At 44.2% G+C, this 287110-nt stretch overlaps 16 protein-coding genes and 1 pseudogene across 20 annotated transcripts in view; 6 read left to right on the plus strand and 11 right to left on the minus strand.

Annotated features, from left to right (window-relative positions):
• The window catches only part of cldn19 (claudin 19), a 15405-nt gene extending 13925 nt beyond the window's left edge, over positions 1–1480 (minus strand). Inside the window, exon 1 of one of the 2 annotated variants that reach the window (XM_020490429.2) lies at positions 501–1480. In XM_020490429.2, the coding sequence (XP_020346018.1) occupies positions 501–723 (223 nt within the window). In that variant the 5' untranslated portion in view covers positions 724–1480. The remainder of the gene's footprint in view (positions 1–500) is intronic. The other variant, XM_020490437.2, reaches the window with a different exon arrangement.
• Positions 1481–40206: 38726 nt separating this feature from the next.
• p3h1 (prolyl 3-hydroxylase 1) lies at positions 40207–48169 on the minus strand. The gene is made up of 15 exons (XM_020490416.2): positions 47577–48169; positions 45345–45497; positions 44829–45018; positions 44601–44732; positions 44317–44456; positions 44026–44115; positions 43843–43895; positions 43185–43306; positions 42924–43051; positions 42669–42764; positions 42260–42410; positions 41992–42109; positions 41803–41878; positions 41545–41685; positions 40207–41359 (listed from the first exon to the last, which is right to left on the minus strand). The coding sequence occupies exons 1-15, from the start codon at positions 48039–48041 to the stop codon at positions 40676–40678; spliced, it is 2739 nt and encodes a 912-aa protein (XP_020346005.1). The 5' UTR covers positions 48042–48169; the 3' UTR covers positions 40207–40675.
• A 17307-nt stretch (positions 48170–65476) lies between these two features.
• Positions 65477–69649, plus strand: lg1h1orf50 (linkage group 1 C1orf50 homolog). Its single transcript, XM_020490403.2, has 5 exons — positions 65477–65651; positions 66229–66344; positions 67792–67878; positions 67997–68128; positions 68773–69649. The coding sequence occupies exons 1-5, from the start codon at positions 65603–65605 to the stop codon at positions 68956–68958; spliced, it is 570 nt and encodes a 189-aa protein (XP_020345992.1). The 5' UTR covers positions 65477–65602; the 3' UTR covers positions 68959–69649.
• Positions 69597–73635, minus strand: ap5b1 (adaptor related protein complex 5 subunit beta 1). Its single transcript, XM_031818720.1, has 4 exons — positions 73327–73635; positions 72918–73201; positions 71937–72740; positions 69597–71780 (listed from the first exon to the last, which is right to left on the minus strand). The coding sequence occupies exons 2-4, from the start codon at positions 73053–73055 to the stop codon at positions 69828–69830; spliced, it is 2895 nt and encodes a 964-aa protein (XP_031674580.1). The 5' UTR covers positions 73056–73201; positions 73327–73635; the 3' UTR covers positions 69597–69827.
• A 5251-nt stretch (positions 73636–78886) lies between these two features.
• On the plus strand, positions 78887–89387 carry necap2 (NECAP endocytosis associated 2). The gene is made up of 8 exons (XM_020490380.2): positions 78887–79104; positions 84521–84621; positions 86373–86477; positions 86650–86731; positions 86836–86944; positions 87038–87179; positions 87294–87378; positions 88300–89387. Exons 1-8 carry the CDS (start codon positions 79004–79006, stop codon positions 88337–88339), a joined length of 765 nt encoding a protein of 254 aa, XP_020345969.1. The 5' UTR covers positions 78887–79003; the 3' UTR covers positions 88340–89387.
• A 572-nt stretch (positions 89388–89959) lies between these two features.
• crocc (ciliary rootlet coiled-coil, rootletin) lies at positions 89960–132896 on the plus strand. Of its 3 annotated transcripts, none has more exons than XM_031818830.1 (38): positions 89960–90122; positions 97158–97284; positions 98192–98337; positions 99503–99694; positions 100054–100137; positions 100262–100362; positions 100458–100623; positions 100730–100836; positions 100940–101167; positions 105791–105881; positions 105978–106064; positions 106252–106464; positions 106711–106910; positions 107108–107290; positions 107448–107592; positions 107759–107905; positions 108133–108363; positions 108551–108744; positions 108837–108964; positions 110463–110632; positions 110872–111051; positions 114559–114693; positions 114786–114929; positions 115017–115255; positions 115394–115553; positions 115747–115914; positions 116177–116618; positions 116714–116880; positions 117113–117233; positions 117408–117571; positions 118477–118692; positions 118846–119070; positions 119228–119377; positions 119602–119802; positions 122663–122794; positions 128168–128209; positions 131006–131179; positions 131267–132896. In XM_031818830.1, the coding sequence occupies exons 3-38, from the start codon at positions 98203–98205 to the stop codon at positions 131351–131353; spliced, it is 5949 nt and encodes a 1982-aa protein (XP_031674690.1). In that variant the 5' UTR covers positions 89960–90122; positions 97158–97284; positions 98192–98202; the 3' UTR covers positions 131354–132896. The 3 variants fall into 3 exon arrangements, with proteins under 3 accessions (XP_031674690.1, XP_031674645.1, XP_031674687.1); XM_031818785.1 differs by lacking the exon at positions 89960–90122 and adding an exon at positions 96194–96554; XM_031818827.1 differs by lacking the exons at positions 89960–90122; positions 128168–128209 and adding an exon at positions 96194–96554.
• mfap2 (microfibril associated protein 2) lies at positions 132537–137566 on the minus strand. 2 transcript variants are annotated; one of them, XM_020490347.2, is made up of 9 exons: positions 137401–137566; positions 135140–135200; positions 134939–134989; positions 134419–134445; positions 134121–134204; positions 133949–133984; positions 133745–133832; positions 133572–133645; positions 132537–133449 (listed from the first exon to the last, which is right to left on the minus strand). In XM_020490347.2, the coding sequence occupies exons 2-9, from the start codon at positions 135168–135170 to the stop codon at positions 133346–133348; spliced, it is 495 nt and encodes a 164-aa protein (XP_020345936.1). In that variant the 5' UTR covers positions 135171–135200; positions 137401–137566; the 3' UTR covers positions 132537–133345. The 2 variants fall into 2 exon arrangements, with proteins under 2 accessions (XP_020345936.1, XP_020345946.1); XM_020490357.2 differs by having other exon boundaries at positions 135140–135219; positions 137401–137511.
• Positions 137567–138160: 594 nt separating this feature from the next.
• On the minus strand, positions 138161–145338 carry LOC109896096 (succinate dehydrogenase [ubiquinone] iron-sulfur subunit, mitochondrial). Its single transcript, XM_020490335.2, has 8 exons — positions 145217–145338; positions 142453–142586; positions 140271–140356; positions 139499–139635; positions 139259–139375; positions 139026–139127; positions 138776–138898; positions 138161–138651 (listed from the first exon to the last, which is right to left on the minus strand). The coding sequence occupies exons 1-8, from the start codon at positions 145319–145321 to the stop codon at positions 138571–138573; spliced, it is 885 nt and encodes a 294-aa protein (XP_020345924.1). The 5' UTR covers positions 145322–145338; the 3' UTR covers positions 138161–138570.
• Positions 145339–167354: 22016 nt separating this feature from the next.
• mrpl20 (mitochondrial ribosomal protein L20) lies at positions 167355–169616 on the plus strand. Its single transcript, XM_020490325.2, has 4 exons — positions 167355–167583; positions 168304–168414; positions 168600–168677; positions 169081–169616. Exons 1-4 carry the CDS (start codon positions 167497–167499, stop codon positions 169252–169254), a joined length of 450 nt encoding a protein of 149 aa, XP_020345914.1. The 5' UTR covers positions 167355–167496; the 3' UTR covers positions 169255–169616.
• A 549-nt stretch (positions 169617–170165) lies between these two features.
• On the plus strand, positions 170166–183539 carry atad3 (ATPase family AAA domain containing 3). Its single transcript, XM_031818989.1, has 16 exons — positions 170166–170502; positions 171804–171880; positions 171990–172091; positions 172434–172493; positions 172611–172680; positions 172810–172975; positions 174063–174132; positions 175733–175888; positions 176750–176806; positions 178822–178947; positions 179040–179164; positions 179389–179440; positions 179544–179614; positions 179738–179905; positions 180765–180873; positions 181374–183539. The coding sequence occupies exons 1-16, from the start codon at positions 170313–170315 to the stop codon at positions 181878–181880; spliced, it is 2106 nt and encodes a 701-aa protein (XP_031674849.1). The 5' UTR covers positions 170166–170312; the 3' UTR covers positions 181881–183539.
• Positions 183540–183559: 20 nt separating this feature from the next.
• LOC109906008 (transmembrane protein 240) lies at positions 183560–190261 on the minus strand. Its single transcript, XM_020503682.2, has 4 exons — positions 189316–190261; positions 188924–189030; positions 187181–187389; positions 183560–185821 (listed from the first exon to the last, which is right to left on the minus strand). Exons 1-4 carry the CDS (start codon positions 189370–189372, stop codon positions 185667–185669), a joined length of 528 nt encoding a protein of 175 aa, XP_020359271.1. The 5' UTR covers positions 189373–190261; the 3' UTR covers positions 183560–185666.
• A 2681-nt stretch (positions 190262–192942) lies between these two features.
• On the minus strand, positions 192943–197511 carry ssu72 (SSU72 homolog, RNA polymerase II CTD phosphatase). The gene is made up of 5 exons (XM_020490298.2): positions 197179–197511; positions 196222–196365; positions 194546–194685; positions 194232–194350; positions 192943–193854 (listed from the first exon to the last, which is right to left on the minus strand). Exons 1-5 carry the CDS (start codon positions 197256–197258, stop codon positions 193753–193755), a joined length of 585 nt encoding a protein of 194 aa, XP_020345887.1. The 5' UTR covers positions 197259–197511; the 3' UTR covers positions 192943–193752.
• A 155-nt stretch (positions 197512–197666) lies between these two features.
• fndc10 (fibronectin type III domain containing 10) lies at positions 197667–200510 on the minus strand. Its single transcript, XM_031819109.1, has 2 exons — positions 200184–200510; positions 197667–199938 (listed from the first exon to the last, which is right to left on the minus strand). The coding sequence occupies exon 2, from the start codon at positions 199755–199757 to the stop codon at positions 198609–198611; it is 1149 nt and encodes a 382-aa protein (XP_031674969.1). The 5' UTR covers positions 199758–199938; positions 200184–200510; the 3' UTR covers positions 197667–198608.
• Positions 200511–201957: 1447 nt separating this feature from the next.
• Positions 201958–203520, plus strand: ora4 (olfactory receptor class A related 4). Its single transcript, XM_020466548.2, has 2 exons — positions 201958–202132; positions 202261–203520. The coding sequence occupies exons 1-2, from the start codon at positions 202046–202048 to the stop codon at positions 203257–203259; spliced, it is 1086 nt and encodes a 361-aa protein (XP_020322137.1). The 5' UTR covers positions 201958–202045; the 3' UTR covers positions 203260–203520.
• A 192-nt stretch (positions 203521–203712) lies between these two features.
• On the minus strand, positions 203713–205676 carry LOC109874487 (olfactory receptor class A-like protein 4; annotated as a pseudogene).
• A 589-nt stretch (positions 205677–206265) lies between these two features.
• On the minus strand, positions 206266–209419 carry LOC109896069 (cyclin-L1). The gene is made up of 10 exons (XM_020490287.2): positions 209065–209419; positions 208782–208856; positions 208492–208601; positions 208289–208409; positions 207991–208055; positions 207764–207863; positions 207258–207516; positions 206917–207007; positions 206722–206787; positions 206266–206632 (listed from the first exon to the last, which is right to left on the minus strand). The coding sequence occupies exons 1-10, from the start codon at positions 209308–209310 to the stop codon at positions 206470–206472; spliced, it is 1296 nt and encodes a 431-aa protein (XP_020345876.1). The 5' UTR covers positions 209311–209419; the 3' UTR covers positions 206266–206469.
• A 428-nt stretch (positions 209420–209847) lies between these two features.
• Positions 209848–218556, minus strand: LOC109896064 (von Willebrand factor A domain-containing protein 1). The gene is made up of 5 exons (XM_020490273.2): positions 218007–218556; positions 214891–215442; positions 214291–214608; positions 213746–214021; positions 209848–213350 (listed from the first exon to the last, which is right to left on the minus strand). The coding sequence occupies exons 1-5, from the start codon at positions 218089–218091 to the stop codon at positions 213007–213009; spliced, it is 1575 nt and encodes a 524-aa protein (XP_020345862.1). The 5' UTR covers positions 218092–218556; the 3' UTR covers positions 209848–213006.
• Positions 218557–287110: the final 68554 nt, after the last annotated feature.

Here is a 287110-nt window from a genome sequence, read left to right on the forward strand (position 1 = left end):
AGCAGCACTTTTTATCTAATAGATTTATGCCTGACTTTAATGTGTTCCAGACAGTTGGATTAGTTAGATTGTTTTATGAATTGTTTATGCATTCAGTTGCTGAATCATACAAATAGGCAAATTGATAATTTGATCATGATGTTTCTTCAAACACTTCCCTCTATAAATCAACCCAGTTAATTGCCCGTGTTGGGAATCGGGTAAACAGATCTGTTATGATTGAATAAGGCATCTCATAATGACCAACTCCAGATACACAACTGTCCATAAACAGGATCTCTCTCTCTCTCTCTCTATATATATATATATATATATATATATAGAGAGAGAGAGAGAGAGAGAGAGAGAGAGAGAGAGAGAGAGAGAGAGAGAGAGAGAGAGAGAGAGAGAGGATTTGTTCAAGATGCAATGCTGGGGCAGGGAAAGAGAGAGAGAAATATAGAAAGACAGATAATGACAGGTCACAAGTGTAGGAGTGATCGTTATGATGTCCTACTCACCGTCCAGTGACAGCATGGAGTCAAACACCTTGCACTGCACCTGTCCTGTACTCTGGGAGGCACAGCTCATCCACAGGCCCTCATAGAGCCCCACCGCCGTGATGATGGCGTCGCCCGCGTACGAAGACTGCTTCCACTGGGGCAGAGCCGTGGTGGAGATGATGCCTATCCAACCACCCAATGCCAGGAAGTAACCCAGTAACTGGAATCCAGAGTTTGCCATCCTGTCTTTATGTCTATCTGTTATAGACTGTCTCTAGCTTTGTTTTTCTCTCTTACTCTCTGGTTACTTCTTGTTCTTTCCTTCTAAATGTATAGCTTTCTTTCCTTTTTATTTATCTGTCCTCTTTCTGTCCTCCTTTTCTTTGGCTACTATTTTGTCCTCTTCAGAACACCTGAAGCAGTCTCGCTTCCACACACAGGTAATACTGTTGGCAGAGTGAAACACAGAACTCCCCCAAACTGTTTCTCAGAGCTCCTGTTGTCTCTCAGAGCCACAGAACCAAAAGTCAAACACCCCTTTACAGACAATCCAGATTTCAGCACTACCCCAGGCACTCTCTCAGTGGTCTCTTTCGTTTCTCTTTCTTCCTCTGGTCTCCTTTCTGGTCACTGTCCGCTCTCTCTGAGCATCTCCTTCTCTCTGCTCTCTCTCACACATCTGGCGTTCTCCTCTCTCTCTCTTTAGCGCTCTCTATCTCTGTCTCGCTCTCTCTCTCTCTCACTCTCTCTCTCTGTTTATTTCTCTTTCTCCTGTTGGAAGTGTGTATGTCCGGGTCTTGAGGTTGACCAGACTGCTCTTTCCTGGTTGTCTGGGGTGATCAGGTCGTCAGGCTCGGTCACTACGCTCACTAGGCTTCCTCAGATACGGCATGGTTTCACCCTGACTCTCTATCTCTCTCTTTCTTTCATCAACACTCTTTCCATCTGCTCCGCACTTCGAGGGCTGAACAAGGGTTTAGAGAAAAAAAATAGAAAAAGTTTATGTACACAAAAATCCCCTAACAGGCTGGCTGGGCACAGAGGGGTCAAGAGCTGAGGTCTGATTGGCCCTTCAGTGTTCTAGGAACGCCCAATGGGAAGGGGAGAGGAGAGGGGGCAGAATGGGGGTAAGGGGGGTCTAGGGAAAGTGAGCGAGCATGAGAGAGAGAGAGAGAGAGAGAGTGTGAGAGAGAGAGAGAGAGAGAGAGAGAGAGAGAGAGAGAGAGAGAGAGAGAGAGAGAGAGAGAGAGATTATACTGAGTGGAGTTCAGAGGTAAAGCAAAACCACACAACACAAAACTCTCTTTCCAAGCAAGAAGACCTCCCATAGCAGTCAAACCCAAAGCATCACAACTTTTACCAATGCCTGTAGACTTTCTATGTTCTCAACTTCCATTACACAATATCATTTATATTAAGGAAAGTCTATAATGATATATTTCTTTTTTACATTGTTTTATCTTTATTTAACTAAGCATGTCAGTTAAGAACAAATTCTTATTTTCAATGACGGCCTAGGGACAGTGGGTTAACTGCCTTGTTCAGGGGCAGAACGACAGATTTTTACCTTGTCAGCTCAGGGATTCAATCTTGCAACCTTTTGGTTAATAGTCCAACGCTCTAACTGCCACTCCTATGACTAGGAGCAATTGAAAGTACACATTTCTGAAAGTTGCATTCTGTAGTGTATTGTTTCGTCTGTTGTTAGTTGTTGTCTGGTCTACCAGATATTAGATGTTGTCTGATCTACCAGATGTTAGATGTTGTCTGGTCTATCAGATATTAGATGTTGTCTGGTCTACCAGATGTTAGATGTTGTCTGGGCTACCAGATGTTAGATGTTGTGTTGTCTGGTCTACCAGATGTTAGATGTTGTCTGGTCTACCAGATGTTAGATGTTGTGTTGTCTGGTCTACCAGATGTTAGATGTTGTCTGGTCTACCAGATGTTAGATGTTAGATGTTGTGTTGTCTGGTCTACCAGATGTTAGAAGTTGTCTGGTTTACCAGATGTTAGAAGTTGTCTGGTTTACCAGATGTTAGAAGTTGTCTGGTTTACCAGATGTTAGAAGTTGTCTGGTTTACCAGATGTTAGATGTTGTCTGGTCTACCAGATGTTAGAAGTTGTCTGGTTTACCAGATGTTAGAAGTTGTCTGGTCTACCAGATGTTAGAAGTTGTCTGGTTTACCAGATGTTAGAAGTTGTCTGGTTTACCAGATGTTAGATCTTGTCTGGTCTACCAGATGTTAGATGTTGTCTGGTCTATCAGATATTAGATGTTGCCTGGTCTACCAGATGTTAGATGTTGTCTGGTCTACCAGATGTTAGATGTTGTCTGGTCTATCAGATATTAGATGTTGTCTGGTCTACCAGATGTTAGATGTTGTCTGGTCTATCAGATATTAGATGTTGTCTGGTCTACCAGATGTTAGATGATGTCTGTGTCAAACCCCGTAAATGTTTGAACCCTGTTGTCTGAGCATCGGCACCATAAGCTGACAAATACACATAAAAGTCAGCATTAAACGGACGAGAGTGTGAAAAGGACATGTCATACCCAGACAACCACTTTGGAAATTATGGTCTGGCCCAGAAAAGCTCTTCCCGTCCCCATGGAAACCTGTACAATTGAGTCCCTGGAGTGAGAGAGGGTGGGGCAGATGGGGGAGGGGGGCAGAAGAGTGCTACAAGCATTTCGCGACACCCGCAATAACATCTGCTAAATGTGTATGCAACCAATACAATTTGATTTGATTTGTGTGGGAGAGGGGGTCTTATACTATAAGAGACTGAAACAGTAAGAGAAATTAGATAGATAGATAGATAGATAGATAGATAGATAGATAGATAGATAGATAGATAGATAGATAGATAGATAGATAGATAGATAGATAGATAGATAGATAGATAGATAGATAGATAGATAGATAGATAGATAGATAGATAGATAGATAGATAGATAGATAGATAGATAGATAGATAGATAGATAGATAGATAGATAGATAGATAGATAGATAGATAGATAGATAGATAGATAGATAGATAGATAGATAGATAGATAGATAGATAGATAGATAGATAGATAGATAGATAGATAGATAAATAGATAAATAGATAGATAGATAGAAACCAAGTCCATCCCTGTGTGTCTAACTCTCTATGTCAGTACTGAGGTTACCCTTGATAATTGTGTTATTCAATTTAACATAGTTTAATTGAATCCAACGTACCCTGTGCAGGGGTACAGGTTACTCAAGGTAATTTGTACATGTAGGTAGGGGTAAAGTGACTATACATAGATGATAAACAGCGAGTGCACCAGTGTCAAATCAAGAGTGGGGTCAATGCAAATAGTCCGGGTGGCCAGTTGATTAATTGTTCAGCAGTCTTATGGCTTGGGGGTAGAAGCTGTTAAGGAGCCTTTTGGTCCTAGACTTGGCGTGGTACTGCTAGCCGTGCGGTAACAGAGAGAACAGTCTATAACTTGGTTGACTGGAGTTTTTAACATTTTTTTTGCCTTCCTCTGAAACCACCTAGTAGGTCCTGGATGTTAGGAAGCTTGGCCCCAGTGATGTACTGGGCCGTACGCATTACCATCTGTAGAGCCTTACGGTCGGATGCCGAGCATACCTGGCAGTGATGCAACTGGTCAGGATGCACATGCCAAATCTTTTCAGTCCCCAGAGGGGGAAAAGGTGTTGTCATGCCCTCTTCACTACTTTCTTGGTGTGTTTGGACCATGATAGGTTGTCGTTGATGTGGACACCAAGGAACTTGAATCTCTCGACCCGCTCCACTGCAGTCCCGTCGATGTGAATGGGGGCGTGTTCAGTCATTTCGGTAACGTTAACTTTTTATCTGTTGATTATTGAATAATGTACATGCTAGCTAGGTACTGAACATTTTACTGTGCGTGTCGTCATTGGCAATAGCTGTCCCCATGTTGTTGATTTGTACTTTGCAGAAGAGTTGGCGTATAAGTGCAGCACAGCATGTGTTTATGGAAGTTTTTTCTGTCATTATCAGGTATGTCATGTGTTTTTGTTTGTTGAACTAGGTTGACGACATTTTATTGTTAGTTGTCCATAAGTGCTCGTCACTGTACTATACATAATGCCTGGCTGTCACGAGGAATGTTGGCAAGCCTAGGTCTATAGGATATACTGTACATTTCTATTTCATACTGTACATTGTGTTTGCATTACATTGTACTGTTAGTCATGAGATTATTGTTATTTTGCGCCCTGTCTACTGTACCCATATGGAAGAGAGGAGTTGGCATATAAGGGCAGCTGTTACATCTGCTCCTGCCACGCCCTCTACTTGTTAGGTATGCGTAACTGGCTGTAAGGGAGTCAGGCGCAGGAGAGCAGAATTTGGGTAGCAAACGGAGCCTTTTATTTAGGCGAACAAAACACACGGCACAAAAAACACTAAACACAATACAGGTTGACATAACCCAGTGCAACCAGTCTAACGTGCGCAAAACAATGAACAATTCCACACACAGACATGGGGGGAACAGAGGGTTAAATACATGACACGTAATGAGGGAAATGTAAACCAGGTGTGTGGGAAAACAAGACAAAACAAATGGAAAATGAAAGGTGGATCGGCGATGGCTAGAAGACCGGTGACGTCGACCGCCGAACGCCGCCCGAACAAGGAGAGTAACCGACTTTGGAGGAAGTCGTGACACTACTGCTCATCCTGTGTCTCCTTGACCTGCAGCCACTCCCCCAGTGCTCTCTCCCCCTCCCTCTCGCTTTCCCTCTCTGTGTGTGTGTGATTGTGTGGGTGGAGACATGTGTGCTGGAGACAGAGCAGATATATATATACAGTGGGGAGAACAAGTATTTGATACACTGCCGATTTTGCAGGTTTTCCTACTTACAAAGCATGTAGAGGTCTGTATTTTTTATCATAGGTACACTTCAACTGTGAGTGACGGAATCTAAAACAAATATCCAGAAAATCACATTGTATAATTTTTAAGTAATTAATGTGCATTTTATTGCAACGTACTTTTGTATATGTATATGTAGTCTACTGTATACTATACTATACATTTTTCTGCAGGGGGGGGGTCATATGGAGGCCGGTCCAAACACAACCTAGAGGCAATCTACACCGGTCATACCCTTTCACCAACTTTTTAAACACGCCGGGGTCTTGACACAGGCTGGGGCCATGAGGATTGGTTGGTCTCACAGTGGGGAGGAGTTAATCACCCAGATATTCATGATCTTGATCACAAGACCAGCTGCACCCCAAACACACACTGACACTCCCCTCCTTGCTCTACTTACCCCATGTTTACCTTTGAGTTGAGTCCACTGTAGTGTGCAGCTTTGGATGGACACACCCCCTCTCCCCACTCTCTCTTTCCTTCCTTTTCCTTGGCCCCCTGATCATCCCTCTCTTCCACCTCTCCTCTCTCTCTTCTCCCTTCTTTTTTCCTGGTCATTCCTTTCTCCAGACTCCTTTACCCTCTCTCATTTTCTCTCTGTCTTTCATCTCTCTAGACCCTCTACCTCTCTCCCTCTCCCCTCTCCCTTACCCTATTACCTTATGACCACATAACACAGAACCTGAACATGTGAACAAACACCTGACCTCACTGATCCAATGACACACCCCACGTCTATTTCACGTTGGTTCAACGTAATTTAATTGAAATGACTTGGAAACACCGTTGATTCAACCAGTGTGTGGCCAGTGGGACATGTCTTCACACTTGTCTTTTGAACCCACTTTATGAGTGATGCAGCTGTTGGGTACTTTGCAGGAAGCTGACTTTTTATAACCCAAAAGAAATGAGTAGTGTTTTTCTTTGAAGAAGAAAAGGTGATCATTCATTTTACAATACGTTTCACTGTATTCTCGTCACCTCCTTCACCTGGGAGCTGATTTAGAATTAAGAAATGTACGCCTTTCCTACACGTGCTTTTCCTAAACACTTCTCAGTAGTTGGTATTCGACTCATCTTGGAGGTGAGTACCGATGTGTTCGGGTGTGGCTCCCTTGCATGCACGGAATACGTTTAATTAAACCCCAGAAAACACACCCATTGGGTGGCCTACAAATTTGATCAGAGAGTTTTTGCTCAATTAGTTTGTTTTCTGTTCATTTATCTAAAGTGATCCTTTAAACAATGTGTAAGCCTAAATTCAATTTTGAATTTTATCGGCACAAGACTAGAATGTAGACGTGGAGAATGTGTTCAGAATATGGAAAGATGGCCATGAAAACATATGCATGTTTGCCTCAGTTTCAGAACCCATGGGTAGATTTAAAAACACATTATGTACACACCTTTCAAAAGTTTGGGGTCACTTAGAAATGTCCTTGTTTTTTAAAGAAAAGCACATTCTTTTTGTCCATTACAATAACATCAAATTGATCAGAAATACAGTGTAGACATTGTTAACGTTGTAAGTGACTATTGTAGCTGGAAACGGCAGATTTTTTATGGAATATTTACACAGGCGTACAGAGGCCCATTACCAGCAACCATCACTCCTGTGTTCCAATGGCACGTTGTGTTAGCTAATCTAAGTTTATCATTTTAAAATGCTAATTGATCATTAGAAAACCCTTTTGCAATTATGTTAGCTTAGCTGAAAACTTATGTTCTGATTAAAGAAGCAATAAAACTGGACAGAAACAAGGAACATTCTTCGGAAATTCGTCAGCCTGTTCTTGTTCTGAGAAATGAAGGCTATTCCATGCGAGAAATTGCCAAGAAACTGAAGATCTTGTACAACGCTGGGAACTACTCCCTTCATAGAACAGCACAAACTGGCCCCAACCAGAATAGAAAGAGGAGTAGGAGGCCCCGGTGCACAACTGAGCAAGAGGACAAGTACATTAGTTCAAGAAACAGTTTGAGAAACAGACACCTCACAAGTCTTCAACTGGCAGCTTCATTAAATAGTACCCGCAAAACACCAGTCTCAAAGTCAACAGTGAAGAGGCGACTCCTGAAAGTATCTCATCCGAGTGACAAAACAGTGCCCCCTCTGTCTCAGTATGTGTAGCCCATCTATCTGATTCTGTCTGGTCAAAAAGAGTATGAAACTGTTGTCGCCCGCAGCATAGAATGAAAAAAGGGAAGCCAGTGAGTGTGGTCTCCCTTGATTAAAAAAATATAACATAATAGCCAATCAGCATTGAGCTAAACTGAGTGAGCTCAGCTGTGAATGGTCCTGGCGTTTCAAAAAAAAAGTGCCAAGGGAAGCCTGTTTGGATTTGGCTTCACACCAACCACATCACAACAGAAGCCAAACGTCATGGACAGAAAAAAAAACTTTAGTGCTGCATCTCATTGTGTTGTTGGCCTCCAGTGACTAGCTCGCTAGCTAAAATCACAACTTTCCTAAATTCACCATGGATGGAGATAGGGATTTTTAACCTTTTATTGAACTAGGCAAGTCAGTTAAGAACAAATTCTTAGTTACAATGACGGCCTACCCCGGCCAAACCTGGACAAATTTTGCACCACCCTATGGGACTCACAATTATGGCCGGTTGTAATTCAGCCTGGAATTGAACCAGGGTCTGTAGTGACACCTCTAGTGCTGAGATGCAGTGCCTTAGACCACTGCACCACTCAGATTCCCAAAATTTGGACTTGAGGTTTTACTGAGCTGTCCGTACTGGCCAAGGATTATAACAGCAATTCTGATCCAACCATAAATTCATACATGGTGCCCCTTGCCTGAGAGGACGGAAATTCAACATCACAAGTCCTCAACTGGCAGCTTCATTAAATAGTACCCGCAAAACACCAGTCTCAACGTCAACAGTGAAGAGGCGACTCCAGGATGCTGGCCTTCTAGGCAGAGTTCCTCTGTCCAGTCTCAACGTCAACAGTGAAGAGGTGACTCCAGGATGCTGGCCTTCTAGGCGGAGTTCCTCTGTCCAGTCTCAACGTCAACAGTGAAGAGGTGACTCCAGGATGCTGGCCTTCTAGGCGGAGTTCCTCTGTCCAGTCTCAACGTCAACAGTGAAGAGGTGACTCCAGGATGCTGGCCTTCTAGGCGGAGTTCCTCTGTCCAGTCTCAACGTCAACAGTGAAGAGGCGACTCCAGGATGCTGGCCTTCTAGGCAGAGTTCCTCTGTCCAGTGTCTGTGTTCTTTGGCCCATCTTAATATTTTATTTTTATTGGCCAGTCTGAGATATGGCATTTTCTTTGCAACTCAGCATCCTGGAGTCGCCTCTTCATTAATTAACAAATTAATTAATTAACAAATGTATGTGGTTTATATACTGAACAAAAATATAAACGCAACATGTAAAGAGTTGGTTCCATGTTTCATGAGCTGAAATAAAATGTCTCAGACATTTTCCATGCGCACAAAATCTTATTTCTCTCACATTTTGTACACAAATTGGTTTACATCCCTGTTAGCGAGCATTTCTCCTTTGCCAAGGTAATCCATCCACCTGACAGGTGTGGCATATCAACAAGCTGATTAAACAGTATGATCATTACAGACGTGCACCTTGTGCTGGGGGACAATAAAAGGCCACTCTAAAATGTGCAGTTTTGTCACACAACACAATGCTACGGATGGCTCAAGTTATGAAGGAGCATGCAATTGGAATGCTGCCTGAAGGAATGTCCATCAGAGTTGCCAGAGAATTTTATGTTAATTTCTCTACCATAAGCCGCCTCTAACGTCGCTTTAGAGAATTTGGCAGTACGTCCAACCGGCATCACAACCGCAGAGGTTTGCTGATGTCCACGTTGTGAACAGAGTGCCCCATGCTGGCGGTGGGGATATGGTATGGGCAGGCATAAGCTATGGACAACGAACACCATTGCATTTTATCTATTGCAATTTGAATGCACAGAGATAACGTGACAAGATCCTGAGGCACATTGTCATGCCATTCATCTGCCTCCATCACCTCATGATTCAGCATGATAATGCACGGCCCCATGTCTCAAGGATCGGTACACAATTCCTGGAAGCTTAATATGTCCCAGTTCTTTCATAACCTGCATACTCAACAGACATGTCATCCTTTGAGCATGTTTGGGATACTCTGGATCGACATGTAAGACAGCGTGTTCCAGTTCCCGCCAATATCCAGCAACTTTGCGCAGGCATTGAAGAGGAGTGGGACAACATTCCACAGGCCACAACAGCCTGATCAACTCTTTCTGAAGGAGATATGTAGTGCTGCATGAGGCTGCACACCAGATACTGTCCGGTTTTCTGATCAATGCCCTACCTTTAATTTAAGGTATTTCACCATTATTTAACCAGGTAGGCTAGTTGAGAACAAGTTCTCATTTACAACTGCGATCTGGCCAAGATAAAGCAAAGCAGTGCGACACAAACAACACCATAGAGTTACACATGGAATAAACAAACATACAGTCAATAACACAATAGAAAAAGTCTATATACAGTGTGTGAAAATGAGGTAAGATAAGGGAGGTAAGGCAATAAGTAGGCCATAGGGTGAAGTAATTACAATTTAGCAATTAAACACTGGAGTGATAGATGTGCAGAAGATGAATGTGCAAGTAGAGATACTGGGGTGCAAAGGAGCAAAAAAATAAAATAAGAGTCTAGAAGGAGAGTTAACAGTCTAACCAGACACCTAGGTATTTGTAGTTGTCCACATATTCTAAGTCAGAACCGTCCAGAGTAGTGATGCTGGACGGGCGGGCAGGTGCGGGCAGCGATCGGTTGAAGAGCATGCATTTAGTTTTACTTGCATTTAAGAGCAGTTGGAGGCCACGGAAGGAGAGATGTATGGCATTGAAGCTCGTCTGGAGGTTAGTTAACACAGTGTCCAAAGAAGGGCCAGAAGTATACCGAATGGTGTTGGCTGCGTAGAGGTGGATCAGAGAATCAACAGCAGCAAGAACAACATCATTGATGTATACAGAGAAAATAGTCAGCCGGAGAATTGAACCATGTGGCACCCCCATAGAGACTGCCAGAGGTCCGGACAACAGGCCCTCCGATTTGACACACTGAACTCTGTCTGAGAAGTAGTTAGTGAACCAGGCGAGGCAGTAATTTGGGAAACCAAGGCTATTGAATCTGCCGATAAGAATATGGTGATTGACAGAGTCGAAAGCCTTGGCCAGGTCGATGAATACAGCTGCACAGTGTTGTCTCCTATCGATGGCGGTTATGATATCGTTTAGGACCTTGAGCATGGCTGAGGTGCACCCATGATCAGCTTGGAAACCAGATTTTATAGCGGAGAAGGTCCAGTGGAATTCGAAATGGTCAGTTATCTGTTTGTTAACTTGGCTTTCGAAGACCTTAGAAAGGCAGGGTAGAATAGATATAGGTCTGTAGCAGTTTGGGTCTAGAGTGTCTCCCCCTTTGAAGAGGGGGATGACCGCGGCAGCTTTCCAATCTTTGGGGATCTCAGACAATGCAAAAGAGAGGTTCAACAGGCTAGTAATAGGGGTTGCAACAATTTTGGCGGATAATTTTAAAAAGAGAGGGTCCAGATTGTCTATCCCGGCTGATTTGTAAAGGGTCCAGATTTTGCAGCTCTTTCAGAACATCAGCTATTTGGATTTGGGTGAAGCAGAAATGGGGGAGGCTTGGGCGAGTTGCTGTGGGGTGTGCAGGGCTGATGACCAGGGTAGGGGTAGCCAGGTGGAAAGCATGGCCAGCCGTAGAAAAATGCTTATTGAAATTCTCAATTATAGTGGATTTATCGGTGGTGACAGTGTTTCCTAGCCTCAGTGAAGTGGGCAGCTGGAAGGAGGTGCTCTTATTCTCCATAGACTTTACAGTGTCCCAGAACTTTTGGGAGTTTGTGCTACAGGATGCAAATTTCTGCTTGAAAAGCTAGCCTTTGCTTTCCTAACTGCCTGTGTATATTGGTTCCTAACTTCCCTGAAAAGTTGCATATCACGGGGGCTATTCGATGCTAATGCAGAACTCCACAGGATGTTTTTGTGCTGGTCAATGTGCTGGAGGCTTGGAGTGAGCCAAGGGCTATATCTGTTCCTGGTCCTACATTTTATTTGATTTATTATTTGATATATTTTATTTACCAATTTCATGCTATCCAATTGTTTTTAGTAGCTACTATCTTATCTCATCCCTACAACTCCCGTACGGGCTCGGGAGAGACGAAGGTTGAAAGTCATGCGTTCTCCGATTGCACAACCCAACCAAGCCGCACTGCTTCTTAACACAGCGCGCATCCAACCCGGAAGCCAGCCGCACCAATGTGCCGGAGGAAACACCGTGCACCTGGCAACCTTGGTTAGCACGCACTGCGTCCGGCCCGCCACAGGAGTCGCTGGTGCGCGATGAGACAAGGACATCCCTACCGGCCAATCCCTCCCTAACCCGGACGACGCTAGGCCAATTGTGCGTCGCCCCACGGACCTCCTGGTCGCGGCCGGTTATGACAGAGCCTGGGCGCAAACCCAGAGTCTCTGATGGCACAGCTGGCACTGCAGTACAGCACCCTTAACCACTGCGCCACCCGGGAGGCCGGTCCTACATTGCTTGAATGGGGCATGCTTATTTAAGATGGTGAGGAAAGCACTTTTAAAGAATAACCAGGCATCCTCTACTGACGGAATGAGGTCAATATCCTTCCAGGATACCAGGATGGCCGGGGTGTTAGGCATGTCCCAGTTTAGGTCACCTATCAGCACGAGCTCTGAAGATAGATGGAGGGCAATCAATTCACATATGGTGTCTAGGGCACAGCTGGTGGCAGAAGGTGGTCTATAGCAAGCTGCAACGGTGAGAGACTTGTTTCTGGAAAAGGGGGATTTTTAAAAGTAGAAGCTCAAATTGTTTGGGCACAGACCTGGATAGTAAGACAGAACTCTGCAGGCTATTTCTGCAGTAGATTGCAACTCCGCCCCCATTGGCAGTTCCATCTTGTCGGAGAATGTTATAGTTAGGGATGGAAATTTCAGGGTTTTTGGTGGCCTTCCTAAGCCAGGATTCAGACATGGCTAGGACATCCGGGTTGGCAGAGTGTGCTGAAGAAAGCATTGAATAAAACAAACTTAGGGTTACAGAAGTCAACAAATGAGAGCGCCTGGGGAATGGGAGTGGATTTAGGCACTGCAGGGCCTGGATTAACCTTTACATCATCAGAGGAACAGAGGAGGAGTAGGATAAGGGTACGGCTAAAGACTACAAGAACTTGTCGTCTAGTACATTCAGAACAGAGAGTGAAAGGAGCAGGTTTCTGGGCGATGTATAGTAGATTCAACGCATAATGTACAGACAAAGGTATGGTAGGATGTGAATACAGTGGAGGTAAGCGGTATCTGTGACCAACCGATGCATATCTGTATTACCAGTCATGTGAAATCCATAAATTAGGGCCTAATGAATGTATTTCAATTGATTGATTTCCTTATATGAACTGTAACTCTGTAAAATCTTTGAAATTGTTGCATGTTGCATTTATATATTTGTGCAGTATAATTAGGCAGCCCTCTCCATTATTCTTTATGAAATTGTGCAATCTCAAAAAATATTGGGATAGCACTTCGCTCTTAAGCAAAAATATTGGGACCTTAAACTTGCAGACTTGTTGGCTCGTTAGAGGTGGCTGTCTTACGGTCTAATTAGCCCCTACCCCCTTGACCATTTTCACTCCCTCAGCTTTGGGACACTTGTGCAAATGGCGAAGGCACGCATGAACGCGTAAATGTAGAGGCAAGGGGAAGGGGGTCATTTGGGAGTCATCCAAGCTGTTTTCCCAGGCTTCCTTCCTGCAGGTTATTCTCCTAAACAGGAAACCAGCTAATGAGACAGACAAGGTTAGAGATTTACAGCCCTATCAAATTAGCCCGTGCTATGGTTGTCAGGGTTACCGCGAGGTGTGTGTGTGTACATGTAAACCTTATTGGGGTGGGATTGCGTAACATCAGTGACCGGGCCATTCTCATTGGCTGTTGAGCTGGTTTGGTTTTGGATTAGCTGAACTCAAAGGACACACTTTTCACACCACTTCGATAAGAGGTGATTTTCGTAGCAGGTTAGGAGAGCATTTTTTTGCTAACTCTAACCCAGGTAGCCTATTGGTTAGAGTTTTGGGCCAGGAACCAAAAGGTTGCTAGATCAAATCTCTGAGCTGACAAGGTAAAAATCTGTTGTTCTGCCCCTGAGCAAAGTAGTTATCCCACTGTTCCCTGGGTGCCGAAGACATGGATGTTGATTATGGCAGCACTCCACACCTCTCTGATTAGGAGGGGCTGAGTTAAATGCGGAAGACACATTTCAGTTGAATGCATTCAGTTGTGCAACTGACTAGACATCCCCTTTTCCTAACATTAACCTCAGTCTCCTAACCAGCTATGTTAATTCTCATAACCTGCTGTGTCAGTTCTCCTAACCTGCTACGAAAAGTCACTCCGGTATCGAAGTGATGTGAAAAGAGTGTTTCCCCTGAACTCACAGTCAGAGCTCAGAGATGGTAGAAAAACAGAGGCGTCTTTACAAGTTGACTTTAAGTTTTGTTCTAGTAATTGAGCCATTGCCTGTACTGAGGTTGGCCCATAACTCTGAAGTTCTAGTAGGTATCAGCTTTCATCCAGTTAATTAATGCTGTTTACATTTTGTTTTCTACAAGCAAGATGTAACATGTATTATTCACTTTGTGAAATTCTTATAACAAGGACAATGGCCATGTGGTCAGCTGGGAAATCTGGCCCTACTAGGGATGAAACTTGTAGAATTGAACATTATGTTCAGAACACAGAATCTACAGTACTGCGCAGTAGAGTTGAATGTATTACATCCAGAACACAACCTACAGAGGAGGAGCAGCCATTTGAATGAACAGTTTCCTAATTGAGGCCAGTGATGAATAATGTATGATTGTGTCCCGAGGAGGACTCCTCTCCTCTGCTAGCGGAGGAGCATAGGGGTCAAGGGCAATTCCATGGTAATAGAGTGATGCTAAGACTAAGATTTTTTTAAACAGACATTTTTACAAAAACACATTTACTTGAAGAACATTGCAGATGCAGTGTTACCAAACTTTGTCTAAGTGGATATTAAAAACTTCAGAAGCCTCTTAAAACTTCAAAAACACTTCAAGTTTGAAATGTCCTGCATTGTAGGAAAGTTCTCCTGCAACAGGGTGATCAAATTAAGATCCTACATCTGTAAAGGGAAAGATCTGAGTCTCAGCGTCACTCTTTTACTGTGGAATTGCCCTCAAGTAGCTCTGAAGAGACTAGGGCTTAGTTTGGACCTCTCACTTAACTAATCATCAACAATGTGAGGCTTCCCACTGGGCACAGACATCAGTTCAACGTCTAGTTTTCATTTACATTAGGTTGAGTTGCCAACTAACATGAATTCAATGTGAAATCAACAACAACATTTCACCATGTCATTGGATTTAAGTTAAAAATGGGTGAAAAAAATACGAAATAACCTTTTGTTGATTAATTTTTGCACTACAATTAGTTTTCCACATTGATTTAAGGTCATTACATAGATATTTTGAGTTGAAATGACGTGGAAACAATGTTGATTAAACCAGTTTTTGCCCAGTGGATTGAATGGTTTTTGGAGGTTCTGTTGTTAATTAATGCCGTGATTGATTGTCTTGATAATGTTGTCGTTCTGCCCTGTCTGAGAAGTCTGACTGGGTGCGCTTCAGGTCATAACTGTACAGTCAGTTTTCTAAACTGCTATCGCTATCTGACATGCTGGAAAGGACTGTGTTATTGGGGCTTTCTGACTACAGCTGCAAATACTATGTCTACTCTAACCCACACCTTACCCTTACTCTTATTTATAATTTATTTACCCTTACTCTTACTTCTTAGAGTTATTGTCTCATCCTAATGTTCACCAAACTTTCTGTAGATGACCTTCCATATCCCTTTACCACTGGACTGGTGGGGTGGGGGGGAGCATGTGAGTGCACTATACACCAGTAGTGGAAAAAGTACTAAATAGTCATAATTGAGTAAAAGTTAAGATACCTTAATAGAAAACGACTCATGTAAAAGTGAAAGTCACTCACTAATATACAACTTGAGTAAAAGTCTAAAAGTATTTGGTTTTAAATATACTTAAGTATCGAAAGTAAATGGAAATGCTCAAATGTACTTAGGTATCTGTCACGTTCTGACCTTAGTTCTTTTGTTATGTCTTTGTTTTAGTATGGTCAGGGTGTGAGTTGGGTGGGTTGTCTATGTTAGTTTTTCTATGATTAGCTATTTCTGTGTTTGGCCTGGTATGGTTCTCAATCAGAGGCAGCTGTCAATCGTTGTCCCTGATTGAGAACCATATTTAAGTAGCCTGTTTTCTATTGTGTTTCGTGGGTGATTGTTTTCAGTTTTCTGTTGTGTGTCTGCACCAGCCAAAACTGTTTTCGGTCGTTTCTCTTTGTTATTTTGTTATTTCCGTGTTCATTTAATAAATATGGACACACACCACGCTGCACCTTGGTCCTCACCTTCTTCCACCGACGGCGACCGTTACAGTATCAAAAGAAAAAGTATAAACCATTTCAAATTCCTTATATTAAGCAAACCAGACGGAACAATATTTTTTTTTTTTGACGGATAGCCAATACATACAGACATAATTTACAAATTAAGCATTTGTGTTTAGTGAGTCTGCCAGATCAGAGACAGTAGGGATGACCAGTGATGTTCTCTTGCTGTGTGTGAATTGGACCATTTTCCTGTCAAAATGTACTTTTGCGTTTCAGGGAATATGTATGGAGTAAAAAGTACATTATTTTCTTTAGGAATTTAGTGAAGTCAAAGTTCGCAAAATATAAAATAGTAAGGTAAAGTATAGATACCCCAAAAAACCATATAAGTAGTATTTTTACTTCAGTACTTTACACCACTGCTATACACAATGGGGAGGCATGGGTAAATTCATTACTTGCTTTAACCACCCCTCTCTTCTCCCTCTACCTTACCCCTTTACCCCTCACTATTCCCACTATAACTCACCCCTCACCTTTCTCCATCTCCCCTAACATCCGCCACTCATGGTGTTGAACGCTGAGCTGTAGTCAGTTGACCTGTTTATTAAAGGTCTTACTGCGGAGATCGTGATCACACAGTCTTCCGGAACAGTTGGTGCTCTCATGCATGTTTCAGTGTTATTTGCCTCGAAGCGAGCATAGAAGTATTTTAGCTCGTCTGGTAGGTTTGTGTCACTGTGCTTCCCTTTGTCGTCTGTAATGGTTTGCAAGCCCTGCCACATCCGACGAGCCTCAGAGCTGGTGTAGTACGATTCGATCTTAGTCCTGTATTGATGCTTTGCCTGTTTGATGGTTCGTCGGAGGGCATAGCGGGGTTTCTTATAAGCTTCTGGGTTAGTGTCCCGCTCCTTGAAAGCGGCAGCTCTAGCCTTTAGCTCAGTGCGGATGCTGCCTATAATCCATGGCTTCTGGTTGGGGTATGTACATACGGTCCACTGTGGGGACAATGTCATCAATGCACTTATTGATGAAGCCAATGACTGATGTGATGTACTCCTCAAAGCCATTGGAGGAATCCTGGAACATATTCCAGTCTGTGCTAGCAAAACAGTCCTGTGGCATCGGCTTCATCTGACCACTTTTTTATTGATCTAGTCACTGGGGCTTCCTGCTTTAATTGTTTGCTTGTAAGCAGGAATCGGTTAGGTAGTCCAGAGTTTTTTCCCCATTGGTTGACCATTTATCATGCTGATAGAAATTTGGTAAAACGTATTTAAGTTACTAGGAGGATTTAAGCTACTAGGAGCACCGCCTCTGGGTGAGCATTTTCTTGTTTGCTTATGCCGGAAATACAGCTCATTCAATCAGACTGTGGTGGTATGTAAACAGCTACAAAAAATACACATGAAAACTCTCTAGGTAGATAGTGTGGTCTACAGCTTATCATGAGATACTCTACCTCAGGCAAGCAATAGCTAGAGACTTCCTTAGATATCGTGCACCAGCTACTATTTACAAAAATACATTGTCCACTGGGTGATGTGGCCTAAAAGTAATATCTAAAAAAAAATTGAGGTTTGGACGATTCACGAAATATATCTCAATTTTTCTGTTTTTTTCTCTAAACAAATAAAAAAAAAGCCCAAGACATAATCATTCATTTAATTTTCTTTATTAAAAAAATATATATATATATCGTGCAAAACAAATTAACAACCATGCTTGACAGGCTGTCATAATGTTATGCAAATAAAATAAAAAATGATGAATGAAAAAATGTAAGAAGAATTTGCACAATAATAAAGCAAATTATAAAATTCTGTCAAACAAAATATCTTCCTTTACTTTGTTCTTCACAAGTTTCTGGTGAGGAACACAAGCCTGTCTACTGACTCTGGCTTGAGGCATGCCCTGTGACATGTCACAATGTTCCCACCTGTGCTAAAGACCCTATCTGAAGGAGCACCTTTGCAGGAATGCACAAGTACTTTTTAGCAAGCTTACTCAGTCTTGGGAAGTTGGCGTCATGGAGCCTCCACCACTCAAGTGGGTCTTTGTCTGAGTCTGTGTCAGGGGACGTCATCAAGTAACTTGACAACTCAGTTTTGATGTTGTCCTCCTCTGACTGTGGGCCAGACAGTTTTGATGTTGTCCTCTTCTGACTGTGGGCCAGACAGCACTTCTTGAAGAAGCTTGAAAGTGTTTTCTTGCCCTTCTTAGACACAGGTTCGCTTTCTTCTTCTTGGCGAACAGTTGTGCCAGGGTGACGTGTGCTTTCTTCAGCTAGCAGAGACTTCAGCTCCAAAACAGCTCTTTGTTTGAATGCTCTAAATCTTGTCATCTGCTATATATGTTGTCCTGAACTGGGGATCCACCAGCAAGGCCATATCAAGGAGTTCACCTGTGGCAGGATCTTCGTACATGTCGTTGAGATACTGTAGTGTGGCACTTTTGATATTCTTTGTGAGTGTGCCCTCACCTTCCTCTGGCTGCAGGAGGCTGCGGTTGAACAGGTTTAGCACAGGCTTGAGGTAGGAGACGCTAACATAGTTCTCCCCTGACAGCGCGTCAGTGAATTCCTGTTGTGGGCCTATGGCTTTGTGCATTGACTCCAACACATCAAAAACCTGATAGTTGGGCACCAGGTGCCTGCTTTTCTTCTCTGAGTCCAGGGCCCGGGCTATGGCATTTTCTTGTTCCAGGATTTGTTCTATCACCTTCTGTCTTGACAACTACCTGGTTGTGAACTCTGTGATGAGCTGGTGAGGGGGTAGACTGAGCTCAGCCTGTGCTACAGACAAGTCTCTCCTCTTCTTCCAGCTGAAGGAAAAGGTGCTGACCACCTTCTTGCATAACCCAATGGAACGGTCAACTCGTGAGTCTTTCACACCATTCTCTGAAAAGAATGAAGAATGGCAGCATTTACAATAATGTGACAAGTACAGCATGCAGCTTGGCAGCTGATATTTGTGGTCAACTGCAGCTTTTAAAAGCCTAGCTTTTCTATTGTAAAGATTGAGACCATATCTTTCGCTATCTCCTTCCACCTCAAACTTTTCTTTTCACAAGGGATTATGTTTGAAAAGGATACAGCTATGATAGTTTGTCTTTCAGCAGACGTTTTGGGATTGTTTAGTCTCACGCATTCCTCCCATTCCACAGCTTGTTTCAGTTGCAGGTGATGGAAGAGGTTTGTTGTGCTGCTGCTTTTCGTAGCAATTGTCTTTTGACACATTGGTGACATTGTGATTGGTGGATAACCTCTGTGCACGTGTTGTCACGCAATTGGGACATGATTCGACATTGGGCTGACAGAGAAGAGACAGTGAGAGGCTGCATTTGTAAAATATTACAACATTATAACAGAACCTCGATTCTTGCGAAATAGGCATTTTCCATATTGCTCTAAAAAAACTCAACATATCGCCCAGCCCTAGTCCGCCACCTCTTGTCTTACCAGACGCCGCTGTTCTATCCTGCCAGTGCAGCGTATAACCAGCCAGCTGTATGTTGATATCGTCGTCGTTCAGCCACGACTCCGTGAAGCATAAGATATTACTGTTTTGAATGTCCCGTTGGTAGTTTAATCTTCCACGTAGGTCATCTATTTTATTCTCCAAAGATTGCACGTTTGCTAGCAGAATGGAAGGAAGTAGAGGTTTATTTGGTCGCCTACGAATTCTCAGAAGGCAGCCCGCCCTCTGGCCCCTTTTTCTCTGCCTTCTCTTCACGCAAATCACGGGGATCTGGGCCTGTTCCCATGAAAGCAGTATATCATTTGCGTCGGGCTCGTCAGACTCGTTAAAGGAAAAAAGGATTCTGCCAGTCTGTGGTGAGTAATCGCAGTCCTGACGTCCAGAAGTTATTTTTAGTCATAAGAGACGGAAGTGGCAACATTATGGGGGGGTTCGGTTATTAATCAACTATTAATCAAGTAATAAAATTACTTGAATTCCATTTAGTTTTTTAGTTTTGTGAGCTCTAGGGAGAAATCAAATAATTAATGAGAAAAATCAACTCTAGAACTATATGGGATGCTGCGCTGAAGGGAGTTGTAGTTTTCATTGAACAAATATTCAACCTAGTTCATCACGTAAACATTCTTATTAGCTATAATGACCATAATCGATTGCGCAATTTCTTTCTGGCCAGGGCAGAGATGGATCAGAAGAAAGAGGCGAAGCGAGAGGTTTCACTCTTGCCAAAAATTTGTCCAAAAGAATCCCAATGCATTTCTATTGGTTTATTTTGGAAATAAACTTTTACATGCCTTCCTGCCTTTGGGACAACAACTTCTATTGTTATGGCGGAGACATGAGCATCTCGTCATTATATACAGATCTCTGGACCGAAACACTTTTATGCCTGCTACATTAGGTTAGATAGACACAGACCGCATAGACCGTATGAGAGAGGAATGTACACAACACAATGATGAGGGCAGAGACTTTGAAGAACTAGTCAAATGATTTTGTCAGACAGCTCTGCACTGCAGCATATTTAGGCAGGCTAACTAAATAGGATGACTAAAGACAGTACAGTACAGGGAGCACATAGATAACTGTCTGGCTGACTGCTACTACCTGAGCAGAGATGAGATGATGACTTTAAGGAATTCAAAATAATAAAGTCATCAAATATAAATAGTGTATAAAGTAATATACACTATCTGAAATATTTTATTATTTCATAGTAATTTCATATTTTTCTATTGATGTCTACCTAATGTGGGCCAGACAGAGAATGGAAAATGTGTTTTGACAATTGAATATTCACTATTCGTGGCTTTGGAATTTCTTTTAAAAAGCTCTAAAATCATTAAAACATCATTATTTCATAATGCATTTAATGTTTAAAGAATAAACAAAACTGTGATTATTTTTTAAGAATTGAATCAAAACTGAACAAACTTCAAAAAGCACTAATCGTACATGCTATGTACTGTATGTGACTGAGGCATGTAATGTAAACCAGACAAAGATATCAATTTAAAATGGTCAACAAAACTTTTAATCTTGACCTTGAGCAGAAAGGGACTAAGGTCCAGGTGGACTAATTAATTCTCAATGTCCACCAATAGTGGCATTACAGTAGAACTTGCCTTTATTGCAGGCGCAGAATGCTAAGAAAAAAGGCTGATGTCTGAGAGATGAAGGGTACACTGACTGGTGCAGAAGGTCCACCCACCATGGAACAATGCTTTCAAAGGGAACGTTAGTTCTACTAACTGTAGTTCTAAGGACTGAGTCGCACCTCACTGACCCGCTGGCTCCTTTACGTGGGCAAGAACACAAAAATCTCTTTCCTCTCCTACCCTTTCCCTCTCGTCTTCCTCTTCCTCTCCACATCCCCCATCTCCTCCTTCTCTTCCCTCTCCTACTCTTCTCATCACCATGCCTGTTTTCACCACCCCTTCCTCTCCTCCTCTTCTCTCTCTCCTCCCCATCTCCAGACCAGGGGACTTTCTCTGCTCTCTCCATCGAGTGCAGGCTGAGTGTCTTAAAAGGTGATATCTGGAACCTAAAATGGTTCTTCGGCTGTCCCCTTTTAAGATAACCCTTTGAAAAAACCTTTTTGGTTCCAGGTAGAACCCTTTCCACAGAGGGTTCTACAGGGAACCCAAAAGGGTTCTACTACAGGGAGTGTACACTGGGGACCTCTCAAAGGGACCTGGAGGAGAATCAAATCCAAATAAAATAAAATAAAATGTACAGGTGTAGACTAACAATGATATGCTTATGGGTCCTTTTCCAACAATGCAGAGTTAAAGATAAGATTTTTTTAAATACAATAAAAAAATATAATTAGTGACACAAGGAATAAATACATAGTGAATAACAAACAAAAATAGCATGGCTATGTACAGGTGTTACGCCCTGACCTGAGTATTCTTTGTTTTCTTTATTGTTTTGGTTTGGTCAGGGTGTGACATGGGTGATGTATGTGTTTTTGTACTGTCTAGGGGTTTTGTAGATTTATGGGGTTGTTTATCATCTAGGTGTTTATATATGTCTATGGTTGCCTAGATTGGTTCTCAATTAGAGGCAGGTGTTTATCGTTGTCTCTGATTGGGAACCATATTTAGGCAGCCATCTGCTTTGGGTATTTTGTGGGTTATTGTCTATGTCTAGTTGCCTGTGTATGCACATTTGTAGTATAGTGTCATGTTCATTTTGTATAGTTTGTTTAGTGTCCGTCTTTATTTAAAGTAATATGTATTCATATCACGCTGCGCCTTGGTCTCCTCAATACAACGAACATGACAACAGGGAGTACCAGTACTGAGTTGGTGTGCAGGGTTTCAAGGTAATTGAGGTAGCTACAGTATGTACTGTACATATAGGCAAGGGTAAAGTGACTTGGCAACAGGATAGATAATAGACAGTAGCAGCAGCGTATGTGGTGAGTGTGAAAGTGTGTGAGGGGGGAGGAGTGGAGAAGAGGAGAGAAGAAGGGTCAATAGAGGAGGAGAGGAAAGGGGAGAATAAGAGGGGTAGAAAGAGGATAAGGGGCCCTTTCATAGGGGGCTGAGGTACATTTGTTTGGGGCCGGATGGAGCCATTGTAGCCAACAGTTCATCCGAGGCCCCTGGGTCCCCACTCTTACCCTACTCCCTGGAAAAGTCTATTTTAGTCTGGAGGATGCCTCTTCAGACATTCCCTCTGCCCCCTTCAGCCCCTCTCTGCCCCTTCCACCACTTCTCTGCCCCCTCCACCCCTTCTCTACCCCTCTCCAACCCTCTCTGCCCCCTCCACCCCTTCTGCCCCTCTCCAACCCTCTCTGCTCTCCTCCACCCACTCTGCCCCTCTCCAACCTGTCTCTACCACCCTTCACCTCTGGAAGCCCTCTCTCTAGTGGGTCCACCTGGCTCTGGCTCTCCGGCTGCTAAGGGAGAGCGTCAGAGAGGGGGTTAGCTAGTCCCAACATCAACACGCAGGTCTTGGTGGTATAGTGGCATGGGCCTGGGGGTGAACAGCTGAGGCTGAGAATGGGGAGATTAGGGGGGAATGTGGATGCTAATCCAGTATTATAGAGCAGCCCTCAAACTCTCCACTCAGCTAAAGACCAAAGAAAAGACATGCATTCCTCTCTCTGCTCTCGGAGCAGAGTACATAGACTAGGGGCTACAGACACCATTCTCCAGCCATCTGGCCTTAACCAAATACTGGAGGAATACCCTCATCCTTATCCTACTGCCTACCCTCCTCTCTCATCCTCACATACCTTCTTAAACTTCACCTTTAAAGAGAGAGAGAGAGAGAGAGAGGAGAGAGAGAGAGAGAGAGAGAGAGAGGAAATGAGGAGGAAAACAATATATGGAGACCAGGAACGGGGAGGTCTGTGTCGTCTGCCTTACCTCCATCCACCTAACAAAGATCCACAAATCCCTGAAAAGGGTTTTATTTGTTATTTTGGTGTAAACAGAAGAACGGATGGTCACGTCCCTAGATTGATTGATTTTTTTTTTTTTTGTGTGTGTGTGTGTGTGTGTGTGTGTGTGTGTGTGTGTGTGTGTGTGTGTGTGTGTGTGTGTGTGTGTGTGTGTGTGTGTGTGTGTGTGTGTGTGTGTGTGTGTGTGTACATGACCCATGGCAGTCTGCATGAACTTTCTCACACTCCACACTACGTTTTTATTCATTGCCATCCCAAATATGTGTAATGTAGCTGATGTCAGAAAGAGAGTGAAGAGAGTTGCGGTTGATGGCATGAGTAGCATTTGCTTGGTAAAAATGCATCTACAGCGCCTTCAGAAAATATTAATACCCCTAATACTTATTCAAAATTGTCTTGTGTTACAGCTTGAATTCAAAATGGATTAAATAATGACAATACCCCATAATGATAGTGAAAACATGTTTTTGGAAATGTTTGCACATTTATATTGAAAATAAAATACAGAAATATCTCATTTGCATAAGTAGTCTCGCCCCTGAGTCAGTACTATGTAGAAGCACCTTTGACAGCGATTACAGCTGTGACTCTTTCTGGGAAGTCTCTAAGAGCTTTCCACATCTGGATTGTGCAACATTTGCCCATTATTCTTGTCAAATTGGTTGTTGATCATTGCTAGACAACTATTTCCAGGTCTTGCCATAGATTTTCAAGTAGATTTAAGTCAAAATTGTAACTCGGCCACTCAGGAACATTCACTGTCTTCTTGGTAAGAAACTCCAGTGTAGATTTGTCCTTGTGTTTTAGGTTATTGTCCTGCTGAAAGGTGAATTCATCTCCCAGTGTCTGGTGGAAAGCAGGCTGAACCAGGTTTTCCTCTAGGATTTTGCCTGTGCTTAGCTCCATTTGTTTATTTTTTATCCTGAAAACTCCCCAGTCCTTGACGATTACAAGCATACCCACAACATGATGCAGCCACCACTATGCTTAAAAATATGGAGAGTGGTACTCAGTAATGTGTTGTATTGGATTTGCCGCAAACATAACACTTCGTATTCAGGACATTATTTCCCACATTATTTCCAGTATTACTTTAGTGCCTTGTTGCAAACAGGATGCATGTTTTGGAATATTACTTTAGTGCCTTGTTGCAAACAGGATGCATGTTTTGGAATATTACTTTAGTGCCTTGTTGCAAACAGGATGCATGTTTTGGAATATTTGTATTCTGTACAGGCTTCCTTATTTTATGTCAATTAGGTTAGTATTGTGTAGTAACTACAATGTCGTTGATCCATCATCAGTTTTCTCCAATCACAGACATTAAACTTTGTAAATCATGTTATACACAATATTGCACGCAGTGAGTCCATGCAACTTATGTGACTTGTTAAGCAATTTGTTTCTACTGATCTTATTTAGGCTGGCCATAACAAAGGGGTTAAATACTTATTGACTCAAGATTTTTCAGCTTTTCATTTTTTATTAATTAAAATTTAATTTTTAACTTTAACATTTTCAAAAAACATAATTCCACTTTGACATTATTGGGTATTGAGTGTAGACCAGCGACACAAAAAGTCAAGGGGTGTGAATACTTTCTGAAGGTACTGTATGAATATTTCCAGAGTGTACGTTTAGAGGCAGTAACCCTTGCTATACTTAACATGTTCTCTTCTATCTCTCACACATTCCTCTCTCCCTCCCCCTCTCCCTCTCTCTCCTCTGCCATTTTCCTGCCATCTGTCTCTTTAGCTTTTTGACGGAGGGCCAGGGATCGTTATGCTGTTGTCATAACAACCAGTGGTGACATCTTCTGTTAAACAAAGAAGCTCCCTGAATCCCGGTTGCTCTCCAGGGGCCTGTGTATATTTTCCTCTGTTCTACACTGTTCTACACCATACCATGGGTTTGGTGATGGAGGGTGACACCAGGAAATATGAGTAATATATCACAAAGACCTTCAAAAACTATGCAGCCCTGTTTCTCAAGTGCACTAGACACTGTCTCAGAGTACACAGAGTACCCACACAGGGAACCAACTAAATATTGGTACCCTCAATCACCAAGTCCATGGTATGGTGTAGAACAGTGTAGAACAGGGGGAAATATTTGCCCCTCCACACAGACATACTGCCGTGGTACCTTCCCCAGACCCATCCCTAGCCCCCACCATTTACAGTTGAAGTCGGAAGTTTAAATACACTTAGATTGGAGTCATTAAAACTCATTTTTCGACCACTTCACAAGGTTGTTATTAACAAACTATAGTTTTGACAAGTCGGTTAGGACATCTACTTTGTGCATGGCACAAGTCATTTTCCAACAATTGCTTACAGACAGATTATTTCACTTATAATTCACTGTATCACAATTCTAGTGGGTCAGAAGTGTACATACACTGTGCCTTCAAACAGCTTGGAAAATACCAGAATATTATGTCATGGCTTTAGAAGCTTCTGGTAGGCTAATTGACATCATTTGAGTCAATCGGAGGTGTACATGTGGATGTATTTCAAAGCCTACCTTCAAACTCAGTGCCTCTTTGCTTGACATCATGGGAAAATCAAAAGAAATCAGCCAAGACCTGAGAAAAAAAATGGTTGACCTCCATAAGTCTGGTTCATCCTTGGGAGCAATTTCCAAATGCTTGAAGGTACCACGTTCATCTGTACAAACAATAGAACACAAGTATAAACACCATGGGACCACGCAGCCATCATACTGCTCAGGAAGGAGACACGTTCTGTCGCCTAGAGATGAACGTACTTTGGTGCGAAAAGTGCAAATCAATCCCAGAACAACAGCAAAGGACCTTGTATAGATGCTGGAGGAAACAGGTACAAAAGTATCTATAGCCACAGTAAAATGAGTCCTATATCAACATAACCTGAAAGGTCGCTCAGTAAGGAAGAAGACACTACCCCAAGATTGTACTTTTTAGAGAGATGTCCTCTGGTCTGATGAAACAAAAATAGAACTGTTTGGCCATAATGACCATCGTTATGTTTGGAGGAAAAAGGGGGAGCCTTGTAAGCCGAAGAATACCATCCCAGCCGTGAAGCACGGGGGTGACAGCATCATGTTCTGGGGGTGATTTGCTGCAGGAGGGACTGGTGCACTTCACAAAATAGATGGCATCATGAGGTAGGAAAATGATGTGGCTATATTGAAGCAACATCTCAAGACATCAGTCAGGAAGTTAAAGCTTGGTCGCAAATGGGTCTTCCAAATTAACAATGACCCCAAGCATAATTCCAAAGTTGTAGCAAAATGGCTTAAGGACAACAAAGTCAAGGTATTGGAGTGGCCATCACAAAGCCCTGACCTCAATCCTATAGAAAATGTGTGGGCAGAACTGAAAAAGCGTGTGTGAGCAAGGAGGCCTACAAACCTGACTCAGTTACACCAGCTCTGTCAGAAGGAATGTGCCAAAATTCACCCAACGTATTGTGGGAAGCTTGTGGAAGGCTACCCAAAAGTTTTACCCTGTTTAAACAATTTAAAGACAATGCTACCAAATACTAATTGAGTGTATGTAAACTTCTGACCCACTGGGAATGTGATGAAATAAATAAAAGCTGAAAAAATAATTCCCTCTACTATTATTCTGACATTTCACATTCTTAAAATAAAGTGGTGATGCTAACTGACCTAAGACAGGGAGTTTTTACTTGGATTAAATGTCAGGAATTGTGAAAAATTAAGTTCAAATGTATTTGGCTAAGGTGTATGTAAACTTCCGACTTCAACTGTATGTCCTCAACCCCTTTGACCCTCCATGGACCTCTATAGGCAGGTCCCAACCATACCAGTGTGATCCCAGCCCAAGCCTGTTATGACCCAGTTTCTCCATCCCCAGGCCCACTCCTGGACCCTTCTAACCCAGCTCCATAGAGCTGTAAGACAGCCCCAGGCAGCCAGGCCTATACCACTGGTCCCATCCCGAAGCCGGCACGGCCGTGATCCCAGTCTTAGGGGGAATAAGGAGACAGTTCATGGCAAAGCCTGAAGTCATCGAGCTGGCATCTGTCCGAATAAGCAGCCAACAATAAGCTCCTCTGTCCCACTAACAGAAGGTTGGTTTTAGATATGAGACCAGCCAGCTAGGCAGCTTTAGTGATGATTTACAGCAGATCTGCACTGACCGGGATGTCCTCAACCATACTGCAACTGCTCATGTCTGAGTGTGAATAGTCCTCAAAATGCTGTCTGAAGCTTAAGGGAGTGTACCTGTTCTGGATTGGGGTGGTGTGTAGAGGGGCAGTGTTCTGGATTGGTGTGGTCTGTAGAAGGGCAGTGCTTCTCTCTTGGTGGACTGGTGGATATGGGCAGAAATTTGTGCCACACAGCTAGAGGGGACACAGGAAACCTTTCAGTGAAACAGAATACAGATAAAATAGAGCTCAGTACTGCACTTTAAACACTTATACCCTGGGGCAATGTATTGATTGCAATGCTTCTTCAATACAAACCAAGAACCAGTACTAGTCCACCCAGCCTCCCTCATCAACAACAGAAAGTCTTCTTTCAGTCTTCTTGTCTTCCCCAAAAGGAGGTGTCATGGGAGGCCATGTCACTCCACTTTAGCCTGCTACTTTAGCCTCCAATTTAGCCTGCTGCTTTAGCCTCCACTTTAGCCTAGTGCTTTAGCCTCCACTTTAGCCTTCTACTTTAGCCTCCACTTTAGCCTGTTACTTTAGCCTGCTACTTTAGCTTCCACTTTAGCCTGCTGCTTTAGCCTCCACTTTAGCCTGCTGCTTTAGACTCCACTTTAGCCTCCACTTTAGCCTCCTACTTTAGCCTCCACTTTAGCCTACTGCTTTAGCCTCCACTTTAGCCTGTTACTTTAGACTCCACTTTAGACTACTGCTTTAGACTCCACTTTAGCCTACTGCTTTAGCCTCCACTTTAGCCTGTTACTTTAGCCTCCACTTTAGCCTGTTACTTTAGCCTCCACTTTAGCCTGTTACTTTAGCCTACTGCTTTAGCCTCCACTTTAGCCTCCACTTTAGCCTGTTACTTTAGCCTCCACTTTAGCCTGTTATTTTAGCCTCCACTTTAGCTTCCACTTTAGCCTGTTACTTTAGCCTCCACTTTAGCCTACTGCTTTAGACTCCACTTTAGCCTCCACTTTAGCCTCCACTTTAGCCTCCACTTTAGCCTACTGCTTTAGCCTTCACTTTAGCCTTTTACTTTAGCCTCCACTTTAGCCTTCTACTGTAGCCTCCACTTTAGCCTACTGCTTTAGCCTCCACTTTAGCCTGTTACTTTAGCCTCCACTTTAGCCTGTTACTTTAGCCTCCACTTTAGCCTACTGCTTTAGACTCCACTTTAGCCTCCACTTTAGCCTCCACTTTAGCCTCCACTTTAGCCTACTGCTTTTGCCTTCACTTTAGCCCGCTGCTTTAGCCTCCACTTTAGCCTAAACTTTAGCCTCCACTTTAGCCTGTTACTTTAGCCTTCTACTTTAGCCTCCACTTTAGCCTGCTGCTTTAGCCTCCACTTTAGCCTGCTGCTATAGACTTCACTTTAGCCTCCACTTTAGCCTTCTACTTTAGCCTCCACTTTAGCCTTCTACTTTAGCCTCCACTTTAGCCTGTTACTTTAGCCTCCACTTTAGCCTGGTACTTTAGACTCCACTTTAGCCTACTGCTTTAGACTCCACTTTAGCCTCCACTCTAGCCTACTGCTTTAGCCTCCACTTTAGCCTGTTACTTTAGCCTCCACTTTAGCCTGTTGCTTTAGCCTCCACTTTATCCTACTGCTTTAGACTCCACTTTAGCCTCCACTTTGGCCTCCACTTTAGCCTACTGCTTTAGCCTTCACTTTAGCCTGTTACTTTAGCCTCCACTTTAGCCTGTTACTTTAGCCTCCACTTTAGCCTGTTACTTTAGCCTCCACTTTAGCCTGTTACTTTAGCCTCCACTTTAGCCTACTGCTTTAGACTCCACTTTAGCCTCCACTTTAGCCTCCACTTTAGCCTACTGCTTTAGCCTTCACTTTAGCCTGTTACTTTAACCTCCCTCATCAACAACAGAAAGTCTTCTTTCAGTCCTCTTGTCTTCCCCAAAAGGAGGTGTCATGGGAGGCCATGTCACTCCACTTTAGCCTGCTACTTTAGCCTCCAATTTAGCCTGCTGCTTTAGCCTCCACTTTAGCCTCCACTTTAGCCTACTGCTTTAGCCTCCACTTTAGCCTTCTACTTTAGACTCCACTTTAGCCTCCACTGTAGCCTACTGCTTTAGCCTTCACTTTAGCCTGTTACTTTAGCCTCCACTTTAGCCTGTTACTTTAGCCTCCACTTTAGCCTGCTGCTTTAGACTCCACTTTAGCCTCCACTTTAGCCTCCACTTTAACCTACTACTTTAGCCTCCACTTTAGCCTACTGCTTTAGCCTCCACTTTAGCCTGTTACTTTAGCCTTCTACTTTAGCCTCCACTTTAGCCTGTTACTTTAGCCTCCACTTTAGCCTGTTACTTTAGCCTCCACTTTAGCCTCCACTTTAGCCTGTTACTTTAGCCTCCACTTTAGCCTACTGCTTTAGACTCCACTTAGCCTCCACTTTAGCCTCCACTTTAGCCTACTGCTTTAGCCTTCACTTTAGCCTGTTACTTTAGCCTCCACTTTAGCCTGTTACTTTAGCCTCCACTTTAGCCTTCTACTGTCGTCTCCACTTTAGCCTACTGCTTTAGCCTCCACTTTAGCCTGTTACTTTAGCCTCCACTTTAGCCTGTTACTTTAGCCTCCACTTTAGCCTGCTGCTTTAGACTCCACTTTAGCCATCACTTTAGCCTTCTACTTTAGCCTCCACTTTAGCCTGTTACTTTAGCCTCCACTTTAGCCTGTTACTTTAGAATCCACTTTAGCCTACTGCTTTAGACTCCACTTTAGCCTCCACTTTAGCCTTCTACTTTAGCCTCCACTTTAGCCTACTGCTTTAGCCTCCACTTTAGCCTGTTACTTTAGCCTCCACTTTAGCCTGTTACTTTAGCATCCACTTTAGCCTTCTACTTTAGCCTCCACTTTAGCCTACTGCTTTAGCCTCCACTTTAGTCTCCACTTTAGCCTACTGCTTTAGACTCCACTTTAGCCTCCACTTTAGCCTCCACTTAAGCCTACTGCTTTAGCCTTCACTTTAGCCGGTTACTTTAGCCTCCACTTTAGCCTGTTACTTTAGCCTCCACTTTAGCCTGTTACTTTAGCCTCCACTTTAGCCTGCTGCTTTAGACTCCACTTTAGCCATCACTTTAGCCTTCTACTTTAGCCTCCACTTTAGCCTGTTACTTTAGCCTCCACTTTAGCCTGTTACTTTAGACTCCACTTTAGCCTACTGCTTTAGACTCCACTTTAGCCTCCACTTTAGCCTTCTACTTTAGCCTCCACTTTAGCCTACTGCTTTAGCCTCCACTTTAGCCTGTTACTTTAGCCTCCACTTTAGCCTGTTACTTTAGCCTCCACTTTAGCCTTCTACTTTAGCCTCCACTTTAGCCTACTGCTTTAGCCTCCACTTTAGTCTCCACTTTAGCCTACTGCTTTAGACTCCACTTTAGCCTCCACTTTAGCCTCCACTTAAGCCTACTGCTTTAGCCTTCACTTTAGCCGGTTACTTTAGCCTCCACTTTAGCCTGTTACTTTAGCCTCCACTTTAGCCTGTTACTTTAGCCTCCACTTTAGCCTACTACTTTAGCCTCCACTTTAGCCTGTGACTTTAGCCTCCACTTTAGCCTGTTACTTTAGACTCCACTTTAGCCTACTGCTTTAGACTCCACTTTAGCCTCCACTTTAGCCTTCTACTTTAGCCTCCACTTTAGCCTACTGCTTTAGCCTCCACTTTAGCGTGTTACTTTAGCCTCCACTTTAGCCTGTTACTTTAGCCTCCACTTTAGCCTTCTACTTTAGCCTCCACTTTAGCCTACTGCTTTAGCCTCCACTTTAGCCTCCACTTTAGCCTACTGCTTTAGACTCCACTTTAGCCTCCACTTTAGCCTCCACTTAAGCCTACTGCTTTAGCCTTCACTTTAGCCTGTTACTTTAGCCTCCACTTTAGCCTGTTACTTTAGCCTCCACTTTAGCCTGTTACTTTAGCCTCCACTTTAGCCTACTACTTTAGCCTCCACTTTAGCCTGAGACTTTAGCCTCCACTTTAGCCTGTTACTTTAGACTCCACTTTAGCCTACTGCTTTAGACTCCACTTTAGCCTCCACTTTAGCCCTCTACTTTAGCCTCCACTTTAGCCTACTGCTTTAGCCTCCACTTTAGCCTGTTACTTTAGCCTCCACTTTAGCCTGTTACTTTAGCCTGCTGCTTTAGACTCCACTTTAGCCTCCACTTTAGCCTCCACTTTAGCCTACTACTTTAGCCTCCACTTTAGCCTACTGCTTTAGCCTCCACTTTAGCCTCCACTTTAGCCTGTTACTTTAGCCTTCTACTTTAGCCTCCACTTTAGCCTACTGCTTTAGCCTCCACTTTAGCCTCCACTTTAGCCTGTTACTTTAGCCTTCTACTTTAGCCTCCACTTTAGCCTGTTACTTTAGCCTCCACTTTAGCCTGTTACTTTAGCCTCCACTTTAGCCTCCACTTTAGCCTGTTACTTTAGCCTTCACTTTAGCCTGTTACTTAGCCTCCACTTTAGCCTGTTACTTTAGCCTCCACTTTAGCCTTCTACTGTAGCCTCCACTTTAGCCTGTTACTTTAGCCTCCACTTTAGCCTACTGCTTTAGACTCCACTTTAGCCTCCACTTTAGCCTCCACTTTAGCCTACTGCTTTAGCCTCCACTTTAGCCTGTTACTTTAGCCTCCACTTTAGCCTGTTACTTTAGCCTCCACTTTAGCCTACTGCTTTAGACTCCACTTTAGCCTCCACTTTAGCCTCCACTTTAGCCTTCTACTTTAGCCTCCACTTTAGCCTGTTACTTTAGCCTTCTACTTTAGCCTCCACTTTAGCCTGCTGCTTTAGCCTCCACTTTAGCCTGCTGCTTTAGACTCCACTTTAGCCTCCACTTTAGCCTTCTACTTTAGCCTCCACTTTAGCCTGTTACTTTAGACTCCACTTTAGCCTACTGCTTTAGACTCCACTTTAGCCTCCACTTTAGCCTTCTACTTTAGCCTCCACTTTAGCCTACTGCTTTAGCCTCCACTTTAGCCTGTTACTTTAGCCTCCACTTTGGCCTGTTACTTTAGCCTCCACTTTAGCCTGTTACTTTAGACTCCACTTTAGTCTACTGCTTTAGACTCCACTTTAGCCTCCACTTTAGCCTTCTACTTTAGCCTCCACTTTAGCCTACTACTTTAGCCTCCACTTTAGCCTACTGCTTTAGCCTTCACTTTAGCCTGTTACTTTAGCCTCCACTTTAGCCTGTTACTTTAGCCTCCACTTTAGCCTGTTACTTTAGCCTCCACTTTAGCCTGTTACTTTAGCCTCCACTTTAGCCTACTGCTTTAGACTCCACTTTAGCCTCCACTTTAGCCTCCACTTTAGCCTACTGCTTTAGCCTTCACTTTAGCCTGTTACTTTAGCCTCCCTCATCAACAACAGAAAGTCTTCTTTCAGTCCTCTTGTCTTCCCCAAAAGGAGGTGTCATGGGAGGCCATGTCACTCCACTTTAGCCTGCTACTTTAGCCTCCAATTTAGCCTGCTGCTTTAGCCTCCACTTTAGCCTCCACTTTAGCCTACTGCTTTAGCCTCCACTTTAGCCTTCTACTTTAGACTCCACTTTAGCCTCCACTTTAGCCTCCACTTTAGCCTACTGCTTTAGCCTTCACTTTAGCCTGTTACTTTAGCCTCCACTTTAGCCTGTTACTTTAGCCTCCACTTTAGCCTGCTGCTTTAGACTCCACTTTAGCCTCCACTTTAGCCTCCACTTTAACCTACTACTTTAGCCTCCACTTTAGCCTACTGCTTTAGCCTCCACTTTAGCCTGTTACTTTAGCCTTCTACTTTAGCCTCCACTTTAGCCTGTGACTTTAGCCTCCACTTTAGCCTGTTACTTTAGCCTCCACTTTAGCCTGTTACTTTAGCCTCCACTTTAGCCTACTGCTTTAGACTCCACTTAGCCTCCACTTTAGCCTCCACTTTAGCCTACTGCTTTAGCCTTCACTTTAGCCTGTTACTTTAGCCTCCACTTTAGCCTGTTACTTTAGCCTCCACTTTAGCCTTCTACTGCAGCCTCCACTTTAGCCTACTGCTTTAGCCTCCACTTTAGCCTGTTACTTTAGCCTCCACTTTAGCCTGTTACTTTAGCCTCCACTTTAGCCTACTGCTTTAGACTCCACTTTAGCCTCCACTTTAGCCTTCTACTTTAGCCTCCACTCTAGCCTGCTGCTTTAGCCTCCACTTTAGCCTGCTGCTTTAGACTCCACTTTAGCCTTCACTTTAGCCTTCTACTTTAGCCTCCACTTTAGCCTGTTACTTTAGCCTCCACTTTAGCCTGTTACTTTAGCCTCCACTTTAGCCTGTTACTTTAGCCTCCACTTTAGCCTGTTACTTTAGCCTCCACTTTAGCCTACTGCTTTAGACTCCACTTTAGCCTCCACTTTAGCCTCCACTTTAGCCTACTGCTTTAGCCTTCACTTTAGCCTGTTACTTTAGCCTCCCTCATCAACAACAGAAAGTCTTCTTTCAGTCCTCTTGTCTTCCCCAAAAGGAGGTGTCATGGGAGGCCATGTCACTCCACTTTAGCCTGCTACTTTAGCCTCCAATTTAGCCTGCTGCTTTAGCCTCCACTTTAGCCTCCACTTTAGCCTACTGCTTTAGCCTCCACTTTAGCCTTCTACTTTAGACTCCACTTTAGCCTCCACTTTAGCCTACTGCTTTAGCCTTCACTTTAGCCTGTTACTTTAGCCTCCACTTTAGCCTGTTACTTTAGCCTCCACTTTAGCCTGTTACTTTAGCCTCCACTTTAGCCTGCTGCTTTAGACTCCACTTTAGCCTCCACTTTAGCCTCCACTTTAACCTACTACTTTAGCCTCCACTTTAGCCTACTGCTTTAGCCTCCACTTTAGCCTGTTACTTTAGCCTTCTACTTTAGCCTCCACTTTAGCCTGTGACTTTAGCCTCCACTTTAGCCTGTTACTTTAGCCTCCACTTTAGCCTGTTACTTTAGCCTCCACTTTAGCCTACTGCTTTAGACTCCACTTAGCCTCCACTTTAGCCTCCACTTTAGCCTACTGCTTTAGCCTTCACTTTAGCCTGTTACTTTAGCCTCCACTTTAGCCTGTTACTTTAGCCTCCACTTTAGCCTTCTACTGCAGCCTCCACTTTAGCCTACTGCTTTAGCCTCCACTTTAGCCTGTTACTTTAGCCTCCACTTTAGCCTGTTACTTTAGCCTCCACTTTAGCCTACTGCTTTAGACTCCACTTTAGCCTCCACTTTAGCCTTCTACTTTAGCCTCCACTCTAGCCTGCTGCTTTAGCCTCCACTTTAGCCTGCTGCTTTAGACTCCACTTTAGCCTTCACTTTAGCTTCTACTTTAGCCTCCACTTTAGCCTGTTACTTTAGCCTCCACTTTAGCCTGTTACTTTAGACTCCACTTTAGCCTACTGCTTTAGACTCCACTTTAGCCTCCACTTTAGCCTTCTTCTTTAGCCTCCACTTTAGCCTACTGCTTTAGCCTCCACTTTAGCCTGTTACTTTAGCCTCCACTTTAGCCTGTTACTTTAGCCTCCACTTTAGCCTTCTACTTTAGCCTCCACTTTAGCCTACTGCTTTAGCCTCCACTTTAGCCTCCACTTTAGCCTACTGCTTTAGACTCCACTTTAGCCTCCACTTTAGCCTCCACTTAAGCCTACTGCTTTAGCCTTCACTTTAGCCGGTTACTTTAGCCTCCACTTTAGCCTGTTACTTAAGCCTCCACTTTAGCCTGTTACTTTAGCCTCCACTTTAGCCTACTACTTTAGCCTCCACTTTAGCCTGTGACTTTAGCCTCCACTTTAGCCTGTTACTTTAGACTCCACTTTAGCCTACTGCTTTAGACTCCACTTTAGCCTCCACTTTAGCCTTCTACTTTAGCCTCCACTTTAGCCTACTGCTTTAGCCTCCACTTTAGCCTGTTACTTTAGCCTCCACTTTAGCCTGTTACTTTAGCCTCCACTTTAGCCTTCTACTTTAGCCTCCACTTTAGCCTACTGCTTTAGCCTCCACTTTAGCCTCCACTTTAGCCTACTGCTTTAGACTCCACTTTAGCCTCCACTTTAGCCTCCACTTAAGCCTACTGCTTTAGCCTTCACTTTAGCCTGTTACTTTAGCCTCCACTTTAGCCTGTTACTTTAGCCTCCACTTTAGCCTGTTACTTTAGCCTCCACTTTAGCATACTACTTTAGCCTCCACTTTAGCCTGTGACTTTAGCCTCCACTTTAGCCTGTTACTTTAGACTCCACTTTAGCCTACTGCTTTAGACTCCACTTTAGCCTCCACTTTAGCCTTCTACTTTAGCCTCCACTTTAGCCTACTGCTTTAGCCTCCACTTTAGCCTGTTACTTTAGCCTCCACTTTAGCCTGTTACTTTAGCCTGCTGCTTTAGACTCCACTTTAGCCTCCACTTTAGCCTCCACTTTAGCCTACTACTTTAGCCTCCACTTTAGCCTACTGCTTTAGCCTCCACTTTAGCCTCCACTTTAGCCTGTTACTTTAGCCTTCTACTTAAGCCTCCACTTTAGCCTGTTACTTTACCCTCCACTTTAGCCTGTTACTTTAGCCTCCACTTTAGCCTCCACTTTAGCCTGTTACTTTAGCCTACTGCTTTAGACTCCACTTTAGCCTCCACTTTAGCCTCCACTTTAGCCTACTGCTTTAGCCTCCACTTTAGCCTCCACTTTAGCCTGTTACTTTAGCCTTCTACTTTAGCCTCCACTTTAGCCTGTTACTTTAGCCTCCACTTTAGCCTGTTACTTTAGCCTCCACTTTAGCCTCCACTTTAGCCTGTTACTTTAGCCTCCACTTTAGCCTACTGCTTTAGACTCCACTTTAGCCTCCACTTTAGCCTCCACTTTAGCCTACTGCTTTAGCCTTCACTTTAGCCTGTTACTTTAGCCTCCACTTTAGCCTGTTACTTTAGCCTCCACTTTAGCCTTCTACTGTAGCCTCCACTTTAGCCTACTGCTTTAGCCTCCACTTTAGCCTGTTACTTTAGCCTCCACTTTAGCCTGTTACTTAAGCCTCCACTTTAGCCTACTGCTTTAGACTCCACTTTAGCCTCCACTTTAGCCTCCACTTTAGCCTTCTACTTTAGCCTCCACTTTAGCCTGTTACTTTAGCCTTCTACTTTAGCCTCCACTTTAGCCTGCTGCTTTAGCCTCCACTTTAGCCTGCTGCTTTAGACTCCACTTTAGCCTCCACTTTAGCCTTCTACTTTAGCCTCCACTCTAGCCTGTTACTTTAGACTCCACTTTAGCCTATTGCTTTAGACTCCACTTTAGCCTCCACTTTAGCCTTCTACTTTAGCCTCCACTTTAGCCTACTGCTTTAGCCTCCACTTTAGCCTGTTACTTTAGCCTCCACTTTAGCCTGTTACTTTAGCCTCCACTTTAGCCTGTTACTTTAGACTCCACTTTAGTCTACTGCTTTAGACTCCACTTTAGCCTCCACTTTAGCCTTCTACTTTAGCCTCCACTTTAGCCTCCACTTTAGCCTACTACTTTAGCCTCCACTTTAGCCTACTGCTTTAGACTCCACTTTAGCCTCCACTTTAGCCTCCACTTTAGCCTACTGCTTTAGCCTTCACTTTAGCCTGTTACTTTAGCCTCCACTTTAGCCTGTTACTTTAGCCTGTTACTTTAGCCTCCACTTTAGCCTGTTACTTTAGCCTCCACTTTAGCCTACTGCTTTAGCCTCCACTTTAGCCTCCACTTTAGCCTCCACTTTAGCCTACTGCTTTAGCCTTCACTTTAGCCTGTTACTTTAGCCTCCACTTTAGCCTGTTACTTTAGCCTCCACTTTAGCCTCCACTTTAGCCTACTACTTTAGCCTCCACTTTAGCCTACTACTTTAGCCTCCACTTTAGTCTCCACTTTTCACACTCACAGAGTAGGAGAGTGGGAGTTAATCTCAGCGCCTCTTCCTGCTGTGTCCAGCCCAATTTGAACACTGTTACAGTATGTCTCGGAGTTGGGTCTCGTTCTCACACACACAAAAAGTCGTAGTTAATCTCAGCACCACATCCCGCTGTTTTGCGGCCCAATCCTGCCACTGCCGTCTCCATGCCCACTCTATCTCCATGGAAACCAGAAAGGGGAATTTTCTACTTTTTTTGTCTTTCATATGTGGCCTTGTCCATGAGCAACGGGAATTCACTTCACAACACACACACACATGCAGATACACCACAATCCACACTCACACAAATACACATGTAAAAGTAATGTACGCGCAACAACACAAACTTTGATATCCACAGTTGCGGATACAGTCACACACAGATACACACACATGGAGACACTTGAGAAAGCTGGCTCCAACATCGGCCTGCACTCTGAAAGACTTGTACTAATCTCAGATTTTCCTTCTATGTCTACTGTGCTCTTGTTTGTCGCTTTCTCTCACACTCCTCTCTCTCTCTGCAGGTCTTTGGAACAATGGTCAAACCCATACACCACAAACACACAGAGAGACAAAGTGGCCTGTGTCTCTTTCTGATCAGAACCCAGAACACAGAGAAACACAAAGAAAGCACAGAGAGATACAGAGACAAAGACACACACAGTCAAACTCTCTCTCTCACTCTGTCACTCTGTCACTCTGTCACTCACTCACTCACTCACTCACTCACTCACTCACTCACTCACTCACTCACTCACTCACTCACTCACACTCACTCACTCACTCACTCACTCACTCACAGGAGGCCACCACCCAGGCAGTAGGGGAAGAGGGCCAGTTCATACCCAGCACAGCTGCTTGAAGACCTTCATTGAAGCCACCCAAATCACCCTCAACCACCCCAAGGCTTTCCTTGAGATGATGAAGATTTCAAAATAACTAGCCACAAGTCTACACGCATACACACACTAACATGCACACACACGCATACACATAGACATTAACACACACATACACATAGACATTAACACACACATACACACACACTAATCTCCACATGGGCAATAGGTCTGACAAATGCCTCCTTTTCTGCGCTGCTGAATAACTGGGATGTTTGACCTGTTACAGTACATGTGTGTTCGTGAGTGCGTCCATGTGTGTGTAGATAGCTGCTCTACTCTGTTCAGGCATGACCACATGCTAAACCCACACAGACGCTCCGGCACAGGACCCAGCATTATTACTGTTCCACCCACAGGCTCAGGGCTGAGGAAACCATAGAAACACAATGCCCAGAATGGACAAACTCAAATCTATATGATCTTTCTAGACACAACCAATATGGCCAACAGACAAGTATGTCAATATTACTTGCTGATTGTCTTGACAAGGAACCATGGATATGGTTGTTCTGCTGTTATGTCCACGGAACATCCATGACTGTTCTGGTATCTCCATTAATTTCTATGAAGATAACCATTAATTGATCAATTTCAAACTGTTCACAACCAGTATGGCTTCCAGACTGCCAACACCATGGAAATTTGCTTTGAATTGGAATGTTCATTCTGTTCATTCTAATTCTGTAGGGAAACTCAGCAGCTCATCTCACTTCCCCAAAGACCTTATCATGACCTGATACAGCTCAACTATTTAAAACTAAGAAAGTGGTCGTAGGGTGGAGCAGCATTTTGATATAAACAGGATCCTAAGAGAGGAGATACTGTAGCTAACTAACCAGAGATCAACAACAGACATGTTGGCCAGGGGCCATCTCAATAGTCTGAACAGGCTTTCATACAACTTATGTTGGTCTCCTGGGAGTTCAAATTACCTCCACAAAGCCATAACAAAATCATAGCTATGATTTAAGGAGTTACCGGACCCTAAGGATGAAGTTAAACCCTGAGGGTCCATACATACAACATATTCAGTAGAAAGAAAAATGTGTGTTGTCTGATGTACATGAGATGGCATGGTAGTTCCTCTCTGCCACCTAGTGTTCTCTTGAGTTATTACATGAAAACGCAACACCAATGTATACTGGACAAAAATATAAACGCAACATGCAACAATTTCAAGTTCATAGAAGGAAATCAGTCAATGTAAACAAATTCATTAAGCGCTAATCTATGGATTTCACGATTGGGCAGGGGCATAGCCATGGGCACCCATTTGGGAGCAAGATCCACTCACTGGGAAGCCAGACCCAGCCAATCAGAATGAGTTTTTCAGCACAAAAGGACTTTATTACAGACAGAAATACTCCTCAGCACCCCTCCCCCTCCTCAGACGATCCCGCAGGTGAAGAAGCAGGATGTGGAGTTCCTGGGCTGGCGTGGTTACACGTGGTCTGCAGTTGTGAGGCCAGTTGGATGTACTGTCAAATTCTCTAAAATTACGTTGGAGGTGGCTTATAGTAGAAAAATGAACAAATAGACATTCCTTCAGTCAGCATGCCAATTGCATGCTCCCTCAAAACTGTGGCATTGTTGTGTTGTGTGACAAAACTGCACATTTTAGAGTGGCCTTTTATTTCCCCCAGCACAAGCTGCACCTGTGTAATTAATGATCATGCTTTGTGATATGCCACTCCTGTTATCTTGGCAAAGTAAAAATGCTCACTAACAGGGATGTAAACAAATTTGTGCACAAAATGTGAGCGAAATAAGCTTTTTGTGCATATGGAAAATTTCTGGGAACTTTTACTTCAGCTCATGAAACATGGGACCAACACTTTACATGTAGAGTTCATATTTTTGTTCAGTATGAAAACATGACATTTTTAATGTATCCACATGAATCCAAGTTTCAGTCTTTCCTGTTTGTTTTTATCTCTTTTTGTTGGGAGATTATATCTTTCCATTCCTGAGGCAAAGAACAGTTTATTTAAAATCAGTACAAAATAGCACAGAGAATTCCAAATCTTACACAAAAGTAACACTATAAAAACAACACAGTATGTTCACATGAGTCTGGGATATGAATTTAAAGGTGGTTACTATTTAGCACTTTGTGACAAATGCATTTGTGAAATGCACTATACAAATCCAATTTGATTGGTTGATTCATTGATTTGATTGATTGGTTAGTTGATATCAGCCATCAGAGTGAGTTTGTGCAGTCCCTTGGTATTATGGTATGGCTTACATTACAACACCTTATCCTGGTTCATTTTTCACCGCCACTGGGCAGACAAACAACATCCAAAACAATATCCATCAACAACTACATATCTTTATCCAGCACACCCACAGAGAAAACCTTAGCAAATATATTCAAACGGTAGAAAAATAGAGACACCACAGAGTAAGAGTCACAGGTGCTGTTGGTCTCATAGCTCAACCTTGTCTGTCTGTGAGTCCGAGGCTGATTTGGGGTCAGTTTTAGAGTCCTTGGAAACCTTTTTGACAGGGGCTTTCTCTGCTTTCTTTGTAGCTGGCTTCTGCTCTTTTTTGTCTGTCGCTTTAGGTTTAATTTTGCTTGCTGCATGTTTGACGTTTGTTTTTGCTGCTGGTTTAGCCTTGGCTTTGTCCCCTGCTTTAGCCGCTGTTTTAGTCGTCGCTTTGGCCTTTGATGCGTCGGCTGCTTTGGCTTTAGTTTTGACCGCCTCTTTCAACATAGGTTTTTCACCCTCTTTAGCAATTTGTTTTTCTGCCCGATTCTCTGTCGGCTTCTCATCCTTTTTTTTATCTTCTGGGTTATCAGCTGGGTTTTCAATGACTGTTTCGGCTGGTTCCTCAGGCTTCTTCTCTGCTGGTTCCTCAGGCTTCTTCTCTGCTGGTTCCTCAGGCTTCTTCTCTGCTGGTTCCTCAGGCTTCTTCTCTGCTGGTTTGTCATCTGGTTTGTCATCTGGTTTGTCTGCCTGCACCTGTACTGGGGGTGCAGCTTGACCAAGAAGCACAGTCTGGTCAGGAAGTGTGAGCTGTGGCTCTGAGCTCTCTGTCTTTGTCTCTGTGAACTCTGCGTCCGTAGGAGTGGAGAACATCTTCAGCATCTCTTGAGCTTGGATCCGCTCCTGGAGACACACACACACACACACAAATTAGCTAAGACTGTAGCAAGAGAAACTGATGAAATGTAGATGAATCAATAAGTGGAAAGCATTGCTCTCTCCCTCTCTCAGATTACAAAACAATATATAGCATGATAGAAACAAAGACTATACTTAACTCCAGATGGATTGACTAATAGATATGTTACCTTCTCCTCGTGTTTGGGGTCAAGGGTGAACCACAGGGCCACAGCACACCTCTGTCCCTTAGTGACCGCTCTCACGCCGTGAGGATTCTCCTCCCCAGCCCCAAAACCAACCACACGACCACACTGAGGACGCACCTCCGCCTGGGAAACACAGGGCAGTGACATCAGTCATCATACGGTCAATTAACTTACACCTTAGAGTAAATCAACTGTTTTTACTCTGCTTCCCTCAATCCTTCATCATTGATTGAAACTTACTGTGACAGTTTTGGCATCCAGTTCAGTGAAAATGAAATCTCCTCCTTCAAAGTCATCATTTAGATAGAGGATGGCGCTAAAACACAACCAGAACAAGAGAAGGGTCTTAAAGACAGTGGTGCATGATGAGACTTGCTGCTGACACCTATGTTATAAGCATGTGCCGTGTGTGTGTGTGTGTGTGTGTACCTGTAGTCTCTGTGTGTGTATGCGGGTGGTTCTTTGATGCACTTGTTGAGCTCAGAGACCAGAAGGCAGTTGTCTGCATGAACTGGGTGACTCAGGTCGTCACGGTCATCCTGCTTCTCTGTACAGACAGAGGAATGGAAACATATCTTACTGTATGTCTATATACTCATACAGACAGGTGGTTAATGTGGGGTTAAATGCCCCATCTTGGATTCGATATACACAACAATACTGTCCCCTGGGGGCCGTCGTAGTGAAATTTTCTCACCGTCAATGGCGGAGCGGCAGACCAGGTGGGAGTAGGAGAAGTAGAGAGGAGAGTCCAGACGGAAGTACGACTCCAGGACCCTACGTACCTTCTCACTCATGTCGAAAAACAGACGGGCACTCTTCAGGGGCACAGTTCCCTCCTGTCCAAACTGTAGAACAGGACAATATCATCAGAAATAGGTGCTTTCTTATAGACAACTCACTGGTAACTGTACATGGATGCCATTAGGCTGAGGCTTTAGAAAGGTTGGAGATAAAGCTGAGGCTAAGAGATGAAACTAGTTGGGGGTTGGGTTTGGGTGAAGTTGACCATGCTGGTTTAGAGTCAGTGTTGGCAGTGCTGGGCTGGTGGTGTTTTGGTTATGGTTGGGTTATCAGGGCTTTAGTGTGTAGGGTCAGTGATGTACCTTAATAGCCTTGAGGACTGTGATTCCTTGGAAGCTCTCGCTGGGGGAGTGTGGGGAGGGAAGGCCTCGGTACCCATCACCTTTCAGCGCAGCCGCCTGACAGACAAACACACACACAGCATCAGCACATACAATGACAGAAGCATGCACAGTTTTAACACACAGACCATCAGAAGCTCACGCTCCAACACACAGTCAACATACACACACACAATAACACACAGACAAATAGTCCTGACCCAGCCTCCCACTCACATTAGAGAGGCGGGTGAGCTCTCTGCACTCGCCCTCCGAGATAAATCCATCCAGTAGAACCCTCTGAGACCCATTCAGCTGCTTAGACGACATGGTAATCTTGATGTCATCAAACAACAGAGGACCACCTGGAAGGGAGACAGGGGGAATGAATATAGAGTGTACAGTCAGAGTGTGCTAGACAGTCCACTGACATTCCCAAACTTCATGCTGTGACCCTCCAAAAAACTATGGACAAAGAATGCTATCAGGAAATCTTACCTTCTCGTACGATCTTGGCAATATCAGTCGACTCCTTATTCTTCTCCTCCACCATAGTTTCAATCTCCTTCATCAGATTCCCAATCTCCTCAGTGATCCTTGCTGCAGTCTCCCTGTCTGCCCTGCAGAGGGCGCCAAAGAAGAGGTTACAAGATAAAACATTTTTTTATTTAACTAGGCAAGTCAGTTAAGAACAAATTCTTATTTTACAACGACGTCCTAACCCAGCCAAACCCTCCCCTAACCCGGATGATGCTGGGTCAGTTGTGCGCCGCCCTATGGGATTCCCGATCACGGCCGGTTGTGATACGGCAGGGTAGCCTAGTGGTTAGAGCGTTGCAAGTTCAAATCCCCGAGCTGACAAGGTACAAATCTGTCGTTCTGCTCCTGAACAGGCAGATAACCCACTGTTCCTAGGCCGTCATTGAAAATAAGAATTTGTTCTTAACTGACTTGCCTAGTTAAATAAAGGTAAAATAAATACAGCTGTCTGTAGTGACGGCTCCAGCACTGACATGCAGTGCCTTAGACCACTGTGCCACTCGGGAGCCCAAACATAATGGGGAGCAGATCCTAGTCTGATATTGAGAGCATGCATGTACTAGTGGAGGCTGGTGCACAGGATAATTGTAATGACTTGAATGTGTGTTTCTCTTACTTCTGCTTCTCTCTCAGTTTGAGGGGCATAATGTCTGCAGGGGTCCAGGAATCCTGCAAAGGAAGGGGAAGGATGTGAGATCACACATGCTAAAACCCACCTGACAGCAGTCCCCTATCAGGGTGATGTCTTGCTGGTAGAAACAGTGAGACACAAGAGAAGATAAGAGACATGGTAACCTACTGGATCAACAAAGGTGATTCCAAACACTTCAAAAGCAAAGTAAAGCAGCTCCTTCTCCAACAGGGACTGCTGAATGTGCTGTTTTACCACCTGGGAGGGAGAAGAGATGGAGAGAAGTGGGTTGGAGGCATGAGGGATAGGTAGGAAGGTGCAGGTTTTGTTTGCGTGTGTGTGTGTGTGTGTGTGTGTGTGTGTGTGTGTGTGTGTGTGTGTGTGTGTGTGTGTGTGTGTGTGTGTGTGTGTGTGTGTGTGTGTGTGTGTGTGTGTGTGTGTGTGTGTGTGTGTGTGTACCTGTCTAGCAGGTATGGCTGCAGCCTTGTCCTCTCCCAGCACAGTGGAGTAGTAGGCCAGGTTCTGATTCATTACCTCCTCTTCTGGGTGGAACAGCAGGTAGGTCTTAGTACACTCTATGGCCTGCTCATACTTTTCACCTGATGGGGGGGTTGAGAGAAAGAGAGACATCAAACAGACAGACGAGCAGACAGCCAGGCAGAGGACACATTGATTTGTGAAAGCAAATCACCCTGATTCTAAAAAGGCATGTATGTGCAGAGTGAATAGGGACTGAGACTCACTGTTGTAGTAGGAGAACTGTAGGTAGTTGAAGTGGGAAGGGAGGAAATCCTCAAATGGCTTGTCCTTTCCTGCGGTGGAGGCTAGCTCCACAGAACAGCTCTGCTTACAGTTCAGAATCTGCATGTAGTGGTCTGACAGTGACATGGGCAGACACAAGAGTACAATGTTGAAGCTTTTATCCAACATGTTAGCATGGGGTTCTTTTGGGATTTAGTCTGTCTTAACACCTGTCATGGACTGGAAGAGGTCAGCACTGTACTCCATGTAGTTGTATCCATCGTAGTCGTAAGCTCCTTCGCAGAGCGCCCGGCACTCCTGATCTGCGCTGAAGTACTCTTCCACCGCTGCCTCAAAGTGGTCGATGGCCAGACCGAACGAGTCTGAGCTGTAGTACCGCTTCCCTGCAAGGAACTCTGCCTGGGAGATAGAGTAAAGAGCAAAGCAGGGAGTCAGCAGCCCAGCCACATTCTAATTCAACCCGTTGACCCTACCCAACCTGGTGCCAATAAGGTCCCTTGCCCCTGTCACATATGCTTGGCAGTTCCAAGTAGGCAAATTGTTAAGTGGTTACAGTCTGACTATGTGCAGTTCCAAATATTGTAAATGGTATATAGCTGATCCATTGTTCCTGGGATAACTGATACATTGTCACTAGAATAACTGGTGCATAGTTACTGTTATAACAGGTGCATTGTCACTGGGATAATGGGTGCATTACTGGGGATTAGTGGTGTCAGTCTCACCATGTGAGGCCAGGCCTCCAGGTCTTTAAAGTCTTCCTCCTGTACTCCGGACATCATCCTGTAGTAGTCCAGGTTCTGCCTCATCTCCATGTGGTCTGGGTTGGCCAGGAAAAATGTGTTGGCCGCTGCCACAGCCTTATCCAGCTTATTGATCTACATAGGGAAGAGAGATATTTAGTGAACAAATAATTAATACAGCATACTGTATCTGTCGAATAAACCTTATACACATTGTGACTCCAAAGGCTTCCCTAAATGCTCCACGTCTCAGAAATATTTTACAAGACCCCCTGGAATGGTGTAAGAAATGTGTGAGCTGCAATCACCAACATGCTGTTTTCGGGAAACTAGTCAATCTCCTATTTAATATAGTAAGTAGTCTTCAATCAGGGGCCATATGTCTCTTTTATAGTTGTTGGTTTAACTTAAAGGCCCAGTTCAGTCAAAAAATAATAATAATTCTGGGAGTTTCCATAGAATGCCAGCAAAAATAGCTTCCATTTACATGTTGCTTATGAGTGCATTTCACACTACTTTTGGATTATAATTGTAATTTAAGGCTTGTATGAATGTCCTGCTTAACATAATGTTTTTGTCATCATCACAAATCAACTGCATTATACATAAAAACATAATCAACTTTGTCTTCAACCAGTAAAATGGCTCTTCGATTGCTTTTGCTACAGCCAATGACGTTAGCAGTCTAGCTAACAATTGCTGCGTCCAAAATAGGTCATCTTAGCGACTGCAAATATAATCAAATATAATCTTAGCGACTGCAATAATACCAACATGTAAGCGTATAAGAACGCAAAAGGTGTTTTTGTTTACAAGTAATAATTATGTTAACGTACGCTCTATTAAATGGGTGCAGATGGGATGGCAGTCTTTCTGCATCCTTGATTTGCACACACCCATACCTGACAAAGTCAGTAAGTGGTGTACAGAAACAAACTACTATAACAGCGAGACCCCACTCAGAACACTCACAGTCATAATTATTCCTTGAGAAATTGCTCTTTGCTAAGAAGCTATTTCTTTTTATTTTATTTTTATTTTTTACCATTTTAATGGATAACATTCACAGTAAGGTATTTAATTGTTATCCAGAAATAATTTAATATGGAGTTAAAAACGACTGCATTGGAGCCAATATGTAAGCCATAAGGCCTACATATTTTTTCCCATATCTATTGAAATTCGTAAACAGGCTATGAATATGACCTTTGACATTCAGGAACATCTTATAGGCTACATGTATTTACTTAATTTATAGGGCCAACTACTCTTATTACAACGTAATAACAATTTTATAAACAGACAACACAAATAAATATATACATGTGTCACGTTCGTCATAATGATCGGACCAAGGTGCAGCGTGGTCAGCGTACATTCTTCTTTATTATAAGAACGAACACTGAACAAACGAACAAAATAACAAAACGAACTGTGAAGCTAATATGAGTAGTGCAGACAGGCAACTAAACATAGAACAAGAACCCACAAACACAAAAGGGAAAATGGCCACCTAAATATAATCCCCAATCAGAGACAACGATTAACAGCTGCCTCTGATTGGGAACCATATCAGTCCACCATAGACATGAATACCTAGACCTACAAAACCCCTAGACAATTCCAAAACTAGCATACCCACCCTCGTCACACCCTGACCTAACCAAAATATAAAGAAAAAAGAGATATTAAAGATCAGAGCGTGACAACATGACTATTCTGTCAAAAGTTGAATAAATTATTGAATGGCACAGTAGCATGCATGAGATCTACGGCGCATGTTGATGACAAGCCCCAAAATCGAGAAGAATCCAGTGTAGGACGTAAATTGTCTACACAGCTAGACTCCACCTAGAGACGTGGCACGGCCGGCTTGGCTTGGGGGGGTGGGGAAAACAGAGCACTTATTGTGAACGACTTGCTTCTTAGTGTTAGTTTAAATGAAATTGGACAAAATAAAAAGTGACATTGCTCTTATATTGACATGCAAGTGTGGTTGATAAATGTGCATGGTAGACCACTTCAAAAAGTGCAATAAGATGACAGGCGAATCTTATCCACAACATTGAATAGGCTACTACTGGCTGTATTTGTTTCAAGCCTATGCAATGTCTGAACATTTATTATGCAAAGAACCTATATTGTCGACTCTTTTCACGATGAAAGATATGAACATTTATTATGCATAGGACCCATTTGATCGACAATTTTTACCTTGAAGTATGCGACTTGCAGATAATTGTAAGGGGTTCTCTTCTTAAACTCGAGGTCCACATCTTCAGTGATTTTATGGATAGTTGGTGGTCCAATTTTATCACTTTCACAGGTATTTACACAATCAGCCCTTTTCATAATTTTTTGAAAAAAACCAAGATCTTCCACAGAGCCAGCGCCTGGTATTGTCACAACTATGCTGGATAAAGGCTCTCCGAAAGCGCTCTGGTTTGCACAAATTATCCGGCAATGCGCCTTCACCCTGCGTATCGCAGCCTTGTTCCGAAGCGCCCGCTCCATGTTCAGGATGACCGTCATCCAGTCACCCTTATAGTATGCTTCTACCGCTGTGTCGAACAGCAGATCATACGGCTCCAGAATAACATTACTACTGAGCTGCACATCTGAAAGGCCATAAGAGATGAGGCAAACGACTAAAATCGCTAAACCCAACCGGCACTCCATTCTGGAAAATGGGGCCTCTACGTGGGATGGTAAGCTGGAAAAGAGGACTCGTCGGTAGAGAGGGGAACTGGAAGTTTATCCGGGGCTGCAAACTTCTGTCGGGGGTGGAGTTAACGCAGAGCCGCTGAGCTGAACAGCCCAGGGCGCACAGCGCCCCTGTTCATTCTGCCGCAGCAGCTGCAAGACAACATCCAGGTCCAGTAGAAAAATAATGAATTGCTCATATCCAATTGCTTGACTTCACTATTACAGTGTGATAACATCGCAGAAGAAAAATAGGCACAAAGTCTCACAACAATTTTGGTGTAGGTCACGGTTTCCCAAATTGCAGCCAATTATTATATCTATTTTTTATTTAACCTTTATTTAACTAGGCAAGCCAGTTAAGAACACATTCTTATTTACAATGACGGCCCACACCGTCCAAACCTGGACGACGCTGGGCCAATTGTGCGCCGCCCTGTGGGACTCCCAATCACTGCCGGTTGTGATACAGCCTGTATTTGGCCCAAAACATTTTCATTGTTGGATATACAAGACTGTAAAAACACCAGGAATTCAGCTCCAAGTGATTTTAATTTTGGAAATCTGTTCCCACACATAGTTCTAATAGAGAGACATGTGATCATATACAAAGCAGGGTTTGAAATTATTATGTTTTATTCAAATATTATATCTGTTGGCTTTAAATGGCAGAATATCTAATGTCAAAATGAATATTCTGCCATGGCTGAATTTCTGTAATTTAATGCTTCCCATGTCTCCTCCTTCTGGCTTTTGGGATAAAATTCCTAGTGCAGTTACAAAATTCATATGGCAAGGTAAGCAATCCCAGATAAACATTTTAAAAAAGGTAGGGAAGGGGAAGATAAAGAAGCTGAGGAAGTTCTTCACCCTACTCTGCTGATGATCATTTTTCTCTGCTCATACAAGAGTAATACAGGCCTAGTACATAGTGGTGGAAAAAGTACCCAATTGTCATACTTGAGTAAAAGTAGAAGATATATATATATATATATACACTTGTATATACCTTAATAGAAAATGACTAAAGAAAAGGTGAAAGTTGCCTGGTAAAACACTACTTGAGTAAAAGTCTAAAAGTATTTGGTTTTAAATATACTTAAGTATCAAAAGAAAATGTAAAACATTTTTTAACTGGGCAAGTCAGTTAAGAACCAATTCTTATTTTCAATGACAGCTTAGGAACAGTGGGTTAACTGCCTGTTCAGGGGCAGAACGACAGATTTGTACCTTGTCAGCTCAGGGATTTAAACCTTCCGGGTGCTAGTCCACCGCTCTAACCACTAGGCTACCCTGCTGCCCCAAATTTAAAAAATACTTAAGTATCAAAAGTAAAAGTATACATCATTTCAAATTGCTTATATTTAGCAAACCAAATGGCACAATTTATTTTTTAGTACACTAATTTAGAGAGAAAAAATATTTAAATTCTGATTTATCAGGGGGTGCTGCAGCACCCTCAGCACCCCTACTTCCCACAGCTATTACTATCCGTCCCAAACCTTAAATACGTAGTATTTCGAGGCACTAGCATTTCGCCTCATTCTAAATTGGTTTAAACACAATTCTTCCGCCCCCTGGTTGAGTAAAGAGACAAATATGGTGTCTCCTATTGCCATGGAAGAGGTTGTCTTCACGGATATATTTTAGAAAGGCTGTAACGTAACAAAATGTGGAAAAAGTCAAGGCCTCTGAATACTTTCGGTATGCACTGTACGCATGTATAAGCCATATACCCACTTTTTGTCAGTGGGCATTGCATATACTCACTTCTTAATCCCTATTGATGCATATCAAAGTAGTGTAGTGTCGGTACAGTGCCTTACGAAAGTATTCGGCCCCCTTGAACTTTGCGACCTTTTGCCACATTTCAGGTTTCAAACATAAAGATATAAAACTGTATTTTTTTGTGAAGAATCAACAACAAGTGGGACACAATCATGAAGTGGAACGACATTTATTGGATATTTCAAACTTTTTTAACAAATCAAAAACTGAAAAATTGGGCGTGCAAAATTGCTAAATATTCAGCCCCTTTACTTTCAGTGCAGCAAACTCTCTCCAGAAGTTCAGTGAGGATCTCTGAATGATCCAATGTTGACCTAAATGACGTTGTTGACCTAATGATGATAAATACAATCCACCTGTGTGTAATCAAGTCTCCGTATAAATGCACCTGCACTGTGATAGTCTCAGAGGTCCGTTAAAAGCGCAGAGAGCATCATGAAGAACAAGGAACACACCAGGCAGGTCCGAGATACTGCTGTGAAGAAGTTTAAAGCCGGATTTGGATACAAAAATATTTCCCAAGCTTTAAACATCAAGAAGCACTGTGCAAGCGATAATATTGAAATGGAAGGAGTATCAGACCACTGCAAATCTACCAAGACCTGGCCGTCCCTCTAAACTTTCAGCTCATACAAGGAGAAGACTGATCAGAGATGCAGCCAAGAGGCCCATGATCACTCTGGATGAACTGCAGAGATCTACAGCTGAGGTGGGAGACTCTGTCCATAGGACAACAATCAGTCGTATATTGCACAAATCTGGCCTTTATGGAAGAGTGGCAAGAAGAAAGCCATTTCTTAAAGATATCCATAAAAAGTGTTGTTTAAAGTTTGCCACAAGCCACCTGGGAGACACACCAAACATGTGAAAGAAGGTGCTCTGGTCAGATGAAACCAAAATTGAACTTTTTGGCAACAATGCAAAACGTTATGTTTGGCGTAAAAGCAACACAGCTCATCACCCTGAACACACCATCCCCACTGTCAAACATGGTGGTGGCAGCATCATGGTTTGGGCCTGCTTTTCTTCAGCAGGGACAGGGAAGATGGTTAAAATTGATGGGAAGATGGATGGAGCCAAATACAGGACCATTCTGGAAGAAAACCTGATGGAGTCTGCAAAAGACCTGAGACTGGGACGGAGATTTGTCTTCCAACAAGACAATGATCCAAAACATAAAGCAAAATCTACATTGGAATGATTCAAAAATAAACATATCCAGGTGTTAGAATGGCCAAGTCAAAGTCCAGACCTGAATCCAATCGAGAATCTGTGGAAAGAACTGAAAACTGCTGTTCACAAATGCTCTCCATCCAACCTCACTGAGCTTGAGCTGTTTTGCAAGGAGGAATGGGAAAAAATGTCAGTCTCTCGATGTGCAAAACTGATAGAGACATACCCCAAGCGACTTACAGTTGTAATCACAGCAAAAGGTGGCGCTACAAAGTATTAACTTAAGGGGGCTGAATAATTTTGCACGCCCAATTTTGCAGTTTTTGATTTGTTAAAAAAGTTTGAAATATCCAATAAATGTCGTTCCACTTCATGATTGTGTCCCACTTGTTGTTGATTCTTCACAAAAAAATACAGTTTTATATCTTTATGTTTGAAGCCTGAAATGTGGCAAAAGGTCGCAAAGTTCAAGGGGGCCGAATACTTTCGCAAGGCACTGTATAAGACTTATCAATTCTGTAGTACAATAGAGAAATCATACACAAAGTAGCCTACACAATCGCAAAGCACGTGAAATATATTGTGTTGTTATCTACCCTTACCAACTGGGGCGGCCCATCAGGAAGTCCAGGATCCAGTTGCAGAGGGAGGTGTTTAGTCCCAGGTTCCTTAGCTTATTGATGAGCTTTGAGGGCACTATGGTGTTGAATGTTGAGCTGTAGTCAGTGAATAGCATTCTCACATAGGTGTTCCTTTTGTCCAGGTGGGAAGGGCATTGTGGAGTGCAATAGACATTGCATCATCTCTGGATCAGCTGGGGTGGTATGCAAATTGGAGTGGGTCTAAGGTTTCTGGGATAATGATGTTGATGTGAGCCATGACCAGCCTTTCAAAGCACTTCATGGCTACAGACGTGAGTGCTACGGGTCGATAGTCATTTAGGCAGGTTACCTTAGTGTTCTTGGGCACAGGCACTTTAGTGGTCTGCTTAAAACATGTTGGTATTACAGACTTGGACAGGAAGAGGTTGAAAATGTCAGTGAAGACACTTGCCAGTTTGTCAACTCATGCTCGCAGTACACATCCTGGTGATCCGTTTGGCCCTGCGGCCTTGTGAATGTTGACCTGTTTAACTTCTTATGGCTGGGGGGCAGTATTGAGTAGCTTGGATGAATAAGGTGCCCAGAGCAAACTGACTGCTACTCAGGCCCAGATATGCATGTTATTAGTAGATTTGGATAGAACACACTCTGAAGTTTCTAAAACTGTTTGAATGATGTCTGCTAGTATAACAGAACTAGGTTTTCAAGTCTTTGCCTATCCAAGATACAGTGTAAATTTGGTCCGATTGCACTTCCTAAGGCTTCCACTAGATGTCAACAGTCTTTAGAACCTTGTTTCAGGCTTCTACTGTGAAGGGGAAGCGAATAAGAGCAGTTTGACTAAGGGGTCTGGCAGAATGCCATGAGATAAATCGCGCGCGCGGCCGTGAGAGTGAGCTGCGTTCCCTTTCATTACTAAAGACAAAGGAATTGTCCAGTTGGAACATTATTGAATATTTAAGATAAAAACATCCTAAAGATTGATTCTATACATTGGTTTGACATGTTTCTATGAACTGTAATATAACTTTTTGACTTTTTGTCTGGACCTAGTGCTCGCACCTTGTGAATTTGGATTTGTGAACTAAACGCGTAAACAAAAAGGAGGTATTTGGACATAAATTATGGACTTTATCGAACAAAATAAACATTTATTTTGGAACTGGGATTCCTGGGATTGCATTCCGCTGAAGATCATCAAAGGTAAGTGAATATTTACAATGCTATTTCTGACTTCTGTTGACTCCACAACATGGCGGGTATCTGTATAGCTTGTTTTGGTCTCTGAGCACTGTACTCAGATTATTCCATGGTGTGCTTTCGCTCTAAAGCTTTTTTGAAATCTGACACAGCGGTTGCATTAAGGAGAAGTATATCTTTAATTTCATGCATAACACTTGTATTTTTATGAACATTTATGATGAGAATTTCTGTAAATTGATGTGACTCTCTGCAAAACCACCGGATGTTTTGGAAGTGAAACATTACTGAACATAATGCGCCAATGTAAACTGAGATTTTTGGATATAAATATGAACTTTATCGAACAAAACATACATGTATTGTGTAACATTGTTGTGTAACATGAAGTCCTATCTGATGAAGATCATCAAAGGTTAGTGATTCATTTTGTCTCTATTTCTGCTTTTTGTGACTCTTCTCTTTGGCTGGAAAAATGGCTGTGTTTTTATGTGACAAGGCACTGACCTAACATATTCACATGGTATGCTTTCGTCGTAAATCCTTTTTGAATTCGAACACTGTGGTGGGATTAACAACAGGTTTATCTTTAAAATGGTGTATAATACTTGTATGTTTCAGGAATTAAAATTCTGTTGTTTGAATTTGGCGCCCTGCACTTTCACTGGCTATTGTCAAATCGATCCCATTAACAGGATTTCAGCCGTAAGAAGTTTTAAAGGACTTACTCACATCGGCTGCGGAGAGTGTGATCACACAGTCTTCCGGGGACAGCATGTTTCTCATGCATGTTTCAGTGTTATTTGTCTCGAAGTGAGCATAGAAGTAGTTTAGCTCGTCTGGTAGGCTCGTGCGCCTGGGCAGCTCTCAGCTGTGCTTCCCTTTGTAGTCTAATGGTTTGCAAGCTGTGCATCAGAGCCGGTGTTGTACGATTCGATCCTGTATTGATGCTTTGCCTGTTTGATGGTTCGTTGGAGGGCATAGCGGGATTTCTTATAAGCTTCTTGGTTAGAGTCCTGCTTCTTGAAACTGGCAACTCTAGCCTTTAGCTTAGTGGGGATGTTGCCTGTAATCCATGGATTCTGGTTGAGCTACGGTCACTGTGGGGACAACATCATCGATGCACTTATTGATGAAGCCAATGATTGATGTGATGTACTCCTCAAAGCCATCGGAGGAATCCCGGAACATATTCCAGTCTGTGCTAGCAAAACAGTCCTGTAGCTTAGCATCTGCTTTATCTGACCACTTTTTTATGGATCTAGTCACTGGTGCTTCCTGCTTTAATTTTTGCTTTAATCAGGAATCAGGAGGATAGAATTATGGTCAGATTTGCCAAATGGAGGGCGAGGGAGAGCTTTGTATGAGTCTCTGTGTGTGGAGTAAACGTGGTCCAGATTTTTTTTTGCCTCTGGTTGCACATTTAACATGCTGATAGCTCACAGTAGAATGACATCGGTAGAACTATTACTTCCCATTGCAAAAAAACATTTCACATTTAGCACACAAACCCGTGACAGGCAACTGCCTGTAAACACTCAGTCCAGTTCAAAGTGAATGATGGCAGGCCCGTGTGGTAAATTGCTTGTTTGTATAAAGAACTACTGTTGCTCTGATTGGCTATAGCACATCGGTCTGTGTAGATTCCAGTCTTGAACAAGACAGAGGTTTTTATTTGGTTTTATGTACTGCAGTGTCTATTAAATTATCAAAATGGACGGCCGCTTTCCCATTCTATAATGCTATAGAATTTTCACAAATGTCTTAGTATACGTAATTCCCTAACGTTCTAAGAATTTATGAAAAAGTTAAATTGGCCATATCTAAGTGGTCGCTTGTCAAATCTTTTTTTTTCTTCTAAGTGTCCTCCATTAAGGGCCCAACCATTAAGTCAAAATGTGATTGGTTGATTCCATTGTCACTCCAAAATGTTTGCCCTAATAAAATTAAATGGCAGATGCCTTTATCTAGCTTTTGATGGTTGACTTAGTTAGATAGACCAGGAAAGATAAATCCTAATTGGAACTTTTTTTCTCTTCCGTGTTAACCCGTTCCTTTCCAACAAAAACTGAATAGATTAAGTCGGAACATCTTGGGGGGGAAAAAATACTTTTCGGAATGTCTAAAGAATCCATATGTTGTTCTGAAATATGAACACAGATATACTGGACAATTTGAACATTATTTTGGTGGTGATTTGACAAAATTACAATCATGGTCTTGAAATGGACTTGCATTTTTCTGGTCTTGGTCTTGACTCAGACTCAGACCCCTTGTCCGCCTCCCAGGTCTTGGTCTCATCCATCCCTCCGGTCTTGGTCTTGGTCTTGACTCAGACTCAGACCCCTTGTCCGCCTCACAGGTCTCGCTCTGTACTCGGTCTCATCCATCCCTCCGGTCTTGGTCTTGACTCAGACTCAATTTGCTCCGGTCTTGGATCGGCCTAGTTTTAGTTGGTCTCGAACACAACACACAACAGGGAGATTTACAGTTGAAGTCGGAGGTTTACATACACCTTAGCCAAGTACATTTAAAGTCCGTTTTTCACCATTCCTGACATTTAATCCTAGTAAGAATTACCTGTCTTTGGTCAGTTAGGATCACCACTTTATTTTAAGAATGTGAAATGTCAGAATAATAGTAGAGAGAATTATTTATTTCAGCTTTTATTTCTTTCATCACATTCCCAGTTGGTCAAAAGTTTACATACACTCAATCAGTATTTGGTAGCATTGCCTTTAAATTGTTTAACTTGGGTCAAGTTAAACCCCCCCCCCCCCCCCACGCCTGTCTGGACCAGGAGGTTTTTTTTGAAGTCCGGGGTGACAAGTACCAGGTGCGAACATGGTGCATCCTTCAGGGCCTGGAACGCCGCCTCTGTGTCCTTCGTCCATCGCACCATCTGGGGTAGTTGTGCCTTCGTTAAGTCTGTGAGGGGAGAAGTTATTGTGGCAAAGTTAGGTACAAATCAACTGTAGTAGCCTGCTAACCCCAGGAATGACTTCACCTGCTTCTTGGTTCGGGGGACCGGCCATTCCCTAAGGGCAGCGTTTTTTTTTTCTTGGGGCTTCACATTTCCCATCCCTATCTGATAGCCCAGGTACTCAACCTTGGCGTAGCCCAGCTTGCACTTGTGGGGGTTCGCGGTCAGACCTGCATCCCTTAGCGCATCCATCACTGCCTGTAACCTACAAAGATGGGACTCCCAACTGTCACTGTGCACAATATTGTCATCCAAATAAGCAGCTGTGTACTCACTGTGCAGCCGTAAGACGCGGTCCATGAGTCGCTGAAAGGTCACTGGTGCCCCGTGGAGCCAGAAAGGAAGAACCCGGTAGCGGTATAGCCCCACCCTCGGGGTGGAAAAGGCCGTCTTCTCCCGGGAGGCCGCTGCCAACGGCACCTGCCAGTACCCCTTCATCAGGTCCAACGTGCTGATGTATCTCGCCCTACCCAAGCGGTCGATCAGTTCGTCCACCCGGGTATGGGATAGGCGTCGAACTTAATGACCTCGTTCAGGCCCCGGAAGTCATTGCAGAAGCGGACGGTTCCGTCCGGTTTCGGACCAGCACTATAGGGCTAGACCACTCACCGTGGGATTCCTCCAGTATCCCCATCTCTAGCGTTGTCGTCACTTCCCGCTGGACTGCCACCCTCCGGGCTTCTGGTATCCGGTATGACCATTTACACACTTTTTCTCCTGGACGTGTGTGGATAGGATGTTCCACAAGATCCGTGCGCCTCGACACCTCTGAGAACACGGCCGTATTCTGCTGGACCAACTCTCTGAGCTCTTGACGTTGGGTCGGGCTGAGGTCTTCCCCCATTGCAACTTTGACCGAGGGCAGGCTCTGCTGTGGCCGGGTCCACTTTATGCACAGCGCCTCTCGTGCATGCCATTTCTTCAACAAGTTCACATGGTAAAGCTGGAGGAGTTTTCTCCACCCCGTTTGGCGGACCTTGTAATTGACGTCGCCTACCCGCGCAACAATGTCGTATGGCCCATGCCACGTAGCCAGGAATTCACTCTCCATTGTAAGGATCAGCACCAAGACCTTCTCACCTGGGTGGAACTCTCACGGTTGGGCCCTCCAGTTGTAGACACACTCCTGGGCGCGTTGCGCCTGGGCCATGTGCTCCCTCACCATTGGCCAAATTGCCGTCATCCTCTCCCTCATCTCCTCCACATGTTCTACAACACTGCGAAAGGGGGGGGGGGTCGGCTGCTCTTCCCAGACCTCTTTGGCTAGGTCCAGCAGTATGCGGGGCCGACGGCCATACAGGAGCTCAAAGGGGGAGAACCTAGTGGAGGCTTGGGGTACCTCGTGCACTGAGAACATCAGGTTGGGCAGCAGCTGGTCCCAGTTCCTCCCGTCTCTCTCGATGACCTTCTTCAGCATCTGCTTTAGGTTCTTATTGAAGCGTTAAACTAGCCCGTCCGTTTGTGGATGGTACACACTTGTCCTCACCTGTTTTATTCGTAATAGATTGCAGACATCTTTCATCCTACGAGACATGAATGCGGTGCCCTTGTCCATCAGAATTTCCCACGGAATACACATCCAGCAAAATAAATGGAAGAGCTCCCGTGCGATACCTTTTGCTGCCACCATGCATAACGGGATTACTTTAGGATACCGGGTGGCGTAATCCACGATTACCAGGATGTATTGGTGTCCCCTCGCGGTCTTCACCAATGGACCCACCAGATCCATTGCCACCCGCTCAAATGGCACTCCTATAATGGGCAAGGGAACCAAAGGGTTTCTATAATGTACCCTCAGAGCTGTGATCTGGCACTCCGGGCAACTACAGCAGTAGTCCTCCACTGCGCTCTTGACTCCGGGCCAGTGGAACCGGTTCCCGATCCGCTCCCTGGTTTTCTCCATCCCCAGGTGTGCCCCAAGCAGGTGGGTGTGGGCAAGCTGCAACACAGTCCTAACATACTGGCTGGGTATGAGTAACAAGTCTTTTGTCTCCCCATTGTGCTTTACTACCTGATAAAATAAATTATGTTTGATGGTGAAGTGGGGGTAGCGCCACTCACTTACCCCAGGTAACAGCATTCCATCCACCACAATCACCTGGCCCCTAGCGTTCTGGAGATTTGGGTCTTCTAACTGGGTCATCCCGAACTGACCCGTGAGGATTACCGTTTCGGGAGGTCCGTCAGGGTCCTCCACCTCCATAAAGGGGAGCCTGAGGTCTTCCTCGCACAGTGGCTCGTTTGCCGGAGCGGGGTCATCTCCCTCCTCCAGGTCAAACTCGGGGCCCAGTGGACACCTCTCGAGGCGGGGTGTGGGTTGCGCAGGACACCATCCTTTTTCCTTTTCTTCCTAGCTCACGTGCGTACCTCCCCAGGTCCCTCCTCCACAGTGCCTGGAAGAGAGGGCAATCTCGACCGAGGAGAATGGACATGTGCAGGTTAGGAACAGCCACCACGTGCATCTGGCACTCCCCGTTGGGGTGGTTATCCTCACCGGCACAGTTGGGTACCTCTTCGTGTCCCCATATACACAGGACACTCACCTCCTCGTCCCTCGGTTCATCCTTCCCCTCTTGTGTGAGCCACTGCTGGTGGGCAAGGGTCACCATATTGCCGGAGTCCAGCAGAGCGCTGGTGTCAATGCCATTGATTCGTACAGGAACCATCGAAGGGGCTGTCTCGGTGTGCGCCCAACAGGAGGTGACAACTTACCATCCGGGTTACCCCGGAGCTGGGGGATGCGGAGGGCATGACCCCCTTCCAGCCGGGACAATTCCGTGCAAGGTGTCCCGGCTCACTGCACTCATAGCAGCGTTTCTGATATAGGGCCAGCAGCGGTCGACATAGTCAGTTTGGGTCACCCTCCTGCTTCACGGCCTCAGCTGGTTCCATCCGGGCCCCCTTCAGCCCCTCGCCTCTCTTTGTGTTGTTCGTTCCCCTCTCTCCGCCCGGGCCCCTCTCAGCAGGTCCAAGGTGTTCTGGTGAGTTTCCACAGCAGTCAGCCATTCCTCAGGGCTCTGGGGCTTCTGCATGCTCAACGTCTTCTTCATCTCGTATGGCAGGGCCCGAAGGTATCGATGCAGGACGAGCTTGTCGATCATCGGGAGGGACGGTACTTCCGTCAGTAACCAGCCCTTGGTCAGGCGCACCAGGTCGCTCATCTGAGCACGGGGGAAAAGGCCCCGTCGTGGACCAGTTGTGCATGGCATGCGAGGCTGAATCCATAACGGCTCAGGATCTCACATTTGAGTCCTTCATAATTCATGGCCTGGTCAGCATTTAAGTCAAAGTAGGCCTTCTGGGACTTCCCGGAGAGGTAGGGTGCCAACAGGCTGGCCCACTTGGGCTTGGGCCATCCTTCCCTCTGAGGCGTCCTCTCGAAGGTGCACAAATACGTCTCCACGTCATCTTCCTCCCTTAGCCAGGAACTGATTCGGGTCAGACTCCTAAGCCATCCCAACCTTCAACTGGGCAATCTCTGCTACCAGTCTGGTTTTGTTGGTGCTGCTCCTCCAGTGCTTGCTCCTGGAGAGCCTGTTGCTTCTGCTGGCTGAGGATAAACTGAGCCACCAGCTCCTCCTTGGTAATCTCCGTATTCTCGACGCCATGACACCCAAAGCTGCTGAGTTGCCAGCATTCTCCACCATATGTGGTAAACCGTGGGATGTTGGGTTGAGCGTGCAGAGATTAACACAGAGCCAGGGAGGTTTTAGTCTGCAAACACAACTTTAGTAGGCCATAAAATAGACAAAACAAAGAAAATCAAGTAGGTTTGGCTTGGTCCTTCTTCTCAGCTTTGGCTCTGTGTCAGTCTCTCCCGGGTTCTCTCTCACTGTGTGCCACAGTGCTCCTTTTATGTGGCCTCCCCGGCTGGTTGGCACTTTCCCCTAATTACCTCCACTTGGAGCTATCCGTGTCAGGGTGCCCAGCTCGTGTACTCCCAGCAGAGGGAGCCAACGTCGCATCACATACCTCCCCTCTATTACCACCCCCTGGGGTAGACCTCCTGGGATACCACAATATATAAACATACATATATTCGTCTAATTTTGTGAACTAGGCCTTTATTATACTGGTCTAAGTAAAACTACTTTAAACTGCTACTTAAGTAGTTTTTGGGGGGTATCTGTTCTTTACTATTTATATTTCTGTCAAATTTTACTCCACTACATTCCTAAAGAAAATATGTACTTTTTACTCCCATACATTTTCCTTGACACCAAAAAGTACATGTTATATGTCATGCTCAAGCAGGACAGAATTATCGTCCAATTCATGCACCTATCAATATAACGCATTGTCATTCCTACTGCCTATGATCTGGCGGATTCACTAAACACAAATACTACATTTCTAAATTATTTGAGTGTTGGAGTGTGCCCCAGTCTGTCCGTGAAAAAATAATGAACATTGTGCCGTCTGGTTTTGCTTAATATAAGGAATTTGATGTAAAGCATTTACTTTTACTCAAGTATGATGGTTGAATACTTTTTTGTTTTAAAAAAAACATTTGTTTTGTACTTAAGTACATTAAGTACAACAAAATACTTTTAGACTTTTACTCAAGTAGTATTTTACTCGGGCATTTTTACCTTTGAGTCATTTTCTATTAATTTAAAAGTACAGTATATTTACTTTTACTCAAGTATAAAAATTGAGTACATTTCACACCACTGCTCCAGTCTGTGTTAGTGAACTAGGCCTTTATTACTCCAGAAGACAGCACAGTCTGAGCGAAGAACCTTTCCTCAGAAGTTCCTTGAGTTTTCAAAAAGGCACTTGAAAGACAGAGCATAAGGCAAAGTATTCTGTGGTCTGATGAGACAAAAATGGAACTCTTTGGCCTGAATGCAAAGCGCTGTGTCTGGAGAAACCAGGCACAGCTCATCACCGGTCTACCACCATCCCTACCGTGAAGCATGATGGTGGCATCATCATGCTATGTGGATGCTTTTTAGCAGCAGGGACTGGGAGACTGGTAAGGATAAAGGGAACAATGAATGGAGCCAAATAAAGGCAAATCCTTGATGAGAATCTGCTTCAGAGTGCAAACGACCTTATAGTGGGTTGAAGATTTGACTTCCAACAGGACAATGACTGCAAGCATACAGCCAAAGCAACACTGGAATGGCTTGGGAACAAGAATGTGAAAGTCCTTGAGTGGCCCAGCCAAAGTCCAGTCTTGAATCCCATTGAAAATCTGTGGAAAGATTTCACTGCCACTCCCCATCTAATTTAACAGAGCTTGAGAAAATCTGCAGGGAAGAAAATCCCCAAATCAGTGCAAAGCTGATAGATATACCCAAGACGACTCAAAGCTGTAATTGCGGCCAAAGATGTTTCTAAATAGTATTGACTCAGGGTGTGAAAATTAATTAGCAAACATTTCTAAAAACATGTTTTTCACTTTATCATTATGGGTAATGTACATTTTGAATTCAGGCTGTAACACAAAATGTGGAATAAGTCAAGGGGTATGAATGTTTTCTGAAGTCACAAGAGAGGAGGTAGGCCCACCTCTTTTTGTTTCACTTTTCTTGACATAACAATTGTATTATTACAAAGTCCTGTGTGATCAATATGATAAATTCTCTGGATTTTTATTTGTGTCAGTCTACAGATACATGTGGTATAAACTGTAAATTGACATGAATATTGTACCTGTAACCTTCCCTGTGAGGTTGACCATGCAGTTGGGTTGGAACAGTGAGGAGGCATAAGAAGATGTATTTTTTTCTTGACAAAGTTGGGCTTCTTATTTGCAGGTGAATAATTAATTTAGCCGGTGACTGTACAGTCCTTTACATAAACAAACAAACACGACTGTCACGAACGTCGTCAGGGGATGACCGGACCAAGGTGCAGCGCGGTGAGCGTACATTTCTCTTTATTTTAAATGTCGCCAACAAAACAAGAAACAACAAAAACGAACGTGAAGCTTACTAGGGCTATACAGGCCACTAACAAAGACAACTACAACTACCCGCTGACAAGGTACAAATCTGTCGTTCTGCCCCTGAACAGGCAGTTAACCCACTGTTCCTAGGCCGTCATTGAAAATAAGAATTTGTTCTTAACTGACTTGCCTGGTTAAATAAAGGTAAAAGAAATTTAAAAAAATAAAAAAATGTGGAAAAACAGCCTGCCTAAGTATGATTCCCAATCAGAGACAACGATGGACAGCTGTCTCTGATTGGGAACCACACTCGGCCAAACACACAGAAATACAAGACATAGAATGCCCCCCCCACATCACACCCTGACCGAACCAAATAGAGAAATAAAACGTCTCTCTTAGGTCAGGGCGTGACAGTACCCCCCCCCCCCCCCCCCCAAAGGTGAACCTATACCTGAACCTATAGGGTATATCTACTTCGGTGGCGGCTCCGGTGTGGGACGCAGACCCTGCTCCACCCCTGGCCTCCCCCACTTTGGTGGCACCTCTGGTGAGGGGACCCTCGTCGCCGACCCCAGACTGGGGACCCTCACCGGAGGCTTCTACCATCGCTGGAGGCTCCGGACTGGGGACCCTCACCGGAGGCTTCGACCATCGCTGGAGGCTCCGGACTGGGGACCGTCGCCTGAGGCTCCGGACTGGGGACCGTCGACGCAAGCCCCGGACTGGGGACCGTCGCCGGAGGCCCCGGACTGGGGACCGTCGCCAGAGGCCCCGGACTGGGGACCGTCGCCAGAGGCCCCGGACTGGGGACCGTCGCCGGAGGCTCCGGACTGGAGACCGATACCCTCCAGCCTTTTCCCAGGGTCCCTTGCCTTCCAAGATCTCCTCCCATGTACATTCCTCCAGAAAACGCTGTTCCTCCCGGCCACGCCGCTTGGTCCGTTTGTGGTGGGTAGTTCTGTCACGAACATCGTCAGGGAAATGACCGGACCAAGGTGCAGCGCAGTGAGCGTACATTTCTCTTTATTTTAAATGTCACCAACAAAACTAGAAACAATAAAAATGACCATGAAGCTTACTAGGGCTATACAGGCCACTAACAAAGACAACTACCCACAACTAAGGTGGAAAAACAGGCTGATTCCCAATCAGAGACAACGATAGACAGCTGCCTCTGATTGGGAACCACACTCAGCCAAACACACAGAAATACAAAACATAGAATGCCCACCCCACATCACACGGCATACACATCACAGACAAACTGAATTGGTCCACTCACACAGACAGCATCGTGAGGAAGGCGCAGCAGCGCCTCTTCAACCTCAGGAGGCTGAAGAAATTCGGCTTGTCACCAAAAGCACTCACAAACTTCTACAGATGCACAATCGAGAGCATCCTGGCGGGCTGTATCACCGCCTGGTATGGCAACTGCACCGCCCTCAACCGTAAGGCTCTCCAGAGGGTAGTGAGGTCTGCACAACGCATCACCGGGGGCAAACTACCTGCCCTCCAGGACACCTACACCACCCGATGCTACATGAAGGCCATAAAGATCATCAAGGACATCAACCACCCGAGCCACTGCCTGTTCACCCCGCTGTCATCCAGAAGGCGAGGTCAGTACAGGTGCATCAAAGCTGGGACCGAGAGACTGAAAAACAGCTTCTATCTCAAGGCCATCAGACTGTTAAACAGCCACCACTAACATTGAGTGGCTACTGCCAACACACTGTCAATGCCACTGACTCTACTCCAGCCACTTTAATCATGGGAATTGATGGGAAATTATGTAAATATATCACTAGCCACTTTAAACAATGCTACCTTATATAATGTTACTTACCCTACATTATTCATCTCATATGCATACGTAGATACTGTACTCTATATCATCGACTGCATCCTTATGTAATACATGTATCACTAGCCACTTTAACTATGCCACTTTGTTTACATACTCATCTCATTTGTATATACTGTACTCGATACCATCTACTGTATCTTGCCTATGCTCCTCTGTACCATCACTCATTCATATATCCTTATGTACATATTCTTTATCCCCTTACACTGTGTATAAGACAGTAGTTTTGGAATTGTTAGTTAGATTACTTGTTGGTTATTACTGCATTGTCGGAACTAGAAGCACAAGCATTTCGCTACACTCGCATTAACATCTGCTAACCATGTGTATGTGACAAATAAAATTTGATTTGATTTGATTTGACCCTGACCTAACCAAATAGAGAAATAAAACGGCTCTCTAAGGTCAGGGCGTGACATCGACAATTAACAAAAGTAGGCCTAATAAACTCAAATGAAAACCCAGACTCAATAATTGCCTGTTCATCTGTCTCATCTCGTCTAACAAACAAAGCAATGACAAGATTCTTGTAGCAATACCCATAATGCATCACAAACCCTACCAATTACCAAATTGACAATACAACTTCAATAAAGGTATGAAAAGGTATACAAACACATTGAGGTAATATATTCCACATGAAAATAAATGTGAAACTCAACCTGTAAATCATGTCTGGACATTTAGAATTGCAAGTCCTTACAACAAGTGATGGAGGACATAAGGTCAATCCTCAACCCCCCAGAAATCTGTCATTCTGCCCCTGTAAATAAGAATTTGTTCTTAACTGACTTGCCTAGTTAAATAAAATATTGTCTTTTCACAAAGCTGAAGCAACCAGAGGAGCATATACAACTGTAAATGTGTATATGGCAGGCCCCTCATATAATTATGTTCCGGCCAGACCATCTGCTCAAGAAAAAGTCGTCCCACAGCTGGTTCGACAACAGCTCCCATCTATTTTTGTGCAGTGTGACTGACCTCACCTAGACTTTTGACACTTGTTATTACCCACAACCAAAATAAATGTTGGTGTCCATGACCTGGACCAGAATCTGTCACAATACACCTATGGGTTTAAATCATTTGGAATGTTTTGAATTTGTTGATAAGGTGACACCCATATTGTGCCATACTCGTCTGTATAGCCATATAAAACTTTTTTTGAAGGAAAAATAACAAAAACTAGCACAACCTCGTCAAGAGCCAAAGCTCCCTTATAGCCTATAGACCTATTGTCCCAAATGACTAATAGGCCTATATGTTCAGTTAGGCTAGATGTAGCCTTCTTGCAATAGGCTGAGTAATTAGGCCTGTCAGAATGTACCATCCCTAATATTTGACATTTCCATTTTAAAGTAGATTTCTACTACATGTGCATTGAAACCTAGGAGAGAACAGGATGCACTCTGCAGTTATAAACAGCAAATATTTTTTTCCTGTCTGGGAACAGTCCACGTTCCCCAAACCAGTCTCAGTCATGAGTCTTGACCACACTCATGTCAGGTCCTCATTCTGTATTTTTATTGGTCGTTTACTTTGCAGGATTTCGGTCTCACACATTATATATTTCACAGCAATTGAATTGCATAAGATCTTTCTCCACGTTCCTTCCAAAATAGCGTATGTATGTAACAATTGTGTTACACAAGTTACACCTTCCCCTGTGTTCTAAGCCCTACAGTAAAAGTCTCACTTTCACTCAATAATGACAATAAACATCCGCCAGCATGGCAATTAATTATATCTAGCGTTTAATGTGATATTTAAATTATTGTTATTATTATAATTGTTCAACAATTATACTGAAATAACGTTTTGCAATCATATTCAGACTGGCAACTAAATGGCCTACTATTGTAGGTAGGTGGAGACGCAAGACCTTAAAACAACCCCCTGCTGGCCAGTCAAACTTTCACACAGCACAGCGGTTACAAAACCTATTACTGAGCTCCAGTTGCAACTGGTTATTTCTGAGAGCATTTTGCTACATTGTACACCAAATTAACTACAGTAAAGAAAATGGACAGGACAGTTAGCCTCCCGAATCAACCAGACAAAACAACCACAGGTAAGACTTCCTGCTGTTTAGCATTGATAACTGTTTTTAATTGTTCTCAATCAATGTCCTGTATAGGGTGTGAATGGAATGTTAACTTAAGTATAATTTGATTCATTGTTGTAGTTTAGAACTCTTGTAGGCTTTTAGCTCGACTATTCGTTCTAACGTTACTCTAGCTGGTCACATTCAAAGGGAATTTTTATTTAACAACTTTTTTTACATTACAGTTTCACATTTTACAATAGGATATTCCACCGTCATACACCTCATTCGGTGTCAGCAATTTTGCCTACGTTTTAGCAGCTGGCTTTTGCTAAACGTGAACAAAGTGTTTGCTTGCAGGTCAGGAAGCAAGGCGCAAGTCACTCAAATCATGAGATGTGGAGCCGGTTATGTATTATAGTCAGTCTGGCTGAGATTGTTTGGGGAGGGGAGGCCAGACATTTAAGACTACAGGCCTACGTAAATGGGTGTTGCAATCAGTAAATCCATGTAGACTAGCACAAAGCTTCACAAAAATGTCTAGCTTTGTCACCTTTCCTCAGTTTGTGTTATGCAAGTTTCAAGTGTCCCTGTGTGTTTGCAGTGCAGTTGGTGGAGAGCAGCAGCAACCCCAATGGGCTGGAACTAGTCAGCTCCTACCAGACCAATAGGGTGGGAGACCCCATGGACCTGGTTGCTCTGGCAACACAAGTACAGAGGGTAATTAAATGAATGGCATTGCAATGATCCTAATGGAATAATGATAAGGATGATCATAGTAAGCAGACTCATGTACAGTAGCTTGCGAACGGTATTCACCCCCCTTGGCATTTTTCCTATTTTGTTGCCTTAAAATATATATTTTTTTGGGGGGGGGGGGGGTGTGTTGTATCATTTGATTTACACAACACACCTACCACTTTGAAGATGCAAAATATTTTTTGTGCAACGATAAATAAGACTAACAGAACTTGAGCGTGCATACATACTGAAACAGGTGTTCCTCAAGAATTTCCCTGTATTTAGCACCAGCCATCATTCCTTCAATTCTGACCAGTTTCCCAGTCCGTGCTGATGGAAAAACATCCCCACAGAATGATGCTGCCACCACCATGCTTCACTGTTGGTATGATCTTCTCGTGTGATGAGGTGTTGGGTTTGCGCCAGACTGAGTTTTCCTTGATGGCCAAAAAGCTCAAATGTAGTCTCATCTGACCAGAGTACCTTCTTCCATATGTTTGGGGAGTATCCCACATGCCCTTTGGCAAACACCAAACGTTTTGCTTATTGGGCTCCATACGTTTAATTTTTCTTCTTTAAGCAATGGCTTTTTTCTGGCCACTTAAGTAAAGCCCAGCTCTGTGGAGTGTACGACTTAATGGTCCTATGGAGAGATAGTCAAATCTCTGAGGTGGAGCTTTGCAGCTCCTTCAGGGTTGTCTTTGGTCTCTTTGTTTCCTCTGATTAATGCCCTCCTTGCCTGGGCTGTGAGTTTTGGTGGACGGCCCTATCTTGGCAGGTTTGTTGTGGTGCCATGTTCTTTAAAGGTGCTCTGTGGTATGTTTTGAAGTTTCAGATAAAAAAAATTAGAACTCATCCCTGATCTGTACTTCTCCACAACTTTGTCCCTGACCTGTTTGGAGAGCTCCTTGGTCTTCATGGTACTGCTAGCTTGGTGGTGTTGCAGACTCTGAGGCCTTTCAGAACAGGTGTGTATGTGTATATATAGATCACTGAGAACATGTGACAGATCATATGACACTTAATTGCACACAGGTGGACTTTAACTAATTATGTGACTTCTGAAGGTAATTGGTTGCACCAGATCTTATTTAGGGGCTTCATAGCAAAGGGGGTGAATACCTATGACTTTAAAAAAACAAGTTCATTTTTTCACATCAACAATTTGGACTATTTTGTGTGTCCATTACATGAAATCCACATAAAAATCCATTTAAATTACAGGTTGTAATGCAACAAAATAGGAAAACCGCCAAGGTGGATGAATACTTTTGCAAGGCACTGTACAAACCCCTGGTGATGCCAGTACCATTCCCCTGCCAACTGAGCTATTCTGAACCTTAACTTTGGTTTGACATGGCCCCATAAAGAATGTATCATAATGATAAAGACATTCTGTTTGCGATTAACCTTGTTTGGTTCCTAGGGAGATGACTTTGTCAGAGCCAACGCCTGCAACAGACTGACAGTCATTGCTGATCAAATTAGATACCTGCAGGAACAAGCCAGAAAGGTGATGGCTTATATTTGACTTTATGTAACCAATCTAATGTCATTCATATAGGGAAAGAATTAAGTAGCATTAGTGATGCCAGTTGGTTTGATCTGAATATTTTTGTTCTCTGGTGTAGGTTTTAGAGGATGCCAAGAAGGACGCTGAGCTGCACCACGCTGCATGTAATGTAGTCAAGAAGCCAGGGAACATGTATTACCTGTACGAGCGGCCCTCCGGACAGAAATACTTCTCTATCCTCTCGCCTCAGGTAAGTACATCACACCTGGGCACAATACTTTGGAGCGTTCAGATATTACTCTACTCCTAAAGATCACGTCACATTTCCATCTGCAACACTAAAATTTCAATCACCCGGGAAAGCCCCCAGCACATGCAGCAGCTGAAAGACTGAGTAACTGTTACAGAACGTCTACCACCATGTGGTGCATAATGATATGAGTTGGGACATTTAGATGCTCAGTCTGCATGTGACCCTGAAGGGAGTTGATAATGTTCTCTTTAGCTGGTTAGAGGTGGTGCTGACTGACCACTTGGGTCTTTGTGTGCACACGCATTGGCCACAGCATGGTTGTGTAAGCACAGTAGCACACACAGAACATTGAATGGATATAGGAAGATTAACATAGTCCCACTTTAATTTGAATATAGGAACGAAACGGCCCATTGGGTGTCTGCCAAACCTATAACCCTTTTAGCAAAAGATGGCGCTAATATTTACTCTACTGGTTACTCAATAACTGGTGTAGGTCCACTAAAATGTCTACTATCTCTTCAGAAAAGCCTAGTGGAGCAAGGCTGGAAGTACTTTTTTATGCTGACCCACCACTACACTTATTTTTGGCTTCTTTTATGAAATTGTGTAATGGCCTCTCACCCATCTCTCATTTGAAGGACTGGGGTGCCGGCTGCCCTCACAAGCCTTGTGGTGCGTTCAAGCTTCAATACGACATGTCCTGGACCCCTATAGATGACGTGGCGAAGAAGGACGCTGAAATCGCCATCATGGACAAAATCCTGAGCCAGCAGACAGCCCTGCCTCCTTGCTTAGAGCCCAACTTTGAGAACATCTCAAAGTAGAGCTGCAACCTGGAACAGGACCATCTTAAAGGGGCCACATTGAGTGGCATTAAATGGTCTTAATGGACATACAGGGACAGATTTAATAGCTTGAGAAACATAAGCTAACTTGGGGGAGGCATGTGTATTGTAAAACACAATTCATTTAGTTCTTATTCATCTGGCACAAACCTTTTAGGCAAGCTCAGTAAATCTGGTCCCATTAGGGTTTTAATGTGAAACTTTAGTCATACAGAACTGTTGTGTCAAAGACAGTTGAGTATGGTCTTCAAACTGCCCAAATGGGAAATACCCCATGTACATTAGCATTAGGAACCAATTCAAGGTTCAAAATACTTTCCAGTTTTGCACCAAAGGTCTTTCAAGGAATGCATTTGATTTACTTCCTTAAATTAAAGCATATTCCTTTTCACACAATGGAAAATTCTTGTTCTGCTATATCACTCAAATGACCATCTCTAATAATAGATTTGTGTCCATGTCTTAATTCTATTTTCATGGGGGAACAGGCAACCTGTCCTGTAATTGGGAGAGAATGCATCTTCTGTTTTTGGGACCTGCAAAATGATTGTACAGCTGTAATAAAATATTTAAGTATGGAATGTGTCTGTGTTAAGCATGAGGTTAACAAGCAGAAGTCAGTCACACATTGACTTTATTTACAAGTTAAATTAAAATGTTTTCAAAAATCCATGATTCAAATGATCAGTTTACTGAGTGCAGCTTCGAAACATATTGTCATAAGTAAATGTATCACGCAACATTTCAAAAGCAGAGACAAAAGGAAGCACTGAAATCAGACAAGTGTTAAAAGGGCATTATTTCATAAAAACAAGCCATCTCTTTTATGGAGCCCACCACTTTCAGAATCAGACATCACCATTGACTTGCTGGTGGCTGTGAATCTCTTTGGTAATGTCCTCTAGATAAGAGTTAATATAAGGCAGAAGCTTCCAGTTGTCTGTAGCAATATGAACCTGGACGGCATCCTCCTCTGTGATAACCTTCAGCAGCACGTGAGACTGGGGTGGGAGGAAGAAGAGCACTTTACACCTGCCTTTATCCAAGTCTGAGACCAGATATCTCTGAAAGTACTTCTCCACCAGCTCACCCACAGCTGAATCCTCCAACTGATCACAGAACAGGCTAGTTGCAGTGTTGGTCAAATCCCCCTCAGACTGCCCTGAGCATATTTCAACCCAGATCCCCTCAAACACCCTCTGTTTCTTTTCCCTGGCCCACCCTAGGGGTGTGAGGAGGGGCAGAAACACCTCAGGGAAGGCCACATGTAGGTCTGCCAGCGGGGAGTGCCAGGAGAGGCCGTCCTCCGTGGTGAAGATGGCGCTAGCTCTCAGGGTGGTGTGGTACGGCTGCTTGGGCTTCAGCCTCAGCCTCACTGTAGGGGGCTTCCTGGTCCTGAACAGGCAAGGCACGCTGATGTCACTCACTTCCTCATAGTGGCCGTCTGTGAGGTCAAAGTGCAAGCGGATGCTGAAGAGCTTGTCGAAATGGGGGTCGTGAACTCCAGTGTGTGTGAGGTGGTATTGGAGGGTGATTTCAGAGGCGAAGCTGGAACTCTGGAACTGGGCTCTGTAGTCCTCTATCCCACCCTGTCCTGGGGAACTCTCAGTCTCACAGGCTGGTTCACTGTCTGGTTTATGCTCTGGTCTGCATTCATCTGGTTCATGTTTGTCCAGTTTGACCAGCCTCAGCAGCGGTCGCTCTGTCTGGTGCACGGTCAGACCGCTGGTCAGTTCCTCATTCTCGCCCATGATGGCAGACAGCGAGCGCACTTTGGCCTGCCGCCCCCTTTCTGTTCCCCTCTGTGCTAACACCCCAGCCAGCTTCTCCTGGGAAAGAGTGGTGAGGAGGGTGTAGTACAAGCGGGCGTGGTCCTGGATGTCTGTTTCCCCATAATGGCAGGTGAGGTGCTGTAGGAGATCAGCCAGCGGTGTGAGAAGGGAGTCTAAGCTGGGGTGCAGGAGCAGGCGTCGACACACCCCCAGCACGCTGTTCCCCAGACGCCAGTCCCCGCTCACACACAGCGCAGATGAAGAGGAAGTGATGACGCACAGCAGAAAGTTGAGAGTGGCCCTCTGGAGGACTTCCCCTTCCTCTGCCACACGGGCCAGGATCCTGAGGTGCCAGCGGAGGTCTTGCAAGGTGAGCTGGGACAGCGGGGCCTCTGTGATGGTTCTTTGCAGGGCTCTAAGCAGTGCCACAGCCCAGCCTGACTCCTCCAGCCGGTCCTGGGTCCGGTCAGCCAGGTTGATGAGGTGAGGGGCCAGCCGAGTGCGTCTGAGGTACAGGTCACACAGCCTCTGAGACAGGTCCTCAGAGTAGCGCTCCACGTGGCAGAAGTGAAGGAGGAAGAGGAAGGAAGCCCTGAAGAAGGTCACCACCATCTCCCTACTGGCCTGGTTCTCCACGATACGGAGAAGGGAGGTTAGGTGATCGTATAGGTAGGCCAGGCCTCTCCCCCCCTGTCCCTCCCTGTCTTCTTCTCCTTCCTCCAGGTAGACCAGAGAGAGTAGGTTCAGTCTAGCCAGCATGCTGACACTATCATTGAACACAGTGGGCACTAGGGCTGCGGCCAGCCGAGGGGTCAAGAGCACGGGCAGGCTCTCGTCGCCACTACTGATAGGTCGGTTCTCTGGGAAGTGCAGGATGCAGTCCATGTAGAAGAGCTTCTCAGGCGTGCTCAGTAGGGGGTGTTGGGACAGGCCGACGAGACGCTTTAGAAGGAAGGCTTCATCCTCTGCGCTGAACAGGCTGTCTGTGAAAGCAGCCTTCATCAGCAGAGTGGTATGAAGAAGACACACCTGCAACAACAAGAGAGATTAAACAATGCGGTCACAAATCTTAAGATTTTACAGCTAGGTTTGATAATGTTCTACCACAGCACAAGCATGGTTAGATCTGTGGATAATCTGCTATTTCTTCCATAACTCATCCTAGACAAGTAGACTACTACTAACCTTGCATGTGCCCAATAGACGCAGCAGCTGTGCCCTGAATATCGTTGGGGAGACTGCGGGCACCATGGCAAGCACCTCCACCAGCCGTCGCAGCAGGGCAGCCTGGGATAGGGATGTGAGCAGGTAGGACTCCTCTAAGAGGGAGGAGAGTAGCGATCTCAGCTCTTTACAGTCTAGGCCCGTCTGCAGGGAAGGAACTTTTCCCATGGTGCCCAGAGTGAGGGGCGAGAAGAGGGCCAAGTCTGAGTGTGACTCAGAGTTCGGGTGTGCGGAGTCTGCACCCTCCCCCCACACAAACCCCTCGTTGCTCCCCAGTGCAGTCTTCAGGTCTCCAGCCCCAGCCCCTTTCTGCTGGGTGAGCAGATACACAGCATTCCTCAGTGCCAGGGCATGGAGCCCTGTGTAGGCCTGGTGAAGCCTAGAGTTTTCCTGCTGCCTCAGGCTGCTCAGGAGCTCCAAGCGTTGGGATAGTAGGCCCGGGAGGCAAGCCTCTAGCTCCCTAAGGCAGTCGCAGGCTGTTGTCCTCAATGGGTGTAATGCAGCCCCAGCCTGTGCGTCGTTGGTGTCCTGGGCCATCTGTAAGAGAAGGTCCAGGAAGTCTTGGGAGGCGCTGGTGTGTGAACTAACACAGCAGGAGCAGAGGAGCACAGAGGTGAGGGCCAGGAGAAGGTGGCAGCGGAGCGGGAGGGATTTGGGGGAGCACTGGGCAAACACAGACATGAGCTCCAGGGCGGTCTCCTCGCCCACAAAGACAGAGGGGCACAGCAGAGTAGGGTGCTCAAGTAGTGGGGACAACAGCAGGACCTGAGGCAGGCGGAACAGAGGACATAATGCAGTTTAATATGGGTTAACTTTTAAACACTTTAATAATGAAAGTGCCATCCTCCATAGCAAATGCTCTGGAACTTCCTGTGGATACATTCATAGGAAGGGACTCGGGAGGCTTCAATACAATAATTGTGCCCTGAAAACGTAATGTACCTTGATGTGGTCACTGGCCCTGTCATCTCGCAGCTCGTGCAGGACCTCAGCGAGGAAGATGTCCGATGTCGTGCTGCACAAGAACTGGGACGGGCTGCGCAAGAATGCGGAGATCCTCTCGGGCCAGTTCGCTGACATGGTTGAACCGAATATAGCCTACAGGTAAAAAATGACTTACCTTTATTGCACAATGTCTCTGTTTAGTTAAGGTTGGTAGCCTACGACCAGAGGTACGACTACAACTGTGATTACGGTCTGCGAAATCAGGCAAAGTTTTTCTCGACCTGCAAAACAATGTGTTGTGATGTCTTCAAAGCGATTGTCATCCGTATTTCACAGCATACCTGTGTTATGTGCAATCACACCACACCGACGGTTGTTATTATCACATAGCTAGTTTCTTACGTACTCATCTGCTTATGTTCACCTCACCCGCACTAACGATCATCACACTTTTAGAGATGTTTCACTTCCTTGTCTTAGTAGTCATGTGATCACATATCACATGGCGCTAAGTGTGCTTCAAAATAAAGGTACCCATTTGCATGGCAGCGGCCCTTGAGCGAGGTAATTCGTTTTAGCATGAATATTGAGGTCTTCATTTTAAAGTTAACTGGGTGGGGATTCCTATGGGTTGTGATCGTTCCGCCAATGATAAGAGCATTGTCTTCTTCAAATTTGGTTTCCTACGGTTTGTAAATGGCATCAACCAGTGGGTCTTGTGACGGGTATACAGAGATGACTAGTTTACAGAGATGACTAGTTTACAGAGTGCAGTGATGTGTCCTATAAGGAGCATTGTTGGCCGAATGGTAAAGAACATTTAACCGCTCGAGAGCACCCTTACCTGCTGAACTATAAATTACGTCTGTGTAATCTAGCATGGGTAGGATGGTCATCTGAATCAGCGTTAATTTAGCAGCTGGGGTGAAAGAGGAGCAATTACGATATATTTATTTATCCAACCTTTATTTAATTAGGCAAGTCCGTTAAGAACAAATTCTTATTTACAATGACGGCCTGGCTAAAGGCCTCCAGTGGGGACAGGGCCTGGGATTGAATAAAAATTAATAAATACATTATAAATATAGGATGACACAACACTACATAAGACAACAACGCATGACAACACAGCATGGTAGCAACATTGCAGCAGCACAAAACATGATACAAACATTATTGGGCACAGCCAACAGCACAAAGGTCAAGAAGGTAGAGACAACAATACATCACACAAAGCAGCCACAACTGTCAGCAAGAGTGTTCATGATTGAGTCCTTGAATGGAGTGAGATAAAACTGTCCAGCTTGAGAATTTGTTGCAGCTCTCTCCAGTTGCAGTTGCAGCGAACTGAAAAGAGGAGCGACCCAGGGATTTGTGTGCTTTGGGGACCCCCAACAGAATGTGACTGGCAGAACGGGTGGAGGATGAGGGCTGCAGTAGACATCCCAGCCAGGGGGGAGTGAGGCCTAAGATAGAGGAAACCAAGTCTAGATTAAACCTTAGCCTGCAGCTTTGGTATGTGCTGAGAGAAGGACAGTGTACTGTCTAGCCATACTCCCAAGTACCTGTATGAGGTGACTACCTCTAGCTCTAAACCCTCAGGTAGTAATCACACCTGTGGGGAGAGGGGCATTCTTCTTACCAAACCACATTACCTTTGTTTTGGAGGTGTTCAGAACGAGGTTAAGGGCAGAGAAAGCTTGTTGGACACTAAGAAAGCTTTGTTGTAGAGCGTTTTAACACAAAATCCAGGGAGGGGCCAGCTGAGTATAAGACTATAATCTGCATATAAATGGATGAGAGAGCTTCCTACTGCCTGAGCTATGTTGTTGATGTAAATTGTGAAGAGTGTGGGCCTAGGATCAAGTCTTGGCATACGCCCTTGGTGACAGGCAGTGGCTGAGACAACAGATGTTCTGATTTGATACACTGCAATCTTTGAGAGAGGTAGAGGCCAAAGACCCCTCAGAGACACCAAAACTCCTTAGCCGGCCCACAAGAATGGAATGGTCTACCGTATCAAAAGCTTTGCCACGTCAATAAAAATAGCAGCACAACATTGCTTAGAATCAATGGCAATGGTGATATCATTGAGGCCCTTTAAGGTTGCCGTGACACATCCATAACCTGAGCGGAAACCAGATTGCATACCAGAGAGAATACTATAGACATCAAGAAAGCCAGTCAGTTGATTATTGACAAGTTTTTCCAACACTTTTGATAAACAGGGCAAAATAGAAATAGGCCTATAACAGTTAGGATCAGCTTGATCTCCCACTTAAATAAAGGCTGCACCATGGCTGCCTTTCAAGCAATGGGAACCTCCCCAGACAGGAGAGACAGGTTAAAAAGGTCAGAGGCTTGGCGATGATAGGGGCAGCAACCTTAAAGAAGAAAGGTTCTAAACCAGCTGACCCAGATGTTTTTGGGGGTTTAAGGTGTTCCTTTAGCACCTCGGACTCAGTGACTGCCTGCAGGGAAAACATTGAAAAAGGAGGAAGAGCATCGGGACTAGTCGTATTAGAAGGGGTGGGAGATGAGGAAATGATGGATGGGCAAGGAGGCATGGCTGAGTCAAATTGGAATCCTGACTTAATGAAGTGGTGATTAAATAGCTCAACCATGTGCTCCTTAGCAACCACGTCATCCACATTAAGGGACATGGGCAGCTGTGAGGAGGAGGGTTTATTCTCCACCTTTAACTGTGTTCCATAACCTTTGGGTTAGACCCACGTAGAGAGAACTGCTCCTTAAAGTAATTCACTTTGGCCTTCCAGATAGCCTGAGTGCACTTATATCTCATTTGCCTGAACGAGAGCCAGTCAGCAAGAGTGTGCGTGTGCAGAGCCTGTTGCCAAATGGAATTCGACGTGGAGTAACTACCAGATCCTTTTCTTTATTTTCATATTTGTTAACAATACCACTGAAATTATTTAAAAAATGAAGTTCCAAGCGTCTTCAACAGAGAGGATCAAGCTGATTCTATATCAATTTACAGAGTCCAGGTCATGAAGGAAGGCTTGCTCATTAAAATGTTTTAGCAAGAGTCTATGATAAATCAGGACAGGTCGTTTAACTGAGCAGCCATTACGAACACCGGCTGTAAAACAGTGATCACTAAGGTCATTACAGAAAACACCAGAATGATACCTATCAGGATTATTTGTGAGGATAACATCAAGAAGAGTAGCCTTTTCTGGGTGTTTGGAGTCATACCTTGTGGGATTGGTAATAATTTATTACCATTATTTTATTTGACTAGGCATGTCAGTTAAGAACAAATTCTTATTTTCAATGACAGCCTAGGAACAGTGGGTTAACTGCCTTGTTCAGGGGCAGAACAACAGATGTTTACCTTGTCAGCTCAGGGACTCGATCGAGCAACCTTTCGGTTACTGGCCCAACACTAACCACTAGTCTACCCGCCGCCACAATAGTTAAAAGACACACATTTGGTTCAGGACATTACTATTTTTATTTTACTACTTTTTATTATTTCTAGTTTTACTATATAAATATCTATTGCACTGTTGAGGAGAGATTGCAAGTAAGCATTGCACTGTACTGTTTACACCCTTTTGTAGGCCTCCCGAGTGGCACAGTGGTCTAAGTCGTCACTACAGACCCGGGTTCGATTCCAGACTGTATCACAACTGGCTGTGACGGGGAGTCACAGTGCGGCGCACAATTGGCTCAGCGTCGTCTGAGTTAGGGGAGGGTTTGGCCTGGTAGGCAGTCATTGTAAATAAGAATTTGTTCTTAACTGACTTGTTTGGTTAAATAAATTGTCCTGTGCATGTGACCAATAAACTTTGATTTGAGGACTCCAGCACTGCAGGTGGCAGTAAAACCACCAATATTAGCTTTTAGGTATATAAAAAAAAACGTATTTACCCGAAGGAGGAATAAAGCTAACTACTATAAAATGGCGATAGAGGGAAAGTGCAGGGTAACATCAGCTCTACTTACTTTCTGCATACATTTTTTGTTGTTGCTTATATCCCCATGTTTCTATTCCAGGTAATTTGCTCTAAAAGTAATACATACCTGAAGAGCATAGATCTGTGCTGGGAATGATCTTATTATGCCCAACAGGTAAAATAGTAAACCTTGAAAGAGAATAAACAAAATTAAACTTGATTGCAAACAAAATATATATACTGCTTGTTTGTTTTTTGCTTAAGAAACTTTGAGATTTCTATTATGAAAAGTGCTATAGAAGTTAATTATTAGAATATTGTTTATTGTTATATATTTTTTACTGTGATACCTCAGCCACACCTGTTGAGTGTGGCTGGTGGCCCCACTGCCCTGAGAAAAGCCCTGACTACTGGAGATTAGGTTTTCGGGACTGTCATGACAGCTGTCACTCTAAGTGTGTCAGCTTGTCACATGTAACTGCGTGACTGGACCCTCCTGCGTAAACTTCTGCTTTATCCAGAACTCTGAGTCATACCTTGACAGTAAGTTCCCTCTTCTTCATGGAGAACTTCTTGTGATCTGTTCTGCAGAAAAAGCCCCGATGGAGTTCATGGCTTTGCAGACCCAGAACAAGCTTGCTCCTCATGTCACCATAGAGGACATGAAGCATTGCCTTACCTCACAGGTGAGAGGAGCCTTCATTGAGAGCTGAGTCTCTATAGCATTTCATAATCCCAATGTAAATTGTGTGAGTATCAGTTATCAGGTGTAGTTTATTGGAAGGTGGAGGCAGTAAGACAGCTGACTCGATGTAGAATCGTGTAGATTTTTAGCATTTCTGCCATCCAGAAAGAGTGGGCGCTCCACACCACGCAACTGGGGTCAAGAACTGTGATTTGCTTTGCTCTCCGGAGCAGGGCGCTGTTGAAAGGAGTGAGGCATTAAGTGTTGAGAAGGACCAACTGAAGTTGAAGATTCCTGGTGTCTGTGACTCCCGCCATTTGGTGCAACGCAGACCCGGTGAAGAGTGTGGTGAAACAGGTGCTGTGAAACACAGAAAACACTGTGTCTGTACTTCTGAATTTTGATGCAGCCTTTACCAGATAAAGTAAAGTTAGGATGTGTCAATTATCCCGTGAGAGCTTTTGTTCCGAATCCATGATGGTATTTTAGGTGTCAAGCTTATGTGGCAGCAGTGTGTAGGAGGGAGATTCATAGATGTGAGAAGTGTGCAGGAGGACATGAGACAAAGGAATGTGTAGTATCGGTGGAAAAAGTTGTGTGTGCAAACTGTAGAGGTAACCATGGTGCTGGAGATCAGAGGTGGGTGAGATAAAGGCAGGTTGAGGTTGCTAGGACCAGAGTAGAACAGAAGGTGTCGTATGCTTAGGCAGTGAAGAGAGTAGTAGAGGAAGATGAGTCCAGGGAGTGGGATCCTAAGAGGATCCCTGTGAGTAGGCTGAGGCCAATAGAGAGTGATGGGAATAACATCTGCTTCAGTAAGGTTGTTTTTTGGCATTCATGGCCATGGTTGTCAATTGAGCTTCAGGAATGGAACATAAATCACAGATGATATATGTGGTGGCAAATGCAGAGAAGCACTTGGGTGTATGAGATTTTGCTGCAGAAGTTACAAGATGTTTTGAACGAAAGTGTCCCGTCCTCCCAGGCTGCTGGCCTGGAGTAGGATCAGATAGGAACAAAGTAGTGGAATAGTGGTGAGGTTAATGGGTGCAGGGTTAGTAGGTAGAGCATTTTTATTTCATACAGTGTAATGACTGCATCCTGCGGAAGAGTAGGCTGATATACAGCCAATGCAGTAGGGGGCGGCATGTACCTATAACATTTGTTTGCGGACCGCCATAATATCAAAGAAGATATGCGTGTGTTTTTATATATACATGCAATGACATTTGGAATGTCTATTCTTTTGTAAGTGTAATGTTTACAGTGCATTGTTTTATTGTTTGTCTATTTCACTTGCTTTTGCAATGTAAACATGTGTTTCTCATGCCAATAAACCTCTTAAATTGAATTGAGAAGGTGACTGTAGTAGTCATCCTCTCCAAGAGAGGCGCTCTTGAGCTGTAAACGTTACAGTGCAGTGGGTTCATTCTCCCCCTATAGCAGTTAGAAGTTTGGAAGGTTTTTTACTTGCCAAAATGGCACTGGCAGACGACGGTAGTTACGAGTCAGTGATCTGTGTAAAGCCAGAGGTTCATGTGTACAAGATCCCACCCCGTGCCACTAACCGTGGATATCGGTGAGTTATTTTATGGACCCCACTTTGTTGATGAACTTTCTTCTAACTACTCGTTATTAGCTAGCTTGCTAATGCGTTAGCAAATCAACATGAACAAGTGGAAACTGGATGATCCAGGAAGACAAGGTTGTTGCTAGCTAATGTTAATTTGAAAGTATTCAATTATTGAATGCATAAAATGGAGAGTAGATTAATATTGTTTCAGGGATAAAGTTTTGTATTCATTTAGTTTGCTACCTATGCAGCAAGTTAACTTTCAATATGCTGTGAGGTGGCACCTTTGTTTGGCTAGCTAACTTGCTAGCTTCTAAATAATGCTAGCCAGGTGAGTTAAGTTACCAATTAACTTTAACGAGTTAGTTAGCTATAAACCTGTAACGAGTAGTTAGACTGATATGGTTCGCTCATAGTTAACAAGTTCAAGTAGGCAAGTCTGCTTTATTTTGGAGTGTGTGCAATGCTAAATAAATCGGGACTCCCTAAAACATGCCACTTAGGTACAAGTGACTTTTCGTAAAAGGTTAGGAAAGCATTTTCGCTAACCCATATCCCTAATAGAGTACCACAGTATGAGTCATAATACCCATAAAACCTAGCGGTCAAACAGGGAAATGGTTCCAATATTTTTTCAACCATTAGTTTTTCCCATATGGGGATTTTAGGAACTTAAAATAAGGGCTGTGTTTTGTGTAGGCTTACCCTGGCGTGTAGTTTTGATAACTATGTAAATATCTTTAGCGTAGCACCCCTTATTATCAGCATATTCAACCGTGTTTAAGAAATATTACCTTCTGTCTTGTGATCAAGCCATCAATGTTTTGTCATTATTGGTGTTGTAGAAATATTAACGGGTTAGCAATTTGCATGTTTGACATTTCAGTGGAAATACTGAGCAAAAAAATGACCTCCTGTATTATCAGCATACGGTCCCCAGTTATTGGCCACCTTACTATTTTGCTCAATTACAAATAAATACCCACATAATTTAGTTTAAAAAACACCATCCTCGTATCCGAAGTGTTTACTAGATATTTGACTAGTTGGCTAGCCTTCCAGTAAAAAAAACAGACTTGCCTGTTAACTTTTCATTGCGTAGCCCGGTGTGCCCTCCTGTAGACACTTAAATGGTTCTTCACCAACATCTTCAGTGTCGTAACCAAATAATGTCACTTTGTTTTACAGATTAATCTTATGTTTTGAGAAGGTAGATAACAGTTTATTACTAACATGAGTGAATCATTTAGGTAAAAAGTTGGATATAAAATGGTGTCTGTCGCGCAGTCACATTTTACAATATACAGCATGTCCCACAAAATGTAATTTAATTGAGAGTTTTCAAAAAAGTAACTTAAACTGCAACAAATTGGTGGTCAGCTAGCTAGAAGGGTGTCTTTAGTTGCAAAACATACTGGTATTTTCCAAGCCGTTTTAAATGTTGAGCTACAAGTGATTTAATCCTCCAACCGCTAGTGTGTCTGAAGTTAGGGGGCGTCCAATGTTGGGGGGAAATTAGCTAGGACAAGGTGACTAAACAATATATTTGCCTGTATTTACCCCCCCAAAATAAATGATCATTAACTACGAATGTCAAATCAAGGCGAATATAATAATCTCTGGATGAACTATCCAATGTTAGCTAAATGTAGTAATTAATACATTGTTTAAATGTCTTTTGAATGGACAATTCTATGAACTGTCTTGTGCAAGTTTTAAATTGACAATACCTGTTAGCAAAGGTGTCAGGTAGAGATGATGTGTAGAAGCTTGCAGGGATTTGTAGTGTTGCATGATCTACTTTGATGTTAGTTACAAGGATGCCAACTAGTCACCTTTTGATGAAATTTGCCATTTTTAATCCAAAATAGGTGACCTACGTGATTCGTGTAGATCCGATGAGAAGTTTGGGGGGGGGGGGGCTTTGGATGACTACTGGCTGTATGCGAACGAGTGATGCGCGTTTGGACCAATACTGGCTGTATCCAAGGTTCACACAACAGAATGCAGCACGAGACTGAAGAGAAGAGACAACCAATTTGATAGTTACATCATCAGTGCACGCTCTGGAAAGACAGCGGGCACGTCCCCTGAACGATAACAAAGAGGTAGGTGGACAGATGACTCTGTCTATTTTGCTAGCACAGACTGGAATGTGTTCTGGGATTCATCCAATGAAATTGAGTATACCACCTCAGTCACTGGCTTCATCAATAAGTGCATCGATGACTTCGTCCCCAAAGTGAACGTACGTGCATTTCCCAACCAGAAGCCATGTATTACAGGCAACATCCGCACCAAGCTAAAGGCTAGAGCTGCCACTTTCAAGGAGTGGGACACTAATCCAGTCGCTTATAAGAAATTCCGCTATGTCCTCAGACAAACAGGCAAATCGTCAATACAGGACTAAGCTTGAATCCTACTACACCGGCTCTGATGCTCATCTGATGTGGCAGGGCTTGAAAATTATTACGGACTACAAATGGAAAGCCAGCCGCGAGCTGCCCAGTGATGCGAGCCTACAGATTGAGGTAAATGCCTTTTATGCTCGCCTCGAGGCAAGCAACACTGAAGCATGTATGAGATCACCAGCTCTTCTGGGCGACTGTGTGATCACGGTCTCCGTAGCTGATGTGAGCCAGACCTTTAAACAGGTCAACATTCACAAAGCTGCGGAGCCAGATGTATTACCAAGACATGTACTTTAAGCATGCTCGGACCAACTGGCAAGTGTCTTCACTGACATTTTCAACCTCTCCCTGACCGAGTCTAATACCTAATTCGCGTACCGCCCCAACACATCCACAGATGACGCAGTCTCAATCGCACTCCACACTGCCCTTTCCCACCTGGACAAAAGGAGCACTTATGTGAGAATGCTGTTAATTGACTACAGCTCAGCGTTCAACACCATAGTGCCCACAAAGCTCATTACTAAGCTAAGGACCCAGGGACTTAACACCACCCCCTACAACTGGATCCTGGAGTTACTGACCGGCCGTCCCCGGGTGGTAAAGGTAGGTAACAACACAGGAGGTCGGAGACCTGGTAGTGTGGTGCCAGGACATCTCCCCAATGTGAGCAAGATGAAAAGGAGCTGATCATGGACTATAGGAAAAGGAGGGCCGAACAGGCCCCCCATTAACATTGAAAGGGCTGAAGTGGTGCTATCATGGTCTAAACAACAAGACAGTTGTGAAGAGGACACGACAACAGCTTTTCCCCCTCAGGAGACTGAAAAGATTTGGCACTGGTCCCTAGATCCTCAAGTTATACAGCTGCACCATCGAGAACATCCTAACCGGTTGCATCACCGCCTGGTATGGCAACTGCTCGGCTTCCAACCATAAGGCACTACAGAGGGTAGTGTGTACAGCCCAGTACATCAGTGGGGCCAAGCTTCCTGACATCCAGGACCTATATACAAGGCGGTGTCAAAGGAAGGCCCCAAAAGTTGTCAGACTCAAGTTAACCGTCATACTGTTCTCTCTGCTACCACACGGCAAGCGTTACTGGAGCGCCTTGTCTAGGACCAAAAGGCTCCTTAACATCTATGGGATCAGTGTCGTCATCCCTGCGCGGGGCGGTTGAGCTAACGTAGGCTAATGTGATTAGCGTGAGGTAACTAAACAAAACATCCCAGGACATAGACATATCTAAAGGCTAAGGCAGAAAGTTTAACAACAATTTAAGCTGGCTGCATTGTTCAGTAGCTATTACAGTGAAAGAATACAATGCAATTGTTTGAGGAGAGTGCATAATTGTGAAATTAAATGTATTTAAAAACCAATTAGGCACATTTGGGCAGTCTTGATACATTTTGAACAGATATGCAATGGTTCATTGGATCATTCTAAAACTTTGCACATAGACTGCCGCAATCTAGTGGCCTAAATGTGTATCAATGTAAATTATCCGGTTGGCCATTTGAGTAATTGTTCAGCAGTTTTATGGATTGGGGGTAGAAGCTGTTAAGGGCTTGTAAGTATTTCACAGTGAGGTCTACACCGGTTGTATTCGGCGCATGTGACAGATAAGATTTGAAACATTTTGGGGGTTTACAGTTGGGACAATTAATGGACAGTTGGGTGAAACTCTCAACATTGAAATTAATAAAAGGTGACTGTACTCTAGAGAATATAGAGCTAGCTATAATGGTATTACATACCTTACATAAGAACCAAAATTGCTTTTCACAAGAAACACTTTCCCACCTTCCTATAATGTTGCATGACTGTACCAACAGTAACAACCACTTACCAACCATGACTGACTGTCTGCATGTTTGAGCCTCTGTAGAATGTCCCGTGCTCCCAGCTAACATTTCCTGTCACATTATTTGAGAGCAGATTTGTTTGAGGTTCCTTAAGCATGCCACTTCGATACAGCTACGACTTTTTCATATCAGTTAGTATACTTAATGTAGCAGGTAAAGTTAATTAGGTTAAGGAGTTGCCCTATTTCCCAGGGCAAATGACCTCAAGTTCAGCCTGCGTTGGTGGACTCCATTGGGCAGGTGATTTTAGATTTATTTTCTCCTGATAACAACCAATATACAAAGAATTCCAGAAGTTTAGTCATTTTGTCAGTTTTGGAAAAAGTACCTAATTGTCATACTTGAGTAAAAGTAAAGATGCCTTAATAGAAAATGACTCAAGTAAAAGTAAGTCACACAGTAAAATACTACTTGAGTAAAGGGCTAAAAGTATTTGGTTGTAAATATACTAAGTATCTAAAAGTACAAGTATAAATCCTTTCAATTTCCTTATGTTAAGCAAACCAGGCGGCCACATTTTAGTTTTGTTATTAATTTACGTATTGCCAGGGGCATGATCCAACTCTGACATTCATTTACAAATGCAGCATGCGTTTCGTGAGTCCGCCAGATCAGAGGCAGTAGGGATGACCAGGGATGTTGTCTTTAAGTGTGTGAATTATAGAATTTCTGTCCTGCTAAGCATTCAAAATGTAATGAGTACTTTTTGGTTTTGGTGTCAGGGATAATGTATGACGTAAAAAGTACATTTTCTTTGGGAATGTAGTGAAGTAAAAGTTGTCAAAAATAGTAGTAGTAAAGTACAGATACCCCCAAAAACGACTTAAGTAGTACTTTACACCGCTGCTTTTTGGTTCCTCCCCTGGGTGTAGGTGAAAAAGGTACTTAACATTTTCACCCAAGTGATCATAATCGAGAAACCAAAAAATACTCCTGACTTCACCTTCATGTCAATCCCTGCATCCCATGCTCTTTAGAAAGAGCAAGCTACTGATGTTCTTTATGTAGCCTAAGACTCCCATTCTGTTGCATGGTTTGAGATTGCAATTATTGCATTACACAGTTTGATGGGTTTTAGTAAGCCCAAAAGCTCTGTAGCAAAGCAGTCATGACATGCAGGAAGGGTGCTTCACTTTGTTTTTGCAGAGCTGCTGACTGGAAGCTGGATGAGCCAGCATGGACTGGCAGGATGAAAATTATCTCCATAGGAAAGCTTGCCTATATCAAGCTAGAGGACAAAAACTCAGGTAACTACATCTGTCACTGTCATGGCTACATCTGTCAATACAGCTGTTGCGCTCATGTCTGTCACGTTGTCTGCTTCATATATGCATACATACAGTTGAAGTCGGGAGTTTACATGCACCTTGGCCAAATACATTTAAACTCAGTTTCACAATTTGACATATATTCCTAGTAAAAATGTCCTGCCTTAGGTCAGTTAGGATCACAACTTCATTTATAGAATGTGAAATGTCAGAAAAATTTTGTAATTTATTTCAGCTTTTATTTATTTAATCACATTCCCAGTGGGTCAGAAGTTTACATACTCAATTAGTATTTGGTAGCATTGCCTTTTAAATTGTTATACTTGGGGTCAAACGTTTCGGGTAGCCTTCCACAAGCTTCTCACAATAAATTGGGTGAATTTTGGCCCATTCCTCCTGACAGAGCTGGTGTAACTTAGTCTGGTTTGTAGGCTCTTTGCTCGCACACGCTTTTTCAGTTCTACCCACAAATGTTCTATTGGATTGAGGTCAGGGCTTTGTGATGGCCACTCCAATACCTTGATTTTGTTATCCTTAAGCCATTTTGCCACAACTTTTAAAGTATACTGGAGTCATTGTCCATTTGGAAGACCCATTTGCGACCAAGCTTTAACTTCCTGACGGATGTTTTGAGATGTTGCTTCAATATATCCACGTAATTTTCCCTCCTTATGATGCCATCTATTTTGTGAAGTGCAGCACAGCACCCCCACAACATAATGTTGCCACCCCCGTGCTTCACGGTTGAAATGGTGTTCTTCGGCTTGCAAGCATCCCCCTTTTTCCTCCAAACATAGCGATGGTCATTAAGGCCAAACAGTTAGATTTCTGTTTCATCAGACCAGAGGACATTTCTCCAAAAAGTACGATATTTGTCCCCATGTGCAGTTGCCAACCATAGTCTTTTTTTTAATGGTGGTTTTGGAGCAGTGGTTTCTTACTTGTTGAGCGTCCATTCAGGTTATGTCGATATAGGATTAATTTTACTGTGGATATAGATACTTTTGTACCTGTTTCCTCCAGTATCTTCACAAGGTCCTTTGCTGCTGCTCTGGAATTGATTTGCACTTTTCGCACCAAAGTACGTTCATCTCTAGGAGACAGAACGCATCTCTTTCCTGAGCAGTATGACTGCTACGTGGTCCCATGGTGTTTATACTTGCGTACTATTGTTTGTACAGATGAGCATGGTACCTTCAGGCATTTGGAAATTGCTCCCAAGGATGAACCAGACTTGTGGAGGTCTAAAAAAAAAAAAAGAATCTGAGTTCTTTGCTGATTTCTTTTGGTTTTCCCATGATGTCAAGCAAAGAGGCACAGAGTTTGAAGGTAGGCCTTGAAATGCATCCATAGGTACACCTCCAAATGACTCAAAATATGTAAATTAGCGTAACAGAAGCTTCTAAAGACATTACACCATTTTCTGGAATTTTCCAAGCTGTTTAAAGGCAGTCAATTTAGTGTATATAAACTTCTGACCCACTGGAATTGTGATACAGTGAAATAATCTGTCTATAAACAATTGTTAGCAAAATGACTTGTCATGCACAAAGATGTCCTAACCGACTTGCCAAAACTATAGTTTGTTAACAAGAAGTTTGTGGAGTGGTTGAAAAACGAGTTTTAATGACTCCAACCTAAGTATGTAAACTTCCGACTTAAACTGTATATAGATATATGTATCTCATGATTTCCAGCTTTTAGTCTTAACTGAATTCTGTATTTCTTAGGAGAGTTGTTTGCCCAAGCGCCAGTGGAGCAGTATCCTGGATGTGTGGTGGAGGCAGTCACAGATTCCAGCAGATACTTTGTGGTTCGGATAGAGGACGGCAATGGTAAGATGCCATCACAATCAGAAAGACACCAGCAGAAATGCATCACCATGCAACCTGATATGCTGAAAAAATATATATATTTTGGGCAAAAAAATCCATTGTAGTTTGAAAGGTTAATTGCAATACAGTATTCTAGCTAGTACATCGGTCTTCTCATGCACTTTTTTTAAAGGACGACATGCATTTATCGGCCTGGGGTTTGCTGATCGTGGGGACTCCTTTGACTTCAATGTAGCTCTTCAAGATCACTTCAAGTGAGTCAACCTCTCATGTCGATCCTCTCTTTGGTTTTGGCATCAACATCCATTTTTACATTGGAACATTACGTACAATCTAACATCTGCCCCTTTTTCTACAGGTGGGTAAAACAGGAAGGTGAGCTGGCGAAAGAGGAAGCATCTCAGAGCACAGCACCCAAACTGGACCTTGGCTTTAAAGACGGACAGACTATCAAGATCAGCATTGGGGTGAGCATAAATGGTGGAATGAGGAGAAACAAAAATAGGATGAAAAGGTGATACGGACATGCTATGAAGGGATAGGGATTTTCTTTGTCTTAGAACATAAAGAAGAAGGATCCAGGTGCCAAGTCTAGGCCCATGGGCAGTGGCCTTCTCCTTCCTCCACCAATGGCTAAGGGTGCAGTCCTTGTATCCCCTCCTGGAGGCCAGCAATCACCTCCACCTACGCAGTCTAACACAGGTAACCTCATTAGGCTATAGAGCTCAATGACCCAATGTTCCATTACCACTGCTCAAGCACATGTTAACATGGATAATTCTAAATCTACTTTTGTTTTTATCCCACCCCCTCCAGCCTCTCTTTTAGATTTTGGAGGCCCGGTCCCTGCCGCCCTACCCACTGCAGACCTGTGGGGAGACTTCACAGCAGCTGGTGCCAGGTCAGTCTTAGAGCTAATGGTTTAGACCAGAGATGGGCAACTTTGATGGGCGTGGAGGCCACACAAATCAGAACTCATGATGGGCCGCAGTTGTTCGCAATTCTGCGTACACAAACAGCTAATTTCCTGTAATTATACACATTTTGCCATAGGGTGGTGGGAAATGTTTGCAGTTTTTAGTATTATATCTGAGTGAGACAAACAAAATCAATGGGGTTTCCCCCCGATGGTAATTCGACTATGATAACAAGTTTAGATAGCTGGCTGCAAAATTCACTCAGCAATCGGACTTTGTTTTTAGCTGACATGGGCTAATTGACTCATAACAAAAGAAACTGCTGATGCACAACCAAATTTTGAAATCGCACTTTGTGTATTCTACTATTCTGTTACCCTTTTTTGTATTTATTTAACTAGGCAAGTACGTTAAGAACAAATTCTTATTTACAAATGACGGCCTACCCTGACCTCCCCTAACCCGGATGATGCTGGGCCAATTGTGCGCCGGCCTATGGGACTCCCGATCATGGCCGGTTGTAATACAGCCCGGCATCGAACCAGGGTCTACAGTTACGCCTCTAGCGCTTAGATGCAGTACCTTAGACCGCTGCGTCACTCGGGAGCCATAAATTACTTGGGAGCCACTATTACTGTACTATTGTGTATTCTACTCTTCTAACTGGCAACAGTAAGTTAAGACCCCGACTGAGGAAGTTGGCAGGCCTTATGCATGGTGTTGTGGCAAGGGAAACTGACTAGAGATCACAGGGTTACTAGCTCAAATCCCTGATGAGTTTAACTCTCATCCCATTGGGTGAAGCTTTTAAACAGTTTGATGGGGGGGCCATATCAACATTTTGTCATCCATTCATGTTGTTAACCTTCTCACATTCACACATCATCCTCTCCCCCTCACCACAGCTCCAGTCAAGACACTGCTAAAGGATGGGTGCAGTTTTAGCTGTGAGATGGACTACACACACAGGCTCCTAACATTCCCTGGACAGAATGATTGTGAGAAATTAAATGTGGGGAGCTCAGTCAACTGACAGGTTGCTTGGCACAAATGATGCTCTACATTACATACTCATTGTTTGCCTACACAAATGTATAGATTCAAACTGTCACAAGTCAGTGATTGACCAGCACGTCCTTTTTTAGATACAAAGACAATATTACTATTTTTAGATACTTTAACTATGCAGTCAGAAGTGACCCTTCATGTTGTTTTGCTGATCAAGTATGTATTATTTTTCTGTCACTCTGACCACCTGAAAATTATGCATTCCATGTTAATGACACCTTCAGGTGATCTACTCATCTCTATGTCCCTCCCTCAATTTCTCTCCATTTTACACAAATCTGGATGTCAACCTTTCTCCTCAACTGTCATCTGACCCTTCACCTTACACTACTCCTCGCTACAGCCCAGTACCATCATCTCGTTGAGTCATCCAACATGATTAGGTGTAAAGTTTAGTATTTGTATGCCTTATTTGTTGTTGAATAGGGTGAATATTTTGTTTTTATGTTCAAGTATAACTTTTGTCACCCTTATGAAGGACAGGTGTATGTCTGTCATTTTACAAGGTTGGGAGTTGTCTACTTCAATGTTGCTTTCCAACCTCTTTCAAACTGTACTCTTGGCTTAAGAGAACGTATAGTATCTGTTCATATCAGTCCATCTTGGGCAGCCAGATCAAACCAATGTCTAGTTTGGATTTTGGTTAATATGTGGTGGTAGGTTGGAGAAAGGCAACATTGACAATGATTTTATTTGTTTACATAGCATATCATGTATCTTTAGCTACCTTTCCTGGTCCTTTTTGTTGAGTGGCCTTTGTCAACCCATACTTTACCCTAATAGTGCCTTTCAGCGATCGGACAGTTGGATGTTTGAGCAAATATTTGTCACAAATTAAAGCCAAAAGTGCCTTTTACGCAAATCAAAATCACCTGTATAAAATGTAAAGCAACACTATTGTAAATAAACCATTTGTTGTTCATTTTTTCCTTTTCTGTTTTCATTGTCAGGTTGACTTCCCACTACACAGGTAAGGAAACAGTGGTAAGCGTGTTTAACAGGTAGTTATTTTGACTTTAGACTAGGAGGTCTGTCTCCTTGGTTTCGTCTCCATGACTGGTGTTTGTTTGGTGAAGTATGACTGACACAAGCCTCTCCGCAAACGTTTTGCTTCAGTGTACAAGAGAAGGAAATATGCCAGTGTATGTCATCTGACACCAGATTTCAGGATTATATTGTTTTAAGGTGTTAAGACTGCTTGGACTGAAACTGTCACTGGTAACTGGAGAAGGTGCCAGGGTGAGTAGTGGGTATTAAAATATATTAGATTAAATGTACCATATTCTAAGCATTTACTTTTAGATAAAGTTGTTAGCCTAATAATGACAGCTACATGTGGCACATACAACTGAGTACTTTTCTACAAATATTGGGCTATCGCTCTTAATATTTGCTTGGCCCTAGAAGACATTGCTCATGATTTACTGGACTTAATAGATAGACTTTCATGCTTATGGTACAGTGCCGATCTCGGGTATCAAGTCCCTCCCCGGAAAGGGTTTGGGGGAGAGCTGGAAGCAAATCGACGTCAGCAGCATATTGCTGCAAGTTGGCTAACTAGTCTAGTAAAACATTTAAAATCCGAAACGGTAGTCCAAGTATCCTGCTCTCGTATACGAATGGAGTTGACAACTATGCACTCAACCCTTATTCATTCTAGGTAAGGTAATGGCACTCGTTTGAATGGGCTGTGATTTTGGAAAGGAAGTGGTGAATGTCCTTCGCAGAGTATCGGCTACTCTGTTTATTACGGGAAACGAAAGGAAATACTATCTATTTTTACTGGATGTCCGCGTTTAATTGGGACCATCGTCTAAATTCAGAGAAGCGTTAAGGCGGCATATGGCCTCCATGAAGGCAGGCAGATGCAACCGTATCGGTGATGCGATTTTAATGCACGACATGTTTACGTACCCGTCGTGCATGCAGGATCATCACATTTGTCACTGAAATGTTTTGGAAATCCATGTATTTTGCAACAATGTTGCCGGTTAACAAGCAATAGGCGTGTTTTGCGAATGCGATGATTGTAACATCAGTAGGCTGGCGTTACTCTGGGTGACCTAACTTCTCGCTTTGCAACATTGTTTCCAAGTTTTTTTAAACGTTGACTGGGCGCGTCAGTGTGTGTGGGGGGGGGGGGGGGGGCATTGTGTTTGGTCACGGAAGTCTGGGTTTCATCAAATCAAAAGTTTATTGGTCGTGTACACAGATTTGCAGGTGCTGCGAAATGCTTGTGTTTTCTAGCTCCAACAGTGCAGTAATATCTACCAATACACACAATCCCATTAATATTTCTTAACGTCATAGTCAACATAGCTACAAGAACTAACGCAAAAATCATGCAGTACACTCAGCGTGGCAATTGCACCAGCAGGCCCCAGTAACAATAACTTAATAAAACCAGAAGTTTACCTTGACTTGGAAGAGTTCCCGTGTTGGATGGCCATAGCCAGCTTGCTAACATAGCATCCCTCTGTGACAAAACTGCATATTTTAGTGGCCTTTTATCGTCCCCAGCACAAGGTGCACCTGTTTAATGATCATGCTGTTTAATCAGCTTCTTTATATGCCACACCCGTCAGGTGGATGGATCATCTTGGCAAAATAGAAATTCTCACTAACAGGGATGTAAACAAATTTGTGCACGAAATTGGCTTATAGTGCGCATAGAACATTTCTTCAATCTGTGACCAACACTTTACATGTTGCTTTTATATTTTTGTTCAGGGATATAATGCTGTGTATAGACAGTATATTAATATATAGGGGTGTACAGCAGTAGTTATAGGATGAGCCATCACTACAATATAAACATATAAAGTGGGTAAAACAGTTTATATATTTTTTTTAATTGGGGTGGATCAGCTTAGTATAGCGGAAAGATTGTTGCTTCCATCAGTGTAATTGTCTGCATCATTTCCAGTCCCCATATCTTTTTTTTGGTAAATATATACGTACAAACATATGCATACGTAAACATTTATACATAGTGGGAAGAACAAGTAGTTGAGACACTGCTGATTTTGCAGGTTTTCCTACTTAAAAAGCATGTAGAGGTCTTTTATCATAGGTACACTTCAACTGTGAGAGACAGAATCTAAAACAAAAATCCAGAAAATCACATTCTATGATTTAAGTAATTAATTAGCATTTTATTGCATGACATAAGTATTTGATACATCAGAAAAGCAGAACTTAATATTTGGTACAGAAACCTTTGTTTGCAATTACAGAGATCATACGTTTCCTGTAGTTCTTGACCAGGTTTGAACACACTGCAGCAGGGATTTTGGCCCACTCCTCCATACAGACCTTCTCCAGATCCTTCAGGTTTCGGGGCTGTCGCTGGGCAATACGGACTTTCAGCTCCCTCCAAAGATTTTCTATTGGGTTCAGGTCTGGAGACTGGCTAGGCCACTCCAGGACCTCCTTAGTTGCCCTGGCTGTGTGTTTCGGGTTGTTGTCATGCTGGAAGACCCAGCCACGACCCATCTTCAATGCTCTTACTGAGGGAAGGAGGTTGTTGGCCAAGATCTCGCGATACATTGCCCCATCCATCCTCCCCTAAATACGGTGGAGTCGTCCTGTCCCCTTTGCAGAAAAGTTATTTGAGACTGTGGTCCCAGCTCTCTTCAGGTCATTGACCAGGTCCTGCCGTGTAGTCCTGGGCTGATCCCTCATCTTCCTCATGATCATTGATGCCCCACGAGGTGAGATCTTGCATGGAGCCCCAGACTGAGGGTGATTGACCGTCATCTTGAACTTCTTCCATTTTCTAATAATTGTGCCAACAGTTGTTACCTTCTCACCAAGCTGCTTGCCTATTGTCCTGTAGCCCATCCCAGCCTTGTGCAGGTCTACAATTTTATCCCTGATGTCCTTAAACAGCTCTTTGGTCTTGGCCATTGTGGAGAGGTTGGAGTCTGTTTGATTGAGTGTGTGGACAGGTGTCTTTTATACAGGTAACGAGTTCAAACAGGTGCAGTTAATACAGCTAATGAGTGGAGAACAGGAGGGCTTCTTAAAGAAAAACTAACAGGTCTGTGAGAGCCGGAATTCTTACTGGTTGGTAGGTGATCAAATACTTATGTCATGCAATAAAATGCTAATTAATTACTTAAAAATCATACAATGTGATTTTCTGGATTTTTGTTTTAGATCCCGTCTCTCACAGTTGAAGTGTACCTATGATAAAAATGACAGACCTCTACATGCTTTGTAAGTTGGAAAACCTGCAAAATCGGCAGTGTATCAAATACTTGTTTTCCCCAAAAAAGTATTTAGTCAACCACCAATTGTGCCACCAATCCACCATAATTTGCAAATAAATTCATTAAAAATCCTACAATGTGATTTTCTGGATTTCTTTTCTCATTTTGTCTGTCATAGTTGAAGTGTACCTATGATGAAAACTACAGGCCTCTCTCATCTTTTTAAGTGGGAGAACTTGCACAATTGGTGGCTGACTAAATACTAATTACTTAAAAATCATACAATGTGATTTTCTGGATTTTTGTTTTAGATCCCGTCTCTCACAGTTGAAGTGTACCTATGATAAAAATGACAGACCTCTACATGCTTTGTAAGTTGGAAAACCTGCAAAATCGGCAGTGTATCAAATACTTGTTTTCCCCAAAAAAGTATTTAGTCAACCACCAATTGTGCCACCAATCCACCATAATTTGCAAATAAATTCATTAAAAATCCTACAATGTGATTTTCTGGATTTCTTTTCTCATTTTGTCTGTCATAGTTGAAGTGTACCTATGATGAAAACTACAGGCCTCTCTCATCTTTTTAAGTGGGAGAACTTGCACAATTGGTGGCTGACTAAATACTTTTTTGCCCCACTGTACATACTTTTTTTTAGAATATACCTTTATTATTCCCTGCAAACCCTACTACCCTTCCCCCAATTGGAGTAAACTAATACATATCATGCACATTTTACAGACACAATCTATTTTACAATTGTTATTTTGTTTTTAGTCCTTCCTCTATTTCTTACGTCCATCCAGTTTGATTTGTATTTGTAACCGTGCTATTTCACAACGTTTCTGAACCTATATATAAAACAACATGTTAACATTATTAAAGTGACCAGTGTTGGATGACTATGTACATAGGGCAGCAGATACTAAGGTGCAGGGTAGTGACAGTGTCAGGGCAGGGTACTGGGCATGGGTGGCAAGTGATAACTGTTTAGCAGTCTGATGGTCTGTAAATAGAAGCTGTTTAACAGTCTCTCAGTCCCATCTTTGATGCACCTGAACTGTCTCCGACTTCTAGATGGTAGTGGGGTAAACAGGCCATGGCTTGGAAGGGGTCAAGCAGAATTTCTTCAGCTTCCTGAGGTTGAAGAGGCGCTATTGCGCCTTGTTCACCGGTGTGGCGGGACCATAAAGGGGGAAGCTTAGTCAGTTGTACAACTGAATGCCTTCAACTGAAATGTGTCTTCTGCATTCATCCCAATGCCTCGGAATCAGAGAGGTGTGGGGGGCTGCCTTAATCGACATCCACGTCTTCAGCGCTAGGGGAACAGTGGGTTAACTGCCTTGCTCGGGCAGAATGACAGATTTTTACCTTGTCAGCTTGGGGATTCGATTGGTTACTGGCCCAACGCTCAGTGATGTGAAAGCCAAGTAACTTGAAACTTTTGACAATACACCCTAACTGTAGCCTATAACAATGTAATATTCCCCAAAAGACTATCTTAATTTATATATTCACAATAATAATAGTTAGTATTAGTCGTTTGTAATTCTGCCTGACCACAATTTATTTATCCTTTATAGCAGAACAGCTTACATTTGTAGAATGCAAAGACTACTCTTGCTCGCTCTAGTTTAGATACCACTGTACAGTATTACATAGACATTCCAGGGGTTACAGCAGAGAGTTTGGCTATAACTGACAAATTAATGAATCCTTATAGCCTACGGGTAGCCTAGACATGCTTTACCAGAGGACAGAAAACAGACCCACACCCAGATTCATTACACAGGTTAAACCTGTCTGAGCTATAATAGGCTAAGCCTAGTTTGCTAACTTGCTTATTATTACAGTACTGGTAATTGCATGGTAATAGGATCACTTAGGGCCTGGAGTTTTTACTCTCATGACCTGACCAGGAAAAATTGTGGGGCCTTTGTTGTAGACCTTAAGATATGCTTTATGATTAACCTAAGGTTATGTTTCCAAGTTAACTTATTCACGAAGATTCAAATGCTGATCTGGCATGCTCAAAAAAGTATCTATTACCCTTGCTTCTATACAATGCAGCTCTGCCAGGACACCACAAGAGGGCCCTTAACCCAAAACAAACCCTAAAAACTGAATGTTGGGCTGTAATATTTAACATTGTCCGAATATACAGTAGTTATGTGGCAGAATAAAATGTCTCAATATTTTATGCACACCTTTCAAAATGACAACATGCTGAAGGTTGTGGAGGTGTGGTTAAGGCTGAGCTTTGTGAATAGAGGGGTCTGTTATTGACATTCTGAGTCCCTCTCTTTTGTAGGCATGTCTGTTACCATGGTAATTCAAGCATTGAAGTGGTGTGGCAGGCACAGTGATCAAGCTGGGCCCCCAGATACTGAAAAGGGGAACACATTTGTTCTGCTTTTCCTTCCTTGTTGTTCATGTGTTGTAACATTATAAACAGTGACCGACATGTAGTCACTGTCACCAAATATCCCATTTACAGAGGGGTGTAGGGATCATGGATGCCCCTTAACGTGGCCGCCCTCATCATTATTCATACTCTGTAGCCTAACAACACTTCCTTGTCTAATTCTATATGACAGAAGAAAGTACTGTATGTCACTAATAGGCCTGATGAAAGGACACACAGACTTCTTAAAGGTCCAATACAGCTGTTTTTATCTCAATATCAAATTATTTCTGTTTAACAAGTATGTAACCTACTGTGATTGTGTATTTTTGACCAATTTAATTTAAAACAAAAATAGCTTCTTTAAAAATCCCAGTAAGGTTCTGAGGAGTATTTATGTCTGGGAATAAAGCCCTTTTGTGGGGAAAGACTAATTCTGATTGGCCCAGTGGGGAGCCAGGCCCAGCCAATCAGAATTCATTGTTTTTTTGTGAAGCTATTGTGTCTTTTTTTCCATTTTAATTGGCTTCACCCCTGCACAGTCATGTGAAATCCATAGATTAGGGTCTAATGAATTTATTTCAGTTGACTGATTTCCTTATATGAACTGTAACTCAGTAAAATCTTTAATTGTTGCATTTATATTTTTGTACGGTATAGTTATTGGCAGAGAAGTCTCTTTCTTATTGATCTATTAACTAATTCACCCCCTGCTGATGTCACCAGGCAGGCCAGAACTCCATCCCACCAAAACTTCTCAAACTGCTTTTACACCAAGGGCATTATAATCAATTTCACAGTATTATTCCAACCTCATAGTTTAGAAATATATCACGTTTTTGTCTGCACTGGGCCTTGAAAAACACGTACAAAGCACATCCTGCAGGCACTGTGAAATTTGTGCGGCCTACAAATTTCCTCAACATTTTGTTGATAATCACTAACATTTGCAGCAGATTTATTTCATCCAATAACAATGTATTTAGTTAGCCTTACACTCAACTGCAAAAAAATATCTAATTAAACTGCATGGGTGGCCAGGCAAAGAATGCAAACGGAAGCGCTCCTCGGGAGGGAGGGAGGGTTTAAAGTCTGCTAATCCCCCTGTCCTCAATCTTTCCGACAGTTCTGGAGAGAAGGACCGAGCAGGGCAGTCACCTGTGGGACGTGTAAGAAATCCTGAGATTACAGCAAACTATCACAACGTTCTGGACTGTCTGTACAGCATACATATGCTTTTATTTTTATAGTTGCTAATGTGTTGTTAATTTAGATAAGCATTTACTCGCGTGCATCCGTTAATTGCGATCTACATCGAACGGTTAATCCTATTTGATAACGCTCCCAGCGCACGGGACTGGAGCGACAAACGTTTATTTTTCAGGCCTGAAGATATTGCTGTTGTTGAGATATTCCTCAATGAGCGACACAGAGAATTCCAACACGGATTCCAAATTGGAAACTGTCATACAGGTGATGTCATGGCCAGTGCATGATTGCACTTTGATTTATCGTTCTTTTTTATAGTGAATTGGTATTCTCCTGTAAATAATTGATTTACAGAAATATCAATATGCCACCAATATGTTATAATTATGTAGGCTAGTTGTAATTCCAATAGACTTCTTCACTGGGGATGCTGATGGTTTAACACTTCGACAGAGATGCCATACATTCTGCTCTATGTTGTGTGCTGAAACTGTGCATGTGCAATCTGCAGAGTGTGAGGTCAGTGTTCTATTCTGAACACAGCTCTGTGGTAGACAGGAGTGACTGCTGAGACACCACCTGTCCTCATGGCACTGTGCACTGCAGGGCCCTGAGCTTTAGTCTGTCTCTGAGGACATGAACTCACAAATAACATAAGGATTGCAGAAAGGGTAATCAAATGGAAATTGGAGATTTCATTTGTCAAAAGTGTCCACATCCAACAGGATAATCAAAGTAGCCTCACACAATACTAGTAGGTGGCTGCAACAGCTGTTATCCTATCTTCAATGTACATGCTCTCTCGCTTTCTCTCCCCCTAACTCTCCTTTCTCCAATATAAATGCTTCTGTGTCTGTCTTCTACCAGAGGCTGGAGGAGAGTGTGTTGTCTGAAGAGAAGAGGCTGACAGTCCGAGGCTCCTCCCCTGAAGACCCACCTACGTGTTTACCTGCACGAGTCCGAGAGATCGTTACCAAGAACCTCAACGAGAGCCGTGAGTGGGATAGAGATAAAACTGCTGAACAGTTCATCAAATATCTACCCTGAATATTTGCATTGACCCGCTTTTTATTTGCACCTACTCTCTTGCACCGGCTCTATGCACACTTACTGTACTCTACCCACACACTCACTGTACTCTACCCACACACTCACTGTACTCTACCCACACACTCACTGGACTCTACCCACACACTCACTGGACTCTACCCACACACTCACTGGACTCTACCCACACACTCACTGGACTCTACCCACACACTCACTGGACTCTACCCACACACTCACTGGACTCTACCCACACACTCACTGTACTCTACCCACACACTCACTGGACTCTACCCACACACTCACTGGACTCTACCCACACACTCACTGGACTCTACCCACACACTCACTGGACTCTACCCACACACTCACACATACTATACAGTCACAATTCAACACACTCACATGTAGACACACTTTCACATATGCTGCTGCTACTCTGTTTATTATCTATACTGATCAACCTAGTCACTTTACCCCCTACCTACATGTACATATTACCTCCACTACTTTGTCCCCCTGCACATTGACTCGGTACCGGTGCTCCTTGTATATGGTCTCGTTATTGTTATTTTGTGTTACTATTTCCAAAACATTTTTTTACATATTTCTCATCATTTTTAACTCTGCATTGTTGGGAAAGGGCTCGTAAGTCAGCATTTCATGCTAAAGTCTACACTTGATGTATTCGGCGCATGTGACAAATACGATTTGAATTGAGTGTCCAATCACCTGATTATTCAAAAAAATCACAGATGTTTTCAAATAAGTGTCCTGAATATTGAATGAAGTGCTGTGCTCTTCAATAACACAAGTGGTTGTCTGCGCCTCTCTCTTTCCCCTCCCCACCCCAGCACCAGGAGCCATGTCCTCCGTGATGTCTGTCCAAGAGGAGAACCGGGTGCTGCAGGTAGAGCTGGGAAGGCTGGAGGATCTGCTGGCCCATAGCAGGGCAGACCGAGATGAGCTGGCTATCAAATACAGCGCCATCAGCGAGAGGGTAAGAGACAGAGAAGAGAAGGCAGGAGAGGGAGGGAGGGAGGGAACAGTAAGTAAAAGATAAAATTAGATTATCCAGGAAAAGGTAACAGGATTAGATGTGAAGTATATAAGTAAATGGAGGTTGAGAGAGGGAGAATGAATGCATTTGTTGTAGTACTACACTAACCTGGTTGCTAGAGAAAAATATGTGGTGGGTTTAAATTCTTGACCCACCAATGTAGTCTGAAATCTTTCCCATAGAGGACTAGTCAGAGGAGTTGCCATACACCAAACACTAAAGACAACGTAGGCCACAGAGGGGAATTCCGTAGGGGCATTTGACAGACACATATAAGGAATACCAATGTACCCCTATCTCAATTCTCCTTTTACTATTTTCTTTGTCTGCTTGGAAGAGTTTTGTCCGTCTCCTTGGTTACGGGACTGGAATGAAGTGAAGTGGCATGTTGCTATGGCGTTCGTCACCCCTGGTGATTGTAAACAGAGGCTTCAGAGGGGAGGAGAGGGGGGGGTATCAGGCCAGAGTGGGCGGGCTCAGTAGTATGGGGTTAGAATTTAGCCTAACTAAATGTGGTTGTACATTCAAGATTGTCAGCTCTAAAACAAACTGGAAATATCTCCTATGTTACCTTTGATCTTCAGATGTTCTTCAAATGGTGATTCAGATAACCAGCAGTTAAAATGACTCTTCTGACAAATGAAACTGATGTAAATGTAATGTTAAAATCCAACATCCAGGCTACTATAACATGAATCCACGTCAGTGCTTTATGGCTAAATTGTAGAATACAGAGAGGCTTATCTCTATAGACCCAGTTGTTGAGACCTACAGAGGTTCCTATGGAGACAGGTTTGTGTTTACTGCTTATACTGAACTGTGGTGTTCTCCATGGAGAGACCCTGAACATTCATTACAGTGCTGTTTACAACTCTCCTCAATCACAGAGCCCTCGGAGAAACCATTTTGGTCAGATACGGGTAGGTAGATGTAACTACCTTGCACCATGCAATAATTCTGAATTTATAACAGAATTATGGTAAAACATTTCAGCATATTTAATTTATTTTCTATAGCATACCTGGCAAACCTGAAGAAAGACAGGGTTTACATATCAGTCTGACTCCCCCTGTGCATCATCCCCCATGTGTTCTCATCCACATAGCTAGAGCAGGCTCTCCGCCTGGAGACAGGTGACGGGGAGCGGGATTCACCAGAGTCTCGCAGCCAGGCTCAGCAGAACATGGACCTGCGCCGGCGTCTGGACGAGGAACAGGCAGCCTACAAGCGTAAACTCACAGCCTACCAGGAGGGCCAGCAAAGACAGGCTCAGCTGGTGCAGAAACTGCAGGCCAAGGTATCACACTATGATGCATCTGTTTCCATTCACCTCCCATATATTTGGGGGTTAAAGGGTGTTTTACTAGTTCATTTATAGGCCCGTAATTGTCTGTCAACCCTCTCAGTTGTCAACAGAAGAACACACACATGAACATAAAGCAGGTGATGGCAGTGTTTTCTTTTCGTGGTTGTAATACGGGATGTAAGATCATGAACCTCATAGATGTCTTCCTGTATGACATCACTGTCCTACAGACTCTCCTACTAAGAATGAAAACATTTGATGCTGACAAATGGGAACCTGATGCTGATTACCTAGTCTATATTATGTCACCAGTCAGAGAGCAGATCACCTCACTGTGTCCTCCCCTCCAGGTCCTGCAGTACAAGAAGAGGTGTGGAGACCTGGAGCAGACTCTAGTGGAGAAGTCCTCGGAGCTGGAGCAGCACAGACTGAGTGTTCGTACTGCTCTACACCACTATGGAGACATTCTGAAACAACTAACCATGCCATTTAGTAACAACATTGAGTTAATCTACAATTCACATCTGATGCATAACTGTCATTCTTATTTCCCTTTAGGGTCGTTGTGATATGTCCAGCAACAGCCACCATCGAGACGAGGAGGATCCATGCGGCGACCTGGAAAATGCTCTCATCCGGTTGGAGGAGGAGCAGCAAAGGTTAGTGATTGGAATCTGCCTGGGCCAATCAGCAATGAAACTAATGACGTACAGAATTCAATGCAATTGATGCAATGCCGTGTTATGTTCCACAGGAGCAGCAGTCTGTCTGCAGTGAACGCCATGCTGAGAGAGCAGTTGGAGCAGGCAGGACTGGCCAATGAGGCACTCAGCCAGGACATACGCAGACTCACTGCTGATTGGTCCAAATCCAGGGAGGAGCTGGAGCAGAGGGAGTCTGATTGGAGGAGGGAGGAGGAAGTGTGTATTACAGTTTTTGTGGATGGCTGTTTTCAATTTTCATATTAGAAGCACTTCTCTTATTTCTGTCACGTGACATTGACATTTCACAATTTCTCTCACTTAGTCTTTCCACAGTTATTTCAGCAGTGAGCACAGTCGTCTGCTATCCGTGTGGCGACAGGTGGTGGGCTTCCGTAGACAGGTCTGTGAGCTGAAGAGCGCCACAGAGAGGTCCGAACAATTAACTCACAACACACTGCATAAATGCACTACATTATATAGTTGCATGCTTGTGTCTTTGAATTCTTTCATATTTCCCCCTTTTCCCTGCCAGGGACCTGTCAGACATGCGTAACGAGCTGGCCCGGGCCTCCCACTCTGTCCAGTCGTCCTGCTCCGGCCTGTCCTCCACGCTGCGCAGCCGGGAGGGAGGGGCGGCTCTGGCCCTGGAGCGGGAGGTGGCGCTGCGAGGGCAGCTGGAGCTGCAGCTCAGAGAACGGGTGGCTGAAATGATGAGCCTGCAGACCAGGACTGATGCTGAAAGGGCTGAGCTCAACGCCAGGTCAGAGAGAGAGAACTGAACGCCAGGTCAGAGAGAGAGAACTGAACGCCAGGTCAGAGAGAGAGAACTGAACGCCAGGTCAGAGAGAGAGAACTGAACGCCAGGTCAGAGAGAGAGAACTGAACGCCAGCTCAGGGAGAGAACTGAACGCCAGCTCAGAGAGAGAGAACTAAACGCCAGCTCAGGGAGAGAACTGCACGCCAGCTCAGGGAGAGAACTGAATGCCAGGTTAGAGAGAGAGAGAGAACTGAACGCCAGGTCAGGGAGAGAGAACTGAACACCAGGTCAGAGAGAGAGAACTGAACACCAGGTCAGAGAGAGAACTGAACACCAGGTCAGAGAGAGAGAACTGAACACCAGGTCAGAGAGAGAGAACTGAACACCAGGTCAGAGAGGGAGAACTGAACACCAGGTCAGAGAGGGAGAACTGAACACCAGGTCAGAGAGAGAGAACTGAACGCCAGGTCAGAGAGAGAACTGAACGCCAGCTCAGGGAGAGAACTGAACGCCAGCTCAGGGAGAGAACTGAACGCCAGCTCAGGGAGAGAACTGAACGCCAGCTCAGGGAGAGAACTGAACGCCAGCTCAGGGAGAGAACTGAACGCCAGCTCAGGGAGAGAACTGAACGCCAGCTCAGGGAGAGAACTGAACGCCAGCTCAGGGAGAGAACTGAACGCCAGCTCAGGGAGAGAACTGAACGCCAGCTCAGGGAGAGAACTGAACGCCAGCTCGGGGAGAGAACTGAACGCCAGCTCGGGGAGAGAACTGAACGCCAGCTCGGGGAGAGAACTGAACGCCAGCTCAGAGGGAGAGAACTGAACGCCAGCTCAGAGAGAGAGAACTGAACGCCAGCTCAGAGAGAGAGAACTAAACGCCAGCTCAGGGAGAGAACTGCACGCCAGCTCAGGGAGAGAACTGAATGCCAGGTTAGAGAGAGAGAGAGAACTGAACGCCAGGTCAGGGAGAGAGAACTGAACACCAGGTCAGAGAGAGAGAACTGAACACCAGGTCAGAGAGAGAACTGAACACCAGGTCAGAGAGAGAGAACTGAACACCAGGTCAGAGAGAGAGAACTGAACACCAGGTCAGAGAGGGAGAACTGAACACCAGGTCAGAGAGGGAGAACTGAACACCAGGTCAGAGAGAGAGAACTGAACGCCAGGTCAGAGAGAGAACTGAACGCCAGCTCAGGGAGAGAACTGAACGCCAGCTCAGGGAGAGAACTGAACGCCAGCTCAGGGAGAGAACTGAACGCCAGCTCAGGGAGAGAACTGAACGCCAGCTCAGGGAGAGAACTGAACGCCAGCTCAGGGAGAGAACTGAACGCCAGCTCAGGGAGAGAACTGAACGCCAGCTCAGGGAGAGAACTGAACGCCAGCTCAGGGAGAGAACTGAACGCCAGCTCAGGGAGAGAACTGAACGCCAGCTCGGGGAGAGAACTGAACGCCAGCTCGGGGAGAGAACTGAACGCCAGCTCGGGGAGAGAACTGAACGCCAGCTCAGAGGGAGAGAACTGAACGCCAGCTCAGAGAGAGAGAACTGAACGCCAGCTCAGAGAGAGAGAACTGAACGCCAGCTCAGAGAGAGAGAACTGAACACCAGGTCAGAGAGAGAGAACTGAACACCAGGTCAGAGAGAGAACTGAACACCAGGTCAGAGAGAGAGAACTGAACACCAGGTCAGAGAGAGAGAACTGAACACCAGGTCAGAGAGGGAGAACTGAACACCAGGTCAGAGAGGGAGAACTGAACACCAGGTCAGAGAGAGAGAACTGAACGCCAGCTCAGGGAGAGAACTGAACGCCAGCTCGGGGAGAGAACTGAACGCCAGCTCGGGGAGAGAACTGAACGCCAGCTCAGAGGGAGAGAACTGAACGCCAGCTCAGAGAGAGAGAACTGAACGCCAGCTCAGAGAGAGAGAACTGAACGCCAGCTCAGAGAGAGAGAACTGAACACCAGGTCAGAGAGAGAGAACTGAACACCAGGTCAGAGAGAGAACTGAACACCAGGTCAGAGAGAGAGAACTGAACACCAGGTCAGAGAGAGAGAACTGAACACCAGGTCAGAGAGGGAGAACTGAACACCAGGTCAGAGAGGGAGAACTGAACACCAGGTCAGAGAGAGAGAACTGAACGCCAGCTCAGGGAGAGAACTGAACGCCAGCTCAGGGAGAGAACTGAACGCCAGCTCAGGGAGAGAACTGAACGCCAGCTCAGGGAGAGAACTGAACGCCAGCTCAGGGAGAGAACTGAACGCCAGCTCAGGGAGAGAACTGAACGCCAGCTCAGGGAGAGAACTGAACGCCAGCTCAGGGAGAGAGAACTGAACGCCAGGTCAGAGAGAGAGAACTGAACGCCAGGTCAGAGAGAGAGAACTGAACGCCAGGTCAGGTCAGAGAGAGAGAACTGAACGCCAGGTCAGAGAGAGAGAACTGAACGCCAGGTCAGAGAGAGAGAACTGAACGCCAGGTCAGAGAGAGAGAACTGAACGCCAGGTCAGAGAGAGAGAACTGAACGCCAGGTCAGAGAGAGAGAACTGAACGCCAGGTCAGAGAGAGAGAACTGAACGCCAGGTCAGAGAGAGAGAACTGAACGCCAGGTCAGAGAGAGAGAACTGAACGCCAGCTCAGGGAGAGAACTGAACGCCAGGTCAGAGAGAGAGAGAACTGAACGCCAGCTCAGGGAGAGAACTGAACGCCAGGTCAGAGAGAGAGAGAGAGAACTGAACGCCAGGTCAGAGAGAGAGAGAGAACTGAACGCCAGCTCAGGGAGAGAACTGAACGCCAGCTCAGGGAGAGAACTGAACGCCAGCTCAGAGAGAGAGAACTGAACGCCAGGTCAGAGAGAGAACTGAACGCCAGGTCAGAGAGAGAGAACTGAACACCAGGTCAGAGAGAGAGAACTGAACACCAGGGGCCTCATTTATAAACGTTGCGTAGGCACAAAAGAAGGTCTATGCCACTTTTGAAGCAAATTTGGGGATTTATAAAAACAAACTTGACCGGAGAATGTGCGGTCCTCCACGGACACTTACGTACGTATGACCCATACGTACGTACATAAACTGGAGGAATTAGAAACTACGACTCTGATGGCAGAAGGATGAAACTCGAGAAACGCTTTGAAATTGATACCATTGTGTAAAATAAATCAAAATATTACCTCTCACGTATTATATATGAAGAGTTCCCTGGAGTGCACACAAAACAAACAAACAGACAAAAAACATGATTTAGGATAATAAATACAAACGGAGATATCTGTTTTTGCAAAATAACCCCTCAAATATGTTGTACAGTTTAATCGGGAATCATATTTAATTGGATCTGTAATTATTAAGCAATACTTGCATGTTATGAAATGTATTCTCATGAATATTAAGGTGAACAGTTGGACAAATTACATTTAAACTGATGCTGTTTACGATGCCTCAGTCGGGCAGATACCAGTAAACAGTTTCATATATTATTATCACATGTTCGTTGCGCAGAACTGTCAGTGTGGTAATGGCCTTGTCATTGTCAGTTACAATCAGGGTAATTACCACACCTGACGTTGTTACACAACTGGGTGGCTTTGACAATCAAGTGGTTGGATATAAAAAGGCATGCGATTACAACGCGTAATGACGCACAACGGCTGCTTTGGCACTGATGGAAGATTTAGCCGTGCCTGTCCCACTTCAACTCCTTGGCAACCTCGTTAATAGCATCGATGGTGTCTCTTTGCGTTTGCAGGACTGCATCTGTGAGGACACAGCCGCTGGAGGGTTGTGACACACGAGGTGCAGTGGAGTCGCCGGGGCTGGGCGCACTCAGCTCCTGCTCAGCTGCAGCACCACTGGCCCGGTAGAACACGCAGCGACTAAAAACAATAGAAAATGTCACAATTGTTTGTGTAAATACATTTTTAAACACAACTTGAATGCATTTGGTTTACTCTTTTCAAAGTAGGGAATACTAATACTTGGATCGTCTGTCCCCCTCCACTCCCCTATAATACCGGCAAGTCGTTCATCAAGGGGGTTGAGCTCCGGTGTCCCCTTTCCCCCGCCCTTGGCAAAAAGACTTTGTCTGTGTACGGCTGCGCATTTCGGCCTTTCTGTCGAGATTTGCCGTCATCGTCGGCAAATCCCGATGAATATTAATTAGGGGCGTTTCGCTGACTATTTATAGGCAACTATAGGCGTTAAAAGGGTGGAACAAGACGCTCGCTCACGTGCGCCCAATGTCGAGTTGATTGTGATTCATAAAAGGAAACCGGCATGGGACATGTGTGCGCACTGTGTTATCAATCAGAATATTTTTGTGCTTAAGACATTTTTGCGTTTCGTCTGTATGCCACCTTTTGACGTGAATCCTCTGCACAGTTTTATAAATGAGGCCCCTGGTTAGAGAGAGAGAACTGAACACTGCTCAGTCACTGTCTGCGTCCCAAATGGCACCCTACATAGTACAATAGATTTGAGCAGAGCCCTATGGGATTCAGACACTGTCGGTCTGTCTGTGTCTTTGTGTTTAGTAAGTGGCAGCCTGATCTGCCTGGTGGTGGTAAACAAATCAGGAGTGTAACGTGCATCGTAGAGATTCCATGGTATGCTAAGTGATCTGTGTGTTTATGGTCAGGCTGTCAGATGCAGTGCGAGAGGTGGAGAGGCTGAAGAGCCAGAGTGAGGAGAAAGACAAGGACGTGGCCTCACTGACCAGGAGACTGGAGGTGAGAGACTGGCCTGTGTGAACCCAGCAGAGATACTTCCTGTAGCCATTTGCCATCATACCCCTCCCTTCTCACTATGGTTCTAACCTCCTGCAGGAGCAGAGTGGTAACGATGAGACAGACATGCAGGTGATGAGGGCTCATACTGAAACACTACTGGACACACTGAGAGACATTGCCCAGGTACAGCCATCACACACACACCACACCCACACAACACACCACACCACACAACACACCACACCCACACACCACACCACACCCACCACACCACACACCACACACCACACACCACACCCACACCACACCCACACCACAAACAAACAAAGGGAAACTTTGACCAAAACCCTTTATTGAATCCTCTTCCCAGACTGTCCTGTCCGATGGGGACTCGTCATCAGAAGCAGACCAGGAGAACACTGGGGCTCCTCTATTGGCTCTTCTCCGTGGCTCCTCCCCTCACCGCTCCTCATCACCATGGGGATCCACCTCTCCCAGGCGTTACTCCTCGTTGGCCACCGTCCCAGAGGCCAGCCTGTCAGCTCTGCGGTCTGCTGTCAACAGCAGACATCTCCAGCTGCAGGTACCCCCTCCACACTGTCCCTCTGTTGCAGCACATTAACACATTAACACATCTACTACTATCTATATGGGTTTACTATATTTATTTATTCTCTGGGATTGGAAATGCTTTATTCCAATGTTACATTGTCAAACGTTCCTATTCAAACTTTTACTATAAAAGTTATCTTGAGTTTCTTCGTTCCTCTGTATCACTTTCAGTGTTCAGTGTCCCTCTCTCATCTGCCTCTGTCTCTCTGGTCCACAGGAGTTCCGAGGGCGTCTCTCCTCTGCCCAGTCATCAGTACAATTGCTGCGCAGGCAGCTAGCAGAGGCGGAATCAGCCAAGCGGGAGGCGGAACAGCGCAGTCAGACCCTGCATGGAGAGAGGGATGGAGTTCAGAGAGAGAAGGACACCACACAGAGAGAGAGAGACCGTCTGAAACAAGACAGGGACACACTGGCTAGGTACAACCAGGAGGGCTCAGGCAGACTTCTAACACAACTTGGGTGATGGAAAACCCTTTAGGACCAGGAAGTGTCTGCCCTCAGTGCCCTAGTTAAAGAACACTCACTCTATGTATATTAATGGTTACATTTCAGTCGATATTTCTAATGTATCCATTGTCCTGTTGTGTTCTGTGTCTTGGTCTCTATCCTGTCAGTGAGAAGGTGGCTGTGGAGAAGGCAGCCCAGGCAGCTCTGATCAAGGCCCAGATTCTGCAGATGGACTGTGAGAAGCTGCAGCAGGCCGTGACGTCGGCCCAGAGAGAGAGGGATCACGAGAGAGAGGAGAAGGTGGATGCGCTGCAGGAGAGAGACCGGGCCAAGGCAGAGACCGACAGAGTGTGAGTGAGAATGTGTGAAAATAAAGGTGGAAGGGAGAGAGTGATGGGGGGGGGGGAACGAAGTAAATGATGAGAATTAGAAGGAGGATATTGCAAGTATACTGTATATAACTGTATTCCTATCCTTGTCCTCTGTCCCTGGTACCTGTCCCCACAGTCAGAAGCAGTGGGAGCAGAGTGAGAGCCGGGCGTCTGTCCAGAGAGGGGAGCTGTCTACAGTGAGAGAGACTCACCACCAGGCAGAGGTGGAGAGGCAGCTGCTGGAAGGAGAGAAGACCCAGCTCACTGAGGCGTTGGCCCGGGTATGACACACACAGATACGGATACGGATGTCACTATAACTATCTGGCTCCTCTTGTGTTTGCTTGTCATATTTTTGGTCCCTTTAACTTCCTCTCTGTTCTATGTTGAAAGGATACCTATCCTCTGTGTTACATATCCTTGTATGTTTTGTTCCCGGTCCCCCAGGCTGAGAGCAGTAATGCAGAGCTCTCTCTGCTGGTCAACAAGCTTCACTCTGAGGAGGCTGCCCTTCGAGACTCTCTGGCCAAGATGGGCAGCATGAATGAGGGCCTGGCCCAGGACAAGTCTGACCTCAACTCCATCATCAGCCAGGTGGGACCAACACCGTGATCAACATTTGACTGACACGTGGTAGATGTCATATAGAACTGATGCAAGAGTGACCATGTCATCAAATCAAAGCATTGCCCTTGCTAATATGTTTTCTGTAAGCCATGGTATCATGGTATGCGTATTGCCTATCAGGATTGCTTGTAGTTTTAAATGTAAGCCTTACACACCCGTCCTGTCTCTCATATGTGTCCATGTTTCTCTCTCAGCTTGAAGAGGAGAAGGCCTACCTGCAGGCCCAGAAACATGAAGCGGAGCAGGAGAAGATGACCATCAGAGATGAGCTTGTCCGATTGGAACAGGACAGGCTAGAGTTGGACTCCGCCCGCCTCGCCCTCCACCAGTCCTTGCAGGAGTCTGAGCTGAGCAGGGTGGGGATGGAGGCGGAGCTGCAGAGCCTCAGGGCCGATAGAGTGAAGCTGCAGGACAAAGTCACTCAGGTAAATGATGTGTCCTCTCCACTCTGAATGGGAATGTGGCAAGAAAGAGCTTCTGTCACTCTGGACTAATAAGTAATTAACAGTGCATGAAAATCACTGGCTTCTGAAACCTCATTGTTCCAGTGAACATTTGTCTGTAAATGTGTACAGTTTTACTGCATGTACCTGTGTATCTCTCTGCTGACAGCTGTGTGGCGAGGTGAGCTCTCTGGGGGCAGAATTGGGCATGGCCCGCGGTGAGGAACAGAGACAGGGCGTTGCTCTGGAGGAAGTAGGGCGGGGCCGGGCGGAGCTGGTCAGGGAGAGGGCGGGGCTGGTGGTCCAGCTGACTGCATCGGAGAGAGAGAACGCCACACTAACAGAGGAGTTGGCCGCATTCAGGTGAGAGATGTGTGTCTGACCGACGGTGTGTGTATTTCTGTGTGTGTGTGTTGACAAATTGGTCCCTAATATTAGTGTCCATGCCCCTGCAGGTCAGAGCGGGAGGCCTTGGAGACCAGCCTGTTTGAGGTGCAGCAGCAGCTGGTTCAGATAGAGTTTCGCAGAGAGCAGCTAGAAGCAGAGAACCAGAGCCTGCGGCTACTCAGGGAGACCACCACCGGTGAGAGATGGAGAGAGACAGAGAGGAGGATGAGAAATAAATGACCATGTGGAGGGAAATCAAATAAATGAGTGAGAAGAGGAGAATAGGTAGGAGAGAGAGAAAGTCTGTGCGAGTAAGAAAGGAAGAGGGGAGGATGGATATGTTGGAATGGAAGAAAATGATTAAGGAACATTGAGGGAGAGAGCCATAGATCAGGAATTAGAAACCTGTGTTTAACCCCTTACACTCGTGGAAATTGGGCTATATGGATATGGCCAAATGTAAATGGTTCTAACAGAACTATAAAAAGCATATTTATGACCAGGGTAGCAATTGAAAGAAAAGACTTAGGAGATTATGGGGAAAGGACACAACAGTTCACCTGACACAAGACTGAATCCAGACATTACACTGTTGATTTTATGTCCATTCTACATTTACTGGACATATTACAGCATTTTTAATAACGAAATCTGAAAATACATTCAGTAACGTAATAGGAATATGCATTGACATTTTGGAATAGGTGCAAAATAAGAAAAAACACAATCCCAAAATGTTCCATTATACTGTAAATCCCAATCTGGGTCAGTTGGGCATGATTTGAAAGCTTATTCTATTGCCAACATGGCTAACTAAGTTATAAAATACAATCTTACAGTTTTAGGCTTTCAGAAGGCACTTCAGACCAACAGATTATAATTTTGGTGCACATAGAATGGAGTCATGAGTGCTTTCAAGTGCTTGTTCTGTGGCAAATTTTCGACACAATACGACAGACAGGCTTATTCTGTTCAGGACAACCCAGGGTATAGCACATGTTCAGGACAACCCGGGGTATAGCACATGTTCAGGACAACCCGGGGTATAGCACATGTTCAGGACAACCCGGGGTATAGCACATGTTCAGGACAACCCGGGGTATAGCACATGTTCAGGACAACCCGGGGTATAGCACATGTTCAGGACAACCCGGGGTATAGCACATGTTCAGGACAACCCGGGGTATAGCACATGTTCAGGACAACCCGGGGTATAGCACATGCCATAGCAAATGTGAAGTAAACGTTTGGACTCACGGCTGTGTGGTTTGCTTGTATGACATCAAAGCGGTATTTATTATAATTCTCAACGTCTCATCTTTCAAAACACATCGACTCCTCTCGATTTACAGCATTTCCCTCGCTCGGACAACAACAAATGTGCAAAAGTAGCTGATTATTCGGAGGGATGGGTCTCTTCAAGTCAGTCACTGTGCTCAAGTTTATAAAGGCTGTCAGCCAAAACCCATACAGCTCTGTGAAGTGGAGAACCGGGGCTCTGGTGTCATATATAGCATGTTACAATGACAAAATCTGCCATTTTCAACCCATATATGAACGGGGCTGTGAGTGGAGACGGTTACAGCACTTATTTAAAAACTGTTGCTGCGTTTGATGGTGTATCTGTTGTATGACTGAGTCTGTATGAACACAGGTGTGAAACTGGTCATCATGTCTGATATTGTCCTGTGTAGCGGAGCTGAGGCGTGTGCGCGCGGATGGGGAGAATGTGCTGGCGCAGAGTGAGAGGGAGAGAGAGGCTTTGAGCCAGGCCCTGACTACCACCCAGCAGGAGTCCCAGCAGGCCCTCCACACCGCCATCACTGACCACCAGGAGGAGGCAGAGAGACTGACCGCTGAAAAGGTGAGGAGGGCTCAGGCTGGATTGTGTCTGTCTGTCTAGGCCTGTTTGGAGAAGTGTTTGTGCTAGCAGTAAGAGTACTATTTGGATGGTTTTACTGTAAAGAAGTGTTCTTGCTTTTTCTTGCTTTGTCCAAGGTGTCTCACTGTAGGTCTTGATTCTACTCAGTTGTTCATGTTCTTTATTTGGGCTGGTTTAACCCATGCAATGAACATGAACAACTGAGTGTGTTTGTTCTCCAGGAGGCCCTGCGTCGCAGTTTGGAGTTTGAACAGGAGGGGGCACTGCGACAGGTCAGACAGGAGGCAGAAGAGCAGCTCCTCAGAGCCGAGAGAGACCGGGAGGACCTGAAAGATGAAGTGAGGAGTCTGCAGCACGACCGAGACCAGAGTCTGCTACAGGCAGAGACAGAGAAACAACAGGTCAGGCACATCTGAGAGTCCATACAAACACAATGCGGGCTCTATTTTCAGCTGGCGCTAAGGTCTGAGGGGCAAGTGTCATCTAAAACCTGTGCACTGGCATTTTCCAGCCCTAACGCCAGGTTTGGCAATTAACCTGTCTTAAATCAGCTCGCTTGCACTGAGGTGGGAGGGATGGCAATATTTGAGGTGTGTCCTTAAAAACAAGCGCAGAAGTAACCATTTTCTGCAGCGCTAATGGGAAGTTGTAAGACCCACAGAGCTGTTACCAGATAACATCATTTTCATTTTTTGTACCATAAGCCGCCTCCAACATCGTTTTAGAGAATTTGGCAGTGCGTCCATCTGGACATCTGTAACCACGCCAGCCCAGGACCTCCACATCCAGCTTCTTAACCTGTGGGATCATCTGAGACCAGCCACCCGGAAAGCTGATGAAACTGTTGGTTTGCACAATCATTTCTGCACAAACTGTCAGAAACCATCTCAAAAAGCTCAAGTTAAGTTAAGCGTCGTAACCGAGTTCAGTGGGCAAATGTTCACCTTCAATGGCCACTGGCATGCTGGGGAAGTGTGCTCTGCATAGATGAATCCCGGTTTAAACTGTACCGGGCAGATGGCATACAGCGTGTATGGCATCGTGTGGGTGAGCTGCTGATGTCAACGTTGAGAACCGAGTGTCCCATGCTGGTGATGGGGTTATGGTATCGGCCGGCATAAGCTATGGACAACAAACACAATTGCATTTTATAGATGGCAATTTGAATGCACAGAGATACTGTGAGAAGATCCTGAGGCCCATTGACGTGCCATTCATCCGCCGCCATCACATCATGTTTCAGCATGGTAATGCACGGCACCATGTAAACAAGGATCTGTACACAATTCCTGGAAGCTGAAAATGTCCCAGTTCTTCCATGGCCTGCACCAGACATGTCACCCATTGAGCACGTTTGGGATGCTCTGGATCGACCTGTACGACAGCGTGTTCCAGTTCCCGCCAATATCCAGCACCTTTGCACAGCCATTGAAGAGGGGAGGGACAACATTCCACAGGCCACAATCAACAGCCTGATCAACTGTATGCGAAGGAGAGGTGTCGCGCTGCATGAGGCAAATGGTGGTCACACCAGATACTGACTGGATTTCTGATTCACGTCCCTACCTTATTTTAACGGTATCTGTGACCAACAGATACATTATGTATCTATAAGTCGTGAAATTCATAGATTAGGGCTGAATGAATTCATTTCAATTGATTGATTGATTTCCTAATATGAACTGTAAAATCGTATAAATTGTTGCATGTTGCGTTTTTAATAGTTTTGTTCAGTGTAGAAACAAAAAAACGATTGGTTTCCATCCCGTTTAAATTGATTAAAAACCAAGCATTGCCTACCTTCCCCTTAATCAAGGCTGGTTTAGAGGCATCACATAGGTGCATATTGTTGTCCTAGCCATTAACCAAGTATATAAATAAATACATTAGGTTTTAAATGGTCTACTGAAATGTTCTGAAATATTGTAGTAAAATATGCAAATTAGGCAATAACTCAATAAATATGCACATATTTGCAAATCCATTTTTCTGGACACTGGATTAAGTGTACCCTAAATATTTTGGTTTCATTTTGTTAAGACCCTCCAGGACAGGACTGACTCAGAGCAGATGGTGGACACATTTTTTTTTTCTTCATATTTCTAGCTGTAAAATACTAACGCCATGTTTATAAAATGCATTTTTGGCAAATGTATTATCGAGAGATTTTTTTTTTTTTACAACATATCAACAATTCCCTCTGGGCAAGTCTCGAGAATATGTCTAAGTATTACCACACCCAATTTGGTGAAAGCAGATGCTACTGAAGCTGAGCAAATGTAGTTGGCATGTGGGAAGAGTCTGACTTTCAGGAAATGGCAGTTAAAGGCAAGTACACTGAATTTAGACTGCCAAACACCTTTTTAGATCCAATCACCATCTCTTTAAACTAAGTTACTATAAATATGTATTCCAATTTGTTACATTCTCTATGAAAAGGGCTTTTAACTTAAGTGTAATTAAAAATAGTGAGTTTTCAAATGATGGATGTATGACCATTATAAAGTGGATCAAATTCATGAAACTTTAATGGTAAGATAAATAAAAGAAAATATACATTTTCATCAAGATTTTGATCGTTTTATGTGTTTTAAATACTAATATTAGTGAGCCAAAATAGCAACAAATCTCAAAATGTATAGGTATTTGCAAAAATGTCATTTCAGCCTGTAGTGCCAGCCTTAAATCATCTATTCGTCAGAGTGTCTTGATTTGAAAATATACAATACTGCACATCCTTAAACATACACACATATGCCTACCTGCATACTTAATTTTGCTTGTTCAAGTATCCATCCCCATCTTCAAAGAGCGCCTCTCATCCGGTTACCAAAGCAGGGAAGGGGTGATGCGTAAAGACATGTAGGCTAGTCTAAGCTCGTTGATGCCAGACATAGGGCATTAAGCAAACACTGAATGTTTTTTTACTGTTGCGATTAGCCTACACGTTACTGTAGCGTATGCTTTTTAATGAACTCTAGTATATCAATACACAATGGACCAGGACGAAAATAATCAGAGCCCCCAGCCTAATTCAAGTTGGGGGCAACGCAAATACCATCAGTAACCTACAGAACTTGAGACAAGCACATGCAGTATTAAGCCATGGAATGTGTTGATTTAAACCTCTAAGTCTAAGCCGTTGGGCAATGCTAAAATATGGAATTGTTTTAAGATGGTCATACCATGGATAATTTAGCTATTTGATTTGGAATTTTAGGACCCTTTAGGTATCAACAATTATATAAAAAATGATTTAATAAAATATATTCAATATAATATTGAATTTGGCCTTTACTACTATAGCCCATAGAAACACATTGAATAACACATTCATAAATGGCCCAAAGAGACAGTAAAAACCTATCATAATGAATAAGGCTTTGAAGTGTCTGTCCTATATCTAGGAGATTTAAGAAAGCTCAGGAATATATATATTTTTTGGGACACATATTTAACCCCTTATTTTTGTTGGAACAAACTACCTCCATACATCCATTCATTTGCATGGGGTACCTTTGTGGGGGTTGTAGAGCAAAACGGAGAACACTATTGTGAGAGTCTCATTAGTTTGTATGCCAAATCGTTCTGACGCTTTCATGAGAAGACCGATTTTCGGATGGGTCTGACAAAGCCCTTCTCACACCTACAACTTGTGTATTAATCAAAACCTAGCCATTTCGAGCCACCTGCAGCTATTGCACTCTTAATTCCGTCTGTGAAAATAGCAAAAATATTTCTTACACCCCTGGACCTATCGCACTACTGCCAGTGCTTAGATTTAACATTGCGTTACATTCGTCTGTAATGAAGTGCAGAGCAAATGTGGATAGGAGATGACTACTCTCATGAGGTTGTGATCCATATGCCCACTTCTAGAGGCCCTTTCTGTTTTCTCCCTATCTCAGATGTTGTCCCAGAAGGAGGCAGAGAAGGCGGTGCTGTCTGAGAGAGTGTCCATCCTGCAGGCAGAGCTGGGTACTGCAACCCTGGAGCTGGACAGACTGGCCAGAGAGGCAGCACATTACAAAGAACAGGAGAGGGTAATTATAGACCGTTTTAGAACTCTGTTCCCATTCTGTACTACCGTGAACTTTTTTTAAAGACATTAAAGTTTCTCTGACTTTGTCGGCAGGCCACAGTGGGAGCTCTGACCAGTGAGTTACTGGAGCTTCGCTCTCAGTTGGAGGAGGCTGGCAGTGTTCATGAGCGGGAGCTGCACCGGTTGCAGGAGAACAGCTCTGACCTGCAGACACACACTGATGCTGCCCTCAAAGAGGTAAGAGGCGGTTAGAGTCAGGGATGGAGCCGGTGACCATTTCTGGTTCAACATTTCTTCACCACTCTCCCTAACTTCCTCTTCCAGCTGGAGGAGTGCAGAGCTTCTCTCTCAGCCAGTGAGGAGAGCCGAGACCAGGTGAGACGGGACATGCTGGAGATGGACAGGCGCCTCAACCAAACCCGTGACACCGGGGAAGGGTACAGAAGGGATGGGGTAGAGCTACGGCGCACCCTCACTGATGTCACCAAGGAGAGAGACACTCTCAGCCTATCAAATACCCAGCTGAGGGAGACTCTGAGAAGTGCAGAGACTGAGAGAATCAGGTAGTACTTAGCTGCATACCTCTGACCCTGATTGTCACCTTTCAAATGTTAATTTACTAGTATCCCTCTCTGTTAGGTAGTAAAAATTAAACACAGAAGGCATCAACTGTATACTAAAGGACGAAATATGTGTGTCAGTGTGAAGCGTCAGTGTGAGGAGAAGGAGCAGCGGCTGGCTGTTCTGGAGGAGAGCCTGTCATCTGCACAGAGAGAGGTGACGGAGCTCCGCAGCTGTCTGAGAGAGGTGGAGAGGTCACGGCTGGAGGCCCGGAGAGAGCTGCAGGAGCTACGCAGACAGGTCAGTCACACATACCCTCACATCTCTGAAACACTTTGTTTGTTCTTTTACACTTATTGGTTTACCTTACCTGCTGTAGAGAACTCAACATTTCACTAGGGCATTGAGTTCTTGCTATCCACTGGATCTTACCAGGCCTTGGCTTGGCTTAGACATATTCTAGAAATTGTCGTCCGTTCGATCACTGCATCAGGTGAAGGTACTGGATGGAGAGAAGGAACAGAAAGGGAGGGAGGTGGCTGAGTTGCAGACGCGTCTCTCCCTGGAGGAGCAGAGAGAGGAGGAGAGAGGGCGGGAGATCTTCTCTCTCAAACAGAAGCTGGCCGAGGCTGACACAGCCAGGACTTCCATCAAGAAAGAGGTGAGGAGGGAGGGAGAGGTATGGTTGGAGTAGAGTGAGAGGTGTGGTTGGAGTAGAGGGAGAGGTGTGGTTGGAGTAGAGGGAGAGGTGTGGTTGGAGTAGAGGGAGAGGTGTGGTTGGAGTAGAGGGAGGTGTGGTTGTATTTATGCTTGTTTAAACATAAAACTTAATCAACTGCCGTCTACACATCTCTCTCTACTGTACTTCTTTCCCATCTCTATCTTTCCCCCTCCTCCTCTTCCCTCCCTCCTCCTCCCTCCAGCTGTCCATCCTCCAGAGGCGTCTGACAGAGTCAGAGTCAGGCTGGCGGGGATGTGAGAGGGAGCTGACGGCCCAGCTTCAGGATGCCCGGGGCTGTGAGAAGAAGCTCCAGGATGAGGCCAGGAACCTGTCCCTGCGGGCCCAGACATCCCAGGACTCCCTCACTCAATCCAGCCTGCAGCTCAGCGAGGCCCAGGGCCGCCTGGCTGCCACCGAGGTAGAGTTGGCCCGGGCCGAGGCCGGACGCAGGGAGCTAGAGTTCCGCCTGGGCAGCTTGCAGTCGGCACTGACCCGTACGCTGGGTATTGGGGCAGGGGGCCGGAGAAGTGCCAGTGGGGGCAGGGGCAGGAGCCCCAGAGGGAGCCCCCCAGCAGCATCCTACAGCAGCATTACACGTCCCCGCAGCCTCTCGCCTCTACGCTGCTCACTTTCACCCCCAAAAGGTGAGGATAAAATGCTCACATATCACAAAACATGTCAGTGTGAAAGTGGGACATAAATTGTGAGGAGTTATACTGTATATAATCTTTTCTTCCAGATTTTGGAGGCTCGACCCCTGACAACACGTTGGGCTGCTCAAGGCCTATCTCCCCAGAGCAGGGTGACACCCCCCTCCCCATGCCCCTGCCTGAGCTGGACCCTGAGACGCTGCGCTGCGGCCTCAGAGACTTCCTCCAGGAGCTCCGAGAAGCTCAGAGAGACCGGGTACTACAGCCACACTACATGGGCAGAGCAGTAAACATATTTAGATTTTATACACATTCTCCTATTCTAACAGATTGAAGTCCCTTTTCACTCTTTACTTTTAGATGAATTATCTCAACATTGTGCTGTAAACATTTCTGCAGCACTGATATGTGACTGTAGGAAATGCTAAAAGTCTGTCAGATTGTCTGAAGGCATGTTGTTGAAATGTGTTCCTGGTATTGGTTTTCAGGACGAGGCTCGCTGCCAGTTGGGGGCGCTACAGAGAGAGTTGGAGGAGGTGACAGGGGAGAGAGACTCCGCCCAGAACCGCCTCTCTCAGCTACACAACACACTGCAGGAGTGCCAGGAGGGTGAGACACACACACACACATTGCACACAAACCATAAGAAGGCCAAGATAATCATTTACACAGTGAAGTCATTGACAGACATACAATGACCCGGGGAGAGCACACGTTAGGAACACGTTAGCGTAAAGACCTTGTCTGTGAATGCTCCAGTGTTGTGACTGTGTTTCCGTCCAGGTAAGCGTGGTGTTGACGGGCGTCTGAGCTCCACCCAGGCCATGCTCCAGCAGCAGGAGGAGACGGCAAGGAGGGGAGAGAGGGAGAGGAGAACCCTCACTGACAGAGTCAAGGAGCTGGAGAGAGCCCTGCAGACTGTTGAGACAGAGAAAAAACACACACAGGTAGACATACACTCACACAAACACATACTTACTGTAGAATATCTTCCCTGACAAGGATTCTAGTGTCTGCTAACACACAGTGCTGACCACTGACCTGCCATATGGTGACCCTGCAGGAAGCACTAGGTGGAAGCAGAAAACTGTCATAACAACAGATGCCACAGAATACTGAGTCATTAAACAAAACTCCATGTCATATTTCTGGGCAAAGCAACTGTCCATATGTCCAGTTCTCTAAGTCCAACCCTCACACCACCCTAGAAAACACTCCCCATAGCCGACAACAGAGGGAGCATGGGGAAAGAGGGAGCGAGAAAGGGACTGGCTGAGTGAGAAGGAAATAGAGAGATTGAGAGGGTTAGTGGGATAAAGTGCAATGGAAAAGACGAACCAAGGGAAAGGAGGGTAGGTATTTATGATTATAGAGATTATAGTTAGGAGCCACAGAATCAAATAGTAGATAATTTAATAGACTGGGAAAAGACTCAAATGATTTATGTTGCTGGAAAGAGAGGGGAGGAAGTTCGGGAGGGGGGGGGGGGGGTTCAGCATTATGGGGAGTTGAGAGAAGAAAGAAGGGATGTGGCCATCTGTGGATCAACTGTCTATCTGGCCTGGCCTCTCTGAGAGTGTGTTTGTGGAGTGTCTCTGTTTTCCCCTCGTGTCTAGTTCTATATCTCTATACAGAGCAGCCATTCTGCTGCCAGACTGGGTCACCATGACATACTGTAACTGCATGGACTGGCTGGCTGGCTTTGACATGTGACCTTGATGTGACTGCCAATCTGCTAGTTTCATCTCTTTTAGCTCTCTCCTTCTCTTTCAGTCACTCTCTCACTCTATACCTCTGTCTCCCTTTCTCTCACCTCACTGTCCCCTCCCCTCCTCCCCCTCCCTCCCTGTAGGACCAGTTGAGTAAGCAGCGTGCGGGCGAGGTGCGTCTGGAGGCTGAGCGGAGGCGTCTGCGGGAGGCCCTGGAGGTTGCCGAGGCCCGGGGGACCAGGGTGGAGCTGGGGAGACGCAGCCTGGAAGGGGAGCTGCAGAGACTCAAACTGAGCCTGGGGGACAGGGAGGCCGAGAACCAGGCCACCCAGGAGCGCCATGATGCACTAGTCAAACAGGTAGCACACTGAATGAAAACTCAATCAATCTACTATAGAGGAACAAGTACACCCCCATTTACGTCATGCTGAGATTTAACCAGATTTAAACGGAAACACACTAAGACACACTGACTTAAACCACTCACACACTCCGTTGTGCATCTGTCCCAGGTGGCGGAGGGGGAGAGCTGTGTGGCGTCGCTCCAGAGAGAGGTGGACAGGCTGAGCCAGGCTTTGTCTAAAGCCCAGGAGGGTGAGGTCTGTCTCAGAGAGAAGAACCAGAGCCTTTCCCAGAGCCTCCAGGAGGCCACCGTTGCCCACAGCGCCACCCAGGGGCGCCTTGTCGCACTGCAGAAGACCCTGGGGCTGGCCGAGCAGGACCGCAGGCATCTACAGGTAGGTGGAGGAGGAATCATTGATATGACAGTGGGCTGAAATTCAAGTGTTTGTTTTTGTCAAGGTTCATCCCTGTAATTTAAATAGGATTAGAGCAAATTGTAATGAGTAGTCTAGATTGAACCCATGAAACTGAATGTAGTGTTGCTGTTTTCAGGAGCGAGTGGATGGAGCGCGGGCGTCCCTGACGGACGGGAAGAGAGGCATGACGGCCCTCACTGAGCGCGTCCAGAGCCTACAGACTGAGCTGACTCAGAGCGACCTGAGACGAGGAGAGCTGGAGGCAGAGCTGGCTCACACACAGGAGGTGAGAGGGAGGGAGAGAAGGAACGAGAATGAAAGAGATACTTTTACTCATACATAATCATTTCCTCAACACTAACCTTATACACACACACAGGAGGAGAGTGGTAAGGACATAGCGGGGGCATGTGAAGAATTTACATTAAAAAACATGTAACGAAAAAGAGCAGGCGACATAGGCCTGTATCTCATCTGAATAGCTATTCCCTCACCCTGTCTCTCCTTTAGGCCCTGCGTCAGCGGTCTGCCAGTCTGACAGAAGCCCAGCGCAGTGCCCAGTCTGCCCAGACAGAGAGGGTGTCTGCAGAGGAAAGGCTGCGGGGGCTGCAGAGGGCCGTGGCCGTGCTGGAGACAGAGAAGAAGGATGCAGAGAGACAGGCCGTCCGCCTGGAGAAGGACAAAAACGCACTGAGAAATACACTGGACAAGGTGAGACAGGAGTGAGAGAAATATGAACCACACACAGAACATTAGGAATATCAAATCAATATCAAATCAAATTGTATTAGTCACATGCTCCAAATACAACAGGTGTAGTAGACCTTACAGTGAAATGCTTACTTTACAAGACCCTAAGATGAATATGATGACTGTCGAAAAAAGTTGGGAGTATTGATTTTCAATCCGTTCATTTCAGGAAGTGAATTTAAATGCAATTCATGAATGAAAAAATCCTCTGAAAATAATGGCCGGTTTTCAATTAACTTCCTCAATTAATTGGATTAAACATGGAAATCAAATCAAATTGTATTTTTCACAAGCGCAGAATAGAACAGGTGTAGACCTTACCGTGAAATGCTTACTTACAAGGCCGTAACAACAATGCGGTTCAAGAAATAGAGTTAAGAAAATATTTACTAGATAAACTAAAGTAAAAAATACAATTTGGGCGACTGGAGTCTTTGACCATTTTTTGGGCCTTCCTCTGACACCGCCTAGTATATAGGGCCTGGATGGCAGGAAGCTTGGCCCAAGTGATGTACTGGGCCATTCACACTACTCTCTGTAACGCCTTATGGTCTGATGCCGAGCAGTTGCCATACCAGGCAGTGATGCAACCGGTCAGGATGCTGAGGGGGAAAAGGTGGTGTTGTGCCCTCTTCACGACTGTCTTGGTGTCTTTGGACCGGGATAGTTTTTTGATGATGTAGACACCAAGGAACTTTAAACTCTTGGCCCGTTCCACTACAGCCCAATTGATGTTGTTGTCCACAATCAGCTCCTTTGCCTTGCTCACATTGAGGGAGAGGTTGTTGTCCTGGCACCACACTGCCAGGTTTCTGACCTCCTCCCTATAGGCCATCTCATCGTTGATCAACCCTACCACTGTTGTTTCGTCAACAAACTTAGTGATGATGTTGGAGTCGTGCTTGGCCACGCAGTTGTGGGTGAACAGGAAGTACAGGAGGGATGCATCCCTTAGGAGGTCCCATTGTTGAGGATCAGCGTAGCAGATGTGTTTGTGCCTACCCTTACCACCATCAGGAAGTCCAGGATCCAGTTGCAGATGGAGGTGTTTAGTCCCAGAGTCCTTAGCTCAGTGATGAGCTTTGTGGGCACTATGGTGTTGAACGCTGCACTGTAGTCAATGAACAGCATTCTCACATAGGTGTTCCTTTTGTCCAGGTGGGAAAGGGCAGTGTGGAGTGCAGTTGAGATTGCGTCATCTGTGGATCTGTTGAGGCGGTAGGCGAATTGGAGTGGGTCAAGGGTTTCCAGGATGATGGTGTTGATGTTTTTATTTCATTTTTTTAATCGAACCTTTATTTAACTAGGCAAGTCAGTTAAGAACAAATTCTTATTTACAATGACAGCCTAGGAACAGTGGGTTAACTGCCTTGTTCAGGGGCAGAATGACAGATTTTTTTACCTTGTCAGCTCGGGGATTTTATCTTTCGGTTACTGGCCCAACGCTCTAACCACTAGGCTACCTGCTGTCGTGAGCCATGACCAGCCTTTCAAAGCACTTCATGGCTACCAACCTGAGTGCTACGGGGCGGTAGTCATTTTACCTTCACTTTCTTTGGCACATGGACTATGGTGGTCTGCTTGACATGTAGGTATTACAGACTCGTGCAGGGAGAGGTTGAAAATGTCAGTGAAGACACATGCCAGTTGGTCCGTGCATGCTCTGAGTACAGCTGGTGCTCTCATGCATGCTTCAGTGTTGCTTGCCTCGAAGCAAGCATAAAAGGAATTTAGCTCGTCTGGTAGACTCACGTCACTGGACAGCTCACGGCTGGGTTTCCCTTTGTAGTCCTTCCTTAATGCCATTGGATGAATCCTGGAACATATTCCAGTCTGTGCTAGCAAAACAGTCCTGTAGCATCCGCATCATCTCACCACTTCCGTATTGAGCGAGTCACTGGTACTTCCTGCTTTAATTTTTGCTTGCAAGCAGGAATCAGGAGAATATAATTATGGACAGATTTGCCAAATGGAGGGAGAGGTTTGTATGCGCCTCTGTGTGTGGCGTAAAGCGCCGCTTCTGGATGAGAATTTTCTTGTTGAGTGCGGTCCTAGTGCCAGCATCGGTTTGACATGGTAACTATACCGCTACGAATAATATGGATGAGAACTCTCTCGGTAGTTAGTGTGGTCTACAGTTTATCATGGGGTACTCTACCTCAGGCGAGCAATAGCTTGAGACTTCGTGCACCAGCTGTTATTGACAAATAGATACACACCCACACCCCTTGTCTTACTAGACGTATATATGCTCTGTCCTGCCGATGCATGGAAAACCCAGCCAGCTCTATATTATCCGTGTCGTCGTTCAGCCACGACTCGGTGAAACAACATAAAATATTTGTTTTTAATGTCCGGTTGCTAGGATAGTCTTGAATGTAGGTCATCCAGTTTTTTTCCAGTGATTTCACGTTGGCCAATAGGACGGATGGTAATGGGTAAACACCCACTCGCCGACGAATTCTCACAAGGTACCCCGATCTCCGCCCCCAGTATCTCCGTCTTTTCTTCATGTAAATTACATGGATTGGGGCCTGGTCTCGGGGAAGCAGTATATCCTTTGCGTCGAACTGCGTCTAGTTTGAGGTGAGTAATCTCTTCTGATGTCCAGAGGCTATTTTCGTTCATAAGAGATGGTAGCAGCAACATTATGTGCAAAATAAGTTGCGAAAAAAACTACCTAAATAGCACAGGTGATTAGGAGCCCGTAAAACGACAGCCATCCCCGCCGGCGCCATTGGGGATGGATGCTGTTTTGACCCCAATATCTACTGTTGAATGATATTGAGGTGATTCTGACTATGTATGACTGTTTCTCCAGGTGGAGCGTCAGAAGCTAAAGACGGAGGAGGGCAGCATGCGTCTGTCTGCAGAGAAAGGCCGTCTGGATCGCTCCCTCACCACCGCAGAGCAGGAACTGCAGGACGCACAGAGACAGATAGCACTGCTACAGGTAGGTAGGAGACACAGAGACAGATAGCACTGCTACAGGTAGGTAGGAGACACAGAGACAGATAGCACTGTTACAGGTAGGTAGGAGACACAGAGACAGATAGCACTGCTACAGGTAGGTAGGAGACACATAGCACTGTTATAGGTAGACAGAGATGCAGAGAGGCATAGCACTGCTACAGGGTAGACAGAGAAACATAGCACAGTTACAGGGTAGACAGAGAGATACAGAGAGACATAGCACTGCTACAGGTCGACAGAGAGACATAGCACTGCTACAGGTCGACAGAGAGACATAGCACTGCTACAGGTCGACAGAGAGACATAGCACTGCTACAGGTCGACAGAGAGACATAGCACTGCTACAGGTCGACAGAGAGACATAGCACTGCTACAGGTCGACAGAGAGACATAGCACTGCTACAGGTCGACAGAGAGACATAGCACTGCTACAGGTAGACAGAGAGACATAGCACTGCTACAGGTAGACAGAGAGACATAGCACTGCTACAGGTAGACAGAGAGACATAGCACTGCTACAGGTAGACAGAGAGACATAGCACTGCTACAGGTAGACAGAGAGACATAGCACTGCTACAGGTAGACAGAGAGACATAGCACTGCTACAGGTAGACAGAGAGACATAGCACTGCTACAGGTAGACAGAGAGACATAGCACTGCTACAGGTAGACAGAGAGACATAGCACTGCTACAGGTAGACAGAGAGACATAGCACTGCTACAGGTAGACAGAGAGACATAGCACTGCTACAGGTAGACAGAGAGACATAGCACTGCTACAGGTAGACAGAGAGACATAGCACTGCTACAGGTAGACAGAGAGACATAGCACTGCTACAGGTAGACAGAGAGACATAGCACTGCTACAGGTAGACAGAGAGACATAGCACTGCTACAGGTAGACAGAGAGACATAGCACTGCTACAGGTAGACAGAGAGACATAGCACTGCTACAGGTAGACAGAGAGACATAGCACTGCTACAGGTAGACAGAGAGACATAGCACTGCTACAGGTAGACAGAGAGACATAGCACTGCTACAGGTAGACAGAGAGACATAGCACTGCTACAGGTAGACAGAGAGACATAGCACTGCTACAGGTAGACAGAGAGACATAGCACTGCTACAGGTAGACAGAGAGACATAGCACTGCTACAGGTAGACAGAGAGACATAGCACTGCTACAGGTAGACAGAGAGACATAGCACTGCTACAGGTAGACAGAGAGACATAGCACTGCTACAGGTAGACAGAGAGACATAGCACTGCTACAGGTAGACAGAGAGACATAGCACTGCTACAGGTAGACAGAGAGACATAGCACTGCTACAGGTAGACAGAGAGACATAGCACTGCTACAGGTAGACAGAGAGACATAGCACTGCTACAGGTAGACAGAGAGACATAGCACTGCTACAGGTAGACAGAGAGACATAGCACTGCTACAGGTAGACAGAGAGACATAGCACTGCTACAGGTAGACAGAGAGACATAGCACTGCTACAGGTAGACAGAGAGACATAGCACTGCTACAGGTAGACAGAGAGACATAGCACTGCTACAGGTAGACAGAGAGACATAGCACTGCTACAGGTAGACAGAGAGACATAGCACTGCTACAGGTAGACAGAGAGACATAGCACTGCTACAGGTAGACAGAGAGACATAGCACTGCTACAGGTAGACAGAGAGACATAGCACTGCTACAGGTAGACAGAGAGACATAGCACTGCTACAGGTAGACAGAGAGACATAGCACTGCTACAGGTAGACAGAGAGACATAGCACTGCTACAGGTAGACAGAGAGACATAGCACTGCTACAGGTAGACAGAGAGACATAGCACTGCTACAGGTAGACAGAGAGACATAGCACTGCTACAGGTAGACAGAGAGACATAGCACTGCTACAGGTAGACAGAGAGACATAGCACTGCTACAGGTAGACAGAGAGACATAGCACTGCTACAGGTAGACAGAGAGACATAGCACTGCTACAGGTAGACAGAGAGACATAGCACTGCTACAGGTAGACAGAGAGACATAGCACTGCTACAGGTAGACAGAGAGACATAGCACTGCTACAGGTAGACAGAGAGACATAGCACTGCTACAGGTAGACAGAGACGTAGCACTGCTACAGGTAGACGTAGCACTGCTACAGGTAGACGTAGCACTGCTACAGGTAGACGTAGCACTGCTACAGGTAGACGTAGCACTGCTACAGGTAGACAGAGATACAGAGAGACATGGCACTGCTACAGGTCGACAGAGAGACATAGCACTGCTACAGGTAGACAGAGAGATACGGAGAGACATAGCACTGCTACAGGTAGACAGAGAGATACGGAGAGACATAGCACTGCTACAGGTAGACAGAGAGATACGGAGAGACATAGCACTGCTACAGGTAGACAGAGAGATACGGAGAGACATAGCACTGCTACAGGTAGACAGAGAGATACGGAGAGACATAGCACTGCTACAGGTAGACAGAGAGATACGGAGAGACATAGCACTGCTACAGGTAGACAGAGAGATACAGAGAGATGCTACAGGTAGACAGAGAGATGCTTAGAGACATAGCACTGATACAGGTAGGCAGAGAGATACAGAGAGACATAGCACTGATACATGTAGGCAGAGAGATACAGAGAGACATAGCACTGATACATGTAGGCAGAGAGATACAGAGAGACATAGCACTGATACATGTAGGCAGAGAGAAAGAGAGACAGCACTGATACAGCTGGACAGAGAGATAAAGAGAGACATGGCACTGATACATGTAGGCAGAGAGATAAAGAGAGACAGCACTGATACAGCTGGACAGAGAGATAAAGAGAGACAGCACTGATACAGCTGGACAGAGATAAAGAGAGACAGCACTGATACAGCTGGACAGAGAGATACAGAGAGACATAGCACTGATACATGTAGGCAGAGAGATAAAGAGAGACATAGCACTGATACATGTAGGCAGAGAGATAAAGAGAGACAGCACTGATACATGTAGGCAGAGAGATACAGGCATTGGAGAAACACTGAGACTCCCTAACCTACAGAAGGTGGGACAACCCCAACTGTTAAAGACTTGGAAATGTTTATGTGAAGACCATTGGGTCAGGCAAAGGAAGGCTAACTTTAAGATAACAGTGAGGTGACATTGACCATGTTGAGCACCACCACTGAGTGCGTTTCCTCAGCTGCTGTTGATTTCACGCTTTGTCTGAAAGGTGACCGAGAAAATGTGGATTCAGTTTAGAGCTAGGTGGTATATCGTGAATACCGTTATTGATCCACATACCGGTATGGATTCTATAACAATATTTGTATACATTGCTAAATTAAATGACAAGTTGCATTACTCATAAAACATATTTAGAACTTGTAAACTCAGCAAAAAAAGAAACATCCTCTCACTGTCAACTGTTTATTTTCAGTAAACATGTAACATGTGTAAATATGTGTATGAACATAACAAGATTCAACAACTGAGACATAGACTGAACAAGTTCCACAGACATGTGACTTACATAAATTTAATAATGTGTCCCTGAACAAAGGGGGGTCAAAATCAAAAGTAACAGTCAGTATCTGGTGTGGCCACCAGCTGCATTAAGTCCTGCAGTGCATCTCCTCCTCATGGACTGCACCAGATTTGCCAATTCTTGCTATGAGATGTTACCCTACTGTTCTACCAATGCACCTGCAAGTTCACTGACATTTCTGGGGGGAATGGCCCTAGCCCTCACCCTCCGATCCAAAAGGTCCCAGACGTGCTCAATGGGATTGAGAGCCAGGCTCTTTGCTGGCAATGGCAGAACACTGACATTCCTGTCTTGCAGGAAATCACGCACAGAACAAGCAGTATGGCTGGTGGCATTGTCATGCTGTAAGGCCATGTCAGGATGAGCCTGTAGGAAGGGTACCACATGAGGGAGGAGGATGTCTTCCCTGTAACGCACAGCATTGAGATTGCCTGCAAAGACAACGAACTGAGTCCGATGATGCTGTGACACACCGCCCCAGACCATGACGGACCCTCCACCTCCAAATCGATCCCGCTCCAGAGTACAGGCCTCGGTGTAACGCTCGTTCCTTCGACGATAAACGTGAATCTGAACATCACCCCTGGTGAGACAAAACCGTGACTCATCAGTGAAGAGCACTTTTTGCCAGTTCTGTCTGGTCCAGTGGGTTTGTGCCCATAGACGACATTGTTGTCGGTGATGTCTGGTGAGGACCTGCCTTACAACAGGCCTACAATACCTCAGTCCAGCTTCTCTCAGCCTTTTGCGGAAAGTCTGAGCACTGATGGAGTGATTGTGCGTTCCTGGTGTAATTCAGGCAGTTGTTGTTGCCACCCTGTACCTGTCCCGCAGGTGTGATGTTCGGAGGTACCGATCCTGTGCAGGTGTTGTTACACATAATCTGCCAATGCGAGGATGATCCGCTGTCCGTCCTGTCTCACTGTAGAGCCGTCTTAGGCGTCTCACAGTACTGACATTGCAATTTATTGCCCTGGCCACATCTGCAGTCCTCATGCCTCCTTGCAGCATGCCTAAGGCACCTTCACGCAAATGAGCAGGAACCCTGGGAAACCCATCTTTCTTTTGGTGTTTTTCAGAGTCCGTAGAAATGCCTCTTTAGTGTCGTAAGTTTTCATAACTGTGACCTTAATTGCCTACCGTCTGTAAGCTGTTTGTGTCTTAACAACCGTTCCACAGGTGCATGTTCATTAATTGTTTATGGTTCATTTAACAAGCAGGGGTTTAAACACTGTTTCCCCTTTACAATGAAGATCTGTGAAGTTATTTGGCTTTTTACGAATTATCTTTGAAAGACAGGGTCCTGAAAAAGGGCTGTTTCTTTTTTTGCTGATTTTATTATTCAGAAACATCAAACACCCCCATACCATCACCCAGCCCTAGTTCAGTTTCAGCATTTGAGTTTGTCATTCTGCTTATTTCCCCTTTGGCAGAATTATCAAAGGAGTCAAGATTTAGTTATTCATTCAGCCTTTAGTTAATTGTGTCAGTCAGTTGGTTTTCTGTGTAGGTCAGTATCACAACAAATTCAGTTTGAGTCCAAAAAGGCCATAAACTGTATCTGGAATATGGTAATGAGATAGGAGATCGTTATTTATATTACCATTTTCCCTAGTCACCCGCTAGTCTCTTTCTGGGGTCAAACTCATTTGATAATGCCCAGCATTCATCAAAGTAAGGTCCAATAGACTTAACCTCTCCCCCACTTATCTTCTAGTCAAACCACAATAACAAACCTCATTTACGGACGTGATTGGCTGATGTTGGAGGTGTTTATTCTTTATTTGGCTGCTTTGTGGAAGGAGGAGTTGGTGGATGTAAGAAAGAAGATCACTTTTTCTATGGTGAGTGTCTTTTTCTCAAGTGATTGTTATACAGTCAGTGCAGTGCACTCCTCTTTGAGTGATCACATCCATGCAGAACCATTTTAACACTATAAGCAGTTGATCACCATAACCTCTATCACTATAAGCAGTTGATCACCATAAGCAGTTGATCACCATAAGCAGTTGATCACCATAAGCAGTTGATCACCAAAAGCAGTTGATCACCATAAGCAGTTGATCACCATAACCTCTATCACTATAAGCAGTAGATCACCATAAGCAGTTGATCACCATAACCTCTATCACCATAAGCAGTTGATCACCATAAGCAGTTGATCACCATAACCTCTATCACCATAAGCAGTAGATCACATAACCTCTATCACTATAAGCAGTTGATCACCATAACCTCTATCACCATAAGCAGTTGATCACCATAAGCAGTTGATCCCCATAAGCAGTTGATCACCATAACCTCTATCACTATAAGCAGAATGTCCTGTAAGAGAAAATGAGGCTAGTGTGTTCTTCTTGGTAGTTTTTACTCTGAAATTCTCAGTTCAGGTGAGGGGTTAATCAGGCAAGACAGTGCTTTTGTTTCAGATTATTGTACATTCTTTTTCATTAGTTTAACCCTCCCACAGCGCCTTTCTGTTGTTCCCTGAGCTCCCTTTAAAGGCAGCCAAATGAAACCTCATGCAGGCTTAAATGAGTTGGGATCCGTACAAAATGGCTGTAGCCCCGAGCTCTCTGGCTCTGAATGCATCTGCTGCTAGTTAGACCCCTAATGTTGAGCAGAATTGTTTGGCTTGTTTGTTCTTGATCAGGACCCCTATGGTTTCTGTTACGGATGAAGTTAAGAAAGTTTTACGAGAACGTGCACAACTTGTTGAAAATAAATTTAGTATGAAAACTACATGATATAGCCTAGCTAGGAGGGCACTGTTGAATAGTGTTCTGCCGGTTTTCATTTCCTTTTGATTTCATTTTTAAGAGGCTACTATTCAGCATACGGTGCCTTTGGAAAGTATTCCGACCCATTGACTTTTTCCACATTTTGGTAGGTTACAGCCTTATTCTAAAATGGATTCAATTGTTTTTTCCCTCATCGGTTTACACACAATACCCCATAATGACAAACCAAAAACAGGATGAGAAGGTTTGCTAATTTATTCCAAATAAAAAACTGATACATACATTTACATAAGTATTCAGACCCTTTACTCAGTACTTTGTTGAAGCACCTTTGGCAGTGATTAGAGCCTTGAGTCTTCTTGGGTATGATGCTACAAGTTTGGCACACCTGTATTTGGAGAGTTTCTCCCATTCTTCTCTGCAGATCCTCTCAATGTATGTCAGGTTGGATGGGGAGCGTTGCTGCACAGCTATTTTCAGGTCTCTCCAGAGATGTTTTATCGGTTTCAAGTCCGGGCTCTGGTTGGGCCACTCAAGGACATTCAGAGACTTGTCCCAAAGCCACTCCTGTGTTATCAGGGTCGTTGTCCTGTTAGGTGAACCTTCACCCCAGTCTTAGGTCCTGAGTGCTCTGGAGCAGGCTTTATCCGTACTTTATCCGTTCATCTTTGCCTCGATCCTGACTAGTCTCCCAGTCCCTTCCGCTGAAAAACATCCCCATAGCAGGATGCTGTCACCACCATGCTTCACCGTAGGGATGGTGCCAGGTTTCCTCCAGAAGTGATGCTTGGCATTCAGGCCAAAGAGTTCCATCCTGGTTTCATCAGACCAGAGAATCTTGTTTCTCATGGTCCGAAAGTCTTCAGGTGCCTTTCGGGAAACTCCAAGCAGGCTGTCATGTGCCTTTTACTGAGGAGTGGCTTCTGTCTGGCCACTCTACCATAAAGGCCTGATTGGTGGACTGCTGCAGAGATGGTTGTCCTTCTGGAAGGTTCTCCCATCTCCACAGAGGAACTCTAGAGCTCTGTCAGAGTGACCATCGGGTTCTTGGTCACCTCCCTGACCAAGGCCCTTCTCCACCGATTGCTCAGTTTGGCTGGGCGGCCAGCTCTAGGAAGAGTCTTGGTGGTTCCAAACATCTTGCATTTAAGAATGATGGAGGCCACTGTGTTCTTGGGGACCTTCAATGCTGTAGACATTTTTTAGTACCCTTCCCCAGATCTGTACCTGGATGATCAATGGAAACAGGATGCACCTGAGCTCAATTTTGAGTCTCATAGCAAAGGGTCTGAATACTTATGTAAATAATGTATTTTAGTTTTTTATTTTAAAATACTTTTGCAAAAATGTCAACCTGTTTTTGCTTTGTCATCATGGGGTATTGTGTGTCGATTGCTGTGGATTTTTAAAAGTCCATTTTAGAATAAGGCTGTAATGTAACAAAATGTGGAAAAGGTCGAGGGGTTTGAATACTTTCCGAAGGCACCTTATATTACTGATTAGTCCATTTTAGATTATTTTTCAATCCTTCATCAACAGATTAATTTATCAAGGTCATGCATGTGAACAATGAGAATAGCTTTTCCTTTCATTGTGTCAGCCAATCAAGAAGCAGACGTGACCAGTGACCACCACAGACGGGCTATTAACCATTTGTCGTCAGACCTCTCCCAGCCCCACCAGCTGTGTGTTTATGGTATCCCATGTAGTGTTGACATACCTCTTGTTAGCATCTAGAAAACGACCCCAACCCTGTGTTGTTAACACTGAGACATATCTCTGTCTGGGATTTGAGTTTGTCAGTATGACACCATGTCACTAACACTGTGATTTGGTGTTGCTGTGGCCCAGTGACTAACACTCTTTTATCTGTGTATATATATTCCTCTGTGTATCCAGGCCCAGCTGGCTGAGATGGAGCAGTCCCACAATGTGAGTGAGAGCTCTGTGAGGCAGCGTGATGAGGTGATGCGTGAGGCGGAGAGGCTGAGGGTCACCCAGAGGGAGGCAGAGAGGACCCTGGCCGCCAGGGAGAGAGCCCACCGCCACCGGGTCAAAGGGCTGGAGGAGCAGGTAGATACAGCCGTGAGGTCAAAGGGCAAGAAGACATACCCTTAATGTCTCTCCCTGACCTCATCTGTCTGTTTGTCTGTCCCACAGGTGTCCACTCTGAAGGAGCAGCTGCAGCAGGAAATGAGGCGGAGGCAGCCATCTCTACCCACCTCCCTGATGTCTGGGGGGAACTGAGCACTGAGCAGTTCACCTGTGTCCCTCCATGGGTACTAAAGCCCACTAACAGCTCCAAGAACCAATATCCAATCATCATCTCCTATGATTTGACACACGCCTCTCCTACTCAGGTAGAAAGTCAGCGACACCACGGGAGGAGACTGTGGATGATAGAAGTGTCATCCGGTACAACAGAGGAGGAATGAGATCCTCAGCTGCCAGTATACAGTTGGCCTGGATTCCCTCCCACACAAACCAGCAGAACAGAATACAAAGGGAGAACCGAGTCTGAGTCACTGTTTGAGCACTAGGCAACAAATTGATCGGCCATATGAAGGAACTACTCTACTGTCCATCTTGTTAGTATCTGGTTGAGATTGAACCAACTATTTTGTCTGGACCAATAGACACTATTATATGTAGAGCACATGAAGCGACCACATGAGATGAAGTATGTATGTGCTGTATGTATATCCGTTTGTGATATACAAACACACAGGATCTATCATGGTCCACACACACCAAGTCGTGGAGAGGGCACGACAACACGTCTTCCCCTCAGGAGGCTGAAAAAATGTGGCTTGGGCCCTCGGATCCTCAGAAAGTTGTACAGCTGAGCCATTGAGAGCATCTTGACTGGCTGCATCACAGCTTGGTATGGACACTGCTTGGCATCTGACCGCAAGGCGCTACAGAGAGCAGTGTGGATCGCCCAGTAAATCACTGGGGCCGAGCTCCCTGCTATCCAGGACCTCTATACCAGGCAGTTTCAGAGGAAGGCCCCAAAAAATTGTCAAACAATTCAGCCACCCAAGTCATAGACTGTTCTCTCTGCTACCGCACAGCAAGCAGTACCGATGCAAGTCTGGAACCAACAGGACCCTGAACAGATTCTACCCCCAAGCCATAACACTGTTAAATATTTATGTGCTGTATGTATATCAGTTTGTGAATTTAGATTGATAGACTTGTAACTAACTAGGAATAGCACATATCGAGGGACATTTATGATAACTATCAGGATGATGTTTAGGGGATGGATACACATGCATCAATCATGTTTGTAAGGGAATTGAAATGAGAGAACAGTGGTGTTCTGTAAGAAATGAATGTTGATAAAGAATCTTTGACAACACTGCTTGTTTGTTTGATCCACATAAAGCACAAACAATCCAACTCATCAGAATTAGTCACACCAAGGTAAAGTTGTAGTAAAAAACATGTATTTTTTTCTCCAGTATAGTGAAAGGGTTTTACAAAGCAGTAGTACAGTAACAATTTGTGAGCCGCATTTCAAAGCACTTCTTGCCACTGATATGTGAACCTATGCACTCACTGCAAGGTCACCAGCCACTGTAGCTCTAGTCACGTTGACCATGTTACACAATAACACTCGAGAGGTCAGGGGTCAGCACCCGTCTCTTCAAGTCTGATTTTCGCTGCTTGCCACCCAGTCAGTGCCAAGGCAGTGGGATGGTTATGGATGATTGAGTTTTGCTAATGCCTCTGTTGTTGAGGTCAGTAAGCAGTAGCTGTCACTCTGGCTGTCCCCTCATTACTATGACTGCTTTTCAACACAGGTATAGTAAACAACAACAATCACACAATGATTTAGAATATAGGATAAGGATAAGTAGGATAAGGATAGGCATAAAAAACAAGATAAAAATGTTGCTTTTTTTATGTGCCTCTGATTGCTGATTTCCATTCCTTAGCACCAGTGTGGTAGTGATTTTATAGCACCAGTGACATTATACAGTCATCAATGTTCTGTTGAGTATAAAAGAATATATATTTATCCATACACACGTTCTACTGATCCCACTTCTCATTATGTATGGAATTCTGAAAGGGAGGAGAGCTGAAAAGAGAAGAAACATGGGAGTTCTTTGGTACCAAAGTGGAATACAGTCAAAGATTAAACAGAAAATGGGATGGGAAGGAGGTGGGATGTGGACCCTAGAGATGTGGCAGTATTTGGGCTGGTGTTCTCTGATGTGTCCCATGTTCTCAACAGCCTCCACAGCTCTTCCCACAGCTGCTCCCCAGTGACCCACACTGGCCACTCACCGCCGCTACACCACAACGAGAGAACTGGTCACGGCACATGTCAGCTACAGAGAGAGAGAAGTGTTACAGCCTTTGTCCTTCACAGAGGTGAATACAAAACTGAACGTGTGTGTGTGTTTCTTTAGTGGGGACAGCTGGTTGTGCATTGTATACAAGAACACCTCACCTCTTAGCAGCTCTTCATGCGCACACACGGTCCTGACACACACCTCCTTGTTGACCACATACACCCTTCGCAAGCTGAGGAGAGAGGAACGGTGTTAGTGGGATGTTGAACACTTTATAATCCATTTTCAATGCTATCATGATAAGTTAAGGGTTAGGTGTGCAATATCAGACCTGTAGAAGCAGAGGCTATTCAGACACTGTTTGCATGGTTTGTGAACAGAGTAGAGTCTGGTGCAGGGGTACTGCTCCTCTCGACAATCTACACAACAGAAAACAAATGAGCCATCCAACACAATCATCTACACACAGCATAATAGTCCAGGTCAGTCATCCATCAAAAACTATTCACACGGACCCTCCCTCTCTCTTTTTTACCTAGGGGGCCAGGTTCTGTGGGCTCTGTCTCTTGCTCTGAAACAAAACAGAAACTCACATTTTAATGGAATAACCCTACTAATACGACAGAAGAACAGGACAGTGGATATAGATGTTGAACATACCAGTTGATAATAAATGTTGAATAGTAGATAATGAAAGGTGTGAGTACCAGAAAGACCAGGACGTTCGGGACCAGGGAACGTTTGGGGAACCTGTGACAGAATCTGCTGCTGGACATCCGTGTCAGGATTATCTGATAGGAGGGGGAGGGGGGGGGGGTGAAGAGAGAGAGGGAGAGAGAGATGGTGAGCAACAAGGGAATTGCTGAATTCTCTCAAGGAAAATGGAGGTACTGAGCAGAACTTTCAGTACATCATCAAAGGGCAGAGAAGCTCTCTACATCAGTCTATCAAAACTAATGATACTACAGGAGTAGAAGAGGTAACAAGATCACACAAGTATCTTACCTGGGAAATAATCAGGGCCATAGTCCTCTGTGAAGCAAAATTAACAAAGGTACAGTATGAGATATTCCTTTGTTACATTGATAACATATTGTGATAAATGTACAGCAGGCAGACTGACAGACAGGCAAGCAACTCTTTATGTGACAGATGAATAGCAGAGATCTTCTCAAGCACAGTGGGGATTTCACATAAAACGTTGCAAGTCTTGCAAGAATCTAACATCGACCACCTGCTTTTAAAATTGGGAGGAAATGTACGGTAGATTGTCTTTGTGCATGACTTCATAATCAAGATGTTAACAAGTGCTGAGATAGTAAGTGGTCATTGAAGTATTTACAATAAACCAATTACAATACACAGGACATTCAATGTTTCCATCTACCTGGTAAAATGGTATACTCTCGGGGTGGGTAGACAAAAGACATTGAAATAATGACCACATGTGAAGAGACCCAGTATTGAGTCACGGTGTGTTTGTACACGTGGACAAACAGTGTAATAATGACATGGATGAACTCACCCAGGAAAGGAAATGGTTCTTGGTAGAGGGGGGGCTGAGCTAGCAGGAGGACTGTTGAGGCAAAGATGCCTAAATGTTTAGGCAAAGGTGCTGGACAAGTGTTTTGTTGTATAGAATGTTTATTGGGTTAGTCTACTGTTGTGTGTACATTAGAGTGTTGTGTATATTATGCAGTGTTCAGTGTGACTGTGCTGGACTCACCTGGCATGGAGAGCAGTAGGAGGACTCTCATGATCGCTGTCTCTGTGGAGGTAGACTGACACTGAGGAGGAGAGAGAAGACTGTATACATTTTCAAAGGGTTACTGATTCCAAGTGATACAGAAACACACATCTGTTACATAGTGTTCGCTGTGTCATAGATGTATTTCTGTGTCGTTTTTCAGACTCCCAACTGTGACAGTCTTTTACCCATGGGCCTCATCACAGTCGTTTACCCATGGGCCTCATCACAGTCTTTTACCCATGGGCCTCATCACAGTCTTTTACCCATGGGCCTCATCACAGTCGTTTACCCATGGGCCTCATCACAGTCTTTTATCCATGGGCCTCATCACAGTCTTTTACCCATGGGCCTCATCACAGTCTTTTACCCATGGGCCTCATCACAGTCTTACCCATGGGCCTTATCACAGTCTTTTATCCATGGGCCTCTAGTCTTTTCCCTTCCATCTCTCTCCTATCCTACATTCTGACCTCACCTCTTCCCTCTCTCTTTTACCCTCCACTCTGCCCTCCCCTGGCCCCAAACAGTCAGGGGGGAAAAGGAAAACTTTGACAGCAAGAATGTGGCACGTCTGTCTTTCTTAACAATCCCTCTGTTTTTCTCCTTTTCTCCATTCCACTACGAAACACTCTAAAGCAGACAGACCAGGGGCTAAATTCCAGGAAAAGAACCACTGAGCCCCTCCACCCCACCCCTCCTTCTCTCCCCATCTTCCATATTCCTCCCTCCACGTCTCTCATTTCCTCTATGTCGCCCTCTCTTGTCATTTCCCTGAACCCCTCCCCCTCTCTACTCCTCTCTCTCTAACAAGCAGAGAGCTGGCCAGGTTGAGTTCGTACAGTATGACCACTGTATGCCACGCCAAAAAGACAGAGTGAGAGAGAGAGAGAGTGAGGAAGGGGGAGTTAGTGAAGAGAGAGAGAAGACTGTATTCTCAGAGGATAGCAGTACACTGCTGCAATAAGACCCCCCTCCAATGCTTATTACAGTTTTCAAGTACATGACAATGGCACGGTAAAGTTCATAAACCACTTATAAACTGCAAAACTCACATTCAGTTGGGAACAATTGGCACAGAGAACAGTTTTTCTAACTAGACTGCTTATAAGTAACTGTGCAGACCACAATATTAGGCTACTTTCCTTGTGGAATGAACAAATACTTCTCCCCTTCTGTACTGCACACAATCAGACAGTCTAGCTTGTGTTTTTTTTTGTGCACTGAGTGTGCTATCATGTGATCATCAGTGTGTATATGTGAGTATCATCACATGTAATGTTTCATACTATGAGGTCTGGCGGTAGTGTTTCAGAGTGTACATGTTTGTATGAAGGTACATGTCACCAAAGTGTGTGTGTTCAGATATTCCTCTTGTGCATCACAGTGGCTATCGAAAACCATATGTTTTCACAGCACACATCTGGGAGCTATTACACCCTCCTCCTCAACCCCATTTTGCCCCCCTCCCTCCCCAGCCCTAACTGACCCCCTCCCCCAAAGCATGGGGACTTCGGGAACAATGCAAACATGAAGAGGGTGAGCTCCCACTCTTCATGCCTCCTCCTACTAAACACAGTGTGTTTTCAAGCACTATGTAAAAACATATATATATGATTTCTCTCTCCCCCTGCCTCCAATCTCCTCCCCTCTTAACAACCCCCCATTAGTCCGCATTCTTTTCTCCCTTGTCCTCTCATTTTATTTATGTTGGCCAGCCCCTCTCCATTGTATTGTCATTGCCCCCAGCTATAACCCCACCCCCTGGATTGCCCCATTCTCCACAACAGTGTAAACAGACAACAAATAGACAACCTCATGTCAACCTATAACAATCTGAATAAATGAAAGGTTTAAGTACCTGTTGAATAATTACATGGGGCCCAATCATGTCGTGAATTGTAAAGAAAAGACACAGAATCAGCTTAGTTGACAGGTCACCACTGCTTGCATGCTATTATTGAACTTGTAGACTTTGTATTTTATAGTTTTTTTTTCTTCAGGTAGGCCTATAACTCGGTACTGATGATGGATACAAATATGTATATTTCAAATAACTGATAAATGATCAAAAACCCACACCACCCTGACACATGGTAAAAGTTAAGAAATGTAGCCCAACTCCTTGGTCATTGATTAATGGTCAATATTCAAAGTAATCCAAATAAGCGGACATGCTTACAAATACTGCAATTATTTCATATCGAAATATATGAATTTAAACAACTTGCAGTTCTTACCTCTATTTCAATTTAGCTCTGATCCGCAAGTCTAATGCGTCCGTCTTCAGGAACTTCTGACCGAACGGCACATTGTAGCGCCCCGCCTTCAAGCCCCCTCTCCCGCCTCTGTCGGATACATCGCCGACCCCCACCAACCACAGACTGGAAACCACGGCACTGACTGCACATAAACCCCTAGCCCTCAAGGATGGATAAATAGGGATGTTTGAAAGCAGTACACACACATAATTGATCTCAAGGCATATCATTTTTCGTGTATGATTTTGGATTGTCCACGTCATTGTTCATGATAGGGGACAGTCAATTAGCAGGGCAGTACCGTGTGACAGAACTTGAACCATTTAAAAATGGTAGATACATTCATGGTTCTATTTTATTGTTTAATTTTCCATGGTGCATTAATGACATGCCCTCAATAGGCTTCGGGAGACTCCCCAAATTGCGTACACTGAAGGTGCTTTTTTTGGACAGGGTCCTTATTTGTTCTCCCTTTTCACTCAACTCCAGTTAAGTATGTGAGACTGACACCTAGAGGATATAGATTGAAATTACGGCACTACCCACTGTAGCACACATAGTCATTTGTATTTTTTGTATTTAGCTGATCCTAAAAACCCATCACCATTCAAATGCTGTACAAAGAATCACGCCACTCAATGAAGGTGCTGATAAAGCCAAGGGGTGATAACTATTACTAAAGGAATAAAGTGAGAGACATCTGGTCTGAAGCAAGTGTAATAACAAGGGAAACAACAGCAGGCATTAAAGCATTGGATTTATTACAAGCAGACTCCTGATAGATATAGGTATGACAGAAGAGCTGCAGATCATATACATATTTAATATCTGTGAATACATCACACTCTGAACTCAAACCCACCCACACACACCTACGAGACCAAACAATGGGTATATGAACTAAGGAATGCACCATTTAAGTCAGTGGGTCAAGTCTCACATACAGTATGCACCCATGCATTCTCTTACACACAAACACACGCTCTCGCGCTACAGTACACACCAATCCGGCGTGGACCATGCACCCATTGCCCTTGGAGTCCAGTGTCAGTAGTGCTAGAGTGTGGAGGTGTTGAACAGGTGTGTAGGCCCATCAGAACCCACTGGTAGGGAATCTTAATTATAGTATAATTTATGGGGGGGGGGGGTTCAAGCAGAAGCTGATTTCTTCTCCTTGTAAGTGGCCATCATCTTCTTAATCTCTGCAATCGCCTTCCCTGGGTTAAGGCCCTGTAAGAGTAGGAGAGAGGTGATGCATTTGAGTACAATGAGGAAGAAGAAGTGTGCTAGTAAGCAGTGAGGTTTACTGTTAGCCCTTGGAAGGGAGTAGTGCTGGTTACTAGACTGAGGTTACCTTGGGGCAGGTCTTAGTGCAGTTCATGATGGTGTGACAGCGGTAGAGAGAGAAAGGATCCTGCAGTTTGGAAAGACGCTCCTCTGTGAACTCGTCTCGTGAGTCGATCATCCAACGATAGGCCTGGAGGGAGGACGGACAAACAGTCCAAGGTGCATACACACATTCACCCATCAGTGTCCCGTTGATCAAAATACAACAACTCTAAACAAAAAAGTTCTCAGACTAGTCTAAACTCAAATACACAGACCTGCATGAGGACAGCAGGTCCCAAGTACTTGTCTCCATTCCACCAGTAGCTGGGACAGCTGGTGCTGCAGCACGCACACAGGATACATTCATACAGCCCATCCTGGGAGGGAGAGAATTATCAAGTCATGAGGAGGAAAGGGAGAAGAGTGCAGAAGGGACACAATAGCAGCCATAAGTTCATACGTCGAAATTATGCTCATTGCAAATTGAACAAAGGTAATTTGGGTGTACCAGTTTTTGTCTGTCCTCCACAGTCTGATGGTATTGTTCCTTTCCCTCATTTGTCTCATCTTTCTTCTTCAGGTAGGGCTCGATCGACTTGTACTGAGCATAGAAATTACTCATATCCTGCAACCAAAACAGAACCCAATCACAAAACTCATTCCAATTTCTAACATTGAAAGCCATAATGGTGGATAAAGGAATCCAGCCAGTTTGTGAAGAGCTTGTATGGAATGTCATGACACTCACAGGCACCAGGTCCTTGACCACGTACATGTGTGGCAGAGGGTAGATCTTGGTAGCCTTGCTGGTGTTGGTGTCAATCTTGTTGAGGCAGGCCAGTGTGTTGCCTCCATTGATGTTCATTGCACAGGATCCACAGATACCTGATCCATAGCAAACCCACATACACTGTATTAGACACCTTGGACATTATATGAAATTGCAGAAGGAACTGACACGTGTTAGGTTTCCTTGGCTAGAGCATATCCATCTGAGGATAGTCAGTCACTAGAACTAAGCTGCCCTGGTATCATCCCTGGACATCCTGTTCTTAGATAATTCCATCCTGGACACACTTTCCAACCTTAGTAGCCTTGGCGTGTGTGAGCCGTAACGGCTCATAGGAGCAGGAGCCCATCTCCTGTTTCTGTAGCATGAGGCAACTTGATGTACAAGTTACACCCTCTGGACAGGACGCTAGTCTACCGCAGGGCCTTACCCCCAATCTATCTCCTTAATGCCGAGTGCCAAGCAGAGACGCAACGGGTCCCATTTTTAGTCTTTGATCACTGGGCGAGTCATACCAAACTCCCAACCTCTTCTCCAATCTTTTTCCAACCTTGATGCTACCTAAATCCCCTCACGTAACAAAAATACGGTCAGTCAACCTTTAAGAACACTAATCCCAGCTCTTCTCACTCCCCACAGAACATTTAGTGATTCATTACAAGAATCATTCCAAAAATGTTATCTATTCATCAGTGTCCCAAACTAACCCCACTTCCCTTCCCACACTGACCCTCTCTGCAGGAGCGACGGAAAGTCAGAGTGCCGTCCATCTCGTTCTTGATCTTGATGAGGGCGTCTAATACCATGGGGCCACAGCTGTGGAAAGGAGGGAAGCACAGTCAACTTATTGTTTCCTAAGACACACAGGATCTATCATGGTCCACACACACACAGGATCTATCATGGTCCACACACACACAGGATCTATCATGATCCACACACACCAGTCGTGAAGATGGCACGACAACGCGTCTTCCAGTCAGGAGGCTGAAAGAATCCTCAGAAAGTTGTACAGCTGAGCCATTGAGAGCATCTTGACTGGCTGCACCACCGCTTGGTATGGACACTGCTTGGCATCTGACCACAAGGCGCTACAGAGAGCAGTGTGGATCGCCCAGTAAATCACTGGGTCTGAGCTCCCTGCTATCCAGGACCTCAATACCAGGCAGTTTCAGAGGAAGGCCCCCCAAAAATAGTCAAACAATCCAGCCACCCAAGTCATAGACTGTTCTCTCTGCTACCGCACAGCAAGCAGTACCGATGCAAGTCTGGAACCAACAGGACCCTGAACAGCTTCTACCCCCAAGCCATAAGACTGCTAAATAGTCAGTCTGGGTAACTATTGGTTATCTGCATTGACCCTTTTTTACTCATCCCATACACTGCGGCTACGGCGTTTTCTATCCTGTTGCCTAGTGATAGGACACACACCGTACATCGACTCAGTACCCCATGTATATAGCCAAGTTATCGTTACTCATTGTATATTATTACTTTTCCATTTTCTTTCTCTCTGCATGTTGGCATGGGTCTGTAAGTAAGCATTTCACTGTTAGTCTACATCAGTTTACAAAGCATGTGACAAATGAAATTAGATTTGACAGCTGTACACTGAAGAAATATGACAACAGGATTGACACATACTATACATATCCATGCTGTGAACTTGTGATAAAAATACTGTGGTGTACTGTCACGATGCCTCATTGCCAGAGGTGAGCCAATAGGGCTGAACAGAAAGAGAAAGAACATAAGTAGGACTGGGAACCTGTCCAGAGTATCAGGGTTATCCTCCTTAATTCCATATGAAGGGTGCTCATGATTGGCTCTCAAACAGTGTCATCATTTGAGCTAATACTTAATGCCCTGAACACCACTGCAACATGATCTTCTGTTTCTGAGAACTGTATCGAGAGATATAGTTGGCCACCTTGAGACATGTGAAGTCATTCTGTAACTCCCAAGTCGCAAACTCCTAAATGAAAGAAGATGAACATCAACAGAACATGCCAATGCCCAGGACCAGTCAAGAACAGCCAGTCTGATCTAGAGGGGTAGTTTTCCATCACCACCATATACAAGGGGAGCTCGGTACTAAAAAGATATAGCACAGTAGCTAGGTTTCCATTAAATTTGCGACAGATTCTCATGCAAAAAAAATTACTGCATACTTTATCATACTTGCAATTCCACACCAGAGGTGTGTCAGACTGACTTTGTTAGGGATAAAAGGCTGTGATTAAGTCATGCACATAAAATACAAAACAAAAAAACACTTTTGCACTTAAGTTGTCATGTACCGAATAAATAAAATAGGAATTAAATGAGTTTCCATTGTATTTTTTGCTATACCGATAGAGTTGCCAGACAAACTGTTGCGACAAACTTAACCAATCTGGTTTTCGTGCATACTCTCGAGATAACAGTTTACTGATAAAGTGGGCACTGGACTGGTTAGGTTAAATGATGACATGGATAAGAGCAAGATCATTTTTGTTTGTTAATTGGCAGCTTAAGCACCAATCATCATGTCACTAGCATACAAATTAAGACCCACAATTTTATTGGAAAGGAGCATCGAGTTCATAACCGTGCACTTTCACCACCCAGTAGCCTAAACTGTGCAATTTCTTGGAAAAGTATGCACAAGAAATCATTTCCACCTCAATTCGTTGCATAATTCATTTTACCAACAGAAATATCCCACCATGTCGAATTAACAAATTGTCTGTCGACATTTATAAAAAGTCTACCAACACTTCCTGTTTCCATCATACATTTATACGGCTTGACTTTACTCACATAAAAACTGTAGATGGAAACGTGGTTTGTGATAACGTTCAATAAATGACAAAGTCCTTGGTCCAACAACCTAATGGAAGTGTGCAGCTGATAAGGTGGGCTGTACTTACGTGTTGAGGTCAATGTCAAAGGTCTGCATGCGGGGCTTGTCACCAACTGTGTCTGGGTCCCAGCGGTACACCTGGAACTTCTTGATTCTAGGCTGTGGGGCTGTGGCCGCTGCTGTCTGGGCATACCGAACCGCCTAACAGGAAGAGAGGCGAGTGAGGACGACTGCTTCTTCCATGCGTGTCATAACAAAACACATGAATGACGACAATGTTCCTGGCATGAGGATTGTATAAACAGTGTTGAGTGAATTGTTTAACATTAGTCCATCACATAGAGTAGGTTTATAGAAGGGATTTGAGGGAATTGGGTGAAGTTGCCCCACCTAGACAATGATCTAAGGTCAGGATATGGGGAAGGGTAAGCTGATGCTACATCAGAGGAAACGTAATACCCGGTGGAGCAAGGTCAGACATATTTTGTGCCATTCCCATACCGTCCCCCTACAGATCACATAACTACATTACATCAAGTGTTACAGGATCATCTAACCTTACACCACTAACCCAACTCATTCCGCACATAATGCATTTACTTAATTTTAAACATGTGAACAATAGCACTATCTCCAATGGACACAATATGAAGTATTGACAAGAAACAGATGAAGCAAGATCAAACAATAGAGCAAAAGTGCCTTTAAAAAGGACTAAGCAAAGTCGGGCCATCCTCAAATCAAATCTATTTGTCACATACACATGGTTAGCAGATGTTAATGCGAGTGTAGCGAAATGCTTGTGCTTCTAGTTCCTGTTAACATTACCGTGCTATTTTGGCAGCCGTTGCTAAAACATCCACAAGTCTTTGCCTACTGTCAGCTCTGACTCTAGTTGATTAAACTCAACGATTTATGATGGAGTTGACCGGTGTGTACCGGTGACTGGTGTGGGAGGACGTTTTTTGCATCTAAAGAATCGCCAGCAATTACACAGCTTTGCACACTTGGCATTCTCTCAACTAACTTCACCTGGAATGCTTTCCAACAGTCTTGAAGTAGTTCCCACATATGCAGAGCACTTGTTGGCTGCTTTTCCTTCACTCTGCGGTCCAACTCATCCCAAACCATCTCAATTGGGTTGAGGTCAGTGGACTGTGGAGGCCATTGTCCTGTTGAAAAACAAATGATAGTGGGACTAAACGCAAACCAGATGGGATGGTGTGTCGCTGCTTCCTGGTTAAGGGTGCCACGAATTCAAAATAAATCACTGAGTGTCACCAGCAAAGCACCCCCACACCACCTCCTCCACGCTTCACATTGGGAACCACACGTGGACATCATCCGTTCACCTTGGAATTAAACATTTGGAATCAGACCAAAGGACAGATTTCCATTGGTCTAATGTCCATTGCTCATGTTTACTTACTGTTGTCCTTTATTAATGGTTTGTTTGCAGCAATTTGACCATGAAGGCCTGATTCATGTAGTCTCCTCTGAACAGTTGATGTTGAGATGTGTCTATTACTTGAACTCTGTGAAGCATTTATTTGGGATGCAATTTCTGAGGCTGGTAATGCGAATGAACTTATCCTCTGCAGCATAGGTAACTCTGGGTCTTCCTTTCCTGTGGCGGTCCTCATGAAAACCAGTTTAATCATAGCGCTTGATGTTTTTGCGACTGTACTTGAAGAAACTTAAAAAGTTCTTGAAATGTTCCATATTGACTGACCTTCATGTCTTAAAGTAATGATGGAATGTTGTTTCTCTTTGCTTATTTGAGCTGTTCTTGCCATAATATGGACTTGGCCCTATTTGGTAATAGACCATTTTCTGTATACCACCCCTACCTTGTCACAACTGATTGGCTCAAACGCATTAAGGAAAGAAATTCCACAAATTTACTTTGAAGAAGGCACACCTGTTAATTGAAATGCATTCCAGGTGACTACCTCATGAAACTGGTTGAGAGAATGCCAAGAGTGTGCAAAGCTGTCATTACAGCAAAGGGTGGTTACTTTGAATAATCTCAAATATAGAATACATTTAGATCTGTTTAACACTTTTTTGGTTACTACATGATTCCATGTGAGTTATTTCAGAGTTGACCGTCTTCACTATTATTCTACAATGTAGAAAATAGTAAAATAATAAAGAAAAACCCTGGAATGAGTAGGTGTGTCAACGTTTGACTGGTACCGTATCTATGCTGCATACCATTTTGTGCTATGATGCTGTAGGTGTGAGCAATCCTTGATTAACTAAATCTAAACTATTCGGTTTCACTAAAATATAGTTTCCAGTCAGAGGCATACTCAGCAGGAACAACACTTACGATTCAATGTGTCCTTCGCTATCAAATAACCGTTTAAAAACACGTTATCGCGGGTCTCCCATTTTCCGGCTGTTGGAGTGGAAGATGTTGTAGTTTACTCTCGCGTGACTACGTGGTCTAAAATGGACTACAATGACAGCCCACCCACCACGGGCGTCAAATGGGAGACCGGATAAAAGCGTGTTTAAAAAGCTGATTTGATAGCGAAGGCCACATTCCACACAATCTTAAGTTTTGTTCCTGGAGATACGGAATATGCCTCTGTTGACTGGAAACGTTATTCTGGTGAAACCGAATAGTTTAGATTTGGTTGATCAAGTATGTCAGGCTACGGAAACTTCCGCAACGAGCGGTCTGTAAACAATAGTTCTTTGAGGGACGAAGCAAGCAGCTAGATAACTAGCCGACAAACGCATATCGTTTGAAACGGTCAACAAAGCACATTCCGTTTAGGTAATCGTTAAAATGGACACAGACGTATTTAACACAGCCTTACCACCATTCCGGCGGAAGATCGGAATGCCACGGCGCTACAGCGACCCAAGGACGAGAGACAAACGACCGACATCTTGAGCAACGTTACTCTGACCTCTCGCTGCATATGCTATACCAGAATGCACTGCGGTATTTCCTTTACGCCTAGATCACACTGGCAGTGTAATTGCATTTTGGTTCCACAGAAGGCCAAATGGCGCTATTAGTGGGGAATTAGGTTGGTAAATTGACACCGAGGTAAAGACAGTTTCAGGTTGGACTTTCGAAGGATATTCGTTCATTCAAACCACTTGAACTACAGACTCCAAATAAGTGCCACGATGTTGGAAAAATTAAGCACAACATTACACAGTTCTTATTTTCACGATTTGGACAATAATTCGCTTTGCAAAGCTAATAAACGTGGAAATGTATGGCTGACGTTTTACATTCTCCCAACCAATTGTGCTATTTAGTTAGTTTTTTTGCTTTTTGTGTAACTTGTTTTTAAACTTATTGTGTACATAATGTTGCTGCTACTGTCTCTTATGACCGAAAATAACTTCTGGACATCAGAGCTGCGATTACTCACCAATGGACTGGAAGAAACCTTTTCCTTTAACGAGTCCGACGAGAAGGACATCCTGCTTTCACTGGAACAGGCCCATATCCACGTATTTTGCAGATCGGGCAGCTTTATGAGAATCTTGGATAATCTAGGATTAAGATTATCCTACCAACAGGAAATCAAAAACTGTAACATCTTATGTTTCATCGAGACGTGGCTGAATGACGATACGGACCATATATAGTGAGGGAAAAAAGTATTTGATCCCCTGCTGATTTTGTACTTTTGCCCACTGACAAAGAAATTATCAGTCTATAATTTTAATGGTAGGTTTATTTGAACAGCGAGAGACAGAATAACAACAAAAGAATCCAGAAAAACGCATGTCAAAAATATTATAAATTGATTTGCATTTTAAGGAGGGAAATAAGTATTTAACCCCCTCTCAATCAGAAAAAATTCTGGCTCCCAGGTGTCGTTTATACAGGTAACGAGCTGAGATTAGGAGCACACTCTTAAAGGGAGTGCTCCTAATCTCAGTTTGTTACCTGTATAAAACAAACCTGTCCACAGAAGCAATCAATCAACCAGATTCCAAACTCTCCACCATGGCCAAGGCCAAAGAGCTCTCCAAGGATGTCAGGGACAAGATTGTAGACCTACACAAGGCTGGAATGGGCTACAAGACCATCGCCAAGCAGCTTGGTGAGAAGGTGACAACAGTTGGTGTGATTATTCACAAATGGAAGAAACACAAAATAACTGTCAGTCTCCCTCGGCCTGGGGCTCCATGCAAGAACTCACCTCGTGGAGTTGCAATGATCATGAGGAGGATCTTGTCAATGATCTCAAGGCAGCTAGGACCATAGTTACCAAGAAAACAATTGGTAACACACTACGCCATGAAGGACTGAAATCCTGCAGCACCCGCAAGGTCCCCCTGATCAAGAAAGCACATATACATGCCCGTCTGAAGTTTGCCAATGAACATCTGAATGATTCAGAGGACAACTGGGTAAAAGTGTTGTGGTCAGATGAGACCGAAATGGAGCTCTTTGGCATCAACTCAACTCGCTGTGTTTGGAGGAGGAATGCTGCCTATGACCCCAAGAACACCATCCCCACTGTCAAACATGGAGGTGGAAACATTGTGCTTTGGGGGTGTTTTTCTGCTAAGGGGACAGGACAACTTCACCGCATCAAAGGGACGATGGATGGGGCCATGTACCGTCAATTCTTGGGTGACAATCTCCTTCCCTCAGCCAGGGCATTGAAAATGGGTCGTGGATGGTTATTCCAGCATGACAATTACCCAAGACAACAAAGGAGTGGCTCAAGAAGAAGCACATTAAGGTCCTGGAGTGGCCTAGCCAGTCTCCAGACCTTAATCCCATAGAAAATATGTGGATGGAGCTGAAGGTTCGAGTTGCCAAACGTCAGCCTCGAAACCTTAATGACTTGGAGAAGATCTGCAAAGAGGAGTGGGACAAAATCCCTCCTGAGATGTGTGCAAACCTGGTGGCCAACTACAAGAAATGTCTGACCTATGTGATTGCCAACAAGGGTTTTGCCACCAAGTAAGTACTAAGTCATGTTTTGCAGAGGGGTCAAATACTTATTTCCCTCATTAAAATGTAAATCAATTTATAACATTTTTGACATGTGTTTTTCTGGATTCTTTTGTTGTTATTCTGTCTCTCACTGTTCAAATAAACCTACCATTAAAATTATAGACTGATCATTTCTTTGTCAGTGGGCAAACGCACAAAATCAGCAGGGGATCAAATACTTTTTTCCCTCACTGCAGAACAGAGATGCTGCCTCTGGTAAAACGAGGGGTGGGTGTGTGTGTCTATTTGTCAATAACAGCTAGTGTGCGAAGTCTAAAATTAAAGATGTCTCTAGGTATTTCTCGCCTTTGGTAGAGTACCTTATGATAAGCTGTAGATCACACTATCTACCAAGATATCATCCCAACCAGAAGCTATGGATTACAGGCAACATCCACATCGAGCTAAAGGCTAAAGCTGTCGTTTTCAAGGAGCGGGAGACTTATCCGGGCTCATATAAGAAATCCTGCTATGCCCCCCAAACCATCAAACAATCAAAGCGTGAATACAGGATTAAGATTCAACCCTACTACATGGCTCTGACGCTATTCAGATGTGGCAGTGCTTGAAAACTATTACGGACTACAAAGGGAAACCCGGACGCGAGCTGCCCAGTGACGCAAGCCTACCAGATGAGCTAAATGCTTTTTACGCTCGCTTCAAGGCAAGCAACACTGAAGCATGCACGAGAGCACCAGTTGTTCTGGATGACTGTGTGATAACGCTCTCGGTAGCCGACGTGAACAAAACCTTTAAACAGGTCAACATTCACAAAGCCGCTGGGCCAGACAGATTACCAGGACGTGTACTCAAAGCATGTGCAGACCAACTGTCAAGTGTCTTCACTGACATTTTCAACCTCTCCCTGACCGAGTCTGTAATACTTACATGTTTAAAGCAGACCACCATAGTTTCTGTGCCCAAGGAAGCGAAGGTAAGCTGCCTAAATGATTACCGTCCCGTGGCACTCACGTTGGTAGCCATGAAGTGCTTTGAAAGGCTAGTCATGGCATCAACAGCATCCTCCCGGACATCCTAGACCCACTCCCATTTGCATACCGCCCCAACAGATCCACAGAGGACGCAATCTCAATCGCACTCCACACGGCCCTTTCTCACCTGGACAAAAGGAACACCTATGTGAGAATGCTGTTCATTGACTACAGCTCAGCGTTCAACACCATAGTTCCAACGAAGCTCATCACTAAGCTAAGGACTCTGGGACTAAACACCTCCCTCTGCAACTGGATCCTGGACTTCCTTACAGGCCGCCCCCACGTGGTAAGAGTAGGCAACAACACGTCTGCCACGCTGATCCTTAAAACTGTGGCCCCTCAGGGGTGTGTACTTAGTCCCCTCCTGTATTCCCTGTTCACCCACTACTGCATGGCCAAACACGACTCCAACACCATCATTAAGTTTGCAAACGACACAACAGCGGTAGGCCTGATCACCAACAACGATGAGACGGCCTATAGGGAGGAGGTCAGAGAACTGGCAGGACAACAACCTCTCCCTCAATGTGAGCAAGACAAAGGAGCTGATCGTGGACTACAGGAACAGCCCCCCATTAACATCCATGTGGCTCTGTGGAGCTGGTCGAGAGTTTCTAGTTCCTTGTGTCCACATCAACAAACTATCATGGTCCAAACATACCAAGACAGTCGTGAAGAGAGCACGACAAAACCTTTTCCCCTCAGGAGACTGAAAAGACTTGGCATGGATCCCCAGATCCTCAAAAGATTCTACAGCTGCACCATCGAGAGCATCCTGACCGGTTGCATCACCGCCTGGTGTGGCAACTGCTCGGCATCTGCCCGTAAGGCGCTACAGAGGGTAGGGCGAACGGTTGGGTCCGGTGGTTGGCGGCGGAAACTCTGGACGAGCACCGGGCCCTTCTCAGGTGGGGAGGTCTCCTCTACGCTCACTAGATTTGAGGCAGCGACTTAACCTATTGGCCCCGCAGTGATAGGGCATTGCATGGATCTGGCTCATGCCCTATGAAGTGGGGAGAGGTACCTCCAGCTTGTCTGGGGAGGGAGGCCTACATCTGATGTGGGTAGTACCATCCACGCCCATTGATTTGCTGTGGAACCACAAAACGGACGGAAGAAGACTAGGTTCCTACTGGGCACGGATCACTGAATGTCAACTTGATGAAATTCAAAGGAGCGTACCCACTTGTCGCCATCGCACTCAAATCACCCGTGGGGTGACTGTGACCCCCTCATTTCAAAGTGAGGAATATCAATGAAGCACTGGTAAAAGTGGTTCCTATGGCTCTGTCCCAGAGGGCTGTCTGGGCAAGCAAATGATTGAAAGAAAATGATTATTTTCTGTTGCTGTTGCTTCTTCCAACACCCGGTTGAAGGTGCCGCTAGATACTGGGAATGGGTATTTGGTTCTCAAGCCTATAAGTACTGCGCTGGCACTTGATGTCGATTGGGTGTAAAAACCCAGTTAAAGTCCGCTGAAGGTTAGTCGCGGCACCTGATGTTCAGTTTGTAAGACAGAAAAGCCTCTGACAATGCTGTTACGGATACAGGTATCCTGTGTGTGTGTATTTCTTTTCTCTTCTTCTCCCCTCCTCACAGGTGGCAATCATCATTCCCCAATCAGTCACCATGCAGTCATCAATCAGAAGGCACACCTCCTGTTTCCATTACCTAATCACATCCCCTTTCCCTTGGTTTAAAAACACATTCAGTTGTTTCAATCTCTCTATATCTCTCTTTGGATTGAGCTGTCTTTTGTTTTTTTGCAACTACATGTCACTTTGTCCCCACCTGTGAGTATTGTTTTGGTTATGGTGTTTGACTATTTGTTTGATGGTGGGAAAAGGGGGTACCAAGACAAGTTGCCCATGGGCATACATTTCCCGTAGGAATACTTTGTATAAATACCCTAGTTAGAATTGGGTGGACCACCTGCTGTATTTTTAGTTAGTTAGTTAGCTGTATTGAAGTAGGCTAGCTTAGTTTAGGGGTGTTTTTGAATATTTGTTTCTGTCCTTGGGTCCAGCTCAGCCCCTTTTCCTGCCCCCCTTTACCGTGTGTTTACAAAATAAACCATGAGTGTTTGACGGTAATTTAGTTGTCTATGTTTTTTTTCGTTCTCACTTACTTTTTCCACTGTTATAATTTGCATGAGTTACGTTAAGGGTCTCGTTGCCATCCCCCCCTAGACTGTAGAGCCAGTGGGATTCGTAACAGATGCCATCGGGCGTGACTCGAATGGATGTCAATTTGATGATATCTGACCGTAGCATGCTACCCTTAGCGGTCGCACTCAAACCAACTTCGGGGTGGCTGTTACCCCCTCATGTCAAAGTAAGGAAATTCGATACAGCGGGACTTAATTAAGAATCTCTTGAGGTAGCCAAATGCCTCGTCATCTAAGTAATGACGAGCATGAATGAATGAAAGTGATTCCCAGTGTCCCTACCTACTATCTAGCGAAACCACAGCCCAGGGAACAGGCTTGACGGAATCAGCGGGGAAAGAAGACCCTGTTGAGCTTGACTCTAGTCTGGCACTGTGAAGAGACATGAGAGGAGTAGAAGTAGTGGGAGGCCTCGGCCGCCGATGAAATACCACTATGCTTATTGTTTTTTCACTTACCCGGTGAGGCAGGGAGGTGAGCCCCAAGTGCTCGCTCCAGTTGTGACCTGCTCCGGGGACAGTGGCAGGTGGGGAATTTGACTGGGGCGGTCCACCTGTCAAATCGTCAGAAACTTCCCGTGGAGCAGAAGGGCAAAAGCTCGCTTGATCTTGATTTTCGGTGTGAATACAGACCGTGAAGCGGGGCCTCACAATCCTTCTGAGTTTTGGGCTTTTAAGCAGGGGGTGTCAAAAGTTACTACAACGATAACTGGCTTGTGGCGGCCAATCGTTCATAGTGACGTCGCTTTTTGATCTTTCGCTGTCCCCTCTTCCTATCACTGTGAAGCAGAATGCACCAAGCGTTGGTTTGTTCACCCACTAATAGGGAACATGAGCTGGGTTTAGACCGTCGTGAGACCGGCTAGTTTTACCCTACTGATGATGTGTTGTTGCAATAGTAATTCCGCTCAGTACGAGAGGAACCGCAGGTTCAGACATTTGGTGTATTTGCTTGGCTGGTGCGAAGCTACCATCTGTGAGATTATGACTGAACACCTCTAAGTCAGAATCCCCCCTAAACATAACGATACCGTAGTGCTGCGAATCTTCAGTTGGCCCAAGATAGCCTGCCTCTTTTGGCGGTTGAGTAGAGCTGTTCGTGACAGGGTTGGGGTGCGGCCGGATGGGTTGCCGCCCCTCTCCTGATGCGCACCGCATGTTTGTGGGGAACCTTGTGCTAAATCACTCGTAGACGACGACCTGATTCTGGGTCATGGTTTCGTACGAATCTGAGCTTCTCACTCGCTGCGATCTATTGAAAGTCAGCCCTCGATCCAAGCTTTTGTTGGGGAAGGAAGGCGTCTTCCTCCACCATCCTTCTCCTTTAATTACGGGTTACCAGGTGCACGGAGAAGGACCAGAGGCCAGGGGCCACACACAGAATGTGAGGGGAGGCGAGTAGAAGGCGAGTAGAAGGCGTAAGACATTGACACTGGGCTCTGGATAGGTATGAGGCTATGTGGTGGTTGTCCATCTGCCTGGGCTCGTCCAGGTGCACGTGGTTCATGACAGTGGGACTATAGACATTTGAGCAATTCCAGGGAGTAAGCTAAACTCTTAGGCCAAGGAAGAGGGGTGTTGAGGGGGTAGAGAGAATAGGTGTGGAGGTCTGTAGTTCCAGGGAGTAAGCTATACACTCTCAGGCCCAGGGAGAGGGCGGGCAGGGAGTGTAGGCCTTGAGGCAATTTTCAATGTGTAGGCCCACTGAGTGTACATTCTGAACATTGTTTGAAGTCAGTAGGTCTCATGACCAAGGAGCTATTGAAATTCTAAAGTTTACACAATTCATGTAAAATTGTATGAGATGAAAATGGACAAACTAAATGGTGTGCAATATACAAGGGTAGTCAGTGGACATTCTGAACCTTGTTTGAAGTCAGTAGGTCACATGACCAAGGAGCTAGGCAAATATCCGTGGAAAATCCAACCTGAAACTGTCTTTACCTCTGTTAAATTGACCTACTGTTGGTAAGCTAGCACACACTTTTCTGTCATGATACATTTGATTTCTGCACCATTTGTATTAGTTAGTCAGTCAAATGTGTCTCTGCACAATCTCTTTGACAAATGCAGTTAAAAAATGTTAGCTATGAATTCTCATGACCAGAGTTTTGTTAGGCTGTAATGCACTTCACTTTATTGCTGAGTGACAACTGTAATAGCTAGCTAGTTATATTATTGTCATACCAGTGGCTTAACTGTAAACTGTTATAATTTTTACAATATATGTTGCCATGCCAAGGCTCATTTTTGCTTCTTTTTTCCCCACAGACCAGCATGGTGTTGTTGGGCTTTTACAGAAGGTATGTCATGTAACAGTTGGGTCTTTGCATAGCTGATGTTAAAACATAAAATACATTTGAAGAATTTTCATTCCAAAATACACTGGGGGGGTCTTTAACTTTCAGGATGATCCGATACATATATAGATAGATACATGTTTATACATGGGGGGAAAACAATTGAATTTGGTTCTTTCACTGACAAGCTCTAAACTTTGCCATTATTCTTGTTTGATTATGGGAGGACTAAGCATTTAATTGGCTTTTATAAACAGCCTTAGACTGCTCTGGAGAGAATCTGTCAGGCTCAGAGGTTTGTTTGTCCATGCAGAAGATAGTAATTATTTCATGCTGTATAGTGCATCCTGATTAAGGGCCCATTTACGTCTGTTTGAACTTTTAACTGTCTACATCGATGTATGTTATTGTGGGTCACTCACTGTCAATACACTGTGTTGTTACCAGATGGAAAAAGACTGCTCCCTGACTTTTGAGGCCCATGCACTGGGGAAGGCTTGTGTTCAGGGACACAGTGGTAAGCAAGGCTGCATTCAACATGTGTTCCTCCTGCATTGATGATTGTCAACTGCAACACTTTTCCATTCATCAGAAGAGTTACATAATTGTGTGTCGCTTTCTGCAGGGTTAGTGTTTGAGGTGCTGGCCACACGCTTCCTCCTGCATTCACATCAATGTAGTCAAGCTGAAATTTGGAGAGCTGGAGAGGTAAGAGATAGCATTATCATAATCAAATGCATACCACTCTGTAATACCTCTTGTTATACACTATTAACATGTATGTGAGACTGAAGTTTTAGATTTATTTCAAGTCACTAAAACTGAATTAATATTCCCACGGACAGTTAAGAAGGCATGGTATAGAGCCCTTAATGAATTATGATGCCTTTATGTTATTTGTATGATTACATAAACGCTTCAAAATGTACAAAAAAGTGACATTGGCTGATGATGATGATGATGATCATCACATAGATCAAAACATACAAGATCTCCTAAGCCTGTGTTAACCTCAGACCATATTTTATGCATTTACAGTTGAAGTCGGAAGTTTACACATTATACACCTTAGCCAAATACATTTAAACTCAGTTTTTCACAATTCCTGACATTTAATCCTAGTAAAAATTCCCTGTCTTAGGTCAGTTAGGATCACCACTTTATTTTAAGAATGTGAAATGTCAGAATAGTAGTAGAGAGAATGATTTATTTCAGCTTTTATTTCTTTCATCACATTCCCAGTGGGTCAGAGGTTTACATACAGTCAATTAGCATTTGGTAGCATTGCCTTTGCATTGTTTAACTTGGGTCAAACGTTTCGGGTATCCTTCCACAAGCTTCCCACAGTAAGTTGGGTGAATTTTGGCCCATTCCTCCTGAGAGAGCTGGTGGAACTGAGTCAGGTTTGTAGGTCTCCTTGCTCGCACACGCTTTTTAAGTTCTGCCCACACATTTTCTATAGGATTGAGGTCAGTTATAAGTGAAATAAATAGTCTGTGCACAATTGTTGTAAAATGACTTGTGTCATGCATAGAGTAGATGTCCTAACCGACTTGCCAAAACTATAGTTTGTTAACAAGAAATGTGTGGAGTGGTTGAAAAATGAGTTTTAATGACTCCAACCTAAGTGTATGTAAACTTCCGACTTCAACTGTATCTAAAAACCCTACCTGCATGCTTTGTCCAACGAACCATGGAGTCAGTGTCTACAAAAAGACGGCATTTCTATTTCTCTCTATAGTAGTGTTGTATTAACTAAGGTTTATGTCACTGTCCTGTGTGTGTATGAACCAGTGATGATTTGCTCACCCCCTACTGACCAGGAGATGAGTCAAGACGTCCTGCCTTGCTACCTCCAAGACTGGAGGGTAAGCTACAGTATATAGGTCTCTCTATGGGTGGGAGATGGACTTTTAAGCTTATCAATCAATGCTTAAATCCCTTGACGTATTGTTGATTCTCCACATTGGTCGGTTCACTGGTTTTCCAATATGTTGATGCCATTGATTAAAAGAGAAAGAATAGGATGCAATGTCCAATCCAAAATATAAGCTTGTTTTACTCCATTGTTTATAAATATAATTGGGCAAATAAATTCTGTTGGTTGCATAAATAATGATGATTACTAAATGTTACATGAACTGTAAATATGAACCAAATGGAAACCCCTTTTGTTAATATGTATTGGCAATAATAATGGTGAGGCATGGAATAGTTAAACATGTATCTTTTGGATGTCAGGCAGAGTCGTCTTTTCAACCACATTTTGCTAGGTGGGACTCCTTGCTCCAGCCAAACGCTAAGCCAAGCCAACAGTCATTAGTTTATTCTGAAGTATGTAGCGAACATAGCACAACGGAAGAATTACGTTTGAGTAGTCAAGATACTGTAGTTACAGTAATATCATATATTTCACAAATTATTGTCTGTCGGTTTAAATCTATTCTTCTGTATAGACACATGCACGTACTGTGCACATGATATTCCTCATGTAGTGGTGAAGGTAAGCAACAACACCTCCACCATGCTGACCCACAAAACAGGGGCCCCCATAGTGATCCGTGCTCAGCCCCCTCCTGTACTCACTTTTCACCCATGAATGAGTGGCCAAGCATGTCTCCAACTCAATCAAGTTTGCTGAGGACAACAGTGGTAGGCCTGACTTTAGAGACAGCACACCCCCATCCACATCGAAGATGAGGCTGCAGTGGAGAGGGTCAAAAGCTTCAAGTTCCTTGGCGTGGACATCACTGACAACCTGAAATGGTCTCTTCATACAGACAGCGTGGTGAAGAAGGTGCAACCTCAGGAGGCTGAAGAAATTTGGCTTGGCCCCTAAGATCCTCACAAACTTCTACAGATGCACCATTGAGAGCATCCTGTCGGGCTGTATCCCCGCCTGGTAAGGCAATTACACCTCCCTCAACCACAGGGCTCTTCAGAGCGTGGTGCGGACAGTCCAACTCACACTGTATGCCCTCCAGGACATTGATTGAAATACATTTGATTGATATAATAGTTTGTTACATGAAATATTTGCTTTGTGGACTTCACCAGACAGATGTTGCTCTCTGGTTTTGTGATGAAACTAATGTATGTGTAGTTGAATTTATTCCGCCACTTTATGACTTGTCTTTTTGTTGTCACAGCCTTATATCACGGTGGCCTATGAATAAATTGGTTTTTAGAGCAAACGAGGCAATTATCACAACTATCACAACATAGATTGAAATATGTCTTTTTTGCTGGCTTGTCTTGACTTCCTTAGTGATTTTACCCAAGCACCGCGACTGGACTGTTAAACAGTCTGATGAAACCAGAGAGCAACATCTGTGTATATACAGTGGGGCAAAAAAGTATTTAGTCAGCCACCAATTGTGCAAGTTCTCCCACTTAAAAAGATGAGAGAGGCCTGTAATTTTCATCATAGGTACACTTCAACTATGACAGACAAAATGAGAGAGAAAAAATCCAGAAAATCGCATGGTAGGATTTTTAATGAATTTATTTGCAAATTATGGTGGAAAATAAGTATTTGGTCACCTACAAACAAGCAAGATTTCTGTCTCTCACAGGCCTGTAAAAAAAGCCCTGACACCTGCCCAAAAGCTCTGACACCGGCCTCGGGGATGACCTGGAGGGCGAGGCGCAGGACGATCCGGCCGGCGAAGGTAAAACTCCCGCAACAGTTCAGGGTCCAGAACATCCGCGACCGGAACCCAGCACCTCTCCTCCGGACCTTACCACTCCCACTCCACGAAGTACTGAAGGCCCCTTGCCTGACGCCTCGAATCCAGGATGGAACGAACGGAGTACGCCGGTGCCCCCTCGATGTCCAGGGGGGGGCGGAGGGACCTCCCGCACCTCAAATTCCTGGAGTGGACCAGCCACCACCGGCCTGAGGAGAGACACATGGAACGAGGGGTTAGTAAGGTCATCAGAGGGAAGCTGTAATCTGTAACATACCTTGTTCACCCTCCTCAGGACTTTGAATGGCTCCACAAACCACAGACCCAGCTTCCGGCAAGGCAGGCGGAGGGGCAGTTTTCGGGTCGAGAGTCTCACTGCGGTGACGGTCCGCGCTGGTCTTTTGGCGAAGCGCTGCTCGCTGGAGGTGAACATGGGCGGCCTCCCATGTCTACTCCAAGCGCCTGAACCAGTCGTCCACCACAGGAGCCTCGGTCTGACCCTGATGCCACCAGCTGGTACCCCAATATGCACTGAAAGGGGGAGAGGTTAGTGGAGGAGTGGCGAAGCGAGTTTTGTGCCATCTCGGCCCAGGGCACGAACGCCACCCACTCCCCTGGCCGGTCCTGGCAATAGGACCGCAGAAACCTGCCCACATCCTGGTTGACTCTCTCTACCTGCCCGTTACTCTCGGGGTGAAAACCCGAGGTAAGGCTAATCGTGACCCCAGACGTTCCATGAACGCCTTCCAGACTCTCGACGTGAACTGGGGACCCGGATCAGACACTATATCCTCAAGCACCCCGTAGTGCCGGAATACATGAGTAAACAGGGCTTCGGCAGTCTGTAGGGCCGTAGGAAGACCGGGCAGAGGGAGGAGACGACAGGACTTAGAGAAACGATCCACAACAACCAGGATCGTAGTGTTTCCCTGTGAAAGAGGTAGATTGGTTAAAAAAGTGTGACCAAGGTCGTCGTGGAACGGGTAAGGGGTGTAGCTTACCTCTGGACAGGTGTCTCAGAGCCTTACACTGGGCACACACCGAGCAGGAGGAAACACGTCCTTAGCTAAGGTGGGACACCAGTAATTCCCAGTCAGACAGTGCACCGTCCGACCGATCCCCGGATGACCAGAGGAGGGTGACGTGTGTGCCCAATAGATCAACTGGTCATGGACAGCAGACGGAACGTAAATACGCCCGACAGGACACTGGAGGGGAGCGGGCTCTGTACGCAACGCCTGCTCAATGTCCGGGTCCAACTCCCACACGACCGGCGCTACCAGGCAAGAGGCCGGGAGTCTGATCCATAGTCTGCTCCTCTGTGTCATACAGCCGGGACAGTGCGCCTGCCTTCGTATTCTGGGAACCTGGTAAACAAAGTAAACACAAAACGGGTAAAGAACATAGCCCACCTTGCCTGACGAGGATTCAGTCTCCTCGCCGCAGTGGTCAGTTCAGATGAGAAAAGGGTGTTTAGCCCCCTCAAGCCAATGTCCCCACGCCTTCAACGCTTTAACCACAGCCAACAGCTCCCGCTCCCCCACATCATAGTTACGCTCCGCTGGGCTGAGCTTCTTAGAGAAGAAAGCACAGGGGCAGAGATTGGTGGCGTACCCGAGCGCCGTGAGAGGACGGCTCCTATCCCAGCCTCGGACGTGTCCACCTCCACTATGAACGCCAAAGAGGGATCCGGATGGGCCAGCACAGGAGCCGAAGTAAACAGAGCTCTTAGCTGCCCAAAAGCCCTGTCTGCCTCAGCCGACCACTGCAACCTTACCGGACCCACCTTCAGCAGTGAGGTAATGCGAGCAGCCACCTTTTCCAAAACCCTGGATAAATCTCCGGTAGTAATTGGCATACCCTAAAAATCGCTGCACCTCCTTCACTGTGGTGGGAATCGGCCAATTACACACGGCTGCAATGCGGTCACTCTCCATTTCCACCCCTGATGTGGAAATACGATACCCTAGGAAGGAGACGACCTGCTGAAAGAACAGGCATTTCTCTGCCTTGACATACAGGTCATGCTCCAACAGTCGTCCAAGTACCTTGCGTACCAAGGACACATGCTCGGCGCGTGTAGCAGAGTATATCAGATTGTCATCAACATACACCACTACACCCTGACCGTGCAGGTCCCTGAAAATCTCGTCTACAAAGGATTGGAAAACTGATGGAGCATTCATCAACCCGTATGGCATGACTACGGGCATGACATACGGAAGTACTCATAATGCCCTGAGGTGGTACTAAACGCGGTCTTCCACTCGTCTCCCTCCCGGATACGCACCAGGTTATACGCACTCCTGAGATCCAGTTTCGTGAAGAAGCTCGCCCCATGCATTGACTCAATTGCCGTGGCGATAAGAGGTAGCGGGTAACTATACCTCACTGTGATTTGATTGAGACCTTTATAGTCAATGCACGGGCGCAGACCTCCATCCTCCTTCTTCTTCACAAAAAATATTACCTCAAGGAGGCGGGTAAAGTGGAGGACCAAATGTACCCCTGACGCAGGGATTAAGAGACATATGTCTCCATAGCCACCATCTCCGCTTGCGACAGGGGATACACGTGACTCCTGGGAAGCGTAGCGTCTGCCAGGAGATTTATCGCACAACCCCCCTGTCGATGAGGTGGTAATTGAGTCGCCTTCTTTTTACAGAAGGCGAGAGCCAAATCGGCAAATTCTGGGGGGATGCGCACCAACGGAAACCCCTACACACCTCCCTGAGCACTCTTGCGACCACCCCGTGAGGGCCCTCTGTTGCCAGGAAATAGTGGGGTTATGATACGCTAACCAGGGAAGGCCTAGTATCACGGGAAACGCAGGACAGTCAATGAGGAAGAGACTGATTTTCTCCTTGTGACCCCCCTGCGTCTCCATGGCCAGGGAGATGGTGGCTTCCCTGATTAGCCCGGACCCTAATGGTCGACTATCCAGAGCGTGAACCGGGAAAGGTCTAACTACAGAAATAATGGGGATCCCTAAACTAAGGACTAACGCTCTGTTGATAAAATTCCCAGCTGCACCTGAATCGAGGAGTGCCTTATGCTTGGAATGCGGGGAAAAATCTGGGAAACAAACAGGTATAAACAGGTGGTCAACAGAGGACTCTGGATGAGTGTGGTGCAAACTCACCTGGGGTGACGCCAGATTGCCCTGCCAGTTACCTCGACTTCCAGAGGAACCAACACGGCACCGACCGGCAGTGTGCCCTCTGTGGCCACAGAGGCTCCTCCTCCAATCTCCCTACGCGCAGCCCCTCTCAAATCCATGGGCACCGGAGCGTGGGTGCTGGAAGATGGCACAGACAGAGCCCCCCTCTGGACGTCCGCGGGTGACCAGCAGGTTATCCAACCGGATGGACAAATCCACCAGTTGGTCGAAGGAGATGGTGGCATCCCTGCACTCCAGCTCACATTGGACGTCCTTGCGCAGGCTGCACCGATAGTGGTCGATGAGGGCCCTGTTGTTCCAGCCTGCTCCGGCGGCCAAGGAATTCCTTTTTAAAATGCATTTTATTTTATTTTTACCCCCTTTTCTCCCCAATTTCGTGGTATCCAATTGTTAGTAGTTACTATCTTGTCTCGTCGCTACAACTCCCGTACTGGCTCGGGAGAGACGAAGGTCGAAAGAGCAGGGAGAGCAGAGTAGAGTAAACGGGCACACTTTTATTCCGGTCAAAAAATAGGCACAACATGACGTCTAAGTACAACGCATGAACATACACCAAAAACAATTACACACAAAGACATGGAAGGGAACAGAGGACTAAATACATGCAGTGTGATTATGGAATGAAAACCAGGTGTGTATGAAACAAGACAAAACAAATGGATATATGAGAAATGGAGTGGCGATGGCTAGAAAGCCGGTGATGTCGATCGCCGAACGCCGCCCGACTTCCGACTTTGGCGGAAGTCGTGACAATAACATGGGACACAACATTACAGTAACATCGAGATAAATAAATTTGCTATATTGTCGCAAGTAGGATATTTCATTTATTTATGTTAGAAATTTGGATCACATGTAAGGATAAAGATGTATTAAAGCTCTAAATAGTTATCCACCCAAAACAGTAAACATGCATTGTTAATAACCAATGACAGGTGGCGACATCAACCATTTATGAGCATGTAGTGCCTTTTGCTTCCAAGAAAAAAGAAGGTTGTCTCCCACATTGCTTTGGTTCGGTCTTCAAGTTACAGTTGGTGAGGAGAAACTGCAGAAATTTCCAGGCAACTGTAGTGGAAAGTTCATAACCTTTGATCACATGGTTGTTGTAAAGGTCATGCAATCAACGAGTCATCGCAAGTCTGACAATTTTCTTAACCAAAATGCAACACACTTTGAATGGTGGTGATCAACGTCTTGACAAAGGTTATCTGCGTGAACGCTCCCATTGCTACAGATAAAACGATGTTTCACCTGATGTATGAATCTGATACATCTGTTTGGTGTTTCCACTCACCACCAATATGGTGATGAGAGGAAGCCCAGTGGCCGGCAGTGGGAGAAGATGGTGCGAGATGGATTTTGGCTGATATTCTTTTAATTTTGTAATAGATGAAACATTTGAACTCAATACTGTGTTCTATTCCCAACACTTAAATCTGTTATGAACAGACTGGACTAAGATCTGTAGACTTTACTCTTTGCCAAAGTTTTAAATATGTAGAAGGAGTGCAAGGGCGAAAGGAGTTATTGCACCCGCGCACTTCAAAATGTAGTATTTCCCTAACGGAAATATGCAAATACATGCCAATAGGATCTGGCTAACTCGTGCATGGCTCTGACCACCTCCTTGCTTATTCTGCCCGCTATGAGTAGTTTGGTCCCGTTGGAAAAGACAGGCTGTGGTCTATCTTGGGTTAGTTATAAAAATCTTTGACACTACCGCTCTCCTAGCAGCAGGATATTATGCTGGCAGCACGATCTCGGATTTCTTTCTTCAAAACAAGAGTCCATCTGCAAAGACATGCTAATTAAACATCAGGAACATCTAAGTGTTTTGCACTCTAGTGCATTACAACTGTTTTTCACAGCACTGCTACCCCTTTTTGGGGGGGGGCGGGTCTAATATATATATATATATATATATATATATATATATATATATATATACAAAAATGATCTTTCAATGGCACCGCTGTGTGGAGATAAGAAGAGAACAGAGGCTAGCTTGAGCAGCAGCGACAATTCTGTCAGCAGAAAGGAGTAACAAAACTGGTGTTATCACTTGTTTGTACGCAATGCTCCCACCATGATCTCACACACCTGCTAAACTGTCACATAGACAAAAGAGGTTGTATTTTCCTATAAAGGCTGAGACCCAACTCTTGTTTTTTGGCCTCTTGACTGTTGCACCTGTTGTGCAATTGTTAACCAGCTCCACTTTTGCAAATCTTATAAGAAAATAAGTTGTTTTGAGGAATCTACAGTCTATCTCTTCTTTTCTGGTTAGCATTTCCATGACAATAGCCACCCTTCAGCTTGATAAAAGCTTTGCACACTCTTGGCATGTTCATAGCCAGCTTCATGTGGTAGTCACCTGGAATGCATTTCTATTAACAGGTGTGCCTTATTAAAAGTTAATTTGTGGAATTTCTTTCCTTCTTAATGCGTTTGAGTCAATCAGTTGCATTGTGACAAGGTAGGGGTGGTATACAGAAGATAGCCCTATTTGGTAAAAGACCAAGTCCATATTATGGCAAGAACAGCTCAAATAAGCAAAGAAAAATGACAGTCCATCATTACTTTAAGTCATGAAGGTCAGTCAATCCGGAAAATGTCAAGAACTTTGAAAGTTTCAAAGTGCAGTTACAAAAACCATCTAGCGCTATGATGAAACTGGCTCTCATGAGGACCACCACAGGAAAGGAAGACCCAGAGTTACCTCTGCTGCAGAGGATAAGTTCATTAGAGTTACCAGCCCAAATAAATGCTTCACAGAGTTCAAGTATCAGACACATCTCAACATTAACTTTTCAGAGGAGACTGCGTGAATCAGGCCTTCATGGTCGAATTGCTGCAAACAAACTACTACTAAAGGACACCAATAAGAAGAAGAGACTTGGTTGGGCCAAGAAACACGAGCAATGGACATTAGACCGGTGGAAAATAATCCTTTGTTCTGATGAGTCCAAATTTGAGATATTTCGTTCCAACCGCTGTGCCTGAGAAGCAGAGTAGGTGAACGGATGATCTCCACATGTGTGGTTCCCACCGTGAAGCATTGAGGAGGAGTTGTAGAAAGGCCCATGGAGTTGGTGGAATTGTCCTTTAATTCATCGCTACTTGCTCAGCTGGGCCAGCTTCCCTGAGGAGCTAAAAGCTCTGAAAGCCGGTAGGGAAGTTGCTAAGGACAGATGTCTTCTCTCTCTTGCCCCAGAGTACGACCAAATACTCGGATTGATCAGAGTCGGGGGGAGGCTGCGCCAAGCAGAAGTCTTGGATCCCGATGCTATCCACCCAATTATCCTTGACTCCAGACACCTTCTCACCAGCCTCCTCATCTCAAGAGTTATGATGAGAGGCTTCTCCACCCAGGGCCAGAGAGAGCCTATGGGAAGATGAGGTGGAGGTACAGGATACTTGGAGGACGAGGAGCCATTCGTAAGCACCAATACGACTGCATGGAATGTCAGAGATGGCGGGCCGGAGCAACTGTGCCCAAAATGGCGGATTTGCCCCCTGCTCGGGGGAGGAAAAGGCCTCCTGCGGGAACAGGGCTGGGATTAAAAATAAAAATAAATGTAATAAAAATATAGGACAAAACACACATCACGACAAGAGAGACAACAGAACACTACATGAAGAGAGACCTAAGACAACAACATAGCATGGCAGCAACACATGACAACACAGCATGGTAGCAACACAACATGACAACAACATGGTAGCAACACAACATAGCAGCAGCACTACATGGTAGCAGCACAAAACATGGCACAAACATTCTAGGGCACAGACAAGAGCACAAAGGGCAAGAAGGTAGAGACAGCAAAACATCACTCAAAGCAGCCATAACTGTCAGTAAGTGTCCATGATTGAGTCTGTGAATGAAGAGATTGAGATAAAACAGTCCAGTTTGAGTGTTTGTTGCAGCTCGTTCCAGTCGTTAGCTGCAGTGAACTGAAAAGAGGAGCGACCCAGGGATGTGTGTGCCTTTAATAGAATGTGACTGGCAGAACAGGTGTTGTATGTGGAGGATGAGGGCTGCAGTAGATATCTTAGATAGGGGGGAGTGAGGCCTAAGAGGGTTTTATAAATAAGGATCAACCAGTGGGTTTTGAGACGGGTATACAGAGATGACCAGTTTACAGAAGAGTATAGAGTGCAGTGATGTGTCCTTTTAGGAGCATTGGTGGCAAATCTGATGGCCGAATGGTAAAGAACATTTAGTTGCTTGAGAGCACCCTTACCTGCCGATCTATAAATTATGTCTCTGTAATCTAGCATGGGTAGGATGGTCATCGGAATCAAGGTTAGTTTAGCAGCTGGGGTGAAAGAGGAATGATTACAGCCTGCAGCCTGCAGCTTTGATATGTGCTGAAAGAAGGACAGTGTACCGTCGAGCCATACTCCCAAGTACTTGTATGAGGTGACTACCTCAAGCTCTAAACCCTCAAGAGGTAGTAATCACACCTGTGGGGAGAGGGGCATTATTCTTACCAAACCACATGACCTTTGTTTTGGAGGTGTTCAGAACGAGGTTAAGGGCAGAGAAAGCTTGTTGGACACTAAGAAAGCTTTGTTGTAAAGTGTTTAACACTAAATCCGGGGAGGGGCCAGCTGAGTATAAGACGGTATCATCTGCATATAAATGGATGAGAGAGCTTCCTACTGCCTGAGCTATGTTGCTGATATAAATTGAGAAGAATGTGGGGCCTAGGATCGAGCCTTGGGGTACACCCTTGGTGACAGGCAGTGGCTGAGACAGCAGATGTTCGTTCTGGTTTGATACACTGCACTCTTTGAGAGAGGTAGTTAGCAAACCAGGCCAAACCAGGCCTCAGAGACACCAATACTCCTTAGACAGCCCACAAGAATGGAATGGTATACCGTATCAAAAGCTTTGGCCAAGTCAATAAAAATAGCAGCACAATATTGCTTAGAATCAAGGGCAATGGCGACATCATTGAGGACCATTAAGGTTGCAGTGACACATCCATAATCTGAACGGAAAACAGATTGAATACCAGAGAGAATACTATAGACATCAAGAAAGCCAGTCAGTTGATTATTTACAAGTTTTTCCAACAATTGATAAACAGGGCAAAATAGAAATAGGCCTATAACAGTTAGGATCAGCTTGGTTTCTCCCTTTAAATATAGGATGAACCGTGGCTACCTTCCAAGCAATGGGAACCTCCCCAGAGAGGAGAGAGGTCAGAGATAGGCTTGGCGATTATAGGGGATGCAACCTTAAAGAAGAAAGGGTCCAAACCATCTGACCCAGATGTTTTTTTGGGGTCAAGTTTAGGGAGCTCCTTTAGCACCTCGGACTCATTGACCACCTGCAGGGAGATACTTTGTAGCGGGGCAGGGGAGAAAGAGGGAGGAGCATCGGGGCTAGTTGCATTAGAAGGGGTGGGAGATGAGAAAATGTTTGACGGGCAAAGAAGCATGGCTGAGTCAAATAGGAATCCTGACTTAATGAAGTGGTGATTAAATAGCTCAGCCATGTGCTTATTGTCAGTACCAACCACATCATCAACTTTAAGGGACATGGGCAGCTGTGAGGGGGAGGGTTTATTCTCCAGGTCTTTAACCGTTTCCCAGAACTTCTTGTGGTTTGACCCACAGAGAGTGAACTGCTTCTTAAAGTAACTAACGTTGGCCTTCCAGGTAGCCTGAGTGCACTTATTTCTCATTTGCCTGAACAAGAGTATGCATGTGCTGAGCCTTTCACCAAATGCAATTCTTGAGATGTAGTAACAAGATCACGGTAGAACCAGAAATTAACCTTTTTTTAATTCTCATTTTCTTTCATTCTCACTGAAAATACCAAAAAATAAGGTCCAAGCGTATTTTACAGAGGGGATCAAGATGATTCTATACCAATTAAAGCGCCCCTGGCCCAGCTGAGCAAGTGGCCATGAATTAAAGGACGATTCCACCTACTCCATGGGCCTTTCTACAGGTGTGATGGTGTGGGGATGTTTTGCTGGTGACACTGTGAGTGATTTATTTAGAATTCAAGCCACACTTAATCAGCATGTCTAGCACAGCATTCTGCAGCAATATGCCATCCCACCTGGTTTGCGCTTAGTGGGACTATCATTTGTTTTTCAACAGGACAATGACCCAACAAATCAAATCAAATCAAATTGTATTTGTCACATACACATGGTTAGCAGATGTTAATGCGAGTGTAGCGAAATGCTTGTGCTTCTAGTTCCGACAATGCAGTAATAACCAACAAGTAATCTAACTAACAATTCCAAAACTACTGTCTTATACACAGTGTAAGGGGATAAAGAATATGTACATAAGGATATATGAATGAGTGATGGTACAGAGCAGCATAGGCAAGATACAGTAGATGATATCGAGTACAGTATATACATATGAGATGAGTATGTAAACAAAGTGGCATAGTTAAAGTGGCTAGTGATACATGTATTACATAAGGATGCAGTCGATGATATAGAGTACAGTATATACGTATGCATATGAGATGAATAATGTAGGGTAAGTAACATTATATAAGGTAGCATTGTTTAAAGTGCCTAGTGATATTTTTACATCATTTCCCATCAATTCCCATTATTAAAGTGGCTGGAGTTGAGTCAGTGTCATTGTCAGTGTGTTGGCAGCAGCCACTCAATGTTAGTGGTGGCTGTTTAACAGTCTGATGGCCTTGAGATAGAAGCTGTTTTTCAGTCTCTCGGTCCCAGCTTTGATGCACCTGTACTGACCTCGCCTTCTGGATGATAGCGGGGTGAACAGGCAGTGGCTCAGGTGGTTGATGTCCTTGATGATCTTTATTGCCTTCCTGTAACATCGGGTGGTGTAGGTGTCCTGGAGGGCAGGTAGTTTGCCCCCCGGTGATGCGTTGTGCAGACCTCACTACCCTCTGGAGAGCCTTACGGTTGAGGGCGGAGCAGTTGCCGTACCAGGCGGTGATACAGCCCGCCAGGATGCTCTCGATTGTGCATCTGTAGAAGTTTGTGAGTGCTTTTGGTGACAAGCCGAATTTCTTCAGCCTCCTGAGGTTGAAGAGGCGCTGCTGCGCCTTCTTCACGATGCTGTCTGTGTGAGTGGACCAATTCAGTTTGTCTGTGATGTGTATGCCGAAGAACTTAAAACTTGCTACCCTCTCCACTACTGTTCCATCGATGTGGATAGGGGGGTGTTCCCTCTGCTGTTTCCTGAAGTCCACAATCATCTCCTTAGTTTTGAGGTTATTTTCCTGACACCACACTCCGAGGGCCCTCACCTCCTCCCTGTAGGCCGCTCCAGGCTGTGTAAGTATAAAATATATAAAATATATTTTAATTTGTTTAACACTTTTTTGGTTACTACATGATTCCATGTGTTACTTCATAGTTTTGATGTCTTCGCTATTATTCTACAATGTAGAAAATAGTATAAATATAGAAAAACTCTGGCATGAGTAGGTGTGTCCAAACTTTTGACTGGTACTGTGTATATATACATATTTCAAAATGTATTTTGTTATTGGCATAATAAAAGTGCCAATTGATTCAAATGCAATATCTTTTGAATTAGTTATCCACACTGTAATGTTTTGAAATGCGGGATTTTATTTAGAAGGTTTCCTTTTGACCATTCCAATTTGACATTATCATTTGTGCTGCCGGCATAATCCTAGCTAGTCAAGAATACTGCAAAAGGCAGCGAACACATGTGATTTCCCGTGCTGCATAAAGGTCATCTAATCCATTGAAGTTGACGAAGGGAAAACTACAGGATCGTATCAAAATCTTTACGAAAGAAAGATGGTGTTTTTGACTTTATCTTGCTGGATCCGCAATCGTGGACCTGATCGATATTGGAAGGTTCAAGAAGTTCTCAGTAATGCACGGGTAAATTAGCACTGTAGCTACTAGCTAGCCAGGCATTGACTGACAGTTAGCTAGCTATTCTATTTAATTGACATTACAGAATTTAGCTGCTTTGTATGCAACCTTTACTCACCGTAGTGACAGTTTTACACTGCAAGTGACTCATCTATTAACGTTATATAGTTAACTAGCTAGTTATGAAGCTAGTTAAGATAGCTAGAAATTAGCATTTCAGCTAGTTTCCCAAATAGCTGTCTGGTACTCATTTCAAGGCAAGTCTCATTCCAAAGAGAGGAGGACTGTGCCAATTTTAGGCTCGTTATAGCTAAATGTAGCTAGTCCTACTCACCTCTTGCACATGTCATGCAGATACAGTGTACAAGTGTGGTAACGTTATAGCTAGTCGTCTTATTCAGTTTGCAACCTAGCTAGATGGTTAAGATGTTTCTAAATGTTACCTGAGTAACGTTACTAGAGGTCATCTGCCAATTTAACGTCAATGACGTAAAAACCAATCTACCTTTCCATTTGGGTTCAATTAAATTTAACCCGTGGGATGACTTAAATTGTGCAATGTTATAAACATGGACTTTTCAATTCATTCTTTTCAATTCACTTCCTGTATTGTCAGAGTTAAAATGAACTTGGCCCCCCAAAAAACTCATACCCTTGTAGTGTGTCACCCTTTTTGCCCATTCCCATCATCTGTATTTCTCTTCCCCCTATCTGTGTGTCCATCAGCACTTCAGAGGTAGAAAGAACAGATGCTACAGCCTGGCAGTGAGGGCAGTACGAAGGGCCTTTGTATATGCTACTAAGGCTCGCAAAATAAAACGACGTAACATGCGTACGGTAAGAGCATGTTCAGAATTATAGCCATGTCATTGATCCATCTAATCTGATGTGCTAGCTATGCTATACCGTAGATCTATATGTGCACCCTAACATGTCATCAAGATCTCTCCTCTCATCGTTATGATAATCAGCTACATGTAGATGACTGCTATTGTGTGATCCTAAAACATGTCTTTCATCAGTTGTGGATCTCACGCATCGCGGCAGCATCACGGGAGCACGGCATGAAGTATCCCGCCCTTATGCACAACCTGGTGAAGGTCAGTACATTAGGCCTACAGTATATGTCTTAACCTAGTTACCACTCTGTTCCATCTAGTTAGAATTCAGTACACCGCTGTATGGCATTATTGTTCCCAAGGTCTGATTTACAATGATGCAGCGGCTCTATAAGGAGGGCAACCACATGTAATCAGAGCACAGAAGATACTTAGAAAAGAAAAACATTAGCTGGAGGGGATTCACTGAAAATGTTATGTATTAATAACAAATAGGGATGAATGTTACATGATTGATTGTATGTACTTTACTGTAAACCCTCTTATCCCACTCCTTAAAGTTGTAACTCAAATCCTCTCATTCTTTCCTAAGATTTCCTTAGATTTTTGTTAGTTCAAGGTGTATACATATTTACACTTCCATCCCTTTTCTCTCCCGTTACAGAGTAGTGTTGAGGTGAATCGACGTGTTCTGAGCGACCTTGCCATCACAGAACCTAAGTCATTCCTGTCTCTTGCAAAGCTGGCCAGGGCGAGGCAACAGGAGGGATTCGGTGCAGCGCTGGGCGACGGCAAAGAACCTCCTGGTGTCTTCTCACGCATTGTCACGCTACAGTGATCTAGCCACCTCCTCCATAGGCAATTGTAATGGACACCATACCACCTCTTTGCAAGTGACCCACCCATCCAATAACCCATTTTCCTTACCTGCAATACGACCAACACAGTTCTGCCCTGCAACCATTAATCCCTCTTTGAATCATGGCTACTGAATGGATACAGACAGAATCCAGCTCCAAACCACACTTAATGGGATGGTATTCATAGACAGTTGAGTGGTGGTCGGGGGCCAGAGTTACAGAGAAAATACTTTACCTTCATTTGTAATGCCTTGTGTCTATGTATATATGTGTGATTGTGTATTTGTCAATACATGTGGAAAATGATTGTCTAGTAAATAAAACATTTTATCTATTCAGTGTTCTGATATTGTTGTTGCTAATGTTACACAAATGTATGACAATGAAACATTATGTACTTTCTCCTAATGAGTGGTGGTCTCAATTTAGGGTTTCCAAGACTTACTACTAAATGAGGTTATGTAAAGCACTTTACATAACTAATTTTTTTAATTAGTGCTGTGCAACTTTGTCCAACGTAATTGTTACGTAGCATGTTCATAATTATTCAGTAACTGTCAATTAATTTGTTCAAAAATTAAATTCAGGGTTTCCTTAAAATGCTACTGCATTGTATTACGTAGATATCCAAACAGAATATAAAATGTTAGCTAATAAATTCCAATTAAAAACTGCTTTCTGTTGAACGAAGTCCAACAAACTCCGTGTGATGCAACTATCAATTCGTTTTGTGACATGGCCTTCCAGTGAAGTTATTCAGGTTAATTATAAGACCTTCCTGTTTTGGGCCATTGCGGCTACCATACCCTCTTATGGGTGTGACTATGTGTTTAACCTCTGCAAAGGACAACCAATGAGGAATATATATTTTCTCGTAACCAATCAGCATGGTTGTCTTTCAGGGAAAATCTGTCCTCTGCTGCACTTGCGCAAAGACGGCAGCGTGACACGCGTGTGGAGGAAGTGTAGTGACTGACAGCCAAACCTGATCACCTTTACCGGCCTGGGCTGCAGTTTATTCTCCGTTTACCTAAACATGTCCTGGCTGTTCGGACTGAATAAGGGGCAGCCCGAGGCTCCCCCGGAATTCCCGGTTCCACCGCCACCACCTCCACCAGCTGGCGGCTCCGGAGGTGGCGGAGATAAACCCAAGGACAAATGGAGCAACTTCGACCCAACCGGGCTGGAGCGAGCGGCCCAAGCGGCGAAGGAGCTCGACAAGTCTCGTAAGTGTCTTGCATGATAACTATATTATATATAGTACTGTAGAGCTAGTAGCTAGCTTGAAACATTTGGTTTATATCCCCAGAAAGACCGATACACCCGCAGCATGCTTTACAGCCTAAGCAGTGATGCTGATGCAACACGGGCCAGTGTCTGATATATATTCTCCTAGTTCCTACGGGTATGTAATCTAGTAAACTATCAAATCCTGATGACAGCTGTCAGTAGAACATAACACTGTAGTAAACGAGAATCACAGGTTTCACTGCTTGGTTTGAACGTTGTGCTGCACATTTTCATTCATGTTGGAAGTTAGTGTATTCAAGGTGAAGGGTGCAAAGGTCATTCTTTCACACCGTTTGCCAAATAGCTCTAGTCAGTATATAGTTGCTCTAGTCAAACATGCAAGCATTACACTTAGAATTTCAAAGTATACTGAACAAAAATATAAATACAACAATTAATGATTTTACTGAGTTACAGTTCATAAGGAAATCAGTCAATTGAAATGAATTAGCCCATAATCTATGGATTTCACATGACTGGGCAGGGGTGCAGTCATGGGTGGGCCTGGGAGGGCATAGCCACACCCACTTGGGACCCAGGCTCACTCACAGGGGAGCCAGGCCCAGCCAATCAGAACAAGTTTTTCCCCACAAAAGGGCTTTATTACAGACCAAAATACTCCTCAGTTTCATCAGCTGTCCGGATGGCTGGGTCTCCGACGATCCCGCAGGTGAAGAAGTCTGATGTGGAGGTCCTCGGCTGACGTGGTTACACATGGTCTGTGGTTGTGAGGCTAGTTGGATGTACTGCCAAATTCTCTTAAACAGCATTGGAGGCAGCTTCTGGTAGAGAAATTAACATAAAATTCTCTGGCAACAGCTCTGGTGGACATTTGTGCAATAATCATGCCGATTGAGACATCTGTTGCATTGTGTTCTGTGATAAAACTGCACATTTTAGAGTGGCCTTGTGCTGGGGACAATAAAATGTAATGACCATACTGTTTAATCAGCTTCTTGATAGGCCATACCTGTAAACTGGATGGATTATCTTGGCAAAGGATAAAATGCTCACTAACAGGGATGTAAACAAATTTGTAAAACAAACATTTTTGAGAAATAAGCGTTTTGTGCTTATGGAACATTTCTGGGATCTTTTATTTCAACTCATGAAACATGGGACCAACACTTTACATGTTGCGTTTTATATGTTTGTTTAGTATAGTTGGAATATAGCTACCGTCATTAAATGAAACATATCTGGACGACTAATGTCCAATACCTTGTCTTAATTTCAGGTCATGCCAAAGAGGCCCTGGATCTGGCTCGCATGCAGGAGCAATCTGTTCAGATGGAACACCAGACCAAAATCAAGGTACAGTTGCACTAAACGAGGCACATGCAGAGTAATGTGTAGGACACCAAAAAACAGTACTATCAATCTTAAATCTGATCATGCTAATTGTTCCCTTTGTGTGTGTAAGGAGTACGAGGCAGCAGTGGAGCAGCTGAAGGGGGATCAGCTGCGTATTCAAGGGGAGGAGAGGAGGAAAACTGTCGGCGAGGAGACCAAGCAGCATCAATCGGTGAGAGGAGAGCAGAGGAAGGGTTTAGTGGTACTGCAGAGGGGGTGATTGTGCAGTAGTATTCATTGTACTACATAGTATGTGGTCAATGATGGGCTAATAGCATGGATCATCATGTATGGGTAAACTGTAGAAGGAAGCATTTTCCCTGTAGTAGTTAAAAGATCTTGAGGAGTTTGTAGAGAGTAGAATTTTCTGTAAGCTTGAAATTGTTTGCATAATTAGCTTTAATTCTGTTGAAACAGAGGCTACAATGAGGGAGTGGAACAAGTGATTAAATATCTGTCCAGCAGAGGGCGCCATACATATGTTACTATGGTTACCTTCTCTATCCCTTCACAGAGAGCACAGTTCCAAGACAGACTTGCCAGACAGAGGTATGAGGATCAACTCAAGCAACAGGTAATATCAACTGGCATTAGCTGCAATATCAATTCAGTCCTGTTTAGGATATAAAGAAGTACAGTGAAAATGCCATGTCCAACTGACTTGAGTGTGGCCTCTCCTCTGTGTCCTCAGCAAGCCCTGAATGAGGACAACCTTCGGAAACAGGAGGACTCTGTGCTTAAACAGGAAGCCATGAGGAAAGGTACTGACCCCATATAGTATTCTCACGCAGCCTCCAGGAATAGGGTTCTGCTTCAATATTCACTGGTCAATATAGCCATATGGGGTCTGGCAATCACAAAATGTCCACTAATGTATCCTCTCCACGCAGCAACAATTGAGCACGAGATGCAGCTGAGGCACAAGAATGAGCTGCTACGCGTAGAGGCGGAGTCTAAAGCGCGGGCACGTGTTGAGCGGGAAAACGCAGACATCATCCGTGAGCAGATCCGCCTGAAGGCAGCAGAGCACAGACAGACTGTACTAGAGACTATACGGTGAGACAAGGACATACTGGACTAGAGACTATACGCTGATGCAAAGACATTCTGTACTAGAGACTATATGCTGAGACAAGGACATGCTGTACTAGAGACTACGCTGTGACAAGGACATGCTCTACTAGAGACTATACGCTGTGACAAAGACATGCTGTACTAGAGACTATACGATGAGACAAGAACATACTGGACTAGAGACTATACGCTGAGACAAGGACATACTGGACTAGAGACTACGCTGAGACAAAGACATGCTGTACTAGAGACTACGCTGAGACAAGGACATACTGGACTAGAGACTATACGCTGAGACAAGGACATACTGGACTAGAGACTACGCTGAGACAAAGACATGCTGTACTAGAGACTACACTGAGACAAGGACATACTGGACTAGAGACTATACGCTGAGACAAAGACATGCTGTACTAGAGACTATACGCTGAGACAAGGACATGCTGTACTAGAGACTACGATGAGACAAGAACATACTGGACTAGAGACTATACACTGAGACAAGGACATACTGGACTAGAGACTACGCTGAGACAAAGACATGCTGTACTAGAGACTACACTGAGACAAGGACATGCTCTACTAGAGACTATACGCTGAGACAAGGACATGCTGTACTAGAGACTATATGCTGAGACAAGGACATGCTGTACTAGAGACTATATGCTGAGACAAGGACATGCTGTACTAGAGACTATATGCTGAGGCAAGGACATGCTGTACTAGAGACTATACGCTGTGACAAGGACATGCTCTACTAGAGACTATACGCTGAGACAAGGACATGCTGTACTAGAGACTATATGCTGAGACAAGGACATGCTGTACTAGAGACTATATGCTGAGACAAGGACATGCTGTACTAGAGACTATATGCTGAGGCAAGGACATGCTGTACTAGAGACTATACGCTGAGGCAAGAACATACTCTATGAAGACTATAAGCTGAGGCAAAGACATGCTGTACTAGAGCCTGTATGCTGAGACACACCTTGTGTATTACACTACAGACCATAATGATAGATACTATTGGATACCTGACTGTCTCTGTATATTTGTGTGTTTTCAGGACTGCAGGTGCTGTGTTTGGGGAAGGATTCCGGGCTTTTGTGTCGGACTGGGATAAAGTTACAGCTACGGTGAAACCTTGTAGTGGAAATTTCCTGTATTTACCAAATCATGAGAGCAAACCACACACAAGTCAGAGTTATTTAATTATATGAGCTCCATCACAACCCTGTGACTCTCAGATCAATTCAGTGTCTATACATGAATTCTCTGAGAGTCCTTACACATTTCAACTGAGATCCTTTATAGCAAAGACACACATAGCCAGACAGCATTGGCTATAAATTATCATTCAGCTTTGTCTCCTAAACTATGTTCTTATCTCGCTCTCAGGACCATAAAACAAAACCTATATCAAATACACCCCTCCTGGACAAGAGACACAGTGACTGGCACACAGACATTGTGGAGCCAAGAAATAATTGGTTTAAAAGATATGTTTACATATGAAGACAATCTTGACCTCTCCCCTCTCTGCGGCCCAAGTAACTGAAAACTTCACAGAGAACAGATACCTGCAACCGGCCAACAGTATTATTCAAAAATAGACATTCTGATGAGAAGTAACTCACAAGCATATAATGAATATAAAACATCTTATCTATGTTACCCAACTAATTCTGATTATTCCCCCACAATCTACCTTCCACTCTACATACTTGTTTATGCTCATCCTTATGCAAACTGCCAATGACTCATAAATATACTGAACAAAAATATAGATGCAACATGCATTCATTTCATAGATTTTAGAGAGTTACAGTTTATATGAGGAAATCAGTCAATTTAAATAAATGATTTAGGCCCAAATCTATGTTTTTCACATGACTGGGAATACAGATATGCATCTTTTGGTCACAAATACCCTAAAAATCATTGGGCCTCACAATTTTATTTATTTTATTTACCTTTATTTAACTAGGCAAGTCAGTTAAGAACAAATTCTTATTTTCAATGACGGCCTAGGAACAGTGGATTAACTGCCTGCTCAGGGGCAGAACGACCTTGTCAGCTTGGGGGTTTGAACTTGCAACCTTCCGGTTACTAGTCCAACGCTCTAACCACTAGGCTACTCTGCCGCCCCAGGATCTCGTCACAGTATTTTTGTGCATTCAAATTGCCAAATTGATAAAATGAAATTGTTTGTTGTCTGTAGCTTATAACTGCCCATACCATAACCCACCTCCACCATTTGGCACTCTGTTCACAACGTTGACATCAGTAAACCGCTCGCCCATACGATGCCATACATGTGGTCTGCGGTGGTGAGGCCGGTTGTACGTACTATTCTCCAAAACAACATTTGAGGCGGCTTATGGTAGAGAAATGAACATAAAATTATCTGGCAACTGCTCTGATGGACATTCCTGCAGTTAGCATACAAATTGCATGCTTCCTCAACTTGAGACATCTGTAGCATTGTGTTGTTTGACAACTGCACATTTTAGTGGCCTTTTATGGTCCCCCTGCACAAGGTGCACCTGTGTAATGATCGTGCTGTTTAATCAGCTTCTTGATATGCCACACCTGTCAGGTGGATGGATTATTTTGGCAAAGGAGAAATGCTCACTAACTAATTGTTGAGTGTATATGTTACATGTTTATATCTGATTTGAGTTGTCCTTGGAGTGTCTCTAAATGTAGTGTAATTCCCCCCCCCCACACCACCAGGTGGCAGGACTGACTCTGCTGGCTGTAGGTGTGTATTCTGCCCGGAACGCCACAGCTGTGGCGGGACGCTACATTGAGGCCCGACTTGGGAAGCCCTCATTGGTCAGAGAGACTTCTCGCATCACTGTTGCGGAGGCGATCAAGCACCCGATCAAGGTAGAGGCCCTGCTGTGCATTATACAGTGCATTCGGAAAGTATTCAGACCCCTTCCCCTTTTCCACATTTTGTTAAGTTACAGCCTTATTCTAAAATATATATATTTTTTAAATGTTCCCCTCATCAATCAACACACAATACCCTATAATGGCAAAGTGAAAACAGGTTTGTAATGTTTTTTTCTTCACCTTTATGGAAATAAAAAACATAAATACCTTATTTACGTAAGTATTCAGACCCTTTGCTATGAGACTCGAAATTGAGCTCAGGTGCATCCTGTTTCCATTGATCATCCTTGAGATGTTTCTACAACTTGATTGGAGTCCACCTGTGGTAAATGAAATTGATTTGAATAGCCCAGCCAGAGGCCGGACTTGAACTTGATCGAACTGAAAATAGCCGTCCAGCGACGCTCCCTATCTAACCTGACAGAGCTTGAGAGGATCTGCAGAGAAGAAATACAGGTGTGCCAAGCTTGTAGTGTCATACCCAAGAAGACTCGAGGCTGTAATCGTGCTTCAACAAAGAACTGAGTCAATTCTTATGTAAATGTGATATTTATATATTTTATTTATAAATGTGCAAACATTTATAAAAACATGTTTTTGCTTTGTCGTTATGGAGTATTGTGTGTAGATTGATGAGGGGGGAAAAACTGATTTAATCAATTTTAGAATAAGGCTGTAATGTAACAAAATGTTGAAAAAGTCAAGGGGTCTGAATACTATCCGAATGCACTGTATACGTCCTTGATCTGATGCTTGTGGTGTTTTTTTTTATTGTGATTAACTTAAGTTTCCTAAACACACATTTTTTTTAGTATGATGAAGGTGCATCTTCTTATTTTTCCCCTCTCTTAGATGTCAAAGCGCCTGACAAGTAAACCTCAGGATGCACTGGAGGGAGTAGTGCTCAGTGTGAGTACCGACACTCGGCACACCTTAGCGTCTTGTATCGATATTATACCCAGCACATGTATGAAAGAAACATTTTATTGGTCACATATATGTGATTAGCAGATGTTATTGCAGGTGTGGGTGTAATGCTTGTTCTTCTAGCTCCGACAGTAATATCTAACAAATTACACAACAATACACACATCTGAGTAGGATTTTTTATTTATTTTTTTACCTTTATTTAACTAGGCAAGTCAGTGAAGAACCAATTCTTATTTGCAATGACGGCCTAGGAATAGTGGGTTAACTGCCTTGTTCAGGGGCAGAACGACAGATTTCTTTTTACCGTGTCAGCTCAGGGATTCAATCTAGCAACCTTTCGGTTACTGGCCCAATACTCTAACCACTAGGCTACCAGGAATGAATTAAGACTATATACAAATTGACGACGTATGTCAGAGTGGAACGGAGTAAGATACAGTAGAATAGTATAGAATACAGTATATACATATGAGATGAGTAATGCCAGATATGTAAACATGATTAAAGTGACAAGTGTTCCATTCCTTAAAGTGGCCAGTGTTTTCTAGTCTATGCCTATAGGCAGCAGCCTCTAATGTGCTAGTGATGACTGTTTAACAGTCTGATGGCCTTGAGATACAAGATGTTTTTCAGTCTCTCGGTCCCAGCTTTGAAGCACCTGTACTGGCCTCTCCTTCTGGATGTTAGCGGGGTGAACAGGTAGTAGCTTGGGTGGTTGTTGTCCTTGATCTTTTTGGCCTTACTGTGACATCGGGTGCTGTAGGTGTCCTGGAGGGCAGGTAGTTTGCCCCTGGTCATGCGTTGTGCAGACCGCACTAACCTCTGGAGAGCCTTGTGGTTGTGGGCGGAGCAGTTGCCGTACTAGGCGATGATACAGCCCGACAGGATGCTTTCAATTGTGCAATTGTAAAGAATTTAGAGTTTTAGGTGACAAGCCAAATTTCTTCAGCCTCCTGAGGTTGAAGAGGCTCTGTTGCGCCTTCTTCACCTTCTTCTGTGTGGGTGGTACATTTCAGTTATTCATCATGATGTGTACGCCAAGGAACTTAAAGCTTTCCAACTTCTCCATTGTGGTCCCGTCACTGTGGATAGGGGCGTGCTCCCTCTGCTGTTTCCTGAAGTCCACGATCAGCTCCTTAAGTTTGTTGACGTAGAGGGAGAGGTCGTTTTCCAGGCACCACACTCCCAGAGCCCTCACCTCCTCTCTGTAGGCTGTCTCGTCGTCATTGGTAATCAAGCCCACTAATGTTGTGTCGTCTATAAACTTGATGATTGAGTTGGAGGCGTGCTTGGCCACGCAGTCATGGGTGAACAGGGAGTACAGAAGGGGGCTGGGCACACACCCTTGTGGGGCCCCAGTGTTGATGTTCAGTGGAGTCGAGGTGATGTTTTCTACCTTCACCACCTGGGGGGCGGCCCGTCAGGAAGTCCATGACCCAGTTGCACAGGGCGGGGTTCAGACCCAGGGCCTCGAGCTCAATGATGAGCTTGGAGGGTACTATGGTGTTGAATGCTGAGCTGTAGTCAATGAACAGCATTCTTACATAGTTATTCCTCTTGTCCAGATGGGATAGGGCAGTGTGCAGAGTGATGGCGATTGCATCGTCTGTGGATCTATTGGGGCAGTAAGCAAATTGAAGTGGGTTTAGCGTGGCAGGTAAGGTAGAGGTGATATGACTCTTGACTAGTCTCTCAAAGTACTTCATGATGACAGAGGTGAGTGCTACGGGGCGATAGTCATTAAGTTCAGTTACCTTTGCCTTCTTGGTAACAGGAACAACGGTGGCCATCTTGAAGCATGTGGGGACAGCAGATTGGGATAGGGAGAGACTGAATATGTTGGTAAACACACCATCCAGCTGGTCTGTGCATGCTCTGAGGATGTGGCTAGGGACATTCATAGAGAATGCTGTGCACACGTATGTTTTTGCAGCCCTGCTTTGAGCCGAAATGTTCATCTCCCTGAAATGAATTATTCCCTCTCCTCCGCACAGCCTAACCTAGAAGAACGTGTACGTGATATTGCCATAGCAACTAGGAACACGCGTCAGAACAAGGGGCTCTACAGGAACATCCTCATGTATGGCCCACCAGGTACTGGCAAGACCCTCTTCGCCAAGGTAGGTCCCGCACCGACTCATTTTGTCTATGACAAGAGGTGTTATCTTGGTATCTGTATATGTTGCTAACTATTTCTCTGTGTTCTGAGTAGAAGCTGGCAGTGCACTCTGGGATGGACTATGCAATCATGACTGGTGGAGATGTGGCGCCCATGGGCCGTGAGGGCGTCACCGCCATGCACAAAGTCTTTGACTGGGCCAACACCAGTCGCCGTGGGTATGCTACCCTCACTCGCAGTAGCATCACACTATTTATAGAACTTCATGTAAATGTAACCATGATGTAACCGTGTGAAACCATGTAACGTAAGTGTCTAGACAACTTGACATTAAATACATTTGCACTTGCATTACACAGACATTCACATTAAACAATGTACAGAGAATGATGTAAGACCAGCGCAGCTCTGCTAATGCAACCCTCTCTCTCCTCTGACACAGCCTGCTGCTGTTTGTTGATGAAGCTGATGCATTCCTTCGCAAGAGGTCTACTGTAAGTCTGTTCTCTACCTTCCTGTATTTCATAGCACAACCAAAACTCTGATCTTGTAGAAATATTGGAAAACAGAGTTCAAGTTGTCTCTCTCTGTTTGCAGGAAAAGATCAGTGAAGAGCTCAGAGCCACTTTGAACGCATTCCTGTATCGCACTGGAGAGCAAAGCAACAAGTCAGTTCTCTACAACTACTTCTCCTATTTAGACATTTCATATCTTTGCCCAAGACCTCTGATGTACCATGTCCTTCAGATATCACAGCGCTCTAACGACTGTTGTGTCGTCTCCCCCTCCAGGTTCATGATGGTGCTGGCCAGTAACCAGCCGGAGCAGTTTGACTGGGCCATCAACGACCGCATTGACGAGATAGTAAACTTCGCCCTGCCGGGTCCTGATGAGAGGGAGAGGCTGGTGCGTCTGTATTTTGACAGATATGTGCTGGAGCCTGCCACAGGGGGAAGACAGTGAGTCATACAGCATTACACCCACACAACATGGCAGCACAGGTTTAAATAGGGCACTTTCACAAGCACTCATATACTGGGATGCATAATGCAACTGTTATGATGTCAAGTAACTAGATACTCCCAGACACTTATGCTGTGTTTACACAGGCAGCCCAATTCTGATCTTTTGCCCAATTATTGGAAAAATCTGATTGGTCAAAATGGCACTCTTTTTAGTGGCAAAAGAATTGGGCTGCCTGTGTAAATGCAGCCTTGGAGTCATCTGCATACAGTGACACACACACACACACACCTACCCACGCACACATGGGGACAGGCATTAACACTGAGTGCCTGGGAGGAGGGAGGCCCCTCTCTGTCCTGTTCCATGTAAATGACCTCTGGCTGAGAGCTGTGGAGTGTCAGGAGCAGGTATTTAAGAGCAGGTGACCCAGCAGTAAGCAGGAGCCCAGCCAGCCGTAGCCATGGTGTCACTAATTAAAGTGGGTCTCTGAGGGCCTGGAGCCTGAGAGGAAGAGGGGCAGGGGGCGACCTACACATAGGGCACTGGGAACTGGACCAGGATCAACAACAACATGCTGACAACAGAGCCAGCTGGTGGAAGGAGCTGGGCCACTTAAGGAGTGTCTCTCCAGAAATAGTCAGACCTCATAACACAGGCCTGTTTCCTCTGACAGACAGGATGCCATTCAGGCCTGTTTCCTCTGACAGACAGGATGCCATTCAGGCCTGTTTCCTCTGACAGGCAGGATGCCATTCAGACCTGTTTCCTCTGACAGGCAGGATGCCATTCAGACCTGTTTCTGTCTCTAAACCCCCTCTATGTCTGCATCTTCCTCTGCCTCTGTCCCTGCAGGAGAATGAAGCTGGCTCAGTTTGACTATGGAAAGAAGTGCTCGGACATCGCTAAGCGGGCAGAGGGCATGTCAGGCAGAGAGATCTCCAAACTGGGCGTGGCCTGGCAGGTATGTGACATGTTTCCCCTGTTGTTCATACATCAATGCTTTCTGAATGGATAACAACCGTGATGCGGTGAATTTTCCAGTTAAGCCAATTTGACATAAATTATTGGTTGGAAGGAGAGCTTGTGCACAGGCTGGAACTTGGTTAGGGATGGGAGAATCAGACAATGCTGACCCAAGGTGATTTGGTTAGCCCAGGAAGTCTAGACCCATTTATTCTCCCTCCATGGGCTTATTAATAGAAGCAGAGCTGGTAAGTGGATCACTATGTATGCCATGATCTCCACTGCTGCTGTGTCATGGTCATCTCTCCTGTGGGCCTTGTCTGTTAACTACCTTATACATTACTCAATATTCATACACTGATCTTGCAGATAGTTAATACTGTAAATGTATATTTGTAGATACATTATTATAGATTTACTGGACTGTTCGTGTAATGATAAAATCCTTGTTCAGATGACTGTAATGTAATAATCCTTGTATTCCATGTCCTCTTGCAGGCGGCAGCCTACTCCTCAGAGGACGGCGTCCTGACGGAGGCCATGATTGATGCTCGGGTGGACGAAGCCATGCGGCAACACCTCCAGAAGATGGACTGGCTGCATGGGCACACTAAGGAGGCTGGGGCCAAGAGCACAATCTCTCCCAGCGCTGGACCAGCAGACAGCAGCAAGATAGGCTTCACTCTGCCTCTAGGGGAGCCGCCACAGGCCCAGGATGTGCTCACTCCGGCTCTGGAGATAGACAACAAACCAGAGGCCCATGTCATTCAGGAGGAGCTGAAACTAGAGGTGCCAGCCCCACCTTCATCAGACTGTGCCGAACTGCCTGTGGAGGAGGGGACTGTCCCGGCTAAGGGGGAGGGTGTCAAAGCAGAAACGGTGGTAACACCTCAGGGGGAGGTGGCAGAGGGTGTATCCCAAACTGATGCAGCCCCAAGCAGTGAGGGTGGGACAGGGAAGGAGGGGAAGACCAAAGCTCCTCCCAAGGATGGGACTCCAGTTTAACATTAGGGGCCAAAGGAAGGACAGGGAGGACGCCTCCTGTTCCTCCTCACTGTCTGTAGTCTCGGTCTGTGTACGTCTGTCTGTCTGACTGAAAGAGTTGGTGGGCAGGGGGAGGAGGGATGGAGGCACTAACATTTTATGAAGCAATCCTGTAGAAGCAGGAGAGCTGTAATATGATTTGTGTAAAATGTAAGAAAAAAAGTGTACTTTACATCGAAACCCTATGTCTGTAATAGTATTAATGTTGATGTGCACTGTAAGAGATAATACTCTATTTAAATGACGGTGTGGATGGAGATTACTTTGTTTTTATGAATAGTAAAATAATCCAAGTTTCTTACTATGGCTGCATTTTTGTTGTGATTTCTAAAGGAATGGTTTCATAGACATTCAAAAGGCACTCGCACAGCTGAGATATCTTTTTTTGCAAATGCATGGTATCTGTTGAATCAGATGAGAAAAAAAGAAAGCAGCATTCTGCTCTTGATAGTATCACTGCTCTTTAGTAAGCTTTATGTATCGTCCTCAAGGCCTTCCTCAGATCTTTTGTGAATTAGCACCCTTATGTAGACGGCTCCACCCACATCCATTCCATCGAATGGGGTTGGAGTCGAGGGAAAATAACAAAGTGTTACCAAAAAGAACAATATGCATGTCATAAATATTCTAATAAAGTGTGTACCTAAAACGTATTAAACACGTCTGTAAAACCAAAATGAGGACATCGACCCACCCAAGCAGTTTTCATAAATCACTGGGTACAGCGCAAGAAAAACGTCTTGAGTATCTGAAATGGGGGCATTAATTCATGTTCACATTTATAACACAACACACACAGGCATTTCATCATTAAGTCCTTTAGGAAATCATGTCTGGAGGGTGAAAATCCCAAAACATTCTCTTTTACTCAGAGTATTATTAATATCACCTCCCCTGTCTGATATCTTGACTTTCTCTATGCCACAAAATCTAAAGGAAGAAATGTCATGTTTTTGGTCATTAAAATGTACTGCGACCGGCCAATCCCTGTCGTTTCTCCTGATTGAACATTTTTGTTCACAAATTCTGTTTGAGAGAAGAGGTTTTACCTACATAACACAGCCACATGGGCAATTAATCATGTAGATAACATGGGTGGTGGAGCACGTAATAATGTCATTTATTTGGAACCGTTTTCCTGTGTGTGGGTGGCAGAGATATTCACACTTCATATTGTTGCACTGTGTGCAACCTCTGCATTTATAGCTACCATTCAGAAGAGAGCGTTAAAGAGCCTGGCTCATTTTCTTAAAGTGGCTGGCACCCAATGATTTATGAAAACTTGCTTGATGGGTCGATGTCCTCATTGTGGTTTTACAGATGTGGTTAATTACGTTTTAGGTACACACTTTTAGAATATTTATGAAATGCACATTGTTATATTTGGTAACACTTCCCTTGACTCCAACCCCATTGATGTATGGAACAGATGTGGATGAGGGTGCACATTTTTTTTTTTTAACTCACAAAAGCTCTGACGAAGGCCTTGAGGCCGATACGTAAAGCTTATTAAAGAGCAGTGATACTTTCAAGAGCAGTGTGCGGGTTTCTTTTTTTCTCAGGGTTTCATTGTCATTGTAAAAACGTGACCAATAAATGCTGATATCATGGTGAACTTTACCTTTCATCTTGAACCTGTGTCAGTGTTAAACCCCAGTTGTCCCTTTTAATGAAACCAACATTTAATCTTTACAACACCAATGTTTGGACAGAGATGGGGAAGAGAGGCACGGGGTAAGGGAAGATGGGGGAGGTGCAGGGAAGAGAAAGGGGGTCAAAATTGAATGAGTCTACATTCCGCTCCCAAATGAAGGAATTCATTCGGAATCCCAATGTGTCACAGTAATTGTGACCAAGTTCTCACACAGCATCACTCTCCAATGCCATGACATGGGCATGTTGCACCTACTTTAGATATTAGTTAATAATTATAAAGTGGGTGGTTCGAGCCCTGAATGCTCATTGGCTGACAGCCGTGGTATATCAGACCGTATACCACAGGTATGACAAAACATGTATTTTTACTCCCCTAATTACGTTGGTAACCAGTTTATAATAGTAGTAAGGTACCTCAGGGGTTTGAGGTATATGGTCAATATACAACGGCTAAGGGCTGTGTCCAGGCACTCCGCATTGCGTCGTGCGTATGAACAGCCCTTAGCCATGGTATATTGGCCATATACCACACCCCCTCGGGCCTTATTGCTTACATATACCACAGGAAGTGCCTTCTAAGCTACCATGATGGAGGCGCTCTACAACTGGCTGTTCAGTGTAAAGTGTTTTGTCAACTATATAGAGCTCCTGAGTGAAACTCTCAGTCTTGGAATTTCGTCTCCAGGTTTCCATGGTGATAACCCTCTGGACAAAATATCAAAGAAATTCTGTAACCCGTAAAACACACACACACACACACACACACACACACACACACACACACACACACACACACACACACACACACACACACACACACACACACACACACACACACACACACACACACACACACACACACACACACACACACACACACACACCTTTACTCATGGTTCTTCAATATTAACACATTGCATATACTGTACACACCACACAGTTAGACAAGCAGGCAGCATTTCCGTCCTCTTAGCCACCCCTAATTATTTATAATTCCATTCCGTCCCCTAGGCCCCCTTTCAGTACAGTTTTTACATGAAAAGTTTCTAAAATAGACACAAAGTACAATACATGACCAAAAGTATATGGACACCTGCTTGTCGAACATCTCATTCCAAAATCATGGGTATTAATATGGAGTTGGTCCTCCTTTGCTACTATTACTGCCTCCACTCTTCTGGGAAGGCTTTCCACTAGATGTTGGAACATTAGTGTGGGGACTTGCTTCCACTCAGCCACAAGAGCATTAGTGTGTTCGGGCACTGATGTTGGGCGATTAGGCCATGCTCACAGTCGGCGTTCCAATTAATCCCAAAGGTGTTCGACATTTTACAAACTGATTTGTTGGAAAGGTGGCATCTTATGACGGTGCCACGTTGAAAGTAACTGAGCTCTTCAGTAAGGCCATTCTACTGCCAATATTTGTCTATGGAGATTGTGTGTTCGATTTTATACACCTATCAGCAATGGGTGTGGCTGAAATAGCCGAATCCACTAATTTGAAGTGGTGTCCACATACATTTGTATATATAGTGTACCTCTTCCAATACACAAACCCCTGTCAAAAATAAACAACCTCGAGCAAAATAAATATTCTAATTTCAAAACTGACATCTTCAGGCAAAAATAAACACATTTTTCTATAAACTGACAAAACCCAAGCAAAATAATGAATACACCCTATCCCCACTTCTAGCAAAATTGACATTCTAAAACTAAATATATATAACTATTTTGAAAAACAAACACACTCTGGAAAATTGCTTACGCCCTCCTAAATGGATTCTCATTAACTACAATCTTTTTACATAAAAGATGGAGGGTGAGGAGTGCACTGTGGGTAAAGACCATGGGGTCACTTGAGAAAGTGCTCTATCCAGTGTCAATAAGAAACAGTATGGTTTGAATGGTATTTCTTGAATAGTCATTGTTTAGTTGCCCATGTGGCTGAAGTCTGGTTGGTCAGTTGACAGCAGGTCTCAGTCTGTCTCAGCCAGTCCATTGCTCTCAGAGGTGATGTGGAATGGGGTGGCCGTTGTGCCATGGCTCGCAGAGGTGGCGTGGGCTGGGGTGTCCAATGTGCAATGGCTCTCAGAGGTTACGAGGGCTGGGGTGTCCATTGTGGTACAGCTTCTGCTTAATGTGCACCATGTTCCCACTGGAGTCCTCCAGCTTCCTCAGGTGCACCCGTCTCCCCAGGTCTCTCAGGTTACAGAAGCGTGGAACCCATGACCAGGAGAACACATCTGGACACAGTAAAGGAAAGAAAGTAGGGGGCCGGGAAGACGGGACATAGACAACATTAAATGTGTGATTGAAAGATGAAGGATTTGTCCTCCATTTAATTTGTGTGCGAGTGTGCAGTTTGTGTATGTGTGTGTGGCTCATGGGTGTGGGGTATTTATATCTGAGAATGGAGGTGTGATCCAAATTGACTCATCTAATTTAAATCTGAGGACACCATGGGCTGAGAGACAGGGAAAAAAGAGCAGGGAAACGGAGAGCAGTGAGTGGAGAGCAGAAAGGAGAGATGGAGAGAGGATGAGACATCTCCGCCATACTAATAAAGCCCGCAGACGTTTCACAGGAGAGACAGGCGATGGGGGAGAATTAAACTACATGAATTTGATTGGTGTGATGGGAGGGAGTTGGAAATCCAGAAAGACAGGGAGAGAGAAATCGTGAATTTTAAGCGTGGGAGAGGGATTCAGAATCTGTACAGAGGAGAGAGAAATCCCAAAGACACTGAAACATTGCAGTAGGTCTACTCTGAACTCACAGTTTTAAAACTACGGACAATAAAATTAACGCTGTTTGTGTGCACATGCAAGCGTGTGCTTGTGTGCAAGAGAGGAAATATCAATTTGAAAATATATGATTTTGAATCCCTATACTGTATATGACTCATTTCTGCACCTCTTTGCCAACCACCCCCATCACTTCCTACACGACAAGCAGCTCCGGGTGTGAATTATACTAATCCCACAACTGAATATAGAAATATGAAGAGAAAAATCTACACACAGGAAAAACTGTGACTAGACTAAATGAGAAGAATGTATGATGACTATATCAGTGTCAACAGTTTCATATAGAAATCTGAGAGGTAAAAAAAATCCTGCTGTCCATACCTAAGCCTGAAAACAATGCTGACCTAAAATGACATATAGAAAATCAAAAGAAAAACAGCAGCGAGCTGGGGAATACTGTGATAAAGTAGGTCGATGGCTGAGTCACACATAAATGCCATCGAACCGTAGACAGGTTTACACACTGTACTGTAGTCTCTGGAACTGAGGCTCTCACGACACTGCAGTTTTCATCAAACAAAGCTAATCCAAAGAGGTTTAAAAGTTGAGAGATCATACCTCTGCACCTTCAGACTATTATTCTCCTGTCTATTCCCTCACTCACCCAAAGAGCATCCTATTTCCCCCCCACCCCATGAAGATAAATCTGTATTCCTTAGTAACTTTCTACTGCTACTGTTTTTAAACCCAGAGCTCCTCCAGTGTTGTGTCAGCATTTTTGGACCAGCTCCCCATACAAAGTGTCTCTCTGCCTGTCAGAGCCATCCTGTGTGGTAGTTCATCCTGCTTACTCACCATGGTGCTGTTTGGCCCTCCAGGCCCTGAGGGCAGCGTGCAGCGCCCCGTCCAGCCACAGCAGTAACCAGCTGAGGAGGAAGCCCAGCAGCAGCCCCAGCATCAGGTCCAGCTCCTGCTTGGTCACGCTATCACTCACAAAGTAGTTCTCTGCCGAGTCTACCAGAGACTGGTCCCCATCATACGGGATCACATAGTGGACATGGTGCCTGAAGCCCAGAGGGAGGGGACACAGGGAGAGGAGAGTAGAAAAGAGGAGACAATGGAGGGAGATGAGGAGACGGGAAGAAGAAAGGAGGGAACGCAGGACACAGTGGAGAGGGAAGGGAGGAAAAGGTGAGGGAGGAAAGCGGGAGAAGAGAGGAGGGACGGGAGGACAGAGTGGTAGAGTGGGGAGAGGAAGAAGTAGAAAAGAAAATGAAGAAAAAGTGCATTGAGGGAGACAATTACATAAGGGAGTAATTAGATATACCATATATAGAGCATACTGTATATGGTTAGGCTGTGTGTGGTTCCATATGCTTTGCTGTAGTGCTTTGGGTGAGTGAGATGGATGGATGGGTTGGGTGGGTGTGCTGCTGTCAGCCCCATCACTGAGAGGTGAACAGCTGCAGCTGGAGGACAGCACAGGAAACGCATCACTAACAGCTGGCCTCGCTGCCCCATGGGAGTTGGGGTGCGGGGATGCATGTGGACCAACTCCCTCTCCTACTGGGCTGCAGGCATCGCTTCCAGTAGAGAGAAACCATAGCAGCAAGAAGAGAGTGTTGAGGTGAGCAGAAAGGTCAAGGGAGAGAGGTATGTGGCAACAAAAAAGGAGGATGTGGAGTACACAAACAAGTGGGAAAAGTGAACCTAAGGAAGCATGTGAGAGAGTGAAAGATATTGCTATCCAGAACCCTGACAACTCATTAATATCTGGGAGGTCTCAAAATTCCTCTCTCTTTTTTCCTGTCTTCAGCTCTAACTCACTCAAACACATGATTAAATTCACAAAGCTTTATTGACATACTCCCTGCTGCTCTCCTACACTGTCTAATCATCTCTCTCACTCACTCACTCACTCACTCACTCACTCACTCATTCACTCATTCACTCACATCCCATAGCTCATAACAGGTCTGAGTGGGAGGGAGGGGGAGGTATGGCTGCCTGCAGGAGTGAGTAATGTTGTTCACAGGAAAATCAACCCACCGACAGATACAGTTGTTTTCAGTAACATTAAAATGATTGAAGTTACATTTTTTGTAAAGCCCCAAACAAATCGTTTTTCATTTTATTTAAACTGTCAGTGATGACTAAGATGTGGGCCTAAGGAGTAGACTAAAAACATAACAGGTGACCTGTGTTTCAATGTGACTCTGTCACACTGTGGGAATGTTGAGCCAGAGTAATTTCCATCATGGACAGGAGCATAGTTCAACATAGGTCACAGCTGTTCCATACATCATTGATGTGCAGACTGTAATTAGATGATGAAAGTGATAGGAGCTAGACAACATGCAGAAAACACATTATCTCAGATGCTTTACATCACTAGTTCACCAGTGATCAAACCTCTGAGGTGAGTCAACAAATACAGGAGTCAACTATGTTTGTCCTATAACAAACAACATGAAATGACGATGGACCATTGCCATAAACAGTGCACTATACATCACCTGAAGTTTCAAAGCAATGGTTTACTCATGATCTTGTTTTGCAGAACTTTAAATAGCATAATTTTTTAAAAGTTGGTTTTACCTTCCACAGTTGCAATGGCAGACGCGGTCCTCCCCTCGTAAATGTGGTAAGATGTAGTTGTGAAAGCGGTCTAGTAGAGCGTTCATGTCCGTTAGACACGCTACTGCCTGAAAATAACCATAGAAGTAAACTGGGACAAAACGAGCTACATTCCCATAACACCATATGTTGCCAGACTTCTCAAGTTAATGACAAACAAAAATGTAAATTCTAAAAATTCACTGACTCCAGATAAATTGTTTTCCATGGACAGTTTGTTTATAGATTATGTAGCCGCGTGTAGCTAGGCCACGTTGATGTCTAGGTTTATTGAAATATCAATTTGACAGCTTTTAAAACGTTACATTGTTACACATAAGGGAGAGCGGGAATGTGCATAACGGTGTTCTTACCATCACAAGTGAAGCCCCCAAAATCATAAAGATCATGGTGGTTGTGGCCATTTGCATCCAAACTTCTTAACAGCAGTTTCTTTCTCTCTCACCAGAACTATCCAGTGATACCTGGTCCAAAAAACAACACTCTGTTGGAAGTGAAGGCGCTCATGGATGCAGAATCAGTGTCAAACCACCCATCCTTGCCTCGTCTATCCAATGTTCCTTTCTCCGCGACATGAGGAGATGCGGATCAGTCTCTCTTTCGCTCCCCTTTGAAAGGCACACTGTGCACTGGCGAAGATGGTTAATCGAGGTGCGTTCAATGATGAGGAGGCGTGGTGCGTTGTGAAAGCTGTAGCCTATGTCAGAAATGAGATTGTTATTAGGCAATTCCAGAGCACCGCAACACAGAAGCTGGCAGGATGAGGTCGCGATCCATGCGTTGTTGTGATGACCGCCGCCACTGCACATTGTTCCTGGTGTAGCCTAGCTTATTTACCTAGACGCATCCACTAGCATTAGGAAAGGAGGTATCGATGCATGTTTTCTTCTTGTATCAAATCGTTTTCCGTGTTAGCTCCCTCTAGCAGTTGCTTGTTTACTGTCATGCTATCTATAAATTATTATAGTCCAACATGTGCTACTTTGGCGCAGCTGAAAGAAAGAACGGTCCCTCCTTGTGCATTCCAGTATTTATTTAGCTGAGGCATTTTTTTTAAAGGCTGTATCAATTTCCGCCCGTTTGTCTTTAGATAAATGAAGCAGTTTAGTAGCCTAGGCACGCCTATTCATAGGTCAAGGTTTGAGCGTATGATAATGATGATGATAGCATGCTTCAACATTAATAAACAACGATTGATATAAACGGATATGTACACTTCTCTATCTCTCTCTAAATCTCTCTCTCTATCTGTCTCTCTCTGACGTTGCAGTTCAAATAATGTATGCCGCACCATTCTGTGGGGGCTAGGCTTCGTTTGTGACAAAATTAACTGTATTGCTTATGTCTATCAGGGAAAAGCAAGCAAGAGGAAGATGAATAAGGCTTGAGTGGATTGGGGCCATGGGAATGCCAGCTCGTTCAATAGGCCCGGCCAATAGGGATTAATAGAATGTCACAAATTTAAATTATTTTTCTTAATGTTGTCCTGACTCTCAAACCTGCAGGAAATCCAAGTGTCACAGTGTCCTTATAAGGGTGCACACATAAGCAACATGGACAGCACCGCGACCAGCGGATGTGGATTCAGCACCACGGTCGTGGACAGCACCGCAGTCAACTCCAATATGAGCCAGATTGGACCTGTGTTGTTGATGGTGTGGCTTTGTAGACAGAAGGCCTGTATAGTGACTCTCAAAGTTCTCTGTTCTCCCCTCGCATGTAAACACATTGGATTGGTTTAGCATGGGCTATGGGAAGTCCGAGTTTCCACCATATTTCGTATGCCAGTCACGTGAAATCTAAAATGTCACAGAATCAGGTTTATTAAATAGCCTATGACAACAAAAAACCCTGGTCCTATAGTCCTATTGTAGCTCATATATGGCAAGGACAAAGTCATTTATCCATTTATGTTACTAGAGATGACAAAGGGAGGTTAGGATATGGGACTGTCACTTTAGTTTAACCCTAGCTTTGTCTCTGGGAAATTTCCTTTTAGCATTAACCATAAATCAGTGACCTTGCAGCCCTCCCATCCTTCCCTCTATCAGTATGAACAAACTGCCGCATCAATCAAATCATACTCTCTGACATTATTATGTTCCACGTGCAATTCAAGGTGAGCCAGGCTACACTGTGTCCCAGCCACTCAATTGTTTCTGTGCACTGAATATAACAATTGTATTGCTTATCATTAATCAGTGAAATTGGAGTAAGATCAGGACAGAACAAAATGTTAGTTGGGCATGCTGACAATGTCTTAGGTAAGTGATTAAATGGCCTAGTAGGGCAAAACACATTTGAAATGGTACACATAGTATCATGTTGCCATATGGACATGAGCAGATGGAAGAGGATACAATTGATTCTCACTGCATTCTTTATGAATGCTGTCATTGGGCTATAGAACCTTGACAAGGTACATTTGTTGATTAAAATCTTTCAACTGCATGCAGAGAGGCGTAAGCAGAGCATGCGCTGACCAGCTGGCAAGTGTCTTCACTGACATTTTCAACCTATCCCTGACCAGGTCTGTAATACCAACTTGTTTTAAGCAGACCACCATAGTCCACATGCCCAAGAACACCAAGGTAACCTGCCTAAATGAATATCGCCCTGTAGCATTCACATCTATAGCCATGAAATGCTTTGAAAGGCTGGTCATGACTAACAACACCATCATCTCAGACACCCTGGACCCACTAGAATTTGCATACTGCCTCAAGCAACAGATCCACAGATTATGCCATCTCTATTGCACTCCACACTGCCCTCACTCACCTGGACAAAATTAATAGCTATGTAAGAATGCTGTTCATTGACTACAGCTCAGCATTCAACACCATAATCCCCTCCAAGCTCATTACTAAGCTCAGGACCCTGGGACTAAACACCTCCCTCTGCAACTGGATCCTGGACTTCTTGACGAGGCGCCTCCCAGGCGGTGAGGGTAGGCAACAACACATCCGCCACGCTGACCATCACCACAGGGCCCCTCAGGGGTGTGTGGTTAGTCTCCTTCTGTACTCCCTGTCACCCACAAAGAGCTGGTGACACAACGGTGGTAGGACTGATCACTGATGACGGTGAGGCAGCCTATAGGTAGGAGGTCAGAGACCTTGCAGTGTGGTGCCAGGACAACAACCTCTCCCTCAACGTGAGAAAGACAAAGGGCCTGTTCGTGAACTACAGGAAATGGAAAAGGGAGTACTCCCCCATCCACATCGATGGGGCTATGGTTGAGTGTGTCAAGATCGTCAGTGTCCACATCACTAACGAATTAACATGGTCCACACACCCACACAGTTGTGAAGAGGGCACGACAGTTGCATCACTGCTTGGTAAGGTAACTGCAAGGAACCCGACTGAAAGACGCTACAGAGGGTTGTGAGTACGGCGCAGTATATCACTGGGGCCGAACTCCCTGCCATCCAGGACCTTTATACCAGGTGGTATCAGAGGAAGGCCCAAAAAATTGACAAAGACTCCAGCCACCTAAGCCATAGACTGTTCTCTCTGCTACCACACAGCAAGTGCTACCAGTGCACCAAGTCGGGAACCAAAAGGACCCTGAACAGCTTCTACCCCCAAGCCATAAGACTGCTAAATAGCTAATCAAATGGCTACCTCAACTACCTGCATTGATATTTTAAATTTTTATGAACTCTTGCACTGACTATGCACAACAGTGGACTACCCACACACACTTACACTACATACTCCCTTACACACATAACGTCCACACATATGCATACTGACGCCTCACACACCCTCACCAATTACACTGCTGCTACAGCTCACTTTATCTATACCATTGGCTAGACACTTTATCCCTACCTATATGTACATAGCTACTTTAATTACCTCGTACCCCTGCACATCGACTCGGTACTGGTACTCCCTGAATAAGAGCTTCTGCTACTTGACTAAACTGAAGAAAAAAAATGTGCAACACTAAAAATGACAGTCAATTATTCAAATGTTTTTCTAGACATGTTTATTCATTCATATGTACATACAGAAATATTCAGGCACTATGGACTGAGTCCTCAGATTGCAAATAATTAATGTTTTCATTCTTTTCGATTTACAAAAGAAAAAAATATTCCTCCCTGAAAAAGGTAGCAAATCTGGTTTTTAAATATGAATCATACATAAAGTAAATTAAGAGGGCAAAATGAGAACCTTGAAGTCTCTATTTGGTTTTCATTATATAGCCCCCTATTTAGATTAATTCCTAATTAACTACTGGTACACACTCAGATACAGTCACACACTGAAACACATTCATACCTAACCCGTCTCCACTCTATCCCGTAAACACTACTACTCTCCACAATCAAGAGTAAATGTGACAAAGTATACTTAAAATAAAAAATATATTCATTCTTTAAAAGGAACTCAAATCAATGTTGCTTTGCAATCCACATCACTGTGCAACACTTGAACAACAACAAAAATCCTCCTTTGGAGGTAGAGGATGTTTGACAAAAGAGGCATTTCTCTTTGTGGGGAGGCAGGTCAGTGGTTTCACTATAGAATGGGGGGAGCACTTTGGACCAACCTTGGCCCCAAGGAGGAAAGGCAGAGCAAGAGGGATGAGCCTGTTCACTTAATAGAGAAAGCAACCATCCCTTCACCCTCGGCCCTGACCAACAGCAGAGATTGAGCATTGTGTAGGTCTGTGTGAAAAGTAATCAGTAAGTTCATACGGAAGTGTACATGAGTGTGTATAAACGTGCATGTTTGGTCAGGGGGCGTATGATATTGCAGATTTGGTAGCAGGTGCATCAGTAGAAGCAGACTGTGTGGAGGAAAGGCCTGTTGCTCTTGTCCTCAAACTCTTGCAGAAGCTCATCCATCTCGTTTTCCATGTCATCGGTGTGCTGGATCTGAGACGGGGAGAAGGGACAGTCTGAACACAACACCCGCTACACTGGGCAAGGCAAATGCATCAAATACAATTTAAGTCCCAGTTTAACAGAATCACAGAGACATACCACTAACTCATGCGCCATTGCCGTCTCTCAACACAATCATCCCAACACCACAAAATGCCCTGTGTACCATCTTCAATTACATGTACAGTATGTCACCAACATGTATCTAGCAGAGCTCATTCAACACTGTAGAAAAAAAGACCACCATGTACCCAGGAGTAGTCTCTGACTCCCCATTATACCATGTTCCTATAACAAAAACTGGCATTCCCTATGACAAAGTAACTGTGTGATTGTAGCTGCGTAGGGTCAGGCTGACAGACACTCACACACTGACACAGCTCACAGATGAGGAAAGCCCCCAGTGTGGCCTCCTCGTGGTTGTCCTGGATGTCCACGTTGATGACATGAACCGGCGTGAAGGTCTCCTGCTCCCGAGAGCTCAGGTCTGAGTGGGAGAGTAGTGATAGTTGATCAACATGTAGACAGAGTGGCCTAGCGCTAGACTAACTTCATAGTTATGCATGCTTTCATGGAAGTGTATTCAATGTCAGTTGCATTTCACATGCATTAAACCCCATTTATAATAGTTCATAACTTGACATGTGAATCCCTCCACCCTTCTGGTCACCAGTCCCCTCACCCTCCAGCACTTGGTCGTAGACCCTCTCCTCACAGGTGATGACCAGGTCAAACTGGTCCTTACAGCTCTGGAAGCGTTCCGGTCGGGACTTAATCCGCTTGTTGCGGTCCAACATGTGCAGGATTCCGTTCTGCGTGTATCTGAGGTGCTGAGGGTCAAGGAACACAGCAAGACGAGAGACAACACACAAGACCTCAAACATTAAGGGATCTATGAAAATATATCAAATGTCTCAGATTGACACGCCAGTTAGACAACACCCTCTAGAGGCCAAAACTCATAAAAACACATGATCTTTGGAAGTTGAATAACTACAAATAACTATTGTAACTGGCATCTAATAAACTACCAGTACAGTATTCTAGATAAACCCACCTTCCTCACCTAACAATTTTACATTTGGAGAAAATATGCTGGGTTTTGGAAGAAAGAGGTAGATGAAGTCAAGAAAATATTACAGAAATTATCTCTAATCTTTGCCTGCACTGTAAGGATGGGTGTCAACTCTTGTACACTCCTAAAATAGGGACTTGGGAAGTGAAAGAAGTGTTATTAAGTTCCCACTAACAATTCATACATGTCCCCCGCCCCCTTTTTTATACAAGCATGCAGATATCTGTTGTCAAAAAAAACACAAGTGAGCATACCTTCTAACACAGAACTGTCTCAAATAATTCAGTCTTATGCTGAATCCCAAATGGATTGCTAGCCCCTACCCTGCTATGCACTTCAGTAGATGTGATAGGATTTTATTGGCATCTACAATATGATAATAGCTCCAATGTTCCCCTTCCTGCTTACACCTATCCACTTCATTCAGTTCCCAAGTGTAGCAGTAGGAGTCCATTTAAGGTTGAACCATGTGGGCTCCAGAGTTGTTATATGAATTGATGCCTTTTCAAAGATAAGAACTTGGCTTCAATGGCACATTTATTTTTCTGAGGAGTTTGGTTGAGAGCCCTGTAGTGGAAGGAGGGGGTTAAATGATTTAAATGTGGAAGCATATACTAAAACAGCACAGAAATAATTAATGTTCACATTCAACAGTAGTGCCCTTGCCAATTTACAATGCAAGATTTAAACTACACAGACTACTAGTTGGGTCAAATACATAGTGCTCAACAAACCAGCATTTATGTTTTGTTTATAGTCTACATCCTGGTCCTGATACGGAAAGACCAAGATATATTCCCTAGATCTTCTGGTTTCTGGGGCCAGAAACAACCTACCTGGCTATAGAGGATAAATGGATACCTGTTTACATGAACCTGTCAAAAGTGAAATCTTTCATGCAGCCCACTCATTAGAAAAAGCAATGTGACAGCATGTGATAAATCTCACAAAAAATGTGAGGACTAGCCTGGGTGCCTGTCTATGTGCCATCATGCAAACTCCCATGTCTTTCACTGTCATGCCAATGTTTGGCTCGACAAGTGCAGCAACGGTGTTTGCAAGAACACAAACAGATCTGAGATCAGGTTAGTGAAGGACATCCTTTACTGCAAAATCACAAACTTTAACATGCACCTCAATGTTCAGTGATCCTTCATGTTTTCATTCATATAATTTGGTATATTTCCAGTGAATATTAAGAGAATAACTCACTGAAGAAAGGAAACATGGAAGAGATGGGGCTGTGTTTAAGGTGTGTGTGAATGCAAGTGTGCAGGGGATACAGCTCCTTGTCCTTGCGGACCAGGTCGTTGTACATCTGTTCATAAGTCGTTTTGAAGTCATACACATTGGGCTTGTCCGGTGCTGGACCAGGTAGCTTCACATGGGACCCTGTCCCAAAAGAGCGCACGTCAAAGCCACGTTTGCTATAGAGACGGAAAGAAATAGAGATTGAAACGGGAAAATATGGTTACTTTCAGACCAGCACATACAATGCAAAAAGTATACAGACCACAGCAGGGGAAATGCGTGGATGTCATCATCAATGAAGTTCATTACAAGAGCCATATTGCAGGAATCTTCTGTAATTACCCAATAGGCTCTCCTTACCTTTCTTTCCATCGGTTTTTTTTAACTCAGTGAAATGACAAATTAGTCATAAGATGTATTATTACCCTGCCTAAAAAGTTTTCATTGAGGCTGTTGGGGGACAATTGCTTTATGATCCTTTCATGGAATAATCCAGAACATGAAAGTAAATTCTAGGTGATGCATGGCAGGTCTAACTATTTGTATCAATTTTTTTCTAATCATATTTTTACAATTTCAGGTAATTGACTAGTTCGTTGCCTACCTAGTTCTAACCAGTTTGTTCTAGTTACTTCCAGCTAGTGACTGACGGCTATGCCGACTGAGTTAAAAATGCCCTACTTCCGGGTAGTCAACCGACGAGGAAAAATAAATTCGCCCTTTCTCCATGTGTGACACTCGTAATTAGTTGAGCTTCATAAAGACCTATACGTCTCAGTCTTGTAAAATATGGAAGTTAGCCATATTAGTGTAATAAAATGCGTCGACCCGTCGTTTGCCGCAAACAGACTGCGGTCGGCGTAGCAAGCCTGCATTGTTGTGTGGAGGAGGGTGAGCTCTCAACCAAGTTTTTTTTAAAGCAGGCCGCTGAAAATCAAAAGTTGCGGCTTCGTGGCATGTCGTCGTAGTTTGTCTTCCAGTAATGTTACCTGAGGATGTTGTGCGCTTCCATGCTGCGGTTCTGGTTGCTCGAGCACACCACCGCCACGCGCAGCGGGTGGCTCGGCATTGCGAATGCTATTTTTCTGAAATAACTAGCAATCGAGTGTTAAGAAAGTACTACACACAACTAGTTTAAACGTGGTACAAATGTAGCTATCACAAAAAGACTGCAGGCAAGACCTTCGTTTTAACTAACCAACCAAATACAACATGGTATATATAAATGAGTCAAAGCAATCGGATAACCTTCTTTCTGTGAGCCTGTTAAAATGGCGACGGGGAGTTTTATCCACAAGGTTTTACAGCTGATGTCATATGGGGGCAGGGCTTCACACCAAAGCCATTTATGGTGCATCCATGACGTCATCCAAACATAAACTTCTCCAGTCTGACCCGACCAGTCCTCAAGCCCTGATGATGCTGGAAAACAGGCTGCAACTGTGCCACATGTATCCGTTATTAATTGCACACAGTCTAGGCATAGGCATCTATATTTTATTTGTACGATGGATGGATGGACGGATAGATACAAATATTAATAATCTTTTTCTGTACACGGGTACACATACACACATATTCTGTGTGTTTTATTGATTCCACGGAGCCTCCTAAAATAGAGGTTTGGTACAGTATTTGGCAGACTGCAGAGCAGACCAGCCTGTTGAAGGTCTATGACATACAGCCATCTCTACAGCCATGACAAGATATGGCAATAGGAATCATTCTTGGCTGCCTGGGGATTAATTGTTGACATGAATTAAATGAATCCTCTCTGAGGTAAAAATGAAGAAAGCACTAATTCAATTACCTACTGTGCTTGCACTTATTATTTGGCACTTAACAGAGGTAATCATAACCAATCTATAACTGGGCTCCAAAAAAATAGAGACATCTTTAGAAATACTGGTTTATACTGGTTGGCACACATTTGTTTTTCCTCTGCTCAACTGTAGACAATGTTTCACTCTTAGGTAGGCCTACCGACTACCATCTTACTATCTCTAACACAGCACACGTTGATTACTAGCAGAAAGGCTAATGAGATAAATACACATGAGAGGAAAATATGCACACACAAACAGAGATGTAATTATCTGAGCCCTATCATTTGAAAAGTATTTAATAGTATTTGAAAGTGTGGTGGTCTATTCTGAGGCTTAGTTCATCGTTCTTCCACAAGTTTGCACAGGTATGATGTATTTTAGTCGTGTGTAAGGTGCGATGCCCTGAATCTGTGTGAGATTTCTATTATGTGTGTGTGGTTGTTCAATCATAGTATGTTACATACATGTGTTTTTAGTGTATTGATTTAGATGTGGGAGTAAAATAAATTTGTGTGATATTGCTTAACAAGGATACAAGTGTGTGCCCATGTGTGTGTGTGTGTGTGTGTGTGTGTGTGCATGCGTGAGTGACATTAGTGGTGAGAGTGTGTGTGGTATGTGGAGTGTGAGTGCTGTGTCGTGGGGCTCATGATGTTCTCAGTGATGTATGCCACCAACAGGCAGATGATGACCAGCATCACACAGATGGCTCCTCCCACTGTAGTCATGGCGATCACAATGTCCTGCATGCCCAATGGTGAGACGGTGAACTCCAAGCAGTCTCCCAGGTCCTGTCTTTGGCCTGCTCCTCCTGAGTGGGGCGGTGGGGTCAGGGTGGAGGCCAGCGGATGTAGGCAGATGCGGTAGGGGACGTTCTCATGGAGCTCAGTCAGCAGGAAGTCCCTGCAACCGGAGCCAAGATGAAGACCAGCACACTCAAACTGGGTGTAGCTCCCATTCCACCAGCAGCTCAGCGCAAACCCACCTCTTCTGACCCGTCGTCCACTGAATACCCTCTTTGGTGGTGCAATCAAAATCCTGCTCTCTACCCCAAGCCCTGTCCTAGGGGCCCCTTTCTGTCCCTCTACAATTGTTCCTCTAGTCTTAGTCTCTTGTTTATCTAGGTCATGTCTAGCTGTGTTTCCTTTGGTTGTCCCTTGAGCCTCTCCCCTCAGACCTTCGTATGTCCACTGTAGCAGCACGCTACCATTGGTCAGAACGTTGGCCACCAGGGACCCTCCTGGAGACGGAACAGTCCGGCAGTCTCCATGATGACACTTGAACCCCTGCTGTGTGTGTCGAAAACACAACCGCCCCCCGATTCCCCCATCTGTTACCCGGTAGGCACATATTGGTGCCACTTCTCCCTCCATGGCCATGACCCACCTTGTTTCACCTTGCACATGGTCCGGCCTGCCAGATATCACAGTGGTTCCTGTATTGCCTCTGCTGGTGTTGATGGATGAAGTGCCATTCCTATAGCTGAGGTCCCCCTCCAGATTTGGTGTGCTCATAGTTTCATTCTTACTGAAATAATCAATACCGTAGTTATGGTGTTGGCCAGAGTTTGGGGAGACATCCACGTCCTTCTCGCTTCCCTCGTCTGATGAAGATACTGACGCTGATGGTAATTGCGCATCGCGGCCGCCGCGTGTCTGGTTGGAAACTGCGATTGTTGCGCGACACAGACAGAGAAGCACTGCCGAGAAGGCGACCAGGGACAGCCGCGGTTGGCCTCTCATGTCTTCCCGTTTTACAGGTTCACTCTCACTGTATTTAGTGCAAATTGATAGTGGACTGCGCCGTTACTGTCAGCGGAGATCCGAGGCGAGAAAGAGAGGTACCGGGGCATGTGGCTTCCATAACAGTCTTTACACCAACAATGCGGTGTAGCCTCTCCCCGGTGCAGAGCACGAAAACAATCTGCAACAAAAGCAGACAGTAACAATCATATACCTAGTTGGATGATTGATAGTTTACAATCCACACTATTAGAGAATGAGCCAGACTGCTATCACTTGGAAGCTTGATCTGTTTATCCATACACGTAATGTTAGTTATGCACACAACTAAACCAACCAATAAATAGGTCCCATCGCTGATTACAATTGTTAATGTAACGGAAATCAATGTAAGATGCATTTGGGCTATTTGAGAAAATAACTTACATGTCTGGGTTTTCGAGAACGAGGACCGCGGCAGTTATCTTTTTAATCACATTTGGCCCAGTCTTGTCCTCCTTTCTTTGATGATTGTTGTGAGGAAGTGTGTGTTTGTGTGTGTCTGTCAGAATGTTTGTAGCCTAGTCATCAGCAGTCAATTACATCATGAGTCATCATTTCAAATCCCCACTCCAATCTTAATTTCCCTGACACCATTTCCGTTACTTTTTTGTGCCTTTCCATCCTTCCTTCCACCCATCCGTCCTTCCTCCCTCTCCTCTTTCCCACATTTGGTGTTAGGCTGTATGTAGTCTTCAAGGCTGATGTGTGTAGTCTTTTGTCCATGCTATCAAGGCAGTTTATTGGAAATGCATTAGAGGATATTGTCTTGTGCATCTTTATCCTGTAAAACAAATGTCCTATTTTCAGGAAAAAAATGTATTGTAGACTATGAAACTTGCAGCAATTAACTCTGGTAGTTTTTAACACATTAATAAGATTAGTATATGTTACTTACGCTGACATTTGAATATTGTCAGTGGTAACCCAGGGCTGTAGTTGGTTTTGATGTGATGCTATTTCCAAACCTACAGCGACCTCAAGTGGTGATAGTTGATAATAGGTCTATAACGTTCCACAATATTCTGGCGCTTGTTAAACGGCGGACCTTGTAGAGAGCTAGGTTTCTTTAGCTCACACTCAAACACTTCTGAAGATTTTTTTCGGAAACATTAATTTCTGGTTAGTTGTACAACCTCTTTTTAACCTCTTTAAAATAGTATCATCGTTAGAACGATCAGATCATGGATAACTAGAGCTCGATTACAACAATCTAAATACACATTGATTGCTGTGTTGATGAGGAGCCTAATCATCATATAGGTAATACAACTCCAAGTCTAACAACACCTACTGGCAGATATAATGGTCACAAAAAGCTTCATATATATGAAGATCTTGAATTTGAGAGCATTTCATTTTAATTTCTGATCAAATCGACTCAGCAGTTCACTGACAAGGTTATTGGAGATAATGATTATATTTCCATTCCCAAAAGGAAACAATAGGCAAGCTAGTAGGGCCAAGGGAGAGGACAGGAACAGTGTGATTAATGAATAATACTGCAGCATCAGTGGATGGGATGGTTTTAATAAGACCCCTGGGAAGCCCCTGGGGTATGCTGGGTAAATTAGTGTGATGATGCCTCTCTACATCTGAACAATGGGAGCTAACGATGAGGGGGTAGACTCATGGGATGGGGCACAAACGAATGGATTATAACATAACACACAAACATCTAAATATACATGTATGGGCCAACAGATATCTGACACAATAACATAACCCTGTTAAAATTGGAAGATTTCACCATGTTTTATTTGTTTGAATGAACCATTTACAGCCAGCTGTGTAACAGGGCAAAAAATAAATACATGTCTGGACACCCACTGAAATGAGCTGAAATTATTTGTATATCTTTATGGTCTCAGGTGTTAGTCAGCCTCACATTTCTTGTAGATGTGGCCTGTCTGTGGGGTATGAGTTGATAAGAGGTGTGTGTTTTTGCAGTTGGCCAATGAAGTGAAAAATCTGCATGCCTTAGCAGCAGGTAAGGGCATGGTATCTAGGCGACAAATTATTGGAGTAAATTGACCCTGAGCTGGGTCAGCAACGGTATGGCTTTGTTTGTGTATGAGTGTGTGTGTCTATATAAATAGTTCACAATGAACAGGATGAAGGCAGATATACAATGGATACCCTGGTAGAGTAACAGAGTAGGGAGAGTAGCTCTCACCACTCTTGATAGTTGAGACACATCCATGCAATGAATAAGAAATAAATAGTGGCGCCATGCTGAGGACGATGCGATGTCGGAGGTCCTCACTGTAGATGCTATTCTGTTTGGGTTTCTAGTCTTCTCTGGCATCCTGGGAAACATACTGGTCATCCATGTGGTGAGGAGAGAACTATCAAAAAAAGAAATGGAACCCTAACTGCCGATAGCCATGGAATATCAGCTTAAGAGGACATCACACAGTGTTGTGTAATAATTAATTATACTCTCTCTCTCCCTCTCTCTCAGGTGTTCCAGTCGGCCATTGGAAATTTGTCTCGTCGGCTCCCTCCCTCTGACATCATCCTGGTGAACCTGTCGCTGGCCAACCTGCTGACGTCTCTGTTCCGCACGGTACCCATCTTTGTGTCTGATCTGGGTCTGGACGTGTCACTGTCCCAGGGCTGGTGCCGCCTCTTCATGTTGCTGTGGGTGTGGTGGCGGGCCGTGGGCTGCTGGGTCACTCTGACCCTCAGTGCCTTCCACTGTGCCACCCTGAAGCGACAGCATGTGGCCATGGGCCCCCTTGCACAGGAGCATGAGAGGAGGAAGGTGTGGGTGGCTCTGGGGCTTGTCTGGGGACTCAATCTCGCCTTTTCCCTGCCAGCGCTGGTTTACACCACACATGTCCAAGGCAATGCCACGGTGGAGCTGATGGTGATCAGCTGCACCACCAGGCCCCTGCTGGGCTGTATGTGGGAATTCCCCTCGGAGGAGCAGGGCTCGGCCTTCGCCTCCACCTCCCTGGTCCTCAATGAGGTGGTTCCCCTGATGCTGATGGTGGGCACCAACCTGGCTACGCTGCACTCGCTGGCCAAACACATCCGGGCCGTCACCTCGGCAGGCGAGGCAGGGGGAGGCACGCATGGCGCGCTGGACAGACATGTGTCCAGTGAACGCAAGGCCAGTCATGTGATTATGTTGCTTGTGATGCTGTTTGTGGTGTGCTGGGTCCTGCAAGTTGCAGCGGTGACATACTATAACCATAACAGGGGGCACCATGCAGAGGAGCTGCTGACTGTGGCCCACTTCTCTGCTTCTGTGTTTGTGGGCTTCAGTCCCATGGTGGTGGCTCTGGGACACGGCAAGCTGAGGAGGAGGATAATGAGGATGATCGCTGGCTGTGCTGACAGAGTGAAATATCAACAGGAGAAAATAATAGATGAAAACAAAGCTCCAGACACAAGGGAGACGACTGCAAAACAAACCGTTTTCACTATTCAGAAGGAGAGAGAGGTTATCAAATAAGAGGAGAGAGTTAAAGCAAATAAATGAATGAATGAATGAATTAAGGCGTACCACTGTATGGAATCATTAATTAACCAATGCTTACCTCCCCTTCAGTCTGTGTTAAAATGTCAACATGTATATAAAACCCTGTCTAAATATGTAATAACCCACCCAATAAATACCGTAGTACTTTTAAAGTATTGGAATGTTTAAGATCTTCTACATTTGGAGTATTGAAATATTGTGAAGTTTGTGAAACTCTGATGTAGAGGAACCTCAGGGCATAAACTGTCTCAGAGGCTGGGAGATGGTATTTGACTGTTTATTAAAGAGCAAACAAGTCAGAACATGTAACAACAACTATCTACAGCTAGGAGTGCCCTCTTAAGTACAGTCAATACATCAAAAACATTCTCTCACTCACAAAAAGTCAGCTTGCCAGAAAAAAATGGTGTTAATGTAGTCTCACTGACAAGTACAGAGTATCACATTTTATTTCAATTAAGAAGTCAACAATCTTTACTACAAAACCCCTCCAAACAAGTGACAGTGCTCTTCCTCAGTACTGATCATTGCATCCTTAGAAATTGTCATAAAAATGAATGGGTTTGTCTCTCATAGTGGCCATATTAAAACCGCCTGCCTAAGGAAGAGGATCAAAATGGATGCCAATGGTTAGAGGAATGCTAACAACCATATAATTCTATGTTACTGTTAGGCTGAGGGCAAGTATAATATCTTTCCACTGACTTCCCCATTATGTCAGTTGCAGTGTGTGTGTCAGAGTGTGGGCTCTGTCAGTGAGTAAGAATAGACTTAATGACAGCACGCAGCCGCCGGTGACCCACTGCCAGCACGATGGGCGAAATGGCATTGAAGATGGTGTTGGCAAAGCGAGCTGTAACCAGGAGGATCTCGGCTGACAAACCTTGGTTGTAGTTAAAGTAGTTTATAGAGATGAGGCTGGTTCCCCAAGACCCATTGAAGAGCATTATGAGGGCTGGAATCACCTAGAGAAAGAGGGAGGGCAGGGAGGGGAAATACTGTGAAACTATTTACTTGTTTTCTTCTTCTCTTAGCATAAGGGTCATAAAACATACACATAAACATGCATTTTCTGTAATAACACTGTTTATTAAAAGCGAACCTGGATCATCAATCAATCAATCAAATGTATTTATAAAGCCTTTTTTTATATCAGCAGATGTCACAGAGTGCTATACAGAAACACCTTGGTAACCCATAAGCCATTTTTTCCCACATTCCTCATGTTACAGGTACACATTACATGTGCTGTACTTCTCCATCCTTCCATCCATAGTAAGCAGGGTACCTATAACATGGCATAATTCTGAATCCTGTCCAGCCTCTCTCACCTTGGCAGCTCGTCTCTCGGACGGTACCCTCTTCAGGGCGGGTGCGTCCGTGGTCATGTGTGTGGGGTAGCGGGTCCTGCTATGGGCGTAGAGTGTGTAGAGGGAGGCCAGGTTGTTGATGGCCATCAGCATAATGGGCACTGTCTTGTGGATCACCATGGAGGTGGTGGCTTAGGCCAGGCCCGCGTAGCTGGAGGGGAAGTTCCACAAACAGCCCAGCAGGGCATGTGTGGTGCTGTTGAACAACATCAGGTTCTGCATGGGAGGGGGAGGAGAGAGGAGATGAGAAGAGGGGAGGGGATGAGAAGATAGGAGAAAATAGGAGAGGGGTGGAAGTGTTGGAGGGGAGAGGACAGGAGAGGAGACAAGGCAGGGAAGCCACCCCCACACCCCCATCAGGAAGCAACATCAGTCTCTGGAGGAGGACAGCTACAGAGAGAGAGCTGGGTGTCAGTTTTTGTGTGTGTCTGTACACAATAGTGTCAACCGGAACAATACTAATTCCAGTAATTATGGCATGGTATATTGTCAGCTTGCTTTCATTTCACATAGCATATCTCCAATCACAGACCACACCACCCTCCCTTGCGCTTGCATTTTAAACTACCATTCCTCAAAGATCAGCCCAAAACCCTCTGATATCTGAAATACCAAATCCCATAATCACAAACCTTTTACTTAGAGCCCAAACCACACACAATCCCCATACCTGCCTCACCCTTGTCTCGAGAACCCACATAAAGCCATTATTCTTCAGCATCCTCTACTCCAGTGCTCGACACCTGTCCCAGACCAACCCAGCTCCAGGTCAGCGATGACCAGCAGGGCGTTCCTCAGGACAGACATGAGCAGGTTGGAGAGGGCCATGTTCATCAGGTTGATGTCTGAGTTATGTACTCCACTGGGGTCTTTGAACACATTCTCCTCGATCACACCAACCACTGTGGTGTTAACCGTGATACCCAGCAGGATCAGAATAATGTAGAAGGCGGTCTGAGTGGGAGACATGGTGACACAGAGCCCCATCCCCACCGGCCCCTGCCCTCTCAACTCCGGCATTGGGGCCTCCATCTCAGCTACTGAATTAGATTGAGTCCTGGGTAGAATACTTTGTCTCTCTGCATCCTAATCCAGGGCCCTATTTTTTTTTAGATTAGTAACTTTTCGTTGAGTAACTTTCCCTAGTTCCTCAACTAACCTCTGCTTGGCCAGAGATATTGTGGGGGTTTCAATCCCAGAGTTCAGCTACACGAGAGATTGTCAGCCTAATTAAAACATGCTTCCTTAGCAACTAGGTTCATGATCATGTCTAGCTTCCCTAGGGAGGGATGTAGAGGTGTGTTTGGTTGTGGCGCTGAATGGGTGGCAGGTAGCCTAGCAGTTAGAGGGTTGCCAGTTTGAATCCCGGGTATGACAGGAAAACCTGGCAGAACGTAAAGCTAGCAACCGGAGGGTTGTTGGTATCAAAATCCTAGAAGCCATTAAGCAAGGTACTTAACCCCCCACAACAGCATCAAAACCTGTATGTATGAGTCTTTCGGAGGGTTTGGGTTAAAAGCGGAAGTCACATTTCAGTTGAACCTTGTGTGAAGTTGACCAATGAAGTGATCTAAATCACTTGATGCCATTCATAAAACAAGACAACAGATCATCTAAAAGCATTTTTATTTCAAAAATATTGTTCAGACAAAAGCTTTGGACTATGATCTTAGAGCATAGTTTTCCAAATTATAATGTAATACAAACAATCTACAAAAGTGAAAACATTGGAAAGTCTGGCTTGTATTTGGTCCATGATGTGCTGTTCCATAGGTCATTTACGATAGCTCTTCCTTGATAACACCTATGAGAGTTATCTTCTACGTGAGTATTCATCTCTCCTTCCTCTTCCCCGCTCCCTTTCCCGTTCCCGCCGACGCTCCCGCTCTTTTTCCCTTTCTCTATCCCGGCGACTGATTTTCTGGCGGTGGGTGGGAGAGACAGAGCGCAAAGGAGAAGAGACACTGCGACTGCGTCTGAAAACAGAGAGTGAAGTTAGTCTCAGAGCTGAGACTCAATATGGAGTCCGTATGAAACAGAGTAAGGCACAGTGCTTCTTCCATACCTTCTTCTGGAAGGAGACATGGACTGAGTCTCTCTTCTCTCATCACTACGACTCCCTCTTTTCTTCCTGAGAAAAAAAAAGAAGAAAAGCAAAAATAGAAGAGTCTTCATTTCATGAGGGAAAGCAGCTCCATTCAATCGCACAAATATACTCAGTACAGATATCCCCATACTCCAGTAGAGGAAGAATACTTACTCGTCTCCGTTAGTGAGTTTCCGGCAGGCATTTTTTAGGGCGACTTGATTTAGGGGAGACTCCCTGTTGGTCTGTGGTACAGCAGGCGACGCTAGGACAAAGAAAGATGAGAATAAGGAACTTTGTAGGAGGAAATGGTTACAAAGTCAAAGGGTTGCTAAAGGAAATGATGAGCACATGAGACAAACAGAAGTGGAGAGGACGGTAATAATATATATTTTTTAAAGATGCCAGGATGCAAAAATAAGGAAATAGAAACAAAAAAGCATGATATAAAACATTAAGATATCACTTATTACACAGTGTGTTTCCTATGGGTGAGTGGTGTGCGTCTGTCTCACCTGCTTTGGAGGCAGGGGAGAAGCTGGAGGGGACGTCCAGGGTGGGGGTGCCCACAGCCAGCAGTCCCCCTCCTGCCAGTTTAGCCTTGGCGATGCGTGCATCCAGGGCCAGGTGACACTGGTCCACTTCTTTTAACATACTGGGGAGGGAGACGTTGGGCAGTGAGTACAGCCTCAGGATCCGCCCACAGATCTCCCTCAGGTCCTCCTCAGACGCACCAAACAGCAGGAACCAGGGAGGCTGGTCCGGCAGAGGGATCTGCATGGAAGACGGGAGGAGGGTGAGGAATCAGACAGGTGGTCATGTTGCTGTTATGGACATCTGGGAGCTATATAGACCAGCTAATCATGTTTTCGCATATGTCCTTAGATAAAATCTTGGTTTGTGTAGTAGGTGTGCTGATATGTGCAGGTGTATGAATGACAACCTGGGATGGTATATTACTGTAAATTACCTTATGTGTTAGCATGTTTAAAGCACATAAGTGTACACTGTAGTGTCCTACCTGAAGTGTTCTGGCTGACAAGTAGATACAGGCACAGGCCACGGTCTCAGCACTGAACCTCAGGAACACATCTGTCCTCAGACTGTCATTCATGTAGTTCCTAGAAAACAGATAGCAGCAGAGAAAGGTGGAGAGCGAGATGAAAATAGATAAATAAGAACTCTTCCTAATATGACATTTGAGATACACTGAGAAATGATTAAACAAAATATCAAGAAGATACTCACCAAGCTGTCTGTACCAGCTTGGTGTTCTTCTCACACTCCAGCACCTGGAGGTACATCACAATGATCTGTGACAGAACAGCACAAAAACTGTTAGGGATGTGTTCCCAAGACCAGATGTAATGTAAATTGCCGTAGAAAAGATAATTTGTTAGGCATGTCATGGTAATACAAATCCAAGCCTACAGTAGCAATCACAACAAACAGGGCCTAAACCACAGTGGTTATCAATTGTCCTGTTTTAGATCAAATGCCCCACTGAATGTATTGAAGGTGGTGAGGCAAGGAGTCTGCTGCTTGCCTTGTGGGGGTGTTTGACATGCACACAGAAGCCCAGCTCCTTCAGCACTCTCCTCTCTGTCTTGATCACCTGAGCCTTGGCACTGATGTAGCTGGCATCCAAAGGCATGGGGACCTGGGTCCTGGAAGATACACATGGTTAGCGATATACAGAATACCGCAAGAGGGTTGGGAGAACTGGAAGAGGAGTTCAGATCACCTTACCGTTTGCCTTTGCTGTGTTTGAGGTGGTAGAACACATTGAGAACATCTCGTACCCTGCGCGGTTCCTCCTCGATCTTTGAAGCCAGGTGCACACAAGCCATGGCAACCATCTAGAAAGAGGCAGGCAGGGAGGTAGATGGGTATTTTGAGAAGGGGAAAGAGGATGAGATTAGTTTGTCACAGCAACAGTGTGAACAAATAGTAAAGGGGTGAATGTTTGAGCGAAGTCTGATAAAGGACTTTTGCAGTGGAACTGGTTGCCAAACAGAGCATGATAGTGAGGGTCCTACCTCTGCACAGTGTCTGACAAACGATTTGCAATAGTAGAACCTCTGGAAAAGGATCTGTCCCGTGGCCATGGCTACCTGGAGAGAACGGTTATCAATTAACTTGCTAACTACGATTTAAATCCATCGCATGGCCTGCCTCATTGGTAAACAACATGCGTCTTTAACTTAGCTGTTGATTCTAGACATGGTCTCGTGTTTGACCTGTACAATTAGATTTGTCTGACTTTTAATGCAAATTCTACTTAACTTCGGCACAATAGTTGGCTAGATAGCTGTTACCAACCTGCGGGAGTCTAAGCAGAATACCCGCGGCCTGTATCAACTCACAGCCCCGCATTCGCAGCTGCTCCTCGGTATCCGCGGAGAGCCCATGTTCAGCGGACGGACTCTGCTGTAGTCGCTCCAGTGGCAGGAGACAGTTATCTAAAGTTAGGGCTACACCAGAGTATATCTTATCCCCTATAAGAATTCCCTCCCCGGGAATTCTCAAGTATTCTGCCGCCATCACATATTCAATAGTCGGTTGCATGACACCAGGCAAGACCGAGGCCCAGTCCAGTACGGGACTCCAGTACAGCCTCTACCGATTGGATGGGCCGTATGTAAACCGCGCCCCTTGCCATTCTTCATACGGGTTGTGATTGGTTATTGTGGTCTTGAATTTCGTTGCGTAAACCAATAATAGCAGTATCTTTTAAACGGGTGGAAGCGGTTAATTTTTATTTCTGCAAATTCCGGTGTTTCATCGTTTTGTCAAAGTTTGCATTGTTTTGATACCATAATGTTATTTCTAAGCGTGTTACAGTTGAAAAGGTTATTGTCTCTTGAGGGAAGAGCCTATCATTGATAAAATGGACTCACTTGTGTAAAAAATAATTGCCGTTTAATAGGCTAAATCTTAATGCAGATCAATTTATGTTGGGCAGCAAGGCTACAGCATGTGACAATGGTGTCTAGAGATATTAATGGTCATACTGTACCTGACAACAATCATACAGTTGCCTGTGTGTGTGTGTGTGTTGTATTGATTTTTACACTCCAAAATAAAATTACTTAAAAAAGGAGAAGCAATTTACACTCGTTTTATTACCTCATATGATATTAACATTGAGTACATAGAATACAAGGGTCGTTCCACTTGAAAAAGTATTTCGACACCCACCATCTCAGATTGTATTTAAATCATTTCTGTAGATAGAAAAAGATTAGACTAGCAATCCTGCAAAATTATTTAGTTGATCTCTGAGAAATGCATCTAATTGATTACACCCAAATTGGCCATTTAAATGTATAAGATTCGTATAATATTCAATAAATATAGTACTTCAAATCCGATTTCCACCAAATAGTTTACTATCAATGAAATACACATGACGAATCTAAAAAGCAACCCACGGACACCCCCACACCAAAAACAAGTATATATTATCAGTTCTGTCTGAAAAGTAGTATGGAGCTGCGGCTCGGATTATTGTTTCTTTATCCTATGCAATGCATTCTCAGTGAATTTGGTGATGTCCCCCGTTTATAGAAATCAATAATTGAAGTCGTTGAGGTACCGTTGACTTGCATTGGATATATGCCACAAATGCTAAAAAGAAACAGTGGCTCGGTAAACAAAACCAAAGCATCGGTTGCTGTCATACCTTGTCCATAAACTGCTTACAGGGTAAGGAAACCAATACGTCAGTTTGTCCCTTTATTAACATTGAGGCTGCATAGAGTTGTTGGAGGTGAGATTGGCGCAGAGGAGGCTGGTGGGAGGAGATATAGAAGGTAGGGCTCATTATAATGGCTGGAATGGAATGGTACCAAACACATGGAAACAACCGGTTGGACTCCGTTCCATTGATTCCATCCCGGCCATTACAATGAGTCCGTGCTCCTATGGCTCCTTCCACCAGCCTTCTCTGGATTGTCGTGGGGTGTGGGGAGTCTGTGGGTGACTTTTGAGCATATATTTGGATTCCTCGTGTTTTACTCATTGTTAAAAAAAAGTTTTGGATGTTAGGTACTATATTTATTAAATATTATATGGATCCTATACATTTAAATGGCCAATTTGGATGCAATCAATTAGTTTAATTTCTCAGAGCTCAAATTATATTTCAACAAAATATTGTTGCTGGAATGCTTATCTAATCTGTATCTTTTTAATACAGAAACTATTTCGGAACAATCTGAGATGGTTTGTGTCATGGCTTGCTGAAATGACATGGAACGACCCAGAAGATGAGACGTGAGAGGAAATGTTTTCCTGTTTTCAGATATTGCAATTTATCTACCCTCTATATGAGACCAATGCATTGCGGTTCAATTGGAAAATGGACTTCGTTTTTTGCATTATATTCACACTTAGGAGTGTACTGTGCAGCAGAGAAAGAGTTGAAAAAGTTGAACATAGGCCTGATTGTCACAGCCTGTGGTAAAAGATGTGTCCCACTAGATGGCGATCTTCACAAGCAAGTTCACAAAAGCCAGGCTGATGGGTTCATATGTTGACTGCAGCCTATTATTGGAAGCTAAACTCAAAACTGAATATAAACAATATGTGAGAAAGCATACAAGTACATTTTGATTTTATGAAGTGAATATAGTTATATTTTTTTATCAGAAATAGTTAAAATGCCTATGTGTTAGAGCATGCCCACATGGATGATGGGAGAGAAGATACGGTTATTCAAGAAAGTTAGGTTCTATGTCTTCTTTGTTCCTCTCTATCCACCCTTCTTTCTCTTCATCCTCATCCACCTATCCCCCATCAGTGGCAATCCTTCTCATTGGAGTCAGAGAAATGGAATCCATCCATTTGGATCACAACAGCTCTATGCTGAAGCTGCACTTCTTTATCTTGACCCAGATGACCCAGGACCTCTCTTCCTTATGAAATGACAACATAATCCACTTACATGGCCTTCAGAAAGTATTCATACCTCTACTTATTACACATTTTGTTGTGTTACAGCTTGAATTCTAAATGGCTTAAATGCATTGTGTACATGCAATGCCCCATAATAACAAAGTGAAAACATCTTTTTAGACATTTTCGAAAATGAAATACAAAAATATTATTTTTAAATGTTTTCATGCTTTGTTAAATTGGTTCTTAATCATTGCTAGGCAACCATTTTCAGGTCTTGCCATAGATTTTCAAATAGATTTAAGTCAAAACTGTAACTCAGCCATTCACTGTCTTCTTGGTAAGCAACTCCAGTGTAGATTTGGATTTGTGTTTTAGGTTATTGTCCTGCTGAAAGGTGAATTCCTCTCACTGTGTCCAGTGGAAAGCAGACTGACAAAGGATTCTGCCTGTGCTTAGCTCCATTACGTTTATTTTTTATCCTGAAAAATCCCCCAGTCCTTAACGATTACAAGCATACCCATAACATGATGCAGCCACCACAATTATGCTTGAAAATATGGAGCGTGGTAGTCAGTAGTGTGTTGTATTAGATTTGCCGCAAACAAAACACTTTGTCTTCAGACAAAAATGTAGTTGCTTGCAGTATTACTTTAATGCCTTATTGCAAACAGGATGCATGTTATGGAAAATGTTTTATTCTGTACAGGCTTCCTTCTTTTCACTCTTTCAATTAGGTTAGTATTGTGGAGTAACTACAATGTTGTTGAGTCATCCTCAGTTGTCTCCTCACAGTCCTTAAACTCTGTAACTGTTTTAAAGTCACCATTGGCCTAATGGTGAAATCCCTGAGCGGTTTCCTTCCTCTCGGGCAAATGGTTAGGAAGGACGCCTGTATCTTTGTAGTACTTATTGACTCAAGACATTTCAGCTTTTCATTTTAAATTATTTGTACAAATGTTGAAAAACATTATGTGGTATTGTATGTAGGCCAGTGACCAAAAAATCTAAATTTAATCCATTTAATTTTGGGCTGTAACACAACAAAATGTGGAAAAAGTCAAGGGGTGTGAATACTGGATAATCAAGTGGTTTGAAGCAACATAGAGATGTGACTCCATTGTACCACAGCATTGATGTGGCAATGAAGCATATCAAATTTCAAACATTTCCTCCACTTCAGCTCTCTGACTGCAGGCAAATCTCATTGATAACCGCAAAATACTGCTCTATCAAAGTGAGAGAGAGGGAGAGAGAGAAAAAGGGGTTATTACTTTCCTGTTGCACAAGAGTGCAGTTAGACATACGAAGACGACTACTACCTTAAAATTACAATGACTATAATGTGCCGATTCAATAAATCGTTCAAGTCCAATATAAGGCTGGGAGACCTGTGTGTGTGTGTGTCTGTGTGCGTAGTGTCAGACCAGTTTGTGTGTGTGTGGTGCAGCAGAGCCCCTCTCCCAGGGCCGTGCGGTAGACAGGGGACACACACACTCGGCTGCTGGGGGCCAGGTGTGTGAGCAGCGTGGACAAGGAGCCAGGGAGCAGGTATAGGGAAGAGGACGCAGGGCGGGAGGGGATCTCTGTCTCACCCATCTCCCAGCTGAGCCAGTACCCCCTCAGACCCTCTTCATGGCCTCGCCACCGGACCTGCACCTCATCTCGCCCCACTGGGGTCAGCTGGAGGTCAGCCAGGGCAGGCAGCACTGAGATACACACAGAGATAGAGGACAAGTTAGTGTCTGTGCTTTGTTATAAAATACATAAATCACAGAACAAAAAAAGAGAGGGGCCAGGCCCAAAGGTAAAAGTGGGAGGGATGACTACGATTATAGATGACTATGATTATAAATGACTACGATAAATACACAGAGTATACAAAACCTTAAGAACACCTGCTCTTTCCATGACATAGACTGACGAGGTGAATCCACGTGAAAGCTATGATCCCTTATTGACGCCACATGTTAAATCCACTTCAATCAGTGTAGATGAAGGGGAGGAGACAGTTTAAAGAATGATTTTTAAGCCTGGAGACAACTGAAACATGGATTGTGTATGTCTGCCATTCAGAGGGTGAACAAAAACACACGCATCTTACCCTCCTGAGTGCAGGCCTTGACAGACAAAGCCTTCTCTTTGCCAGTGGAGTACAGGGCGCTGATGGTGACCAGGTATTGTGTCTCTTGCTCTAGACCAGTGAGCAGAGTGGTATTTTGATGTCCGTGTAGCATAACCATGTGGACCTGTCCACTGGGTAGAGCGCCATACTCTATCTGGTACCTCTGGACCTGCTCAGGCTGCAGAGGACCCCAGCTCACTCGCACCCTGTCAGGACCTGAGTCTGACACCGTGACCACTGCTGGGCTCAACACCTCTAGGGTGTGTGAGAGGAGAGGACAGGGAGGAGAGGGGAGGGGGATGACAGAAAAATAAAATAGATTATTATTTTGCACAACAAGTTGTTCAATAATGTAAAAAGATTGTCTACCAGTGTTGATTTTCTATTAGACTATTCTTATTTCATATTTCTACCGCATCACTGAACTTTATATTCCACTCCCACATTCCTGACATCTATTCCAATCCCTTTCTTTCCATCCCCTCTTCCTCCTCTCCCAGTCTCTCTTCCTCCTGCCCTCTCACCGGGCAGTGTGGTGAAGTTGGCACTGAGGGTGTTGAGGTAGTCCTGGTTGGACTTTGGGGTGAGGGAGGCAGTGTAGCTGGTGTCTGGTTGCAGCCCACTCAGCTTTATCCAGCTGGCATCCCCAGGGAGGGTCCGTCTGTGGTACTGCACCCCGCTGCTGGCCCCGCCACTAGGCTGACCCTCCCCGCCACCTGGCAGCATAGAATTATAGTGGACCTCATAGAAGCCTGTGTTGGCGCTGAGGACAGGACGCCACTGCAGCACGGCACTGTGGGAGGACACCTCTACCACCCGCAGGCCCTTGGCACAGATCAGCTCTAAGAGAGAGAAAGAGGGGGGGGGGGGATATACACCTCAGGTGGGGAGTTTGCATGGACACTACAGAGGCTGCAATCTCAGGACTGTCTATAAATACTTGAGTCTAGAAACTCAGTTCTAGTCAAGTAGTATAGTCCCACCTCTGTAGTGTTAGAAGTGAAAACGGTATGTGTGCAGAATGGTTTTATACAATGATGTGCTGTTTGAAGGGCAAATTGTTTTATTTCATATATTGTCATCTATTTCCTCTGTCTTTGTATCCACCCTTTGTATCCACACACCAATGATGACCTCCCTCAGGTCCTCTGTGATGATGCTGATGTCATCGATGTCCACAAAGTACAGGTGGGACTCGATGGGTGCGGTCACCACCCTCCGCAGCACCTGGTAGTTCCCGTGTCCTGTAGAGACAGCCAGCACGGACACGCCCGCCGTTCTCAGCTCTGCCATTGGTACATCCACCACGCCCGGCTCTACCCCATCCGTTAGCCACACCAGCACCTTAGGGAGCTTTGTTTCATCCCCAGCTCCAGTCCTGGCTAGCAGCCCCTGTGCCAGTATGAGGGCAGCCTCAGTGTTGGTGTCCCCCTGGAGCTGCCTGGTCCTCTGCAGTGCCCCCTGTAGGCCAGGCTGGGTGCTGTGGGCGTCCAGACCAAACTCCAGGTGTGGCTCAGTGCCCACCTGCAGCAACCCCACCCTTACCTGGCCCTGCCCAAGTGAGAAGGGGAGGAGCAGCTCAGACAGGAAGCGCAGCAGGCGAGAGAACTCATAGGATGACACACTTCCTGAAGAATCCAACAGGAGCAGGATGTCCCCTTCACAACAGTTCAGAGCTGAGTGAGAGAGAGAGAGAGAGAGAGAGAGCGATCACACTAAAGCTATTTATCCCTGATACTGTATATCTACAGAGAGAATTGTAAGCAGGCATGTGGCTGCAAGCCCAGGAACAGATTCCACATGGCAACAAAAAAACACTTGTAATGAAAAGCTTTTCAAAACACATTGTTTCCCAATGTTATTACCTGTCGTGGAAGTTCTTTACTCGCTAATCTTCCTATGTCCAAATCTAAATATTAGCTCTTCTTTGTGTGACCAGTCAAAATAAACTTTATTGGTTTAAGCCATTTTATTCAAACACAGACTGGGATCCAAGCCATAGAACACAGGACAACACAGGACAAGAGAGAGGAAAGGAAAGAGGGATGAAGAGACGAGTGCTAAAATATGGATAAAGGTATGGGGTTGAGAGATGACTGTCAAGGGGAGTGAGAGAAATTAAACAGATTAAAAACTGAGGATAGTTGGAAGAAAACAGACACAAACTAGAGAAAGAGAAAAAAAACACAGAGAGAGAGCGAGAGAAATATAAAAAGAGAGACAGAGAACATTATGTGCAGAGAATAGCCACAGTCTGGCCAGACACACTCTGATGAGCACATTATAATGGTCACTGGATCTTTATTCTCAGAAACAATTTAGCCCCAGTTGCTCTCTCAACCGTCTACATACAATAATCATTTCCAGTAAAATCTAAATCGCTTCTCCTAACACTCCAGTTTCTACACCCCAGCTTCTACTAACAAAACAAAAACACACTTGCAGTAAATTCAAATATAGTAGGTCATACATTTTCATTTGTCCTGTGTCTGACTCAGCTCTCTGCTGTGTGTTACTGGTGTGATAGAACGCCCAAGAGGCTGACTGCCAAAGCAGGTTGGCAACAGCTATACACTATATGGTTGGTAAAACAGTAGACATACCTCTGTCACCTCAGAGACAAGGGCATGTCAGATGAAACCCATCTATTTTTCCATCAGCTGTCATGACCTGTTGTAACAGGTGTATAACCCTGCAGGAATGCAGGAGCAACCCAATGATTTTGCTGTTCTAACATGCTATTGGGGTGATGCACTGACATGCTCTGGTCTAGTAAGAACAATACAGGTATCATTCAATCACAAGCTGACGCCTGATGGAGGTACAGACGCAGACGCACAGACAAAGACATACACAGATGACTGCCATCATCCAAAGGCACATATACATATTATGCATATTGCGTCACTTCTTCCACACATTTTATTCCACTTCCTGCAGAGCCTTTGTTATTTTTATCTCCTTTTATCTCTCTCTCTCTCTCTCTCTCTCTGTGTCACCCACATAATCTTCAGCTCTCTGTTCCTTTCAGAGAGCCCTCTTGGAACAACATTCCACAATCATTCAACTTTTATAGAGCGTCTAGAAAATGATGGTGGTGGTAGGGAGAGAGAGGGAGGGAGGGATGAGAGGAAATGAAGGAGAACAGAGATGAGGGAGAGCAGAGCAATCAGGAGAAAGGTATCAGCCAATGTCTGAAAACAACCATACAATAGTAACTAACACAGATGGAGAGGAGAGAGGAGAAGAGAGCGAGGGAGGGATGGGAATGGAGGCAGAGGCGGTATCTCCTATTAACCCCTTATAAAATAGATAGAAGCTTCGTGAAATATTGGGAGAAAAGACAGTGCGTAAGTACTGCGAGAAAAAGAGAAGGATCATGAGAGAGAAGAGATCAAAGGGATTTGCAGCTCGCTTCCCTCTGCATTCCACAGTGAGCTGTTTGTGAGCAAGAGAGACTGCATGTGAGGGTTGTAATAGAGAAGAAGTATGGCTTTTCCTTCAAACCCTAAGTCTCTGTTTATGTCATTAAAAAGTAGCTAAAAAAACCATGAAGCTTTGTTCCCACCTTTATGACCTGTACAAAGATATCTCCAAAGGCTTTGCTTCATATTTTTCAAATAAACCTGAGTCATAGATCCAAATGTTTACTTTTAATTAGTTGGGGAATACCATAAGCGTGGATATATTATTACAGCTTTGTTACTGTAATTTGGCAAACAGAATGTTACCTGTTTCCAGAACAATTATGGCCTAAGTCAGCAGGGCAAATGTTTGTCTTGAAGACAGCAATATCAATGAAAGACAGAGCTTCCATTGTCTCCCTTTCAACTGTAATGCCAAGAGCTGGAAGTCTCTCTCTCTCTCTCTCTCTCACTCTCTCTCTCTCTCTCTCACTCTCACTCTCACACTCACACACACACACACACACACAGAAACACTTTACATGAAAAATATTAACTCTGTCAATAATACAATCCACTTATACTATACCCTGTAAATAAGTTACTATTTTGCGGATTTAGGCTATACCACACTAATAGGCCATGTGATCAGATAAATATTACGATGCATCCTAAGGTTATTGGTAGAAAAGTAATGATTATCTAATGATGTGACTGAGTATCCCGACTTTAATCAGCGCCAACTGCAGAATGGAACATTGTTGAGAGTCTACAGGAAATATGCAAAAGACATCTCTCTAACCGTGACACACCTGTATAAGGTAGGCTAAACTCACCTGCGTCAGGCACAACGTTTTGTGTGTTGCTTGGCCGGAGTAACACACCGAACAGCAAACAGGAAAATCCAAACCACCCCATCATAAATTGGATAAATACGTTATGATGAAATTGACCAAACAAGTGCACCCTCAACGGGATCTCCCCATGTCACTGTCCATGGCATTGTTGTCCTTCCCTTTCACATTCCCTCGAGCTTCTCATGCGCCAAGGGATCAGTCCGTCTTTAGTTGTACAGCCTAATTGTATCAAGGCTGAAAAGTCATTACGAACTACTACCCCCCCCCCCCTCCACACACACACACACACACACACACACAAGGGCACTCGCGTGCGCACACACAGACAGCGGAGACCGCGTTATCCACACTACCTAATTTAAAACGTATTAGAAGGCGCGACACTCCCACTACCACAGCACGAATTTACCCCCCTCTCCACAAGATCAACTGATAAGGAAGTGCTTCTTCGATTTCATCTCCTCCTCGGCTCTGCTACTGTTTCACCCTCCAATATATTTTGGTCCTCTACTGCCCCTTCTCTTTCCCTTTCTCAAGCGTCCTCCCCTCAACAGGCAATAGTTTTTCGGCGTCACTTTTGTTGGACTTCGTCTCTGTTTCGGACATTATCCAGGATACTTCACATTAAATAGCACAAATGTGATTAAAACTTTATTGACTCCATTAGTAGGCTACTATGGTCGCTCTACACTCATACACTACATGACCAAAAGTATCCTCATCGAACATATCATTCCAAAATCATGGGCAGTAATCTTAGGCCTCACTCCACCCTTATTTGAGATACCTAATGCAGCCCTTCACATACACACCCGTTCTGCCAGTCACATTCTGTTAAAGGTCCCCAAAGCACACACATCCCTGGGTCGCGCCTCTTTTCAATTAGCTGCAGCTAGCGACTGAAACGAGCTTCAACAAACACTCAAACTGGGCCGTTTTATCTCCATGTCTTCATTCAAAGACTCAATCATGGACACTCTGACAAATATGGCTGCTTCTTGTGATGTATTGTTGTCTCTACCTTCTTGCCCTTTGTGCTGTGGTCTGTGCCCAATAATGTTTGTATATATATATATATATATATATATATATTTATTTATTTTGAATCCCAGCCTGTCCCTGCAGGATGCCTTTTGCCTTCTGGTAGGCCATCATTGTAAATAAGAATTTGTTCTTAACTGACTTGCCTAGTTAAATAAAAATAAAAATATGAAGTTGGTCCCCCCTAAAACAGCCTCCACTCGTCTGGGAAGGCTTTCCACTAGATGTTGGATCATTGCTGCGGGGACTTGCTTCCATTCAGGTACAAGAGCATTAGTGAGGTCGGGCGCTGATGTTGGGCGATTACGCCTGGCTCATGGTCGGTGTTTCCAATTCATCCCAAAGGTGTTCGATGGGGTTGAGGTCAGGGCTCTGTGCAGGCCAGTCAAGTTCTTCCACAGCGAACTCAACAAACCATTTCTGTATGGACCGCGCTTTGTGCAGTGGGGCATTGTCATGCTGAAGCAGGAAAGGGCCTTCCCCAAACTGTTGCCACAAAGTTGGAAGCACAGAATCATCTAGAATGTAATTGTATGCTGTACTGTTAAGATTTCCCTTCACTGGAACTAAGGGGCCTAGCCCAAAGCATGAAAAACAGCCCCAGACCATTATTCCTCCTCCACCAAAATGTACAGTTGTCACTATGCATTGGTGCAGGTAGCGTTCTCCTGGCATCCGCCAAACCCAGATTCGTCCATCAGACTGCCAGATGGTGAAGTGTGATTCATCACTCCAGAGTACGTGTTTCCACTGCTCCAGGGTCCAATGGTGGCGAGCTTAACGCCACTCCATGAAACCCATTTCATGAAGCTAACAGTTCTTGTGCTGACGAGGCAGTTTGGAACTCAGTAGTGAGTGTTGATCTTTATGCGCTATGCGTTTCAGCACTTGGCGGCCCCATTCTGTGAGCTTGTGTGGCCTACCACTTCGCGGCTGAGCCATTGTTGCTACTAGATATTTCCACTTCACAATAACAGCACTTACAGTTGACTGGGGCAGCTCTAGCAGGGCAGACATTTGACGAACTGACTGGTTGGAAAGGTGGCATCCTATGACAGTGCCACGCTGAAACTCACTGAGCGCTTCAGTAAGGCCATTCTACTGCCAATGTTTGTCTATGGAGATTGCATGGCTGTGTGCTCGATTTTATACACCTGTCAGCAACGGATGTGGCTGAAATAGCAGAATCCACTAATTTGAAGGGGTCCTCCCATACTTTTGTATATATGGTAATACCTGAACCCCCTTCAGTGAAAGGGTTTGTGCTCTACTCAGGGATGGGAGGAGCAGTGTTCGGGCATGTCCTGAGACAATGCAGGCTAACAGGGTGGAGTAGCAGCAAACTATTCATTGCAATAAACACCTAAGAGCCTTTTATTTTGATTGTTGCACTGACTCTATGCACACTCACAGGACTCTACACAGTCACACAATATTGAATTAGTATATTTTATAAACAAAACATACCTGCCCAGACCCACTAGCCTCCACCCCTATGTCCAGCACCCTTTCCTCCACATGGCCACAAGCTGCACGATTTTGTTTCTCTCTGTCGCCCACGCACTTTACATTTTTAGATAAAGCAGTTGACCTTTCCATTGCATGAACGACAGAGGATTGGCTCAATTTCAGTTTGAGTCTACGTTTTTTAAAGATAATTGATGAAGAGTTTTGTCCAACTCATCGGGTATCTCAGTGCACCGTCACATGTCATGTCTTGAAATATACAGACAGACAAAATAAAAGTACATTTACATTCCAATACCTCTGACATCCATCTCTCCACCTCCACCCAAAACCTTTGAATTTTGTAACATTCCCAGAAGGCATATTGAGTCATTAGTAGTTTTACACTTCAGACATGACTCTGCCCCTGTGCTGTAGAATTTCTCTTCTATAATAAATTCTGTACATTCATTTATACTGGATTAAGTGTACATTTTTGTTAAATGTAATCTCATTAGTGATGTTCTGACATTTCCTCCATCTTGTTCTTTTAAAATATTGGTTCCAATAGTTTATATTTATTTCTAAGAGATTGTCAGTTGGAAAGGCTCTCTGCAAGCTTTTGTATAGCTTACCTATCATATGAATATCATTTTCTCACTCGAATAGGATTCCCTCAAGATTGCTCTGATGTCCGAAAGACTTCAAAATTAATTAAAACTTTTAAGTTGGATGTATTTGAAAATATCTATATTGGTCAACCCAAAATAGCTTTTTACAGTTTTCCACAATTGTTTACACATGTTTTTCCCAAACTCTAAACACAAAACACAAACTGCAAAACTCTAGCAAAAGCAAACACTGCATTCAAAACTGTTCTCTTTACCAAATGTTTTTTTTTGCATCAAAATGACATACACGTGTCATACGAATAGATCTGTCTAACAATCAACAACACACTGATGTGCTCAACACAAAGCACTACTATGAGAAAAAAGAAAAAAGACATTAGGCTGCATCCTGCCTCTCATTTTGGTCTGGCCACAGCACCTCATCTACATCACAAGTGATGTTCTCCCTGGCCATAGCACCTCATCTACATCACAAGTGATGTTCTCCCTGGCCATAGCACCTCATCTATATCACAAGTGATGTTCTCCCTGGCCACAGCACCTCATCTACATCACAAGTGATGTTCTCCCTGGCTAAACAGCACCTCATCTACATCACAAGTGATGTTCTCCCTGGCTAAACAGCACCTCATCTACATCACACGTGATGTTCTCCCTGGCCACAGCACCTCATCTACATCCCAAGTGATGTTCTCCCTGGCCACAGCACCTCATCTACATCACAAGTGATGTTCTCCCTGGCTAAACAGCACCTCATCTACATCACAAGTGATGTTCTCCCTGGCCACATCACCTCATCTACATCACAAGTGATGTTCTCCCTGGCTAAACAGCACCTCATCTACATCACAAGTGATGTTCTCCCTGGCCACAGCACCTCATCTACATCACAAGTGATGTTCTCCCTGGCTAAACAGCACCTCATCTACATCACAAGTGATGTTCTCCCTGGCTAAACAGCACCTCATCTACATCACAAGTGATGTTCTCCCTGGCTAAACATCACCTCATCTACATCACAAGTGATGTTCTCCCTGGCTACACAGCACCTCATCTACATCACAAGTGATGTTCTCCCTGGCCACAGCACCTCATCTACATCACAAGTGATGTTCTCCCTGGCTAAACAGCACCTCATCTACATCACAAGTGATGTTCTCCCTGGCTAAACAGCCCCTCATCTACATCACAAGTGATGTTCTCCCTGGCCACAGCACCTCATCTACATCACAAGTGATGTTCTCCCTGGCCACAGCACCTCATCTACATCACAAGTGATGTTCTTCCTGGCCACAGCACCTCATCTACATCACGAGTTATGTTCTCCCTGGCCACAGCACCTCATCTACATCAAAAGTTATGTTCTCCCTGGCTAAACAGCGGGGAAATAATATTCTGGAGTGACGTATTCAGCCGCCGAAAGCCCCCACATCAACTTCACCACATGCGTCCTCCATTGCCTGGAGAAGAGGCATGGAGGGGATGGAGGTCATACTCCTTCCATCGCCATCCTGAAAAAAACTCTTTAGGAATGAGGGATATGGTGGGAGGTATAGAACAATAAATTGTGGGTGGTCGATGAACCAGTTGCGGACCAGAGCAGCCCGGTGGAAACTCACATTGTTCCAGATGACAACATACCTGGGCTGCTCTGGTCCACCCCTCTGCTCGGCTGGAATGAGGATGACATGTAGTGTGTCCAGGGCGGTGTTGTAGGGATCAAGGTTGGCATGGTGATGGAGGACGCCTTGCTGTCTAACGGCTGCACACATGGTGATATTCCCTCCTCGCTGTCCAGGGACATTCACAATGGCATGGTGGCCAATAATGTTCCGTCCCCGTCCCCTTCTTTTGGCTAGGTTGAAGCCAGCCTTATCAATGTAAATATAAACGTGCTGAATTGCAGCGGCATCCAGCTCCAAGACTCTCTGAAACAGACAACAAGACAATATGTGACATAGACCTAGAGCAGTCAATATGGTGAGGCACAAAACACTGGATTACGGTACTGTAATGTGTCTGTACAGTGCCGATATGATAGTAAATTCACAGTATAGTACTTACATGCACATATTCATAGCGCTGTTCTTTAACCCTCTCTGTGTTTCGTTCAAATGGCACCCTGTAGACCTGCTTCATCCGGATTCGGTGTGTAGACAAGCCCACCTGGTGAATGTTATTGAATATTGTGTTGTCTGCAATTATGTGGTTTTGGATTTCCCATAGTGTAATGGTATTGTTTGCTACCACCATGTTCACAAAAGCGGTCTCCTGTTCTGGTGTGAACAGCCGGTGTCTTCCACCATGGTCTGGCCATCTACTGCATCTTGCCTATGCCGCTCTGTACCATCACTCATTCATATATCTTTATGTATATATTCTTTATCCCTTTACACTTGTGTCTATAAGGTAGTCGTTTTGGAATTGTTAGTTAGATTACTCGTTGGTTATATTACTGCATTGTCGGAACTAGAAGCACAAGCATTTCGCTACACTCGCATTAACATCTGCTAACCATGTGTATGTGACAAATAAATGTGATTTGATTTGATTTGATCTCAGTTCTGAAGAAGATCCACAAATATGATATGACTGGTTTCAGTGAGCTAAAATAATCTATTTTCTTTCATTATGAAATGACATTACTGTAACATTGGCCAACAATCACTGAGTAACATAGGCCTACTGATATGTCAGACTGCAGTATACTACAGTATGCATACATAAAGAGCATATTGTAGATGGTAGGTAATATACTGGTTGTCATTTCTGAATGTACGGATGATAGATGAAACCGTGTAGCGGCTCAGGTTGGCCTGAACTCTCTGCCCAGCCTCCCTCATACTTAATCCATGGTTGGGCACACGGTAAACCAATGTGGCCCTGATCTCATCTGAGACAACTGTCCTTCCTCGTCCTCGTCCTCCTCTTCCTCCTCTTACTTTCACTCCTTCACCTCTAGCTCTTGTTTCACCATTGACTTCCATTTTCCTCCAAAACAGGAGAGCTCATTTGAGGCCTATTATAGAGCTGAAGCTTTGATTTCTAAGTGAACAATTCAGCAACTAGTGTTTACACCTGTGAGGAGTGGGTGTTGCCAATTGGTGTGTAGAGCTTGACATTGTGATTGGCGTTGCTTTCCAAAGGGACTAAAGAGATTTTAATTTTGAATGTTGTGCCTAATGTAGAGAACTGTGTGTAGTGTTTTGCAAAAGGTGTGATATAGAATTGAAAATGGAGTGTAAAGCAGGAATTGTGCTTGCAATTTTGCAGACTTGGTGTAGGGATTTAGAGTTTCAGGTTTCGGTGATTGCGTTTCAAGGTCCAATTTTAGTGTGCAAACAATTGGGAAAAACTGTAAAGCTGTCATTTAAGTATATATCTTTCCTATTACCAAGTCATTTATGGTTTCTTTGCCTTCAGTTTTCCATGTGGGCCAATTTGTCGATTAATTCTTAAAAGCTATCCAAGGATTGTTTCTTAAGGTTGTGTTTCTAGGGAGGGATATTGGTTCTTGTAAAATTCATTTTTCCCATATAGTTATAGTGTTCTTAACTATGAAGTTTTTAATGTTCTCAGCTTTATCCTTTGAAAACCACCCTCAGACTTTTTATTCTATGAGTTTAATTTGCCCTAGGCGGCTACCTGCCGATAGCCTAGTGGTTAGAGCATTGCGCCAGTTAACTGAAAAGTTGCTAGATCAACTCCCTGAGCTGACAAGGTAAAAATCTGTTGTTCTGCCCCTGAACAAGGCAGTTAATCCACTGTTCTTAGGCCATCATTGTAAGAATTTGTTCTCAACTGACTTGTCTAGTTAAATAAAGGTTACATTTAAAATATATATATATATATAAAGTCTTATGACCGAGTATACTTTTTTAAGGAATGTCTTTGGTGGGGTAATTGGTATTACCGAAAATAAATACCAAACTTTGGCAGCCATGCCATTCTAAAGAGGATTTATGGGAAGATTCTTCCATTGAATTAGATCTGCTTTCATATGGTTGAGTAGTGGAATAAAGTTATCTTTATATATTTGTTGTCACTTATTAAGCATCCTAAGTATTTAATATGTTTTTTTGTGGTCCACTTGAAGGATTGCTGTAAATCGTGAGTTATTACTAAGAATTTTCATTATTGCCATTATTTCTTTTTTTCCCCACTTTCCCAATTTTATAACCAGGGCTTTTTGCAAATAAGTTTAGTTTATATTCATGTTTACCAATCCTGATTATTTCTGCAAGCGGTTCAATTGCCAGTGCAAACAAGAGGGGGGAGAGGGGGAATCCTTATTTTGTACCCTTTTCTAAAGCAATTTAATCAGATAATGTATTATTTGTGTATATTTTAGTTTTAGGATCATTATACAATATCTGTATTTCATTTATAATTTTAGCTGGAAAGTGGAAAAGCTTCCAAAATTTGGACTAGAAAAGGCCATTCAAGACGATTGAAAGCCTTTTCCGCCTCAACAACTATTATTGATAAATCTATATATGTTTTCTTGATGTATTGTATTAAACTGAAACATGTTCTTGTATTTGTTTGTAAGTGTCTATTTTTAATCAACCCTATTTGATTGATATGTATCAGGTCAAGACCTTTGCCATTCTTTTGCTTATAAGTTTTGCTATTATTTATTGTCACATCTTCTTAAATGTATGGGTCTATAATCAGCAGGGGATTCTTCAAATCCTCCTGGTGTTTAATATAACTGAAATAACTGTTTGATACATGGAACTAGGAAGTACTAAATTAAGTCACGTGTGTTGTAATTGTTGTAAATAGGTGGGCTACTTTGTCCCAAAATGTTGAGTAGAATTCTATGGGACAGCCATCCATTTCTGGTGCTTTTCTCCGTGCAAATGTTTTAACAGTATCTAATATTTATTTATGGGTTATCTCTGTTTTTAATTATTATTTTTGTCTGCTGATAGTTGCTTCAGAGTTGTTGATTGTTTAAGAAGGCTCTAGGATCCGTCCCACTATTGTTTCATTCAGATTTATATACATTTTCATCAAAACTTTTAAAATTGTCATTAATCACATTGTTGTTTGTAATTACCGCTGTTGTATCTTTTACAATTATGACTGGTTTAGCATGTATTCATTCTGTAAGAGCTGCAAGATATTTAGCAGGTTTTTTGCCAATAAATAGTATGCTTTATTTGAGTTGAACCTATAGTTGTTGGCTCTCTTCAGCAGTAAAGGATCCTATTCCTGCTTATGTTCAGACATTTTATTTTCTTCTTTACCCTGTAAAGATTTTTAAAATTTTAATTTCTAAATCAGATAAAACTTTTGCAGAGTATGATATCATTCCTCTAATGTATATTTTAAAGGCATCCCAAATGATATCGGGGGTCGGCTTTTATTTATTTTTATTTATTTCACCTTTATTTAACCAGGTAGGCTAGTTGAGAACACCTTTATTTAACCAGGTAGGCTAGTTGAGAACAAGTTCTCATTTGCAACTGCGACCTGGCCAAGATAAAGCATAGCAGTGTGAACAGACAACACAGAGTTACACATGGAGTAAACAATTAACAAGTCAATAACACAGTAGAAAAAAAGGGAGTCTATATGCATTGTGTGCAAAAGGCATGAGGAGGTAGGCAAATAATTACAATTTTGCAGATTAACACTGGAGTGATAAATGATCAGATGGTCATGTACAGGTAGAGATATTGGTGTGCAAAAGAGCAGAAAAGTAAATAAATAAAAACAGTACGGGGATGAGGTAGGTAAAAATGGGTGGGCTATTTACCGATAGACTATGTACAACTGCAGCGATCGGTTAGCTGCTCGGATAGCAGATGTTTGAAGTTGGTGAGGGAGATAAAAGTCTCCAACTTCAGCAATTTTTGCAATTTGTTCCAGTCACAGGCAGCAGAGAACTGGAACGAAAGGCGGCCAAATGAGGTGTTGGCTTTAGGGATGATCAGTGAGATACACCTGCTGGAGCGTGTGCTACGGGTGGGTGTTGCCATCGTGACCAGTGAACTGAGATAAGGTGGAGCTTTACCTAGCATGGACTTGTAAGATGACCTGGAGCCAGTGGGTCTGGCGACGAATATGTAGCGAGGGCCAGCCGACTAGAGCATACAGGTCGCAGTAGTGGGTGGTATAAGGTGCTTTAGTGACAAAACGGATGGCACTGTGATAAACTGCATCCAGTTTGCTGAGTAGAGTGTTGGAAGCAATTTTGTAGATGACATCGCCGAGGTCGAGGATCGGTAAGGATAGTTTCTTTGTCCTCTATGTCTACATTTGTAATGGTAAACGTTTTTATTTTTCCATTTGCGTATTTTATAAAATTCTGTCGCTAAATGTATTTTCTATTGGTGCAATTAAGCATTATACCGGAGAATGATCCGATATCACTATATAATGCATTTTGAATCCAGTAAATTGTTAAGTGCATTTTTGGAAGTAAAAATGTAGTCAATTCTTGAATAGCTTTTCTTACTTTGAGAAAAAAAAGGGATTTTGTAGTTGGGAATAGTAATCTCTAGGTGTCCTGTAAATAGTTTGTAGAGATTTCATTTTTCAGCTTCTTTGGAGTCTCCCTGTCACGAGTCCGACTGAGGCCACCCGCCTTTCCGGGCGGGTGGCGCTCGTCACCAGCCTATTAGCTGCCACTGATTGTCTTTCCTCCCCCTCCTTGTATGTTTATTGGTAGCACCTGTTTATGAATGATTAGTTCGTCTTTATTAGACAGCCGGCCCGCCTGGTTGTTGTGCGGGATTATTCAGTGTAACCTTCGGCTCTGTTGTAGAGGTACGTGTTAGTGCCTGGTCGTGCATTTTTCCGTCTCCCGACTCCAGCACCCTCCGTCTGACGCTACCGAGGGCTTATGATGGAGCGGCGGCGGGTTGCCAGGGGTTTTTGCTTCAGCTGGAGCTATACCTGGCCACCGTCAGACCCACTCCCTCGGGAGCGGAGAGGGTGAGTGTCCTCATCTCCTGCCTCACGGGTCGTGCTCTGGAGTGGGCGAACGCAGTCTGGAATGGCCCAGACTCAGCGCGGGAGCACTACCCAGAGTTTTCCCGCCGCTTCCGTGCAGTGTTTGATCACCCTCTAGACGGCCGAGCGGTGGGAGAACGACTATTTTATCTCAGTCAGGAGAGGAGGAGCGCCCAGGATTACGCGCTGGAGTCCCGGACCTTGGCAGCAGGATCTGGGTGGAACGACAGGGCCCTTATGGACCACTACAGGTGTAGTCTCCGAGACAACGTCCGGCGGGAGTTAGCGTGTCGGGACACCGCTCTGTCACTGGATCAGCTGATTGACATGTCCATTCGACTGGACCATCTGCTGGCTGCCCGCAGGCGTTCAGAGAGGGTCCTGTGCGTTCCACCACCCAGCCCCACCGGTCCCATTCCGATGGAGTTGGGAGGGGCTGCGCCGAGGGGTACCGGAGGAGGAGGCCTTTCCTGCACCAACTGTGGTCGGAGAGGGCACACGTCTGATCGGTGCTGGGGGGGTCCGTCTGGGAGTAGAGATGGCAGGCGGAACGCTTCTCGGTCACCCCAGGTGAGTCAGCATCAAACTCACCCAGAACCCCCTGTTGGCCACATGTTTGTCTTAACTTTTTTCCTTCACTTTTCTCCCTCTTCCCAGCATAGGGCGCTAGTCGATTCAGGCGCAGCTGGGAACTTTATGGATCGCAGACTCGCCCTTAAGTTAGAGGTTCCGCTTGTGCCGATAGATTCTCCCTTTCCCGTGCACTCCCTAGATAGTCGGCCATTAGGGTCAGGGATGGTCAGGGAGACCACGGTCCCACTGGACATGGTGACACAGGGGAATCATAGGGAGCGTATCAGTCTTTTTATTATTGATTCGCCTGCGTTTCCAGTGGTGCTGGGGACTCCCTGGCTGGCCCGGCACAGTCCTAAAATTTAGTGGAGACAGGGGGTTCTCCAGGGGTGGTCAGAGGAGTGTTCTGGAAGGTGTTTGGGAGTTTCCATCTCTGCCACGTCGGTGGAGAGTCCAGACCAGGGTTCCACAGTGTGCATTCCCCCCGAGTATGCCGATTTGGCAATCGCTTTCAGTAAAGTGAAAGCGACTAAATTACCACCTTATCGACCGGGAAGGGATTGTACGATAGATCTCCAGGTAGACGCTGCACTTCCCAAGAGTCACGTGTACCCGCTGTCCCAGGAGGAGACGTTGGCAATGGAGACATATGTCACGGAGTCGCTGGGACAGGGGTACATTCGGCCCTCCATCTCACCCGTCTCCTTGAGTTTCTTTTTTGTGAGGAAAAAGGAGGGAGTTTTGCGTCCGTGTATTGATTATAGAGGTCTAAACGCCATCACAGTGGTGTATAGTTACCCTCTACCTCTCATCGCTACAGCGGTGGAATCATTCCACGGAGCACAGTTCTTCACAAAACTGGATCTCAGGAGCGCGTATAGTCTGGTGCGTATTCGGAAGGGAGACGAGTGGAAAACCGCATTTAGTACCACATCAGGCCACTATGAGTACCTCGTCATGCCGTATGGGTTAAAGAATGCTCCAGACGTTTTTCAAACCTTTGTAGACGAGATTCTCAGGGACCTGTGCGGGCAGGGAGTGGTTGTTTATATCGATGACATTCTGATCTACTCGGCCACTCACACCGCGCATGTGTCTCTGGTGCGCAAGGTGCTTGGTAGACTGCTGGAGCATGACCTATACGTCAAGGCTGAGAAATGCGTGTTCTCTAAACGAGCCGTCTCTTTTCTGGGTTATCGCATTTCCACCTCGGGGGTAGTGATGGAGGGCGACCGCATTAGGGCCGTGCGTAATTGGCCGACTCCGACAACGGTAAAGGAGGTGCAGCGGTTTTTGGGTTTTGCCAACTACTACCGGAGGTTTATCCGGGGTTTTGACCAGATAGCGGCTCCCATTACCTCACTGCTGAAGGGGGGCCCGGTGCGGTTGCAGTGGTCAGCAGAGGCGGATGGAGCATTCAACAAGTTGAAGGCGCTGTTCACTGATGCACCCGTGTTGGCGCATCCGGACCCCTCTCTAGCATTCATAGTGGAGGTGGACGCGTCCGAGGCTGGGGTGGGTGCCGTGCTATCACAGTGCTCGGGTACGCCACCAAAACTCCGCCCCTGCGCTTTCTTCTCAAGGAAGCTCAGCCCAGCGGAGCGTAACTATGATGTGGGGGACCGGGAGTTGCTAGCGGTGGTTAGAGCTCTGAAGGTGTGGAGACACTGGCTTGAGGGGGCTAAGCACCTCTTTCTCATCTGGACCGACCACCAGAACCTGGAGTATATTCGGGCAGCTAGGAGACTTAACCCACGTCAGGCAAGGTGGGCCATATTCTTCACCCGGTTCCGGTTTACGTAAAGGCTGACGCACTGTCCCGCCTTTACGACACGGAGGATGGGTCCACCGAACCTACTCCCATCCTTCCCGCCTCAAAGCTGGTAGCACCAGTGGTATGGGAGGTGGACTCGGACATCGAGCGGGCGTTACGGGCGGAACCCGTGCCTCCTCAGTGTCCAGCGGGGCGAAGGTACGTGCCGCTTGGTGTTCGGGACAAACTGATTTGGTGGGCTCACGTCCTACCCTCCTCGGGTCACCCTGGGGTGACGAGGACAGTGGGGAGCCTTCAGGGGAGGTGTTTGGCTAAGGACGTTAAGGGTTATGTCTCCTCCTGTTCAGTGTGCGCCCAGAGTAAGGCTCCTAGGCACCTTCCTAGAGGGAAGTTACAACCCCTCCCCGTTCCACAGCGGCCATGGTCACATCTGTCCATAGATTTCCTGACCGATCTTCTGCCGTCTCAAGGGAACACCACGGTTCTAGTGATTGTGGATCGGTTCTCTAAGTCCTGCCGTCTCCTCCCGTTGCCCGGTATCCCTACAGCCCTACAGACTGCGGAGGCGTTATTCACCCATGTCTTTCGGCACTACGGGGTGCCGGAGGACATCGTTTCTGATCGGGGCCCCCAATTCACGTCTCGGGTATGGAGGGCGTTCATGGAACGTTTGGGGGTCACGATACATTCCCTGGGCTGAAATGGCCCAGAACTCACTACGCCACTCCTCTACTAACGTGTCCCCTTTTCAGTGTGTGTTGGGGTACCAGCCGGTCCTGGCACCATGGCATCCGAGCCAGACCGAGGCTCCTGCGGTGGAGGAATGGGTACAGCGCTCCAAGGAGACCTGGAGGGCCGTCCAGGAATCTCTACAACAAGCGAGTGGACGGCAGAAGAGGAGTGCTGACCGCCACCGCAGTGAGGCCCCCGTGTTTGTACCGGGGGACAGGGTCTGGCTCTCGACCCGAAACCTACCCCTCCGCTTGCCCTGCCGGAAGCTGGGTCCGCAGTGTGTAGGGCCCTTTAAAGTCCTGAGGAGAATAAATGAGGTGTGTTATCGATTACAACTCCCTTCCTATCGTATTAACCCCTCGTTTCATGAGTCTCTCCTCAGGCCGGTGGTAGCTGGTCCCCTGCAGGACAGTGAGGTGCCGGAGGTCCCTCCCCCCCCTCATGGACATCGAGGGGTCCCCGGCATATACGATCCGGGCCATTCTGGACTCAAGACGCCGGGTGAGGGGCCTGCAGTACCTCGTGGACTGGGAGGGGTACGGCCCGGAGGAGAGGTGCTTGGGTACCGGTGGGGGACATCTTGGATCCATCCATGTTGAGGGATTTCCATCGCCTCCATCCGGATCGCCCTGCACCTCGTCCTCCGGGGCGACCTCGAGGCCGGCGTCAGGGGGGGGGGGTACTGTCATGAGTCCGACACAAACCACACACAAACCATGAAATGATAAGCTCTTATACACGTCAACTACATACGGAAGTGACAAATGTAAAACACTACTATCTTGTGGCTTTTCCATGTTCAGTGGAGTTCACGGCAGTTTGTCATAGCACTCACACGTACATGTGCACAAATATATTCCGTATGTATGCATATTTAGCATATATTTACACTATAAACAGAAATGCAAAAATTGATTTCTTTCTCAAAACATTATTTTCATCCAGATTTCAGGATGAACAGTAACAGACAAAACACATACAGTAGAAGATAAACAAATAGGCTAGTTACTATAAAGAAAAAACAATGCATCCTGTCTCCTATTTGGGTCTGGCCACAGCACCTCATCAACATCACAAGCTATGTTCTCTCTGGCTAAACAGCGGGGGAAGTAGTGTCTGGAGTGGCGTATTCAGCCCTGGCATGCCCCCTCTTCTATGTCACCACAGGCCTCCTCCATCACCTGGAAAAGGGGTCTGCGTTGGTGGGGTTGGTGATCGTATACCTTCCAACGCCACGCCAAAAATAACTCTTCTATTCAAATCAAATGTATTTATATAGCCCTTCTTACATTAGCTGATATCTCAAAGTGCTGTACAGAAACCTAGCCTAAAACCCCAAACAGCAAGCAATGCAGGTGTAGAAGAACTGTGTCTAGGAAAAACTCTAGAAAGGCCAAAACCTAGGAAGAAACCTAGAGAGGAACCAGGCTATGAAGCCCTCTTCTGGCTGTGCCGGGTGGAGATTAAAACAGAACATGACCCAGATGTTAAAATGTTCATAAATGACCAGCATGGTCAAATAATAATAATCACAGTAGTTGTCGAGGGTGCAACAGGTCAGCACCTCAGGAGTAAATGTCAGTTGGCTTTTACTTTCTTTTTGAGAGTATCTCTACCCCTCTTGCTGTCTCTAGAGAGTTGAAAACAGCAGGTCTGGGACAGGTAGCACGTCCAGTGAACAGTTCAGGGTTCCATAGCCGCAGGCAGAACAGTTGAAACTGGAGCAGCAGCACGGCCAGGTGGACTGGGGACAGCAAGGAGTCATCATGTCAGGTAGTCCTGAGGCATGGTCCTAGGGCTCAGAAAGAGAGAGAGAGAGAATTAGAGAGAGCACACTTAAATTAACACAGGACACCAGATAAGACAGGAGAAATACTCCAGATATAACAGACTGACCCTAGCCCCCCGACACAAACTACTGCAGCATAAATACTGGAGGCTGAGAGGAGGGGTCAGTAGACTGTCCCCATCCGATGATACCCCCGGACAGGGCCAAACAGGCAGGATATTGGGTTTAGAAATTGAGAATATGGTGGCAGGTTGAGCATCAAACCTTGCGGATGGTCAATGAACCAATTGCGGACCAGAGTAGCCCGGTGGAAACTTACGTTGTCCCAGATGACAACAAACCTGGACTGCTCTGGCCCATTCCTCTGGTCATTGGGAATGAGAATTTTATGCAGGGTGTCAATGAAGGTGATAATGTGGGGTGTATTGTAAGGACCAAGAGTGGCATGATGATGAAGGACACTGTTCTAACTAATGGCTGCACACATTGTGATGTTGCCACCACGCTTTTCAGGGACATTGACAATGACGCGGTGTCCTATGAGGTTTCTTCCCCTGCATCTTGTTTTGGCTAGGTTGAAGCTGACCTCATCAACGTAGACGAAATCATGATGCTCTGCAGCAGCATCTAATTTCATAATCATAATCATCATCTTAATCATAATCATCAAAACATTATTGGATGACAGTATGAATAGACATAGAGTAGTCAATATGTAGCACAATATACGGGAATACAGTACCAATGACAGGATAGTATAGCTTACTTGTACGTATTCATAGCGCAGTTGTTACACTGTCAGAATTTCGCTCAAATAGTACTCTGTGGAGCTGCTTCATATGAATCTGATGGCGTTTCAGGAGACGGCCAAGTGCGGATAAACTCACTCTATTTATGTTACTGAATGTTGTGTTGTCAGTGATGTGGTGTTGCAGTTGTCGTAAACGTATGCGGTTGTTTGAAATGACCATATTCGCTACGTGTTGTTCCTGCTCTGCTGTCAACAGCCGGTTTCTTCCTCCATTAAAGGGTCATCTAGCAATTTTGCAAAAACATGATGTGAATGGTTAGCGTGCAAGATTTCTTTCAGTATGAAATGAAATGTTACTGTAGTGCTGTAAGTGTTGCAGTGCTGTAAGTACAGTAGCATGGTATGGAGGGTAGGTTTACTTACCTGTTCTCATTTCGAAATGCCCAAATGACAGTTGCTGCAGTGTTGCGGCTCAAGTTAGGCTGGACCCTCTGCCCAGCCCCCCTGAAACTCAAACCATGGTTGACCACACGGTCAACCAAAGTGGCCTGGATCTCATCTGCAATTGTTCTCCTTCCTCCTCTTCTTTGGCCCACTCCTCGTCCTCGTCCTGGTCGTCCTTCTCCTCCTCCTCTAACTCTCTCCAAAATTGGCCTCCATTGTTGTCCAAACCAAGAAAGCCAACCTGAAGCCTATTTATAGTGCTCAAGCTCTGATTTCTAAGTGAAGAAATTAGCTATAAGTGTTTTCACACGTGAGTCCTGGGTGAAGGTAATCGATAAATGAGTGTGGCATTTGGAAGACCTGTTAGTTTTGAATGATGTGTCTAATGTAGAGAACTGTGTTTAGTGTTTTGCAAAAAGTGTGTTTTACAATTACAAATGGAGTGTAAAGCAGATACTGTGCTTGCAGATTTGCAGACTTGGCCTGAGGATTAGGTACATGAGTTAATGGTTTCACTGAGTGTGCCTTAAGTACCACTTTCAGTGTGTAAGCGACTGTAAAAAAAACTTTACAACGTCTGTCAATCTTATCTTGTCTTAGTTCACCTGCTAAAATAATACTTCCTGTCTGGATTTGTTCTGATATAGTTTGAATTCTATCAAAAACACCAGATATGGCTCCTGGTGGGATATACAATGAAATCAATGTGTATTTTTCACCATGTAAGGTACAATTCAATATTAGAAAACAGCCTTCTTGGTCCATATGCTGGGATATAAGGGAAAATGGTTTATTCTTATTTATCAGGATACCTACACCTCTGCTGTTACTACAGTAGTTGGCGGTATAGGCTTCTCCAACCCAGCTGCTCTGTAAATGTTCAACTTCTTTTTTTATTTTATGTAACTCATGCAAAAAAAACATATCTGCTGACAATCTCTTTAGGTGTTCGGGAACTATTTGCTATTTTCCCCCATCATGGAGCCCTTGGACATTTCATGTGATAAATTGGATTTTGTTGGTCTGTATTTGTATACAATCAAACATAATCTTATCTGTTCTGTCTATCATTGAAGAACCCAATACATTTTTATAACAGACAAGACATATGAGTGTGGTGGTCATGCCATAGAATGGGAAGATCCTAGTATACATACATAGTTATTGTACAAATTATATACAGGGCCTTCAGAAAGGATTCAGACCCCTTGACATTTTCCATATTTTGTTTACATGTTAGCAAATTTATAAAAAATCTATTTAAAAAATAAATACCGTATTTACATAAGTATTCAGAGACCCCAAGACAGATCTGGGGAAGGGTACCAAAACATTTCTGCATAATTTAAGGTCCCCAAGAACACAGTGGCCTCCATCATTCTTAAATGGAAGAAGTTTGGCTGCCCGGCCAAACTGAGCAATCGGGGGAGAAGGGCCTTGGTCAGGGAGGTGACCAAGAACTTGATAGTCAAACTCTAGAATTACTCTGTGGATATAAGAGAACCTTCCAGAAGGACAACCATCTCTGCAACACTCAACCAATCAGGCCTTTATTTTAGAGTGGCCAGACGGAAGCCGCCCCTCAGTAAAAGGCACATGACAGCTCACTAGGAGTTTTGCCAAAAGGCACCTAAAGACTCTCAGACCATGAGAAACAAGATTCTCTGGTCTGATAAAACCAAGATTGAACTCTTTGGCCTGAATGCCAAGCGTCACGTCTGGAGGAATCCTGGCACCATCCCTACCGTGAAGCATGATGCTGGCAGCATCATGCTGTGGGGATGTTTTTCAGCGGTAGGGACTGGGAGACTAGTCAGGATCGAGGCAAAGGTGAACAGAGCATGATACAGATAATTCCTTAATGAACATCTGCTCCAAAGAGCTTAGGATCTCAGACTGGGACAAAGGTTCACCTTCCAGCAGGACAACGATCCTAAGAATTACAGCCAAGACAACGCAGGAGTGGCTCCGGACAATTCTCTGACTGTCTTTGAGTGGCCCAGCCAGGGCCCGGACTTGAACCCAATCGAACAGCTCTGGAGAGACCTGAAAATAGTTGTGCAGCAACACTCCCCATCCAACCTGACATAGCATGAGAGTATCTGCAGAGAAGAATGGGAGAAACTCACCAAATACAGGTGTGCCGAGCTTGTAGCGTCAAACCCAAGAAGACTCGAGGCTGTAATCGCTGCCAAAGGTGCTTCAACAAAGTACTGAGTATAGGGTCTGAATACTTATGTAAATGTCATATTTCAATTATTTATTTGCAAAAAATGTCCAACAATGTCTAAATCTGTTCTTGCTTTGTCATTATGGGGTATAGTGTGTAGACTGATAAGGAGAAACAGCCATTTAATACATTTTAGAATAAGGGTGTAATGTAACAAAATATGAAAAAGTCAAGGGGAATACTGAATACTTTCCGAATGCACTGTATGCTACATTTCCTCTTTAATAGTGTCTTTTCAGTGTCCATGTATCTCATTGGCATCGGCCAATTCTATTATTACTTCCTAGAGAATAACAGTTACTTGGGGACAATAGTCTAAATTATACTGGGGGGACGGAAAGGAATATTTATGATAAGCCGGTCTTGGGCATCACTGTATGTAGCCTAGTGTGTTTATCTGTTTTTTCCGCTTCTGCCTCTCCTCAGCGCACTGGGCTCTTTTTCAACTGGAAATGTTTCCTGCATCCTGTTTAGGGCTTCATCTGCGGTGTGAAATCTAATCTCTGTGTTCCCTTTCCACAGTACTGCCGGGAATCTGAGTTTAGACTTGATTCCTTTTTCCTCCAGTACCTGTATGATCAGAATGAATTGCTGGAGTTTTTTCCCCTCAGTCTAGCAGACAGGTCCTGGACAAATCAAATGGACTGGCCATGGACCTTGATCTCTGTTCCCTCCTGTGCCCTCAGAATGTTGAATTTGGTCTGATAGTTCCACAGATTAAAGATTACCATGCAAGGGTATTTAGCGTTCTTCTGCTTCACGCCGATCCGATGGCATCGCTCCAGATCCTCTGATATCAGCTTGATCACGGAGCTGGAAAGATCCCCAATATTCTCATATTATTTAGTCTCGATCTGATTTCTGGCTGATCCAGTTCATCTTCTAAAGTTTGCACCTTTGTTTCCAGAAGGTCCATTTTGTTGTCTTGGTCATCCATGAGCCCACCATATATATACATATCTGACTTGATAGACTACTTTTCTTTTGAGCAAATCTACTTTTTTAACAACAGATTGTAACAGTTTGTTTATTTTGGTGAGCATTGAGAGCACTTTAGCTATGTTTTCCTAGAAATCCTGCAGCTGTTCGCTGTTCTCATTTGCATCTCCATAGCCATGACGTTTTGGTTTTGAGTCTTTTGGTTTGCTGTTGTGAATAACTGACCACTCACTCCCGGTTACTTGGTGACATTTTAATCTATCAATTCTAAGGCTTAATTTAAGATATATTGTCTGGTTTCTTCATACACCCATAGTATCGGTACGCACATGCGCCTCTCCAAAATATAAATCCAATGAAATTATATTTTTATTCCATAAAGATTGTAATTGTGTCAATATCAGTGGAGGCTATTTAGAGGAGGAAGGGGAGGACAATCCTACTCAGTGAATTTTAAAAAAGAGTAAATTGTGAAACATTAAATAAGTTATCCTTTTTAGATTAAACTTGGGGCGGCAGGTAGCCTAGTTGTAAGAGCATTGGACTAGTAACCGGAAGGTTGCAAGATTGAATCCCTGAGCTGACGAGGTAAAAATATGTTCTGTCCCTGAACAAGGCAGTTAACCCACTGTTCCTAGGCTGTCATTGAAAATAGGAATATGTTCTTAACTCACTTGCCTAGTAAAATAATAATAAAAATATATATATATTCACATCACCAAATAACTGACTAAAACACACTGTTTTGCAATGAAGGTCTATGGAGGCCTCAACAGCACTTCCTGGCGTAGCAGCTAGTTAATTCAGCCATCTCAAACAGAGAGGAATACTATTTATGTTAGCTAGCTGGCTAAGGCTATCCAACACTGGCAATTTTCCAAGTCAAGGTTAACGTTTGGTCTTAAGAATTTATTTCCAAAGGGTTTCGCTGTGTAACTGCTAAACTGCTTGCTATACGTACAATGAGAGCTCACTAGTGGATGTTGAGCGGGATGTGTAATTGAAATGAGCTGGACTTTTGTCTGTGTCAGAGACGTCGATGTTGAACGGGATGCAAGGACGTCTCCATCAAGGAGAGCCACTGGTCAACTGGATGCAGAAGTGTAACCAGCTGGACTGATTCCATAGTAGTTAGCATTAGGCTTATATGTTGTGTTGGACTGTTGTTTCAGACATTCATTAAGATTAAACTCTGCTTTTATTGTTGCAAACACAATTATTATAGTAGCAGTCAGGTTAGCTAGCATACTAGCTAACAATCATAATGGGTTTGTTGTCAGCCAGATTAACATTTGAATTATTTTGAGTGTAATGCTGTTGTTTGGTGACAATGGTATGAACATATATTCAGCATTATATTCATGCAAGAATTATAATATTATTATAACCCAAAATAAATGTGGAATAGCATGTATATTTAGAGTAGTTGAAATGCAGTCTGGGAGTCATACTGTATTATAACTGGTTATAAAGTGGTGGAGTTTTCTTTGTAATATTTGTAACACTTGACCTCAAAATGCAATTAGCCACGCTCGTATGTTATAAAGGTATGTGGTGGTATTGTATTTGGTAGGAGTGTGTTCCACACATGTAAAGTGTTGGTCTCATGTTTCACGAGCTGAAATAAAAGATCCCTTTAATGTTCCATACGCACAAAAAGCTTATTTCTCTCCAATTTTGTGCACAAATTTGTTTACATCCCAGTTAGTGAGCATTTCTCCTTTGCCAAGATAATCCATCCACCTGACAGATGTGGCATATCATTACGCAGGTGCACTTTGTGCTGGGACAATAAAAGGCCACTCTAAAATATGCATTTTTGTCACACAACACAATGCCACAGAGGTCTCAAGTTTTGAGGGAGCGTGTAACTGGCATGCTGACTGCGGGAATGTCCACCAGAGCTGTTGCCAGATAATTTAATGTTCATTTCTTTACCATAAGCCGCCTCCAAAGTCGTTTTAGAGAACTTGTCAGTACGTCCAACTGGCCTCATAACCACAGACCACATATAACAACACCAGCCCAGGAAATCTACATCCGGCTTCTTCATCTGCGGGATGGTCTGAGACGAGCCACCCGGACTGCTGATTAACTGTGGGCTTGCAGAACCGAACAATGTCTGCACAATTGTCAGAAAACCGTTCCAGGGTAGCTCATCTGCGGCCTTGTCATCCTCACCAGGGCCTTGACCTAACTGCAGTTCGGCATCTTAACAGACTTCAGTGGGGAAATGCACACCTTTGATTGCCACTGGCACACCGGAGATGTGTGCTCTTTACAGATGAATCCCGGTTTCAACACAAACAGTGTGTATGGCATCGTGTGGGTGAGCGGTTTGCTGATGCTGAACGCTGTGTACAAGAGTGCCCCGTGGTAGCATTGGGGTTATGGTATGGGCAGGCATAAGCTACCATCAAGGAACACAATTGCATTTTATCAATGGCAATTTGAACGCACAGAGAAACGTGATGAGAACCTGAGGCCCATTGTCGTACCATACATCCGACACCATCATCTCATCTTTCAGCATGATAATGCACGGCTCCATGTCGCAAGGACCTGTGCGCAATTCCTGGAAGCTGAAAATGTTTCAGTTCTTCCATGGCCTTGTCTATGGACAAGGTATGACAGCAACCAATGTTTTGGTTATGGTACATATGTCTATAAGCTCTCACAGTCTCACGTCAGAATAAGGCATTCATCCATGTTTCTCAAATGTCAAATTTTGGAGTGTTAAAGGTTAAGTTTACGCATTAACCCCGAATCACTGAAGGTCTTACATGTCTTGACTCATACTGCTTTTCTATTCCTTTGCATGAGTGAGCTAGATGGATGCCACATGCCACTAACTCAAGCTGAACTGGAAGAGGTGGCTGCAGCTATGGTCTATGTTTTGTCTATGTAACAGATGTCCCACGAAGCCAAGAAGACGGGTGTTGGCACCAATGTAATTTATCTGATCTTTACTCTCTCTTGCGTTGTGTTTTTAAAGAAAGGAATGCCCAGCCAGCGGTCCCAGTTGATTGCTATTTCTGACGATAAACACAAAGAAGCACATTAGATGTGCAGGACAATACCATGTTGATGTCTGTAGATTCGTGATTTGTCTGTTACCATGGAAATAACGGTGAAGAGAGCCTAGCTGTTAATAGTGTTGGGCCAGTAATCGAAAGGTCGCTTGTTCGAATCCCCAAACCAGACAGATGCAAAACTGCTGTTCTACCATTGAGCAAGGCAGTTAACAACTGCTTCCTGGACGCCGATTAAGGCAACCTCCCGTATTTTTCTGATTCAGAAGGGTTGGCTTAAAAGTCACATTTCGCTTAAATGCATTCATTTCTGCAACTGTCTAGGTATCCCCTTTCCCTGAGTTAGCAGGGACCTAATGTAACCATTACAATTAGAGCATGCTAGCTAACTTGCTCTTACAGCAATAACATGCAAAAGCACATCGCAGGAAGCCCCCAATATCTAACATAATGAACTCGTACACATTGTAAATACGAACAAATAATGCACTATTTCAGAATGTCAATATCAGACTGGGAAGAATTGAGTTCGCAATCTACCCCTATCAGCTGATGAAACTGTGGCTTTGCACAACTGAAGAATGTCTGCACAAACGGTCAGAAACCGTCTCGGAAGCTCATCTGCATGCTCGCCATCCTCACCAGGGTCTTAACCTGATTGAAGTTTGGCGTCACAATCTACTTCAGTGGGAAAATGCTCACCTTCAATGGCCACTGGCTCGCTGGAGAAGTGTTCTCTTCACAGTTTAATCCTGGTTTCAACTGTACCGGTCAGATGGTAGACATCGTGTATGGTGTCGTGTGGGCGAGGGGTTTGCTGATGTCAACATTGTGAACAGAGTGCGCTATGAGAGCAGTGGGGTTATGGTATGGGCAGGCATAAACTATGGACAACAAACACAGTTGCATTTAATCAATGGAAATTTGAATACATAGAGATACTGTGACGAGATTCTGAGGCCCATTGTCATGCCATTCATCCGCCACCGTCACCTCATGTTTCAGCATGATAATGCACGGCACCATGTCGCAAGGATCTGTACACAATTCCTAAAAGCTGAAAATGTCCCAGTTTTTCCATGGTCTGTATGCTCACCAGACATGTCACCCATTGAGCATGTTTGGGATGCTCTGGGTCGATGTGTACGATAGTGTGTTCCAGTTTCAGCCAATATCCAGCAATTTTGCACAGCCATTGAAGAGGAGTGGGACAACATTCCACAGGCCACAATCAACAGCCTGATCATTTCTATGCGAAGGAGATGTTTTGTGCTGCATGAGGCAAATGGTGGTCACACCAGATACTGACTGGTTTTCTGATTTTTATTAAAGGTATCTGTGACCAACAGATGGATATCTATATTCCCAGTCATGAGCAATCCATAGATTAGGACCTAATGAATTTATTTCAATTGACTGATTTTCTTATATGAACTGTAAAAAATGAAAATCTGAAATGTCTTGAGTCAATAAGTATTCAAGTCCTTTGTTATGGCAAGCCTAAATAAGTTCAGGAGCAAAGATTTGCTTAGTAAGTCACATGATAAGTTGAATGGACTCTGTGTGCAATGATAGTGTTTAACATGATTTCTGAATGACTTTCTCATCTCTGTACCACACATACAATTATCTGTAAGGTCCCTCAGTAGAGCAGTGAATTTCAAACACAGATTCAACCACTAAGACCAGGGAGGTTTTCTAATGCCTATTGATAGCAACAATGACAAAAAAAAGAAGTAGACATTGAATAACCCTTTGAGCATGGTGAAGTTACTCTTTACACTTTGGATGGTATATCAATACTGCCAGTCACTACAAAGATACAGGCGTCCTTCCCAACTCAGTTGCCGGAGAGGAAGGACACAGAGTTTAATGGCTGTGAGGAGAAACTGAGGATAGATCAACAACATTGTAGTTACTACACAATACCAACCTAATTGACAGAGTGAAAAGAAGGAAGCCTGTACAGAATACAAATATTCCAAAACATGCATCCTGTTTGCAAAAAGGCACTAAGTTGATACTGCAAAAAATGTAGCAAAGCAATTAACTTTTTGTCCTGAATACAAAGTGTTATGTTTGGGGAAAATCCAATACATTACTAAGTACCCCTCTCCATATTTTCAAGCATAGTGGTGGCTGCATCATGTTATCGGTATGCTTGTAATCGTTAAGGACTGGGGAGTTTTTCAGGATAAAAATAATATGGAATGGAGCGAAGCACAGGCAAAATCCTAGAGGAAAACCAGGTTCAGTCTGCTTTCCACCAGACACTGGGACATGAATTCCCCTTTCAGCAGGACAATAACCTAAAACACAATGCCAAATCTACACCGGAGTTGCTTACCAAGAAGACAGGGAATGTTCCTAAGTGGCAGAGTTTTGACTTAAATATAATTCTGACTTAAATATACTTGAAAATCTATGGCAAGTCATGAAAATGGTGGTCTAGCAATGATCAAGAACAAATTTGACAGAGCTTGAATAATTTTTTAAAGAATAATCCAGGTGTGGAAAGCTCTTAAAGACTTTCTAATGTCAAAATAAATCTCAATTTAATACATTTTCAATTCAGACTGTAAAATGTGGAAAAAGTATAGGTGTGTGAATACTTTCTGAAGGCGGAAACTATTCAGACTCCTTGACTTTTTCCATATTTTGTTACGTTACAGCCATATTCTGAAATTTCCCTCATCAATCTATACACAATACCCCATAATGACAAAGCAAAAACAGGTTTTTATACATTTTTGCAAATGTATTAAAAATAAAGAACTGAAATATTACATTTACATAAGTATTCAGACCTTTTACTCAGTACTTTGTTGAAGCACGATTGAGGCAGCGATTACAGCCTTGAGTCATCTTGGTTATGATGCTACAAGCTTGGCACACCTGTGTTTGGAGAGTTCAAGTACGGGCTCTGACTTGGCCACTCAAGGACATTCAGAGACTTGTCCCGAAGCCACCCCTGTGTTGTCTTGGCTGTGTGCTTAGGGTTGTTGTCCTGTTGGAAGGTGAACCTTCGCCCAAGTCTGAGGTCCTGGGTTCTCTGGAGCAGGTTTTCATCAAGGATCTCTCTGTGCTCCATTAATCTTTCCCTCGATCTTGACTAGTCTCTCTGCCACTGAAAAACATGGTGCCAGGTTTCCTCCAGACGTGACACTTGACATTCAGGGCAAAAAATTCAATCTGAGTTTCATCAGACCAGAGAATCTTGTTTCAGTCTTCAGGTGCCTTTTGTCAAACTCCAAGTGGGCTGTCACGTGCCTTTTACTGAGGAGTGTCTTCTGTCAATTCCTTCAACCTCATGGCTTGGTTTTTGCTCAGACATGCACTGTCAACTGTGGGACCTTATATAGACAGTTGTGTGCCTTTCCAAATCATGTCCAATCAATTGAATTTACCACAGTTGGACTCCAATCAAGTTGTAGAAACACCTCAAGGATGATCAATGGAAACAGAATGCACCTGAGCTCAATTTCGAGTCTCATAGCAAAGGATCTGAATACTTATGTACATTTTTATATAAAAAAAATCTAAAACCCTGTTTTCGCTTTGTCATTATGGGCTAATGGGTGTAGATTGATGAGGGAAAACATGAATTTGATCAATTTTAGAATAAGGCTGTAACTTGAAATGTGGAAAAAGTCAAGGGGTCTGAATACTTTCCTAATGCACAGTGCATGTGTGTGTGTGTGTGTTGTGATAAGTGTGTTGATGACCTATGCCACCCCAGGTTTAAACAAGAGCATGGGGAGCTCTGCCTAGTAATACAGTACAATACAGGTTATTAGATTTGGTGGGAGCTCACACTGTTTCACCCATCGAAGAGGCTGAGACTGTAATAACTTTCGTTGACGTGTCTGTTCTGGTAATCAGAGGCAATTTAACACAATAAAAGAGGTGGGTTAAAAGCATGACATTGTGTTTAATTTGTTTAATCTGTGCCTTGACAGTACATGTTATGACATTCCCCCCTGGGGTTTTATATAACTATTGAAATTAAATCAAATATACACTACCAATCAAAACTTTGGACACACCTACTCATTCAAGGGTTTTTCTTTATTTTTACTATTTTCTACATTTTAGAATAATAGTGAAGACATCAAAACTATGAAATAACACATATGGAATCATGTAGTAACCAAAAAAGTGTTAAACAATTCTAAATATACGTTATATTTTACATTCGTCAAAGTAGCCACCCTTTGCCTTGATGACAGCTTTGCTTTCAAGGTGGTGACCCATGTGACTTAAATAATTATAGTCCCATTTAAATACCTTTATAACTATGAATTGTATTCTAAAAGACCATCAGTCAGTTTCAGACCTGGTCACAGCACCATCTCTGCTGCTTCTATGGTTTTAAATTAAATTATTAATTGTATGGACAAGAAGAAACACTGTGCGGCCCTTTTTTTTTACCTGTCTAAGACTTTGACACTGTGGATCACTCATTACTTATTCAGACGCTTTCTTCAATTGGCTGGAACCAGCCTGAAATACCTTATTTACATAAGTATTCAGAGCCTTTGCCGTCCTTGAAATGTTTCTACAACTTGATTGGAGTCCACCTGTAGTAAATTCAATTGACTGGACATGATTTGGAAAGGCACACCCCTGTCTATATGATGTACCACAGTTGACAGTGCATGTCAGAGCAAATACCAAGCCATGAGGGCGAATGAATTGTCCGTAGAGCACTGAGACGGGATTGTGTCGAGGCACAGATCTGGGGAAGGGTACCAAAAAATGTCTGCAGCATTGAAGGTCCCTAATAGCACAGTGGTCTCCATCATTCTTAAATGGAAGAAGTTTGTAACTACCAAGACTCTTCCTAGAGCTGGATGCCCAGCCAAACAAAGCAATCAGGGGAAAAGGGCCTTGGTCAGGTAGGTGACCAAGAACCAGATGGTCAATCTGAGAAATTCCCCAAATACAGGAGTGCCAAGCTTGTAGCGTCATACTAAAGAAGACTTGAGGCTGTAATCACTGCCAAAAGTGCTTCAACAAAGTAGAGTAAACGGTCTGAATACTTATGTAACTGTGATATTTCACTATTTTATTTTTTTATACATGTGCAAAAATGTCTAAAAATCTGTTTTTGTTTTGTAATTATGGGGTATTGTATGTAGATTGACGAGGGGAAAAAAGCAATTGAATCAATTTTGGAATAAGGCTATAACGTAACAAAATGTGGAAAAATTCAAGGGGTCTGAATACTTTCTGAATGCACTGTATATTTATTTTAATTTGACCTTTATTTAACTTGGCAAGTCAGTTAAGAACAAATTCTTACTGTCAATGATGGTCTAGGAACAGTGAGTTAACTTACTTGTTCAGGGACAAAACGACAGATTTCTAACTTGTCAGCTCTGGGATTTGATCTTGCAAAGGTTGCAAGTCCAACGCTCTAACCTCTAGGCTACTTGCCACCCCAAGTACCCTAGTAATCCCAGTATATGATATTGGGATTACTCTGAATATCACACATGGACATTTCCTATGGCCGGGTATGGACTCATTTAATATCCTGAGACATACGACATCCTATTTTATCTTGTCATGTTGACAAATATTGACTGTATACATCGCATATCTGTGTTTTCTCAGCACATTAAAAATATGAAGTTATTTTGATTCCAGATATCTTTCTGTTGGCTGAGGTCCATATTCGGATCTTAATATGCTTTTTGATATGTTGAAAATAAGTATGATTTCTAATGCATTTCCGAGTTTTCAGCACATGCTCAATAATTTGACAAATATGCAATCCGTATTTTTCTTTCATGCACAAATCATTTTTAGATTCCCTCTGGATATCATACATGGTATGGCTGGATATTGACTCTTTAGATATCCTGAGATATGTCTGTGTGGACATCTTATTTTCTCTATGTGATGAAAAATTCTGACAGTAGGCTGACATGTCCATATCAGGATCTAGATATGCATTTTGATATGCTAAACCAGGACAATTTCTGAACCTTATTTGAGTTGAGGACATGCTCAATAATTAGACAAATATTAAAACAATATCATTCTTTCAGACACTAGCTATAATTTTTGTATTCCCTCTGGATAAAGAAGCAAACAAACATCAAGCTGAAAGCACTGCTCATCAATAAGCTAAGGACCCTGGGACTAAACACCTTCCTCTGCAACTGGATCCTGGACTTCCTGACGGGCCACCCCAGGTGGCAAGGGTAGGTAACAACACATCCGCCACGCTGACCGTCAACACAGGGGCCCCTCAGGGGTGCGTGCTCAGTCCCTCCTGTTCTCCCTGTTCACTCATGACTGTACGGTCAGGCACAACTCAAACACCATAATTAAGTTTGCCGATGATACAATGTCGAAACAGCCTATAGGCAGGAGGTCAGAGACCTGGGCGTGTGGTACCAGGACAACAACCTCTTCCTCAAGGTGATCAAGACAAAGGAGATGATTGTGGACTACAGGAAAAAGAGGACCGAGCATGCCCCCATTCTCATCGACAGGGCTGCAGTGGAGCAGGTTGAGAGCTTCAAGTTCCTTGGTGTCCACATCACCAACAAACGAACATGGTCTAAGCACACCAAGATAGTCGTGAAGAGGGCAGGGCAAAACCTATTTGCCCTCAGGAGACTGAAAAGATTTGGCATGGGTCCTCAGCTCCTCAAAAGGTTTTACAGCTGCACCATTGAGAGCATGACTGGTTGCATCACTGCCTTGTGTGGCAACTGCTCGGCCTCCGACCGCAAGGCACTACAAGGGTAGTGCGTACTGCCCAGTACATCATTGGGGCCAAGCTTCCTGCCATCCAGGACCTCTATACCAGGTGGTGTCAGAGAAAGGCCCTAAAAATTGTCAAAGACTCCAGCCACCCTAGTCATAGACTGTTCTCTCTGCAACCGCACGGGAAGCGGTCCCGGAGCGCCAAGTCTAGGTCCAAGAGGCTTCTAAACAGCTTCTACCCCCAAGCTTTAAGACTCCTGAACATCTAATCAAATGTCTACCCAGACTATTTGTATTGCCCCCCCCCCCCACACTTTTACACTATTGCTACTCTCGGTTGTTATCATTTATGAAAGTGACTATGCATAGCTCTACCTACATGTACGCTACCGTTCAAAAGTTTGTGGTCACTTAGAAATGTCCTTGTTTTTGCGGGTACTATTTAATGAAGCTGCCATATGAGGACTTGTGAGGCATCTGTTTCTCAAACTAGACACTAATGTACTTGTCCTCTTGCTCAGTTGTGCACCGGGGCCTCCCACTCCTTTTTCTATTTTGGTTAGAGCCAGGTTGCGCTGTTCTGTGAAGGGAGTAGTACATAGCGTTGTATGTGATCTTCAGTTTTTTGGCAATTTTTCGCATAGCCTTCATTTCATTTAGCCTTCATTTCTCAGAACAAGAATAGGCTGACAAGTTTCAGTGCTTCTTTAATTAGCACAACCGTTTTCAGCTGTGCTAACATAATTGCAAAATGGTTTTCTAAGGATCAATTAGCCTTTTAATATGATAAACTTTTTAGCTAACACAACGTGCCATTGGAACACAGGAGTAATGGTTGCTGATAATGGGCCTCTGTACGCCTATGTAGATATTCCATTAAAAATCATCTGTTTCCAGCAACGATAGTCATTTACAACGTTAACAATGTCTACACTGTATTTTTTATACATTTGATGTTATTGTAATGGACCATTTTTTTTGCTTTCTTTAAAAAAAACAAGCACCTTTCCAAGTGACGACAAACTTTGGACCAGTAGTGTACATATTGCCTCAATTACCTCGACTAACCGGTCTTCCCGCACATTGACTCTGTACCAGTACCCCCCTGTATATAGTCTCGCTATTGTTACTTTACTGCTGTTCTTTATTTACTTGTTACTTTTACTTCTTATTTATATTCGTATTGTTATGTTGGTTAGGGGCTCGTAAGTAAGCATTTCACTGTAAGGTGTTGTATTGGGCGCATGTGACTAATAATATTTCATTCGATTTGTAACTAGTAGCCTATGATTGTGTAAACAGTGTTTGGTGGAACTGACAACTGAAGAAACAAAGAAGTAGCTGTTAAGAAAATACCTCAGAGAAGTTAATTGACCCCTCCTGTCTCAGCCTCCAGTATTTATGCTGCAGTAGTTTATGTGTCGGGGGGCTGGGGTCAGTTTGTTATATCTGGAGTACTTCTCCTGTCCTATTCGGTGTCCTGTGTGAATCTAAGTGTGCGTTCTCTAATTCTCTCCTTCTCTCTTTCTTTCTCTCTCTCGGAGGACCTGAGCCCTAGGACCATGCCCCAGGACTACCTGACATGATGACTCCTTGCTGTCCCCAGTCCACCTGGCCATGCTGCTGTTCCAGTTTCAACTGACCTGAGCCCTAGGACCATGCCCCAGGACTACCTGACATGATGACTCCTTGCTGTCCCCAGTCTACCTGGCCATGCTGCTGCTCCAGTTTCAACTTCCACCTGACTGTGCTGCTGCTCTAGTTTCAACTGTTCTGCCTTATTATTATTCGACCATGCTGGTCATTTATGAACATTGAACATCTTGACCATGTTCTGTTATAATCTCCACCCGGCACAGCCAGAAGAGGACTGGCCACCCCACATAGCCTGGTTCCTCTCTAGGTTTCTTCCTAGGTATTGGCCTTTCTAGGGAGTTTTTCCTAGCCACTGTGCTTCTCCACCTGCATTGCTTGCTGTTTGGGGTTTTAGGCTGGGTTTCTGTACAGCACTTTGAGATATCAGCTGATGTACGAAGGGCTATATAAATACATTTGATTTGATTTGATTTGATTTAATGCTATAGTGAGTAGCTAATTTGAGATATTTTATTTATCTTAGTAACTAGAATCAAGAATGTTAGTTAATTTGGCAAGCAGCCAGTAGGTCTAGGTAGCTAGTCCTGATATGGGAATTAACGCCAACTGTTAGCATAGGTAGCTCACAAATAACAAAATTCCCTTCCCTTCAGGGAAAAACATTAGTACCCCCTTTCAAGCCCCAAGGTGACAGCTAACGTTTTAAAAGATTTTGGCCTATTTTGTATTACTGTTTCATATAAGCTAACTAGCTAACTAATTTAGCAACATGGCTAGCTAGCTTTTTCCAGTTAGTTTTCTCGTCATGAATGAAGCAGGTAGCGTAGTTACCTTGGGGTATGGTTATGTAAAATTACAGTATTTTTGTGCAATATCAACAATTTTGATTAATGCATTGACTGTTTGGAGTGGATCACAGACCAACACTACCTCATTGGGTCTGGATTGTGAGGGACTGCCGCTGACGCATCCATTGTCCTCTTTGGGTATAGCAAGCCCCATTCCCCTCTCCCTGCCTCCCCCTTGCCTCCTTCAACTAGGCTGCTGTGGTCAGAGAGAGGTCATAAATTCCTGAGAAGACCCTGCCACATGGTCACATAGTATAAGAGGCAGAGTAAATTTTCATAGAGCACAAAGGAATTTTTTCCACCACACAGAACTTGAGGTACGAACAAATTTCATGTTCCGGAGAAAGTATAAAAGATCGATGAAGAATCCAGCTACGAACTGGTTCGTTTGTTACAACTTGGGGAAGCTCATGGTAGACGGTGTGGCCACATTACCATAACGCTGTTTATATAATAGCCTCAGATATGATGTTTACAATTGTTGTATAAGATGAATGAGTGAGTATGATACTGTTTGTAAAATTGTGTAGTATGATTTTGGACTGTTTAATGAAGGAAAATACAATTCCCTTTTGATTTGAACTAAATCAGAAGACCGCCCCTGAGCCCAGTGAGGGTCAGGCATCCTGGGACAGCCCCTTTTCTGCAATTCTGAATAAAACCCAACTTGGAGAAATTATCACCAGACCATGTTTTTCTCCATTAGGAGAGGATGAAGGTTGTTGACCATTGCTGAATCTTTTAGCCATACCACGTGGTTAAACTCTTAGACTATCGATACCGACAGAATAAGAACAAGTCTTTGATATTAATTACTAGTCTGCAGCTAGGAATTCGGTATCATTGAACGCGAAGAACAACAACCGCCGGAACATGCATTCTATAACGAAACTAAAAGTATGTCAATCTGAACTATCCCCTCTAACCACAAGCAAGAGAGAGTGGGAGAGAGGCGGACAATTCTACAAAAGAAACAAACTTTTCACTAGCGATCAAGATGACACACTGAGCGTAAATATATATATTGATTGCAATTTTTCCCGAATGAGTGAGCGTTCATCTGTAAAGGGTTAGCATTTCAATTGTTATAATTATTAACTCTGTAGTGACTTCTTAGTTGAAACCCCACTTCCCCTTTTGTCTAACAAGCCGCCATGCCTGTTTAGCCCACTAGGGCACATTCTCCTATCATTTCTTGTAACCATATTTACTGTTTGTTTATGCATTTCTGTGAATTACTTAGTAAAAAAATAAATGATTTAAGACAATTGATGTATGGATGACTCATAGTGAAGACTGGGTTCGTGCAGATAACCAACAATTTACGACGTTTGGAATGAGACTAATGTGAGGTAAAGTAAATAATTAATTAATCAGAAGACTATGGAACAGATATGAAAATATCGGAAAGGTTATATTAGGAAATGATAACTTAGTAATCTGAATATTTTTCCTTGGTGCCCCGACTTCCTAGTTAATTACAGTTACACGATTAATCAGTTGATCGTGTAATACTAATTACAGAGAATCTTTGACAAGATTAAAGTCTTCATCTTTGATAAGACTAAAGTCTTCAATTTAATGATAGTAAAGACACGACAGTGTGCAACTTTTGTTTTCTGTTAAATCAAATAAAAAGATTGGCCTACGTTTGCATCTTTACAGAAAACATGTTGTGATTGGAGCTCAGGATTTGCTGTTGCATTTTTTAACAGAAATAATAAGCACAGAGATGTGCTTTGGAAATAGCAAGGTGGATTAAATATGTTTGCCCTTCCGTGCCTCGTAGAGCCTGCTACTGAATATGTGCAAATGGATGCTCAGATATGCCACCATCATGTGAAGAAGCGCAATGACTTTTGGTGCCTGAACAGGTAAAATAATTTGGGCGCTGGAGTAGGATTTAGCCCATTTTCGATCAGACATGTGAGGATGAATATTACATACAGTGGGGCAAAAAAGTATTTAGTCAGCCACCCATTGTGCAAGTTCTCCCACTTAAAAAGATGAGAGAGGCCTATAATTTTCATCATAGGTACACTTCAGCTATGACGGACAAAATGAGGAAAAAAAATCCAGAAAATCACATTGTAGGATTTTTAATGAATTTATTTGCAGATTATGGTGGAAAATAAGTATTTCGTCAATAACAAAACTATCTCTCAATACTTTGTCATTGCCAACAAAGGGTATATAACAGAGGTCAAACATTTTCTGTAAGTCTTCACAAGGTTTTCACACACTGTTGCTGGTATTTTGGCCCATTCCTCCATGCAGATCTTCTCTAGAACAGTGATGTTTTGGGGCTGTTGCTGGGCAACACGGACTTTCAACTCCCTCCAAAGATTTTCTATGGGGTTGAGATCTGGAGACTGGCTAGGCCACTCCAGGACCTTGAAATGCTTCTTACGAAGCCACTCCTTTGTTGCCTGGGCGGTGTGTTTGGGATCATTGTCAGGCTGAAAGACCCAGCCACGTTTCATCTTCAATGCCCTTGCTGATGGAAGGAGGTTTTCACTCAAAATCTCACGATACATGGCCCCATTCATTCTTTCCTTTACACGGATCAGTCGTCCTGGTCCCTTTGCAGAAAAACAGCCCCAAAGCATGATGCTTCCACCCCCATGCTTCACAGTAGGTATGGTGTTCTTTGGATGCAACTCAGCATTCTTTGTCCTCCAAACACGACGAGTTGAGTTTTTACCAAAAAGTTATATTTTGGTTTCATCTGACCATATGACATTCTCCCAATCTTCTTCTGGATCATACAAATGTTCTCTAGCAAACTTCAGACGGGCCTGGACATGTACTGGCTTAAGCAGGGGGACACGTCTGGCACTGCAGGAATTGAGTCGCTGGCGGCGTAGTGTGTTACTGATGGTAGGCTTTGTTACTTTGGTCCCAGCTCTCTGCAGGTCATTCACTAGGTCCCCCTGTGTGGTTCTGGGATTTTTGAGAAATACAGATAGATAAATGATCAGGTAATGACTACAGATATGATACTTTTCGTTATTTCTTTTTTTACCCTTGTTTTCTCCCCAATTTCATGGTATCCAATTGCCTCATCATTGCCACTCCCGTACAGACTCGGGAGATGTGAATGTTGAGAGCCGTGCGTCCTCCAAAGCACAACCCAACCAAGCCACACTGCTTCTTGACAAAGTGCCCGCTTAACCTGGAAGCCAGCCGCACCAATGTGTCAGAGGAAACACCGTGCACTTGGCGACCGTGTCGGTGTGCACTGCACCCAGCCTGCCACAGAGGTCGCTAGTGCACGATGTGACAAGGAGATCCCTGCCGGCCAAACCCTGTCCTAACCCAGACAACGCTGGGCCAATTGTGTGCCCCCCCATGGGTCTCCTGATCGCGGCTGGCTGCGACAGAGCCTGGACTCGAACCCAGAATCTCTAGTGGCACAGCTAGCACTGCAGTGCAGTGCCTTAGACCACTACGCCACTCAGGAGGCTCAATATGGTATATATATTCCAATATATTTAGGAAAATATGGGGATTCGTTCATGCCTAAATATAAAGACTTAGATATGTCTTTTTTTTTATTTTACCAGGTAAGTTGACTGAGAACACATTATCATTTACAGCAACAACCTGGGGAATATGTACAGGGGAGAGGAGATGAATGAGCAAATTAAAAGCTGGGGATGATTAGGTGACCATGATCGTATGAGGACCAGATTGAGAATTTAGTCAGGACACCAGGGTTAACACCCCTACTCTTACGATGAGTGCCATGGGATCTTTAGTGACCACTGAGAGTCAGGACACCTGTTTAACATCCCATCTGAAAGGCAGCACCCTACACAGGGCAATGTCCAAATCACTGCCCTGGGGCATTGGGATATTATTTCACACCAGAGAAAAGAGTTCCACCTACTGGACCTCCAACACCACTTCCAGCAGCATCTGGTCTCCCATCCAGGACCAACCTTGCTTAGCTTCAAAAGCAAGCCAGCAGTGGGATGCAGGGTGGTATACTGCTGGCCAGAGTGGTATGTTGTTGTGCTTTATTGCCTTGCAGAAGGCCTTTGTTGAACTGAAATTGGTGCTTAATGCAGATAAAACCAATTATATGTTATTTTCCAAATCACATACAAATGTATCGGATCATTTATGCATACATATATTGGATGGTACCTTCATTGATCATGTGCCTACTTAAAAATATAAAGTTGGGCTTATTTTATAGGAAGAGGCCATGGCATTCATTAAATAGCAGAAAGCAAATCATTCAGTCAACATTAATCCAGGCTGAATCACATCTGGTCGTGATTGGGAGTCCCATAGGGTGGCGCACAATTGGCCCAGCGTCTTCCATGTATGGCTGGGGTAAGCCGTCATTGTAAATAAGAATTTGTTCTTAACTGACTTGCCTAGTTAAATAAAGGTTAAATAAAACAATATGTAAAAATGTATTCTGGTCTTAAACTATGGTGATATTGTCTATATGAGTGCAGGTGCAACTGTATTGAAGCCACTGGACACAGTTTTATTATGGGCAGTAGTTTCAGCACACATCACGGCATGCTGTATCAAATATTAGGCTGGCCCTTTTTGAAGTTTAGATCGATGCATTTAACGCTCTTTGTTTATAAAGCCCATAAACTACCACCATACCCCACTTCTCTGTTAACCTTCAGAAATACAAGCTATCAGACACGGTCTCAGGGATGGCTAACCCTGGAGATCCCTTCGATCTCGACAGACTTAGGTATGTCTGTCTTTAGTTATTTTGCACCTTGCTCTACAGAGTTCACTGAAATTGGATGAATTGGTGCCTCTTAGACAGTTCAGACAGCTGTGTGAGGACCTTTTTAAGAAAGAATGTGTTTGTTTCTTATGATTATATTCTTGATCTTATGTTACATGTTTTATTATTGTGTTTATGTTTTTGGCTTGCTAATATACAGGTAACTGCCAAAATAAAGGAAACACCAACATAAATCAAATCAATTTATATAGCCCTTCGTACATCAGCTGATATCTCAAAGTGCTGTACAGAAACCCAGCCTAAAACCCCAAACAGCAAGCAATGCAGGTGTAGAAGCACGGTGGCCAGGAAAAACTCACTAGAAAGGCCAAAACCTAGGAAGAAACCTAGAGAGGAACCAGGCTATGAGGGGTGGCCAGTCCTCTTCTTGCTGTGCCGGGTGGAGATTATAACAGAACATGGCCAAGATGTTCAAATGTTCATAAATGACCAGCATGGTCCAATAATAATAATAATAATAAATAATAATGCAGAACAGTTTAAACTGGAGCAGCAGCACGGCCAGGTGGACTGGGGACAGTAAGGAGTCATCATGTCAGGTAGTCCTGAGGCATGGTCCTAGGGCTCAGGTCCTCCGAGAGAAACGAAAGAGAGAATTAGAGAGAGCACACTTAAATTCACACAGGACACCGAATAGGACAGGAGAAGTACTCCAGATATAACAAACTGACCCTAGCCCCCCGACACAAACTACTGCAGCATAAATACTGGAGGCGGAGACAGGAGGGGTCAGGAGACACTGTGGCCCCATCCGAGGACACCCCCGGACAAACAGGAAGGATATAACCCCACCCACTTTGCCAAAGCACAGCCCCCACACCACTACAGGGATATCTTCAACCACCAACTTACCATCCTGAGACAAGGCCGAGTATGGCCCAAAAAGATCTCCGCCATGGCGCAACCCAGACAGGAAGATCACATCAGTGACTCAACCCACTCAAGTGACGCACCCCTCCTAGGGACGGTATGAAAGAGCCCCAGTAAGCCAGTGACTCAGCCCCTGTAATAGGGTTAGAGGCAGAGAATCCCAGTGGAAAGAGGGGAACCGGACAGGCAGAAACAGCAAGGGCGGTTCGTTGCTCCAGAGCCTTTCCGTTCACCTTCCCACTCCATAAAGTATGATAATAACAGGGTGTTAGGCCACCATGAGCCAGAACAGCTTCAATTCATCTTGGCATAGATTCTACAAGTGTCTGGTTCTCTATTGGAGGGATGCGACACCACACCCTTCTTCCATGAGAAATTCCATATTTTGATGTTGTGGTGGTGGAAAACGCCGTCTCAGGTGCCGCTACAGAATCCTCCATAAGTGTTCATTTGGGTTGAGATCTGGTGACTGAGACAGCCATGGCATATGGCTTACATTGTTTTCGTGCTCATCAAACCATTCAGTGACCACTCGTGCTCTATGGATGTGGGCATTGTCATCCTATGGGATCATAGCCATGGTAGCTGTCACGCCCTGACCAAAGAGAGCGCTTGGTTCTCTATGGTGTAGTAGGTCAGGGTGTGACTAGGGGGTGTTCTCGTTCAATATTTCTATGTTGGTGTTTTGTATGGTCCCCAATTAGAGGCAGCTGGTAATCGTTGCCTCTAATTGGGGATCATATTTAGGTCGCCATTTTTCCCACCTGTGGTTGTGGGATATTGTTTTGTGTTTGTGCATGTGCTGTCATCGACGTGTGTATAGGTGGCAGGGAAGTCAGGCGCAGGAAAATCGAACTTGGTATAATGGAGTAGTTTAATAACTTAAAAACACAGCTCCAAAACCATAATACAAAGCAAAGTGGGTACGAGGACCCGCCGCGCACCAATACAAACTACACGATCATGAACAAACAAAGTCTCTGACAAGGACATGAGGGAAAACACACAACAGGATAATGAATGGGATTGGAACCAGGTGTGTAGGAAGACAAGACAAAACCAATGGAAAATGAAAAATGGATCGATGATGGCTAGAAGACCGGTGACGTCGACCGCCGAGCACCACCCGAACAAGGAGAGGCATCGACTTCGGCAGAAGTCGTGACATGTGCACCACTACTTTCACGTTACGTTGTTGATTTATTGTTTGGTTTTGAAGTTTCACCGAAATAAAGATGTGGAACTCTACACACGCTGCGCCTTGGTCCGTCTCTCATAACGATCGTGACAGTAGCCAAAATAATGGCCAGGCGCAACAATTTTCGATAGGAACCTAAGCGGATGGGATATTAATTGCTTAATTAACTCAGAAACCATACCTATGTGGGAGCACCTGCTTAAACTATACTTTGTATCACTCGTATAGTGTCATTATTTTGTCAGTTACCTGTATTTTTACTTTGCTTTATAGCTTTCCCCAGGTCATTTCTGTAAATGAGAATGTATCTTCAGTCCACACACGTGGGAAAATAGGGAATAAATTAAATAAAAAGTGTGCCTTTGTGTGCACGTGGGTGTATTTTCTTTTTCTCAGTCCACATCTGCTGCTCATTATGGGCTTAGTGTCCATGGAGGACAGTGAAAATAACTTTAATTTAGAACGGAAATAAGGAAACACTCTGGTCTCCTCTCGTGAGACGGAGTTATACAATGGGGTATATTTCACATACCAAGTGCGTATGTATATGCGTGCATGCTTAAAACCCCTAAAGGAGTTTGTATGAATTCCTACAGGGGTTCAATTCTTGCTCCGAGTTCACCATGGAGTGGTACTCTATTATCAGGGCAAAAGTGCAGAATTATGAAATCCAAAGCTCTAGCATTGGACTGTGTAAAAAAATGAAAAACTGGACTGGGTTTCAGAGCAAGTCTGAAGTGGAGGGATATGTGATGTTAAAAAAAACATGTACAGTGGGGCAAAAAGTATTTAGTCAGCCACCAATTGTGAAAGTTCTCCCACTCTCATCCCAGATGAGAGAGGCCTGTAATTTTCATCATAGGTACACTTCAACTATGACAGACAAAATGAGAAAATAAATCCAGAAAATCACTTTGCAGGATTATTAGTGAATTTATTTGCAAATTATGGTGGCTGACTAAATACTTTTTTGCCCCACTGTATTATTTACATGCTGATTAGGTTGCCACTGGTAGATACAGTCCAGGATCTTAAGCACTTACACATTTGTAACATGGTATAAATTGGAATTTGTAACATATCATACGAATTGCAAAACATTTTTATTTTCTTGCAAGACGTAACATATATCATACGAAATGGATGACGTTCTACACAATTTTCGTTGACCCCTTCTGGCTCATGAGCACTACAATCAAAACTACTACTAGTATAATGATAAAATGCTGCTCCAGAGCTATTGTAACTGTCATGTTAACATGCTATCATCTTCCCAGGCTCCCTGTTGTCTTGACTGACAAGGAGATGGAGGATTATTCCTTCACAGGAGATAAATGTCACATGGGGATTTGGAACCCTTTGTCAAATAGTTAACGGGTTTAAGGATACCTAGTTTAGAATTACCCTTGAACGGAAATACCATAGCGAAACTGTCTGGAGGATGTCACTGACATCATTTGACACTGAATCTTTCCTATTTTCTTTTCTTGTGGAATTGTCACATCAAGTGTCATCGACCTTGATGGAGCTGTCAAGAACATTTTTCAACAAAATAGCATGCAGCGAGCACTTTTACCTAATCTCTGGTTAGAGGCGATGTCTCTCAGAAGAGCATTGTCTAATTGAGGGATAACGGTGGAAACTTCATGCTCTCTTTCCATGCCTACTCTCCAGCTCTCATACTGTAGCCTATATCTGCCTGTCAGGGCCTGCAGTAACCCCCCCACCCTAACTAAGCACACTGATATAAAGACTTCCCTGGAGTTTGTGTCAGGGCATACAGTAAACTTGCAATGTATGTCTGTAAGAAAAGACACACAGTGTATCAGTATGCAAAACAATAAGTTCACTGTCCAATATGTAAACATGACATAACCGTATGGGAAAGCCATGTTGTAACTGGCTTTTTGTGTCGACACTGTTCTTTAAATCAGGGTATCATAAGCACTTGCAAAAAGGAAAACAGTAAGTGTTTGGTGCAGTTTATTGGTAAACAACAAATCTAGCCTTACCTGCATTTCCTTTCACCACACAGCAAGAGAAAAGACATAGACAAGACCAGACCAGACAGACAAAGAGAGAGAGAAAGGCTAAGAGCTGCTGTTGTGAAAACCATCAAAACGTTTGTCATTTCAGTGCTTTGGCATCTGTGCTCAGTTCTGAGCCGAAACAGAGGGTTTTTGTATTGGGTTTGGAAAAGTCAAAGGAAACCCACAGAATGGGGAAAATGAGTGAGCTCTACAAGACACAAAGCCCTCATTGACACAAACAAACCACTAATTCAACCCTATCCAACTGTCAAATGTGTGATATGCTTTAATACGTCTGTTTATTAGCCAGTTGGCATTATGGTAAACCCAATCAGAGCCCAAAATGAGGATGGCACCATAGGAACAACTGATGTTCTGGTGTCACCCAGAAAACAACAAACGTTCCCAAAACTTTAAAGAATGTTCGTTTTAGAGTCTCATTAAGTCATTATCTAACGTTTTAATAGTAATGCTCCAGTGACGTGCAAGGACCATTTCCAAGAGACCATTCCTTTAATGTCAAACTGAACTTAACCAGAAAGTGGTTGACATGTTTTCAGAATATTCAATATTAATGTTCTAGACATCTTTTATGGGAACGTTGCAAGAACATTCATGTTTCCAGTTTGAGGGTTAGGACAACATTCCATCAACGTCCCACCAAACTTACACAGAACATGATTGCCACCTTCTCAAAATATAAGATATTAATGTTCTAGACATGTTTCATGGGAGCGTTGCAAGAAAATACCTGTGTATCAGTTGTCAGGATGTCGCCTGATGGTCCCAAAGTACTTTGTTATGGCAGCCAAGCCATCAATGCTCTGATTGATGAACCACTGACTCATTCACAGCTCTTTGTTTGCTGGCAAGGGACAATCACACACAAAGAATGTTATATAGTGCATTCGGAAAGTTCAGACCCCTTGACTTTTTCCACATTTTGTTAAGTTACAGCCTTATTCTAAAATGGATTAAATGGTTTTTTCCCCCCTCCTCAGTCTACACACAATACCCCATAATGACAAAACAAAAACTGTTTTTAGAAATGTTTGCAAATGTATAGAAAAACTGATATATCACATTTACATACAATTTCAGACCTTTTACTCAGTACTTTATTGAAGCCCCTTTGGCAGCGATTACAGCCTTCTTGGGTATGACACTATAAGCTTGGCATACCTGTATTTGGGGAGTTTCTCCCATTCTCGCTTAGGGTTGTTGTCCTGTTGGAAGGTGAACCTTCGCCACAGTCTGATGTCCTGAGTGCTGTGGAGGATTGCCTCAAGGATTTCTCTGTATTTTGCACCGTTCATCTTTCCCTCGATCCCAACTAGTCTCCCAGTCCATGCCGATGAAAAACATTCCCACATTATGATGCTGCCACCACCATGCTTCACTGTAGGGATGGTGCCAGGTTTCCTCCAGACGTGACACTTGCCATTCAGTCCAAAGAGTTCAATCTTGGTTTCATCAGACCAGACAATCTTGTTTCTTATGGTCTGAGAGTCCTTTAGGTGCCTTTTTGGAAACTCCAAGAGGGCTGTCATGTGCCTTTTACTGAGGAGTGGCTTTCGTATGGCAACTCTACCATAAAGGCCTGAGGAGTAAGGATCGGACCAAGATGCGCCGTGGTAAGTATTCATGTAGATTTTAATAATAAAAGCACTGAACACTATGAAAAACAAAAACAATAAACGAATACATGAAATAACAAAACCAAAACAGTACCGTATGGTGAAAAAAACAGACAGGGAAACAAACACCCACAAACCAACAGTGAAACCCAGGCTACCTAAGTATGATTCTCAATCAGAGACAACTAATGACACCTGCCTCTGATTGAGAACCATACTAGGCCGAACACAGAAATAGAAAAACATAGAAACACAAAACATAGACTGCCCACCCCAACTCACGCCCTGACCATACTAAATAAAGACAAACAGACTGCCCACCCCAACTCACGCCCTGACCATACTAAATAAAGACAAACAGCCCACCCCAACTCACGCCCTGACCATACTAAATAAAGACAAACAGCCCACCCCAACTCACGCCCTGACCATACTAAATAAAGACAAACAGCCCACCCCAACTCACGCCCTGACCATATTAAATAAAGACAAATAGACAGCCCACCCCAACTCACGCCCTGACCATACTAAATAAAGACAAACAGACTGCCCACCCCAACTCACGCCCTGACCATATTAAATAAAGACAAATAGACAGCCCACCCCAACTCACGCCCTGACCATACTAAATAAAGACAAACAGACTGCCCACCCCAACTCACGCCCTGACCATATTAAATAAAGACAAATAGACAGCCCACCCCAACTCACGCCCTGACCATATTAAATAAAGACAAATAGACAGCCCACCCCAACTCACGCCCTGACCATACTAAATAAAGACAAACAGACTGCCCACCCCAACTCACGCCCTGACCATACTAAATAAAGACAAAACAAAGGAAAATAAAGGTCAGAATGTGACACTTACAGTAAAAAAATATAAATAATATAAAGAATCCGAAAACATAACACATTTTGATAAACAGAATTTATTAAAAAAATTATATATAAAAAATACTGATCATTTATGAGGGGTAGTGGAAATGGGTAAAATGCCCCACCATCAATAGACCCTAAAATGACTGAAGAATAGTCAGATGAACTGACAACTGAAACAGACATGGGGGTGTAGTAGAAAGAGCGGCATGCCATGAACCAAGAGGGTGTATAAATGAACATGCACAATGTGGTCATATATGTCAAATATGTAAGTTGAAAAAACTGTTTGTTAAAAGCACTGTGTGTCTCTAACCTTACCAACATACAAAGAGCTGTGAATGTATCAGTGGTTCACCAATCAGGGCCTTGACTGGCTCAGCAACAGTAACAAGGCGAGAATGATTCTTTGGGACCATCAGGTGACATCCTGACAACGTCCTGATACACATACAGCTGAAGTCAGAAGTTTACATACACTTAGGTTGGAGTCATTAAAACTCGTTTTAAAACCACTCCACAAAATTCTTGTAAACAAACTATAGTTTGGGCAAGTCGGTTAGGACATTTACTTTGTGCATTATAAAAGTACATTTTTACAACAATTGTTTACAGACAGATTGTTTCACTGTATCACAATTCCAGTGGGTCAGAAGTGTACATACACTAAGTTTACTGTGCCTTTAAACAGCTTTGAAAATGACAGATAATGATGTCATGGCTTTAGAAGCTTCTGACAGGCTAATTGACATCATTTGAGTCAATTGGAGGTATACCTGTAGTTGTATTTCAAGGTCTACCATCAAACTCAGCGCCTCTTTGCTTGACATCATGGGAAAATCTAAAGAAATAAGCCAAGTAAGAAATAAGATCTCCACAAGTCTGGTTCATCATTGAGAGCAATTTCCAAATGCCTGAAGGTACCACATTCGTCTGTACAAACAATAGTACGAAAGTATAAACACCATGGGACCACACAGCCGTCATACCGCTCAGGAAGGAGACGCATTCTGTCTCCTAGAGATGTACGTACTTTGGTGCGAAAAGTGCAAATCAATCCCAGAAGAAAAGCAAAGGATCTTGTGAAGATGCTGGAGGAATCAAGCACCAAAGAGTCTATATCCACAGCAAAACGAGTCCTATATCGACATAACCTGAAAAGCCGCTCAGCAAAGAAGACGCCACTGCTCCAAAACCGCTATAAAAAAGCCAGACTACAGTTTGCAACTGCACATGGGGACAAAGAATGTACTTTTTGGAGAAATATCCTCTGGTCTGATGAAACAAAAATAGAACTGTTTGGCCATAATGAGCATTGTTATGTTTGGAGGAAAAAGGGGGACACTTGCAAGCCGAAGAACACCATCCCAACTGTGAAGCACGAGGGTGGCAGCATCATGTTGTGGGGTTGCTTTGCTGCAGGAGGGACTGGGGCACGTCACAAAATAGATGGCATCATGAGGTAGGAAAATTATGTGGATATATTGAAGCAACATCTCAAGACATCAGTCAGAAAGTTAAAGCTTGGTCGCAAATAGGTCTTCCAAATGGACAATGACCTCAAGCATACTTCCAAAGTTAAATGGCTTAAGGACAACAAAGTCAAGGTATTGGAGTGGTCATCACAAAGCCCTGACCTCAATCCCATAGTGTGGGATTGTGGGCAGAACTGAAAAAGCATTGGCGAGCAAGGAGGCCTACAAACCTGACTCAATTACACCAGCTCTGTCAGGAGGAATGGTCCAACATTCACCCAACTTATTGTGGGAAGCTTGTGGAAGGCTACCCGAAACGTTTGACCCAAGTTAAACAATGTAAATTCAATGCTACCAAAAACGAATTAAGTGTATGTAAACCTCTGACCCACTGGGAATATGATGAAAGAAATAAAAGCTGAAATAAATCATTCTCTACTATTATTCTGACATTTCACATTCTTAAAATTAAGTGGTTATTCTAACTGACCTAAAACAGGAATTTTTACTAGGATTAAATGTCAGGAATTGTGAAAAACTGACTTTAAATGTATTTAGCTAAGGTGTATGTAAGCTTCCATTGGGAAACCTCCCTAGACTTTGAATCTGTGTTTGAAATTCACTGCTCAACTGAGGGACCTTAAAGGTTATTAGTTATTTAACTGGTCAAGTCAGTTAGAACAAATTCTTATTTACAATGACGGCATACCCCGACCAAACACAGATGGCGCTGGGCCAATTGTGCACCGCTCTCTGGGACTCCCAATCACAGCCAGATGTGATTCAGTCTGGAATTGAACCAGGGACTGTTTTGACTCTTCTTGCACTGAGGTGCAGTGCCTTTTACAGCTGTGCCACTCGGGAGCCTTAATAATTGTATATGTGGGTTACAGAGATGAGGTAGACATTCAAAAATCATGTTAAACACTATTATTGCCCACAGAATGAGTCTATGCAACTTATCCTGTGACTTGTAAAGCAAATCTGTACTCATGTACCCCTTTAGGTTTGCCGTTATAAAGGGGTTGAATACAAATTGATTCAAGACATTTCAGCTTTTATATTTTAATACATTTGTAAAAATGTCTAAAAACATAATTGTACTTTGACATTATGGGGTATTGTGCATAGGCCAGTGGCCTATAAAATCTAAATTTAAAACTATTCAGGCTGTAATACAACAAAATGTTGTATGGGTCAAGGGGTGAGAACACTTTGAGGGCACTGTAGGTTTTCAGAAGGTTTTTGCTAACATACATGTAGAATGTTCACCTAACTAACGGAATACTGGACACAAACATCTGAGGAACATTACGGGTAACATTACAAAAACATTCTTTCTCTAGTGATGGCTGTTTAACAGTCTGATGGCCTTGAGATAGAAGCTGTTTTTCAGTCTCTCGGTCCCAGCTTTGATGCACCTGTACTGACCTCACCTTCTGGATGATAGCGGGGTGCACAAGCCGTGGCTTGGGTAGTTGATATCCTTGATGATACTTTTTGCCTTCATGTAACATTGGGTGCTGTAGGTGTCCTGGAGGGCAGGAAGTGTGCCCCCCCCCGGTGATGCTTTGGGTAGACCGCACCACCCTCTGGAGAGTCCTGCGGTTGCGGACGGCGCAGTTTCTGTACCAGGTGGTGATACAGCCGACAGGGTGCTCTCAATTGTGCATCTGTGGAAGTTTGTGAGGGTCTTAGCGGCCAAGCCAAATTTCTTCAGCCTCCTGAGATTGAAGAGGTGCTGTTGCACCTTCTTCACCACACGGTCTGTGTGGGTGAACCATTTCAGATTGTCAGCGACGTGTACACGAGTAACTTGAAGCTTTCCACGTTCTCCACCGGGGTCCCGTCGATGTGGATAGGGTCATGCTCCCTCTGCTGTTTCCTGAAGTCCACGATCAGCACCTTCATTTTATTGACATTGAAGGAGAGGTTATTTTCCTGGCACCACTCTGCCAGGGCCCTTACCTCCTCCCTGTAGGCTGTCTCGTCCTTGATCATAATCAGGCCTATTACTATTGTGTCATCTGCAAACTTGATGATTGAGTTGGAGGCGTGCGTGGCGATGCAGTCATGGGTGAACAGGGAGTACAGGAGGGGGCTGAGCACACACCCTTGTGGGGCTCATGTGTTGAGGATCAGCGAAGTATGGGTGTTGTTTCCTACCTTCACCACCTGGGTGCAGCCCGTCAGGAAGTCCAGGACCCAGTTGCACAGGGCGGACCCAGGGCACCAAGCTTAATGATGAGCTTGGAGGGTACTATGGTGTTGAAGGCTGAGCTTTAGTCAATGGACAGCATTCTTACGTAGGTATTTCTCTTCTCCAGATGGGATAGGGCAGTGTGCAGTGCTATGGCGATTGCATTGTCTGTGGATCTATTTTGTGCGATAAGCAAATTGAAGTTTCAGTTTATTTATTTTTACAGGGACAGTGCACATTAATCAACGTTTCAGTAAATGTGCTGGTTTTAGCCAGCCGGCTAATTTTCAACCCCAGTTCCTGGGCAGGTTATTAAAAACAATTACAATACAGACAATCAATGAGCAGTGAGCACACGCAGAGCAACATAGGACAAGCAAGACGCAGCATACAGACAGAGCAACATAAAACAAAAAGCAACAAGACAAAATCCATAAAAGCAACAAAGTGTTTCCACACCTCACAAGCTACAAACAGACAACAGGGAAAGCGGCAATACACAGCTAGGGATTATGTTCACAAATCTGATTGACTTTTAGCCATGTCTTCATGTTTTTTGTGAAAGTGTGATAGGTGGTGTAGTTATGTGTGTCTGATGGCAGTGTATTCCAGACATGGGAAGTTCTCACAGAGAAAGCGGATTTACTAAAGGTGCTTTTCCTTAAGGGAACTATACAGTCACCTCTCATGGCAGACCTTGTGGATCTGCTGCCATATGTTTGGGTTTTCTGTTTAACAAAAATACTGAGTGGAGGGGGAGCCAGGCCATTTAAGATCTTGAATACAAGACATGCGTCAGTGTATTGCGCAAGATTTTCCCAACTCAGGAGCTCTGATGGTCCCTTACTTTCTGAGGATCAAACAGTAATGATGGCAATAGGGCTTACTATCAAGCACTTTGAGTCTGTTTGTGGACAGACTGAATGGGTTTTAATGTTGGGCCCAACTTCAAGCTTGGGCCCAACTAGTCAAGCAGTATGTTAAGTGGGGAAGTATCATAGATACAGTTTTACTACCTCTGTAGTCAAACAATTTCATATAAATCGGAAATTAGCTAGGTTGAATTTGGTTATTTGAATGACCTTTTTCACATGCTTTTTAAAAGAGAGGTTGGAATCAAGTATGATATCAAGGTACTTAAAATCAGATACCACCTGGAGCTTCTCCCCTGACACATAGACATTTGGCTCAGTAGCATCTGTTGCCCTCTTTGTGAAGAACATGCAGACAGTTTTTTTCACATTGAGATGCAAATACGAGTCACTGAGCCACTTTGTAACCTGGAACATTACAGTAGTGAGTTCTTGTGCAGCTTGTTGTTTGCATGCACATATATCACTATATCATCTGCATACATTTGAACTTCAGACCCAGTACAGACAGAATGCAGATCATTAATGTACAGGCTGAACAGGAGGGGCCCCAGTATTGACCCTAGGGGCACGCCCACATCATACCTAAGAGTGGGAGCGACAGCTCATGGCTCACTCTGACAAACTGAGTTCTTCAAGGTATAATTTCATCCATCTCAAGGCATCGGGGGAAACATTTAACTTGGACAATTTTGTGATGAGAATCTCATGGTTAACAGAATCAAAAGCCTTCCTTAGGTCCAGAAACACAGCCCCAACAACGCCCCATTTGTCCATCTTGGATTTCACATTTTCCAGAAGAAAGCAGTTGGCCGTTTCTGTGGAGTGTTTCGCTTTGAAGCCAAACTGCATGGAGTGTAATGTGAAGGGGCTGTTGTTGAGGTGGGCAATCAGTTGTTCTACTACACACTTTTCAACAACCTTTGACACCACAGGTAGTATACTAATGGGCCTGTAGTTACTCACGTCAGCAGGGTCACCCGATTTAAAGATGGCCGTTATTATGGCCGACTTCCATACCCTTGGAAACACCCCCAGACCAATAGATGTGTTGGTGACCTTAGTAATGGGGCCAATGAGTGACTCTTTGTAGTTTTTAAGAAAGGTAGAGTCCAGCCCAAACACATCCTTGGCTTTAGAGTTCTTTAGTGAGCTAATCACCTTGTTCACCTTTGACTCAGAAACCTCCCTTTTGATGAAGACAGGTTGAGCGTCATTTACTAGCACTGAGTGGAGGGGTTCTGTGTCAGTACCCTGACAGAGTCAATAAAGTAGGAACTGAAGGCTATTGCTATTTTGACTGTATCCTGTGTTAGATTGTTATTCACCACGATTTCTAGTCTTTTTGCAGTGTCACTATGTTCTTTCCCTGTTAACTTTTTTAGATTCTTCCAGATCAATTTAGAATTTCCCTTTGCTTCACCAATTATGTTAATAAAAAAGTTTGCCTTGGCATGTCTGATTTCTTTCATCACCTTATTTCTCAACATGGTAAACCTACGTCTGTCATGCTCTAATATGGATTTTAGGGCTGTTTTTAGAGCATAATCTCGTTATTTCATCAATTTCTCCATTTAGCCAAGGATGAGTGCTCTGTTGGCCAGGTTTGGATTTGATTTTCTTTAGGAAACCATTTATTGTCGTCTGGATTGTGGATAGAAAAACCTGACTATCAGCTTCCACATCTGTATAAAACAAGAGATCATTCCAGTTAATTCCCTTAATTGTGTTTTCAAAATAATTAAATTCACTCTTAGGTATTCTTAGTCGATCCGGCTTTCTAACAGTAGAGAGGTTAAACCTGTTCTGAGAAAGCTTTCTGGCTATAAGTGTCAGATTATGATCAGACAGCCCAGTAACCATATTGAATGATTTAGTCACTCTCTGGTTTATTACTGAAAACCAAATCAAATCTGTGCTTTAGAGCAACAAGTCACCCTGGTTGGCCCTTTAACTAGCTATGTAAGGTCAAAGGTATTAGTGAGCCGTTTGAGGGTTTTCCTACAAGACTTGTCTTCATAATTAATGTTAAAATCCCCCATTAAGATGACCTCTTTCCCCAAATCACATTCCCTAAGCATGTTATTAAACTGATAAAAAAAAAACTTTTGGTGGAAGGTGGCCTATACATTCCAATAAGGGTAAAAGACATTTGGGGAGACAGTGTAACCTTCAGGCCAATACATTCGAGTTCATTATCACATGACCACTCAATTTGTTTACATCGGATATGTTCTTTAATATAAATCATCAGACCCCCTCCTCTTCCTTCAATCCTGTTTCTCCTGAAAACATTGTAGCCAGTTTTGTTTTTTGTTTTCTGAGGGCTGGGTTTAGGCCGTTTTGTTTTTGATTAGGGGCAGTTCGGTAGCACAATTAACAATCCCTCCCACCTGCACTGGATACGGGGAACTAATTATAACAGCTGGCGTACCAGAAGCAGAGTCAGGGATCGCATTTTGCGACTTGGGTATGTTTAAAGAGTCAAATTCCATCCTGGAGCCGGGTGAGTCGAGAGAAACCATGGGACCATAGCTCTCACCCACTTCGGCAGCTTGGACAATCAGTGGATGAGGCCATCCACTGCTTTCCACTCCGGTGAGTATGCTGGCTCGGTGATGTTAGGCCCAGGTTTGAATTGCACATCCCCGGAGAGCAGGAGGGTAGTGAACAGGTAGTTTAACAGTTTCCGATAAATGTTGGACTTTTGTTTGTTACGCCTAAGCAGTTCAGTTAAATAGGGCGCGAGGTAGACTTGGCCATTATTCAGAACATTATGGTATGCTGTGTACTGTCTGCTCCCGTGGAACGATGAATCAATGTGTTTGTGATGAACCAATGTGTTTGGTGTTGATATTCTCCAGCAGTAGATTGATTGTGTCATCCCAGCAAGGACGCACTGATATTATCAGTAGAGCAGCTACATAACTGACAAACATGGCAATGTACTGGAGATAAAACACATATTTGCGCTTTAAATCTTTGCATGAGTTACTTAGCTGGGGTCGGCGTGCACCTGATGTTTTAGATAAAATAGCAGCTTTCGTAGGAGAAGCGGCACTTGCCGCACCATCCGCCATTTTATTACATTCTCGCCATTTTGTTAAGTGCGTCTTGGGTGTCAGGTAAGCTAGAGGTGATATGATCCTTGACTAGTCTGTCAAAGCACTTCATGATGACAGAAGTGAGTGCTATTGGCGAGTCATTTATTTCAGTTACCTTTGCTGTCTTGGGTACAGGAATAATGGTGGACATCTTGAAGCAAGTAGGAACAGCAGACTGGGATAGGGATAGATTGAATATGTTCGTAAACACTCCAGCCAGCTGGTCTGTGCATGTTCACGCGGCTAGGGAATCCATCTAGGCCGATAACCCTTGCAAGGCTAATGTCTTACTCACATCGGCAACGGAGCTCGAGAGACCACAGTCCTTGGGAGCGGGCCACATCGGTGGCACTGTGTTATCCTCAAAGTGGGCGTAGACGTTGGTGTCTGCAACGTGGGTGTTTTTTCCTTTGTAATCCGTGATTGTCTGTAGACCCTGCCACATACACTACCGGTCGAAAGTTTTAGAACAACTACTCATTCAAGGGTTTTTCTTAAATTTTTACATTGTAGAATAATAGTGAAGATATCAAAACTATGAAATAACACATATGTAATCATGTTGTGACCAAAAAAGTGTTTAAAAATATCAAATATATTTTATATTTGAGATTCTTCTGTCACGGCTGTTGAAAGGACAGGACCAAGGTGCAGCGTGGGGAGCGTACATTTTTGTTTATTAATCAAAATGACGCTGAACAAAACAAATAACGCTATAAAAACAAACCGTGAAGCTCAAGGGCTATGTGCCCTAAACAAAGTCAACTTCCCAGGGCTACCTAAGTATGGTTCCCAATCAGAGACAACGATAGGCCGCTGTCCCTGATTCAGAACCATACCCGACCAAAACATAGAAACACCAAATCATAGAAAACGAAACATAGAATGCCCACCCCAAATCGTACCCTGACCAAACCAAATAGAGACATTAAAAGGCTCTCTACGGTCAGGGCGTGACGGTACCCCCCCCCCCCCCCAAAGGTGCGGTTTCCGGACGCAAAACATGATCCTATAGGGGAGGGTCTGGGTGGGCATCCATCTGCGGTGGCGGGACGCAGACCCCGCTCCACCTCTGGCTCACCCCGCTTTGGTGACGCCTCTGGTGTGGGCACCCTCGTTGCTGCGGGCCCCGGACTGGAGGCCGTCTCTGGAGGCGTCGGACTGGAGACCGTCACTGGAGGCTTCTTGCCACAGATCATCACTGGAGGCTTCTTGCCACGGATCATCACTGGAGGCTTCGTGCCACGGATCATCACTGGAGGCTTCGTGCCACGGATCATCACTGGAGGCTTCGTGCCACGGATCATCACTGGAGGCTTCGTGCCACGGATCATCACTGGAGGCTTCGTGCCACGGATCATCACTGGAGGCTTCGTGCCACGGATCATCACTGGAGGCTTCGTGCCACGGATCATCACTGGAGGCTTCGTGCCACGGATCATCACTGGACTGGAGAGACGCACAGAAGGCCTGGCTCTGGGAGCAGGCACAGGACTCACCAGGCTGGGGAGACATACAGGAGGCCTTGGTCGAGGCACCGTATACACTGGGCCGTGGAGGCGCACTGGAGGTCTTGAGCTAAGAGATGGTGACTTTGGCCCGGCATGTGCGGGGCGCAGGCACCGGACGCACTCGGCTGTGCAGACGCACTGGAGACACAGTGCACAGAGCCGGCGCAGGATATCCTGGCCCGAGGAGACGCACTGGAGGTCTGGAGAGCAGGGCTGGGACAATCCGTCCTGGCTGGATGCTCACCCAAGCCCGGCAGATGCGGGGAGCTGGGATGTAGCGCACCGGGCTAAAAACGCGTACTGGAGACACCATGCGCTCTACCGCATAACACGGTGCCTGACCAGTACGACGCCCGCCACGGTAAGTACAGGGAATTGGCTCAGGTCTCCAACCTGACTTTGCCACACTCACCGTGTGCCCCCCAATTTTTTTTGGGGGGGGGGCTGCCTCTCGGGCTTCCTCACTAGCTAAGTTCCCTCGTAATGCTGCCGCTCTGCTTTCGCTGCCTCCAGTTCCTCCCGTGGATGGCGATACTCCCCAGCCTGCCTCCAGGGTCCCTTACCGTCCAGTATCTCCTCCCATGTCCATTTCCCCAGATAGCGCTGCTCCCCCTTACCACGCTGCTTGGTCCCTTGGTGGTGGGAAGTTCTGTCATGGCTGTTGAAAGGAGAGGACCAAGGTGCAGCGTGGTAAGCGTACATTTTAGTTTATTAATCAAAATGACGCCAAACAAAACAAATAACACTACAAATGCAAACCGTGAAGCTCAAAGGCTATGTGCCTTAAACAAAGTCAACTTCCCACAAAGAAAGGAGGGAACGGGCTACCTAAGTATGGTTCCCAATCAGAGACAACGATAGACAGCTGTCCCTGATTGAGAATCATACCCGACCAAAACATCGAAACACCAAATCATAGAAAACGAAACATAGAATGCCCACCCGAAATCACACCCTGATCAAACCAAATAGAGACATTAAAAGGCTCTCTACGGTCAAGGCGTGACATCTTCAAAGTAGCCACCCTTTGCCTTGATGACAACTTTGCACACTTTTGGCATTCTCTCAACCAGCTTCACCTGGAATGCTTTTCCAACAGTTTTGAAGGAGTTCCCACATATGCTAAGCGCTTGTTGGCTGATTTTCCTTCTGTGGTCCGACTCATCCCAAACCATCTCACCGCCAGGTCATGCCGCACTCCATCACTCTCCTTATTGGTCAAATAGCCCTTACACAGCCTGGAGGTGTGTTGGGTCATTGTCCTGTTGAAAAACAAATTATAGTCCCACCTAGCCCAATCCAGATGGGATGGTGTATCGCTGTAGAATGCTTTGGTTGGAACCAAAAATCTCCAATTTGGACTCCAGACCACCAAAAATATCTCATTTGGACTCCAGACCAAAGGACATATTTCCACCGGTCTAATGTCCACTGCCCGTGTTTCTTGGCCGAAGCAAGTCTCTTCTTATTGGTGTCCTTTAGTAGTGGTTTCTTTGCAGCAATTCAACCACGAAGGCCTGATTCACACAGTCTCCTCTGAACAGTTGATGTTGATGTGTCTATTACTTGAACTCTGAAGCATTTATTTGGGATGCAATTTCTGAGCCTGTTAACTCTAATGAACTTATCCTCTTCAGCAGAGGTAACTCTGGGTCTTCCAGTCCAGTGGCGGTCCTCGTGAGAGCCAGTTTCATCATAGCGCTTGATGGTTTTTGCGACTGCACTTGAAGAAACTTTCAAAGTCTTGAAATGCTCCATATTGACTAACCTTCATGTCTTACAGTAACGATGGACTGTTGTTTGTCTTTGCTTATTTGAGCTGCTCTTGCCATAATATGAACTTGGTCTTTTACCAAATAGGGCTATCTTCTGTATATCCCCTACCTTGTCACAACACAACTGATTGGCTCTAATGCATTAACCTGTTATGGCTGCAATCCCGATACCGGGATTAATATGACAACTACCAGTGAAAATAGAGGACGCCAAAATTCAAACCACAGAAATCTCATAATTACAATTCCTAAAACATACATGTGTCTGATATCATTTTAAATCTATTTTCGTTGTTAATCCCACCAAAGTGTCCGATTTCAAATAGGCTTTTCAGCGAAAGCACTACAAACGATTATGTTAGGTCTCCACCAAACCACAATAAGCACAGCCATTTTCCAGTAAAATATAGCATTCAGAAAAACCAGAAATAAAGATAAAATGAATCACTAACCTTGAATTATCTTCATCAGATGACACGCATAGGACTTCATGTTACACAATACATGCATGTTTTGTTTGATAAAGTTAATATTTATAATCTGAGTTTACATTGGCTCGTTAGATTCACCAGTTCCAAAAACATCAAGTGATTTTGCATAGCCACATCATTCAACAGAAATACTCATCATCAATGTAGATGATAATATAGTTGCTGTGTCAGATTTCAAAAAAACTTTACGGAAAAAGAAATGCATGCAATAATCTGAGACGAAGCTCAATTTAAAAACACCACAGCCGCAAAGATGGCGTCAACATAAACAAGAAATTACCTGATAAATATTCCCTTTGATGATCTACATCAGAAAGCACTCCAGGAATTCCAGGTCCACAATAAATGTTTGTTTTGTTCGAAAATGTCCGTTATTTATGTCCAAATACCTTATTTTGTTAGAGCGTTTGGTATACATATCCAAACGCTAATTCTGGTCAGCATTATATCAGACAAAAACTTCAAAAAGTGATATTACCGGTCGAAGAAACATTTCAAACTAAGTACACAATCAATCATTAGTATGTTTTTAACATATAGCTTCATTAAAGTTCCAACCGGAGTATTCTTTCTAGTCTTCGTGAGCCATGGAATGCAAGTGGGTACCATGAGGAAAAAGCGCAATCACAAAATGGCTGCTTGATGGATATATTCTCCTCTCATTCACTCCCACAACAACATAGAAGCCTCATTATAGTTTCTATTGATGGTTGACATCTAGTGGAACCCCTAGGCAGTGCAACATCATTCATATCTCAAGGGGATTTCATTGGGGACTCTGGTGAATACATACAAAGCCCAGATATCTCACTTCCTGTTTTGATTTCTCCTCAGGATTTTGCTTGTCATATGAGTTCTGTTATACTCACATACATCATTCAAACAGTTTTAGAAACTTTAGAGTTTTCTATCCAACACTAATAACAATATACATATATTAGCAACTGAGACTGAGGAGTAGGCCGTTTACATTGGGAACCTTATTCATCCAAGCTACTCAATACTGCCACCCAGCCATAAAAAGTTAAGGACACCTGTTAAATTAAATGCATTCCAGGTGACTACCTCATGAAGCTGGTTGAGAGAATGCCAAGAGTTTGCAAAGCTGTCATCAAGGCAAAGGGTGGCTATTTGAAGAATCTCATATATAAAATATATTTTGATTTGTTTAACACTTTTTTGGTTACTACATGATTCCATATGTGTTATTTCAGAGTTTTGATGTCTTCATTATTATTCTACAATATAGAAAAGAGTGAAAATAAATCAAAACCAATGAATGAGTAGATGTTCTTAAACCTTTGACTGGTATTGTACATCTCATGTCTGAGCCGTCTCCACTTTGTCTCTGTACTGATGTTTTTCCTGTTTGATTGCCTTATGGAGGAAATAACTACACTGTTTGTGTTCAACCATATTCCCATGATTAAATGCGGTGGTTTGCTCTTTCGGTTTTGCGCGAATGCTGCCATCTATCCACAGTTTCTGGTTTGGGTAGATTTTAATAATCACAGTTGGAACAAAACTTTCTGATGAACTCAGTCACCATGTCCGTGTATACGTCAATGTTATTCTCAGAGGCTACCCGGAACATATCCCAGTCCACATGGTCATAACAATCTTGAAGCGTGGATTCCGATTGGTCAGACCAGAGTTGAATAGACCTGAGCACTAGTACTTCTGTTTGATTTTCTGCCCATAGGAAGGGAGGAGAAAAATGGAGTCGTGATCTGATTTGCCAAAGGGGGGCGGGGGAGGGTCTTGTAAGCATTTCAAAAGGGGCAGTAGCAGTGGTTGAGTGTTTTACCAGCGCAAGTTCTACAGTCAATGTGTTGATAGAACTTCGGTAGCGTTTTCCTCAGATTTGCTCTGCTAATATCCCCAGCTACAATAAATGCGGCCTCAGGATATGTGGTTTCCAGTTTGCACAAAGTCCAGTGTAGTTCCTTGAGGGCCGTTGTGGTATCGGCTTGAGGGGGAATATACACGGCTTTTACTCTAACCGAAGATAATTATCTTGGGAGGTGATAAGGACGGTGTTTGATTGTGAGGTTTCTAGGTCGGGTGAACAAAAGGACTTCAGTTTCTGAATGTTATCACAATCACACCATGAGTAGTTAATCATGAAACATACACCACCACCCTTCTTCTTCCCGTAGATTTCTTCTTATTCCGGTCTGCGCAATTTACTGAGAACCCAGCTGGCTGTATGGATGGGGACAGTATATCCCGAGAGAGCCATGATTCCGTGAAACAGAGTATGTTACAGTCAGTATGTTACAGTAATAACACACAAAAACCCTTCTGGGCTAATAATGTAATAAATAACACAAAAAAAACAAAGTACTGTGAAGTTGCTTAGGAGCTAGAAGCAGAGCTGCCATGTCTGTCGACGCCATCTTACTATTCAATCAATATGGCGGAAGTTCAGCATTACTGTGGGGTTTAAATTTAAAGGCAATGTTCCAGCGTTAGCGGAGACTGCATTCACGGTAACCGCTGCATATGCATAGGCTCAATCGCAAATTACCTTAATTTCTATCAAACAATCTGTAATTCTTCAGATACAGATTGAATAGAGCCTTCAATCTTGGTCCTGGAAACCGCCCCTTAGACATTTTGGCAATGGTGCAGTTGAAGTCATGTGATTATCATACCAATCAATAGTATTAGCTCTTTGAGCCGATAAATTAACAGAGAAAGGTCAGTGTGAGATGAAAGTGTCCATTTATTCTCCATTAAAACGGGGCTTGAGAGTAGCGAGAAAAGAGAGAAAAGAGAGAAGAAGAAAAGGGAGAGGAGAGGTCTGAGTAGCTTTCCACTGACGTAATGTAGACCTGTGAAGTCAGTGTGGCAGCAGAGTGGTGATGGAAAGAAAAGACCAGTGAAGGATAAGGAGGAGGAGAACAAAGGAATGCTCCCGTCCCGAGGACTGTGTCATCAGAGGACAATATGGGATTGTCCGCTCCATCATTCTCTGTGACCTTTGCTGTGGCCTTTATTGAAGGGCAAAGTGGACATGAAGTACAGATTGAATTAGTAATGTAAGCTTGCGTAATCAGCTGGCTTTGCGAGGCTAAACTATCAAGCACTTTACATTCCTATGCAACAAGGGTCCTCTGTCATGAGGGTAGTCTACTCACACTACAACAAATAGGATGGGTCTTTATGAAGGAGATGGAGAGGAAGAAAAAGAAGGTTTAGATCACTCTGACTCTGTCCTTATTGTTATTTCAGAGGGAAGCAGTGGGGTTCCAGACTCTGAGAAGGATGATGATGGTGGCCCAGTTTCCAATCAGTCCCAACTGTCCACAGAGTTAGAAATACCTTCCCTCTATTATTTTTCCATAAGAAAATATTCACGTGTTAAGACAAAGACAATAAGACAGATAAGAGAGGGATTGTTCACTTCTCAAACATTATAGTCTGATTCTTTTGGTTGTGGTCCTAACTTGCTTATATTCGTATAAATATTTTTCTCAACATAGCCATCAGTTGTTCGGTATCAGGTGTATCTGCACTGAATAATCTGGCACCCAGAACCAAATCAGATCATGTTCAGGCTGTGATGAGAGACTAAGCACTCAAAAATAAGTTTAAGAAACATAGCCTTGATGACTCATGGTGAGTTGAACTGATGTAATGCTACAAAAATATACAATACATGAGCAAAAGTATGTGGACAACTGCTCGTGGAACATCTCATTCCAAAATCATGGGCATTAATATGGAGTTGGTCCCCTCTTTGCTGCTATAACAGCCTCCACTCTTTTGGGAAGGCTTTCCACTAGATGTTGTAACATTGCTGTGGGAACTTGCTTCCATTCAGTCACAAGAGCATTAGTGAGGTCAGGCAGTAATGTTGGCCGATTTGGCCAGGCCTGCAGTCGGCTTCCAATTCATCCTAAAGGTGTTCAGTGGAGTTGAGGTCAGGGCTCTGTGCAGGCCAGTCAAGTTCTTCCACACCGATCTCAACAAACCATTTCTGTATGGACCTTGTTTGTCATGCTGTCATGTTATAGTGTTCCGTTAAGATTTCCCTTCGCTGGAACTAAGGAACTAGCCTTAACCATGAAAAACAGCCCCAGACCATTATTCCTCCTCCACCAAACTCTACAGTTGGCACTATACATTCGGGGAGGTAGCATTTTCCTGGCATCCCCCAAACCCAGATTTGTCCATCGAACTGCCAAATGGTAAAGTGGGAGTCATTACTCCAGAGAACGCATTTCCACTGCTCCAGAGTCCAATGGCGGCGAGCTTTACAACACTCTAGCTGATGCTTGGCATTGCACATGGTGATCTTAGGCTTGTGTGCAGCTGCTCGGCCATGGAAACCCATTTCATGAAGCTCCCAAAGAACAGTTCTTGTGCTGAAGTTGCTTCTAGAGGCAGTTTGGAACTCAATAGTGAGTGTTGCAACCAAGGACAGATGATTGTTACGTGCTACACGCTTCAGCACTTGCCGATCCCGTTCTGTGAGCTTGGGTGGCCTACCACTTCGCGGTAGAGCCGTTTTACTCCTAGAAGTTTCCACTTCACCATAACAACACTTACAGTTGACTGGGGCAGCTATAGCAGGGCAGAAATTTTACAAACTGACTTGTTGGAAAGGTGGCATCCTATGACGGGGTGCCGATATGAAAATCACTGAGCTCTTCAGTAAGGTCATTCGACTGCCAATGTTTGTCTATGGATATTGCATGGCTGTGTGATCGGTTTTATACACCTGTCAGCAACAGGTGTGGCTGAAATAGCCAAATCCACTAATTTGAAGGAGTGTCCACATACTTTTTGAATATATAGTGTAGATATGAGTCAAATTATACTCGTGCTGTATGTCTCAATGCAGATGTATTCTTTAGTTTATTCATTGTTTATTGGTCGTGGAGAGGATAAGGCTGTATGGCAGCTCAGATTCATTCACAGTGGCGGTTGTGAGAAGTATAGTTATACTGTACAGTATGTAGAAATCAATTTGGCTCAAACAATAATTGTCTCCAAGGTCTGAGAGACTGGCAGTTTCCTGTTCCCTGCTAGTGTTACAATGGATGCCAATTCACTTTGTCCTCCAACAGAAATCAATATGTTCTCTACAGGTAAGTGAGGCCTTTGGCCCATTGTTCCCTGTAAATCAAAGAGCTGAATATCAAAGTGGTGCAGATTCTGTGCTCACCATTGTAATCTCTTTGCAAAGCACCTCCTAAAGCTCATGCTCTCTGTGACATTTCTTCAAATTGTCTCATTTGTGCTTTAGACACACATCCTGCTGGGCATCTATGAGCGTTTGAACATCTTGAAGAACAATCTGGCCTTAATGACCATGTACTCTTATAGTCTCCCCTCGGCACAGCCAGAAGAGGACTGGCTACCCCTCAGAGCCTGGGTCCACTCTAGGTTTCTTCCTAGATTCCTGACTTTCTAGGGAGTTTTTCCTAGCCACCGTGCTTCTACATCTGCATTTCTGCTGTTTGGGGTTTAAGCTGGGTTTCTGTATAGCTCTTTGTGACATCTGCTGATGTAAAAAGGGCTTTATACATTCATTTGGTTGATTAAGCAAACCAAAGTTGCTTGGTCACTGTTACGAATCCCTTTTGGCCCGACAGTCTAGGGGGGGATGGTAATGAGACCCGTAACAACTCATGCAAATTCTAATAGTGACAAAGTAAAAGTAAAAGTAAAAATAAATAAATAATAAATAATAATAAATAAAAATAAACTCAAGGTTTATTTGAAAACACACGGTAATGGCGGGAGCAGGAAAAGGGGCTGAGCTGGACCCAAGGAAAGAAACAATATGTATTCAAAAACACCCCTAAGCTAGACTAGCCTACTTTAACAATAGCTAACTAACTAACCAAAAATACAGTGGGTGGTCCGCCCAGTTCTAACTAGTGTATTTAACAAATTCTACCTACGGGTAGTGTATGCCCATGGGCGACTTGTCTTGGTTTCCCCTTTTCCCACCAGCAATCAAACACAAACACCATAACCAAAAACAATACACACAGGTGATGACAAAGTGCTATGGAGGTGCTCAAACAAAAGAGAGGTTAATACATAAAGAGAGAGTGAAACACGGAGACCTACAGACATGGCATTTACAGAGAGATTGAGCTCTAGAGCAAACAACTGACAGGGTTTTTAAACCAAGGGAAAGGAACTGTGATTGGGTAGGAAACAGGAGGAGGTGTGTCTTTTGATTGGTGACTGATTGGGGAGTGATGATTTTCACCTGTGAGGGGAGAAGGAGAGAAAACAACACAGGATACATATACACACAGACACAGGATACCTGTATCCATAACACTCCCACCCTTAAAAGAGCAACCATAGGGGGGAATGCAACCACAGTATTAATGAATACTCACAACAACAAAGCAACAACCTTGCAAAACATACAACAATCATTACACACGAGACAAAGCATCCGCAAACACATTATCAGAACCCTTTTTGTGGCGGATCTCCAAATTATAATTTTGTACAATCAGCGCCCAACGCATAAGGCGCTGGTTCTGGTTGTACATCCGGTGGAGAAAAACTAAGGGGTTACGGTCAGTATATACAATCACTGGTAGGGCACTGGAACCAATATATACTTCAAAGTACTGCAGAGCCAACAACAAAGCAAGAGCTTCTTGTTCTATTGTGGCATAGTTTGTTTGTTATTTCCCCCGTAAATTTAATAAATGTCAAACGGGATGATCTACTCCACTCTTGTCCTGCTGCAGTAGAACAGCACCAGCACTTCTGGCACTAGCATCTACCTCAAGTTTGAACGGTTGTTCAAAATCCGGTGTACTACATAAGAGTGCTTTCGCAGATTCAAAAGCTCTCCTGCAATCAGGGGACCACACAAATGATCTAGCTACGGTAGTAGCCAACCATCCCTAAAAAGCGGCGTAGCTCTCGTCTGGTGGAAGGTGCAGGGAATGCAGTTATAGCCAAGACCTTGGCATCAACAGGGCGCACCTGTCCATGGCCAACCTCTTTGCCGAGATACAGTGCCTTGCGAAAGTATTCGGCCCCCTTGAACTTTGCGACCTTTTGCCACATTTCAGGCTTCAAACATAAAGATATAAAACGGTATTTTTTTGTGAAGAATCAACAACAAGTGGGACACAATCATGAAGTGGAACGACATTTATTGGATATTTCAAACTTTAACAAATCAAAAACTGAAAAATTGGGCGTGCAAAATTATTCAGCCCCTTTACTTTCAGTGCAGCAAACTCTCTCCAGAAGTTCAGTGAGGATCTCTGAATGATCCAATGTTGACCTAAATGACTAATGATGATAAATACAATCCTCCTGTGTGTAATCAAGTCTCCGTATAAATGCACCTGCACTGTGATAGTCTCAGAGGTCCGTTAAAAGCGCAGAGAGCATCATGAAGAACAAGGAACACACCAGGCAGGTCCGAGATACTGTTGTGAAGAAGTTTAAAGCCGGATTTGGATACAAAAAGATTTCCCAAGCTTTAAACATCCCAAGGAGCACTGTGCAAGCGATAATATTGAAATGGAAGGGGTATCAGACCACTGCAAATCTACCAAGACCTGGCCGTCCCTCTAAACTTTCAGCTCATACAAGGAGAAGACTGATCACAGATGCAGCCAAGAGGCCCATGATCACTCTGGATGAACTGCAGAGATCTACAGCTGAGGTGGGAGACTTTGTCCATAGGACAACAATCAGTCGTATATTGCACAAATCTGGCCTTTATGGAAGAGTGGCAAGAAGAAAGCCATTTCTTAAAGATATCCATAAAAAGTGTTGTTTAAAGTTTGCCACAAGCCACCTGGGAGACACACCAAACATGTGGAAGAAGGTGCTCTGGTCAGATGAAACCAAAATTGAACTTTTTGGCAACAATGCAAAACGTTATGTTTGGCGTAAAAGCAACACAGCTCATCACCCTGACCACACCATCCCCACTGTCAAACATGGTGGCAGCATCATGGTTTGGGCCTGCTTTTCTTCAGCAGGGACAGGGAAGATGGATGGAGCCAAATACAGGACCATTCTGGAAGAAAACCTGATGGAGTCTGCAAAAGACCTGAGACTGGGATGGAGATTTGTCTTCCAACAAGACAATGATCCAAAACAAAGCAAAATCTACAATGGAATGGTTCAAAAATAAACATATCCAGGTGTTAGAATGGCCAAGTCAAAGTCCAGACCTGAATCCAATCGAGAATCTGTGGAAAGAACTGAAAACTGCTGTTCACAAATGCTCTCCATCCAACCTCACTGAGCTCGAGCTGTTTTGCAAGGAGGAATGGGAAAAAATGTCAGTCTCTCGATGTGCAAAACTGATAGAGACATACCCCAAGCGACTTACAGCTGTAATCGCAGCAAAAGGTGGCGCTACAAAGTATTAACTTAAGGGGGCTGAATAATTTTGCACGCCCAATTTTTCAGTTTTTGATTTGTTAAAAAAGTTTGAAATATCCAATAAATGTCGTTCCACTTCATGATTGTGTCCCACTTGTTGATTCTTCACAAAAAAATACAGTTTTATATCTTTATGTTTGAAGCCTGAAATGTGGCAAAAGGTCGCAAAGTTCAAGGGGGCCGAATACTTTCGCAAGGCACTGTAGGTAACAGTAGCCTTCCCAAACTCACACTTTGCCAAGTTCAGGGTTAGAGAAGCAGCTGCCAACCGTTCACATACTACCCTTAGAGAGTCAACATGATCTGACCACTCAGACGAATAAATCACTAGGTCATCAAGGTATGCACTACAATTAGGAACGCCAGCTAATATGGAGTTAACCAGTCGTTGGAAAGTGGCTGGTGCATTTCGCATCCCAAAAGCCATGACTGAGTACTGTAGGAAGTTGTCTGGGGTCACAAAGGCAGAAAACTTCACGTGCTTCTGAGATAACGGAACCTGCCAGTAACCTTTTAAGAGGTCCAACTTAGTTACATACTTGGCAGCACCAATAGTGTCGATACAGTCGTCCAGTCTGGGTAACGAGAACGAATCTGGCATTGTGACAGAATTTACCTTTCGATAATCCGTACATAACCTGTACCATCAGAACGTCATTAAAGAGACATGGAAAACTGTGTAGTAGCCTCACAATATCATCTGCCTGTCCATCCGTTAAATGAACCAGATCTGACTGGATAGACAGCAGCATTTCTGAGTTGGGCAATCTAACACACTGCTGCTGAGTATTGCGCAACTCCAATCCATCAACATCATCAATATGACAGTCCACTATCATAGCAGTAGTAGCAGAGGAGACAGCAGTACTGTCCTCTGTTTTTGAACTCTCTAACTGTGTGATGGGTCGGGTGTGGTAAGCTTTCAACATGTTAATGTGACACACACGAGATTGGCGTTGTCTATCAGGAGTTTGAAGCACATAGTCAGTTTCACTTATTTTCTTTTCAATTAAATAAGGACCAGAGAAACGAGCTGACAGTGAAGATCCTGGAACAGGTAATAACACCAGTACTTGGTCACCTGACTGTAGTGGGCGAGAAACAGCCTCTTTATCATAGTGTCTTTTCATGCTCCTCTGTGAGGAAGACAGAGCTTCCTTTGCGAGAGCACAAGCTTGGTGTAGGCGCTCACGAAAGCGACTAACGTAGTCCAACACATTCTCATCTCTGGTACACAACTCTTGGGACAAGAACTGTTCTTTAAGGACTTTCATTGGTCCTCTCACTGTGTGACCAAACACTAGTTCAGCCGGGCTGAAACCTAGGGACTCCTGCACAGTTTCACGAGCAGCAAACAAAACTAGAGGAACTCCCTCATCCCAATCTTTCTCAGATTCCAAACAATATTTACGTAGCATAGACTTCAGTGTCTGATGCCATCTTTCAAGCGCACCCTGAAACTCTGGGTGATAGGCGCTTGACACACGGTGCGTAATTTATAAGGATTTTAACACCTGCTTGAAGAGCTTGGATAGGAAATTGGTACCTTGATCGCTTTGTACCACCTTAGGTAACCCGAATGTCGTGAAGAATTTTATTAAGGCTTTACTCAGTACCGGGGCTGTAATCCTTCGCAGAGGAATGGCCTCGGGGTATCTTGTAGCCATACACATTATCGTTAACAAAAACTGGTTACCCGATTTTGTCTTCGGTAACGGTCCGACACAATCAACCACCACATGCTCGAATGGTTCACCTATGACAGGTATGGGACAAAGAGGAGCGGGAGGAATAACCTGATTTGGTTTTCCTGTTATCTGACATGTGGCATGTCCGACAGAACTGAGCCACATCTTGTTTTAAACCCGGCCAAAAGAAATGTTGAAGGATCCGATCATAAGTCTTTGTGATTCCTAAATGACCAGACCACTGGTGATCATGAGCAAGGGATAATACAGTTTGTCGAAAGGCTGTAGGAATCACTATTTGATAAACAGCATTCCAATCTCCACACGCGTCAACATGGGATTTCCATTTACGCATGAGGAGATTACCATCAATGAGGTAAGCCACGTTCTTCTTCTTCACATCTTCCAATGAGACAACACTAGAAAAACATTTAGCAAGTTTGTTGTCAACCTTTTGGTTAGCAATCAGCTGCTCACGAGTGACTGGTAACTGTATTGCATCAGCAATAAGTTCAACGTTCTTTGATTCTTTCATGGGCTGTTTGTCAGAGGTGATCAGCTTCTCAGAGGTATCACACAATCCATCCTCTTGATCATCCTCTTTGAACAGAACAGTGTTCGACAAATCTATCACGTCACCCTCTTGTCGTGCCTGAGCACGAGTGACAGCACAAGCGGGGAACACATGTGGATAACTCTGTGCCAGCTCATTCGAGAGAGAGTGGTCACTTTTATCCAATACTTCCAATACGGGTACTACCTTTCCTCCGGCAATATCGTTACCCATTATAAAGGTCACACCTTTCACTGGCAACATAGGACGTACCCCCACTCTGAATATTCCACTAATTAACTCAGAGTGTACTTTCAGAAAGTGCAATGGCACTGGGACAAAACCCATTTCAATACCCTGCACTAACACACTGGAACCACAGTATGTATCGTCAGATAAGGGCAACACATCAGACAATATAAACGACTGCGCCGCACCTGTATCTCGAAGGATTTTAACCGGACGCTGAGATGCTTCGTCATTCGTTAGGGACACAAATCCCTCAAATGAATGGTTCATAACTGCGGTCGGGGACTGAGACTTTCAAACTACAGTTACCCCGAGACACCTGTTTTGTTGCAGACCTCACAACCGTACGAATTAGAGCAACACCTGTTGGCGGCTTGGCACGAAGAGGCATCCCTTGTTTGTGTTTAAGCATGAAGCAATCATTAATCATATGTCCCACTTTATGACAATAGAAACAGGGACGCTCATTCTTCTGGCGTGCTTGATATACTACTGCTGGCCGACTAGGGCTAAAGGTAGGAAACTCAGTGGCTCTACTCTCAGTTTGAGCCGAAAACACACTCTTGTGCGTCAACACAAACTCGTCTGCCAACACAGACGCTTCTGCCAGGGAGAATACTTTCTGTTCGTTTAGGTAAGCTACAATGCGTTCGGGTAAGCAATTTTTAAACTCTTCCAACAAGATTAACTCCCGGAGAGAGTTGAAATCAGTTACCTTACTAGCAGCATGCCATTTATCAAACAGATTTCCCTTATCTCTAGCAAATTCCACATAAGTCTTACTAGAAGACTTTATGAGACCTAAATCTCTGTCGGTATGCCTCAGGCACAAGCTCATAGGCACGAAGAACAGTAGCTTTGACCACTTCATAATTCAAACTGTCCTCCAGAGGTAGCGCTGACAAAACCTCTTGGGCTTTACCAGTTAATTTACACTGAAGCAATAGGCACCATATGTCTTCAGGCCATTTCAATGCTACGGCTATACGCTCAAATACACAAAAATAGGAGTCAACCTCCGACTCTCTGAACAAAGGTACTAAGGCAATCTGCCTCCTAATGTCAAACGTGTTTGAGGACACAGCAGGTGAGGACGACTCACTAACAGTGACAGCAGGACCGGAGGCTAGCCTCACTGTCTCTGCCTCCTGTTCCATCTGGCGCATTTTAAACGTCATCTGCTGCTGTTCTTTATCTGCCTCAATTTTACACATCTCCAAATGCCGTTGTTCTCTTTCTTTTTCTGCCTCAATTTTACACATCTCCAAATCTAACTGCCGCTGTTCTGGTTCTTTTTCTGCCTCAATTTTACACATCTCCAACTGGAGAGTCTCTCGCCTAATTTGGGCTCTCTCTTCCGCCTCCAGTTGGAACTGTGCTAAACGGACATCCCTCCTGGCATCACCGTTTGACAGTGGGTCGAGTGGATCAAAACGGGACAATGTGGCTGGTGTTTTAGCCTCGCCCTCATTATCAGACACCAATGGGCTTACAGGAGCAGCAACATCCCCTACAGGGGTAGTAGGATCCGGCAGCGGTAACACAAGCACCTGCTCTTCCAACAATACATTTAACACTCGCTGTTTAACCTCCGCCTTAACTAAACTCTGCGGAATCGATATTGAATAATGGTCAGCCAAGGTCATTAAATCAACTCTACGACATTTATCACAAACCTCCCACAAAGGGTTAATCCCAAAAAAGATTTCAAATCAAAAGTAGTCATTTTACACTACTTCACAAGTGCCAAAGAAAATAGCAAACACTAATGCTACTTCAGCTATGACGCTCAACACTGAACTATACCACTATCACAATCTACATGAGCGGCATGGGTGTCAGTTATGACAGATCCCGGACGAGCGCCCACTTATGTTACGAATCCCTTTTGGCCCGACAGTCTAAGGGGGATGGTAATGAGACCTGTAACATAACTCATGCAAATTCTAATAGTGACAAAGTAAAAGTGAGAACGAAATAACTACGACAACTGAAATCTACTGTCAAACTCAAGGTTTATTTGAAAACACACGGTAATGGGGGGGAAGCAGGAAAAGGGGCTGAGCTGGACCCAAGGAAAGAAACAATAAGTATTCAAAAACACCCCTAAGCTAGACTAGCCTACTTTAACAATAGCTAACTAACTAACCAAAAATACAGTGGGTGGTCCGCCCAGTTCTAACTAGTGTATTTAACAAAGTCTACCTTCGGGTAGTGTATTGCTTCTCGTCTCCCAGCGTCTGTCCTTACAGAATGCTGACACCAATGTTGGAAGCATCAGGGAGTTTTTGTTTTAGTTGGTGACCTCAGGTCCAGGTGTGGCCTCCGAAGGAACCGGGGATGCCTCAGCTGGCTTGTCGGGCTTCCACGCCTTAGCTGACTCGAGAGGTTTTCTTGCCTCGGTTGGCTCGGCAGGCTCCCATCCCACGTCATGCCTCAACCGACTCGTCAGGTTTCCACGCCTCGGCCGGCTCGTCGGACTCCTGTGCCTCGGCCGGCTCATCGGGCTTCCGCGCCTCGGCCGGCATATCCGACTCCCGTGCCTCAACCAGCCCGTCAAGCTCACACAGGTGGGACGCAGGGTGGCACCCCTAGAGGGGGGTACTGTCTGCCATGCCTGCTCCCGCTCCTCCTCACCAGGCTGACCATCATTACACACACCTGTCGCCATCATTACACGCATCAGCGCTTCATTGGACTCACCTGGACTCCTTCACTTTGTTGATTTCCCCCTCTATATCTGTCTGTTCCTCCGTTTGATCCCTGTGTCAGCATTAATGTTTCCCCTGTCCAGACGCTGTCCATGTTTTGTTTCATGTCCGTTATTTATTAAATGTTCACTCGTTGAACGTACTTCTTGTCTCCCAGCGTCTGTCCTTATAGCAACTTTTACCATTTGTGTTTATGCACATACTGTATGCCTGCGCTGGTTTGCCTTGGTCTTATAAACGTTTAGAATTATAAGGAGCTGGCAACCAATAAAATGCTGAGGTTCAGGGCTGCAGCATGTGCCACCACCAGCTGTGACCTACATGTATCAGAGTGTGAGATGTACAGTATCTGGGCTGTCTGTGGTGAATAGTATGAGATGAACAGTGTATGTGGATAACACAGTTTAATTAGCTCCCCATGCAGATGTGTTCAGCTTGACATGCTAATCTTGTCTCTAGTCAGCGGTGTTGCCTGTGGTTGCTATGGGGACTGCACTGCTACTTTCTGGAACTACCACACCAGTTACACAAACACCCTCTGTGTTCAGACTCATGATAACTCTGACCTATTTGTGTCAGCCTGTCCAGCCCAACTCAGTGAAGTAGCTAGGAATGACAAAGCCCAGGGCTTAGCCTTAAGATGCTTTTGGGAAACCGGATCCTGAGCATTATAGACTGAGTGTACAAAACATTAGTAACACTTTTATAATATTGAGTTGCACTCCCTTTTGACGTCAGAACATCCTCAAATTGTTGGGGCATAGACTCTACAAGGTATCAAAAGCGTCCCACAGGGATGCTAGCCCATGTTGACTTTAATGCTTCCCACAGTTGTGCCAAGTTGGCTGGATGTTCTTTGGGTGGTGGACCATGCTTGATACACATGGGAGACTGTTGAGCATGGAAAACCCAGCAGCGTTGCAGTTCTTGACACACTCAAACTGGTGTGCCTGGCACCTAATACCATACTCCGTTCAAAGGCACTTAAATATTTTGTTTTGCCAATTCACCATCTCAATGGCACATATAGGCCTACACAATCCATGTCTCAAGGCTTAAAAATCCTTCTAAACCTTTCTTCTCCCCTTCATCTACATTGATTGAAGTGGATTTAACAGAGTACAACAATAAGGGATCA

Source organism: Oncorhynchus kisutch, linkage group LG1, assembly GCF_002021735.2.
Source record: "Oncorhynchus kisutch isolate 150728-3 linkage group LG1, Okis_V2, whole genome shotgun sequence".
Taxonomy (NCBI): domain Eukaryota; kingdom Metazoa; phylum Chordata; class Actinopteri; order Salmoniformes; family Salmonidae; genus Oncorhynchus; species Oncorhynchus kisutch.

Bases quoted from the DNA above. Each gene is read 5' to 3' on its own strand.
- p3h1 (XM_020490416.2), bottom strand. From the start codon at position 48,041: ATGGAGTGCCGGTTGGGTTTAGCGATTTTAGTCGTTTGCCTCATCTCT. The intron at 44,733-44,828 runs GTGTTAAGACAG...TGTCACTGTCAG, and splicing joins CCTCTTCCAGTCCATGACAG to ACCACTACATGCAGATTCTG. The intron at 43,052-43,184 runs GTAAGATTTCCT...TCTCCCTTCCAG, and splicing joins TGCCAAGATCGTACGAGAAG to GTGGTCCTCTGTTGTTTGAT.
- lg1h1orf50 (XM_020490403.2), top strand. From the start codon at position 65,603: ATGGACAGGACAGTTAGCCTCCCGAATCAACCAGACAAAACAACCACA. The intron at 67,879-67,996 runs GTGATGGCTTAT...TCTCTGGTGTAG, and splicing joins TGCAGGAACAAGCCAGAAAG to GTTTTAGAGGATGCCAAGAA. The intron at 68,129-68,772 runs GTAAGTACATCA...TCTCATTTGAAG, and splicing joins TCTCTATCCTCTCGCCTCAG to GACTGGGGTGCCGGCTGCCC.
- ap5b1 (XM_031818720.1), bottom strand. From the start codon at position 73,055: ATGTCAGCGAACTGGCCCGAGAGGATCTCCGCATTCTTGCGCAGCCCG. The intron at 72,741-72,917 runs GTACATTACGTT...CGCCTGCCTCAG, and splicing joins GGGCCAGTGACCACATCAAG to GTCCTGCTGTTGTCCCCACT. The intron at 71,781-71,936 runs GTTAGTAGTAGT...TTGTTGTTGCAG, and splicing joins GTCTATTGGGCACATGCAAG to GTGTGTCTTCTTCATACCAC.
- necap2 (XM_020490380.2), top strand. From the start codon at position 79,004: ATGGCACTGGCAGACGACGGTAGTTACGAGTCAGTGATCTGTGTAAAG. The intron at 86,478-86,649 runs GTAAGATGCCAT...CTTTTTTTAAAG, and splicing joins TCGGATAGAGGACGGCAATG to GACGACATGCATTTATCGGC. The intron at 86,945-87,037 runs GTGAGCATAAAT...TCTTTGTCTTAG, and splicing joins CTATCAAGATCAGCATTGGG to AACATAAAGAAGAAGGATCC.
- crocc (XM_031818785.1), top strand. From the start codon at position 96,501: ATGAGCGACACAGAGAATTCCAACACGGATTCCAAATTGGAAACTGTC. The intron at 96,555-97,157 runs GTGATGTCATGG...GTCTTCTACCAG, and splicing joins AATTGGAAACTGTCATACAG to AGGCTGGAGGAGAGTGTGTT. The intron at 116,619-116,713 runs GTGAGGATAAAA...CTTTTCTTCCAG, and splicing joins CTCACTTTCACCCCCAAAAG to ATTTTGGAGGCTCGACCCCT.
- mfap2 (XM_020490347.2), bottom strand. From the start codon at position 135,170: ATGAGAGTCCTCCTACTGCTCTCCATGCCAG. The intron at 134,990-135,139 runs GTGAGTCCAGCA...TTGCCTCAACAG, and splicing joins CCTACTGCTCTCCATGCCAG to TCCTCCTGCTAGCTCAGCCC. The intron at 134,205-134,418 runs GTAAGATACTTG...CCCTCCTATCAG, and splicing joins TGGCCCTGATTATTTCCCAG to ATAATCCTGACACGGATGTC.
- LOC109896096 (XM_020490335.2), bottom strand. From the start codon at position 145,321: ATGCAGCGAGAGGTCAGAGTAACGTTGCTCAAGATGTCGGTCGTTTGT. The intron at 139,376-139,498 runs GTGAGTGTCATG...TTTTGGTTGCAG, and splicing joins TGGTCAAGGACCTGGTGCCT to GATATGAGTAATTTCTATGC. The intron at 138,899-139,025 runs GTCTGTGTATTT...TCCTCCCTCCAG, and splicing joins GACCTGCTGTCCTCATGCAG to GCCTATCGTTGGATGATCGA.
- mrpl20 (XM_020490325.2), top strand. From the start codon at position 167,497: ATGGTGTTTTTGACTTTATCTTGCTGGATCCGCAATCGTGGACCTGAT. The intron at 168,415-168,599 runs GTAAGAGCATGT...GTCTTTCATCAG, and splicing joins AACGACGTAACATGCGTACG to TTGTGGATCTCACGCATCGC. The intron at 168,678-169,080 runs GTCAGTACATTA...CTCCCGTTACAG, and splicing joins TTATGCACAACCTGGTGAAG to AGTAGTGTTGAGGTGAATCG.
- atad3 (XM_031818989.1), top strand. From the start codon at position 170,313: ATGTCCTGGCTGTTCGGACTGAATAAGGGGCAGCCCGAGGCTCCCCCG. The intron at 176,807-178,821 runs GTGAGTACCGAC...TCCTCCGCACAG, and splicing joins TGGAGGGAGTAGTGCTCAGT to CCTAACCTAGAAGAACGTGT. The intron at 179,615-179,737 runs GTCAGTTCTCTA...CTCCCCCTCCAG, and splicing joins ACTGGAGAGCAAAGCAACAA to GTTCATGATGGTGCTGGCCA.
- LOC109906008 (XM_020503682.2), bottom strand. From the start codon at position 189,372: ATGCAAATGGCCACAACCACCATGATCTTTATGATTTTGGGGGCTTCA. The intron at 189,031-189,315 runs GTAAGAACACCG...GGTTATTTTCAG, and splicing joins TGGGGGCTTCACTTGTGATG to GCAGTAGCGTGTCTAACGGA. The intron at 185,822-187,180 runs GTGAGTAAGCAG...TACTGTGTCCAG, and splicing joins GAGGGCCAAACAGCACCATG to ATGTGTTCTCCTGGTCATGG.
- ssu72 (XM_020490298.2), bottom strand. From the start codon at position 197,258: ATGCCGAGCCACCCGCTGCGCGTGGCGGTGGTGTGCTCGAGCAACCAG. The intron at 194,686-196,221 runs GTATCCCCTGCA...TCAGCACCTCAG, and splicing joins GTCCGCAAGGACAAGGAGCT to ATACACGCAGAACGGAATCC. The intron at 194,351-194,545 runs GTGAGGGGACTG...TCTCCCACTCAG, and splicing joins CTACGACCAAGTGCTGGAGG to ACCTGAGCTCTCGGGAGCAG.
- fndc10 (XM_031819109.1), bottom strand. From the start codon at position 199,757: ATGAGAGGCCAACCGCGGCTGTCCCTGGTCGCCTTCTCGGCAGTGCTT.
- ora4 (XM_020466548.2), top strand. From the start codon at position 202,046: ATGTCGGAGGTCCTCACTGTAGATGCTATTCTGTTTGGGTTTCTAGTC. The intron at 202,133-202,260 runs GTGAGGAGAGAA...CCTCTCTCTCAG, and splicing joins ACATACTGGTCATCCATGTG to GTGTTCCAGTCGGCCATTGG.
- LOC109896069 (XM_020490287.2), bottom strand. From the start codon at position 209,310: ATGCAACCGACTATTGAATATGTGATGGCGGCAGAATACTTGAGAATT. The intron at 208,602-208,781 runs GTAGGACCCTCA...GCCTCTTTCTAG, and splicing joins TTGTCAGACACTGTGCAGAG to ATGGTTGCCATGGCTTGTGT. The intron at 207,517-207,763 runs GTAGGACACTAC...TCTTCCATGCAG, and splicing joins TGTCAGCCAGAACACTTCAG to ATCCCTCTGCCGGACCAGCC.
- LOC109896064 (XM_020490273.2), bottom strand. From the start codon at position 218,091: ATGATGGGGTGGTTTGGATTTTCCTGTTTGCTGTTCGGTGTGTTACTC. The intron at 214,022-214,290 runs GTGAGAGGGCAG...CACACACCCTAG, and splicing joins CAACTTCACCACACTGCCCG to AGGTGTTGAGCCCAGCAGTG. The intron at 213,351-213,745 runs GTAAGATGCGTG...TGTGTATCTCAG, and splicing joins CAAGGCCTGCACTCAGGAGG to TGCTGCCTGCCCTGGCTGAC.